Genomic DNA, 229663 nt, shown 5'->3' on the forward strand with positions numbered 1-229663 from the left:
GAACGTTCTCTAATGAGCAAAAGGCTTCACGGAAGTAATAAAAATCAATCCCTTAAAATTACTGTAATAGAACTTGATGTTGACAAAATATACTTCTGAAATAGAATTTACAATGAGCTATAGATCTTTTTGACACGCAGTACATAAATAAGAATGGAAAATCAAAACGATAACATTTGATGAATACTTCACAAACAAAATTAGAAATGAAACATCTCGTGCATGCTCTTAACATCCTACAACCGCAGGAACACAACACTGACGTATCCACTTTAACAGAAAAAAACTCAGTCAACAGCTAGGCACAAAGCAATCAAGAAAGCTAACTTTTATGACAAATTCATGACTGAAACTTGCATTCTGTAGGCCGACAGAGCCAAATTCAGTCAACATGAAGTACATCCTTCCTGATTCGTATATGGAAAAGAACATGACGCACAATTTCTTTTTTGCTGAAATGTGAACAATTATAATTATCAAAGATTAGGAAATACACCCTGATCGTGGTGTTTGTAATATTTGTACATACAGTGTATAAAATATTAAGAAGTTTAATTGTGGATTGAACCAGCTCAGTACCTGATTTATCACATGATATCTTCCTTAGGGTTTTCAGAACATTTAAAAGACAAATTAACAGTCTGACTTGATGATGTTATTAAAAAGTGTAATACTAGACACGTCAGATTATGAAGACTAATAGCGAACACTAGACTGAATTATTTCACTTCATAAGTTAAAGCACAGACCTGTATCGTATTGCATTCATCAGTTTTGGATAGCTGTCCACATTGAGCAAGTTTCCACTATGAACAAATGTATGTAATATACAAGCATCCACTGTGAGGAGGTGTTTGTAACAGACTGGTGTCCAAAAGTAAATACATTTGTTGTGTTTTGACTACTAAGAGGGATTTCCATTGAGTACAGCTATTTAGTCATCATAGCATAATATTCTAATTTACCTACACCGTCAACATAATCTGTGAAAACACATACTGGTTGGGTTCGAGTTCCTGCTAGGCAAGTAAAAGGCAGCATGAGGGAAGAGACCCAAAATGCTGTGATCGTTAGCCCTAGAATTTCGTTAAAATTTATTAAAAATTAAAAGGTTAAAATGCAAAAGCTTATAATTGCGATATATATATATATATATATATATATATATATATATATATATATATATATATATATATATATATATATATATATATATACATGAAGAATAAAATAATTCAAAATTGTTGAAAATTCGTTCTAGGGAAACTTTAATCAAATTTAACAGTAAAACATATAAAGAGACACAAACTCAATAAGGAGAACAAGTGGAGTACGTAAATTTGTACTATATATCTCGATCAATTAACGCCAGGAACAAAGGTGAAATGGATCATGCTGGGGAGGATTTATTAACATTAAGATGGAAGTTTGACAAGATGAAATATTTTGCATTCTACATAGGTATCAGCCATGCAGAGGAAACCAATAAATAAATGACCCTAAAAGTTTTTTTGTGTTTTTTTTAAAGGTTGCAGGCACTTAAAAGAAACAAAGAGAATATATATTTCTTTATATTCTATGGCATAGGCGTTTAACACAGAAGTGATTACGTAGAGGGAAGATCACAATACAATTTAGATTAATTAATAATTAATTATTAATACAGTCCCTGGTTTCACATATGACTAGTGAAAATAAATGAGATTGAAATATTTTTAAATTAAATTTATTTCTTCGTACATGTAAGCGAAATATATGAAATGGGGAAACAGCATATATGTGCCAAGGAACGGGAAGGAAACTACATCAAACATGTTCGTATAAATTAAATATAAAAAGTAATGAAGACGCGCTAATTATAAATCAGTGTGGTAGTCTTAATGAAAAATAAGACGGAAGTCACAATAAAAGAAATTTCAAAATTGGTGTCATTAGGGATTAAAATGTCATGAAATGGAAATACATGAGTAAACAAATATTTTAATCTTTCAATACACGAGACAATTATAAGAACTCAAAAAGCTATGTTACAACGTAGATAGATCAGTAGATGTAATACCAGAACAAGGTCCAGGTGTAAACTATCAACATCAATTAAAAGTTCCTTATGTTATTGATAATAACTTTCAAGCTAGCATCGTGCCAGAAACAAAAAATTGCAAACAGCAAAATGAAAAAGATTGGACAATCAAAGCTGCAAAAGACATATCTTCAGTTTTTTAAATTTACCTCAATTAAATACGCAATCGAAATAAGAAAGTTGTATTAACGTATTTTACGATGCACTTAAAAAAATACAAAAAATATATATAATGTGGACTTAAAATGCAAAACATATACTGTTCACGGAGGATGCTAAATGACAATGCTGTATAACATCTAATGAGGAGAGATAACTAAAAATAAATTAATAGTCAATATCCTTTTTAACGAGCCATTATTGCGGTAATGACAAAGCTGTTATATCTATTGAGGGAGAGATCATTGAAAACAAAGTAATGTTCTTGTTCTTTAACAGGCAAGTATTCCGGTCCTTTTTATAACGAATTAACTTGAATTTTATATTTAAAATAAATGCAAATCATTTTTCATTTATAACATGTTCTGTAATGGTTGTCATCTATCTATTTAAAGATTACTTAAAATTATCCAGTTGAAGAAGTACAAAAAGATCACATCGAACAACGACGAAACATAAACATCATTCATTAAGGATTTAGTAGATGATACACGCAATAAAGAAGGAAATAACGGTCAGAAATGACAACATAGTTATTATACAACTTTAGAATGATAGGGCTATCAAATAAGCAGCTAGCGCGAGATTTAAGTAAGAAAAGACTTAAAGAAGCACTGACATACTTTAATGACACTAAATCTAAATATTTGATGAAAGACATTTACTTGTACGAATACATGGAAAGCTTTGAACGTTTTCATGAAACATATATACCATCAATAGAAACGATCGAATCATCGCCTTACCACGTAAACATAGCAAATGATCATTATCTGTACGTTCATTATGTTACGGTACACGGAGATCTTCATGATTACTATTTGACGAAAAGAAACAGTTTGAACTAATTTCGTAATGACTCTTGGAACCGCTACAAACTAGAGCCTCATCGTTATTGCAGAACTGAAACCCGAGCTAGCGCGTGATGCAGGTTCAGAGATATCTGCTTTAGTTCTAGAATTGTTGACAGAATTTGAATTACATGACATCTCAAAATGCAAGTTACGAATACTAGTTAAAAAGATAGTAATATGCGAAATTATTGTATCTCCGATAAACGTGCAAAGAACAGGTCGCGTATCGCAGCGAAGCTAAGAACGAAATGTCAACCTAATTTTGTTTATATTGCTGTATGCAGACATATTTTGATATACAGCCTAACTGAATGCAAACATATTTTGATATACACCCCAACTGAACGCCAATACAAATTTCGACATTTTGATGTATTCTAGGTTCTGCAAACATGGATAGAACAGCAGTAAATGATGCATCAGTAACATTTATTTTAGTATTTTAAAAGTGAGCGCGAAAAATATTTGTTTACATCCTAAAATATAGTTTAGTCTACTGATAATTTAAAAATATATACTACATACCAATATTGATTTATTATGATTTTATATTTTATTTTCCATAAAAGTTACCCACGACACAGAATAAAAAAAGAAGAAAAAATATAAAAGTGATTTCCAGCAATGTCTTTATAAACAACAACATACGACCATTATACCCTGGAACTAAGGGGTAGGATCTTGGGTAGACCAATACGAGCCATCTGGTTCCCCAAGACCTCAAATTGTCAGTGATTTTCGATGTGTGTGTGTGGGGGGGGGGGTAGTCGGACTGGGGGGTGGGGGGTGGGGTGGTGGCGCCAGTTTGACCTACTATAGGTTATAAGGTTCACCTTTATTAGTATGTTAGTCCAATACGGAGTATTACGTTGTTTTCAAGTAAGTTCAGAAACGCAAACGCACCAACTTTGCAGTTCGAATCATCCTCACTGAATTATTGATTATGTAACTAAGTTCTGTCACTACCCACCGACCCACCCCAATCCAACATAGATATATTTAATCATTTGTAAAATGGATTGAGTTAACTGGTCTGAGTTAAGTTTGTATGAAATTCACCTTCTAGCATCGGAAATAATTATACCAGATGAAATGATTGCAAAAAAAAAAAAGATAAATGATTGCAATGAAACAAAACAAAATGAACTAAAACTATTGTGTTTACTGGGGAAAACGACAAGTATGATATGTATCATTGAAACTTAGAGTTTTGCGTGCAGTTAGGTTTGAATGCTTTAATTTTTGGGGGGAAAATTCAGACTTGTCATTTTTTAACATAAACTGTGGCCTAAACGTTGCACATAGCATAACATAGTCAGAAACAGAAAATATATATATATATATATATATATATATATATATATATATATATATATATATATATATATATATATATATATATATATATATATATATATATATATATATATATATATATATATATATATATATAAGTAGTGAATAGGGATACCCTAGCGACAATGGGAATTAGCATTACAGAGACCCCTGGGACACTCTGGCGACAATGGAAAATTAACATGGAGAAAAATCGTGGCACACTCTGGCGACAAGGGAAATTAACATGGGAAATAGATTTCGGGACTGTTGAGCGACAAGGGGAAATTAACCTGGGAATAAATCGTGGGACTGCCTAGCGTCAAGGGAAATTGAATATGGGATTTTTTATTTTTAAAAAAATTTTAAAATAAAATTTTTTTTAAAAAAAAAGGGGTAGGCAATTGAAAGTCATTCTCTTTTCGAGAAATATGGGTGGCCCTGAAAAGGGCCTTTGGTTTTTCTTCTTCTTCTGCTTCTAATTTCCTCTTTTTCTCAACCAACTTCTTATTTTCTCTCCTACACTTTTTCTCTTCTTTTTTCTCCTCCTCTTCTTTCTTCCTCTTCTCATTTTCTTCTTCTTTTTCAATTTTTTCGTTCCATTCTCTTATCCTTATCCTTTCGTCTTCATCCTCCTTCTCCTCCTTTATCTCTTTCATGACACCACTTATTATGTCGTTTACTTTTCTTAAGTTATTAATTTCCATCTTTACTCGATGGGGACTATAGGAATAATGGTCTTCATTGAGTCTCACTAACATCTGCTCCATCATGCCTAAATTGTCCAAAACGTCTTGTAATTTTTGCATTTTGTCAAGGTGGTTCGAAGCCATCTTCTTTTTTATTCTTTGTAGAATGGTTTGAACGACGAATACTGTGGGTTCTTATACGAAAAGCGCGGACGTGAAGGAAAACATCCCCTTAAAACATAAAATTGATCTTACCTAGATCATGACCAAACAACGCGCGGACGTGAAGGAAAACATCCCCCTACTTTGTCATTTCGTATAATAAAGCCCAAACTATACTCTCCACATACGCTAAGAAACAATAAAGAAACCCATAATCTACTATTCACACAAACTTACGTGAGCAGTTACAAACACAAACACACAAACACATACACTCACACTATAAAAAAGAGTCAGTGTTTATATTCACACTACTCTACCTACACACACACACACACACACACACACACACACACACATTGGCAAATTTATAGTTATTTCTTTTCTAGAGTATTGCGTAGCCCTGAAAAGGGCTGTTTTTTTTTGGAACTTCATGGACACCTGGTTAATGGTGGCACCTTCCAGGCCTGGCGCCACATACACATCTTGTTCTCCAGTTGCTTTTTACTTTTTTGGGGGAGAGAGCAGAGGGAGGATAAATAGCTTCAGAATCCCAATTTTCGGTCTCTGGGATTCTGAAATTTCTTCTTCTCTCCTTTTCCTCCTCTTCTTTGTTTCTTCTCTCCTCTTCCTCTTCTTTGTATCTTCTCTCATCCTCTTCTTTGTTTCTTCTTTCCTCCTCCTCTCTCATCCTTCCCTCTTCCACAATGGCTTCCGCGGCCAGTTCGTTCAACAGGCGCCTGGCATATTCCAGATGCACATGAAGTTCCAACAGTTTCGCTAGTCTGGTGTTCATTCTCGTGTTGATCAATCAACAAGGGTAGCTGGACTGCCGAACGAGTTTCAATTTATACTAAAAGTGCGGACGTGAAGGAAAACATCCCCCTAAAAACATAAAATTGATTTTACCTAGATCATGACCAAAAAAACAACGCCCGGACCTAAAAGAAACACTCACTCACTTTTTTATACTACGCATCACTATTCTAAAATTTTTTTAATTAATCACTTCAATATACTATCCACATACGCAAAGTAACCAAACCCCAAATCTATTCTCCCCACACCTAAAAACACATAAAAAAGACATGATCTTAATATACTATCCATACCAACGTACGTGAGCACTTACTAATACACAATCCTATACACAAACACATACCCTCTCACTATAGAAAAGAGTTAGTGTTTATATTCACACTACTCTACCTACACACATTGGCAAATTGATTGTTATTTCTTTTCTAGAGTATTGGGGGTAGCCCTGAAAAGGGCTGTTTTTTTTTTTTTTTGTTTGCTATGGCAATCTTTTAGTTTCTAAGAATGCGATGTCCTCTGAGGATAGACTTTCTGGCGATAGGTCTGCTTCTTCGGAAAGAGAAGAAGAACTCTTTGGTGTCGATACGACAATCGACAAAGCCTCTGTCAGGTTCAGGTTGCTGCTGCTGCTGCTGTTGTTGTTGTTGCTGCTGTCTCTGAAGTCTGTACTTCTCTGTCCATTCTTCTTTCTCCTTGTTCACTTCTTCTCTGAAGAGCTCTTCTATCAGGTCTTCAGTGACTTTTAACATTCTCACATTCTCTATCTCTTCTGGCTTCAGTATCAGACTGTGTCTGACCCTATGCAAATTCACGTAGGCTTCGTTTAGCTTAGCTAGTTTGGAGCACATCTTCGTAGGAGGATGAGTCGACAATGGATGGTTAGACTGGAAACTTCCCCGGTTCTTAAAGTCAAAGCGCGGACGTGAAGGAAAACATCCCTCCACGGTTTTCGAGCCGCAACGTTCAATGAGTGTCATGAGAGGGATAGTAAGAAGTCAAAGAGCATGAATCAAACATTCTTATACCCAAACAAACGACAAAGGCATTTTTTTTTCAAAACAACATTTTTATTCAAAAATCACTTAACACTAAAGAACAACTCTAACATTTTTAACAATAATCTAACACTATAACATCAAACAATTTTTTCAAATCACAAACATTTTTTTCAATTCACACTCTACTTTAAACAGGGCTGACAACGTTGTGAATGAAATTGTGATTTCCATTGTTGGAAATCATTAGGCCATTGATGGACACTACGTTTCCTAGCTTGAGACAAAAGATAAGCATAATGGTCACAAAACCATAGATCTACTTTCACATCGTTTCTAGAAGAAGAACGAGGATCAAAATGAGTCACTAAATGTTCTAAAGGATAGCCCAGGCTGCGATGATGCAGAAAATACACACAGTACTGTCCACACACCAAGGAATCTGTGCCTTGTAATTTCACATTATTGAATCGGGTGGTTTGAGCATTTCTTCTCATAAAGTCGATAATATCGTCTTTCAAAGGGGGCAGTCCATTGGAATCAAAATATTCCACACATCCTTCTTGAGGAAAGTAAACGGCTACTCAGTGGGTTCCTGGGAGATGACTGTCGTCCGTGTTGATCACGTAAGCTAGATGGTCTTGAGGTTTGCGATGAGGGAGTTCATCTTTAGCACAGACGACAGGATTCCAAGAAGCCGTATACGAACTGTGGTTCAAAAGGTAATAAAGTTCCCAGGTATCCATTGATTTGTGTTGTTTTTTTCTTCTTCACAGGTAATAATAAGTCATCAATTCGATTCTGACTTTTTGCTTGAAAATGTCTGACAAATAACCGTTTCTTCGTTTCGTCTCTTCACTCTGATTCAGGAGAGCTTCGATACGATGGATCTCTTGAGTGGTTAATGGTGGACAAGAATGTTCACGCAAGTCTTTATACCACTGATGCAACACGTCTTCGTCCGAGATGAGACTCCAAGCCTCGTCCAGATACTCGTCCAATTTTTCTTCTTGACTCAACATCAGGCATTTATCGTGTTGAATTTGACTGGGATGATCGTTTTGACATCCACAGCAATTTTTCTTTATCAATTCCGTCATTTTTTCGACCAAGTGTTTGGCAAAACAGGAGGCTAAATGGGCTTCTTGTTCTGGCCATCTTGACTTCATCATGATCACTTCTTCTTTTTCCACGGTCTCCTCACATTCCATCTCCAAAGTTTCTCCACTAGGTAGAGAGGGATAACAGTCTTCCATGGCTTTTAGTAATCTAGAATGACTTCTCTCAAACTGTTGATTTCTATCGTATTGTCGAATTCTGCATACAGGATGACGTTCACTGTGTTCCCTGCATCTAGTGCATTCGCAAACTGAATTTCCACACGAATCTGGCCGGATTTTATAGGGTGGAAATGTCCCTCGTCGCTGCCTTGGTCTGGAGTGAAATCGAAAGCCCACAAAGCATAGCCTCCTGCATAATCCTCGTACGTAATGCCATGACTGGTGTTGGTTCCTAACTGTCCGGTGGCTTCGTACAGGGACAAATACGACCTCAAGTAATTCTTCTGGGCAAAGTTAGGCTCGAAAGGTCGGGTACACAATGTCTTGCCATCGCGACTGACCTCGATCTTGGACACGCCAAAGTTTCGAAACTCAAAAGGATTTTCGTTGTGGGTTCCATTGAAAGCTGAATTCTTGACGATACCAACAATCAAACGTTTGGGTAACTGTCCTTGGAACAGATGATCTTCGATCATGGATCGCTGTCCAGCAGGAATCGTGAAGGTTTTCACTTCCACTCTTCGTATCGGATACTTGGCGGTCGTTCTGCTCAATGTCTGACTGACGTCGTTTCCCACTTTAGGTAACACTTCCACGCGTCCCACGTAAAGTCGGGCTTCTTGAATGATAGTTTTGTATTCATTGGCATGGGCCATCAAATGGAAAGCGGCACTGCTACGATTCAATCTCAGACGGATATCCACTCCGTTGAGCAAATACTTTTCTTGTAACCATATGTCCAAATGCAAACGATCCATCAGTTCTAAACTTTTCCCTTGCAGAATTTTCTGTCGTCGAGCTATATATCCCGCATTGTGAGGATTGTCATCTTCTGGTGCAATAGCTAGGTCGGTAAACGTGTTCTCACCCGCTGTGTCAGGTTTCCATACCACGCAAGCATCCAGATGAGTATTCTTGACTTCCTTTCCGTATGTCAAGAGATTTTCCAGGTAGGCACGATACGGGTAAGTATCCATGCTGCTACTGACCAGTTTATTATTCAAGTACAAGTCCACTTCGCTGAACAAGGAATGCATGAAATTGTTGACGGGAGCTACTCTAGCATCGGCTCCTGGATTGGTGTTGTCCGTTTTGATCACTTTCACTTTCAAGTACAGGTAACTGCTATTCAGATCGATGTAATCTTCGGGCTGTCCTTTGATTTCAAACTCGATGGGAGCGGAATCCGTCAAAGAGGAGACGGGATGAAATTCCACCCACTGGGATTCTTGCATCGTCATCATCGTGGGGGGCATGGCAAACAGATCCAGTTCCGACTTGGAACAAACGCAAGACTCTCGGTGCATCGTTTTTTTCTTTTTCTCAATAATCGAAAACGTCCAAGTCTCGAACGGTTCTTCTTTTCTTGGCCTTTCTATCTTGAAGTCTGGTGAAAGGGTGTTTTCTTCGTCGTCTCTTTCTGCCTTGTCCTTGCTGAATGCCTGACTCGGTAGCGTGCAGGGCATTTATAGGTGTGTCGCGTCGGCTTAAAATGTCTTTGCCCGTTTGTAGCAAGACATTTTTGCCAGCCCTCATGAAGGCTTCTTTAGGGTTTTGTTTGTCGATGATGACATTTTGGAGAAATTCTTTGCCTTGTGTCAGTGTCGCATCTTTCAAGGCGTGCAATCCGCGTGTCACCATCGGTTTCAACACCGGGGCCACCGAACGAAAAGCCGATTTTAACATATCTCCTAAATCGTGTCCTCGCTGTCGAGCAACCCCTCGGTACACTGGATACATGACTTACGAGTCGTGAGAGAAATGTTTTCGAAAATGGAGTTTCACCGTGACTTTTCCTTTCGTGAATGAAATATTTTGTCCCAAATCTCCTTTTATAGTAATGTTGACCGTGTCCAAATACGACTTGCTGACAGGCAAATAGTGAGGATGGACAAATTCGCGGTGGACGTGGTAAGTGTTTCCACCTTCCTCGTCAGCGTTCGTGGCAGAATCCACTTTGAAAGGAATGACACGCAGTAACTGTACGGAGGTGTGTCCCACCACGTTGTACTCCACCACATCGGAATACACGATCAAATTCAGTCCTTGATTCAGTTCTACTGGGGTACGAAATAACTTGCTAAAAGACTCGTTGTCATAAACGATGGGTAATTCGTTTTTCTTGAGCATGGTCATTCTCATGTTCATGTCTCCGCCCAACATGTCAAACAATTCTGGACAAAATAAGAAAGACATGATTTTACCCCCATCAGGAAATTTTATCAGGAAGCGACGAGCTGTTTTGTGGTATTCCAGGGTGACACTTTTTTTGGCAAGCTCCAAAGCTTACAGGAACACGCCATTTAACCTGGTGGCTATGGTGTTGACCAAATGTTGACCGATAAAATAATAGCCTGGGGGAATGAACAAGTGATAGGTGGTGTACTTTTGATTTTGTGAACGGGTTTTCTTGTCATATTTGACGTTATCATCCAAGTGGTGTTGTAATTGCTCGTCATAAACTCCCACATCAAATTTATTTTGATTGGGAAGGACATTGAGGACTTGGGTCGGGTGAATGATTTCCACTAAAGCCACTTCCCAATGGGCTTCGTGATCTAAGGGGATGGCCTGAGGTAATTTGGCCGTGTAACAGCACAACGTGTTGTTGGGAAACACCTCCATGGAACTGTCGCTGGGTAAGGTTAAGTAAAATTGGTTTTGGTGACTCATAATTCCAGAGTTCTGTGGCTGTCCGAGGGGTTACTGGACGTCAGAGACGTGTCTCCGCCCAAAATGGGGTTCTGGTTGTGGTTGTTGTTGGAGTGGTGACTGGCACTGGCACTGGACACAAAGTTCCCGTGGTTCCCGTTCGAGGAGAATTTCAGGGAGGGATTGGGAAGCAGGTAACCGATGCAACTGCTCAATAAAATGGTCCACAATTGATTGTGTCCTTGTTGCAAACACAAATTGGCGATGGCTGCCCCGATGACACAATACACCACGAAGATTTGGCAGAAAAAGACGATTTGCGTTTTAGGCACACGTTCTCCACACCACACTCACAAGGGTTGTTTTTGTAAATCTTGCACAGAAGAACTAGGTGAAGAAGGAGTGGTCGACGTAGCTGCGTCTGTGTGAAAAGGCATGATGGTCACTTCTTTTTATAGTCGATGACTTGCGAAGCGTCGATCCAAGAATCAAAACTGGGTGGATATCCTTTCCAACGTACTTTGACTTCTTTGACACGTCGTTTGCCCACTTTACGGGTTCTGCGTTCGAGAATGCTTTCGATGTCGTACACGTCGTCTTCTTTTTTGGTGACACGTTGTAACTCGGGTAAATAAAACGTTCCTTTGAGCACTTCTCCGTTCATGTCTTCCAATTTATAGACGGCAGGATGACGGCCATGCACTCGTCCAGTGACACGAAACAATTCGGTTGTCCAGTTAGGTAAGTAACCTTTGTCGAAAGTGGGCTTGGTTTTGCCAATGCGCACCCAATCTCCTACGGCAAACATTCCACTTTTGTTGGGGACAGCCCTCGTCGGGGACGTACCAAACAGACGCTCAAACACCAGCACTTCGTTGTCGGGAGTCACTTCTTGCGGGGCACGTCCAATGCTTCGATGGTAAGATTGGTTGTACGCTTGCACCAGGTGCGGTAATATGTCGATGTACTTCAGAGTGTGGTGATGCGTAAAATATTTCCACATGCGTTCTTTCAAAGTGCGTTGAAAACGTTCCACGATGCTGGCTTTGGTTTCGGGATTCTCGGTGGTAAAAAAATGAATGTCACGTTTCTTTAATTCTTTTTGGAAAGCTTGGTTCAGAAATTCGGTGCCTTTGTCCGTTTGCCATCGAAGAGGGTGACGACAGCTTTGTTTCAACACCCGTTGCATGGCTCGCACTAACTCGCTACTCGATTTGGAAGTCAAGGGCACGACCCAGGCAAATTTGGAAAAGACGTCGATGACACAAAACAAATATTTGTAGTCGCGATTGTAGCTGGCCAAATGAGAGACATCGGCTAAATCGGCTTGCCATTGATGATCGATGCCTTCCACTCGGGTGCGACTTCTGGCAAACTTGCGTCGAATGGGTTTGTGTAAAGTGTAGGTAGCTTGTTCTTGTAACCATCGTTGCACTTGAGGTAAACGGAGACTTTTCAGTCGCGTTTTGGCAGCACGATACAATTTTTGAACTCCTGCGTAAGCTGCAGGATGGGAGGGATCGTAGTAAATGCTGGCTAAGACTTTTTCCATTTTTTTGTGTTTGTTTGTGTGTTAATAAGTCACCCACTCTTCGGTGATGCTACTTTGGGTGGGACGAAAGGGTGGTTTGGAAACGGATTTACGTGTCCGATGGGCTATGGGAATAGAAGTCGAAGGTAGTGGTGGAGGTGGCAATGGAATGGCTTTGGTCTTCTTTTCTTTTTTCACTTCTGGTTTCCCTTCTTTCTTTTTCACTTCTGTCGAAGGAGGAGTGGACATCATCTTTTTAACCCAAGCTTTCATTTCTTCTCGTTGGGGTGTTGGGGACGGTGTCAACAAGGATGCTGCAATCTTACTCGAAATGGGAGCTGCTGACGGTGTTTGAAACACTTCTCGCATCTCTTCTTCCTCAGGTCTTCGTGGGGTAGCATCTCTTGACCCCTGGGGATGGTAGTAGTGGTGGTGGTGGTGGTAGTGATGATGGTGCTGGACTTTTCATCAAGGTCTTAAAATCTTTCAAAGTGGGTAGAGCTGTTTCGTCTAAAGCTTTCTGGTGAAAGAGTTGCAGTCGTTGCAAGAGTTGACCGTACTTTTGCGATTTTTCTGTTTCGGACAAATCTTGGCGATCCATCAAGGACTGCAGTTCGTGTTGTAACTGGGACATCTCGCTCAAATTGGGATTGGGAGGTAAATGCGGGGTGCGTTGTTCTTGCCACCGATGGTATTCCATCCATCGTTTGTAAGGCACCAAAGCTAGTTTTCGTCCTTCCATGGGGTTGTCAGGGGTCGATTCTGAGATCTTGGGACTTCCGAGGGCCTTTTTATCTTGCTCCCACCAGTCCTCCCAACATGGTTCCCAAGACTCCTTTCAGTATGGGGCCTAACAAGAGGGGTAAAATGCCTCCACGTTGGACCAACATCTTCTTTTTTTGACGAATGGGAATTTTCTTTTGAACCATTTGGCGAAGAACGTGACGATGTTTGCTTAAGCATTGTTTCTGGTGTTTGGACAAAGGGATCGTGCCTTTCAAGACGTTCAAACAACATTCGCACACGGTATCGATGACCTCTTTGGAGGCCGATTGAATGAGTTTTATTCGTAGAGGTGGAGAAGCTTTGGACAGGACAGATAACATGTCCCCATGTTTGACTAAACGTGGTGGTAGTCCTTTCCTTTTCTTTCCTTGGGGTTTTCTGGAGGGTGACATCTTCAGGAGCACCAAAACACTGATACCCCCGACTTGGTCACAGGCCTTTTTTATACTGGAACGCGTCGCCACTGATTGTCTTTACGTCGTATTAGTTTGAGGACAGGCATGACACGTCGTGCAGGGGTACGTAACGGACTAAATCGAGCCAGTTCTTGCTTGGACAAATCCAGTAAACTTTGTAACATGCCCGATCTTTCTTGGACTTTGATTTTGGGAGAAGGTACTTTGTGAGCAGCAGCCACTGCCACTAAATTGGAGGGTCCTGCCACTGGGGAAGTTCTTTTGGGGGTCATTAACGGAGAAGTTCTTGGTGTGATCAACGTCTCCAAGTATTCTTCAGTTCTTGGTGTCATTAATGGAGAAGTGGATGAACGTGAGGCTGCCGGAGACGCGGTCACCGCCGTGGCAGGTAGTGGTTTGCGAGTGTAAGGTTGTGTCCTGGCCGAAGAAGAAGTGCCTCTCTTGCGACTAGTTTTCTTCTGTGGACTTTTCTTTTTCTGGGGACTTTTTCTCTGTTTCTTTTTTCTGGGGGCTTCTTTTCTTTTTTCGGGGTGGTGGTGTCTGGTAAGAGGAGGGTCCCGCCACTAGAGAAGTTCTACTTCTTGGGGACCTGGTCTTTTTCTTTTTCTTCTTGGAGCTTCGTTGGACTTTTTTCTTGGGAAGAAGTTTGGGGGCATTAGGATCCCATATTAAGAGAGAGCGAATGATGACCCCTCCTAGAGTACCGCTCCCTCCAGGTTTCAAAATGATTTGTTTTTTGGTTTGAGTGTCGATGTGGGGATCGGCCAGTTGGACCAAAGCGACTTTGTTTCGATCGAAAAAGCGTTTGGTTTGATGAGGAATCTGAATGATTCCTTGGAGTATTTGACGTGCCGTCACCGTGAACCATCGTAAGACTTCTTTGAGACTAGCTTCTAAGACGAGCTCGTATTTGTGGATTTTTTTCTCGACTGATGCCATACAAGGCACGGATCAATTTGACGGGAAGATGCGACTGAAGGGACGTCATGTTCACACTGTGTGAGACAGACGAAAAAGGGTCTGAGGTTTTTATGGATTTTTTTTATGTGGAGTGAAATTAAGTCGAGGACGGAGACGTGTACAGGACAGGCCCTCCGTCTTGGCATCAGTGGTGAAACAAGTGGGTACGAAATCGCAAATCCTCGGGGGTTGTAGGTTTCAAATCGACGAGTAAATAGGCGTGTGGCGTTTGAGTGGCATCGTCGTACGCCTGAGTCAGCCAAGGCGTTCCTAACTGTTTGGCTAAGACTTGCACTTGCGATTTATCTCGAGGGCTGTTAAACAAGACCACGTAATGCGCATTGAGACTGATGGTGCGATGGGCTTTACTTTGTTGAAACAAATTTTGGGTGATGTAAACGACACTGGCATTACGATGATGCCCTTTGCGCGTGAACCACAGTTTAATTTCTTCTTCGTCTTCTCCTAACATGTCGTCGAAAATGACCAAATGGGTTTGACGGGAGTCAGAGACGATGCCGTTGTCTTCTTTAGGAATGCCTTCCACAAACACGATGGAATCGCCTTGACTTTCTCGCAAGAGGCTGTACGCCGACTGCCACACTTTGTAACACCACACGATCCGCTGAGGTGGTCGATCGATCAAATGATGTTTATGTTCGATCAAACGTTTGACGAATTCGGTTTTGCCTGAACCACTAGGTCCAGCAATGAGCATGTTAAAGGGATGGCGAAGATACAAAGCCTCCCAACTGGCACGATCTAAGTGTTCGTCGATGACTTTGACAGTAGAGGAAGAGGGAGCAGAGACAGCAGAGGTAGCCATAGTGTGAGAAATGTCACTTGTGACACGAAAACAAACAAGACAAGAGTTTATATACTTTTTTCAGAACACGTTTATTGAATGTTTTTTCAAACATGAATACGAAAGACAAAAATACATAAAAGCCAAAGGCTTAAGTACAAGGATAAAAGGCACATGATAACCATTAACGTGGAATAAATACAAGTGTCTGTACAACAACATGTTTTGGGTAATGTTCTAACCAGTTCTGTAGTAGGGGGTAAGGTCACACAAGTGTCCTCCCGAAAGGGTCTTTCAGGCCTGTCCACGACAGTCCTGTCCTGGGTGACGGGTTCTTCTGGCACTGTCACTAACACGGGTTGAAAAGTAACTTTTTTCTTTGAACAACTCTCGTGCATACTGGGCCACTTCTTGGGTCCAAGCCTCAAAATCCCATTCTTTCCAGGCACGGACATCTGTCCAATGGGGGGTGTAAATCACAAGCTACACACACATCGTCATACACGTCTTGGGTAGCTAAAAGTTGACGAATCTTTTTTTCCCGTAGAAGTCGAGAAGTATCCAGATGAAACCGCAAGGCTTTGAGCAAAAGAAGTTTATCGTGACCATTTAAGGCCATTGAGGTGGTAAGTACTGATCGTAAAGAGTCCACAAAGAATCGGCTGGTAAACGAAATCCCAGAAAACAAGTCACTAAGACACACACCACTTGTCGTCCCAAATTGAATGGATACAGTTCTTGTAATAATCGATGGTAATGATCCACGGTTTGAATATGGTCATTGAGTTCCTTCCACGGAATCTGTTCAATAATATGTGACATAATCCGTGGCATGGCAACTTGATTTTATAGTGTCTTTGTTTCGGAAGCAATAAAGGTAATTTCTAACCAAACATGTTCGTTCTCCAGTAGGGAATTTAAATGTTACATACTGTAACTGAAACATCAGAGTTTGTCTAGATGTTTCGTCTTTCTCTAAGCAGATTCCATGTAACAAATGTTGGTAATCCTTTAACTCGTCTTCCTCAATACGTTGCAGTAAGTGAATCTCGAAGTAACCAAAATTACGAACGTCTAGTTCATCATCATTCACAAACTGAAAATGTTCAACAAGGTCTGACCACTGAAAAAATTTCTGACGAATCAGTCCTCTTATACCATTCAGGTACCAGTGGTTAAAGATCTGGTGACGTAACGGATGCAATTGTTCTTTACGTTTCACTTGTATTTTGACCAGTTCTCGGTAAATCCTTTCTCTCAACTCCTCAGGCAAGCCCAAAATGTTCTCTTGTAAAGTATCCATAAGTATATACACTGTTTTTGGAATCCTTAGGTGGCGGCCAATAGCCTCGTTTACCTTTGTGCCTGATGTAATATCCACTCATAATCAGTCTTCTTATACTTTGGAACAGAGCATAATTTAAAAACGGTTCAATAACTTTGCGTTTGCGTTTCACTTGTATTTTGATCAGTTCTCGGTAAATGCGTTCTCTCAACTCCACAGGCAAGGCACGAATGTTCTCTAGCAAAGTATCCATGAATAGGTCATACTAAATCCTTTTTGGTCTGACACAAGAAATGTACTCTTTGCACAAACATGGTTTTACTTCAGTGTCGAATTTAAATCGTAGTCACTAATTTACACATTATAATTCGTTCAGAAGTTTCCTCTTTCACTAAGTTGACATTGTGTTCAAGATGTTGGCAATTCGTTAACTCTTCCTCTGGAATTCGATGCAGTAAGTTTACAATGATGTAGTAGATAGAATCGTCCATAAGAAACCAATCCTTTTTAAAACTAGGGGATCGTTGATCAATGTCTGTCCAATGGAACACTTTCAATTGAATCAGTCCTTGTATAGCCTTCAGGTACCAGTGGTTCAAACACCGGTGACGTAACGGATGCAATTGTTCTTTACGTTTCACTTGTATTTTGACCAGCTCTCGGTAAATGCGTTCTCTCAACTCCACAGGCAAAGCACGAATGTTCTCTTGTAAAGTATCCATAAACAGATTATGGTAAGTTACTTCAATGTCTCGGTCCTACTAAGTGTAAGTAATGACAATTCGGTGACCATCGAGCATGTTCTACGAGGGCCGAATCTTGCGGTTCCCAGTAATGAAGTGACACACCGCAACTGAAGCACTTGACTTTATCTCCTTCGCCCAAGTAGAAAAATCCGGCTCTGGCTAATTCTTCGGGGGTCGGTCCTCCCAGATACTTAGGCCATTTTCCTTTGAACGATTGAAGACGATTTTCAAAGTCGCAGTATTCCGACAAACGCACAGGAAACGAATATTCGTCTTTCACAGGTTCGTTTCGATGAGGGTTGAGTGACATGGGCAGGAGTTTGCTCAGGGTTGGATGACATCCGTAAGGGGGTAGACGTGAAGGTGAACATCCCCCTTTAAAACGAAACCCAGTAAAATGTCCAAGAGGACGAGCGGCATCCCTTTCGCATCCCTCAGGTTTGACACGCACAGCATCACTTTCCATGATAAGGGTAGGGACACTAAAGTTCCCATGATGCTTTACGGCATCGCTCAGGTCACAACGTACAGCATCGTATCCATCGCAAGGCTCACAATCGCATTCCACTTCCGAAGCCCCACACTTGAATTGTGCCTTTCTAAACAACTTGTTTTGTGTTTCTCTGAAAGTATTCATCTTGTTCGCTCGGTCTTGGTAGTCACAATGAACTATCGATCTTGCCTAGGGTTCCTTTTTTATATACAGACCAATACCGACGTGACCTTACGGCAACGTAAAGTGATTGGGAAGTCGCACTCGCTTCTGGTACACGATTTGATAGACTTTTTCCAAGGGTCGACTGACGATGTGGTGAGTGGGTAAACGTACAATCTTGTTGGGTTGGTAAGTGGTCACTTTAAAGTTTCCATCCTCTCCCGATTGCAAGGCTTCTTTCAATACCCCAAAGTTGACCACTCGACTGGTACGATGATTCAGAGTCAGTCCTTTCACTTTGCACGTCGTGTGCACTTCTCCTTGTTTGTCACGGTATTCGTAGCCGTAATTTTTGGGACCGCCACTGACGAAACTTAGAATCTTGTCGTCGGGATGCTCGTCTGTCCAGGCTCCTAAACGGTCTCCTTCGATGTCAGGGTGATGTTGAATCGGGTGATGGATGTAAATGCAACTGTCCGTGTCAAAGTACAGGACGCGTTCTCCTAACAGTTCTAAAGCTTCGTACAATTTTAAGCGAGCATGGGCTGTCACGTAAGCCGCAATGATGACATTTCCAAAAGGGTCGTCTTGTACAAAGTCCAGATCTTCTTCGTAATTGACCAAGATCAAATCCTCGCGAACGACGTCTACGTGTTTCATGTATTTGGTTTTGTCGTGAATCATCTGGAAGTAGCGGGAAGGTTCTGTCAAATATTCCGTCTTGGGTAAACACGGTCGTTGTGCCATTTTACCCCACAAGCAATTTAACATCACTTTGGCAAACGATCGCCTTCCTTCGTTTTTCTCGATGTGGTCTAAAGTGATAACTTCTTGTTCATAGTATTTCTCTTTGAATTGTATTTGGTCTTCGGGAGTGTGACACCAGGAAGGATAGCCGCTGGCTTCTTGTTTCAGTTTCAAAAAGGCATCCACGTAGTCAGCGAAAATGCCTTTCTGACTGGGATCACCCTTATGGTATTGTTGTGTCTTGGGAAAGTGGCAAATTTCATACACTTCTAACAGTTGGTATCCCATGTCCAGAGCTTTGAACAATTCCACGCTGACCCACGTCCCCGTCAAGGCCCGTTCTTCCTGGGTGTGCTGGCAAGGTTGGTCTTGGTTGCACGTTTCGGCACAAGTACGGCACAAGGGAAACGTCACTTTGCCTTGACAATGGTGAGGTAAGACGGGATGGTATAGGTTCGTGGGAGGCAAAACTTTGCACTTGATCAAGCCTTCGTATTGTCGAATGTTTTTCAGGTCGATGTGTTCCGTGAACAATTGCGGGTGCCCTACAGGAAAGCGACAATATTTGCACATGTAGGGATACAGCGAACACACGTCCAAGTATTTGATTTCTTCTCCTTTCTCTTCGTCGGCTTGGTACAGCAAACAGGTGGCATTGGTCCTTCCTCCGTACAAACTATCCCTCGGGTTCAGTGGGTCCATGAACTGGTAACTTTCCACGAGGCGTTTAAACTCGGGATCGGTTTTCATACGGTGATCGTACTCGTGTTCCCACATTTCCACCACTTGGTATCCTTGCTGTTCTAACTTTAGGCGTCGCTGACAAGTGTTCTGGTACAAGTCTTCCATGGTTCGTTGCAAAAACTGATTTTTAGTGCCACGGTCAGGGTAACAGACGGGACATCCGTGAAATAAGCAACCGTTAAACTCGTACACGATCTTGGGGTTTTCTAAGTCCCAGCCATCGACCGAATACGTTCCGATGGTCTTTTCACCCCCTCCGTTGCGGGCATGCTGAATCCACTTGTCTTCCTTGTCGCACAAGTAATGTAACCAGCGTATGGCTTTGACCGAGTATTGACGTTTGACATAGTGGGTCGTTTGAGGGCTGATGACAGCCACGGTGTTTTCAGGCATGAATCGTTGTCGATACACTAAGGAACACGCTTTGGCAATGGTGCAAGCTTCTTTCAAAGGATCGACCCCTCCGTGTTCCATGAACAGTTCTCGAAATTTTCCACAGCAACGTCGTAAAATGTCCACGTCGGAACGACAATACTTTAGTATTTCTTCCTGAAAGTCGAAAGGGTCCGAGGCGTGAGCCTGGTACCAAGCGTAGAAAGCTTCTCGTTGTTCGGTACGCATGTTGTCGGGGTCGGAATAGTGAGCCTCAGGTAAATGGGGTAGAACGGCGTGTTGATTGGCTTCCGTATTGAAAAAGTGTGGAAAGTACCCTTTAGCCATTTCTGTCATTCCAAACGTTTTAGGCATTCGACTCAAAGGCATGGCCAAGTAACTCATCGAATCTTTAAACTGCACTTGTCCCACTTGCATGAAAATGATTTTGGCTCCGTTCAAAGTGACTTTAGGACGTTCGGTGCCTTGTTCCGTATAGTATCTGAGAAGAAACTGTCCATCGTATCCGTAGAAATTGTGAGCCATCACCGTAGCATGACGATGACAATCTCCGTAACGTTCGATGTCCTCTTGGCTCCACGTCTTGTCGATGGGGTCTAAAACCCATTGGGCAAAATCGGCTAACGTGTTCGGTCCCCCGAAAGATTTTTTCACGCCCTCCGGGAATCTTGCTGCAGTGAGGGCAATGACTGAAAATGGGTTCTTGAATGCACTTCTCGCACGCTCGATGAGCCACGCAGAAATTAGGAATGTGAATGCCGGTCTCTTGCATGCATTCGAAATCAAAAAAGATGAAATTGCCTTTCTTCTTGTGACCGTCCTCTTTCTCTGGTGGGGGTTGGTATTTTTGCACGTAGCATTGGTGTTCCAAGTCCACGATGTGGTGACAAATGTGACATTTTTTCTTTCCTCGACATACGTGTGCCTTGGCAGCATTGGTACATATGCCTTGTCCACACGTAGGGCACAATCTCAGGAGTTGACAAGCACATTTCTTCTGTGAACCTTGCGTCTTCAGATGTTGTTGGTAACAGGTAGGGCTGACACACGTGCGCAGACAAGTTGAACAAGGCACTGGTCCTTCGTTCAGACAGGGTGAAGAGGCCAAACATCCTGAGCATTTCAATCCACAATGCTTGTGTTGCTCTCGATTATTATAACCATAATCACATTTCTCACAGTAATAACCGTATCTCAGGAATGCAGTGATACTGGTAATGGTATCGAAATGTTCATCGTGATAATAGACATGAATGTATTTTCCGTCCTTAAAATCTTGGCCTCGAAACAACAGAGGTCCGCGCATTTCTTGAGGGTGCACTTTCAAGGTGTATCGTGGAGCTAGGGCATCTTGCAATTTTTGCATCTCAGGAATGCCACAGGGTGTGTCTTTGGACAGTCCGGCTTGTTGTAACAGGAGTTCTGCTTCATTTCGTTGTTTGGCTCGATCGGATCGTTGAATAGTTTTCCAGGTTCTTTTCCAGTCTACCGTGTCGTTCTTGTTGGCATAGGTTCGTCCCACCACGATGGCACGGGCTAAACACATCTGGTCTTGAGGGTTGTTAATTCGGACGAGACTTGTTTTGGTGTTGCGAAGGTCGTCCACTAATAACATCTTTTTGCGTCCAGTCCCTTGAGGAGGAGAAACGTGGGTCATGTCCAGTGTGGCTTTACCATCGGTGATGTCAAACTGATCATTAGATTGTTGTACGTGTTGAATCTTGTCCATGACTTTGGAAGCGGTCAATTCTGCAGGGGTGCTAAACTCGATCCAAACAGGGGATTTCAAACCGTCGTGTTGTATGGAAAGTCTCAAGCGATCGTCTTCTTTGGGTTGACATTGTCGCTTGAGTGCGGTGAGCAAAGAATCCCACACCCCAGTGATAAACACTTCTGCTTTCTCTAACGGCACTTCAGCCTTGAAATCTTTAAACTTCACTGTGTATTTGTAAGCCGTGGTTCTAAATTTTCTAGATGAGCGCTTTTCCGTCTCTCGAATGGAATAGTATTTTTCAGGGTTGACTAAGGGTGGTGAACTTTGTTTAGAGGGTTCGGATTCTGGTTCACTCATGTCCTCTTCAAAATCACTGGCATGAATTTGTGCCAAGATTTCAGCCATGGTACGAGGCGATAGATCACGTTTCTGCCTCTTACTTTCTTCTTCTTTCTTCTCAGATGAATAGGATCGTTTCATCTTGAGTGCAAAACGTCAAAACGACTCAAGTTTAAACACCATAGACTAATTTATAGTCATGGCAGACCAGCGTATATAAAAGGGCGTGTGTCTTGTCCTTTCACTATTCATTTCACTCTCAAGCTGAGTACAACGATGGAAGAGACTAGCCAAATCGAACGTTTCGTCAGAGCTTTGCGAGGGGTCATTAGAAAATTCTCTTCAGACCAGCCCACGGACTACTCTCCTTCCTTTCGAGATAAAAGTCAAGATACTTGCTATATCTGTCAGAAGAAAGAGCATTGGTCTTCAGAGTGTCCAGACCGTCAAAAAAGAAAAAGAAACAGGGACTAAAAAAGACAAAAGTAAGATACCTGTTATTATTGTCAAGAAAAAGGACATTGGTCTCCAGATTGCCCAAAAAAGAAACAAGAGGAGTCAGAAGAAAAGAGGAATTCTTCAGAAGAAGAGAGGGATTCTTCAGAGGAAGAGAGGGATTCTTCAGAGGAATAAAGCAGACAGGTGAAGAAAAAGAAACAGGAGAAGAAAAGAAGAAGGGAAGAAAGCGAGGAGGAAGAAGAAGAGGAAAAGAGTGTGACGGTGAAGAAATTCAAAAAACAGAGATACTAAACAAGGAGAAAGAAGAAGTCAATGAACTTTTTATTAAAGTGTTGTGTTGTGAATTGTGAATTGGATTGTAACAATGGATAAAAGAATAAATTAATTATATAAGGTAAGTGTCTTTGAGTTGTGATTTTAAAATAAGAACGTACACTCACGCACTCATACAAAGACACGTACTATAGGGGGTAAAATGGGTTGTTTTTTTTTTGAGTTATTGGCAAATTGAAAGGCTATCTCTTTTCGAGAGCCGTGGGTGGCCCTGAAAAGGGCCTTTTTATTTTGGTGCAGGGGTGAGTTCAAGCAATCAACTTTAACTGCCTTAAGCCTTTGCCACGGCCAAGGCCTACTTCTGGACTGCGTAATGTTGATGATGATTGGGTTGAAATCACTAAGGGTGGTACGGTAGGCTTAGTCACAGGGTTAACGTGTTTAGCTCGGGAAGGTCGTATTCTCTTCGGTCGTAATAAAGAAGTCTGATACATTTGTTTCAGACTTCTTAACTCCACTAAAATGTCCAACAGTAATGTGACCGTTTGATTTTCACCCTCTTGTTTCTTTGCTGATACTTCTTCTTGCTGTTGTTGCTGTTGTTTTTTTCTTACCTCTTCTTCTTGCTGCTGCTGTAGGAGAAAAGCTTGTTCCGCTTCCTTTAGTCCTTGTATAAATTTCTCCAATTCTTCTTTCTGTCTCTGTCTAAAATTCTCCACTTGCGGTAATGAAGAAGGTAACGAAGGTTCCGGAACAAATTCTTGCGAGGTAAGAAAATCCACAAAATCCCAATTCACCTCTTCTGAAAGTAAGTCCGGGTTCCCTTGGGCAGTCTCCCCTGCTGGTACACCCCAATGGATCGTGTTCTGAGTTTCCGTCATGTTGAATCACTGTCGCATAGATTGACTGCACACAAGCGCTAGCAAATCTATATAGACCACGTGACATCACAGACTGCTCTCTTCGGATTGGATGCGGGCTGACAGAATTTTGTAACGCGTGTTCGGATTGGTGAATGAACTCAATCCGTTTCAATCCTTCCTCTACCTATAAATAAGCGCAGTTCACTGCATTGATTCACCTGTTCTCGTCGCTTCAAGATGTGGACCACAGTCGAATCATCCACCCTTGTGTCTTCAATGATGTTTAGGACGGACATGCTCATGTATGTCCGGTCCAAGTGGACCGTTGTCGACAAGTCAGACACCAGTCTGTGGATACGAAGAGTGTACGTAGAAAGACAAGGTTGCCTCAAGAGGACACTGATTTATGGCCCTCGAGTAAGACGCAGCTTGAGGACAAGAAGATGCCACAGATGCCCTTTATGTTAATGGATACATTAACATAAACCCAAAGGCCCTTTTCAGGGCCACCCATATTTCTCGAAAAGAGAATGACTTTCAATTGCCTACCCCTTTTTTTAAAAAAAAAATTTATTTTAAAAATTTTTTTAAAAATAAAAAATCCCATATTCAATTTCCCTTGACGCTAGACAGTCCCACGATTTATTCCCATGTTAATTTCCCCTTGTCGCTCAACAGTCCCAAAATCTATTTCCCATGTTAATTTCCCTTGTCGCCAGAGTGTCCCACGATTTTTCTCCATGTTAATTTTCCATTGTCGCCAGAGTGTCCCAGGGGTCTCTGTAATGCTAATTCCCATTGTCGCTAGGGTATCCCTATTCACTACTTATATATATATATATATATATATATATATATATATATATATATATATATATATATATATATATATATATATATATGCAAGAGCTAATCCAAATGGTGATTGATAAACTCAGACACCGAGACAGGATGTGACTGATGCATATTGATACAAATCCATTATTCATCCATGAACTTTACAGAAATCTGAAATATAACATAAAATTTAATAACACTAGTGACAATACAAAAGGACAACGTGTTTACTTAGTCACAAATTAATACAAAGATATCCAGCGTTTTCATAGATTACGAACACCAATTAAAGGTGTTTTTTTTTTTTGTTTAAGATCCAGGTTATGTTCATTCTGGACGGAAAAAGGAGAACAAAGGTTTTTGAATAAATAATATATGTGTAATATATGTGTAATAAAAAGTGAAAATATCAAGGGATGAATTTACAAAAAAAAAAAAAAAGCGTACAATTGCAGGATGTACAACATCGGAAAGAACAAAAGATCACTGAAATCTTTTATAGACAAGTGTATAGTTGTGTTTGACAAAGGAATTATAGTACATAAATGAGTTCCTTGCACTGCAAGGGAAATTTAAAGTCTTATTAAAACATGCTTATGTTATTCTGTCACAAATTAACTATGATTTCTACATTCATTTCATCTAGATAAACCTTTCTTCTTAATAATGTTGTTACTGCCTTTTTGTCCTTGTTATACAAGACGACGCCAAACAGTTTATTTTCCACCATCATCGATACTGATACCTAAACGTTTTTACCACAGTTATCAACCAATAACTCCAATCACTTATCTACCTTGTTTGCAGGTTCCATCACTTTTTCATCTTTTGATAACCACTTTTTACCGTAAATCTTGTTGCACAGAAAAGTTGGACCGATTATTTATGTTTCAGTATTAAAGTTATGACTGTCCATCAAAATATCTCCTGTATCATGCTTTTGTAATTGAAATGGTGGGTGGAGAGAGAGAGAGAGAGAGAGAGAGAGAGAGAGAGAGAGAGAGAGAGAGAGTTGTTTCTGGTAAACTCGTGACATCCCTACCATATAACCATATATAAACATGAAAGATACAAAGATAAACAACCATGTATTATAGTATGCACCGGAAAGATATGAAGACACGAACTCAGACATATCCAGTACAGATCAGAGCTAAAACCCCGGTGTTGGAGATTCTCCTGGGTCATATCTTGGAAACTTTTGAGAGCCCCCCACCTCCCCCCATAAAACCGTGCATAGATTTGAAAGATAAGAGGAGACGACATCAGACTCATATCTAATAAATACCATGAGACATGTGACAATGGTCCTGGGTCATGCCCTTGGAGAAGGGTACTGTCTCTTGGCTCATAACTTGAAGAAATCTTTCAAGATAAGACCCTATAACTAAATACACTTTGACTGGACACGAAGAAACAATAACACATTTACAGTATTCAAAACTACACCTAGATCACGTCATGCAATTAGTGGCTTAGCTTGGAAACGTAATGATGTGTAATGCTGTGCCAGTTTACCAGTATTTGGGAACAACATAGCCAATGGAATTTAACTGTAGTTCTTTCGCGTTTTTCATTCTGGTTACATTATACTCAATTCAGTAAATCTAGAAAATCGTCGCAGTTAAAGTTATCGAATTTCGTCCACTGGTACTGATTCATAGAGGGCATTCTAAATTATAAAAAAGCAACACACGTCTCAAAGTCAGAAGTAAACGGACATAACATCGATAGGTCTGTTTAATAAATTCCATGTACACGAGTATGTCCGTATCATTGATAATCGCATACTATTATGTCAATAGTTAAGCTCAGAGACACTTTAATATAAATTATAATTTTAATATAAATAACTACTGAATGAGAAAACATGTACACACACTATGTCGTGAAACGTTATCTAATGTAAGTTGGTTATCTTGATTCTAATACGTCGCACACAAGTAAAGCTTAAATTTCATCTCTGCATGGTTCCTTTTAATTTAAGATACATATAATTTATTAATTTGTAAGAGAGTTTTCTTTTTGTTATTTTAGGGTATATTCTACTTCTTACCATCCTTCAGTCCTAACCAGTCCTTTGTTAAGTTACATAAACACTAAATGCAATTTTTCATACCAACTTTTGAAACACTTTTGCTTGCTTGCTTATATCTTACCTCATGTTTTCTGTGACTTGTCTAATTACATTTGTGTATTATACTTGTCACGAGAATCCTGTTGGTTTAATGCCATTATTGTTTTATATGACGTGTATGGAAAGCTAATTAGAGATTATTTTTAGTTGTAGTTTTAATGATTTCGATTGGAAATAAATTGTATATAATTTTATATTAATTTATCGTGAGGTACATGACTGGGTACAGCCTGGAATGATTAGTTTCGTTATAAGTTTTGCTTTTAAAAAAAAAAAAACAAAGTCTGCGTCTACAACTTTTAGTGTGTTAGCCTTTAAGTATATTGATTTGTCATATTCTTCGAAGGTTTTGAGATTTCAGTTCTTTGACAGCTGTATTCCAGAAGACCGACACGTTTAGTTGACAGTTTCTGCATTTCACAATTTCTTGTCAAAAAACAAGATCATCTACTAAATCACTGACTAAAAAAATCAGTGCCATATACCTTTCCAGTGTACGACTCGATAAGCCAAGAATGAGCTAAATTAATAATATTTGGCTTTAAAGAATTCTGGAGCACTTTTGCAGTTCATTTTTCCTAAAAGATACAGTAATATTTTATAGCAAGCTTTCACATTTCGAGTTGTATTAGCGTTCAAAGTTATTTGCATTTATATTTTTTGGGTTAAAATCCTAAGTGCCAACTTTTATTTCAAGTGCAGTTTATATCATTCACATTGTAAATGATCTTTTCTATTTACATTGAAGATCTATTCAATTTTTAAAGTTACCAGTTAATCTTATGTTGCTGATGTATCAACTAAAATGCCAAATATGGATATATTAAGGCTTTGATGTTATAGTCGATATTCTCACTTTTTAAAATTTCAAATCGGCTCTTGAGTCGTAACTTTTATTACATACCAAATCAAGACTTCAGATATCAATGTTTTCTTTTCTTTTTTTGTGCTATAATGAAATGTTCTTTCAAATTCTGAAATCAACAGTTAAATCTGTTACACATAATTTCAAACTCTTAACTTAGTCAAATGTTTAGTTTTAATTTAGTAAATATATAAAATTGTATGTGTCATCCTTGGTGAATGACTTGTGATGTATGTATGTATGTATGTATGTATGTATGTATGTATGTATGCATGTATGTACCTTACCTAAATCAATTTATTATTATTATTATTATTATTATTACAACAAATCACGTGGCGAATACCAATTCTTTCAAGCGCAATGGATCCAACAAGGTGTAGCGTATACCAGTGATTAAGATAAATACAACACATTAACATCGAACAGTGCAAACCTAATTTTAAACTAGCTTTTAACGTTTTAGACTTTCATTTCGTCGAGATTCTAAACGACTTAAGTTGGTTTTGCTTTGAATTTCGAAGTAGAGTTATATCATTACTAACACGTTTGTTTGCGAATACACACTCAACATTACATAAACGGAACATTACTGACATTATCGCGCCGTACGGAGGGAGAAATCTGCTAATGCAAGTTACGATATTATTGCTAGTCTATACATTTGAAGAAAAAAAATGAAAAGAATAAAAAATGTTTCATCCAAGGGAATAACGGATATATTTCATCGGTTGTTGAAAATACTGAATTTTTGGTACTCGTGTGGAATTTATTGTTATGCATTTTCCATGTTTTAGCTGTCTCCCTTAGACCGTGTTCCGCTGCGAAGACCTGGTTTGATGCCAAGCAGCTGAAGTTGTCGGAGTTGGGTTTTGGAAAAGGTGAAGATAAGGTAATAACATTTGCCCATTTTAAAAAAATTGTGAAAAGGTGAGATTAAGCTCAACAATACTCAGCTAGTGGTCTTTTTTTTTTGTTGTTGTTGGAAAGTGTGAAACAAGTTATGAAACGGAGTATGCATTGTCAGAATTGGCGCGTACGGTCGGTGAGGGTACCTTACCATATTCTTCAGAGAAAGGGCGTGGTCTTTGCACTGGTGAAATATGTTATAATAAAAGTCTTATGGATATCAGCTTAGAAAATTGTTTTATGCCTTTATGTGAGATTAGGAACGTCACTAATATCCTTTCTAGGCTCAACCAATTAAGCCTTTCTCGTAAACCGTCCCATTATTTGCTGGACTTAAACATCCGAGTCATCGGTATTGACGCATATGAGCACGTACCTTCACTATTTCATAAATCCCACTCAGATTAACCCTAATTTTATAACAAACTTTTATTAATTTATTGTAAAGCATGCATAACAAATGACAATCTATGCTATCTTATTCTTATTTTCCTGCTTGTAGCCACTTAATCCTTTGTTTGATGATGAATCTTACATCAGTTGTTTTGACTCATTTCCTTTGAATCACGCATCACGGTACCACTTGTTTCTCCATAGACAACAATGCTAATGTTTGGTGAAATAAATATACATTCAATTCTATCTCAGCTTGCATGCCACACGTAGACATAGAAAATACTGTTAGTTAAAGAGAGATAACTCTGCTGGTACTTAACAGTGGTGAGATTTATCCAGCTACAACAGATGCATTTTCAGTGATGTGTTTCATATTTAAAAAAGTCTTATAATGTACAAAATATGATCTAGATATGAATTAACATAATATCACCTGTTGCAAAGAGACTACATTTTTATTTAAAGACTGACAGAAACTACAACTCTTACATAATGCACCAATGACAGCTAGTTTTGTTGTTTATTTCTGAATGTTTCCTCACCTTAAAGATCTGTCCATGGGGGGTTGTAGAGTTGATACCATTTTGTCTATAGCCAACCTTAATTTTTTGTCAATAATCTGTGATATATTTTGGGGCCCCAAGTGGTCTAAAGCGCTCTCCATTACTGATCACTGCCATTTCACCTCTGTCTGCGTGGGTTCAAGTCTAGGATTCGGCTAATGTGGGTATGTGAAAAAGCTTGCCAATAGCTTCTCGTGGGTCGGTGGTTCTTCCTAGGGTTTCCTGGGTTCTTCCTCTACCATTAATACTGGCCGCCATGCATAGCCTATCATGTGCTGAAAAATGGTGTTAAACCCCACAACAACAACAACAATGACTGTGATATAGTTTGGAACTGTAAAATTAACAAGTGTACATGTTTTTGTACTTGTCAGAAACAATTGCATGAAGTAGCAAGTTATGTCTTATAGTAATGTGTATCATGTGCTGAAAAATGGCGTTAAACCCCACAACAACAACAACAATGACTGTGATATAGTTTGGAACTGTAAAAGTAACAAGTGTACTTGTTTTTGTACTTGTCAGAAACAATTGCATGAAGTAGCAAGCTATGTCTTATAGTAATGTGTATGTAATTGTCATTAAACTGTTTTAGATGCTGTTTTCATATTAACGCTTTAACAGTGAGTTGTGTTTTATTCATATCAGTACTTTCTGAACTTCACATGGGTGATATGGGATATATCACATTATATCATATTTCATAATAACCAGGTAAAAGGTCAATGTAGTGATTAGTATGTATCTCCACCATGCAAGCACCATGCTACTATCTGTTTGCTCATACTTCAGATTCTCATTTTGAGCCTGAGGGCATAATTCTCTAAGGTCATTGGACTCATTAACAATCCGGAAATGAAAGTTATATTTCTGTTTTTACAAAGGTGTACCAACAGAGTAAGAGGTCAAGGTGTCATGGTCTCTTAGAACATATCCATGTTAGCATATCTTCAACATCAAGGAGGCACAAATGTCCATTCTCTTTGCATGGAGGCCTGGAAGCTAGCTCCTCAGCTGGACATCCTTGGAGAACATTACCCTCCAAGTTTGCCACATTCTGGGGAAGAACATAGTGGTGGACAGTCTGTCCAGGACAGACAAAACTGTCTTCACAGAATGGTCTCATCATTACTCCTTTTCCCTGTGGGGAAAGCATATGGTGGGCTAGTTTGTGACCATGCTCAACAGCAGACTTCCCTTCTTTCTTTCGGCAGTCCTAGTTCAGAGAGCATGGGCAGTGTATGCATTCAGCTTCCAGTGGATCCTTCTGTTTGCATAAACCTTCCCACCATTCTGACTGCTTCCTCAAATCCTACAAAATACAGAACTTCAACTATTCTTATAGTCCCCATATGGCATCAACAATCGTGGTTCTCTTCTAGACCTCATGATAGATCAAAGAAGGTCTCTTTGTAACCTCTGATGAGGATCTTTTGTTGCAACACAAGGGCAACTTCTTACACAGCAGCCCACCTATTTTCCACCTTTATGCTTGACTCATCTCAAGCTATCTATTCACCATTACAAGTTTTGGAGCCAGGCTACCACTTTCCTTTTGATCTTTTTCAAGAACAAAAGATGTTCAGTATTAGTTATCAAGGGCTGGAGCTGCTATTTCCAGCACACTTAAATTCTTTGAGAGCTCAACGATAGGTTGTGATTCGTACCTGGCTGATTTCTTTAGGTATTTTGAACTCTCTTATGTCCAGATAGAATCTCTCTTTTGTCTTATGGTCTTTAACAAAAACCATCTATTTCCTTGTTTTAGGTTTAATTAGAATTATGAATCCGTTATCTAGGAAGATTATTAGTCTCAGTAGAATCTATGCTGGAAATGAGATAGGCTTTTGTGCCCAGTTAGAGCATACTGTTTCAACATAAATGCCTCGAAACGGAAAAGGAAGGGTAGGAAACAACTTTTCCATCCTCTTATCGGCTCCATTGATATTTCGGCCTTCTCTGTTTCATGGTGGATTGTCACCAGAGTCAAAAGAATTTATCAGTCCCTTACTGATGGAGACCTGTATTTTATGAAATTAAAAGTCCATAAGGTTCAAGCTGTCACTGCGTCATGGGATGATCTGAATCATTCTTCTTTAGAGGATGTGATGAATGAAGGATTTTGGCAATACCATATTACCTTCTTCTACCTCTGTTTTTTGTTAGAATAACAAAGAGCAGGCATTATTTTCTCTGGGACCCATAGTTGCAACACAGCATGTGACCCAGAGGGACACTAACATTTTGAAAGTGGACCTTTCCCTGTAATGGTTAGTATATTTCACTTTTCTTTGTCTTTGATTAGTTGAAGACATCTACCTAACAGATTTGGATATGCAATAGCAATGGGTAAGTTATTGATGCTATTCAAATGAGGTTTTCTGAGGAGTAAAACTAATTTTGATCATGCAGTACTTACACGTTACTATTGCCGAATGCCCTCTTCCTGTCCCTGCTCTGATGTCCTGGCATAATTGTAATCTATAAAATAGATGGCTATTCTACTCATGAGCATGCATGAGTGTAGTATTTTCCACTCTGTAGGAGGTTGTATTCACTTTGAATGGACAAATTTAATAAACTTGAAAAACTTAAGGCTATGCAGTAGTGAGGGGTAAGTATTGCATAATTAAAATTTTACCCCCACCCCCCAAAAAATTCATATTCCTAAAATAATATCAGAGATGGTTTTGACAATGGTATTATCTTAAAATTTCCTGGAAGTTCTTTCAATCATTGGAGTATCATTCCATTTGAGGGTCGAGGAAAAATTGTTAACAAATTACTTTACAGTCTGGTTATGTAGAACTTCTCTCTGTTGAATGTAAAGTTTTTGAACTACAACACTGGCATAACTCACAAGAAAAAGAACTGAAGTTACATAATAACAATATTTATTTTCAATTTCGTATCAGTTCTATCAGTATCTGCAAATAAAGAGAAGTAAATATGTGCAAAATAAGGAAAAGAAAGTAAAGTATCAGTTGTCTAAGAAAGGAAATGATGAAAAATAATGTTCATATAAATTGCAGATTTACTAATTGAGAGAAAAGATTAAAGCTTGGATAGAAGTAATAAACTTGGCACTGAATTAACTGTGACAAATGTGGTAAAGTATGTTTTTTCTTGTAAATGGGCCTCAAATGACAGAGGGGTCTAAAAAGCTTGCCTTGACTGATCACTCAAATCTCACCCTATCAGCATGGGTTCAAGACTTAGTTTGACCAATGTATGTGAGACACCAACCTGTAGCTTTCTACGAGTTGGTGGCTCATCCTAGGGTTATCCTCGGTCTCTTCCATCACCTTCTAGCTACCACACACCATCTGTTCAGTGCTACAGGTGTAAAACCCCCAAAAATCATTTTCTTGAAACATTCCCAGATTTTAATAACAGAAACCAATCATTTAGCATCATTGACAATAGCTCCAGATTATACTTTAGAATGCAGTACACCATTTTAAATACTGCAGTGCTACTGATGCATTTGTCTGCTGTGAGTCAACTTGACTATCCTATACTCAGTAGCTTATTTGAGGCCTTTTATGGCAGGAAATTGATCACTCACTCAGAATTGCTAAGGATTTTTATGAAGACTTGCTGTTCTATAACACTGAAATTAGTTGGGTTTATTTTTATGGTATTTATATGTGATTCTTTGTGCAAATATTAATTTGTTAATGTTAGGATTTTACACACATTTTTTCTTTTGACATAGGTCAGTTTTGCATGGTAAAAACAGATGTTTATGTTAAGTAAATACATATTTAGTTTACTTTCTTATGTTTGTAATTGCTCATTGGTTGTAATATTTGCCTTGATAAAAAGATCTGTAGATCTAAAAAAAAAATGTTTCGCCACTTTCACTGAATTACTGCATTGTGTATTGTCATGCTTGTTTCCCGTAAAGGGATATATTTGCCCAGTGAGTATACGGCATGTTCCTTTGTGTAAAAGCAGATTTTCAGAAATATTAATCAGATTGAGTGAACAATATTGATTCATCTTTGAGTAAATAATTTAGTCATGGTTGGAGTGTCATCTATAACAAGCATTTCTGCAACCAAAATACATAATCAGATATCTGAAAGTCCCTCTTAATTTGCAAAAGTCATGCTCCTGAATTATGAAGTGCGCATTTCAGTTGTAAGAGAATTCAGTTTTAGAAGATACACATGGCTGAAGAAAAATGGCTGAAACTGATAATAGTGAGCTTGATATTTCTAATCCAACCATTCTCAAAAATAAAATTCTCCCTTTTCCCATGATCTTTTAGACAGTAAAAAGCATAAAAGAATTTGAAAGCAATGAAAATAAGGTACATAAAGTGTCTAACTATGTCAAGTCTGCCATGTTGGAAGATCAACATAGTGACCATTTTGGCATCTGTTTGTGTGTCTGTCAATGATTTCATACATACAGGCACACCATTGATAAAATTCAGTGTTAAAGTTTTAATAAATCTTTTCTAGCTAAATAGATGCCCACCTTATCGAAGCTTGGGGTTAGGCTTAACATGAATTCCATGACCAGTTTATTGTGTCCAAAAGCGAAAGTAAGTTATGTCTGCTAGATGGTGATTAAGTAACTTCTGTTCTTCATCAAGTCTTTCCATTCCTGGAATCCACAGAAATGTATTCTTCCCCCTACTGAACAATGGACCGGCCCTCTTGATCATTAATGAGACACTGAGAGTAATAGTGTATGTCAGGAAGGTCTGTGGTAAATGGGCAGAACATCAAAGGAAAAAATTCACAATTTGAGTTGTTATAGCATTGGTGGGCATGCAGGACATAAAGTCAGTTTTTGAAATTGTTTGTTGGAGGGAAGAGTAAATTGAAGACACTTCATGTTTTTTTTATATATATAACAATAACAAAAATGAACAAGCTGTAGAATACTTTTGGGAATTTGAATTTCATGTATGTGCCATCCTCATGTAGAAACCATGCATACATACAAAAAACAAAATGCACATAGTGTATAACAGGACAGTAGGAAGACCTTCTGGCCAAAGGTCACAAGAGGAAGGGAGAAGGAAACCAGCCTTTTACTTTTGAAATTGGCAGTGAATATGGGCCCCTGAATCTCAAACATAGGAATGTTGGGGAGCCATTCTGGGATCCCTGAATAGTACTGTCTTGTAGGAAAATTAGTCTCGAATCAAAAACAATATTTAAATAAATTTTTGAATCCAATTCTTTTTGATTTTGTTTGAATATACAGCATCACAGATCTGAGTGAGAAACACTAACATATATTGTAAAAGCCTATGTAATTCTGGAAACATGGGGGGCAGGACTTCTCACTGGTTACCATTATATATAGCTCGAAGCTGGCAAGGTGACCACATATAAAGGACAAAGTCACACTTAAAATTTTCAGAAATTTATTCTTTAAATTTTTTTAATTGAAATCAATATATTTTCCTATTTACTATTAATGATCACAGAATGAATTGATGGCTTCTCATAAAAAGGGTAATTGAAATTTTAAAACAAGCATATAACATTGAGATCATTGAGGTCTATTTAAGGCTTACTGTAAGGCAGGAAAGATGACTTTGAGAAGGGTATACAGGTAAAATTATGTTTTCAATCTCTAATTACCATAGACTAAGACTATTAACCATTTAAATGAAATCATTAATAAACTTTTGCATTAGCAGTGACAAATACAACATTGTGATTATTTTGCTATTACTATTTATTCTCATTTTATTACAAACTGCTATAAAATATCTTGGTAATATTAAAAGTTGTATGGTTGATACTTTGTTTATGTTAATATCTCAAAGAAGAAGGTGCAGTTAATTAGGTTGTTTATTTCGTTCCAAAAATAGCTTCATTACAAAATTCAGTGTGACTTTTTGTCCTGTGATTTGTTTTGTCATACACGTAACTCCTAATAGTGAAAAATGAACTTGTGACTTTTTGTTATGTGATTTTCAGTAAGTGACTTTCTGGTCTTACAACTGGCATGTCAAAGTAGCTTATTCAAATACATGTATTGGGATAGGGATTATGTTTGCCTTTATTTAGAACAACCCAGGACTAATATTACAACTGTACTTATGGTGCCAGATATGTCAAAGTGTTAACTTGCACTTAATTCCAATTATCCATGGTTGATAGGTGGGTGGAATACCTTGATATATCCTATTAACATATGGACGAGGAATGAAAATTATTATGGGTGAGTTACTCATCAAGTTGTTAAGGTCAGTTCTGGTGCTGAAATTTTAGGGCTGAAGTTGCCAATTCTGTGTGGAGAAAAAGGGTTCTCTTTAACGAATATTGGGGTGATTTTATGAAGAAGAAAAAAAAGGTGTGGCTTGAAAATATGATATGCAATTTGTTGTGCACATTTTTTTGATATTTCAGTATTTTTTTGGGAGAAATTAGCCTGAATCATGCATTCACACATAGACCCTGAGATACTTTCTGAAATAGCCAGTGAATATGTAAAATGATGGATGGGTTCTTGGGTTCAAGTGGTTGTGGTGGTAAATGAGTGGATCAACAACAAATCAGATGATTATGATGTGTGGGTCATAGGTTCAGAGGTCAACACTTATGAGAAATCTTAGACTTGAGCTCTTGCATTTTATTGTGTTTTTTGTTGTTGTTGTTATTAGTGGACAACAATGCAAAATTCATTTAGTAAAATAATATATTCATATTAAATATGTGGTTTTATTGTGAATTTTTATTTCTTTAAATACTACATGATATTCATCAATGCTTTCTAGATATTATTTTAGGACTATTTTAATTTGAATAGGTAGGGCAAATTATAATTTTGCAAGAGTCGATGTTCATATGTTTTACACCTTTTCTGCAGCAAGGACTGTTACAGTCATGCATGAGTGATTTACACCCACATGCTCATTCAATAGCATGGACTCACTACTCAACAGAACTGAATGAACACACACTGATGTTTTTTTTCCAGTCAGGTTTAAGATCAAATAAGGTGCTAAACATTGGAATTTTAAGCAGAAGGTAGGTAAAAGTCTTGATAGAGATTGTTTATGGTAATTGTTATATTATAATACATTTAAGGCTTTAGAACTTTCTAATTGGTGATGTACTTGTTGTTTTCTGTGGTGCAGTGTGACAATTCCAGATGGTTACCTTGCACTTTGCCTTATTTTGCTTGTAGTATCAGACATTATTTATTAATTTATGAAGTCATTTCTGCAACTGTGAATACAACAATCTCAGCATTTGTAATGTGGTAGGAAAACACCATACTCTCTTAACTCCCATTAATCACAATATTTTAATGTTTTTCAATTTAAGTGAAAATTTAATATTAGCTACAACAGATTAATGAAAAATTCTGACCGGTAAAATGAACAGTTTGGTGGCAGTGATAGGGATCAGGCCATTAGTTTATTTCCCCATAGACATCAATGTTAACATTTGAGAAAATAAAAACAACTATTTTATACTCCAAATGACTCGGTAAATAACTTTATGCTAAATAGCTCTTGATTAAAATAAGTACAAACTTTCTGAAGATTCCAAATTATGTACTTTGTAGCATTTTTTTAGAATAAATGTGCCTGACCTGGGTACTTATGAAAGCTGCTGTAATCAGTTTCACATAGGGTGGATACAAGATAATTTTATCATGTTGAAAAAGGTCTAAATTTACTATGTGCATGGGTGTAGCCTGTACAGAGGCTGAAAGCATTTATAAAAATGGCTGAAAATTTAATTATTTTTTAAATTCATTTCAAGACGGTCCCCTGCAGAATTAATAATTAGTTCCTGCACCAAGGGTCAGCCATGTTAGTGTACTTGCATATCACACAGTCATGGTTTACTAGAAATTTTGGGGAGGGGGCCGGGGAGGAGGATGGAATATGTGGTCTAAATCATTTGCCTTCAACGGTCACTACCATCTCACCTTTGTCAAGATGGGCTTGAGTGTCGGGCTTGGCCATTGTGGGTATGTGGGAAGGCTTTCCAGTAGCTTTCTGTGGGTCAGTGGTTCTGGCAAGCTTTCTCACACACCCACATTGGCAAAGCCCCCAAGATTTGAATCCACATGGACAGAACTGAAATAGAGTGATCACTAAAGGTGAGCACTTTTGACCACTCAGCCACCTGGGGCCCCTGGAAAATGTACATAAAATTATATGGTAGATTATTCCTCCAAGTCGATATTTTGAGCACATAGCAGATGATAATTCTTATTTTTTATTGGTGTGACTTCTGGGTATATCCACCCAATTTCAATAAATAATTACCTGAAAATATAGTTTTTTAATGTGGGAATTCTGTATCAGATATGCTGTTCGTTTGTGGTGATATTTTTAAAGAAGTTTCACATATTCATGTGTGCCTTATATAATGGGTGGCTGAGTGATCTTTGGAGGTCGCCTTTACTGATCACTGGCATCTCATCTCTTTCCATGTGTGTATCAAAAGGATACTTCGTGAGTTTGACATTGAATGTATGACTACGTACCTGAGAGAAGCCATTACATGTGTATTTGAGGGAAAGGATGCATTTGTACAAACATAGACCAGCAGTGGAAAGTTGCTTCTTTATGAGTCCATTCCAGTTGTGTGTCTCGATCTTGAAGGTCAGTATTGTTCAAACTTTAACAACTTAATTCTGAGAGACCCGAAGCACCGAAATATCTGAACTATCCACCAAGGTGTAGATAGGGTTAACGCACTGGAACCTTGGCTAGTTGGGGTTTTGACACTTTTATATATATATTTACAAATAGTAATGGGATTATATTCCGGATAGCAAAGAATAATGTGTAGATACTATGTAGGCCCTGCCTGATGTGACAGTACATGTATATGAGTACAGAATTTTTCCTGATGTCAGTCTGGGTAAAAGACTGTAAAGACAGCAGTGATGCATATTGTTTGATCCCATTCTTTGAGCAGGCTTTGTCATAATGGAGATTATGACATAATATTGTACAAGTTCAGAAATTATGTTAGGCTAACATACAGTAAAATTGATACAACATTTCTTTCTTTTCTGACTGATATAAATGTTTCTTATGTGTCAACTGGCCCTCTCCCCAATTTTGGGACCATCCTTTTTTTGTTTCCTTTTAACCATGCCTCAGGTTGGGTTTTCAGTTGCTGACTGAATGACCTATACTCAAATGGAGCCATTGCTGTTGTCTTCATGTACACATTTGTATAACTTACTCTTGAACAAAGTAAACATTCCCCCCACCCAACCTCTAAAGGAGTTACAGTTGTATTACTTATGAGTACGATTGATCATCTCGGAAATTTAAAACATGTAACTATTAATTAGGGTAAAGATGCTGGAACAGTGCAGGATGTATGATTTATTTGGGTCACATTGTTAATCCAACTCCTACCTTAGGACATCACAACAATTTCAAGGGAAGGGTTATTTAAATTGTACCATAAGCCTCCAGGCCTGTATTGAAATTGACAATGTCTATTATACTGGTAGAATTGGCTGATTTATACTGTCCCTGGTTCTGTATTGACCACTGCTGGTTTATGAATGAATACATTTTCCACTCAATTGGTTGCAAGTTATTTCCCAGAGGGATATCTAAGGGGCTCTGTAGGGGTTAAAAAGCTGATTCAATGAGAAAGTTGCATTTTAAATTTCAATCTCACGTTGCGAATTCCGATTTCACACATTGAGTCAGATTGTTGTTGGTGACAGTTCCATTTCATATTTCGAGTTTTGCAACTTTGTATGTTGAATTACATAACTGGTAGCTTAAACAAACCAGGTGAGGCAGTATTTCATAATAGATCTTTCTGCGGAAATACAATTGGACTATTGGCCATTCCCTAGTAAATAATAAATTTATTCAGGCTGAGATTTTATGCAGTTGGTAAGTTAAATCCCTCTCCTTTTTACCCATGGCATTATATCCATAAGAACTCTTGCATATTTTAGTAGTAGTCCCTATAAGAACAGAACACCTGTTTATCCTTTGTCATTTGATCTTTCTTAAATTGCTGATGCATGCATAGAAGGCAGCATCACCCCAAGGTAAGAGTAATATGTGGGATTACTAGTGATATAGTCATCACTAGATGGTCTTGGTGCATTACTCTTACCTTGGGGTGATGCTGCCTTCTACGCATGGAAGAAATTTTCTTTCCTTAAACATTTGAGGAAGATGGTAGTAATTAAGTATGCTAAAATCTTATACTATTTAAATGTGTTCTAGTTATAAGCAATATATGGAATATCACAGTTTAAAAATACATACAGTTCTTGTTTTATTTTCATATTTATGGACAAAAGAAAATGTTCTTAAACAACATATGTATGGTTGATGGACAGTATCAATACACACAGTTTGACTGAATGTGTGATACTGGAAGTCTCGACATAGAAAATGAAACTTTCAATTACCACAGTGTAACTTGACAGATTACATTTAATCCCTGAAAATTCGTTAGATAAAATGGAAAAATTCCACATTTGAAATGGAACTTTCAATGCAAACAATTTGATTCAACATGTGAAACAGCAATTCCTGATATACTGCATTGAAATTTCAAGCACTCCTGTGTAATTCAGCTGATAAAATGTCAAAGCTCAGTGTAGAAAATGGAACATTCAACCACCGCTATGTAACTCAGCTGTTAAAATTGAAAAACTCAACATATGAAATAGAACTTTTAACTCCAACATTTTGATGCAGCATGTAAAAATGGAAATCTTGATGTGCAAGTTGAAATTTGAACTGCTACTTTCTTGTTGGACCAGCTTTTGTCTCCAATGGAGCCTCATAGATATCCTCTCCATTATGTGGGTGTCATTTTCTTCAACTCAAGTACATTATTGGGTCAATTATCTCAGAGAGGTATTATTCATCCATAGTTGATTGTCTTGGGGTTTATCACTGCTAATTTGCAATCTATCAGCTTTACCCTATATTTAGGGACACCTACGATTTTGTACACCTTTAATTTTTATCGAAACACTTTTTTTAATACCCCATATTTTCCGACATTTATGGTCAATAGTTTTATTTCAGTCCTTAGTTTTTAGACACTGAATAGAACCAGTTGCGGTTGGTATTAAGAACAGAAAGGTAATTTAATCCTTTAGTGCCCAGTATTTGAAAAACAAAAATAATGTTATGTACACTGACTATGAAAGGCTGTGAGTCGTTGCCATTTAAAGATTATGATTGTTTTACATTAATATCTTGTGGAAAAATTTAGATTTCCTAAGTTTGGTTTCAGGTCAAGATTGATTGCATGATAAGGCCAAAAAATAAGATGTGTGTTTCTAAATGCACTGGTTTTAAAATTAGGGAAGGTGGTTTTTTATTTAACATTATATATATATATATACATATATATATATATATATATATATATATATATATATATATTTGATTAACAAACTTTGTGGCTTAATCACATTTGGGTAAAGGTAAAAGTCTATTGATATTATCTGCCATAATATGACATGTCAAGATAAAAACACTTTTTACTCCCAAACCAGGGGGCCCCGAGAGGCCAAGTGGTCTAAAGCGCTCTCCGTTACGGATCACTGCCATCTCACCTCTGTCTGTATGGGTTCAAGTCTCGGATTCGGCCAGTGTGGGTATGTGAGAAAGTTTGCCAGTAGCTTCTCGTGGGTCAGTGGTCCTTTCTGGGGTTTTCCCCGGGTTCTTCCTCCACCATTAATACTGGCCATCATGTATAGCCTATCATGCGATGAAAAATGGCGTTAAACCCAACAACAACAACTCCCAAACCCCCTGACATTGTTGTATTTCAAAAACAAGATTCTCATTAATATTGGAAGAGAAAAAAAACACTTCAGATGCCTGTATCATCACAAGCATGTGTAAATGGTAAACAGCCCTGCTTAGACTTTATGTAAAACTATCTTGGGGGCAGTTTATACAGCAAACAGTTATAGTGGGAATTAAAAGGCAGAGGGGTCAGGTATAAAAAGAAATCACCATTATTGTTACTTAATTGGCTGACAATAGGTAGGGTGATGGGTTAAGTCCTTTGAAGAAGATCAAGACCCCCAAAAATATGTCTTTCAGTCAGCCAACCATTCTGTTTCTGTTTGTTGACCCTTGCACTTTTTCCCCCCATGATAAAACAAAAATCACATTAAATAAATATGTGCAAAAAAACAGATATGTCCTGCCTATCCTAATTTTAAAACTAGTGTAATATGAAACACATATTTTTTTGCCTTAGCTCTGTTTATTACAAAATACTTTCAAAAACGGTACTAGCAACTGCCTTGCTTCGCACTCAGCAGTAAGAGATTGGTGTTATGACTGGTCGGCCTGGTGTCAAAATAATGTGACTGGGTGGGACATGTTGCTACATGTCTGTGGCATGATGCCTCAGTTATAGACCTTGCTATAACTGCCACACTGCAGCAATCATAACAGTATGACTGGAAAATTATAAAAGTTACCTTAAAGTTCCAAGTCACACACAAAAACATTTTGGATTGAAAAATTATTTTTGGTTTTAAGCTCAACTGGTCATAGATCAGAAAAGCTTATTTTATGGGATGGTCTATTGTCTGTCAGTTATCTGTCTGTTAGGTAAACTTTATTATTGCTACACTACATGAAGGATGGTGCCATATAACTTTGTTGTTGGGTTTAATGCCATTTTTCAGCACACAATAGGCTATACATGGCGGCCAGTATTAATGGTGGAGGAAGAACCCGGGAAAACCCCGGAAAGAACCACCGACCCACGAGAAGCTACTGGCAAGCTTTCTCACATACCCACATTGGCTGAATCCGAGACTTGAACCCACGCAGACAGAGGTGAGATGGCAGTGATGTTGTTAGGCAAAAAACATCCTTGCCATTGCATTGGTTTTAAAATAAGGTTTGGCAGGTCATTTTTTTTAAAACATTTATATTTAATGTAATTCTTTTTATTGGAGGGGATGAGTACTAGGGTTGGCAATGAGAAACGGGGACAGCCTACCATTTGAGTATATTAAGAAAAATATAAACAGATTATACAATTAAAGATTTATTGATTTCAGGTGTTCACATTTCACATTTCACTAAAACATCTGTTATGCCTATGTAAGGTGGAACATGGATACTCTGAGCCCAAAAATTAGATAATGTGAGGGGGCAAATTTCTGTCGATCTATGAAAAGCACATTGGTTTTGGCCAGAGAACAATTTGTTAGATTTATGGGGACATTCACTTGTTAAATTGCTATACTGCATTGATTTCTAATGTCTGGTCCATAGAGGTAGTGATTTTTAAATTAAACATTCGTTTACTTAACCACAAGACAGACTATTAAGGACAATGCTAACTTCGATTTCATAGTGGAACTGTCAAACTTGAAAAATTCCAGAAATCGTTAGTCGAAAACCTAGAAGGTCAAATTGACCCCAAATTTGGATGCCTAGTTATTAAAGGCGGTAAATATATTTCATCCTGATTGGTTACCCTAAAATGGGGCATGTTTCCCGCACGAAATTTCCTAGCTGTAAATAGTCCCCCTTAAAAAATTCCAATTAGTTAAAGCTTTGCTGCTGGAGTAAAAGGACAGCTACAGTGAAATTGGAGTGAACCAGAGCTAAGCAGGTTATGCAGTTGTAGAAGGCAATGACTTTCATTGCTCACTCTATCGTATGATGAACTAATTCTATTAATAAAACAGATCGGCTATTTTTATAAATATATTTGTGCTTTGATCTTTCTGTGAAAGATTTATTCCAAAAAGAAGTGTATCTTCCAAATTTATTGTATTATCACCATTGTTTATGTAATTGATTAAACTTTTATTTTCTATGTATGTGGGCTCAAGTCATTCCGTTATATGTATGCTCAGATCTCTATTTATTCTACCTATAAGTTTACCGGGCATTAACACAGAGGGCGATCATCTCATAGATAACGAGAACCGAATAAAACGGACACTTTGAAAGAAGGTACAATCCACCAATCAACCCACACCCTTTACGAAGGGGAGGGGGCTGCGAGTTACAGATAATATAGGTTTTTGAAAGCAAGACTGATATAACAAGTAGGAAGAAAGTTCTGTTACTACAAGAATTTTTAAAAATATGTATTTTGCCATGATTGTTAAAGTTGTTGGGCATGTTTTGGCTGCAATGGCAACTATGTCATCACATGCATGTTGAAATAAAACATATCCATTACCTGTCTAGTGCTAACGTTAAGCTTCAGAAAAGAAAGAAAATGTTATTCAAAGAAGTATACTCATAAGGAATGCCAAATTGCTTTCTTCATGGGTAAATTCTATGCAAATTAGGAAGTTCAGCCTCCGTACTGATGCACAATAAAGTGCAATCAGATTAAAATAGATTTCCACAGCCTTGTGTGTAGTTCCAATGGCATGATCGTGTTCTGCTGACCTACAAATCAAATCACAACCTTCAGATTTCTAAAAGTAATAAACATTCAGAACATATCATTGCTAAAGGTAAATCTCCGTAATACAATTTCCAGAGCTTTTTCTAAAAGTAAGTGGAAATGCCAAAGGTCATCATGACCTTTAAGTTTTATGATATCTGTCAGATCTCCATGTATGGCTGTAGAGATCCGATTTGAATCAATTTGCAGTAAAGGGTTATGGGGTAGTCTAGAGTTGAATCAGTTTGCAGTAAAGGGTTATGGGGTAGTCTAGAGTTGCATACATTGTATGTGAGGATTTTATTGCAAGGGCTTGGATTGTTTTATTTGTTTATGAACACCCAATGAAATATTTTTGTCATATAAAATCATGATGAAAAATGGAACGTATAATACAGTATGTATGGTACACAGGATTATGTATATGTTATTTGTAGTGATCATAAGGGAATGTACTAAATCATACTGAAATTGTTCCTTCAGATATATACATTTAATACCAAAATGGTAGCTTTGGTGTAAACTGGACAAGTTTTGCAAAAGTGATGAACAGTCTGCCTCATCCAGCCTTTTTCCATTCTAGCTCAGATTGTAATAATATCTCAATATATGTATGTGGGTGGTGTGATTTACTTGTCTTCTCAATTTCATTTTGACACTGACAAAATTTTTTTCTCCCAGATTAAATCATGGGTCAGTAGGGTTGTATTCTAAGAAAGAAATCTGGGTGAAGCAGGATTTCGTTTACATTCTTGAGGTGATATTCCATAGTGCACAGACTGCATCAGGTTTCTCTAGACAATAGTACTTTATAAGTGTGTTATTCTTCTTGGATGGATCTATTGTTGCAGGACTCCAAGAACAAGAAGAACACTTTTGGGGACACAGAGTTGCCCTTTTTGTGCATTTAAGTGATTTTGAAGTGTTTTTTTTTATATGGAGATGAACCCCATCCCTTGGATTGAAAATGGCTTTTGAGTTGTGCCCACTTATACTTTCTTCCATGTTTCTCATGGATTGAAGGTTCTTAAAGTACATTTTCTAGGTATTGCTTTGAATAAACATCATCTTGAGTACAAGTGGAACAGACAGAACAAAGCCTGTATTTTTAGTTGAGCTGGCCCAAGGCCAAATAAGCTTATGATATGATCATTTGTCCATTGTTTATGGTGCATCATCTGTCATCCGTTGTCTGTCCATTAGCACTTGACTGAGAAAACTATGGAGGCAGCATTTCTGATCAGATTTAGTATCACCAAGACAGTGGATGGTTTCAGTTATGAGCAACATCTTTCCACTGTAATATGGTGATCTTGCAATTGCTTGACTGAACTCATGTGCACTTTAAAGGTTATGCATGTATTTCTGATCAGATTTATAATGTAAATGTACCATTGAACTATTGGATGTGTTTAGTTTTGAGTGACACACAATGCATATTAATGAGGTGATCTTCAATTTTATTGGCTCAGTTGATTAACACGCTAAAATTATTATTTCTTGTCAGATTTGGTATGTACCGGTAAGCTTATATCGTCACTAAGATGTTGGATGAATTCATTTACTGTTTACTGAGCTTTTACAGTTTATTGAGCTTTTACAGTTTATTGAGCTTTTAGAGTTTACTGAGCTTTTAGAGTTTATTGAGCTTCTAATGTTTACTGGGCTTTTAGAGTTTATTGAGCTTTTAGCGTTTACTGATCTTTTACAGTTTAATGAGCTTTTAGTGTTTGCAGAGCTTTTACAGTTTATTCAGCTTTTACAGTTTATTGAGCTTTTAGAGTTTACTCAGCTTTTACTGAGACCAACTCATAATGAGGTGAACGATTTAAATAATTTTACTACCACTTGATAAAATAAAATCCACGACCTTGCAATGTGAGCACTGTTATAAATGATGGACCTTATAATGAGAGAGTGCTGTATTGTCAGGGTCTTTGGTGAGTTCAGTTTTGAGTGATATATTTCAATTTTCAGCTATGAAAATGTGGTGTTTAATTCGTGGTGGGGGGGAACTAGTCCTTAGCAGCTTGTTGAAATTCAATGCTGGTTGTATAAATTACCTGTCCTTTCAATGCAGAGAAAGTGATCCTACATTAATAAATTAGAAGTAAAGATAAATGATGTCAGTATTGATATATGAGCTGAGAACCATAAACTTAAGTTTTTCCTTCCCATCCACAGTTTCAGTATTTGCATTAATTTGCATTCACAAGGAGTCAAGTGTCAACTGCATGTGAGCAATATTAGATCTGCTTTTGGGTCTCTAGTTTTATCTAAACCCCAGGCAACATGCAGGTAGCATATGAGGAAAATAATTGTGTTTTTAATGGTGACAAATTATGTTGTATGTTGAGTATATAGCAGTTTCATGATGCATAAAACTCAGATTGAGAGAAAAACATTATTCATTGTTGAGCTATTCCACTGAGATAACTGACAGACCAACAGTTAGTGGTGTTCACACATACAATCCTTGATTTGCCCCAGACTCTCACTTTTAACCTTTTTTTTATATCATGGGGCACTCTGGAGAGATAACACAATTTTTCCATTTTTCTGACCCTTGTTTGAACAGATCCAGTGACAGATAATTAAATGAAATAATGGTACTTGTATCTCATATCATAATAAATGCTTGGTTAAGTTCTGCAGAGGTGAAAAACTTGTAAAATTATTAGAAAATAATTATGTTGGTAAATGTTCCCATGCATTTGTTTTTTGGAGTACAGGTACAGTAAGGATAAAACAAATTGTAATGTTAGAGTTCATGGAGACAATTCGGTGTTGTTTATTCTGAAATAATTATCTCTTTTGATACTTAAATTGCATGGTGACATGGAAACCTTTCTGAATAACAACCATGCATACCTACATAAATTCTTTTATCTGACCTTAACCTGGCCATCCTTTTGTTGTTGGATAATATATGTACATGTATTGTACTTACAAGGAATGTCATATGAGTGAAATATAATAATACATCAACCAGAAATGTGTATTGCCTGACAAGTGAATGACTTTATATGATACAGTGTACCAGTTTGTCCTTGCTTAAATTAGGTGTAAACTTTAGGTTAAAACTATTATGTTAGCTTTTGTACTCGAATTTATGTTTTGAATAATGATTTACAGTTCCGTACATACACCAGTTTGGTAGGGCTTTCAGAGACCCCTGAAGTAGATTATGTCACATTACAATAGTGGAATGCAGAAAAAAAAAGTGGCAAAAATGATAAATTAAGCAGAACAATTTAGAAACAGAAAACATTCAGGTATTTGTCATGTCAGATGTGATGGTTTAATCATTATTTGAGTCCATTAGAGAATTGGAAATTTTCATTGGTTTTGATCAATTTAAACTATACAGTAATAACTCTTTTCCACACTGAGTCTCTTTAATCCTAAATGGCAAGTCACATAAGTACCGGAAATATTCACCACTTGTACTGCTATCCAGACACTTAAAGTTTCCACTTTATTCAAGCTCATGAATTGAGTGGGGTTGGCATGTTCATTCTAAAATTGACATTATTATAATACTAGTATTTGTTATACACCTACTGTGTTTTTTAAGGTTAACAAACTAATAGCATGATCGTGTATTATTATGTCAGGTGACTTCATGAAAGACAATGGTGGTTTCATTCAATAACATTGGAATTCTTTGTCATGTTATAAGGTCTTCAGGCATCAAAAATAAAAAATTTCTGAAGAAATTTGAATTTGTATCGTTCACATCTTAAAGAAGTTATTTCTCCTTAACACCTTGATAACAATGATAAACCAGCTGTAATGCATTGTTGAATTGGACATGCTTTGTGGTCACATAGAGTAAATGATCAAACTCAGTTGCCCAGCATGCCAGCATAACCTGGTTGCTTGCTAGTCCTTCCAAATTCAATGTTGGTGATAGTTTAGAGTCACTGTATTCCTTTTCATCTTCTCTGTCTCACCTGCCTCCTTTTGGGTCATCAACCATACTTTGGCTGTCTCCTCCTTTGCCCATTATATGGGTGTATATATGGAGCTATTTCCCTTTGAAATTAAATAAGCAAACTAAATATTTGCCAGGTGTTTTACCTCTGGGGTTGAACATCACCCATTGACATGTTACATCAGATATTGTCATCTTTTAGTTATAAAAAAACTAAGGCTAATAAGGGTTATTTTGGAGCCTGACAGCTGATACACAACCCTAGTATGAGAAGAATAATGTCTTTCCCTAACATGCTATTTCTTAGCCTTAGCTGAACTATGATATAATCTATGAAAGACATCTTAATAAACTATTATGTCCTGCTGTGGACTATACATCACTAACTGGATACAAATATCTTCAGCAGGCACTGTTAATACAGTAATTTCCAAGATAGAGAGCCATGGTATAATTGTACTGTTAATACAGTAATTTCCAAGATAGAGAGCCATGGTATGATTATACTGTTAATACAGTAGTTCCCAAGATAGAGAGCCATGGTATGATTGTACTGTTAATACAGTAGTTCACAAGATAGAGAGCCATGGTATGATTATACTGTTAATATGGTAGTTTCCAAGATAGAGAGCCATGGTATGACTGTACTGTTAATACAGTAATACCCAAGATAGAGAGCCATGGTATGATTGTACTGTTAATACAGTAATTTCCAAGATAGCCATGGTATGATTGTACTGTTAATACAGTAATTTCCAAGATAGAGAGCCATGGTATGATTGTACTGTTGGTACAGTAATTTCCAAGATAGAGAGCCATGGTATGATTGTACTTTTAATACAGTAGTTTCCAAGATAGAGAGACATGGTATGATTATACTGTTAATACAGTAATTTCCAAGATAGAGAGCCATGGTATGATTGTACTGTTAATACAGTAATTTCCAAGATAGAGAGCCATGGTGCGATTGTACTGTTAATACATTAGTTTCCAAGATAGAGAGACATGGTATGATTATACTGTTAATACAGTAATTTCCAAGATAGAGAGCCATGGTATGATTATAATGTTAATACAGAAGTTTCCAAGATAGAGAGCCATGGTATGATTGTACTGTTAATACAGTAATTTCTAAGATAGACATGGTATGATTATACTGTTAATACAGTAATTTCCAAGATAGAGAGCCATGGTATGATTGTACTGTTAATACAGTAGTTTCCAAGATAGAGAGCCATGGTATGATTGTACTGTTGATACAGTAGTTTCCAAGATAGAGAGCCATGGTATGATTATACTGTTAATACATTAGTTCCCAAGATAGAGAGCCATGGTATGATTGTACTGTTAATACAGTAGTTCCCAAGATAGAGAGCCATGGTATGATTATACTGTTAATATGGTAGTTTCCAAGATAGAGAGCCATGGTATGATTGTACTGTTAATACAGTAATTCCCAAGATAGAGAGCCATGGTATGATTGTACTGTTAATACAGTAATTTCCAAGATAGCCATGGTATGATTGTACTGTTAATACAGTAATTTCCAAGATAGAGAGCCATGGTATGATTGTACTTTTAATACAGTAGTTTCCAAGATAGAGAGACATGGTATGATTATACTGTTAATACAGTAATTTCCAAGATGGAGAGCCATGGTACGATTGTACTGTTAATACATTAGTTTCCAAGATAGAGAGACATGGTATGATTATACTGTTAATACAGTAATTTCCAAGATAGAGAGCCATGGTATGATTGTACTGTTAATACAGTAGTTTCTAAGATAGAGAGCCATGGTATGATTATAATGTTAATACAGTAGTTTCCAAGATAGAGAGCCATGGTATGATTGTACTGTTGATACAGTAGTTTCCAAGACAGAGAGCCATGGTATGATTGTACTGTTGATACAGTAGTTTCCAAGATAGAGAGCCATGGTATGATTATACTGTTAATACATTAGTTCCCAAGATAGAGAGCCATGGTATGATTGTACTGTTAATACAGTAGTTCCCAAGATAGAGAGCCATGGTATGATTATACTGTTAATATGGTAGTTTCCAAGATAGAGAGCCATGGTATGATTGTACTGTTAATACAGTAATTCCCAAGATAGAGAGCCATGGTATGATTGTACTGTTAATACAGTAATTTCCAAGATAGCCATGGTATGATTGTACTGTTAATACAGTAATTTCCAAGATAGAGAGCCATGGTATGATTGTACTGTTGGTACAGTAATTTCCAAGATAGAGAGCCATGGTATGATTGTACTTTTAATACAGTAGTTTCCAAGATAGAGAGACATGGTATGATTATACTGTTAATACAGTAATTTCCAAGATGGAGAGCCATGGTACGATTGTACTGTTAATACATTAGTTTCCAAGATAGAGAGACATGGTATGATTATACTGTTAATACAGTAATTTCCAAGATAGAGAGCCATGGTATGATTGTACTGTTAATACAGTAGTTTCTAAGATAGAGAGCCATGGTATGATTATAATGTTAATACAGTAGTTTCCAAGATAGAGAGCCATGGTATGATTGTACTGTTGATACAGTAGTTTCCAAGATAGAGAGACATGGTGTGATTGTACTGTTAATACATTAGTTTCCAAGATAGAGAGCCATGGTATGATTGTACTGTTAATACAGTAATTTCCAAGATAGAGAGCCATGGTATGATTGTACTGTTGATACAGTAGTTTCCAAGATAGAGAGCCATGGTATGATTGTACTGTTGATTCAGTAGTTTCCAAGATAGAGAGCCATGGTATGATTATACTGTTAATATAGTAATTTCCAAGATAGAGAGCCATGGTATGATTGTACTGTTAATACAGTAGTTTCCAAGATAGAGAGCCATGGTATGATTGTACTGTTGATACAGTAGTTTCCAAGATAGAGAGACATTGTGTGATTGTACTGTTAATACAGTAGTTTCCAAGATAGAGAGCCATGGTATGATTGTACTGTTAATACAGTAATTTCCAAGATAGAGAGACATGGTATGATTATACTGTTAATACAGTAATTTCCAAGATAGAGAGCCATGGTATGATTGTACTGTTAATACATTAGTTTCCAAGATAGAGAGCCATGGTATGATTGTACTGTTAATACAGTAATTTCCAAGATAGAGAGACATGGTATGATTATACTGTTGATACAGTAGTTTCCAAGATAGAGAGCCATGGTATGATTGTACTGTTGATACAGTAGTTTCCAAGATAGAGAGACATGGTGTGATTGTACTGTTAATACATTAGTTTCCAAGATAGAGAGCCATGGTATGATTGTACTGTTAATACAGTAATTTCCAAGATAGAGAGCCATGGTATGATTGTACTGTTGATACAGTAGTTTCCAAGATAGAGAGCCATGGTATGATTGTACTGTTGATACAGTAGTTTCCAAGATAGAGAGACATGGTGTGATTGTACTGTTAATACATTAGTTTCCAAGATAGAGAGCCATGGTATGATTGTACTGTTAATACAGTAATTTCCAAGATAGAGAGCCATGGTATGATTGTACTGTTGATACAGTAGTTTCCAAGATAGAGAGCCATGGTATGATTGTACTGTTGATACAGTAGTTTCCAAGATAGAGAGCCATGGTATGATTATACTGTTAATATAGTAATTTCCAAGATAGAGAGCCATGGTATGATTGTACTGTTAATACAGTAGTTTCCAAGATAGAGAGCCATGGTATGATTATACTGTTGATACAGTAGTTTCCAAGATAGAGAGCCATGGTATGATTGTACTGTTGATACAGTAGTTTCCAAGATAGAGAGACATTGTGTGATTGTACTGTTAATACAGTAGTTTCCAAGATAGAGAGCCATGGTATGATTGTACTGTTGATACAGTAGTTTCCAAGATAGAGAGACATGGTATGATTATACTGTTGATACAGTAGTTTCCAAGATAGAGAGCCATGGTATGATTGTACTGTTGATACAGTAGTTTCCAAGATAGAGAGACATTGTGTGATTGTACTGTTAATACAGTAGTTTCCAAGATAGAGAGCCATGGTATGATTGTACTGTTAATACAGTAATTTCCAAGATAGAGAGACATGGTATGATTATACTGTTAATACAGTAATTTCCAAGATAGAGAGCCATGGTATGATTGTACTGTTAATACATTAGTTTCCAAGATAGAGAGCCATGGTATGATTGTACTGTTAATACAGTAATTTCCAAGATAGAGAGCCATGGTATGATTGTACTGTTAATACAGTAATTTCCAAGATAGAGAGCCATGGTATGATTGTACTGTTGATACAGTAGTTTCCAAGACAGAGAGCCATGGTATGATTGTACTGTTGATACTGTAGTTTCCAAGACAGAGAGACATGGTGTGATTGTACTGTTAATACAGTAGTTTCCAAGATAGAGAGCCATGGTATGATTGTACTGTTAATACAGTAGTTTCTAAGATAGAGAGCCATGGTATAATTGTAATGTTAATACAGTAATTTCCAAGATAGAGAGCCATGGTATGATTGTACTGTTAATACAGTAATTTCCAAGATAGAGAGCCATGGTATGATTGTACTGTTGATAAAGTAGTTTCCAAGATAAAGAGCCAAATACATCTACATAACATGATTAAACCAATGACATCAGTTTAGAAACTGCCTTTGCCAATTAGTGTAGGTATTATGAGGCTATGGTCTTGATTTATGTAACAGAAACAAAACAAACAAGTTTATTAAAATTCAACAAATAATTGATTTTTCAAAAAATTCAAAAAGAACTTATAGTATTGTGAATTAAATCCCAAAACATCTTAGAAGTTTTATCACAAATCCAAAGGTATTGTGTGTTTCAAATGAATTCCAATCTTGAATGTGCTGATGTACCAAAAGTCTTTAATGAATTTATGTCTCAATAGACTTGTTGTACCAGTATAATATAATCCAGAATGTCTTTGAGTCCTCAATAATCCTGAAGCAGTGTTAATCCAAAAAGTCGATGAGCATTTTGTAATTCAGTGAATAATTTAAATAACTGATTCCTCTCAAATTATATTTGAACACAACAAAAATGATTTTACCAACTGAACTTAAAGTAGGAATTAAAACTTGTATGAGAACCTATGATGCAATAAAATGAGTAGGATGTGGGTCAAAGCTTCATTTCTAGAGCATTCATTTCTAGACCACAAGACTGTTACGTCAAGAAAAAGTGTTTCCTATTGTACTGGTTTTAAAATTAGGGTAGGCAGGTGTGTTTTTTTAACATTATATATTTTTAATGTGATTTTCTTTCTTTTTTACATTGGGAGAAAAAAGTACTTGGGTCAGATGGTTGGCTGGCCTGAAATAAATTTTTTTGTATCACTGAAGGCATTTGGTTTGACCTGTGTCTCTCTCATATCTCTCAATCCTTTGGTCCTTCACATAATGGGCAAGTTTTGTGATTAGGTCATTTCAGGTTATGTATTGTGCATCTTAGTTCCATGAGCATGTTTCTTGTTTGTATGTACACACCCTGACAGATGTAGGTAATAGGGGCATATATTGGCATCCTTGTCACTCCATTTAGCACACTGTGATTATCTATCCTACACACCACATTAACCCACTGTTGGCTGGTAACCCTTTGATTGAGTGCAGGGTCTGATTTGTACCACCAGATCAGCCCAGACTGTGTTGGGACAAATAATGTATATATCTAAGTTTCGAGAGTGTCTGCACCTTCTAGTATTGTATATGAACGGTTACCAAAACATCATTTGTTTATGATGTGGCAGTAGCCATGGTAGTATGGGCATTGAAACGTGCAGGCAGGCGATAGTTGTCTTATCTCGTATAAAGAGGTCCTAGGTTCGACACCAAGCAGAAACTCAGTATGGAGCGAATTATTGAAATGGATTGTTTAGCGCTAGGGTGACAATATTTGCATAATCAAGGTCCCTAGATTCGTCAGCCACAGGGATTTTAATTTAATATACATCCTTGTATAATAATAAATATATATATATATGTGGCATTACTCCCTTGTATAAATAAAACCACATTAACCCACTGTTGGCTTGGTGATCCAGAACAGGCCAAATGTATTCTCCAGAATGTTGTAAGAAGTGATACATAGGGTAGCAGCCATGGTAACCCTTTGATTGAGTTCAGGGTCTGAATTTTACCACCAGATCAGCCCAGGCAGGCTGCCATGGTATGTCTTTGGGCAAGGCACTTTACTTCAATTTGACCTAACCTATTTGCCTGTCTGTACCATAGAATTCCAGATGTACAAACTATATTAAATTCTGCATGTAAGTCATTTCAGGCACTTTGATGTGGCATCTGTTTTTATGAAATATATTTTCTGTTATTAAAAATTGTTATTCTACGTACAGTTATGGAGAATATATTCAAAAGATGTATTTTTGTTCAGTTTTTATATGTAGGTTGTAGCTGTATATTGTGCTGTGTTCACACATCATTTGAATAGAAAATTAACCATACTGTCATGTATCTGCTGGTTACCGGAGCATCTGTGAAAGCAGCCTTATAGAAAAAATGACTGGCAAGGCAGGGCCAAATGTTTTAGAGGTAGTTGTACATAATGTATATCAATTAATATAAACAAAGATCTGAAAACATGAGTAAGAATATCTTCTAATTAACCTAGGAAATTTATTTTTCTGCGAGAAATTATGCATGAAAGAAGTCGGACTTGTTACATTATAATTTTCTTACATATCCATGTTGGTAGTGCACTTGACTGTGTAAAATGTCTTGCACATTTCCACATATGTTTAGTTTTAGTCATTCCAGCTTATAATATTAATAATGCTTATTATTATAAGCTGGAATGACTCTAAAACTAGACATCTTATTATAAGCTGTAATGACTCTAAAACTTCACTTCTGTGGAAATGTGCAAAATATTGTACACAGTCAAGTGCAGTACCAACATGGATATGTAAGAAAATTATAATGTAAAATGTCAGATTTTGTCATGCATAATTTCTCGCAGAAAAATAAATTTCCTAGAGTCATTCCAGCTTATAGATTGAAGGTTAAAGGTCATGACCCATGTCATACCTGCAGGAAGTGCTCATAGACCTCTGCCCTTTATCTGTCAGTAAATATTTATGTCTGCAATGTTTCTCACAGGTAATTTTATAGGGTGTCTAATAATAGAACAAGCACACTTGACATGGAGCTTTGATGATAATTATCATTAAGGCTTAAGAAGCCTCCTCACAACAACACCTGGGGTAGCTGTGTGTTCAGCACAAGTCAGGGTTACAGGAAAGCTTGGTACAGTCCAGTCTTGTATTAATTGGACTATTCTCCTGACTTCTTTTAAATGTTGAGATGTTTATAACAGGAGTAAATAAGGTCAGTTTAAATTAGATGTACAGTATGGTGGTGGATCATTACAAATAGTCAAAAACATTGGGACAACCACTGGTGAGCCATTGCAGTTCTCTTTAGTTGACATTTTGGAATAATCCATCAGATTTTAATGGGAAGGGTTTGAGTTGTATTAATCAATTTTTAATGTTAATGAGCTTTATGAAGTTTGGGAGAAAGGCATTTTATCAGCGACTATTCAGAGGGTATCATCTACAGTGTAATCCTTTAAATTTTTCACCTTCACAATAACATTTGTGACAGTTGAAGTTTTCCATCAGAACATTTCAGGAGTAATTGACTTTTGATACATCTAAATCCAAGCTTAAAAAACTCATGTTGATGGACTAAAATGTGTACATTGTTTTAACTGAGTTGAAGGCTTAGCAGAAATGAGGGAACTTGAGTGACAGAAATGGAAGGTAAAAAGTTGGAAAGAATAGCTACTAAACTATTTTTAAATTCCTCAGTGAGTCTTTTTTATTTTTGTTTGTAATTGACTCGTCTTCAAGGTCTACAGGGTACTTTGTTGAACTTAATCAATTCTGGCAAAGTTAGAATACTGCATTGTGTCTCATGTAGGCACTGCTTTCAGAGTATGCATACTTTTGCTAAGAGAAATACGCTTTTGCTGAGAGAAACAGGTTGAGCCATAGTTGATTGTTTAATGTTTACTGACAATGTGATAGAGAGTTGATGGACACCAATTAGAGGTGATGTTCTGTTGACATTGCCAGGTTCACCAATCAAATCATAACTTTTAAATTCATGAAAGTGACAGATGTCATTGAAACATATAATTATGAACAATAACTCTCGGTAACACAATTTTGCAATGCTATGTCTGATAGGTTACTAATAATAAAACTAAATCAGTGTCTGTCATGTCTACACATAGTTCTGAGGTCAATAAATGGTGTCTGTAGAAATTTCTCGTCTGTAGATCAGAATACTTTGGTTTTTTTTAAACGGATTGATTTTCAGCTGCTTTCTATTACTGTTAGATTTGCTGTCCTAGGATGGTCAAATTGTTATTACCTAAAATTGTTACTCTTCAATGTATAGTGTCCAGGGTATCCAGCTTCTCTTTAGCGGTAAAAGCTTTAAGTTTCTGTGTAATGTTATCCATTGTAAATGGCCACTAAAATTGTAAAATTTCAGGAGACATACCCTGACTGTGTTATATTCTAATTCAATATGTGATCTCTTCCCCAAAATGATAAAAAAAAACTTTTTACACATTATTTTGCATTCTTTTCAGATAAAAAATATGTTGAGTTTATTAAATTATGATGTATTCTGTTGGTTTTAAAATGCAACATCCTATGAAATTGCACAATGTGTGTGCGTGAGAAAGCTTGCCAGTAGTTTCTCGTGGGATGGTGGTTCTTTTCAAAGTTTTCCTGGGTTCTTCCTCCACCATTGATACTGACCACCATGAATAGCCTGTCTTGTGCTGAAAAATGGCGTTAAACCCTATAACAACAGCAAATAATCCACCACCCCCAAGAAAGATTGTTGGTGCATTATTCTTGAGATTGACAAGTTAGAAACTGATAAGAGATAACAATTTTTATGGACAGTTTATAAAGTTATTTTAAAATGTTCATTTGTGGCTGAAAAAATACATGAAGTTACAAGGCATTTTTAATAAATTCTCATTCATAAAATTGACACTCATTTTTAAAGTCACATGTGGCTTCGTCAGCTGTGTGTTGTAAGGTCACCATGTGGACTAATAACAGGAGGTATAGAGGGTTTCACAGTTGCATCAGAGTTACTGAGCTAAGCACCTAAAATTACCTCCCTTAGCTCCAATGCGCATGCCTACAAAAAATTTCCAATTCCAGATAGTTCACGATTCTATGCTTGGTTAGCATAACATAAAGTCAACAAAGGAACGAATCTTAGCTGTACTACAGATCATTATGGTTAAACCAATGAATCAATTATATACATCCAACATCTTTTGTTCATGCTAGGAGAATAATTATAAACAATCAGATAATTAGATTCGGTGTCCATACTTACATTATGTCAGATAATTAAATACTTTTTATTTTCAATACTTAAATGATATCAAGTCATTAAATTAAATACACTGTCCATATTTATAGTATACTAGATAATATAGATTCATTATCCCGAATTTCTGATACATTTTTAGGAACATTTAACTTTGCTCTCCAATTTTAAGCATTTATTACACAATTTTGGCTGCAGAACTTAAAACAATCTCAACAATTTGCATTTGTCATATGTTGATATATCCTTCTTCTTAGTTACTTTCTAAAGGCCAATAATTCGTTTATAACACGAGTTAAGAAAGTTACAACATAAGTTGGATAATAAAATTATAGCATGAATTCAATACGTCAGCTGATCTGTAATGCAGAATATTTTAAACCAGAAAAGATTTTTTTAAAAAAAGAAATGGAGCACAGTATATTAATGTATTCAGAGGATCTTAACAAAGCAATAATTACATTAGCAATCATAATGATAAAGGAGTGTAGTTAATGCAGTTGGAATATTTATTAATATTTGGATGTAAATATTGTACAATATTCAGATTAAATAACATGCCCAATGAAGTTTTTTATTGTTTCTTTTTTACTTTTGAAACATCAAGTATTGAACGGTACATGCAATAACTTTCAGCATGATTTTTCTTTGCTTATTATGACATGAAATAGCTCTAAAATGTTCTGGGGTCTAAATAAAATTAGACAACATTTCTTAAATTAGTTAAATTCTGTTTGACTTTCCCTGCATCAAATATGTCAGTTTTAAAGATCCAATTATTTCACAGATTCCATCCTATTACTTTGGTTCGCCTTTGAAATCAATATTGATCCACGGGACCAGATGTAAAATTGCAAACAGCATGATTTAAAGAAGAGACTGTTTGTAAGAACATGCTCTACAAGTCAATAATAAATGGATACTCACAGATATTCATATCTGTTGTCTTTATCTATCAGTCACTCTTTCTATTTTAGCATCATTTTATACTTGTTTTTAACCAGAAGTATGTTTATGTAATTTATGTATGTGAACACACATTCATTTAAGCATATTATACATACCCATGCTCCAGATGAAAGGAGACAGACAGACATACAGACAGACAGGCAGATAGGTGAGAGCCACAAATGTCCTATACATGCATAGCGTGTCTAACATTGATATTTCTCCAAATTGTATACTCTAAAATATCCAGCCGTTCAAGGAAATAAAATTAAAATAATCATCAAGGAGACTCATACATGTGCCTGTCTGTTCAAGCGTGGTTGACATTTGTGCATTTTGAAAAACTCAAGTTATTTCATGAAAAATATAATAAACATTAATGGAAATGCAACAATCTAAATCAGTAATAAAAGAACCTTAAGAAGTTAGAATTTTTTTCTCATTGTCATTCAACCTCCATTAACTACAATGATTAAAGCTGCAAAAAATAAACATATTTTCTGTGTTCTTCAAGCAAGATAAATTGCAAGAACTTTTTACGCACCAATAAGCTTTCGCACAATCAGATATTACAAACTAGAGCATAAGATAGTAATGGAAAGGTAATGAAGTTCTGAAATGGGCAGAGAACATTTATTTGAAAGCTGGGAGCAGCGCAAGTTAGTGAGGAAACAAAAAGTAAAATTGATCAGATATTGATAGTTTTTTTTTAATGTAGTGAGATATCAATCTTGGGTTACAGAATGTGAGCGGTCTGTCACATTTTCTTGATCTACATCTGCCATCTTTATTGACTGAATTATCCGGAAGTGAGTTGCACCAAGACGCCCTCTGGTGTTTTCAAGGGGAGATACTAACCGTGAAACCCCCTATATAGTAGTTAGTACCAACCCTCAAGAATACATCACCTTCACAGAGTCAAGTTGATAGAGGGTAATTTAACTGAGGTGCCATATTACCATGGATGGAATCTATCCAAATTCTTCGAGCTTCTTTCATTGCTGAAAATATGATTTCCGAGGAAAGCTGTATTGTTAACATCAGCACAATTTTTTTTAACTAACTGGAGTTTTTCAGCCCTTTGAATGTTTGAATGCTTTTCCATTTGTTTCAATCCATAAATGATAGTATGTGCATTAGTATCTATGTAAAGAGTAATAACTGTCAATTTAAACTGTGGAACTGTACAAGAAAAGTCTTGACCTAGATGTTAGAATCATTGTTGATTTCCCAGTTGAAATACAAAATGGGTATATCAGGCATACATTTATTCTTGGGCTGTTTAAATATTCACCAGACATGAGGAGGATGCAGAGAAAATTGGCTGATTGTTTCACAGCTCTGAATGAACAAACCAAGCAATATTATAGAGAAGAATCATTGTGGTGGCAGGAGTGAGGTTCATAGGGAGACATACATTGGACAACAACTGCTCATAGTCAGAATGCAAGGCAGCTACACAGATTTTCTCTCCTCTGATGGAGCAAAATGAAAGGAAACTGGTTTTATCACTGGAGGCTGCCAGCCAACTGTGCTTCAAAAAGAACTGGGATCATAATTTTGGCTTGTACACATATGTTGCAAAGAATGATTCAATCTTTCAACAACTGACACTCTGTAATAAAATTTGTGGACACAATACATTGAGGATACTGAGTTTTCAGTACACACAAAACTGTTATGTCAGAAAAGGAAATGTAACAGGAAACTATGCAAATTCATTGTGCGCAAATGCTAAATCATCAGTAATGAAATGCATATGGCATAAGCAGTTTAATATTGACCTCATAGGATACATTTGGCGTAACGATGATGTCTAACCCTTTCTCCCTTTATTTTAGAGATATTCCATTGATTACAAACTCTAGTTTTCAACAGACAGATGTCTAACATTTAAACATTGTGACATAGGTCTGATATGTTCCAGTGCATGAATGGATAAAATTGTGTATTTTGTGTATTTGTGCAAGTTTCCTTATCTCACATGAATGATCTTTGCTGCATAATATACATATGAAGATAGTATGCCTGCTTTGTTTGACAAGTTAACTGTTCTCCTTTTACTGAGAAGGAAGAATTTTGTTATGATCTTGTGCAGCTGTGCTCTTCTTTAGTTTTGGGTGTTTATGTTTTTAGACTTTGTCAAAACAGGTATTATTATACCAGTGTAAAATTTCCTCCATGAGAACATGCAAAAAATCGTCTTGCCATGGGATTGTAATTATTCCAATTTTGTATGCGTGTTCACCCCAGTTTATGCAACAGTTTTACACTGTTCACAGTGTGAATGTGTAATTAGTGTCGTTGTCTATGAGACATGCACATCTTACTGTTAACAAGATGGTGATAATGAAGAGCTGGATGAAAGCAAGGACTAATTAAAAAATTGGTAAGATTTGGAGACTTGCACTTAGAAGGTTTTGACTTGTGAACTGGTAAAGAAACTGACACAAGAACACAGTGTGAACCATTAACATGCATGTTTATTTGAGTTTGGGGGGTAACAACACTTTGCCAAGGAAATGGGAGCTAAGTGCCTTTCTTAAATGATAAGGTCACAGAGGCAACCATTCCTGGATTGACCTGGATGGTATTGAATCTAGGATCCATGGATTAGGAGTTTATTTCTCTACTAACTTGAGCTACTACAGCTCCCTAATGTGTATGTCAGGGCTCTCAAACATGTGGCCCATAGGCCGCATGTGGCTTGCCAAGCCATATCCTGTGGCCCACAAAATGATTGGTGTCACAAGGTGTCATGAGATATAACAAAGGTGGTGTGGCCCTTGGGCCATTGAACATGCCCTCATGCGGCCCTCAGGGTGGTTTGTGCTTGAGATCCCTGGTGTATGTTATATACATGTATTGTGTTTGAATTTGTTGCAAACTAGTTTATGTACAACTAAATAGAGTTAAAAGAATTTTTTTGCTGAATATTTTCAGAACTAACTGAGCACAACTTGTGAGTAGCCATCCACCATGGCCACAGCTAATGATGATGATGTCAAGATTCAGATGCTGAAAGATGATGGAGTGGCACCTGGTGAGTTTTCATGATATGTACCATTAGTTTTCTGTATAATTAGATCCAATCATACACTGTATCCAACCTGGCCTGACCAGTATTTAATGAAACCCCCCTTGCTGATACTTCAAGCTGATGTATTTTGTTCCCATTCCTTAAGTAAGTGTTGACATCATCAGGATTATGATGTCATCCAGTACTTGCTATTAAAAGAAAGGTGATGTTTGGCTAACACACAAAGAAATGGATCTTCTAAAATTCCTCTGGACTGGCATAAATTTTACTTATAATTCGTAAAGGGATGATTTGGCTTGCTTTGTTTCTTATTTTTAATCTAATTTGCTTTCATTAATGCTAACAGTGCCATCTGGTGCCCCCAAATTTGAGGCATCAAGTTTTTGTTTCATGTCGATTTTGATTTTTCCCTAGACACTGGTTTAGCTTTGCATTGCATGGCAGTGAAAGTTGAAAAAGGTTGTGTTACCAAAGCTAGCCAGTCCATGTTCTGTGGTAAGGTGGTATATATTCTTGTCCTTCTGTCCTGTTTGTCTGTATGTCTTGTACATAATGGAGGATGCTGCTACAGCAGATCAGGATCTTTGTTGCTTGCAGTTTGATTCTACTTTTTATTAAGCGAGTATATATGGTTAGTCTTGCGTGAGTCCAGGAGATGGTAGTACTTTTAATGCTCCACCCCAACCAAAAAATGGATCTGCTAAAATGTGATTATGTACAAAGCTTGTTTTGAACAGTATATTAATTAATTAATTAGATGTTATTTTCTTTACTGTTTCTGCATTAAGAATTTGAATTTTTACAAAAAGCTTGAGTTAATTGAAATATTAAATCACAGATTGATTGGCCATATATATATATATATTTGTCACTTAAGTAAATAAATGTAGGCATCATTTTATCTTAATATTTTCTCTAGAGCAATGATCATTTAACAAACTCCCCTCTTTCCTTGCAACATTCATCTGATATAATTTTGTCTTCATATGACTGTGTTTGCATACAAATATACATACATTCATGTACCTTGTACTTGTTAAAGGAGTGTATCTATAACCATATTATATGTTATACTGACTAAAGTGATTGCATTGTACCTTTTGAGTTCTGTTTCTTCAGACTTTTATGCAAGCCAGAACTGACCATAAGATTTGGAAATGTAAATTATTGCTACCATGAGTCATGACAAGAGAGTAGATGTCCTGTAAGCAGGATTCTTTAGTCCAGAGATTTCACCAGTAAGAGACCTTGCTTGAAGAGCCTCCAGTTTCTGGTTCTGGATGCCCAGATTGTTGGAATATGGGACTTTCACCTTTATTTTCACAATTGGATAGATAACTCATGGAATAATAATTTATTGTTCATATATTCTTTAGGACCTCTCTCTAATTTGATGACTCATCTGGATGTAGTCCCCAACCTAGAGAAATAGGATCTTGTCCTTTCTCAGGACATTGTTCTATGTGGGGTTGAATTTCCTCACTAGACACGGGATAGTTTTTTTCATTCCTCCAGATAGAATTATCCAGATTATGTAGCTCATAGAAAGCCTTTCTATTAACCAAGACTGCATTGTTGGCCCACCTTTATCTTGCTCTTCTTGGAACTCTGAATACAACTGTGGAATTAGTTTACCTAGAAAAAAATTCATTTGCCTACTTCCTGCTTATCTCAAACCTGAGACCTCACAAAGACCCACAGTTGGCTTGAATACTGGAGTCCTGAATTCTGACTCTGGAACCCCACTTTTTTTCTGTACACAGACACATCATATACAGATTGGAGTGCTCAGCTGGAGCCAGGGGGACTAGTTCTTCAAGAACAAGTCTCAGGAAGAATCAACCCTTCATATCAACAGCCTAGAAATAGGAGTGGAGTGATTAGCTTGAAAAGGGCGTCTCAGCCTCATATGGAATCATTATGTTATGATCACCAAAGACAATGCATTGGTTGTAGTGTATACACATCAGGTGACAAGGAAATACACATTCTTATTCTTTATGTATGGAAGACTGGAACCTCCTCAGATAGGTAGTCTTCTCAGAGATCACCCTCAGAATTCACACCATTCTGAGCAAGAGAAATATCCTGGTGACAGCCTCTACAGACAAAACTGTGGAGTCCACACAGAATTGTCTCAGCACCTGTCAAGAGGTTTTTTCAACTGTTGTGAAGACCAACACTAGACGTGTTTGTTTCCAATCTGAACAACAAGCTCCATTTATATGTCTCATGCAAAATGAGAGGTCCTGGCAGTGGATGCCTTCATTGTGAAATGTGATCATCTATACATTTATGCCTGTCTACTTTTCAAAATAATCTCCCAGGGCCTTCACAGAGCCTGGATCAACACATCTCAGATCATCCAGACAGCTCCCTTGTTGACCATGTAGATTGTGCTTCAGTGATCTTCTTGATCGTTTGGTAGATTACCTCAGAGTAGGAGCTGCAATTGCAGCGCAACGGGTCTCTCCTACACAGCAATCCACAGATTCACCACCTTCATGCTTGGTTCATATCAAACAATCGATCCAACAAGATCAGTTTTCAAGCAGGGTTGATAATATGCTGGGAAGGCAATCTACTTTCACATTTTATGATGGAGGATCTCCTGTGATTGGTGCTGTAGGAGATATATTGAGTCTTTTACTTAACTGCATTTGCAAACTTGCTTCTCTTTTGTTATTAGGATAGAGAGTGTTTCTGTATCAACAATAAGAGCCATCATGCAGCCCTTTCAGATACTCTACAGGTTTTGCCATCAGTTGGTTTGAGAATGGAAAAGGCTGAATCAGATTTTTTTCTTTCTCCAAATCATTGATTCCTCTGATATTTCGAAAGCCACCACTTCCAGGTGGATTGACCTGACTATAAAGGGAGCTTATAAGTCCCACACCAAAAGGGATCTTAATTTCATGAGAATTAGAAAACATCAGGTTAAAGCTACTGCTGCAATCTGAGCATGCTTTAATTATATGTACTTCTCTTTGAATGATGCAATGAAAGCTGCCTTCCAGAAGTCTCACTCTTTGTTTACATTGTCTTGGTTTCAGCTTTGTTTCACCAAAGTCAAGTCATTTACAATTTGGTCCAATCATGACAGCACAACATGTGGCGTAGCCATCTACCATTTTATAGTTTTGAACACTCATATAGTAATGTTAAGCAAGGTTAAGTGCCTTTTTGTATCAGATTTGATTTTGAGGTCAGCAGCATCCCAATTAACTTTTTTCAGCATGGCAATGGTACACTGCAGCAGGTAATGTATTGTTGTTATTGAAATGTTGCCTTTTTGCAGGGTAAAACTAATTTTAATTACTTGGTACTAACACAGATGATCTAACCCTCCTTGGTCAGCTGTCATATAGCTTCTGTCCCGATCAAAAGATATTCCGTATGTTGGATACAACTAAGGCATCAGACTGAAATTGGGTTCTGTTCTGTTCTTCTCAATTGGAAAAGGGAAAAATTTGCTTGGGATGGAGACATAGCTTTTCAGAAAAGGCTTGCAATAGTTGCAAGTAAGTGTTACATATTTGAAACTAGTTTCAGCCCCCCAAAACTACATTTTATTTCTTTTATAGGCAAAATCCAAGAAATAAATAAAGGTTGCGCTTGAAAAGATGATCAGAGAATTGGGTGCATTTTGTTGGTTTTTCATTGCAATTGTTGAAAAATTAGAGTGTACTCTGCTTTTGTTTTTGTTCTAGAATATACCCTGTATATGTTTTAAAATAGAAACATGTATGGAATGAGGAGTAAAGTGGCAAAAATCATCATTCGATAGCTTATTGATAGTGTGGATCATAAAGTATATCGCCAGAGTTGTAGTTAAACTTACATATTTGTTTTCCCATATTTTGAATTGCTGCAGCAAATAGGACTACTAGTAAGTATTTTTTTCTTACCTGGTATTTCAATGTGACCATTAATTTTCATCAGTTCAATATTTGAGTTAGAGTTTTTATGCAATATTGTATAAATGCTTTAGTTTTGCCACCTGACAGTTTGGCACATATGTCAATGTTTTACATCATGTTGAAAGTGGAAAGTGAATTGTCATTCAAATGACATTTAATTTGCTGCATAAATGATGGTGGAATTGAATGGCAGACTGAAGTTCCAGGTTGTTAATACTTAGTGCATTCAGTAATATGAGAACAAATTCGTTTCTCAATGTTGCCATCATGTCGAGAGCTTGCCAAGGCTTTCCAGATCATATCTGCTTCCAGAATATCATAAATATTGTACAAAGCTTGGACTTTACAAGAATGCTCTGCACTGTAATATACATAACTTCTGCCATACTACCAGTTCGTATCAATACAGACATTTTACATTTCAGAATAAGCATAGTTTACTTATTTACCCATACTGTATGAAGCTTCTACCAAAATCGTTGTCATTAATTGCTTGCTGTTTTAAACCAGTTTTGAAAAGTTGCCCAGTTGTGGTTAAGGTTCCACCCTACTTTACCAGTTCTTGTCATGTACCTTTAAGGAGATGAAATATATATTAGTTGTTTATTTCAGTAAGTACCTTTCCTATATCATTTTTTCTGCCTAATAGCTTGGTAATATTAGTTTTATATCATGGACCAAGATCAAACTTTGTGGATTTCGTGCACTTGGTATAAGGATGAAGCCCATCAATACTAGAGTCACTAGATCAAGGTCAATGTGGCAGAAAATTGCAAAAAAATGGTTTCTGTTCAGCATTTCAGTTATTAAATGTGAACTGTTGCTGCCTCCATCAAGGTTTGTGGATGACTTATGGATTGGGTAAGAAAGAAGGTTGTTGATTTGGGGGTTAGAAATCAAACGTCAATATAAATTTGATTGAAAAGAGAAAAATGGTTGTTGCATAATAGCCTTAGTTCTACACCACATACCCTGACCAATATATGTGGACCAGAAGGGCTTGCACTTGGATTATAGAAGAGGCCTAATGATTTTAGGCTGAAAAGGTCAAAGGACAAGGACATTGTGGTTCAGAGAAAGAAAAAAATGTGATTTTGCAAAAGAACTTATTCTTTTAGTAAGTTCTTCCACCAAACTTTGTGGACCACTTGCATTTACGCTAATAGAGAAATAATTTTGAGTCTGAAGGCTTAAGGTTATGGTCATTGTTTATTTATAATCGTAACTGAATAATTTGAGAATGTCTATTGTAGGCTTTTACACAATCACCTTGAAATCAATATGTATCATGAAGTTTGATAGGCTAACTTTTGTGAATGATTGGACAAAATATATTGTTTATCCTTTTATACATTAACTTATTTGGCAAGCAGTGATTATGATTTGGTCACCAGTCACAAAACAAAAAATAATAAATGCCACTTGAGGGTGCTAGAATTTTGGTAAATTTATAATGCATTTAAAGAAATTCAAGTGGCCAATTATTTGAGAGATGAGTGCTTTTTACTTCCTAACCCACCTGTCAAAGAAATCTTACACGTTATATTTTGAACAGTTTTCACCTAATTCAAACTGAAATCGGTGATAAGTACCAAAAATTATTTTGACATACTAATTTATTTGAGCTGGCAAGCTTGGCATATATCGGTGCGCACAAAATGCCTATGGCTAGGTTAGGACTTGAAAGTTATTGAATCTCCCATACAGACAAATATTGTGATTAAAATGAAAGTAATAAGGTATTCACTATTTGACAAACTTCTTTCAGATAGTAAATATTCTTATTATCATGTCTATACTATAAAATGTAAGACTGACCTTGACATTGACTACAAAATATGAGAGACTTTGACAGTATATCGTGCGAAGTAAAGGACTGATAGATAAAAGAAACTGCAGGAAGTTGTATATATAAAAAAATAATTACTGATTAAATGTGCAGAAATGTGGTTAGTTCGCCGAATAGAAAACCTGCAGAACATAAATTAGTACAAACTGATCACAACCCCTCTCTCACTATCTCACAATATTTTGGATTTGCTGACAGGAAAGTACCTTGGAGACTTGAACTTACCCAGCCTGAATTTGAGCTTGTACCAGGAATTGGGCAAATGGATTTGTAATGCCCTGTTGTTATTGAATGGTTTAACCACTGCAACATGTTCATAGTTCTTGGGATGAAATTAATTAAAATTAATAATGCTAAGATGATATATTGTTATGTGGGCAAGGCTTTCGATATTGTATTCATATTTAATTAAACTATATGTGAAGAAAATGAAACCAATTTAAAATACTTGCAAACTTGTTTTTAACAGAATTGAAGGACATTGGTTCAATTGTAATAGATGTTTAATATATCTTACAATATACAAGTTGTATTCATATTGTATTTTATGTTTCATTGTGTGCTTTTATCTATTGTATTAGGTAAGGCTGTATGCAAGATATTCTAATTTCTATCATCACTGGTATCTTCATGTATTGTGTCAGTAAGCATCCATCAGCCTACCTTATTAATCTCATTTTCCTGCTGTCACTTCCGTAATGCATAATGATTGAACTCGGTGATAATTTATTACAACCCAGGTTTTGATTCTTGGCTCTTTAGTTAAAGAATTTGATCAATTATGACAAAAGTGTGTTTTCTTAAAGGTTTTATGGTAGAAATGATGCCATTTCATGTTCATATATGATTGCAACTACTAAAAATATATTAACATGTTCAAAGCAGTTGTTATTGACAGAATTTGCTTGGTATTATTTGAGCAACTCTGATAGCTTAGTGGCATATCTGCCTGTCAGTATTAAAGAAATGATGTTGATGTGCTATCAGATAAAGTTGAACATATAAAAACTGGAGAAACCTTGACATGGTCGTTTTCATAACATTTGCAATCCGCAGTATGCATCCTAATGATCCACTATTATTGCTAGTTAGTCTTGCATTTGGCTGTTAGATGTCAATGAGGTGAGTGATATCAGGTCCACTTGGGCCTCAGGTTGACAGGATTAAAGATTTTAAAATCAGGTTTACCAGATTAAGCTTACTTATTATACCAAAATTTAGTTGATGTGCAAATTAAGTATAAAATCTTGATTTTATATAGACTTTTTGTTAAGTACGAAGTTTGCTACTTGGTCCAATATTTATAAGTCACATTTTTTTAAAACTTATTAACACCCCCCATCATGTTTATGTGTCATGAGGTTGTACTCTACTTCTGAGCTCTCTAGCATCAAGGTCGCTTAAGATACATAAACGTGTGTGGTATTACAGAAAAGTAGACAGATGTAGCTCTACAATCAAAAATGATGTTTCTAACACAACTTGGCATCTGGCTAAGTGAAAATCTCTTGGAAGCAGATGTATTTGGATGTATTTGTCAGTGACTTCTGAAATTAATTTCCTATTCCATTTTAGATGAAAGTGACAAAAATCTCTTGGGGTTAATGAGTTAATGTAAATTAAATATAAATATTTACAGCTTTCAAATATCAAGGTAACATGCATCACTGCTGGCTTTGTTCCTCCTAGAGTAATGCCATCTTGGGAAATTAATTAGGCAGTCAGAAAGGAGTGCAGTTTAGAATGTTTGATTCACGTGATTCATATTCCTGCTTGTCACAGTTCATTTCAGTGATTTTGCCATTTTCAGCTGTACCTGATTATTTTGACATTTGTACCCTCTCTTTTAATGAAGAGTATACAGGTTATACAGTTGTCCCCTCTTGGAACGTCCCCCTGACCAGTGTAAACCCGCTTCTTATGGCCAGAATCCCATGGCGCCAATGAGTTTGTATTCAAAAGTACCCCTCAAGAATAGCCACCCCTCTAATGCGACCAGTGGTCAGAATATTAGTACAAAAATGTAAAAAGTTCTCCTCATGAGCGGCCACTTTTTTCCCAAATGTATCCAGAACTAATAATTAATTCATATCATGATGTAAGGTAAGTAATTGGATTATCTCTATCATCGATACATGTCTCCCAATGTCAAGTTTCCGTTACTGAAAGAAGTGTTGACTAAAGTACATGCAACAGTAAGATTAATATTGTATCATTCAGGCATGATTTGTCTCCTTTTTAAAGTGTAATTCTGCTTCTCTTCTGACTGGAATCAGATTTTTCTTGATGTAGTCTGTTTTTTATATCATCTCTGATCTGGTTTTTTAAAAATGGTCTGTCCACTCCCATTCCGCAACGACTTTGTAAATATTCGTTCCATATATTAGTTAGCACACGACTCATAAATAGTATTCTGATTGGTCAGAGGTTTATATTCATCCAATGAATCGTCATGTAATGGAAACTGATGGTAATGGGTAATCGTGGTTGGAAGAGTTTGGAACAGCACCTACAAAAGAAGCTGCATGCATACAGAAAAATTGAAGCTCAGAAGGCATCTGGAAAAAGTGCAGTTAATTACTATGAGAAGAAAGATTTCTTGCAAGAGAGAACAGATTTAGCTCTCTGTCAGAATATGCGCACTGCATGTCACTAATACAAGCACCAGCTTGAAAGGAAAAAGGCTCACATTGAGAAGTAAAGAAACGATTGCACGTTGAGTCAAAAACATTGGTAACAAAAAGGAAGGCTAAAGAAATCTTTGCCAAAGCTGCAAAAAGAGCTCAACTGGCATATCAACAGGTTGTGTCGATTGGAGAAAAAGACAAGTAAATGTATGGGATCATTTGTATATAGTTCATGTACTTGGATGTTTATTTTACAGCTCTGTTATGAAAAGAGAGAAGTATAACATATTTGCTGCAAAAATTAAGAAATTATTGTGACTTGTTTACGATCTGAACACTGACATGCACATGAAATAACTTCAGCATCAATAGTATTGGAGAACAAATTCCTGTGACTATAAATATTGTGAAATTATTGAACTAAACTTGAACATTTTTGGCAAGTTAATTAGTTTTTCAAATGATTATTTTGGTTTATTTTATGATCATAAGTTGCACTAGGAGCAGTTTTTTATGCATGTAAAATGTGTTTTTGGCTGGGGGACTTTGACCCCAAGGACCCCCGGATCAGGGGCATTGCCCATCGAGACCCCATTGGGGGAGGACCCCCAAACCCCCCTTAAAATGTTTCCGCTTTTTTTATGGAAGACCAAAATTATGTCTGGATCATTGTCTATAAAAGCCAATGTTTACAGGAAATGGGCTCAACAATGTTATGGGCTTCACACGTTTGTCGAGTTGTTCTCTTTGATAATAACAACTGGACGTACTTGTCAAGATCATAACTGGGTCAGTCTAGGCTAGAAGAAGGTTTGTTATTCTACTCAACGACATCAGGGGAGGTGGGGAGGGAGGACATGCTGAACAAATTTATGTTGAAAAGACTCAAATAAATGTTGTAACCGTTTAGGAGGTTATTCAGCAGCGGTGGGAAAATGGAGCAAATGGAAAGAGAATTTTGTATGTACCAAGATTTAAATGACATTTTTGAATGGTTTTGCAATGTGCATGACAACAATACCCACTCGCATATTACACTTACACCAAGAATAAGAACTATTAATGTATATTCAGTTGAAATAACTATATTTTCATAACAAGAATAATCTTTTGATAATTAATATTACTTTTAAATGAAGATATTAAATGCTTTGAAGCATGTAGCTTTCTTACTACGTACATTACGTATACTTCTCACAAAATTTTAGCCATCCTCTGGAAAGGCAATCTGTCTTATAAGGCCACTTTCCTGGTGCAGAAGGGGTGGCTGTATAAGAGGGGGACCACTGTATATGGACTGTACCTTTGCTCTGCACCTTATTATTTCAAAGATTTTAATAATATGTAAGTATTTTGACTTAAAGCAAGTAGACGACTTAAGGCATCTGAGTAACGCAGAGCATTGTTTTTGGACCCACTTCTGTCATGATGATTTGGGCAGTATGACTGTTTTGGACTTGTTTATTTCTGCCTTTCTGTCATATACACTTGTCTGGTTAACTCATTAACCCCTTGAGTTTTTTGTTGTTTTCGCCTGAAATGTGAGAAGGAAACACATTTTGGGGACTATTTCTGAATACATCCTAGTACATTGACTTCCAAGAGATTTCCTGTTAACCTTTATGCCTAGTTGTGTTAAAAACATAGTTTTTCATTGGCTATTTCACTCCTGCACGAGCAGAAAGGTAAAAGTTGGAGCTTTTTTCTTTTTTTTCTTAACGGACACATCATTTTCATATTGAGACCACTCTTTATTCCAAATGCCAATCTTATCCTACTTTTTGCAAAGGTTCGCCTGTCTGTGTACAGTTCAGACCAGTCTGCCTTAGAACTAAGGCCAGAAAGTCTAAAATTCCGACACAAAATCGAATTCCGACCACCGGTGAATTTTGGATGAAAAAAAATTGGTTTTTCCCTCTGTATTTTGTAGTGTAACTAGAATGTCCAGATTATTTGGTATCATTGTAGAGCTACATCTGTCTACCTTTCTATAATACCATCCAATTGAGTGTATCTTACATGACCTTGATACTACAGAGCTCGGCAGTTGGCCACTACCTCCTGACACGTAAGCGCGGTGCCAGGGGTTAATGAGTTAATATCTCTTCAACCATTTTTAAATATCGGAATGATACTTTGTATCATGGTAACAGTCTGTGTTCCATATAAGATTTAAATTTGTCAGATTAATTCTTTTAAAACTATCTCCCCACCTTTATATACCTGCTGTATGTTGTGGTATCATCTGTCCAGCCAATTACATGTACCTGTTACCTGTTTTGCTTTTGCTCAACAAATAGAGCAATCCACCATCTAAAGTTAACAAAATTCTGTGGAGGCTTGTACTTGGGTTATGAAATAACTCTTATCAATTTCAGGATCAAAAGACTAAAAGGAATTAATTTGTTTCCACACGGTAATTTGAGTTCTCAACCATCTACATTTACCAAACATTGTGGACGTCTTGCACTTTTGGTAAGGAGAAAGGCTATCAATTTCAGGGTGAAAAGGTCTTTGGTGAAGGTCACTGTGACTGAAATAAGAAAAATGATTTTCACACAATAAGTCAAGTTCTACATCACAGACCAAGACCAAGATTTATGTATGGCTTACACTTTAGTATAAGAATGAAATCTGCCACTTTTTATTTATAAAGGTCAAAGTTCAGGGTCAGCAACTTGTAGAAAAATGGTATCCATGCTAAACGTCTGTTATCTATATAAAGCAGGGGTGCACAACCTTTTTTAGCCAAGGGGCAGATTGCATTTTCTAAGACCACTCGAGGGCTGCAAACACTAATTTGTTTAATATAATTACTGTTCATAGACCAGATTTCTGTGTTGTTTTAATTTGCCCAGAGGGCCGGACAGAACATGTTTGCAGACTGGATCGGGCTGGGGGTTATGCACCCCAGATATATAGAACTATGAAAAATATGGAAGGCATGTAATGTGTTGCTCATGATACTCTTGTTTGAAAATTCTACGTACATTTCTTGTCTTGTGTCTTATGTAAGCACCTTCTTACTGACAGATCTTGATTACCAGTAGTTTGCTATGACACTTAATGATGAATACTCTGTACCATATGTATGTTTATATGTCTGTCTATGTATGTATGTATGTGTGTGTGTGTGTGTGTGTGTATGTGCATTTAATAGCATGTCAGTGTGAATAATAGCTGTATGGTGTCTGTTATGAGTAATGGTCTTCAAATGTAACGAAGAATTGCACATAAACTTTATAGCTTTACTCTAACTGGGAAATTAGAATGTTGATGCACATCTAACTCAAATTGGGAAATTAGAATTGTCAAAGTAACTCAAACCAAATGAGTTAGAAATGTTTATGTAACTCAAAAGAAATGTCATTCTTAGACTGAGTTTGAATTATTAATCATATTTAGACTGATTGGGTTCAGTTGGTGTTTTATTGAACATCAGCATATGAAGGAGGAGAGGTAATTGCGTAAAATGTCTTGCCCAGACAGTGGTGGATTATGGGTTGTGCGAGCCCCATGAGGACAATGGGACCACAAAACCTAATTTCTGTATCACTGAAAACATTTGTGAAATATTCATAGACAAAAACAGGTTGTTTTCAAAATCAAATTTATTTTTAAATAATCTGCTTTAATTATAATTTGCTTTAAACAAACTCAAATATTTTATGCCCCCTCCCCCTTGCACTACACTTTTTGCACCTTACTAAGGCCACTGCTGGCTCAGGTACATTTCATGATAACTAATCCTATGACGGGATTTGAATCTGCACCCTTCTGGTCACAAGTCCATAATGGTACATATGTACAGAACAACTATGACTTCTCAAACTGGGGGCCCCGAGTGGCCGAGTGGTCTAAAGCGCTGTCCGTCACGGATCACTGCCATCTCACCTCTGTCTGCGTGGGTTCGAGTCCAAGGCTCGGCAAATGTGGATATGTGAGAAAGCTTGCCGGTAGCTTCTCGTGGGTCGGTGGTTCTTTCCGGGGTTTTCCCGGTTCTTCCTCCACCATTAATACTGGCCGCCATGTATAGCCTATCTTGTGCTGAAAAATGGCGTTAAACCCTATAACAACAATAACAACAACTTCTCAAACTGGACATGAGAAATGTTAATCTTACTTGGACCAGACAAATTAGAAATGCTAATTGAACTTTTACTGGATAAGTAAAAGAAAAGTTTAATGAATACAGTTGCTGAATACAAAGATTGGATTTTAATTGATTTTAGTTTAATTGTTACTGTAGTTGTAATTTAGATGGTCCATCCAAATCATTACATGTGGTTACCTCCATATAGAGGTCATCTGCTAATGTAATAAAATTTGCATGATCATTTTTTCTTTCATAAATAGTTGGTAAATGGTCCAAGATGCATACATTTTCCTATAAAATTATAAATTTTGGAAGACATGCCATTTTGTTTCCCTGCAGAAATCAATGAATTTTTTGTCTTAATTGTTGAGAGTTCATATAATTAAAAGCCTCAGATAAAATTTTAAACAAAAAAACAAAATATTAACAATGACTATGTTGTATTTTCTTTCCTCAAAACATATTTGTGCAGTTCTTTATATGTACATTGTTTAGAACTTTACTTTTTACTGTTGCCATGTAGCCATTATTATGCTAATGTGCCACTAAACCCTAATAATACATTCTTTACACGGAATTTTAAACACTGCTTCAGTATATTCTTTCTTACATGCTCTTATTTCATGATGCCATCATCTCTTGTGTTGGTAGGTTAGGTAGCCCTTTATATGAAGGTCACTCATTGATCGAGTGATTTTGGCTTGTCACCATGGTGTAGTTGGATAAATATAATTTGGGTTAATGAGAATAGACTATATTTCTTCCTGCATGAATGTCTTTTTATTAGCATCATTATTCCTTAGAAAATGTTCTAGCACCTTATATTTCCGATCCAGCTGCCGTATTTTAAAGGTGACTTTTTAACATATTCTGTCATATTCTGTCATATTCTGTCACTTTAAATTCCTTATCCTTCTATTTTCAAAGATGAGAATGATATGGTGATGTCAAGAAACTTGCGCCCTCGAATGAACTCAACTGGCAGTTTTATTTTTCCTGGAGTCCTCATAGATGGTAATGGCAGCATCTTGTAATTTCTATGAATGTTGTTTGTGTTTTTACCCCAGTATATAATTTCTTTAAGTAACAATTATCCTGAGGCTGCTTTTTTTCTGTTTCATTTATGCACACACCTTAAAACTTGGAGAGAACCTAGCACAGTAGCTCCACAGCTGCAGGTAGATCGTGTGACCTTTTCAATGCTTGCCCCATTTGTTTTTTTATTTTGTATTGATTAATCAATATACACGTATATGTTGATTAATGTAAGCTGTTTGGTTGGTGTGCATGTATGTAAAATCTGAATATGAAGCATAAACTTAACAAGAGTCATTCATGCATAATATTTTAATTCATTTGATTATAGTTCCATATGTTATGATAGCAATAAGCTCTACCAGCTGTATGTACTTTTTTGGAAGCACCGGTGTCTGATTCAATATATATTATCCTGGAAAAAGTTAATATTTATCACAGAAATGAAGAAATTCAAGAGCAAGGTACATGTGATCATTATCATTCTCCCCTGTTACAAGCTTTCCATAGGGTCTGTTGATCTACTGGGATTTGAATTTATTATGTTTGTGTAACCATTGCCTTCTAGAATTTATTTTGGACATTCAAATCTACATGTTTTCTCTTTTTATATGCATCTGTGGATATGAATGCATCAGTGTTTTGGATGAAGGTTTCATCTTCTCTTCTTTACAGTTTCTTTCAATGGTCATTGACCATTATGCTCTCTCCATTGGTCAACTAATCGAAATCATTGACACATATCATTAATGAAATTGAATCTTATGGGCTTTTTTGGTATTGAGCACAGTATAGTCAGTGAGCTTCAGATGTGCTGGTTGATTGATTCAGTCTGAAAACAGTTGTAATGACCTTTTGCCTTTACTTTCTTGGTTACTCTTCTTGCTCCTCATAATCGGATATTTCTTGTGCCAAAGCTGAAAAAGGGTCATTAGAACAAGGCTGCAATCTCAAATAAACTCTTTGTGTGCTTATTTTCAATATATATTTTTTTTCCATGTGTGTATACGCTTTTCATGTTTGTGCTGATTATATATGCTGACGTCTGGATAAAAGTTTTGTAAATTGGGTATTTTGTTCCTGAATCAGAATTGTAGTCTTTTTGTTTAATTCAGTTTAGTATTTTGTGAATGCCATTGAACACAAACGTTGAGACTAACTCTTAATCATCTGAATGCTAATTGTAACTTTTATGAACGCATCAAACAGCATAGTGACCATGACTAGTCTGGGATGCTTGTTCTTTATTTTTTATATTGAATGTTCTCATGGTGACCAGTTACCATATTTGCCAGTCTATAAGTCAATGTAGAGTAAATGTTGAATTCACTAAGTTTTTACATTTTCCTTCCTCTATCCATGTTTTTTTTTTTTTAAACCATGGGGTGAGAAAGTGTTAGGGTCAGTAATGACAAACTATGGATAGTCATCTGACTGGAAACACGTATTTCTTGTTACCTAATCCATACACAAGTGTAATACGAATCCCAGACTTCCTGATCAAATAGTATCGACTTACAGGCCAGTAAATATGATGCTATCATTTCCAATGTGAATGAGGCTACTGAAATGTGGGCTGATAGTGTAGTTTATATTGATCAAATGTGTAATCATACAACATGTACTGTACTTGTGGCAAAGTGCTAAAATTGGCTATGCAAGACTTGATACTTAAAATAGAATTGTTTTTCATAATTTAACACAATAACAATATATATATATATATATATATATATATATATATATATATATATATATATATATATATACACACATATATATATATACTTTTTGGAATGAACATTTGATTGTTTTAATTTATTGAAAATCTAAGTTTTGAAAAGTGTGAGCAAAGATACTTAGTTTGTTGGATATAAATTTTGTTGCTTCTGCCCAAAAATGACACTTTTGTTCATAATTAAATTCAGAATTCATTCAGGTCTATGCAAACTTTTTTATGACAAACACTGCAAAAAAAATTGGATAACTTGCAACATGAGGTCCTTCTAAATCAAGATTGGTTCCTTGTGAGATCGAAGTTATTTTCCCTGTAAGCATTTAAAAAAAAAACTGTTATCTGATTGGGTGAAAAACTTTGAGTGCACTGTTAAAATGTGGCATTTTCAATTTGAAGCACAGTCGGACCTGTCAATAGCACTCTCCCATAGGACAAAGCGAAAATGGCTTTTGTACACAGTTGACATCTGTAAAGAGGTTCATATTTTAAAACTGGTTTTGAACAAATACTGTGCACCAGTTATTATCATTATTGTTATTATTATTATTATTATTATTATTTTATCCAGGTTTTTTTATGTGCATTATTGAACAAAATCATAAAATACACATTTATTTTCCATGCAAGATTACTGTATCCTTCACAATTTAATCCCTCCTATAAATTAATTCATCAGCGACTTAAAATAAACAGTGATCTTAGTTTATTTGTGCACAATGACAAAACAATAATATCACCACTAATTGAAAGTTTAACTCTGTAAAAATATTCCACAGGGGATTACACTTTGGTCTCAGCCTGCTTGTTTATTTAGGCCTGGAAACAGCTGTTCACGTTTTAAAAATACCTCGATTAGCCAGTTGCTCAACTTGCAGAGATCAAAAGACATCATGTAAGCTTATTTAGGAAGCCTGTGATGAAAAGGAAATCAAAAGAAGCCATATATGGCTATTCTTTGTGACACATGATTCAAAATGTCACCTTCATTTACTGACAAGTTTTAAAAAAATATTGAATGACCCTTTAGCCTAATGAAAAGGGATGTAATTCCTCTCTCTTTTCAGACAGTAACTTTATTATTCAGTATTCAGAGATAACTTTAATTCACAGGCATGTAGATGAAGTTCTTGAACTATACCTGTCAGACTGGCACTTCTGCTGTGATAATACAATTATTTGTTCCCACCCACCCACCTCCAGTTAAAAAATTGGTTTAACTTTGTACCTAAATTATAAAAATGGTCCTGCTTTTGAATTGGACATACTGACACATTTGAGTTACAATGTCATTGTAACTGGATCACTGAGTACAAGTGAGATAATGAATATTTACACATAGATTCTCATGATATTCCATTATCTAAACAATACCTTCCTCCTGAAGCAAAAATTCAGTTTGCATATGCTAAGCAGTCACTGTAGATACACAAGCAGTAACTGCTTAAGGCAGGGATAAACCATTGTTTGGTTAGGAAACACATGACCACTGACCATAGAAATCCATTATATAACATTTATATAGCAAAATTCAAGGAACTAAAATGACCATTGTGAGCAGGTGACCACTGAGTAAAGGTGAAGATTAAGACAGGTTTGACTGTACTTGAAAGACTAGTTAATTATTATTCACCCCCATGTTGGGATTCCATGATGTGTCCCACAGCCTTGTATAGATTGTCTGCATACTTGTATTGATAAACAGAATTTAGTGTACTATTCAACAACAAATGACCTATGGATGGGGGAACTATACTGTTCCCATTTTCTTAATTGATTGCTTCCCTTAGCAAAAGAATTGCTGTAAAATTGCAGTTTTATATCAGTTTTGTTTGAAGACCAGTTAAATTCCAGTTGAACAGTTTAAAGTAGTAATTGTGAACTAATTTGCATAAAACACTAGTGTTTTTTTTGTTAAACTGCAGTTAAAATTCAGTTAAATTGCCCAGAATATAGAAATGAGGTAATATTTATCACATCATCACAATAAACTGCAGAAAATAGATTGCATTAATATTACAGTGTCTTGGTTTCATAAAATACTAAATAACAACAGCAAAAATACTTTTTTTTTAAAGAACTGCCAGCATGTATTATTTAGTGAAAGCTATGTAAGAAAGAACCAATAAACCCAGAACCAAGTTTTCAAACATACATAACCAAGTTTTCAAACATACATACATACATACATACATACATATATACATATATATATACATACATATATATATATATATATATATATATATATATATATATATATATATATATATATATATATATATATATATATATATATATGTATATATATATATATATATATATGGATTTAATAAATGTTAACTTAATATTTAGCAATAATAAGAAACAAGTGCAAAAATAGCATATATTTACATCATAGTGGCAGATATAAACTAATAGTGAACAGGTCATATGATTAAGAAAATAATTTATGATGAACATTTAAAAAACTTGTCTCTTGTTTAAAATTTTAGTAATGAATTATGTGTAAAACACTGGACTATAATGGCAGAGAGTGCCACCATTTTCCAAATGATGGGGGTGTACCTTTATTTTGTTTTACACATGAACCCTTTCAAAAGAACTACACAGGCACAAGGTGTGTTCGCTATTAATCATGCAGTTTCACTGGGGACCTCTCAAAATAAAGCTAGTAATTTATAGTGAACTTTATTTAGACAGTTTTATAAAAATGAACAACTGTTGTTGAAAACACATTTCAGTTGTAGCATCTTTTAAATTTTACAACATAGTGAAAACAGTTTAACTGTAGCATGTTGTAAATTTGTTTATTTCAGAATTAAATGGCAAAACTTTTTTCAGCATATGTGCAGTATTGTTTAATTTTGCTGTATCATGCATATATATGTAAATTTGTCATGATTTTGGAGTATGTACTTTCAGCACTATAGCAGTATATTCTGGGACACTTCAGTGTTGTAAAACTGTCAGAGTCATTTCATTGTGCTTTGTCCTGGAAAGCAAAATCATTGCACTATTGTTAAATCAATTTAGGATAACTGGAGCATGCATATTTAGTATGATGGCAGTCTAGGCAGGGAATAAGCATAGGTGGGCGTGTTCATGCAGTCATTTGCCAGCACAAGTACGGTAAGTATCATGTTGTCAGTGCATGCTGCAGCTCAGTTAGGGATATAGTTCTGAAAGTGACAGCCTGCTGATACCAATCCCATAGTGCTAGAGTCCCAAGCCACTAAAACTTTACGATCTATTTGAGGTATGTAGTTATTTGTATTGTCATAATTTAATCATTGAGTAATTTCTGATTAGTTAAATCTGATTTCTTTTTTTTTTTCCTTCAAGTAATCTGATATTTCCAAGTTAAGGCCCAAAACATTTTTGTTTCTGTTTAGCAGAACATCCCTGTTTCTCATTGCCAACCCAAGAACATTTTATCCTGTTGGTTAATTTTCTTTTCCTGAAGTTGGTTTGTGCATCTAATTGAGCCAGTTTTGCCCACTGCTCGGTGACCTGTGATTGTAATATACAAGAAAACTGGATTTTTCAGTTTTACTGCTTAAATAACTGGACTTGGAATGTGATCATATAAAAAACTGTTCTGGGAGATAAACCTGTATTTTATTGTCAAAATAACTCCATTTTCAAAGCAGTAAATAAAATTGGCTGAATTACTGCAAAATAACTGTTCTTCTTATTTCAGAGCCCAGTTTGTATATAATGTTTTTGTTACTGCTTTTTAACTGTTTTCTAAAAACTGTTGTTCTGATTCTAGGTGAAGTAACTTTTAAAAAATGCTATTTACCAGCACTTTCAACTGAAAACTGTTATACTGCAGAAAAACTCCATATTAAGCCTATTTTCACTAAAAATTACCATCAGCACTCACCAGTCCTTCATAAATAATGAGCTGTCATTAGCCCACTACACTAGGTAATGCATAACTGGCTAAATATCTTGAGTGATATCTATATTACTGTTTTGACTATTAATCTAAGCTAGGGGTTTAGTGACTTATAAAAGAATAAAAAAACAATGTTTTTACACACCAGACGGAGATAACAGAGATAATTACATTGTTCAGAGTTGGTAGTCCCCCTATAACTACTGACATATAGAGTGGGTGTTTCTGTACTATTATTGCATGATCTAATAACAAAACTTAAACTAATGTTAGTTCTACTGATCATAGACCAGAAAATCTTATGTGATGGTCTTTCATTCAATGTCTGTATAACCATTGCTATTCCACCTAAACTATTTGGAGGATTCCAGTGAAAAATACACACACTTTAATTCCATGATCTAGATCGGGCACGTGCAGCTTCTTCTAGGGAGTAGACTGGATAATGATTGAAAAGCCACACCTTATGATGTAATTAGGCAGATAAAATCAGGCCACAGGCTGGATCCAGTTTGCAGCCCGTAGTTTTGTACCTGCCTGATCTAAATGTTTCTAAATTAAGATGGTGCTGCTCACAAATCCATTATGGCCACCACAGCAGCCATCTTAGAAATCTTGTTTATGAACAATGACTCAAAAGTTCTCCACCATCTACAGTTACCAAATTTTGCGGATAGCTTGCATGTGAATTAAGGAAGAACCCAATTAATTTTAGGGTCAAAAGGTCAAGATCACTGTGACTGATAGAAGAAAATGGTTTCTGTACAATAACTCGGGCTCTCCATGATCTATATTTTTAAAACTTTGTGAATGGTTTGCACTTGGGTTACTGAAGAACGCTATAGATTTTAGACTAAAAATGTCAAAGGTGAAGGTCACTTGGAAAGAAGAAAATGAGTTTCCACATGATAACTTGAGTTCTCTGTCATTGATGGCTACCAAGGTTTGTGGTTTGTGCTTGGCTTGCACTTGGTGTAAGCAAGAAGACTTGATTTAAGAATCAAAAGTTCTAAAGTCATGGTCACTGACTGAAAATATTTAAAACTGGTTGTTGCACAATAACATTACATGTAGTAGTTCTGAATGACATACCTCAACCAAACTTTGTGTATGGCTTACACTTAGGGTAAGGAAGAAGGCTGTGGAAGTAGAAAAATGGCTTTCACACAGTAATAGTAATTCTACATCACAGACCTCGCGCAATCTTTATGGTTGGCATGGATATGGGGTTAAGAAGAAGCCTTTTGATGCTGGTGTCAAAAGGGCAAAAGGCATGTCACTCTGACTGAAAGAAGAAAAATTGTTTCTGTGCAAAGTTTTAGGTACCTACATAGAGGACTATTAATCACAAGGCAGGCATATAAATTAATATGCCTTTCACAGTACTCTCGCTTTAATATTGTGTCCGCAGATTATGGGTTTAGAACACTATGATTAGTCAATGAAACCACTGAGTTGGATTCAGTATGATCTTAGAAAAGATTGTTTCTCACTGGTCTAATATTGACAGATATTGATAAAAGTAAAATTAATTTAGTCTATAGAGCACTGTGAAACACACAATAAAGTTAGAGATAATTCAATTTATGATGAAAATATATTTATAGAATTGTGTACTGGTGATAGTTTAAGTTTGCATCATGATGGCCCACTTTTAACAATTTGTTAGAATTTGTCCCTTTAAGAAAACTGTAGGAATTTTGGTTGTGTCAGTAAAGTCACCTCCAGTTTTCTGTTGATTTTTCAGTGATGCAGAGAGTGATTGTTATACTTGTTGCTTTTTTTTAAAGGGCCATGTTGTCTATCCAGTTACGTATATTCAGACATGATAGATTGCCTTGTGATGGGCGCTTTTCTTTCCAAGGTTGAATTGATACTCAGCAGGGACTGTGAATTTATACATTTTACCTGTTGTGGTGAAGACTGTGTTTACCTGAAGTAGACATTGTATACATGTGACAGACTACTGACATGTCTACACTGATATTATCCAGGTTATTGAAACTGTGCATAACACCAAATTGAAGTTGCAGATGTCGCTTGGCAGGATTGTTTTTTTTCCACATAGAGCTATAAAATACAAAAGAATCGACAATAAAAAATATTGGATATGGGGAACAATCAGGGAAGACTCCTGTATTCAATAGAAGGTTTGTATGAAATATTTCTGGTCTGTTCTGAAGATGATTAGTGTAAGGAAGGCAATTATTGGTATAATGAATTGTTCCATTTAGGTGTGGAATGGTAATATGTTCATTTGTGTACTAGTATATTTTTCCTATATGATGAAGATGTTATCTCTGTGATGGCTTGGTCATAATGTCATATTGTTTCAGTTTATTTTATAGTAATTGTTTTTAGACCAGATTATAATCCATTGTTGTTGATTGAAAGCAACACCCACATGTACACCACATTGACTTGTCCCTTATTCATGAAAAAGCTTTGCCAAAGTGACTTATATGGACTGTTGAATACAGTGTCAGCCTGGATGGGAAAATAAAAATTCTTAATATCCTGGGCCATGTCAAGAAGCTAGATGGACTTGTGTATTATGGTTTTTGAGGGAAAAAAAGAACCTAGCCCAATCAAACCAGATGTTTTCTATGCACTCTGATGCACATAAATAATTACTGCATGGGTTACAAGATGTATGTGACTTAGGACTTAAATTAGTAATTCTGATTTTCATCTGGACTTGGTGCAATTGATATTAACACAGTAAAGTCTCAATTATCTGAACTACAGTTCTCTGAATTCTTGGTTTAATGAAACTGATACAGTGATTTACAAACACACTGGTAGCCTAAGTGGTTGGCGTGTCCACTTTGGATGTGGCAGGTCTCAGGTTCGAATCTCGGGAGAGTCATACCAAAGACTTATAAAAATGGTACCAATAGCTGCCTCGCTAGGCATGCAGCATTAAGAGATTAGTGCTAGGACTGGTTGGCCTGGTGTTAGGAATATGTGACTGGGTGGAACATCATGCCACATGTCTGCTGCATTATGCCCAGTGCAAGACATCATTTTAAACTGCCACACTAAACAACCATCAAAAATTGTAGCCCCATGAGTAACTCGCAAATTGTTATGACAACTCGCTAGCCAAAGACTGTCCGCTCTGTGTGTGTGTGTGCGTGCGAGTGTGTGACGATGACAGCTGTCAACAGATATAAAATAGGTCTAAGTAAACAAACAAAACTGACATTACATATTTGTCTTTATTTTAATTATAATAAATGCTTCGGTTTTATTACTTCTTTTTGTAACATAATTGCAGTTTTTATAAAAACATTGTACCTAACGTATAAATCATCCACTGCAAGTGGATGTCCACTTATTCTACCCATGTGACGTTTGCCTGGAGCTGTGAAGTACCATTTATCAATGGCTTGACTGGGATCATAAATCTCGGCTGGTGGTTGGTTAACAACCAACTGTAGCAGATCACGCAGGGTGAAATTATCTTTGTTTTGTTTTAATTCTGTTTATAAAACTGAACCATATCTTACATGATGTGGTTGAGACAGCAGCACAAGCTGTGGCTTCATGAAACTTTTAATTATTTAGAATTTTTTAAAATAGCTATATTAAATATTAAATATTACTGTAAATAATAATTAATAATCCAAACACAGGATACCCTGCGAAGTGGGGTATGAATAAAAGACATTGTGAGCACAAAATAGAAAAGAACGAACTTAAAACAAAGCATGTGGAAACTAACACACAGCATGTGATACCCATGTGATATCTGAGCAGGACAGGGTGCTTGCTGTTGATGCAATAGACTTCTGAATCCAAACTGATCAGAATATTGCTGAGTTACTTCGGTACAGATGCACAGTTAACAATATGCCAAAATGGGTGGGTATGTAGGCACCAAATATGCCCCTTTGCATGCCTCTTGACCACGCATGGTATGCATTCAAGACCAATGTTTCCTCTAAGCTGCATGCACACACGACCGCACAGCTGGTCAGACATCCCTGTGCAACTGAATTGTTCTCCGCGCAGCTGATCAAAGCGACCAAATATTCAATACAACATTAATGCTATAATCACCGTAATGCTTGCACAATGGAGCACGCATAGCACACACATCTAACATTCATTTAGAGGGAACATTGTTCAAGAAATATAAGTACATTATTATTGTTATTCTGATTCTATGTTCTTGGCAATCGTGAATTGCATCTAAACTGAAAATGCTAGTCAAATTGATTGCCAGTAAATAAATAATTTTTTTTAAAGTAGATAGAAAATCATGATTTTTGTGTGAAAAATATCGCTATATGATAGCCGACTTGTTATATTCTGAGCTTGCAAATGACATTTTCCACTCGCAAATTGCGAGCTTGTGATTCAGATTTTTGAGGGTTGCTTAATAAGACACAATAGCAGTGTGACTCATATTATTAAAGATGCGTTCAAAATCCCAAAACACACGCACTCAAGAACAAAAGACAATATTTTATTGTGTACCTTTATCTTTATAATGTATTTTATTAATAGCTGTGTTCTTACAATAATATATAAACCTGCTTGTTGAAATGGTCAAGTTGTGTAAACTGTGTGAGCAATATCATGTCCACTTGATCCTTTTGATTAATTGACCATATTAAAAGTTAGCAAACCATGATGGTTAAAAAAAAAAATGTGAAGACAAATTAGCACAATTTGATTTACTTTAAGATGCCTGTACAGATAATAAACCAACAAGTAGATCTCTGCTTTTTTCTGACATTACTTGTAGTGGAGACAACCATAAGAAGCTATATTTCATATTGAAATTTTCACCCTCCAATCAGTTCTGACTATTTGATGCTTGCTAAGTAATTAATAAATTTATTTTGACTGACCCCTGTATGTTCATGGTAAGTACAATCCCTCTTCTTTCGACCCATAGCATTAAAACTTTCAGAACACTCACAGTTTTAGAATTAATCCCTGTCAAAACAAAAATTCATTGTGTCCATTTACTGCGCTTGTTTTAAATTGTTGACACATGCATGGAAAGCAGCATAACTCCAAGGCAAGATTGACACGCAGTAACTTTTTGGTGAGGACTGTATCACTAGGAGCTGACAAATGCTGTTTGTGTTGTAGCTCTTGCCTAGGGGTGGAAAAAAATGGAGATCTACTTGTTGGTCTAGTAAAGATAACATTCCAGCAAATACCCTCAAATCTCAGGAGTTGATGTAGCTCAATGGGTAGTGTGTCAGGCTTGTAATCCATTGGTCACAGGTTTGATACCCACCTAGGCTAGTGCAGGTTTGCTGCCTCATTGTGTCCTTGAACATTTTGTGATGGCTGTCCTGCTTATATCCCGATAATCTATGCTGATAAGTGGTGAATACATAAAAATAGAAACAAGTTGTCAAATTGTGTATAAAAGACAAAAATAGAATGTGTGTCACTTGGTGCACCAGAAATGACAGATCAGTTTGGTATATTCATTCTGATGCATGACAATACATTTTGCCATTAAAAAAAACTCATCTCTGATTAATATTTCTATGTATAATTATAAAATACTGATCTGAGTTACTTCCCTTTAATGTGGTAGTTGGTACCACAATAAAATCCAATCAGATCAATAAAGAAGAATCTTGTCTTTGTTAAAGTTGTTTTCTTCATCAACATACGTGTCTTTTATTTTTCTTTATGGACACGGTCACTTTTTGTGCTAGTGCCAGAACTGGCTCATTCATCTGTGGATCAAATATATTCTATTGTACTTTCTTATAGAGTCCAAAAGTAAACAACATAGACCCGATATACCATCATATAATGTTCTGTTGGATAAGTCACATTGATTTTTTTTCTTCTATTGACGACTTTTAACAAAACTGCATCAACCAAGATCTGTCAGAATGCTGTGCAGTTTGCAGTTGGACTTGTAATCAAGTATAGATGGCATTCTCCAGACTTGAACTATTTATATAGGATAAAGTTAGACTGCATATTTATGAGGGAAATATGGATTTAAAATAAGCAAAATAATTAATTAACACTGAAGATGAATAACATTTATTTGGTATTTTGTATAGACTCTCCATATTTTGCATTAATATGTGACACTGTATGGAAATGGCAAAATTAATGATGCATCAGTAAATTGTTTCACCCCTATTACCTAACTTTCTATGTGTCTATCTGATACTGTACTTTCTTTCCTTTTTTCTGCAGCTTGCCAGTAGCTTCTTATGGGTTGGTGGTTCTTTCCGGGGTTTTCCCCGGGTTCTTCCTCCACCATTAATACTGTCCGCCATGTATAGCCTATTGTGTGCTGAAAAATGGCGTTAAACCTTACAACAACAACAACAACAACATCAGCTATTGTATAATGTGACTGACCCATATCATTAATCTGGATATTAGCTAGAATAAATACAGTAGTCATTCCTTGATTAAAACAATTTTGTTGCTGCCTTTATTAAAACTGCAGTTTTAATATGTTGTGTTACAGCATGTACAGTCTCATTAAAGTCAGATCTCCACTTTCCTATGTAGATCTGAAAGTGACTGCTTAGAGCACATGTTCTGGTGACCTATGTTATTGCCATAATTGCTAATGTTATCTGCCTATCAGATGAAGTCTTATATCATTGCCTCTAGGAGACTGAGCAGTATGGTTGAATAGCAACAATGTGTGTATCATGGTTTGATTCACTTTCAGATATCTATCTGCAAGCTTCCAGCCAATGGAAAAAATAAGCCAATGCAAACTTCACCAGAACATGACCCCTATACTGTGTCAGATCTGGTGTATAACAGTGAAGATGAGATCTCAATCAGATTGACAGCTTGTAGTGCTAGTGTAAAGTTTCAGCTGTACTAGGTATAAGGTAAACTGTGTAGGTGTTATTTGGTTTTCTGCTTCACTGTTTATAAGGTTGTATTAGTTGCCTAACAGCCCAAAATTAGTCCCCTTGATCCAGTCTGTTTACATCCACACTTGCCCAGTTCTGCTTGGGTTCATAGTTGACATTCATTTCTAAACATACAGTCAGTGTATACAAAGCTTGATACAGCAGTGTCATGTAAACATACAGGCAGTGTGTATACAACTTACATTGAGGAAAAGTGTCATTTATGGTAATTGTGTTTCTTCTGAGTTAAGTGCTGGCATTACTTTCTGTGGATCTGGATTTCTTACACCAGAGTGGATTACTTACTGTAAAGATTCTTTAGTGTACATGTATGTACTGGGACTAATATGCATGTTTGTTCCAGGTGTTTGTATATAGGATGTCATCACCTTAGTTGGTCCAGGAATTTAGAATATTTACCTCAGTTTGCCTGAGCACAACCTCATACAATGACACACTCTTGTATATTTAATATTTTCATAGTAATTGATCAAAATGGTTTTGACAAAGACTGGATTATACAGTTTTAGTTCCAATCTGCAGCTGTTTGCACATGTGAATTGTAGTTATGAAAATGTTAATGATGGTGTATTTTCTGTTATTCAGTATTATGGGTTGGTCCAGACACACTGAGAGCAGGCACTTGATCAGGTAGGCATGGCCATTGCCATAAGTGTCATATTTATGATCAGAATAGAAACTGGTGATTTGCTCTTGATCTTGTTTACTTCCTTGATCAGATTCAAGTACTCTTGAATTTGAAAATAAAACTGAAAATTATGTTTCTACAGCTCCTCAAATTATAGATCATCACTTTACGGTTTGATAAGAGAATTAATCACATTGAAGTATTCATTATAATTACTATTATAAAACAACTTGCATTTAGAAAACAAAATCAGGAATAAATACCAATAAAAGAAAAGTATTGAGTTTTGGTCCATCTCTTACACTTACAATCAATTTGATCCACAATGCAACTAAAAGATGATTAAAATAAAGGTATTAATAACTATGTAAAGTCAAATTCTGACTGGAAAAGCCCACAGTTGAGGTCACTGATTCCACATGAGTGTGATGTTTCTTGAATGAAATAAGACAATGCAATTAAGAAAAAGAAATACCTGTATATGTATGACAAAAATGCCTAAGTATTTTCTGCATACTGCAGATAGTTTGTTGTATAGTTGATTTGGATACATTTTGTCCAAGTGCTAGTTCCTTTGATAGGTGAGTTGGAATAGTTTCTTATCCCTGTTCTCACACATAATATTGCTTCCTTGCTTAAAAAGGCACAGATACCCGATGCAAGCTTGATACTAAAATGGGTGAAAATCATATTAATGTTTTGACTGGGTTCAAAACTCTTCTAACACATTGTCCATTAGATGAATAGATAATAAGAGACTAGGTTTTCATCTTAAGAAATTTCAGTTGCATACCTAGTCTTTGTTTTTTCAATGGCATTTGCACTGGCAGTGATATTTTTCAGTAATCTTGGTTTCATTTTAATTTACATGAACTTTCTTTCCCAATGAGCTAACATACACTATGAGTTTACAGAAACTGTCAGTGTTTCCCTTTGCCCTCACTTGTGCTTCAGAGTTTGACCCTCCAGTTTTGACCCTTCAGTCTGACCCTCCAGTTTTGACACCATAGAGACTTTTGTTTCTCAGTCTTGCACCCCTAGGGGGATAATCTATGACAGATTGTTAATTCCAGAAATGCAGAAATTGGGGACAGTGGTTTGTACCAGGTCAAAAAAGTGTTGGTATTTAAAACAAAGGCTGTAAATACCCATTCCTTCTCCTTGTTTATTGAAGAAATTAAGTTATATATCATTATTATAGACATGAGCATTGTGCAATTAACATTTTTGGCCATATAAGAAAGGAAGTTTTCCAGCATTATATGCTTTAAATTAGTTACTGTGGTGTCGGACTATAGCACCACTTTATTTATTTGTCCATTAAAATAACTGTCGGCTGTTCAGGATATAGTTCATTTAGTTGTCAAGGAATTATACCAGACCATGCTTTAGCTTTTCTCAGCACTGACAGATTCCAAGTGTATAGATAATGGATAATAGGATATTTAGTGCCATATGTAATTAAAAATCCATGTTGCAGTCAGCAGTGATAATTATCAGCCTTCTATTTTGGGATTTAAAATCCTCATGCTCGATTTTACAGTTCTTCTCTAAATTTGTTTTAGTCAGCGTTTCTTGTTCCCATTGCACTGCTTTAGAAACAAGTGCAGTATTGTTTTCATGGAAGATTTGTTTCAAGATTGCATATTCTATTGATGATCCACCATGTGGTCTTGATTCGTACCAGGCTTATACAATTCGGTAAGACATTTATGTAGGCTAATAAATATGATCACCTTGCAATTCTTTGGCAATGAGCAAATATTCAGTAAGCTTGGGATCAGTCAGTTCAATCTACAGTCAATCATAATGATCTTTTATCTTTATTTTATTGGGTCTTCTTTATACACCCAATGGGCACCGCCAAAACTTTCATGTGCCAGAGATGAAGAAAACAAAAAGGATTATGATACACAGGAATGCAGCTGAGAATGATCGAACCCTATAGAAATTGAGAAAGAAATTTTATCATTGTTTGGTCAGATGTAGTCCATTTGTCGATTTAAGACATCAACTTTGATAATAATTATGGTGGAAGGGATGTCTCGGCAAATTCCACAAACTTTCATACAGAATAATTCACTTTAGTCAGATATTGCAAGAGAACTACTCATAAGAACATTTCAAAAGAAAGATTACTGATTGACTAAAGAATTGGAAGGTTTCTACATCATGACTGTGATTTCACACAATCAGCTCTTGTCTTGACATTATGTGCTTTATGAATGGACATGAAGGAAGGGATAGATTAGAATGATGGAATTGATTAGAATGACAGAATGGATTAGAAAGACAGAAAGGATTAGAATGACATGCACTGAGTAAAAGTTGGTGGCAGTTGGTGAATTTGCTTAAAATAACTCTTTCAAATGTCATATAGGAAATGTTTGTTGTGAAAAGATAAGACCTACTTATAAAAATATCTGTTGAGTGTAACAATGTCTATAAAGTTAGTGTTGAAAATACTGGTGACCTGGGGAAAGTGTGACAATGTCTCTTCAGACAAAAAATGAGAACATGTTGAAATTCTCTGTCTTTTAACTTCTCACAGTTTGAACTGGTTACAATGTGAGATGGCTCATTGAAAAGGAAAATTTCCCATTACTAAATGACACCTTGTTTACTGTAAATGCAATTATGATTAGAAGTCAAGGACTGTGCGGTGTGCAGTCATTATATTTCATGATTTTCACATTTTAGTATGAAGTTTGCATCAGGTATATCGGTGTAAAAAGCAACATAAAAAGAACAAGAAGGCAAAATTGGCACAAAATAAATCAATAATTGGCAATGTATGCAGCTGTACCTTAATATGCTTCATTGATGGAAGTGTGAATCCAGAATTTGGTATTAAAATTGCTTGAGGCAGATAGCTGTCGTTCCTAACATCCCTATATTTTATCAGATAATGACTTTTAAATCATTCAGTTTTACATTTGTGAAGTTAAGTATAAAAATAAGAACAAGATTTTACTTCGTAATTACATGTATAGTTATTGTTATATAGAGTGTAATAAGAGTCAAACTCTTAATGCGATAACAGAAATGTGCAGTACTTCATTACAAGAGACCATGCTTGCTCGGTCATTTAAGTGTTATCAAGTGAGCTCACTAATTTTGTACTTGGAGGAGAACCTGTGGACTGCTAATTATACTTCTTGACATTCAGCAGCTGGATCCTTGCAGTCCAAAATTAAAATAGATCTAGTTGCATGGACCAACTTTAAATCAAGGGTCATGTATAACAACTGATTCTTCAGTGTTGGAAATACTAATGTCACTATCAGGCATACTGGTTACTTGTAAGAGACCCATGGATTTTTTTGGGATGATGTGAGTAGGCAATATGTACATGATAATTTGAAAACGTGCCATAATTGTGTAATTGCTTATTATGAATAATTTGCATCTGAATTTTCGTTACTGTGATGTAGGATACTTAATGTATGCTTTGTCTGTAATAAGGCTTGTTTCAATATTGTATTTGCTTTGCACTTGTACAAATTCATGTTCTTTGTTAACAGGGGTGTCATTCAGTTCCAAAATAGAACATGGGATTTAAAAAGTGTAAATTTTATGGAATGGTGTGAGGGAGGTTTCACTTGTATAAATGTGTCCTGGAACATTATAAAGTTATCAATGAACAGTTTTCTATGTTTTGAATGGCAAAGGGTTGGTGCGTTTTTGTTTTATATTTAATAAATTATCAGGACGGCCCGTGTGGCCAAGTGGTCTAAAGCGCTTGCTTTTAATGATCACTGCCATCTCACCTCAGTCTTCATGGGTTCAAGACTGGCTTGGCCAGTGTGGGTGTGTGAGAGACTTTTCGTGAATATAATGTTTCAGATTTTAATATTGTTGAAAGTTTTGGACAAAGATTTTCATTAAACCATTTATTAATTATTGTTCTTCACAGCCACCTTGCTGTAAGACCAGATGAGCCTATTTTTGTCCATTGTGCATAGTGTGTATGTGTGTGTTTGTGTGTATGTGTATGTGTCTGTGTCTGTGAGTGTGTGTGTGTCTGTCTGTGTGTATGTCAAATAATTGCTATTTCAAAATTATTTTAAAATTATAATTAATAAAACACCAGACCAGTTTTGACTAATTTGGTACAGGTAATCTTGGCATGAAGGACTATCAGATTCATGCAAATGTTGATGATCCGCTATCTAATAATGCAGCTGTTATTATAAACTGTTACATTTAAATTTTATTCAGATTCTCAAAACCAGCATGCTGAGTCCAAATGTTGTCAGTCAAACTTCAAATAGTTCCAGTTTTTAAAAAGAGAAAACTTCAATAGAATTTTTCCAAATTTGGAAGAAAGAACTCTGGCATGGAGGTGGTGTTTTCAAATAATTCTGATCTGCTAATAATTATGAAAAAATTATGAAAATAATGGAAACACATTTAAACAACTTCTCAAACACTGCTGAACAGAATTTGACCACATTTGACAAAAGCATCCCAGCTTAGTGGGTTTTTAAGTTTGTACAAGCGATGCTGATTCACCATCAAATATGGCCACTGTTGCAAAACAAAAAGAACTTTAAATGACATCTCAGAACGTACTGAACATAATTTGATCATGTTTGATGGAATGCATTGTGCTGATACACCCTTAAGTATGCTGTTGTTACTAAAAATAAACAAAACCCCAACATTTAAACCACTTCTTCAGAAGGTCTCACTAGATTGACAAAACTTGGTAGAAACTATCATGGGATCAGTCTATTCAGTCTGCATCAATTATAATGATCTATTATCTTTATTTTATTGTTTTTTTTTTTTTTTTACAAATCTGATTGATCTGCCTTCAAATACAACTATTGTTACATCCAATAAAAATATGTATACAATTTCTTCTCTAAAACTGCTGGACTGAATTTGACCAAATTAGTGAGAAATCATTCTGGCATAGAGGGTTTTAAAGTTTACATAGCTGATGCTCATCTGCAATCAAATATGGTCATCATTACTGAAAAAGAGAAAACCTTTAAGTGACAGATATAAATCCTACAGAAACATTGAAACAATTGTTTTCTAATATATGCAATCAACAGCATTTGAAGAAATTACAGCTGAGCATTGTACAGACCCAGGTTTGGCCAACTGCTCTGCTGTTAGTTGGCATAAGGTGAGCATTGTACTGACCCAGGTTTGGCCAACTGCTCTGCTGTTAGAAAGTTGGCATAAGGTGAGCATTGAACTGACCCAGGCTTGGCCAACTGCTCTGCTGTTAGAAAGTTGGCATAAGGTGAGCAGTGTCAGACTCACTTAGGACTCCCATCTATTCCATCAATTTAAGTAGCCAAGATCAGAACTGAAGCAGTCAGAGAAAGCTGTTTGGGTTGGGGGTGGGGGTCATTCAAATAAAATACTGCTCATTGAAAAATGGGGAAAGTTGGCCATTTTAAATAAAAATGAACTTGCCTTCTCAAAGTATAAATAATCATGGACCAGCAGCTGCAAAGCTCCCAGTCTCTAGCTTGAAATGACACCCCTGCAAATTCCAAAGATGGATATGCCATACCATTTTCTTTCTTTTTCCCAACAATTTCCATACAGTGTTAAGTAATCAGTGATATTGTCTGGTAAGGACATGGAGCTGCAATCTGCCAAGAGCACGGAGCCGCTGTGGGAATGGCCAGCTCGATCCCGTATGTCCTACAAAGAGATGACACAATTTCCTGACTTTGACAATATTGCAGTGCCCACTGAAGGTAATTAATGATGGGCAATCTCTGTTAAACTTCTTGTTTTGTTTTGCTTTTCCATCACATTTTTGCAATATTTACTTGCATACATGTATAATGTGTACAAATTTGTTAATTGCAGTGATGATTTAAACTGATTTATTAGACCATATTTTTATTTTTAACTCATCTGGCAATAATGACAGTGAGGATTATGGTATAGCCAAGTATCCATCATTTGTTCATCATCAGTTGCTATTTTCAACTTGTGATGAAAAATCAAAAGACCAATTTCAACCAGACTTGGTAGAAAAGACCGAAACATGAAGGACTTTAAGTTTATGTAAATATGCCAATACCATTAAGTCTGGCAGTTATTAATAAAGAACTGTTCACCAAAACATGACTATATTTGACATTTTCCTTAAAAATAGAAACCTTACATGAATAGGTTTTAAAATTTGTTACAGTTGATGTTTATCTGCCATATAAAATGTATTTACTGGTAGAGAACTTTATCTCTAAAAACTGCAAAACAGAATTTTACCAACTTCGACACTAAACATACTGGTTTAGTGGTTTTCTAATACTGGCGGAACGATGCTGATGTCCAATCAAATATGGATGAAGATTTTAAAAAATAGGGAAACTGGGAAACAGTTGTTTTCATAACACATGTGATCAGCACCATTTGATGTAAATTCAACATAAAGTATACTACCTGTAGTTGCCCAAATATTTTGGCTTTTGACTGCACTTGGTTATGCAGTAGATATCAGTCTAGCTCCACTTGGGTCTGTTGTATGGTATAGAGATGAAGATTTTAGATTATGACCTCTTGTTGTATTTTGAGAGATCTTGTATGTGAATATATATCGTACGGTGAATTTGTTGGGGTTGTGTTGTGGGATATTATTTTTCAAGGATTTGGGGAGGTCATTGCAAAGCACAAATTAAAAGACACAGCAAAATATTTATGCTGTTGTGGAAAATTGGGACCTTTTCCCAGTGCACAAATTTAAGTAGCAGTTATAATGTAATTATCCTACCAGACCATGAAAATATTTTTGTTTATGAACAAGGTAGTGGTTAACTGAAAAGGTGTGTTTCTTGCTGCTGCATAAATTATATTGAAAAGGCTGTGGTTAACCAAGAAGAGTGTGGGTTTTATTTCTATGCTTTAGAATTATAATTCAAAATTTACATGATTTGAATGCAGCTGTAAAAGGAAAATGTAATGTATTTGATCTAGTCTGTTCACTCTAAATGTTTTTTAAATTCTGATATAGTATTCATTATAAATTCAAGCATTTTCCCCCCATGATTCAAATCCTTGAGTCACATGTTCATAATGAATATTGAACTTTAATTTTGTTGTCAGTTGGTAGCAATTCATGCATGCTCCAGCTTTACCTTGCATGTTTGAATATCATATTATGCTGTACACAGATATGACAGGGTGCAGGGATATCTAGCTTTGAAAACCATTGAACCACTTTCCTATATACAGCAGTGCAAAATTTAGATAAATAATGAGTTCCTGAATTTTTAATGGTCACCAAGAAAAGGTGATATCTCTCACTTGGCCTTGGAGCAAAAAAAACTCCAACAAATGCCATATGTCAATTGGACATACCAAGCAGAAGAGCGAATGGATAGTTCTGACCTGTCAGTCAAACTAGGTGCATTATTTTTTTACCAATCAACAATAGGCATTGGATTTACTGTGTAGTCACACATTGCTTTGTGCCATATTTGCTCACAAACAGGAGACCACATTTGCTCATAGTGGTGCTCTACAGTTTAGTATTTTGCATAGGATTAGATTTTTAAAGAAACAATTTCCCCGGTTTTCCTCACTGGTTATAATAGCTATTAAAAATGACTTTTAATATTTTTAAGGCTCTTTTAATTCCCTTAGTTTGGTGTATGATTAGTGCGTGTAAAATGCTATAAAGTATACAGATTCGCCTTACTTCAGCTGATCACCGATCAAAGAAATGCTAGCTTTGTTTGGTAATTTTCACTTCCTGTATTTCAGAGTTAAATTGTAAAAAAAGAGCTGCTAACATATTTTTCATTTTATGTATTTTTTTATTATTTCATTGCATTTTCAGAAGCTGGTATTTTCTATTCGGACAAAATTCAATTTCCTTATCTTAATAACTGCTAAAGATAGTGTGTTTTAGACTAATTCAGGCTAACTATTTTAGCACATGGGAGTGGTCATTTTGGTTAACTGTATGCTTAGATCATATACAATTTCCACAAAATAAGTATCCAAAGAAATTTCAGCCACACTGCATGAAAGGAACATAGAGGTATGCCAACATCCTCTACATTGTACATGTTGCAACTGCAAACACTTTTACCTTAAACTTGTCACTCTTTCTCAGAAGTTCATAATATTTGTATAGTGCCCCCTATTTTATATATTTTTTGCATATAAAAGTAAAGGAATGAGAAATAATACGAAGATTATTTTGTCAGTAAGTTTCTATATTTCATGCTTTAGTTTATAAAAAATTAATTATATAATTGTATTTTATATATAAATACACAAAGATGTTTTAAAAAATGACATTTGATGTGCTTGTGAAAATTTACAATGCAGTTTTATGCTAATTGTATGCCTATGTTGGAATTGTATATTTTCAACATCATTTAGTTAAAACATTTAAATAGAATTTTAACAAAAACCAATTTCATTGTGGAATTTTTATATCCTAACTTTACAAAGAGGTGAAACTAATACAATATTAGGCCTGAGACTTCAGATAGCAGCAAGCTGTGTCCTACCATTTATTGCATTTTGTCATGATGACCTAGTGTAAAACTTATCTCTTACAAAGTATTTGATTTTATAACACCTGCAAAATGTTAATGACATGAATGAACTTTATAAGATGCATCATGCTAATTATCATGAATGAAGGTAAAATGTGTCACATTAATTAGCAAAGAAAGGTAAAAGTGGATGCCAGTATAGCCACTGTTGACGTACCTGTAGTTGTATATTTCAGTGTGCCATTAATATTTCTTTCTTTTCTAAGAGATTATGATAAAGGATCATTTTACATGGATCTGATATAAATTTATTGATTTATCAGTGATACCCTCACGGAATGCTCTGTCCTTGAAACTGAGGATACAGTTAACACTGCATAAAGATTGTAAAACACTTCCTTCAATCACATGGGTAATTTTGTACAAGTTGTTTATCTACAGAGTTTTCCTAAACATAGCTAAATTATTAAATAATAATAATTTTTAAAAAAATATCTTAAATTAGAAAAAGTACATGTTTTTTTTTTGGTGCTGATTGGATTTTCAGCATGGCTTCCATTGTGGCTATCTTGAAAATCTTGTTATTGTCACTCCTTCTTTATGGTAATGTCCTCATTAAGTTTTCACCAAAAGAATTTTAGGATGTCTAAAATGGTCCTAATTTGACATCCAGTATTGCCACCTTGGGAAACATCTTGAATATTTTGTTAGACTGCTCCAAAAAAGGAAAGTCATATGGACATTGGGTTTTGGCTAGAAGACTTCTAATGGTGTGTAGTGTGTAGCTGGTCCTGATCTGACATCCAGTATATAACCACTATGGTGGGCATGTTGAAAATGTTATTATCAATACTTTTCCTGATTGGGTGGATGTTGGTCCTAACAGAAAGTCATGTCAATCTGACAATCAACATGGACACTGTGAGGCCCTAAATGAAAAAGGTGCCTATCTTGCATCAAATATGTGGTGACCGTCTTGAATATCTTTTATTGGTGAGAAATATCAGAGAAGGTTCTAGCACTCAACAGTTCAAAAGAACAAACAGTCTTGTGGATTCCTGGAAGTTTTCTTTGGCCAACAATCCATTTGAGAGACTTTTATTTTACCATAAAGGAGTTATAAATGCATAAATTACATCCATTTTTGAGAACATTCTGTTGGAAGAAAGTACTTAATATCATTGAAATTTTAAGATTGGTGTGGTTAACTTGTTAATGGTCAGTTTCATTATCAGGGTTATGCAGTGCACGGTCAGGGAAGCAGGGTGCACACAAAAGGAATGTGAGGTAATGCACCCCCATGCAAATTCTTATAATGGGTTAATATTGGGTATAGGCTCAGATTTACCTTAATTTGCATAAATATACCAACAGGTGTGTGTGTGTAATGACTTTTCTATTGAAATCAATAATATAATAACAAGTGATGCAAGGGACTCAATTGTAAATAAAAGCTAGTGACATAAGCTATAACCGGCTTGCCTAAATTCTGTGCTTTGAACAATTATATGTAACATACTGTCATTACCCTATGTTTTCAGATGCCAAAATGTAATTATATATTTTGATGTCCAAAAAGACGGGGAAAAAAGGAAATATTTCCATCAGAACTGTCCAAAAACTTGAGTGTTGGGGTGAGGATGGGCAAAATTGACTGTTGTCTTCATTAGATTAAATGTTGGTGTTCTAAATGAGATGATACTTGAATAAAAAAAGTAGTTTTAGTCTGTGTCTGAATCTCAGCTTTTCATAACTGCAGCACATTATATTCTTGCTGTGTAAAAGGTCACAGTTACAGTTTAATTGGTAGATTGAATAGAAACTATTGACTACTGAGTCCTTCCTTCCAACATTCTGAGAAATCTTTCTCTCTTGACCACACATGTGGCCTAGTTGTTACAGTGTCCACCTCGTATGTGGGAGGTTGTGGGTTTGGACCCTGGGCGAGTCATGCCAAAGACTTATTAAAATGGTACTAACAGCTGCTTCACTAGGCGCTCAGCATTAAGAGGTTAGTTGTTAGGACTGGTTTGCCTGGTGTCCAGATAATATGACTGGGATATCATGCTACATGTCTGTGGCATGATGCCCCAGTGCTAGACATCACTATAAACTACCATACTGTAGACATTGTAACAGTGTGACTGAAAAATTGTTAATGCTACATTAAAAATCCAAATCACCCACACCCACACCACACCCACACACCCACACTTTCACCAATTTCCTTCAGTAATAGTGCTGAATATGACTCAGCTATGTTGTGCACCACCATTTTGATAATGGCTGTACAATTAGCTAGTCGGTGCTTGCACTACACTGGATTGTTGATAAAACAGCAAGTGGTATCGGCATGAATTGTAATTATTATTAAATTGTCATGTTTTCAGCTCAAATCTTAACATGCTGACATCTGAATGATTGTGTTGATTGGTATTCAGTAGGGTGAACACTGACCATGTTAAAGTATCTCTTTTTCTTTCTTTGCCTCTCTCCATTGACAAAAACTATAAGAATATCTCTGTTAACCAAGTAAACAAGTAATAGATTAATTTGATCAATTAGAATGGGATTAAAAAATTCCAAATGTCAGTTGTACATGAGGGTAAATGTTGTCAGTTTAGTAATGCACTACACAAAAGATTTTTAAATACAAATTGATTTGCAATGTATGTATCAGATAAAGATGCAAATACATTTAGTATAATAATTTTATAAGACATTTTATGATTTAAATAGGATAAAAACAGTGCGACTTACAAAAGGACTCATCTTAAATTGTCATGACATGGCTTGCATATCATGGAGTCAGCTGATTTTTAACATTTCATTAAATGGTACATGTATTAGGAATACATATTTATGCATAATAGTCCTGTCACTTAATGCTTTCTTACTGTGACTGTGCTTTTCTCCAGGGAAACAATTCCAAAACTGAAATTCTTACCACAACTGGTGACCTCTTTGAACACAAGTTTGCATTTCAAAACACATTATTGCATGATCATTATTCCTCGTACAAATAGCTAATTTGCCCCCATACCTGAGCATTTGGACGTCATCTGTTCAGGACCTAATCTAGTTATTAAAAGTTTCATTTTATCTTGTGTCATAAATGTATGCTGTTCTTTCATTTGTTTTCATGGACATTAGTTTCGTTGATTTAGCAAAAACAGAATTTTTGAAGATTAGTCTTATTTGTGTATATGCCTTAGAGAGAAAAAATGCCATTTATGCCAAAGATAAAGCAAATTTTTTTTTTTTGAGGATTAATTTTATTTGTGTGTACACCTCAGACAAAAATGCCATTTATGGCAAAGACATAGCAAAATTTTTTTTCGAACATTAATTTTATTTGTATATACACCTCAGAGAAATGCAATTTATGTCAAAGATATTTTATGTTATGTACCATGTATACTTGCTTATATGTCGAAGACAACTGCACAGACTCAGATCACATAATGTGCTGGCAGATTTGGGTCTATGAAGTTTGTTAGAAGTAATAAATAGATAAAACAACATAGACTCTGACTTGCCAATACATTACAGTATATGATGTATTATCTATGTTGTTTCCAGTTGGATGTGACTTATATGTGAGTATATACAGCATGTAAAGATTTAGTTTTGTATCAGTTACAGAATAAACAAAGATTTAGTTCCAACAAATCATGGTGAACTGGCCATCAACATTTACAATTTTCAAGATGATATATTGCAGGGGTCGGCAACCTATTTTACACAGAGTGCCACTTTTTTCTGGATTAATTACAAAATGAAAGAGCGCGTGCCACCAGTAAGAGAGTAATATTGTTAAAATCAAGATTCTCGGCTGCCCTTCGCGTGCCACACAAAGCCTTGCGGCATGCATGCTGTAGGTTGCTGACCCCTGATATATTGTAACATCCTCAAAACAAAACACGTCTCACTTGTCAGCTAGGCCACCTCTTCATTTCCAAAAGGCATAGTTTTACATGTCCTCCTTATTAGATGGTTGTAGAAAAATGTTGTATTTTATTTTTTCCAGAAATTCCTTTCGTTCATTCAGAATTTTGTCTTTCAGTGTTTATTGTAATAGTATATCACTTGTTCAAAACTTTTGCAAAAACACTGCCACATTGTACACTTGAGTTGCATTGCAAGCATTGTTCTGGAATAATTACTGTTACTTTCCATTTATACACTGTAATCTTTCACAAACATAAACTAAATTTGCAAATGAGCGGATTGCAAAAATATTTAGCGATAGTATTGTAAAGTAACAATATTTCTTGGGGTACTAGTTTTTGTGGAATTCATGTTTGCTACAAACTACATCTTTCAGGAATCCACGAACGATGATCCTTCCTTGACTTTACAACTCCTACCTCAATAAATATATTTAAGTACTGAGGAATATGGCATTTTTACAAATATTGATGCAAGTGAACATGAATTTACAATATGCAGAATTTAATGAAATTTAGAGAAATGAAATATTTTGATTTACAGTGCATGTAAAGGGGATAAGTTGGAAAAACTTGCTGCAACATCCAAAAAGAAACTGGTTAAAATTTCTGGTCTCTTTCATGCAACCCATACAGAGTATAAATACTGGTCTCATTGAAAAGGAATGGATTTTGAGCCCATCTTGAAAGTTGATGACTTTTTCTTGTTACATGGATCTGAAGACCATCTTGAAAATTTATGACATGTTTTGTTATGTGGAATTTAAGATGTTGAAAGTTAGCAACCGGTCTTATTACATTGAAACAGTACTGTGAATTATTGTTTATCTTTTTCAGAGGACATACAAGAAGAACCATCAGGAAGTGAAATATCAGAACCCATCCCTGGTGTAAGACGAAAGGTGATTGAGTTATTTATTATGTAAAATGGGAATATAAAAAGCTTCTCAATTAGGTTGTTTTTATTGTACCAGTAACGTGTCAGACCTATAATAAAAGTTGGGCTTTAATTACTATGGGTAGCCCAAGCTTGTCACTGAATTTGTTGCTTAGCCAATAAGACATACATTATTAACAAAGTTTAGGGTACAGAAATATTTCTAGTAATCATTAGTTATTTGAAAATAGTAGGAAAAAAAGAGAGTGGACTGTATTATGTCTCTTTGGGAATTAACTCAATATTGACGATGACTAATTTTTAAGATCATTTTTGTGTTACAGGGTAGGAACCTATTCTTCAATGATGGAAAATCAAGGATTGACTACATATTGGCATGGACTAGACCAGAGAAGGAAGATGAAAACACTGAGAAGGCAAAGAAAGCACGTGAGGTTTTCCATCACAACCTACTTGAGGAGGGACTGCAGCTTGAGCTAGATGATGTAACGTATAATTTTTGTTTTTGCCAGTATAACAAATAGTGCGACATAGGTGTCTTGTTTGGTTGAGCTTATGGTATGGCCTGTTGTCTCTCATCTGATGTCCATCCATACATTGGTACAAGTTTGTTATTGCTAATTCTTCCAAACTACTTGGAAGATTGCCATGAAACTATACTTGCATTCATCCCAAGGTCTGGTTGATTCAAATGAAAATAGTGCTGCTTGGACTTCTAATATGGCCTCCATAGGAATTGTTTTGAAAATCTTGTTGTCACTACTATTATTGAATAGGGTTTTCGGACGTCTCATGCGGTGTAGTTGGATGTGAATATTAAAACAAATGCTGCTGATCTGATATCCAATATGGTCAACACACAAGCTGTCTTGAAAATTATCCTATCTCTTAACTCCTCCCAAGCTGAAATTTGTATTGACCTGAGATTTTCGCCAGCAGGCTTCTTGTGCAGTCTTTATGGCCCTGAATGAAAATTTTGCTGATCTGACTGCAAATATTGCCATGATCTTGAAAACCTTCTTGTTGCTGCTCCAAAATGGAAACAATCATATCATCATGGGGTTTTACAAGAAGACTTCTGGTGTCTAATTAGCCATGAATGAAAATGATGCAAATCTTATGTTCAGTATGGTCTTCATGGTGGCCATCGTGATCACTTCTCCTGATTTGACAGTCATATCAACATAAGGGTTTTCACCAAAAGAATTCATAGGATGGCTGGCTCAATGAACATGTTTGAAACTTGTCACTAATTCTCCTGAATGGATATAATATTAGCGTGGGATTTTCAGCAGAAGTCTTTAAATGGTGTTTGGTTTTGCCTAAACGAAAATATTGTAGCAACTAATTTGAAACAAACTCTTATCATAGAAGAATAGCAGAAATGGTTTAAGCACTCTGTACTTAAAAGGAAGAAATGGTCTTATCTTGAATACCTCAAAACTCTTTCCAGACAGTAGAACATCTGTTAGTTTAAGGGACTCTTGTTTTCAGTCAGTAACATTAGTGATTGCAGGGATAGCAGATTAAAACATACATTTTACAAGGGTTTGTGTATAGTGGCGACCAAAATTAATTCTATAATTTTATTCTTGCTTGTAGGGAAGTTGCTTTCTTAAATAGAAGTGGTAGTAGAAGTTACTGTTGTTGAGTTCTTGGCATAAAAAACAGATTTTTTAATAACCAGTCCTTAAAATGAATTTTATCTGTTTATTCATCTGACATAATACAAGTTTAGGCTGCATTATAATAATTTTGCTTGTTTCTAAAAGGTTTGTCTGGAATAAAGGTGCCCTGTGATCATATTGTACTTTCAATTTCATCTCAGAGTTCTGTTTTCTTAATGAATAGGAATCTTTGCAGCATATTTACCAAGCTGACTTGAATAATGAACACTATTAAAAACTATATTCTCTTTACAATGAACAAAGAATGAAAAGAAATTTTATATTATTATTTTTTTAATTTTTATTATTATTTTTATTTATTTTATATTATTTACATTAGAAGTTAATTACAAGTATCTCTCAGCTTGTGCGTTTCAATGTACGCAAATTTCTTGTTAATGTGATTTCATATGAATTTTTATCATTTTAATTTACTTAGTGATGACAAAATAATGAAATTATTTGCGTGAAACAAAAGTATAGGATTCATAAAAGCTAGACTGAATGGTAGTAAAGTCAACTGAATTACTTTGTTTTGATTAAAAAAGCAATTTAGTATTTCGCACAGGGTCATGTCACTGAGAGCATATCATGGCAAATGAATCTTAGGCTACATGTTGATTTCAAGTAATCGAAAACACAAAATGTGTGTAACCAGTATGTATTGTCAATTAACCAAGGAGCTAGATACAAAAATAAGAAAGGAGCATGTATCTGTCACAGTGAAAATTGAGTAGCAGTCTGTTTGCTTATCATTTTCCCCGATGTTGCACATATTTTGGAGAATCTGGTTACTTATAGATCCATACTATGGGGGTGATTCAGTAGAAATAGTTACTTTATACACTTTTCACACCTAAATGGGGCCCAAAAAGTGAAGTTCACTTTGCCTTGTATTGATTTCATGACACTCTTGCACCCCCTCCTGTTTCAATACAATGCATCAGTGCAAACTGTTGACTTTTTGTAAATTTTCACTACAAAGAGGAAGGTGAAAAGATGGGACAAAAAGTTTTTTCGTTTTATAGTGAATTTTGGTGCTAATTTGATGATCATGGATAGTAGAAATTACATTGCTCCATGAAAAACAAGTGAAAATTTAATTTGTGGCACCCATTCTGAAGCAAATTATGATGCAGTGGATGTACTTGTGTCCATTGCTACAGTAAAACCTGTATTTCAAGACCACTGCACATGATGTTCTATTAGATTTAAAATTGGAGGGAGATTTTGTTTATGAAGCAGGCGTGGGGGGTGGGGAGACCTCCCCCAGTGGGGATACAGGTTGTTTTTTATTAAGTAGCCGTGTGTAAATAAAAGTAGCCAGGTAAATCACCTGGCTCCTGGCTGATAAGGAAAACCCTGCCACTATTATAATAGACTACCTGTCTTGAGAAACCAGATTTTCATTGCACAGATGTATTGATATAATCTAATATTTTGACTTGTGAGAGACCACCTATATTGAGAGACCATACTATTTTGGCATAAGGGGTGGTCTTTTAAGACAGGTTCTACTGTAGTGAAAATAATCACTGTATCCAATATTTAATTATACAGATGTATGAAAAGAGGCCTTCAGGTATAAACACAGTTGCAGATTTAGGACTAACCTATGTCTGAGGTTGCTGTTTTTTGTTATACAACATCTGTAATGAAGCAGTATATAAGAAAAAGTAATGTTTTTTTTATCAACATCTATTAATATTTCATCAGGCTTTTAAACATTGAACATGAAAACATGCAAAAACAGTAGTTTCAACTGACAATTTTGAACTTTGTATGCCAGCTTCCATCTCTTTTCACCAACAGTGCCCTGATCTGGTTCTAGAGAGGTAATTTTTTACAATTTTCCAGCTTTGACCTTGTCTGATTATGATTAAATGCACTTGTTAACAAGCTTTAGCTTGATTAATATGACTTGTGATATGAAAAAAGTTAAAACGAGGGTTTCAATTTAGAAACACAGGTTAAGGATATGAATGGAATGTGGAAAAAGTTCTGACAAGCAAGATTATGGATATTTCAAAGAAAATTCTGTGGCCGCCAATGGAAATTGGCGCTTTCAGGCAGCCCAAATTAATATAGCAAAATCATCCCTCTGCTTTCAGTCTGCCAACTGCTTGGTCAATTTTCAGCTCAGAATCCCTTGCCTTTGGTGTGCTTGATAATGACTACATTAAAGATAGTCTGTAATCACATTACAATGAAAAAGTAGATGTTATTATACCAGCTTGACATAATTGGATTTAAACCACAAATTTTAAGTCTTTTATTCAAGGTATATAATGTTAAAAGACTTTTTGTCCAGATTTAAAACTACCCTTGCTTAAAAGACTTCATACCAACATATGCAGTTTAGCAAAGTTAACATTTTTAATGTATTTGTCACACATGGTCATAAGCATAATTCAGGTGTCGTGGGAGAGTCTCAAATTAAAAACAGCTCTTGATTTTCAAGGTGCACAGTTTTTAAAAACAACATGTTTTTGATTTTGTTTAGTAAGGGCCATAACTGTATAGCTTTATAAGAAAAACAATTTATGAAGGAAAAAACCTGGAGGTTTTGCAGAAATGATCCTTTTAAAAAGTGCTGGAATGCAGGTAATATTATAGTTTCCATATAGTAATATGTGTTAAGGATATGGCTGGAATGAGGGCAAAATTCAGGCAAGCAGGATTTACTAACATTGAATTGAGATCTTTCAAAATAAAGTTTATGGGACCACCAGGAGGCCTAAATTAATATAGCAGAATCTTCAATGTATAGTATGACCCCACTATAGCACGTACCCTTATAACACGAATTCGGATGTAACACGATCGTGGCATGGCTCCCGAAATTTTATATACATGTATTTTTCTTGTACATGAAGAAAAATTCTTTCTTAAAAGTACGAAAAAATGTAAAAAGTTTATTATTGTTTTGGGGAAGAGATCACACATGAATAATACAAGATGATCGTGGCGTGGCTCCTGAAATTTTATATGTATTTTTCTCGTACACAAAAAAATAGTTATTTCTTCTTGAAGGTACAAAAAATAACATGTAAAAAAGTAATTCTGGGATTGTGTAGGGCTTCACCAATGTCGCTAACTGTGATTTTCTTTTCCTTATTGGCAGCAAATTATACCATCTGACAATTGTTTTTATTGGCGACATTGTTGGCTGTTTAAACTTTTATATACGACCATTGGTTTGGAGTGGAGAAATTCACAGACCCTATGACAGGAAGCCGCAAGCTTGATATAAAATGCACTGAAATTTATCTGTTGTTACATAAACAATTTCTTTGTCAATATATTGACAAACCATCTTAACAGTGTATTGTTATATCATAATCCGCTTACGTTGACATCAGGCATGAGTACTCTGTGTTGTGAGATGTCCACTTTTTTGTTGTTGACTTTTCTGGTAGGGAGATCAACCAGGTGAGGCATTATCTCGTAATCTATCTTTCGTGGCTAGTAATTAATATATTTACAAAGGCTGACATTTGTGGATGGTATGTAAAATTCCTCTTCTTTCACTCAGAATTTAATCCTTCAGAACACTGACATTTTCTGTAATAATCCTTGTCATCAGACCAGAGCACCTGCATCTCTATCGTCCATTGACCCTTTGTTAAATTTCTGATGCATGCATGAAAGGCAGCATCACTCCACTACCACAAATGTAAAACAAAAACCAACAAAAAACCCAAAACAACATCTTACTCGTTAGTCTATTCAGTAGGCAGGGAGGAACAGTAACTACAATCTACCAAATGAAGGCCAATTCCTTTTTAAAAAATGTACACAGATAAAATAGTTGCTGAAATTTCAATGAAAACACATTACCTTTGAAGCACCGATTGTTATGAAAATGCACTTAGAAAATGGAAAAAAAATCAGTCTCGATCATGCAATACAATTATTTGATGTTGCCACCACAATTAGAAATGGGCATTTGTTTGGTTGTCCAAAGCTGGCCTTTAGCAGTGACTTCAATAATGCATGCACCCTTCATCAAAGAAAGTCGACTACAATCTTCAATTAAAACAAAGAACTTTTCTTCAAAGGATGTCAGTACCAAACTTAATTAAAAGCCATGGAATCTGATGGATTTTTTCATTTTCCAACGTGACTGGAACATATTTACTGTGTTGTGAAAGGTTCCTTTTTGCAGGGAAAACGTTTATGCTTATGAAAACTACCAATGGCAGTTTCAAATGCAAACTAACTATTACCGACTCAGGACGTACCGAAAAGTAAATGTGCTTCATCATTTGTTATGTGATTGTGCTATCATTTTCCATTGAATTCAGACCTATATGACCTGTGACAGAATTATTGAATATTTTAAATCTCTGTGTGTGTGCATATTTTCGATGGAATTACTGTTGTGGATTCAATGTATGTGTTGAGATTTGCGGGTGAGTACACGGTGTTGATACTCTAATCATGCTATACATTAAACATGTATGTATAAACAGTATACAAGTATATGTACCAATTTGTGGTTCTCTGAATAAAGTAAAATATTCTATATGCCTTCTCTATTTTCACTACAAGTGTATTTTCCACTTAATATGCATCGATTCAGATGGAAACTGTGCCAGTGAAGCACATATTTACCGCCTGCATTTATTACCTAACCTTGCAAATTTTTTTGGGTACATGCATAATTCCTTCAGCTAACTGATCTGGTTGCTTATAACATGGTTTTGTCTATAACATGGTCAGGTTCTATGGCTCCCAACTACCGTGGTATACACACTCTTCATAGAAATATGCTGACTTTCAGGTCAATTTTTAGTCCACATTTAATAAAAACCACAAGTCCTTCTGTATTTTGTCCCCACAGTGGTGTATAATTTGTATGGACTTTTGTTCCAGATTTAAAACAACCTAAAAGACTACTCATACCAGCATAGGCATTTAAACAGGGGAAGTTAACGTTTTTGTCACATGCAAATTTTAATGAATTTCAGCAGCTGTCTTTGTTTCTAGTAATACATCCGGTTTTGGTACATAGTCTTTAGATGGTATGAGAGAAGCGCAAAACAGAAACAGCTCTTGGTTTAAAAATGCAGATTTTCTAAAATAAATCATTTCTGATTCCTTTCAGTAAAGATCACAAGAAATAATCAATTTCTAGCAGGGCAAAATATGAAAAATGAACACCAGAAATGCTTGCTTTAAAAAGCATGGCAATCTTACTGATATCCATCATATACACTGGTGTGTGATAGGGTAATTTGTCTAGTGTGTGATAGGGTAATCCCACTGGTGTGTGATATGGTAATCCCACTGGTGTGTGATAGGGTAATCCCACTGGTGTGATAAGGTAATCTCACCAGCGTGATAATATAATCTCAGCAGTGTTTGGTAGTGAAATCCCACTTGAAGGTCAGAATTTGTAGGCAGGAGTGAGGCTTTGCAAAGTTTCTACCCACAAGTTCTGTGTGGGAATTTTCTGTCAAGCTTATATAATTTCTTTCTCACAAGGAGATTGTTTCCCAAAAAATTGTCATATCATTGACATTGATAAAGCTTTAGAATTGCATTTGATTATCTATAAAACTATACATTTTTTTATTTACAATAAAATATTTTGTTAAATCTTACCTTTATAATTAGTCATTTTAATTAGGAGTACAGTGAAACATGTACATAATGTACACTGTTGAGACTTTTAACATTTTGTCCATGAAGGACAGATACCCTTAATATAGTGACTGAATGTATAGACAATTAAGACAAATATTTTTTAGATGCTGTCTTTATAAGCATTTGTTATCTGGGCTTGTTACTCTGTATTCAGCATTCCATGTACTAAAGCAGTATTTCATATTTCAGAGTGACCCTGAAATCCGGTACATGAAAGTTCATGCCACCTGGGAGGTACTTTCAAGATATGGGGAAATTCTCAAGATAAAAATGCCGTTGCAAGAGGTATGAATTTGTCTGTCTTGCAGTCACATGACGGGTGTCTCTATTCAGCAGTACTGATGTTGACAGAATTGTTGTAAACAACCGTATGATTTTGTCGTAAGGTTTCAGCTCTCTTCTTTCTTTGTATATTATTATCCATCTTCTAGACATTGGTTTTCAGACTGGTTTCCCATCAGAGAAAGAGAAACCACCAGTATTAACGTCAAAACATGGAATCATCTTTATTCAGATATGGTTATAATATATGATAAATGACTCATATTTTGAACATTTCTGTTTTTTATTACAAATTTAGGTATGAAAGGTAATTTAAAAATTTTGTGTTGATACAGAAAAAGTTACTTCCAATTCTATAATGATTTGCCAAGTTCAGAATATCAGGCAAACTCTTAAACATCCTTCCACTGTATTTAGGGCTCCCATCTGGAAATAATTTTGGTTTCCAAGTCAAACAGCGACAAAGGCATTGTTCAGTTAGCAACAAAACCATATGCAGAGTCTGAAAAAATAGTCCCTGTTTATTCAGTTGACATTATTACCTTGCTTGACATTTAAAACTTCATGAGGGTGCTGTCAGATATTACATTAAAAAACAAATGTACACGGTTGAAGAATATATATCAATACTTTGTGTATTATCACTCCTGTTTTGCACTATGCATTGCATCAACTGCTAACTGTACGGTACATATTGGATTATGTATTGTATTGTCACACAAGTATTGTGATATGCATCATGTTATGACCAAGCATGTGATGCAGAGCTGTACAAGATATATGTTGCAAACTTTTATGGCATGACTCCTCATGGAACATGGTGCTACAGACTGCTGCTTGTTCAGCTAATTTTGAGTTTTGCAGAGTGTGTTTGAATTATTTAGCTGTTCTGTGTTTTCATATTTGCAGACATATATTGATTCTTTATAGCTACAATTCCTTTCTTGACTGCAGATATGACTTACCTGATAAAATTGAATCATCCACAGTATAATCAAAAAAATCTGAAAGTATAGAACAGCAATCCCTCTATTATAGTTTGCAGTTGAAACATAATATAGTTATCCATGTGCTTTCAAAGAAGCATGAAAATATTGTACACGTCAATATGTACATTGATATGTGTGAATTGACCTCGGACTCTTCCAACACCAAAACAGCTAGAAATGGGAGACTTGAACTTGGGTCATTGTTAGTCCTTTGGATGCGAATGGTACGAGCTCATTTGGAATTTTGATCACGCCCATGCTGGTGTGGTTGCATTTGTAATCTTACATAATTTAAAATAACTGGGGGAGTTTATTTTTCATGTGTCTGAGAATTGGCACAAGTGATCATTGAGTCAGGTGTTGACACATGTCAGATTGAGATGCCTGGGTGATTCCCTTGTATTTCCCATTGGGTCATAGCATGGAAACTATTGAGATCCTCACCTTACCACATTATAACCAATTGCTGGTCATGAAAAGACAAATTTATATGTGCAGCTGACATTGACCCTTGGGTATGTTCTTACCTACAGGAACTTAGTCCTGGTGTCATAACTAGGAAACTATTGAGATCCTCACCTTACCACATCATAACCACTTGCTGGTCATGAAAAGACAAATTATATGTGCAGCTGACATTGACCCTTGGGTCTGTTCCTACCTACAGGAACTTAGCCCTGGTGTCATATCTTGGAAACTATTGAGATCCCTGCCTTACAGTCATATATACACTTTCTGGAAATGATGAGATGAATTTCAGCATGAAACTGACTTGGACATCAGGGTTCATCTCGACATGGACTGGGCTATAACTGGGAAACTATCGACATCTCAGCCCATTACAGTGTATCTGCTTACTGGGCATGAAAAGACTAATTTATCCACACAACTAAATTGGCTCAAGGTCCCATTCTTTTCTAGTGAAATTAACCCCTGGATTCTAACTTGAAAACTGTCAAGATCAGCACCTTATAAACATATATATATTTGCTCAGTATGACGGGACAAATGCACATATCTAACTGACATTATCCTACTCAGGCAGTCCTTACCCACAGGTGTCCTACCCAAGAGGTTAAAGCTAAGATATTTTAGGTCAAAACAGGGAAGTATGGGAATGCTTGCTTTACAAACACAGAATTCTGGCTGTGTCCAGACTCCATTGTTGTTGGAACTTGTATTATCTGGACCAGTGAGTGAGTGAGCGATTGAGTGAGTTGGTGTGTCGGTGGTAGCAGGTGGGTGTGGCAGTTTATTATGATGTCTAGCACTAGGGCATCATGCCACAGACATGTAGCATCATGTCCCACCCAGTCACATCCTGTAACCAGGCTGCCCAACCTTTTAACAATGAGTGCCAAGAGAGGCAACTGCTCTTACTGTTTTTATAAGTCTGGTATGATTAGGTCAGGGTTGGAACCTGCATCTTAGGCAGATGGTCTAACCACTTAGGCCACCGGGGACCAGTCATGTCTGTATGATCTTAATTCCATTCAACCCAGACGAGCACATCATGAAGGTTACATAAAAACAGCATAATCTGGTTCTTGATCTCATGATGCAGATAATCAAATTTTACTTTAAAATTCATGGGCCAATATTTAGGGACTCTGGCTCCAATTTGAATTAGAATTTTTTTCTCAAATATCCAGTAACCTAGCTTTTTTAATACACATGAGCTGCTTTGTTTTTAATATGATAATTGATTATGATTTCAAACAAAAATGGGAAGAAATAAGTGACAAATTAAATCAGCCAGAAATGTAAAAAGTTTCATCTACTTGCCAGCATCCAACAATAGCAATTTTCATTCTGATGTTGTTCTATGATTATTGTGGATGGTAGAATGAAAAAATATTGACATTTTGTGTATGTTCTATTATTGTATCATCTCATCTGTATCAATCTGTACTTTTTCTTTCCATAGACTATAGTATCAGCTGATATAGAGAAGAAGTACAGCAAGTGGGAGGTAATATCTTCAACATTTCTTTTACTTTAAAATTTGCAAAAATGTGTGTGTGTGGTACACAAATTCTCCTAGATATTTATTTTGTATTCCTTTGACTGTTATGTTCTTGTATATAAATTTAACTATTTTTACATCATCCCTGTTGATACAAGGTAATGTTTCTATAAATTACATGGGGAATTATTCTGGTGACCTCTTTATGCGTTGTCATGTTTTTGGGGTCATTTTGCACCTGTTCAGTCTTTGATAGGCAACTTTAGAAGAATACCATATACTCTGCCTTGGTTAATTTTCCAGTATGCTAAATGTCAGAAATGGGTAAAACTGTGATGCAGATATCAATTTGCAAAATGTACCGACGATGCAAGGTATTAAATATTTTTTCTCTCTTTGAATGCTGTCACAGGATGAGGTAAGTGTCCTTATCTTAAATGGGGTGGTTTTTTTTTTAAAAATCATTATGTTCCTCACATTTCTATGTAAATAGTAGAAGTTTATTATTTGCTTTCTGCTTAACATTTTGCCTCATATTATTTCAGTTTTAAACACTTTTTACACATTCATTGTTTTCCGATTTGCTGTATTATTCATGTGTTATAGTGGCTTAATTTGGAACAGATTTTCAAATAATTCAGTATTTGCACGTGTACCCAGGGTTTCCAACTTCTACGAAGTATCTTTACAATTGCTTTGTTGACATCAAAATAGTTTTTTGGGTACAAGAAAATAATAAATTAATACATTCTATTACACTACATACATATTCATATATCATAGATGCCAAGTGTCCCGTTTTTTTCTGTATTTTGGACCTGAATATGAGTGTGGTTTTTTTGCAAAAAATACATATTCTTTTAAATTTTAAAAATAATAAAAATTTCCTTGGAAATTTCAGTTTCCAATGGGCACTTGGTTCCATTCTGATAGAAATGTATTGCACATATATAGAAATACAGTTCTACAATATGATTCATTCATTCAAAATGGAGGCTACCATGCCTCTCTTTATCTGCCATATTGGATTTCGCAAACAGCTACTCCTGTCACTGTATCTCACGTCTAATCATGTTGAATAGGAAAGCAGAAAACTCAGAATTTTCTCCAGGAAAGACAAGAAAACAGAACTGGAAGGACAATTGTGCCGTCTTGTTTAGATTTGTGAAACCATCTAGTAAAGGAGAAAACTTTATGTTTTGCAAATTGTGTAATGTGATTTCGCTATTGGGCATGAAGGCGCCCATGAAATACAAGAGCATGAAAAAGCTAATAAACACCAGCTTGCTGCTTCATCATACACAACTCAGCCTGAACTTATGACATATATAAATACCAGAGAGAACCTTGATGTAATTTGATCGAAATTCAGTTTATTAAATTTCTTTTAGAAATTAACCTTCCTCTTTCAGTTACCGGTGTTGCTGGCAATTTATTTCGCACACCTTTTCCAGACAGTAAAATTGCAAAGGATTACTACTATGCTAGAACAAAAACAGTTCAGTAAGAAAATCACACAGAATTGAGATCATCAGTGAATGTTGGTACTGTGGTATCGATAATGATTGAAAGAAGGATAAAAACAAGATGTGGAAAAGGCTTCTATAAATAGCCTGTGTCTGAGTGTGTTGCACTCTTGCACCTTCTGGATGGGCACCCAAATGGAACAAGGTGCCCGTCCAGAAGGTACAAGTGTGCAAGTTTGTGTGCGACTTTTCTGCAATTCTTATAAAATCAGCTGAGAATATTGTTATCTCCACCAGCTGCGGATTTTACACTCAAAACACGACTGTCTTTAACTTGTAAAAATTTATTAATTCACTTTCATACACTATAGATAGTTTACGTATTTTGCTATTAGAAAATTTCACCAAGAGTCTAAACTGTTTATTTGCAGCAAGCAGTGTAGACAATGATTTGCCATTGCACACGTGACCATATATATCAGTTTAGACTCTTCATAGTTGGGGATGCATTATATTGATGGAAATATGTTTACTATTCTTGTGCCAATTAATTCATGTTAAATATTTTTTAAAAATTATATTTTATTTAGTTTACAAAAATTTTCAATCGCTTTCTCTGATTTAAACATGAATTGGTTCAGTTATGGTGAACATGCTGAATGCAGATTGATTCTCATTCCATTTGAACCCCTGGGTTAACACTGTAAATGTCATGCATGCAAATTACTCTTATTATTTCACATAAATGTTTATTTTTATCAGTGCACATGTACACAGTTGTACAGGATAATTTGCTTCTTTTTAACTTGCTAACAGTCCAATGTAAACAATGTATGGCACTTTCATTACAGACCTTGGAAGAAGAAGTAAGTATAAATGAAAAGCTTGGATTGATCTGTGCTGTAGATGTGGCGTTATTTATATTTCTGCTAGAATTTGCCATTGAAATGCCCTTTCAGATAAAGAATTGCATTTCATATAGTGTGTATGATACCTTTGTTCAGCTTGGCAGGTCATGATACTTTGAAACCTGTCTTAGATATAATGCCTTATAAAGGACACCTGTGCTAAAAGAACAATATTTCTGAACGCTTTAATAGATCTGATCATTTATATTTAATGACCTGTTCAGAATTACAATTGTATTATTATTGAGTGGTCTTTACAGGCAGGTTTCATTGTATATCATTAGTACAGCATTCCCTTATTATAAGCCCTTCAATATAACAGTCCCTGTTATAAGTCAAGCATTGTCATGGATGCCATTACTTTATGGGCAGCAAAACTGTATAAATCATGTGCTTCATTTTAAGGTGGTCTCACTACAAGGCAGTATACTGTATGACTCCATGGACAGCATTATTATGAGGAAGTACTGTGTCATTTTCTTCATTATAAGGCAGAAAGAAAGTATAATCTTGTTCCCATGGACAACATAATAATCGGGGAGTACTGTATCATATACTTCATTGTGAGGAGGCTTACTATAAGGCAGTATACTGAATGGCTCCCATGGACATCATTATAATGAGGGAGTATTGTATCATGTACTTAATTATAAGATGGCCTTACTATAAGTCAATATACTGAATGGCTCCCATGGACATCATTATAATCAGGGAGTACTGTATCATGTACTTCATTGTAAGGAGACCTTATTATAAGGCAATATACTGAATGGCTCCCATGGACAATGAGGGAGTATTGTATCATGTACTTAATTATAAGATGGCCTTACTATTGGGCAGTATACTGAATGGCTCCCATGGATGTCATTATAATTAACGAAAACTGTATCATGTACTTAAATAAGGTCATATCAGTGAAAGGCAGTATTTTCCCTGGCTCCCGTCGACAGGATTATAATGATTGAGTACTATATTATGTACTTAAATACAAGGTTGTCTCAGTATAAGGCAGTATAATCTATTACTCCCATGGATGGAATTATAATGGGGGAGTACTGTATTTGGGGATTTATAATCCTTTCTAAAATGGGAGGAGATTAGTTTTAAAAATTCAGTTTTTGAAAGACTGTTGGTTTAATGATATCCTAAATTGAATACTAATCAGATTTTAAGCTAGAGCTAGATGAACTGAATCAACCTAACATCAAATGAATGAAACACATTTTTGAGGAGAATACTAAAATTCTGATTCCTTTGTTTTGTTTTGTTTCAGTGAATACTCCTTGTAGACAGTATCCTATATACTTCTTTCTTGTTAGGGTCTAATATGTACTCTAGAAGCACCTTCTCTTATTCACATTTGATCCAATCTTGCATCCTTTGCTTGAACAGTCAGTCCTATGATCTGTTACATGAAAGTGTGCATGTTTATGAAAATTTAGTTTAAAAGTTGATTTTGAAATAGTAATAGGTAAATTCTATCATACTGCTTATGGGCTTGTGGATATAAAATGTTCTTTCCTGCATGTCAGGTCAGCACCATTTTCATATTTTTTATCTTGAATATTGGTTTGTTGGATATATTACAGTATTTATTAATATGTACTATACAATATTTTAAGAATTCTCTGCATTATGTGTCTGTCTCCTATCCTTTTAATTCTTATTTAATTTCTAACAGGAAAATTTAATTACCAGCCTTGTTATCTAGGGAAGGGTGCCATCATTTTTATTTAATTACTCTACCATTCAAAATCCAAGACTAACTGTACTATTTCTTTGGAGTAGAAATGTCTGCCAAAATGGGTCATGGTATTGGGTTATGGTAACATGCATGGTTGCTTTGTCATTTACTGGTACAGAGAGATGTGACCTTAGCTGAAGCATGGATATGTTATCAAATTCAAGTGGTCTAAAGAAATTTATAATATTTGTCCCACATCAAAATCTTGGGCAGAACATAGCTGTCACTTTTCTGATGACATTGTTATCACTGATGGTTTTTTGTTGTCAACCCCACCTTGATGGAAGACCTCATATAGTGATCTCTTTGATATCAGTTTCCCTTTCTGTCCATCTGTATGTCTGTACCTCAATATCAATATTTTGTATGTGATTAGTTTCTTAAACACAGTAATACAATGCAATTTTACCAAAAGCTTGGGATGGGCTTAAAAGATAGGCCTTGGTGAGCTTATTATCATTCGTTTTCCCCACAAGTGTTAACATTGTGTGCATTTTACTCCATTTCCCTGAATCTATTTCATATAGAGTCATGGAACTTGATGGATTCATTCATTTTTAAGAGTGTTACAGCATTCACTGTGTAAAATTGACTTGAGAACCTACTCTACATGGTCCAGTTGTGTACATCTGTGAAACCTGCTCACTACCTATTTTTGTTTGAGTAATCCACTTGTCTTTCTTTTCTACTAAGAAATTATAAGGAGTTTTTTTAAGCATTGCTGGTCGTAGGCCAGAAGAGTTTATATGATAGCCTCTTACCCTGTTATCTATATGTTGTAATCCATTGGCACAATTTTGATATTGTAGTTCATTAACTACTAGGAGGATTGCCAGTAAACTTTGTGTATATACTTATGCCAACATTTAGTGGGGCCTAAATGTCAATTGTATCCTTTGGATATCCAAGGTGGACACCACTGTGGCCATCTTGAATTTTTTTTATCAGATCAGTACTACTCCTAAACAAATGGTTATATTGACATGATGTTTTCATTCAATGACTCATTATTTCTTTTGAATAGATGATCATATATACAGAAGGTTTCCACTATTACACGTTTTGATACCAGGATGGTTTTATATCAAAGTGGTTCTGAGCAGACCTCCAACATGATGACCATGCCTGCCATCATGAAAATCAGTTTTATTACCTTTGGAGCTATTGTCAAACAAGTGAAAGGTTTTCACTGAAATGATTCAGAATATAAGTAATTGGTCCTACATTAAAATATTGCCAGTGTGACATACAGGGTCTTGATAAAGCTACTTCAGACCAGGTGGCCATATTGATGTGCATAGATTTTTTAAATATATAATAAAATTAACTTCTTTCTTGAAATATACAGTTGTTCCTATAGTAAAATTATGCCATTCAGAACATTTTTATGTGGTTAATTTCTTAAATAGAAGGTTATGCAGACAAGGAGTTTTTGCAAAATTACTAAATCATATAATATGTAACTGATTTGAAAATGGTACTCTCTGACCTCCAACATGGGACCATATTAACCATTGGAAAATCTTGCTATCACTACTCTTGCGTTAATGGTGGCATTGACATGGGGGGTTTTCTATCCAAAAACACTGACTACAGTATGGAATTGCTTCATTAATGGTGGCATTGACATGGGGGATTTTCTATACAAAAACACTTATTGCAGTATGGAATTGCTTCAGAATGACAATTATGCAGATCTGATATCTAACCAAACACCATCTTTGATGATCAGCTATTTCCGTTGATTTTATTTTGGTGTGTAGGTCAGTGATCTCCCTAAGATCAGTGGTTTTCTAAAATTTACATAACTAACTCTCTGCTTCCTCAAACCTTAAATTTTTTATAAATGGTTATTTATTTATCATCCATTTTTTTTTTATGACTCTTGATTCATTCATTCTAATTCATTTTTATAAAGCTTGGAATATAGGTCTGTATGATCAAGTTCCCAAAGGAATTTAGTAGTGAGTGAGATTGGCATATATTATCTAGGTGTACTAGGCTCTAATTTGGATGTGATCTGATTTTGAGCAAACATAGTTAGTATACTTATATCATCGTCTTGGATGGATACAGTTTTGAATTTTGAAAAGGTGATCTTGCATCTGACTACTTGAGCTTGTCAACACTTTAGTGACTATTTCTGATTGGATCGTTATGAGACTTTGTAAATAGGCTTTGATCATCAAGACAAAGTGAAGCAGGGGAAAGAACCATTGATATTGACTAGTACAAACTGCAGGAGTCATTTCCCTTGAGTAGTTGAGCAAACCTGTTTGAACATTTTAATTTAGACTTTAGGATGCATAAATTTCAATGGAACAGTTGTTAAAACTTTTGAAAATAATATACCTTAGGAATTAAAATGATTTGGTGTTTATAAACAGAAAACAAATATATAAAACAGAAATGTGTTTAAACAAAATGTTGATCCTGTTGAAAATGTTGAACTACATTTAATGATTTAATTAAGGATCAGTTTTTCATTACTATAGATATCTGTTTGTAAGTCATTATGTTTCATCTAATATTGATTTTACTTCAATGAGAACTTATATTTTTTTGTTAAAACCAACCTTGTGTAACTTTATAACAATTTGCAGAGACTTAATTCCAAAAAAGAATTGTACAAGAATTTAACTTGGCAGATGATACAACTGCAATTTAAAATTGAAGGGAAAGTATAAAACATAAGAAGACATCCCTGAGATTAATGTCACAGCAGCACATCATTAAATCTGTCTTAGTTTGAGACTGCATTTTTAATTATATGCAAGAAAAAGTCTTGCTTTCAGAAGAAGATATTTCTTGTAAAAACCATGCTTAAGTTTAGAAATTTATTTGCAGAAAATTGTTGCTAATAACTAGATGACATTTGAAATTCTAAATTATTTTAAAGTACTTTAGATATGTTTGGTAAGCAGATTTGCAACAGAGGTGGCAAATTTGTGAAATTGCATAACTGTCCCTGGGCAGCAAGCTTTGAACCACTGGTTGCCCAGCCAATTTTGCTTGTAAATTATTGCAATGTCTCTAAGTTTGCTTTAATCAAAACAATGCAACAAAATTTGTCGTATTTATAGCTAGTCCTTATTACACACTATACATGGGACTCATCCTCAATCTTGCTGATGAAATTGTCATGCAAGTTTACATGCATTTTTAACTGTTTTTGAGATCTGCAAATAAAAGATAATTGAACAAATTCTTTCTTGCCAAATATCTTGCTGTCAGCTTTCTGGTGTATGGTCATCCCTGATCATAAATGTATCCATATTGTATGTTTATCAGAGTTTTATATCATTACAATTCACATTAGAGTTTATCCAGTACCATAAATTCGGCACCTAAACCATGAGGTAACTGGCCTTTTCACATGGGAAACTTTTCACATGGCTTCACCAGCCAGTATAGTATCAAACTTCAATTAAGACTGGTTTAATTAAACTTTCCATATTCCTTTAGCGAATGTTAGGCAGCATAAGCATCTATTATATGCTCTGTAGCTAGTATACATTTATTCAACAGGCCAATCAGAAAGCATAATACTAAATCATTCAATTCAGTTTGTCAAGCTAAAAATAAATAAAATTCCACCATATAGGTGTGTTGACACAGCCATGAGTCTTGTTTCTTTATTGTTCATGCTGAGGGCCGGTAGTATGGACTGCAATTTTGTAATTAGATAATGATTAGTCAACACCTGTGGATTAGTGTCACTTCTTACTGATGTTGGTCAACAACACTTTACAAAGAAAGTATCTGGAAATAATTCAGTTTGGCATCCTATGGTAGTACCCAGAGGGACAATGTAAAGCTCAAATGTTTGGTCAGTATATAAAGTCACATTTTGGTTTTTAAAATGATAATCTTTTTATTAATATTTTATGGTTTCTCAACCCAGTTTTCACTTCGGGTAAAAAGGTTGCTGACATTAAGTTTTAGATGTCATGGGATACCAGCTAATGAATATGTATACCCCTGTACTAGTATTACCATGTTAAAATGCATGTTATAATCTTTTATGTTGTGACATGTATTTGTGAATTATCTATAAGGTGTTAATATACATCCATCCATCCAACACACACACACACACACATACAATGCAATTTATTTAGAAACTCTTAATACCCCCTCCCCCTGCAATGTATTTTCCTCCTGAGACAATTGCAGTTGCAATTACTTAGAGGAAAGAAACCCGTCACCTTCAGAAATATCTTTAGAAATTTGGTAGTTGATCCATGTTGATAAAATGCCAGTGGAATTGAACCCACAACCCTCTAGCTGGGAGTCTTACCTTGAGAGCAGATCTCAATGGTATCCAAGTTGTGACCTCAGAGGGATGGCCCCAGGGGTGTAAGTACATATCCAGGAGTCCATTTCGACTACATGTTTTAACTCCCCTTTTTAAGCCAAGTAGATGTATGTACTGTAAGGGTGAGACTGAGCAGATTGTAAGTTAAGAATCATTGGGCAGAGATCCATGTGACGATAGTGGTTCATCAATTGACTGTCCTTTGTATGATTTGAAGTTAATCCGATGTATATGATGTAGGAAAGAATACATGCCACTAGCATTAATAGACAGTGTAGCAAATACATTGAAACTCCACTATGACATGATGGTCAGGGTCCACAAAATGCCATCATATTATGTTACATATCTTGCATTATCCAGACCAGTCAATTAACTTAAGAATATGTATGTACTTAGTTATACAAAAAGGGGTGGGGGGGAAATCGGGGGTGGGTGGGTTCAGTGATACAGCTACCAACTTAAAGTGATGCATATTAAATGAAAAATACATTTTAAAAATCCCACTGATTACAATTTAAAAATTTCATGGGGGCAGAGAACCATGCATTGGTACATATGTATACATGTATAAGAAAATTGTCAACTGTATAGTACGAAAAAGTATTCGCCAACCAATATCTTTGCATCTATAATAGTAATTCTCTCAAAAACGTGTGTAAATTATTCATAATTTATAGAATTTGTCTGTCTTGCTCCACTCAAATCCAAATACCTAATTTCTTACTTACACACTAGTACTAACTTGCAAAACACTCTATTTTCAGAAACGTTCCTCTGTGCTGAATATGTCAAATGGGACTGAGTTTTGACTAGCAATAAAATGCACTAATCAGACATTGTTTGTACAAAAAATAAACTTTTATTTAGGCATGAAAAATGCTTCATTTGAAATTTGTTAACAGGTATTTAGCTGGTAATCTTAATGAGATGAACAATGAACAGCTGAGAAATTGCCTCAACCCATTTGGGGAGTAAACTATTCGATTTGATGGATAAAGTTGCTTTCTATAAAATAGCTGAGTTATTCTCTCCAATTAGTGTTCAGCATTAGTAACTTTATCATTTGGATGTTAAAGTAACCTGATTGGTCTCCAGCTGATATCTGCACTCCTGACTTCAGGTTAGGAAAATAAGAGGATTAAGACAGATTTTAATGTAATGGGCATAGCCTTTGACTTCAAAACCGTACATGAAAGATATAGTGGGGAGATATAATTATATTTGTTAAGCGAGGTAGAATGAGTGTGGGGTTTACATGTATGTGGTAAAGACCAAATCTGCTCTTGACAGTTCAGGCAATAACCATATATCAACAGTGGCACTGTTTGGTGCATGGATGTGTATGATGGTTGACTGAACAGGCATTGATGGTCTGTTTTGTAGGTAATTGTCAGTGTTAACATCTGTGGTAAACTTGTTTACATCATCACATTGCTTGTTCTGTTGTGTATGCCATATGACCTAACAACATATGTCGGCTATTGTTTTATCTGGATTGAGCAGAGATTGCACACAGGATACATTAAAGACAAATACACCAAAGACAGTGAATTTATTTTTGATATTTCAATAAAAATTAAATTAACACTTAATAGCTTTTAACAGTGCAAACATCTTTCAAATGGTGAGACAGTATTTTCTTCAAGAATACAACACTGTACCAAATTATTAAATCAAACACTTTATTTTGGCATTAAAGTTTTATAGTACTTCATGGAACTGGTTCAAATATTGTGAACTTTTTGGAGCCAATGAAGCGTGTCAGCACAGGCTTCCACAGTATGTGCCCCAAACTTCTTCTTTTCCTGCCACACTATTAACTTGCGCATGAATTTGCATTCAGAAGCTAACATATTTCAGCCACCTGATAAGAGCTGTATCAGGCCCACTTTGGTCTCCTGCTATCTGATCAGCTTTTAAGGGCACATCTATATTAGAGAGGATCAGTTTTACCACTTGGTGCCTTTCCATCAGTGATATCTTTATTTCTGTAATATATGTAACCTTTTTTAAATGTTGCCATATATATATTGGTGGGGGGGGCATGTAGTGTTAGCCAGTGTCATATTCGATTACATAATGTCTATAATGAATTTCATTTCTACTGAACAACTTTTGAAGGATTAAATTAAAGTTCGTATGAGTATTAACTTTAAAAAGAACAAGGTCAACATTCAAATTGATTTTGATTGATTTCTGACAATATGTCATGGAAGCTTCTGTTTGACTTGGAACTTCACCTTTCAAATGCATCGTATTTGCAGGGACATCTATATCATATGGACACATTTTTTACTGTTTCTTTTCTTTCAGCTATGTAAATAATTAAAACAGTTCTGTACCACTTAATCTTTAGTCTTGATAATAAAAATCAGAGGACAGCTAATTCATATGTGATTGATAGTGTATGACAAATTAGAGGTATGAAAAGAAATAGTTCTCTGTGAAACAGTATATGGCTTGAATCCCTGTCTACATCAAATTAAAATAAAAGCACAATATTGCTAAAACTTCTGTGAAAATGATTAATTTCTGTCAGATATTTTGAAGTTTTGACAAAACCTTCAGCATCTCCATGGAGACACTATTGTAGCCTCTTGTAATTCGAGTGAATGGTTTAGCTATTTTTTTATCCAGAACCAAGAATTTGAACCAAAGTACCTCTTGATAATCCTGACCTCATCATAATGCATACAGGGATGCTAGAAGAATTATTTTTGAGAAGTGCTGAAAACTAGTAATGACCCATTTTACAAAAAGTCACTTAGCTAAGTGTCCTAAACCAATTGAAAAATATGAAATGGCTGATAATTGCAAGAATCAACTGATACATTAGTCTAAAAATAGAAGCTCACGAGAGTTCACTGTAATTAAGAAACTTCCAAGCAACCTGGACTAAATGTAAGGAAATTTACTGTGCCCAAGCCATTTACTTGGAATGGAAATGGTTATAAGAGTTTTTGCATGGAGATACATAGGGCATTGTTTAAAAGTTCAAAGTATTTGAAAGAAATTAATAATTTTAATTCAGACTTTAACATTAGTGTGCCCTTATTTAGTCACTTGTACACAGGAGTACAATCCACAGGAGGGGGGGGGGACAAAGGAAATTCTTAATATTTTTAAAAGTTGCAGATGATACAGCAGAGTAATTGCTTTAGAGTGGATTCCACAAATCTGGGAAATATATTGCTTAAATGTTGTTTAATCTTGTGACTTGACATTTATGTTGACTTAATTTATTCATAAACAGTATGTTATCTCTGACTATATGTGATGTTCACTGAATTTGCTATCTTTGAATCAGAGCCCTGTTAAGGCAGTGAGTGTACAACTCTGGACAGCCATCACTGGACTGTTCAAGCGGTTTAGAACACCATTTGAATTGGACCCAAATATTGTCCCTCCTATGGCAAAGAAGTACACACTTGCCTTCAGCAGAGACAGAGAATACATGTAAGTATTTTGAATCTATAATTGTAGTTCACTTTAGAATTAATTCTGTAACATGGACTGAAATGTAATGTCTTAAGCCCTGTTGAATGATCACCAGGCTGTAAACAACAAAGATCAAAATTGCATTGTATGGCAACAGATTAGGGTCTAAATTGTTCTCACAAGATTATAGTAACAATAAAATGCACAGAACCAGGTCTGTTGATGCATTGTGTGATGACATCCCTGCCGTTCAGCCAACAATGTTGCCAAGAAAAAAAGCCACATGGCATGTTTTGCAGCCAATAAGGAAAAACAATCCAAGTTTGCGAAATTGGTTGTTGTTGTTGTTGTTGTAGGGTTTAACGCCATTTTTCAGCACACAATAGGCTATACATGGCGGCCAGTATTAATGGTGGAGGAAGAACCCGGGAAATCTCCGGAAAGAACCACCGACCCACGAGAAGCTACAGGCAAGCTTTCTCACATACCCACGTCAACTGAATCCGAGACTCGAACCCCCGCAGACAGAGGTGAGATGGCAGTGATCTGTAACGCAGAGTGCTTTAGACCGCTTGGGGCCCCATGACATTGGTGAAGACCTACGCGATCCCAGAAAAAACTTTTTATGCTTTTTTCCCTGTACTTTTAAGAGGAAAAAATACTTTTTCATGTACGAGAAAAATACATATAAAATTTCAGGATCCAATCTACAATCGTCTTGTATTATTCATATGCAATCTCTTCCCCAAAATGATAAAAAACTTGTTATGCTTTTTTTGGTTGTTGTTGTTGTAGCATTTAATGCCATTTTTCAGCACACGATAGGCTATACATGGCCGCCAGTATTAGTGGTGGAGGAAGAACCTGGGAAAACCCCGGAAAGAACCACCGACCCATGAGAAGCTACTGGCAAGCTTTCTCACATACCCACATCAGCTGAATCCGAGACTCGAACCCATGTAGACAGAGGTGAGATGACAGTGATCCATAACGGAGAGCGCTTTAGACCACTTGGCCGCTTGGGGCCCCGGTTTTTTGGGTACATTTTAAGAAAGAATTTTTTTGTGCACAAGAAAAATACATGTATATGAAATTTCGGGAGCCACACCACAACCGTGTTATATCCGAATTCATGTTATAACAGAGCACGCTATAGCAGGGTCACACTGTATTGTGCCAAAATTTCAGATGCATCTTGATTGGTATCCTTATCACAAAAGTGGGTTAATATGACCCATATGTTGTATGTCACTATTTGATTATATGCATCTTTTTACCACAAGCTTACAACAAAGGAAGGTCAGTTTGAACTACATTTTATTACAACACCAGTTTTATTATGTATTGTATCATACTGTTGTACCTTTAAATATTGAAACATGGTGAAAAGATGCATCTTGATGAATACTGCACTCACATCTGAAAAGTAGGTCAGTGCGACTTTTATGCCTTACTTACTGGTTAAGTTTGATTTTTATGATTCATGCTTTAATCATTAAACTAGAGGATTGTATACCTCTCTCTTAGTAGTACATCTGTACCAAGATAGGTCTCTGTGATCAATATTTCAAATTCTGCTGGCTTAGGTTAAGTTTTTGTTTTTATTTACATAGGTTTTTGGCATGTTATATACACACTGTCTTGTCAAGAATCTTGAAACTTAAGGACACATTTTGAGAAGAACTACATATTTTTTGCTTCACCACTTTAAACATTTTGTGTTTGGTGTTCATTTCTCGGTCACTGTAAATGATCTTGCTAAATGGAAGGAAAAATAGTACAACTTTTCTTCCTTAAATCGTCATTTGATGTGTACAGCTATTCAAAATGTTTGTTATTTTATACTGGAAAACAGTATAAAACATTATCTTCAGTAGTAACCTCTAACCCACCCACCATTTGCCCATGTTGTAAAGTTTGCTATAAAACCTTGTTAAACATGTTATCTCTAGGTGCAGTTGACAGGAAGTGCATAATGTATACAGTTCAGAGTACGATCATACTGAATACAGATGTTAGAATGATGTGCACCCACCAGTCAATCTGGAACCAAAAATGATAAATTCAGTAACTGAATGTCCTAATGATTTTATATTTCATTAGGACTTTTTATGTCTTGTTGGAATGCTTTTCTATTAATTATCACAGATATCAGTGTGCCACATTGATTTTCAAGAAAACCTACCTGGCAAGAGAAATTCAGGATCACAGGTGTGTAAATACATCTGATCAAGTCTTTTGTTTATTCTGATGTTCCATAATTCATTTATGTTTTAGAGGCACAGTCCAACCTGCTTTAAGAGTGAGAAATAATTTCTTTTGCCTCTTTACATACAGTATCTTCATCTTCAATTGCAAGTCTCTGCATGAAGGATCCTAAATCATATACATTTTCAACTATATTCTATAATATCTTGCAGGTTTGACATACCTATTAATAAAGAGGAGTTTTTCACCATTTCTGAGCGCTCCAGAATTGTTGACTTTATTTTGAGAAGGAAGTCTTTCGGAGAAGATAAGAATCAAGCATATTCTTTTGGTGAGTTATGGTGTATCCTTGTTTCTCCTTGGAACCTAATTTTTGTCCTTGTATGTGTTTGCAGATTCCAGGACATTTCAATCATTTTGCTTTTGGTGTATAGCCAGCAGCAGAATTGCTTTTTATTGCCCCAGTGTGAAAGCAGAAGGATGAATATTTTTTTTCTATTTACAATTCAGCTGTCCATTTTAAATCCATTATAGTGTAATAAAATTAAAAATAGTTAATTAGTATTTACAAACTTTATCATGGTCATAAATGGATTTTCAGGCAATTACATCACTTAAAAAATGTTGTATATGCCCACTAAAAGGTATATAAAAAAGTATTGTTAGACATTGTTCATCTGTCCATCATTCCATTACCAATTTAGTTTCTATGCAACAACTTAAATGGTCTATCATCTATGGATACCAGACTCTGTGAATGGTTTGCACTTGGGACAAGGAAGAACCCTTTTGATTTCAGTGTCAAAAGACCTGACATCAGAGTCACTCAGACAGAAAGAAATACACTGAATAATTTCTGAAGTTCTCCACAGTTTGCAGTTACCAAACATTTTGAATGACTTGTACTTTGGATAGAATCCTATTAATTTCAGGGTAAAAATGTAAGAGTTCAGGGTTACCATATTGAACTATACCTTTACCGAATCATGCACAAAATTGTTTATAAATCAAAACACAGGAGTACAATATCTGTATAGTTTACAAAGCACACCACAAGAATACATTATATCCAAATTGCTTAATTACATTATTGTTACAACTCTATGGTCTTAATAAACTAAGTAACAGAAAGAAGCAAAACCAGTAAGGTTTGTAAAACATAATAAATAATTGAATTGTCCAAGATATAAAAAGAAATTTAAGAGGAATTAAAATTAGTGTTGTGAATTAAATCCTAATAATCCTGAAACGTTTTATTGCAAGTCCAAAAAGAACAGTGCTTTGAATTCCGGTTTTTTAATGTGCTGATGCTCTGATAGCCTTGAATGTGCTGAATTGCCAGCAGTCTTGATGCATCACAATTTCATGGTCCAGAATGTCTTTAAATGAATTCACAATAATCCCATAATATTGTTTTGTCCAGTTGTATGAGTACATTGTAATTCCAATAAATAATTTACATAAATAATCGTCTCAGATTAAATCTAGACATGACAATTACTTCTACAGACTGAAAATAAAATAACAGTAATAGGAAAAGGAACAATTGTTTACTTTGTCCTCTTGATATAAATCTCCACACCTGTTACAATACTTCCTGAAATACCACCCCACCTAACTTATGTTGCAGTACTCAGTCCCACCAGTAAAAATTATCTCAACCTGTAATTATATTCATTATCAAGGCTGGGTTTAGAACTAAAATCCAAGTAAACAACCTATTTATAGCATTATAATCTTAAAATGTAATCTACAATCATGAAAAAGGTTTAGCTATATAATTAGCTGTTTGCACATAATCAGTACACTTTACAATCGTGGACAAAAATTAAACACAATATAGATGTACATAACATTATACTACCCACTACTGAGTTATTTAATAACAAACTATTGAAGGAACAAGAATTAATAAATATCCCTTAATATCTGACTTTACCTTTCAGGCTTAAAGAAGATGTTAGCAGATGGAATTTATTCAGCGGCCTATCCAGTACATGAGGTATGACTCCTTATTGTCTTCTTTTATCAGTATAATAGGAAATATTTATTCTTTTACTATTACCATTCAACCTGCCATAGTGGACACCCCTATATATACGACACCTTATTATGATAGACAACTGGTACATATTTTTTTAAAAATGGTTTCACAAGTTCTTTTATTGAAAGGTTTCACTGTGGATACATGTTTAAGAACATATGGCTTATTGTGTTTGATTACTTTATTACTGGCATTTTGAAAGGTTTTTCACACAGTTTGCATCAGTAATCAACATGTAAACATTACCAGAATTTTAATATTTCTGTCAATCATACAAGGAACTGTTGATCTGATGGAAATTCATAATGAAAGAAGAAATGTAAATATCCGTTTGGTCAAGGCACCGAGTATAATAATTTCAGAAGATATATTATCCCCTTTTTGGCATATGTACACAAAATCCATGTAGGAAGGGACACATGATTGGTTCTAATGACACACTGACTTAAATGCAGGTTCTAAGATTATGTCACAAGTCAGTGTTGGCAGAGTGTGGGGCATTATCTAAGAGCAGTTTCAGTTGGTGAAGATCTTGAGGGTTAAGTCATAGACTGGTGCAGAATCAAATGTTATTATATGCTCATTTTTTCCCCCGTTAACTTTACATTGTCAGAATCGTGCAGTATTACCCGATATTGAATCAGCACGACAATACACATATAGCATTCACATGAATAAAGGAACTACTTTCTATTGTAAACAAACAATGGATGCAGACGCCAGCACTTTTGATTTGTAAACAAATCATGTACACTTGCGTAAGATGCTCTTTATGTTGTGGTTGTTTAAATTTGTTTCTGAATGAACTAAAACAGATGCTTCATGGACTGCCACATACCAGCTGCTTTGGCACATTCTGTGTTGATACAATGTTACAGATTTAGGCTAGCTACATTATATAACAGACGCAAGATAAGGTCCTTACAAATAACATACAAGTGACAAGTCATATTCTCTTCTTTAGCTGGTGATAACAATGGCAAAATAAAATATACTTACAGTTTTACATCCTGAATTTCCTCAAAATGTATTTTCTTAATTCTGCAAATCTGAATTACATGAGCCATGTCATAGGTTTTTAATCTGGATTACACATTTCAAAATTGTGTTGTAATTTCGATGATAAGTGCAATTGCATCCTCCTTACTGCACTCAAAATGAAATAAGCATTAAATTCCATAGCGTCTTTTTGATAATTGCATTTGAAAGACTTCATATTTTTCCCACATTATGATTTCAAACATTCAGTGACAGAAACAGAAACACGTTTGCAGATGTCAACACGCTTCTCCCTAGCATCTTCAATCGCTGTATTTCATGTGGAATTGTCACATACAAATCCAGTCCATAATCACGAAATTTCCTAGAATCGAGAAAAATACCAAAATCTATTCATTCCAGATCAAATGGAAAAGTTGTGTCAATGCACATTCATTCACAATATGACTCCAAATTTAAATTTTAACTAGACATGCCATTTTGTTTCGAAAGTTATGTCGAGTGTGCGACTAAGTTCAAATTTATCTGGGTGTAGTTATCTGCACAGTAATTATGTTGATTTGTGTAATGATGAATATGCGCTTGTGTATTTAGTTTGGAATGCGGCATACATTCATTTACGTTGTTTCTTGTAGTGTATTTTGTTTATATAATTAAACCTTAGGTAGAATAAAAAAATGAGCATATAATAAAAAGGTTACTGCATTTATGTGGGAAAATATGAACTCGTTTTGTTGGAAGGATATACTGCACTCGCAAGGTCGTACATTATTCCATCCCAGAAACTCGTTCATATTTTCCCATACAAATGCCGTAACCTATAATTACACATGTATTTTGTACATACAAATAAGGTTTATAATTCTGTGTTGGTTTGCTTATTGAATAATTATTATATTATCAATTCTTCAATTCCACTCATATAAATTTGAGAATATTCTTAAAAAGATGACTGCTGCATAAGAATAGCCTAAGAGTACTTTCCTTATTTGCTATTTATAGCAACTATATATGACCCATTTCCAGGAAAACAGATGGATTTCTTCAAATATGACCTTTCCTCACAGATTCATTATATTGATAAGTGTTCACTGTTCCGGATTGCTGCCGTCTCACCTCTGTCTGCATGGGTTCGAGTCCAAGGCTCGGCTAGTGTGGATACATGGGAAAGCCTGCCAGTAGCTTCTTGTAGGTCGGTGGTTCTTCCCTGGGTTTTCCAGGGTTCTTCCTCCACCTGTTACACTGGCCACCATGTATAGCCTATCTTGTGCTGAAAAATGGCGTTAAACCCTAGAACAACAATATTGATAAGCTAGTTAGGTAGTGGGCCAGTCCGTACTTTAAAACAAAATTGCACCAGATGTAAAGCAAAATTCTTTACCGTGTAAGTTGTGGATTTTATATAACAGAAAAATTTTGCGTAGATGGATTTTTGTTTCGAACTTCAGAACACGTCAGATCAGAAAAAGGACAAATCAACAGTGTTTTATGAATCTAAAATAAGAATACGAGAGTGATGTAATACAGCACTTTGAGCACATGATCATGCTTATTCCAGTGCACGGTCATTCAACAAAAGTTACACATGTAGAATAGTTAAGGTGGATGCTGAATGTAAATAATTTTTCAGCATATTTTGTGTTTGTATTCTGGTTCTAATCCATATGGATCTTGCCCTTTGTGACAAGAATTTTGACGGCAGCAGAACCAGGTTAGTAGCAAAATTAAAAGTATCTTTTTCATACATGCTGTAATTCTGGCATGTAATATGTAGATTACACTTCTTAGCCAAAAGTATGCTTTTTGACACTTATAATAGCAACATTTACGCTCATACCTCACGGGGGGTATATGGTGTGGCATGCATGTGTAATCAACTTGTTTATCCAACTTGAACCAGTTAATGTCTGTTGAGGACTATCCTGGAACTGGAATACTTAGATGAGGTTATTACTATACATTTTGTTTTGATTTCTTTATAACCGTCGGGTTTAGTTTTAACTAAATATGAATATTTCTCGGGTCAGTGTTTTATACAACTTCACATTATTTACATCATCACCTGTAGCTAGTATAACTGCATCATCTGCAAATAAGTCTCATGTTTGTGTGCTTCCCTGTATATTGGTGGATGATGATATATGAATATAAGAAAGAGCTGTGTTCCTAAGATAGAGCCATACTTAACTCAAATTCAGAAAAATATTTTATGGGAACATGCGATATCAGTGTACATTGCAATTCAGAAATGTCAGAAAGTCTTGTGTATCATTGCTCCTAATATGATTATATTTACAGAACCTGAAGAGATCATTGTCATTGTTCCAGAATATTTAATTTACACCTAAATTGTTCAGTATTGGCTTTTGGAAGTTTTATCGATCATATCAGGTTGATCTTAAACGTATAGCGCCCATGATTTTGCTTAAAAAATAAAGGTCTTAAAGTTTTCTGGCAAATTACAGTTTTCCATTTCAGGTAAACTCGTATATATTTGTCAAAGCATGAAAAAATCTTAAAGTACTTGGTATCAATCTCAGTTTCATGGTTTGACCCCCACCTAACTGCCAACAAATTTTATTTGTCAAAGCATGAAAAAATCTTAAAGTACTTGTTATCAATCTCAGTTTCATGGTTTGACCCCCACCTAACCGCCTACAAATTAGGCATTTTTGTAAGTCAGCCATGTTTTAAGGGTTGCTGGGAAACAGCATTTCACTTCATACAAAAAGCGCATGTTTAATAAAATATCTCATGAGTTGGGCTACAAGTACTTTAAAAAGGAAATCCAATCCCAGCATGGATATTTTACAATATATGAATTTCCTTGGTCCTTGACAGTTACATTCAATAATAATATGACATTTAAAAAAGTCACATCTCATACTTGTCTCGTACCTGATCAACATGAAATGAATATTCCAAAAATAGATTGCTTGACCTACTTCTCACATCACTAAAATAAAAAAGCAACGATGTGTGAAGCCTTTTGAAGAGCTAATACATGTCTCGAGTTTTTTGTTATTTTTATAAAGAAATTTTTGTACATGATTTGAAACTTGGCTAAACTACCTGTTATTTTGATTTTATTCAGATTCCATGACGCTGATCTATACCATTCATTGACAGAACATTAGTTCAGGAAAAGGATACTTTGAAGTGATTTTGAATTTCTCTATAAGTCTTTTTGACTTTGAATTGTATCTTCCTAGGGTCATTGGAAAGCAGGGTCGGCCATGAATAGTAGGAAGCTGCTGTATGACAACTGGGCCCACTGGAGCAAGTTCTTCAAGATACAGCCTCTGGACCATATTAGGTACAAGGATGGATTATTAGTTTTATATTAGTGTACTAAAATCTAAGGAATAGCGTGATTGTCTTTAACTCTGTATACATGGAATCAGAGATATGATTACATGTTACTGGCAAAGTTGAGAATTTCTGTGAGAGAAATCAATACAAAACAATTAAAAAACTCATTTACTGTAATGAACATCACCCTCAAGAAAGACTTGAATGCAGTCTCTTTTCAAAATAATCTTTCATTTTCCTAGATAATTGTCACTAAATTAAAAGAATTTAATAAAAGTCAGTTTATTTTCTCATTGAGAATTTGTTCTTTTTTGTTTCACTATCTTTGTTAAGTTTGTAACAGATTCTGTGTTCTCTTAAGTAGAGTAATCCTTTTGTGTTAAGTAGCAGCTTAGCAGATAGAAGTTTTGACAGTTGGTGGAATGGGCTGGGGAGGTTACATCAGAGATGTCCATTGTACCAATATTGGGTATGAATGTTCTGAATTGTTGAGCCTATTCATGAATCGTGCCGCCGTAGAATTTTGTTTAAAAGAAAAAATTGGCAGAAGCTGATGCTATATGAGTAATTTAGGTCCTTTTCTGATAATTTGTGACAGAAGATCAGTTTCCCGCAAATAAGGTGCTATTCAGAACAGTTGGTTTTGGTCCTTTCCAGTCTTTTCTAGTAATTCATGTCAAATTATCAGTTTCATGCCATTACCCAGAACTTTTCATTTCTCTTGATTTTGTTTTCTTTATTATGTTTTGTTTGTTTTCATTTTTAAATTATATTTCTACAACATTTGTGTTTATTTGCGAACTATGATTGGCATTGCTTCTATAAACCTGTTGTGTGTCACGACTTTAAAACGTCAGACAGTGATTGTAAGGCCACCCCAGTTGCCATGAAATGACATTTGAAAAGGAACTTCTGGCAAAGCTGAAAAGAGCCAGAAGCAATTTGGAGGACAAGTCAAACAATACAAAGAGCTGTGTGCTATAAATAGTGTTATATAACTGTACATAGGCATGTTTGTTACGTTTTTATATGATTTTATCATTCTTCCGACTTACACATGGAATATTTCTTTGCTGATTTAAGTATCCCTAAGTTTTCACTATAATCACTAATTTTTTACCCTCTTGTGCCCCCTCTTGTGCCCCCTCTTGTGCCTAATTTCTCTGGTGGGAATAGTCATCCCTGTTATTGGTGTACTTTTTATAGACCTTTGACAATGTGTTACTCTTAAAAAATATAGTATTTTTCTGTGCATGCAGGGACTACTATGGGGAGAAGATTGGGTTGTATTTCGCCTGGCTGGGCTTCTATACTCAGATGCTGGTGCCTGCCTCCATCATGGGTCTCATTATCTTCATATATGGAATTGCCATCATGGGGGACAGCTATCCCAGGTGAGGTAGAAGATATTATAATTAGAGTATCATTTTGCACAGCCAGCAGATTAGGGGATATACATTTTCATTTTTGAGGATCTTAGCACACTAATGGTTGTTTACTGCCATAAATTAAGTTTCATCAGCAAAATTTCAGGGTGACTTGTACAAAGTATATTTATGAATGTTCTGGCACAATTTTTCAAATTTTTAGAAAAAAAGAAATTAGCTATAAAGAATATAATTCCTTAAGGTACTAGATCAGAAATCCTGCAGAGTGTGCTATCACGTGATTCACCCAATATTTGTATAAATTCCTGCAAGAGAACTCCTGCAGATTAATTTCAGGTTGCACAAATGAAAATGTACTCTGTGCAGTATACAACTTTATTCAGTCATTCACCCTTAAAGTTCTTGTAGAAATGGTAGAAATATTTTAGCACTTGTCATGACATGTATATTTTAGTAACTGTTTACCCTTATGGTTTCTACAGCTTGACATCAGTGGTTGTTAAACTAAATTTGATTGGCTTATTGGTCCCATAACAAGCATTTTGTTGAAGTTTGAACCTCACATCACGGAAGTTTTACAAATGTGCGTTTATAATACGAGCTATCTGGAAGGCCCAAAAAGGCAGATTCCTAGTATTGTTCATTTTTTAGATGAAAATTTAGTTCTGCAAATACTGTCTGATCATAGTAACAAAGGCAATTTCTTTTTAAAGTTTGGAAGTATATCAGATTATTAGAACTGGGAAAGTTAATGGAGATACTAGTAATTCTGAACCCAAAAATGGTGTTAAATATGATTCCAACATATATGCTGGATGGACAAAAACAGACAGCATGCCAGTCAATGCCTTATTGTAGTGGTATTTCTAACTTAAATGTGGAAAAGATACAAACAAGCTGAGTTAAAATACAGACAATTTAAAAGTAGAGTATGTGCAATTTTCGTGTCTTTTCTCATCACATTTTAGCCCTGCTGAATCATGTGCTACAAAACCATATAGCCTTAGCATGAAGGTTATGATAAATCAGATAAATAAGAACCAAAAAATGAAATTAAGAAGTAAAGATATTTATTCGATCAAAATACTTTTGTTTGAACAAGTAGATTATGGCATAAATGACTTAAATCTGAATATGGTATTATGGTATAGTCAGTAGAGTGCTAATTCAAGAAAGTTGAACTTTGGCAGAGCTTATGTTAGTGAAAAATCTAATTTTGGAGCAGATGTAACCAAAAAGACAGTACCTGTGAGCTTTTGAAAATTGTAAGTAGCAACAATAAAGAACAGTTTTCAAACATATTCCAGCTGGCTAAGCTTCAGACAGCAAAGGGGTCTCAGTACAGATCAATATTTATACACAGATAAGGAACAGATTATGCTCAGAAACAATCAACATATTAATGTTATACAACTAGAGGCAACATTTTTTAAAAAATTTTGATTTCAATAGTGATCTTACAGTGGAGCAGGAGAAAGAGATGAATATTGAAGTGTTATTGTTATGTAAATATTGAACTCTGGTCATTTCCTCCCCTTGTGTTTTATTCTACTCCCCAATTTAAGTTTGTGACATGGGTGAAATCCCGCATTAGGATGAAATTCTGGGAGCAGCTCTGTATATTAGAGTACTTAAGTGTTTTTGTTGAAATCCAAAAATGATTTATATCGGTTTATACCAAAAGTTGGATCAGATGATTCCTTTAATAACATATTTGGAACCACAGCATGACACACCTACCTAGAATGATGTAATCATGATTATACCACTGGTAAAAATATAGAAAATATTAAATGTGTTAGAGCAGTTTTGTAGTGACGATAGTGTGTGTTAAAGGAAAAGTGTGAAATGGTGTCTGTAAATAGGTTTTGAACCTTTTCAGACAAAAAGAGGCAGCTGCAGATTTGACATATAACTTGTTTAATTTGGGTTAATATTGTACTTGTACAGCTAGGAACTTGACCCATTATTAGTACATAGCTGGCACAAGTACAAAATGTGTCTTGATCTCTTCTAGAGAAAGTATAAATCTTTTATCATTTATAACAGAAATCAGTAGTAGACTTTTAACTGAACACAGTACCATTAGTGACAATATACGAAGAGTACAATGATTGAAATTGGTCTTAAAATTTGTTAGATTTTTACGAGTGATAACTTTTCTAAAATAAACAGTGTAACCAACATTTCAGAGTTTATAATTAGCTTGATATCACTTGCGTTTCTTGTTTTCACGATGTCGATGATGTCAAAAGACCCAAAGTATGGTATTGAATTTCAGGGGCTTCAGTTGTGCTTGAATTTGTTTGTCAGTTTAGTTTTCTAGTAGGACTTTTGTAATTCTATCCAATTTTTGTTTTGCAAAGTGTTTGCATATTATGGTTTATTGCATAATCTTAATTGTACTATATACAATTTCAGCAAAGAGATATGTGACCCAAAACTGAACATTACGATGTGCCCTCTATGTGACTTCCAGTGTCCATATTGGAAACTGGAGGAGGCATGCTCACACGCCACTGCCAGTCGCATTTTTGACAACAATGCCACATTGTTCTTTGCCATCTTCATGTCACTCTGGGGTAAGTTTGAAAACTGCAATCTTAAGGGTCAAAATGCATTCAATTTACAGCATTTGGCCAAGCTATGTTCATCACTAGATCGACTTATCCAGAATTTTGACCTGAGTTACGTTAATACAACACCTCATGTACCCACTTCTCACCTGAGGATCAGGGTCTTAGTATGACCCCAATAGTGGGCTTTCTGTATTCAATACCAGTACATATTATTTTTCTAATTTTCCTTATTATTGAACATGGATAAATAATGAGTCGATTGATTAATATTGCAAATACAATTTTGGAGTGCAAGGCGTAACTGTGTCATTTTTAGGCCATCTGGTGCACATAATCAGACTTTCTCACATGGGCAGCTTATGCAACCTATACATAGTAATGGCAGAAAATTGACCTTGTTGATAGATAAACTAATGTGACACACAGTGGCAGTTACAGCTTCTAATATGGATACTCCATTCAGATACTTCTGGCATAAATTCTATTCCACTTGTGGTTTGCTATGTTCGTTTTGTTTTTTCATTTGTGGCTTAACTCATGGGGATTATTCTGTAGGTTTGTTTGATATCAAGATAATTAGTTCGTTAAATATTTAAATCTTATAAATACATCACTTGATGACTTTGCTGGACATAAGCCTGACAGTTTGTTAAAGATACTGAGATTTTTGGCAGAAACAAATATACATATAAAGTGCACAAATAACATTTACTGGAACTTTGCTGTCAAGCAAGTGGAAGTTATTTACTTCTGCTTGAATTGAAGGGAACCTTGCAAAATATTTTATTCTGAAATTTACCTTTTGATTTTGAAGCAACTTAATATTAAGTTTATAATGGCATTATCAAAATGTTTCTTTATTGAGCAGTTATGCTGCAGATGACTAGAAACCAATATTGAAAAACATTATTCATAGGTTGGTTCAAAGTGTATAGTTGACTGTATCATTATTACCATCACTCTTGTCTTCATCATTGTCAGCAAGAGCAGCAGCAATGGCAGCAGTGGCTGCACCAAAGCCACCATTATGGATCATTACCATCATTGAAACTATTGTTGTAATTGTTTCCAGGTACATTATTTCTTGAGTTTTGGAAGAGAAAACAAGCTGTTATTCAATACAAGTGGGATATGATTGATTTTATTAAGGAGGAGGTAAGTACAGTTGAACTTAACAACCAGCAGATTTAAAAGGAAATGTAAACCTATGTTAACTTTTAACTGATGATTTTACTTAGCATGTTAATAACGGACCTGCCAACCCTCATGATTATGCCAGAACTCTTAGGGAAATAACCCTTAAAATATGGATTACAGAATCAAAACAAAAATTATGGAAATATGATTGTTTATGGTAAAATCCAAATATTAGCTTGTCCATGTTTGATTTGGATCATTTGTTTTAGATCCAGTCGAGTTTGGTCAGGAAACCAGAATAACTTTTTAGGAGTAACTCAGATGTTTTAAACTGCACATACTTTGTGATGCAAAACATCTGCACGATCAAGCTATTGCTTTTTTTCTAAAAATAGTGTCCAACAAGCGATATGTTTTCAGGAGAAAAAGACAATAAAACTCTTAAAATGTATTTAAAGTTAGTACTGAAGAATAAATAGAAATATTCATAGTTTGTGGACTTTTAAATGTATGTTTACCAGCTTGACAATAGGAGGATTTGATAATTTGTTACACCTTCCTGTAAACAGGTCTAACTTGCAGAAAGAAATTGTCTTACATAGAAGGTCTTGTTAGGATTGGCAGGTCAATTTAATGTTGAAGAAATGGGTCTTTTGAACTCCAAAACCAATAATAACAACTGCAGATTTTTTTTATTACAAAATTGTTAGCTACATTTTAATATATCTCAGAAAATGATATATACAGTTATCTTAAAAAGTGACAATTTGTGCCATTCAACATCACACTGTCACTGATCTAAGACTGTTTATTGTGGATATACTTCCAGCAAAGTATAGTATTCGACCAATCAGATAGCATTATACATATGTAGATGTTTCTAAGATTCAGACATTTTGTTTTAGAGTAAATGTATATTTTGAATCTTCACTTTCACATTGGTTCTAAAAATGAGACTGTACAAGGAGCCATGTTTATGAAAATAAAATTGAAGTGTACACAGCTTTCATGTTTCTGTTATATTAGGTATAGGTATTCAGCCTAAATACTGCAGCAGTTATTGTGAATACTGACCTATTTATTAATAAGGTCCAGTTTGGGCATTATAATTACATTGTCATGATGGCTTTTTTTAAAATGGACAGCTCAGATGGTTAATGTATGGTAAAAACATTTATGAATGACCTACAATGTTCTACAGTATGTACTATATGGTTTTTCTAACAGGAACCTCCAAGACCAGAGTATCTTGCCAAACTGGCTGACACTGCAAAGACAAAGGTTAACCCTATCACTGGGGTAAGTATAACATATGTACTCAAAACTGCTTTCATGTGCAGTTCAGTACCCTATCACAGCATTAGTTTAGGGCTAAAAGTCTGTGAAAATTCTGGAATTTTATGTTAAGTCAGGGAAATTGAAATTTTAGCCAGAAGTTGGGAAATGTCATATCCTTAGCCAGGGAGAAGGTAATTTGGATGAGCTAGCTGGAAAATGTGTAAAACTTGTTACACTGTGCTTGGTAATGAAGACAGATGCAGATGCCTTTATGGATTGGGTCAAATAATTAAATTGTTCTTGCCTGTATTTTTACTCCAGTTTGTTATTTGTTCTGTATTTCAGCTACTTGTATCTTGTAAATTTTGAAGTATAAAATGCTTGATTTCTGCATACTTTTCATGTAGGTATATTGTACTTGATGAAATGGCAGCTAGATTTCTGTATACTTTTCATGCAGATATATTGTACTTGATGAAATGGCAGCTAGATTTCTGTATACTTTTCATGCAGATATATTGTACTTGATGAAATGACAGCTAGATTTATGCATACTTTTCATGTAGATATATTGTACTTGATGAAATGGCAGCTAGATTTCTGTATATTTTTCATGTAGATATATTGTACTTGATGAAATGGCAGCTAGATTTCTGTATACTTTTCATGTAGATATATTGTACTTGATGAAATGGCAGCTAGATTTCTGTATACTTTTCATGCAGATATATTGTACTTGATGAAATGACAGCTAGATTTCTGCGTACTTTTCATGCAGATATATTGTACTTGTTGAAATGGCAGCTTATCATTGACAAGATATTTTATAAAACTTTTACTTTCTATCTTTTGTAATTTGGCAAAATGTCTGAAGTGGCAGTGTTTTTACCATCTTGCAATATCTTATTATTAAGAAGTATGGTTCTTTCCATTCTTTTTTATAGTGAAAAGTGTATTATGTTCTTTAATATGAAAATGTGATCAGGAAGTAAAAGTTGGCATGAAAAACAGGTGGGGCAGAAGTTTAATTCCAGTAGTAACCTGTGTGAACCCATGCTTTCAGTTTTAATGCAAAAATGTTTTAAGACGATCTCCCTGGTGGAACTTATGCTTGAATTTATTGTGGTATTGTTTGTTTTTCTCAATTTTATTTTCTTCAGAAATGTCCAAATTTAAGTATTTTTTTGATTTGCATGAAAACACATTTATTTTAAGAAGGTTTTTTTTAAAAATGCTCGTTTAAGCAAACCATAAAAAATCGCATTGTTATTGCTAATGTCATAGAAAACTGACTTGGATATTTGAATATTTTGTCATTTATTTCTGAGGTTTAGATATAATAGAAGACTGTTATCCATCATCTGCATAGGTTACTTCTGTTTCTGTTAAGAGTCAGTTGTTGTTATTAACAGCTATGTTGCTTTGTGCCATGATCTGTATGATACATGAGTACATAATGCATTGCAGTTTTTATTGGGATGTAACTGTATGAGCTGAATAAAAACAATGTTACTAAAATATCTCTGTGTAACTGCACGAATCAGGAAAGAAAAGCAAGGAATGTTATTTTGGGATTTTATTCAGAAGATGGGAAGAAAGAGTAAGGAAAAAAATAATATAGATGAAGATTGTCACAAATCCTTCACAAATGTGTAATATATTCAGTGAATGTTTATAATGAATATCCAGCCCCATGAATTAGGAGATTTTTCACAGTTTCTAGTACGGCTTCCAGTCATAGTTAGCATGGCGATTCACTCAACACAGCATTGTGCAGAAGGGGAGACAACTTCAAGAACTCCTGAAAACTTGAATGGGAATGAAGAAGGGGTATTGCCATCCACAAAAAATGGGTGACTAATATGTCTCCTTAATGCATCATTTTGTTACAGTCAACTTGAAAGAATTCTTAATTATTTGATCATTAATGAAACATACCAGCAAAATATTTGCAAACATGAGAACCATTAATCATGTACATGCAGTACATGAAATCAAGCTCGAAACAAAATAAAAATATGTATATCAAACCAGTAGATATACCGAAACTCATCTATATGAACAAGTATTTCAGAGTTTGGAAATGTGAATTATCCCCTGAAAGAAAAGCATTTGGAATGTCCTTTGTCCATCATCCATCCATCCTTTATCACAAGTTTGTTATTGCTATGCCTCGTAAACTATCTAGAGGATTGTCATGAATGTTTACAAACATAGTCATCCCAGGCCTAGTTGGTTGCTGATCTGATGTCAAGTATGGCAACCACAACAGCAGTCTTTAAAATCTTGTCACTACTCCACCCGATTGGATGGGCATATCAACAGGATTTTTTAACATGACGACTTTATATGGCATCTGGCTGATCATAAATGAAAATGGTGCCAATCTGACATCCAATATGGCCACCAGAGCAGTCATCATGAAAATCTTGTTATTGATACTGCTTCTGAACAAAGGTCATATTAGCATTGGGTTTTTACCACCAGCCTTTTTAAAGTGACTGGTTGGTCCTAAATGAAAATGATGCCAATTGCACATTCATTATAGCTACTACTGCTGCTCTCTTTTGTTTTTCTGAGTTGATGCTGATGGAGTTCTTACTAAGACTTCGTAGGATATCTAGATGGTTATAAATGAAAATGGTGCCAGTCAGTGGCCATGTGGAGAATGTTATCACAGCAACTCTTAAATGAAGGATCATATTGCTGTGGTGGTGTCACTGTAAGACTTCTTATGAAATATGGTTGATCCTAAATGAAGATGGTGCCAATCTGACCTTCTATATATCCACCACAGTCTCCATCTTGACATTAATTATTGCTACTTCTCCAACATGACTGATCCTTTCAGAGTTGTGCTTTCACCAGAAGTCTTGTGATGTCTTGTTTGTCTTAAATGAAACTGGTACACATCTAAGAGCCACCATGGCAGTCATGTGAATATCATGTTATTGTTACTACTCCAGAGCAGAAAGTCATGTCAACAGAAGACATTATATGATGTCTTGTTGGTTGTAAATTAAAATGATACTGATTTTATGTTCACTATGGCCATCAGGCTGAAAGTTTTATCACTACTAAAATTTAACTGAAAGGCATTTTGATATGTGTTTTCATTGGAAAGGTTCTTATGGTGTCTAGTTGGCCCTAAATGAATACGATGCTAAGAGACACTTAGTATGCGCACCACGGTGACCATCATATTAATGTTGCCTATACTCCTCCCATATAGACAGCTATATTAACACTGTGTTTTCACCGATAGACTCTTTTATATCGATTTTGGCCTAAATAGAAAAAGGTGCCAAACTGTAAATCCAGTATGACTGTTTTTCTGTCACAATTACCCCTCATTTGATAGCCATATTGATAAGGGGTTTCACCCAAAGACTGACATCCACTGTTTCCACCACAGCAGCAAATTGAAGATCATCAGAGATGGTTCAGCACTTGACTGTTAAAAGGAAGAAATGGTCCTGTCTTCAATTCCAATCAAGTCTTTTTGCCCAGTAGGCTACCAGTCCTAAAGATGTGTGTATCAGAAATTACTTTTGTGCTCATTTCATTGATATAAGAGTTACTGGATTATTTTACTTACAACTGTATAAAGTTTATGATGCAGTATAGTGAATGCAACAACTCTTGCAGTTTTCATTGGTTTCTGTGAAATTAAGTACATATTATGGTCATCAACAAGTGCATGTTGACTAGTCGATGTAGACATAGAAGAGTTATGGACTATTTTGGCTGCACATAGTCATCACCATCATAAGGGCAGGGGTGTAATGCTGAAGAGATGTGAATATTTATGTGAGCAAATTGCTCAGCATTCTTCCAGTCTTTACTAACATTTCATTGTTTGCTTTGATGACCACTCCGGTGGCCTAGTGATTAGAGCATCTGCCCCAGATGCAGGAGGTTGTGGATTCAGACCCCGGCTGAGTCATACCAAAGACTTCTAAAAATGGTACTAACAGCTGCCTCACTAGGCGCTCAGCATTAAGAGGTTAGTGCTAGGACTAGTCGGCCTGGTGTCAGGATAATGTGACTGGGTGGAACATCATGCTACATGCCTGTGGCATGATGCCCCAGTGCTAGACATCATTTTAAACTGCCACACTGCAGACATCATAGTAATATGACTGGAAAATTGTTATAGCTACGTTAAAAATCTAAATTTTACACACACACATATTGTTCGCTTTGAAAAATAGCTCCATTAATGCACATGTGTCAAGAAATATTGTTTCATCATCATCATCATCACTCTTGCAGTTTGTGGGAAAGTTTGCTTCTTTATTGTTTAAGTCTTTATCATTAAATAGACAAGGATTTAAATGTGATTGTTAGAAAAGATCTGTGTTATTTTTAAAAACAAATAGAAATGGTCATCATGATGATTCCTAGGAACTCTAGTAAAATCCCTGGTTTCAACAGAATTTTGTGTGCAAGAAATAATCATTATTAATAAGTTATTATTCTGTTAAAGGATATGGAATAGAAGACTTTCAGTCTCACTTGCATGCAGGGATCGTCCTGGGCTTCGCCAATGTCGCAAATTGCGATATTTTTTCCTTATTGGCGACAAAAATATCCCATCTGGCGATTTTTTTGGCGACAGACATTTTGGTTATTTAATTTGTACATACAGTCATGGATTTGGACTGGATAAATTAAAAGGGAGAATGAAAGGAAGCCACAAACTTGACTAAGCAATGCATTGGAATCAGTCTGTTACACAAATGATCCTTTGTTCTTATTGACAACCCTATCTTTACAGTGCATTGTTACATCATAATCTGCTTATGCTGACATCTGGGCTGAGTACTGTATGCTGTGATACAGTCAATCATCCTACCGAACTATACCTACAACTGACCGACTTCTGAAGACGAGAATATAACAGATACAATTAATTGAATGGCTAATCCTTCTGTTGTTTTTTTACATATACCAGTACAGTAGTTTTGCTGAACTTTCATAGAAAACTGATAACCTTTGAAGTACCGACTACTGTGTATAAATACAAAGCAAATGGAAAAAATCTTAATCACAATTATATCTGTCGCCAGTGCAGCATTTTACTCATTGATCTTTTTCTTTTGCCATCAATCCCGTGTTACGGCTGCAGAGATTTAAACTCCGCAACAAGAAATAGCAAGAAAAAAACCAGTTTTGCATAATTAAAAATAATTATTTCTCAAAATACAGTAGTGAAAGAATCCCTAAATTGGGTGGGAATTTATGCTTATATATACGGTCCAATATTGCCAGGTGTTGACTCGTGTAAGTTTCATTCGTGGGAATGGAGATCCTATTTTCCTTGTCGAGAAAATTTATACATCTTTCAGTGATCATTCTTGGGATTTAGGAAGCAATTCACTACAAGCTTTGTGGAGTGGGGGGGCTGCTGAGAGACTACTTGTGTCACCTGTCAGCACTGTAGACTGTGAACGTGGATTCAGTAAGATGAACCTCATAAAAACTGACATCGGAAATAAACTCTGTATCTCATCTCTCAAGAATTTAATGAGAATCAGCATGTACAGATGTGAAAAATTAGACTTTGAAACTGCATTCATCAAGTGGGCAGCCCTAAAATCGTGACGGATGTTCATGTAACACTTTGTAACATTTTGTTAATGCTTGTTGCAATTAAAGTATTATCTAACCCATCTTTTGTAATTTTCATTGCCTGTTACATTAATAGACTAAATTAACACTTGGAAAAATGTACACTACTTGTTCTGGCGACACTTTTTGAAAATTGGCGACAAAATATTGAGGTTGGCGATTTTTTGGCGACAGCTTTTTAAAAGCCAGGACCATCCCTGTGCATGACTTACATTTTAGTAGCGCATGCATTGAATAATGGTTACTTGGTGAAAAACTTGCTGGTAAGACTTTTACCACCTTGAGAAAATACATCATTTTCTTTAGAAGTAATATAGTTGGTGCAATTAGTGTCAAACATGAATGAATGCAGTACAGTTTGCAAATTTTATTGGATATATTTCAGCTGAAGGAACCCCACTTGCCATTTTGGAGAAGACGGTTTCCCATATATCTGCTCTCCTACTCTATCATGATCTTCATGGTGAGTCTATCTTTGAAGTTTATGTTTCTTGAAATAACAATATCTAAATCTGAATGAAATTTGCCCAAAAGTTTGAAGTTCAAGCTCTGTTTTAGGTTGTTTAAAATTTGTACCAAACATTGCCATGTATGGATGAAACCTGACTACTGGTAGGCACATTTTTTTTGGAGGGGGTAGTGGTGCGGTGAATGGCAAAATAATCTAAAATTGCTGTATACACTTGATTTTAGAGAAGGCAGAATTAGAAAAATTGCTAATTAGTGCTGATGACTCACTAGACATATTTTATATCAGGGAATATTTGAGATTAGATGAATTTCCCAAATGCAATGAATACCCTTGCTAACTAACTAGGTGCATATGTTCCTCAGAGAGAAAAGGAATTTTGAGATGCTGGAACAGCTCACTTGACATAGTTTTGTTATGGGTGCTTTTCAGATTGATGATTTTCAAAACAGTTGTGTACTATCAAAAGCTCATTAGACACATTTTTTCTCAAGGAAGTTATTAAAATGGAAGGAATAACTAAAATGGTTTGTACTATTGATTGCTCATTGGAAATTGTATTTTGTCAGAAGGATCTTTGAGATGAAAAGAACTGCCAGAACATGTCATGCCCCAATGATAATGCACTAGATTATATATTTGGCAGTGGGGTATTTGAGAATGGAGGTTTGCCAAAACATGTCATGCCCCATTGATAATTCACTAGATATATATATATATATTTGGCAGTGGGGTATTGGAGACTGGAAGTTTGCCAAAACATGTCATGCCCCATTGATAATTCACTAGATATATATATTTGGCAGTGGGGTATTTGAGACTGCAGGTTTGCCAAAACATGTCATGCCCCAGTGATAATTCACTAGATATATATATTTGGCAGTGGGGTATTTGAAACTGGAAGTTTGCCAAAACATGTCATGCCCCATTGATAATTCACTAGATATATATATTTGGCAGTGGGGTATTTGAGACTGGAAGTTTGCCAAAACATGTCATACCCCAGTGATAATTCACTAGAGATATAGATTTGGCAGTGGGGTATTTGAGACTGGAGGTTTGCCAAAACGTGTCATGCCGCAGTGATAATTCAGTGGGGTATTTGAGATCGGAGGTTTGCCAAAACATGCTTATGTACCATGGCTCACTAGACAGAGTTTTGGCAGAGGAGACTGTGAGAAATGTGAGGAATTTTGCATATTTTGACTGGTTCCAGATAGGTAACTTTCACTGAAGCCTTCATATCATTCTGTTACAACTATTTCCAGAAAAGTTGGCATATCCAATTCTGGTTTTTTTGGTGTTTTGTTTTCCTATCTTGTGTACAGGTTAGTGCCTCATGCCAGTAAGATAGTCTTATTACATTGTTACTTATAACTAATGCACTGAATGTCAAGAATAATGTACAGCATTTTGAAAAAGAGAGGAACTTAATTAGTGTAGTGATACTTTGGACCAGCACACAGGAGAAAGCCCATGCTGAACCCATTGTTTGAATAATTAAGCATCTAAATGTTTATTTTACTAAAATTAATTTATTCATTTAAATGAAATAAGTAAACAAATTATTTATCCATTTATTTGCGTTTCAGAGTTTGGTTTTCATTGCTTTGAATGTTCACTAGCTTACATGTGTCCATGATATGACTCCTATATAAGGAAAGCATCTTTGTAACTTAGTTGCATAGAGATTTATATTGTGTTCCTTTTAGTTTAATGCCAGCTGACAACATTATCATGATGTTGGCAGTGGAGCTAACGTTGTCAGCAGAGCTAAAAATTTATCTCCAGATTGAGTGTTTGTGACATCTCCAGAATAGTCGGACAGAGGTTAGGTGTATGGAGAAGCTCGTCACTTTTGATTGAAAATTTTAATGAACCTTGATTAATACACCAGGAATAGAAGACATGAAGTGTTTATGAAAAATATAATAAATAAATAAAAATGGAATAAAATTGTGTGGATTCAGTGACGTGTAATGTCCATTTGCTATAGTGGTATGGTAACCATGTATATAAATGGATGACAATTTTATATAAGGAATATAACTGACTACAAATGCGCTGTGTTTACACATTCAAAATGGAAGCATGACTCACTCTCTGTAAGAAAAAAAAACTCTTGAAAACTTTTGGGAAATCCTAAAAAACTCAAAAAACTTAAGTTGTGTACAAAGCAGGTACTGAACTGTAAAATTCGAAGTATTGACATATTGGTATGTAACATCTTATCACTAAGTGACTTGATCTGGTGTATTTTGACTAAATAGGGCGCATGTCTTCATAACGATGAGATATTTAATGAGTTTCATTTTTGGAAGTCTTGTGTCTTTATTTGAAGAATTATGACCACGGAATTTTGAATGTTAAAAAAGTGTTGATTTCAGCAGCATAATTTTATTAGGATTTATACGATTTCAGCTAACTTCAACATGCAGCTTTTTAATTGATCAGACCTTGTATAAATTTAATTTCCAGCGTTCAGCTGCATGATTTGGAGGGGTTATATACAAACAAGTTGTTCTCCACCACTTAATGTTATTTTCTGACATTTTAGTCATTTTAAAGAACACCATAAAGCAGCAGATTCAAATGTAATCCATCAGCCCCATAGAAATTTGGGATTTGGGGTGTCACTGAATTAACAAATTCATTTATATGACTTAACTTTGTTACCAGACAACAATTGGAATCCCCTTTTTTGTCAACCCATTGCATCAGATCTTCCCACAGGTTTGCTTTTTATGAGCAGTCCCATTCTGAATTGAAAACCTATCAGTCCAGTGACTACTTAACTCTTACGCAAACTTTTGAGACATGTACATTCACTTACCTGGTGGCTCCGAATATGTCATTTTGTTGTTCTTCTCCACCATGGCCAGTAGTATGAAAAATAATAAAAAATGTCGGATGAATTGTGGCCCCACATGCCAATCTACCTTAATTTGAGTTTTGGTTTGTTGCATAGCAACAGAAGTATGATATTTAGTGATAAGGCTATTGGAGTAAAATGCTTTGCCCAAGAAAACACCACAGTAGATGACCACCAGGCTTGTCCAATCTTGGGAATTGAACTTGAGTTGCAGGTCCTGTACACTAACCACTGAGTCACCACAGCTTCCCCTAATTTTGGTTTCTGTAGCACAACTTTCTCAAGACTGGCTTTCACAGCATAACTATACCCATGTATGTTGGCTATTAATTCATGTTGATGTTCAGTTCATTTCAGGATGCAGTTTATATTGATGAAATCTTGGATGAATTTGATTTTCAACCACCTGCTTCCCAAGAGACTAATGGAAAGGATATATAATATAATTATTGTGTACTGTGTGGGCCCAGTTGACTCAGGTTTTATCACTCTTGCATTAGCAGTAATAATTGGGTTTGGAGCGACTTTCCTGCACTGCTTTATATTGCCGAACTCTTGCATGAATTTGAATGACAGCAATTTAGATAAGTTTTTGAAACTAGAGTTATGGTGCATTTGTGTTGGATAAACTTTGTTTTGCATCCACAAAATTATTTTCACGTTCCTCCTTGCAAGCAATAAATCCATTGCTAATAATTCTAGTTTTGTCATAGCTTGTGTAACATTTCAGAAACTTCTGTAAAGTTATCAGAAATTTTGTAATTCATATGTTTTTAATATCATCATGAGCTATGTATTGCTTCTATTGTGTAGATTTAATTGATATTATATTGGACTTTGGATAAATATTTAGTACAAAATTCTTGTCAATATTGGAAATCATCCTTCCCTTCTTGCACTTGTCATTTTTAAGGAGGTAAAATATCTGTTCTTTAACACCTTGTTCAAAAATGGTTACAGCAGATTAATAAATTTAATATTCAAAGAAGGCTATATATTGTGTTAGGAACATAATGCATTAATGATACAGTGAAGCAATGTTGGTGCTCTGAGTGGTCCAGAAATGGGTTTTACTGTGTATGAAAACAATTGATAAAACATTGTTGTATCTCTTAGCTGATTGATTAATAGAGGTATCATTGAAATGTATTGCACTTTCAGGCATTATTGGCTATAGCTGGTGTGGTTGGTGTGATAGCATACCGTGTTTCGACACTGGCGGCATTGAATTTGCTGCATGATGATGGAGCTGTGCGGAGTAATTCTACAATTGTGAAGGGCACCACAGAAGTCATCTATAAGAATGCCAGCCTTGTCACAACAATCACAGCTGCTCTTATCAACTTGGCACTCATCATCATACTCAATTTTGTAAGCACTGTTCCCAGTTAATGTTCTGCACTATTGCCTAATAGTATGCTGTGTGACAGGGTAATGTTATACAAGTCATAGGTGGACATATCATTTAACTCTGAAATTTCAGTAGAAATTGTTTTATTATAATGATAGGAGTAGAAATTGTGTTTTTTATTATAATGATACGAGTAGAAATTGTTTATTATAATGATAGGAGTAGAAGTTGTTTTGTTATAATGAAGAAGAGTGAAGCAACATGTTTCTTTTTGTTTTTTTTTAAATCAGTCAAATAAATCTGAGTTTGAACTAGGGCTGAGTTTGTTGGGGGTGGGCTTTCTATGGAACCTTTAATACATTGTTGGCTATATCATGCTAAATAAATGGGAGCTAAGTACCTTTCCCAGGGATGTGCTAAGGCAGCAGAAGCTGGGCTGGCCTTGCCAGGTATTGAACCCATAATTAAGGGTCCCATGCTCTACAGAGTAGGCTGCCTTGGGCCCATGTTGGTGGTACTCAGATAAAGTATTACTGGTCAGGACACTAAGAATTGCAATGTAATATGATAGTCACACGAGAGTAACATGACATTTGACCTGGTAGTTGCCATTTGCATTACTAGTAGCAGGAGTACACAAATCTCGCAAACCATATATTCACGCCATCATGGGTCCAGTAGTAACGTGATATCAGTAAAAACCATTTCAAATTTTTAGAAAAATATTATACAGAAGTCGTATCCTGTTTATAATAATAATAATGTAAAAAAAAACCTGAAGGAGCACAAAATTCTAACAGCTACCCAGATTTGAGAGATTGTAATCCCTTATATATTGCAAATGATACAAGCCCCTGTGTATATCAATACAGGCTTGGTGACCGGTTTATCACGTTAAAAGCAGTTATATGTTGATTTCACAGAAAAATCAATCCTTAATTTTAGAAATAAATAATTTTGAAGGTCTTTATGTGACAGTTTAAACCATCCTTTTGTGAATAGATCTTTTTAAATGATGGATTTTTAACTAAATCATTTTAAGGAGTTAAGGTTGTTTAAAAAGTCTTGTTTGGTGTTTTAGTGGCACAGATTAATTCAGGGTTTAAACTTTCTCTCTTTGCAAGAGATTTCTAATATGTTGTATTCATTGTGATAGGAAATGTGTACTTTGTATAGCATGTATATAGATTGCTATCTTGGTTTACAACTGCTTATTCTGATTTCTTTAGAATTAAAGGTTTGAATGGAAACAACATTAATTTATGTTCATTATGTAGTTTCCTCATACCAATATAATGCAGGTCCACAAAATAAAATTATAATTTTTATTCTTTAAATTGCAATAACTTTACATGTAAATTTATATGAATATACAGTACTCAATTTTGTTTTGTATGATACATTTTGGTTTAGTGCATGATCATCTTTTCGGACTAAGATATTTTGGGAAAGTCTTGAAATAGAAACAGATTTCGAATTTTAAAAAATGCATGTTTTATAAGCTAAAATGTTTTTTTAATTCCATTCAGTAATGGTCATATGTGAACCTTGAAAAAAATAAAACCTGAAAATGAACTGGAAATTTATCTTAAGAAAGCATGGGAAACCATGTACTGTGTAGGTCTTGCAATGCACGCTATAGTGTATCCTTATAGTGCATACTAGTATATGTATCCTTACAATTCATACCATTATGTATATCCCTACAATGCATACTACTGTGTGTATCCTTACAGTGCATACTAATGTGTGTATCCTTACATTGCATTCTAGTGTGTATCCTTATAATACCTGTTACTGTGTGTATCCTTATAATGCCTACTACTGTGTGTATCCTTACAGTACATACTAGAATGTGTATACTTACAATGCATACTACTGTGTGTATACTTTCAATGCATACTAGTGTGTGTATACTTTCAATGCCTACTAGTGTGTATACTTATAATGCATGATGTTGTGTGTATCCTTACAGTGTACACTAGTATGTGTATCCTTACAATGCATACTACTATGTGTATCCTTACAATGCGTACTGGGGCCCTGAGTGGTCTAAAGCGCTCTCCGTTAATGGATCACTGCCATCTCACCTCTGTCTGCGTGGGTTAGAGACTCAGATTTGGCTAATGTGGGTATGTGAGAAAGCTTGCCAGTAGCTTCTTGTGGGTTGGTGGTTCTTTCTGGGCTTTTCCCGGGTTCTTCCTCCACCATTAATACTGGCCACCATGTATAGCCTATCGTGTGCTGAAAAATGGCGTTAAGCCCTACAACAACTACAACTACAACTACAATGCGTACTATGTGTATACTTGCAGTGCATACTATTGTATATATCCTTACAATGCATAATTTTGTGTGTATCTGTATAATGCATACTACTGTGTGTATCCATACAATGCATACTAATGTGCATACCTTTACAATGCATACTTTTGTGGGGGGCCCCGTGTGGCTGAGTGGTCTGAAGTGCTCATCATTACAGATTACTGCCATCTCCACTCTGTCTGCATGGGTTGCAGTCTCTGGCTCGGCCAATGTGGGTATGTGAGAAGGCTTGCTGGTACCTTCTTGTGGGTTGGTGGTTCTTTCCAGGGTTTTCCTGGGTTCTTCCTCCACCATTTATACTGGCTGCCATGTATAGCCTATCTCATGCTGAAAAATGGCGTTAAAACCTATAACAACAACAATAACAACATACTTTTGTGTACATCCTTACAATGCATAATTGGGTGTGTATCCGTACAATGCATACTACTTTGTGGATCCTTGCAATGCCTATTGCTGTGTGTATCCTTACAATGCCTACTACTGTGTGTATCCTTACAATGCATACTACTGTGTGTATCAATAAAATGCTTACTACTGTGTGTATCCTTACAGTTAATACTACTGTGTGTATCCTTACAGTGAATACTACTATATGTATCCTTACAATGCATACAATCCTTACAATGCCTACTACTGTGTGTATCCTTGCAATGCAAACTACTGTGTGTATCCTTGCAATACATACTGTGTGTATCCTTACAATTCATACTAGTGTGTGTATCATTATAATGCATACTAGTGTGTGTATCCTTACAATGCATATTAATGTGTGTATCCTTACAATGCATACTACCATGTGTATTCTTACAAACTATACAACTGTGTATATCCTTACAATGCACACTACTGTGTGTATCCTTACAATGTCTACTACAGTGTATATCCTAACAATGCATATTAAGATGTGTATCATTACAATGTATACTACTCTGTGTATCCTTACAATGCATACTATGGTGTATTTTGCAAGCAAAGGAAATGCAAAATGCATTTGCCATGTTTTGAACTAAAGTTTAGCACATGAATATTTTAACAAGAAAATGAGCGTTTCATAATAATTTGTCAAGTAAAATTAGGTGGTTATTTTGCTTTTTAGAACATAATAAGTACATCTGATATCTTGAAGTTTACAAGTAACTCCACTAGACTTCTCTGGGAGCATATTTTGCAGAAAAAGTAGAGAATATCATACAAGAAATTAAGTTCTATTTGCTTCTTATATGTCAACGTTGTGGCACTGATGTAATAATTTTGATATTCGTTAATGCTCAGATTATAAAGTTTTAAACCATGAGTTGTATGCAAAGCTTGCACTTTGGATGGATCTTTCTCACTCAATCACTGTATTGTCCTCGTTTATCATTCCCATTTGACTTGTGCATTGCGTTTTATTTTCAGATCTACAGTAAGATTGCCTTTTGGTTGACTGATTTTGAATGTTTACGTACCCAGAGTGAATATGATGACAGTATCAACATTAAACTTTTTGCTCTCCAGTTTGTCAACTACTATTCATCGATTATCTACATTGCATTCTTCAAAGGCAGGTTAGTCTTTTGATTTATTGATGAATTTGTCACTAATTTGTTGAGTTTTCAGGTTTAGGTTGAAATGTATTTCTCCTTCGAATATGTTCCCCAGTCACATGACGTTAGGAATATTAGCCTGCTACCTTGCAAATTCAGCCCTATTAAAAGATGAAAATTGTCTTATTGTTTATGTTTAGATAGAAAAAGTGCAGTAACTCTTGCCCATTACCTCTACTTGATACCGCCAGGTGTCACCATTTTTTAGCTTCACTGTGTTCTGAGACACACATGGTGCAATAGCCTCCTACAATCCAGCCTGTTTGTGTTCCTATGGACCCATCCAGTGTTCATTTTGCATTTATAATGTGGATTTATCTATCTGCTGCATGTTGTATACTTTATTTTACAATTTCTGCCAATATTTTGAGAGACTTAACACTTGCCAGGACTTCTTATTGTAGGACCACCGTCCCACCACACTATCATTGACCTTACACAAGGTCATTACGGGTTAGTGTACGTTTAACTTTATTTGCTTACTCTGTCCGCTACGGAGCTCTTAACAGCGAATTATAAAAAGTTGTTTGATAATTATGCTTCATTTATTCGTATTTCATGCTGTCTTGATAGAATTATTATTAACTAAGCATGCAACATAGGTTTCTGATATGATACTTCACTGATTTGATAGTTACGACAGTATCTTTAGCAACCTAGTAATTTCACACATTACTAGTTTCTACATTAGTTTGTGTGTCTTGTGTTGTTTCAGCATATGTCAATTAAACATTCTACATGCCATTTCAGAGCATGGAAGTTTACATTGACTCCTGTTTTGTTTAAGTTATGTATACATAGTTTCTGTTATGCAGCGACTATAAATGTGGTTGCGAAGTGTTCGTTTCAGTGACCTAGTAATTTCAGCATGTTACTAGTTTCTACTTAGGTATGTTTCTTGTACCAGAGAATGGTTGCCTACTAAGACTCTGGTTTGGTTTATAGTATGTAAACATCATCCCTTCTCTGTTAAATATGCACTGTCCTTAAGCTTAATATAGGACATACATCTGTGATACGACATGTTTACAGGTCTGTTTATTATGGCAGTGTTTTAGCGACCTAGTAATTTCAACCCTTTACTAGATTCTGCTTTAGTTTTTGTCTTTTGTATCTTTTGTATTGTTTCTGAAGAATATTTATTTAATCGATTTATATGCAATTTCAAAGCATGGAAGTCCTCCAAGACCCCTGTTTAATTATGTTATGTATACATTGTTTCTGATATACAGCATCTATAATATGTAGTATGGGTTGCTGAGTTATAGGATTCATACTATTTGCCAGTTAGTCACAAACTAATTTGCTAATCTTTGCTTTGTTTTCTCTTGTGTCGTTTCAAGAGGAATGTTTACTACACACATGCAAGTACACAAAGATCTCCGTGTTCGGCATTGAAGGGAAGGGGCTAAATATGCAGTGCTTGGTCAGGAGACACATGCTTTGCAGGTCTTCAGAAAGCGGCAGAGGGGAAAGAGAGACAGTCTTGCTTATGGCAGGATATCACTGACATTCTTAGTCTCCACCCCAAATCAGCCTCATTGGCAAGCCTTGTGGGGGTGCTGGAATCCCTGGCCCGCCTCCCGCTAAAGTTCAGCACACAGAACCACCACATACTGTTACGTCAGCGGACGGACAGGATAAAGGATGGGACCATCCGTTGCTGGATAAGATGCATCAGATGGTACAGCAGTTGAAACCGCACTCTCTTCAATCTGAGCAAAACATTGGGGGAATATTCCCCATTTTTAGGCAACCCAGATGGGGTAAGCCTCCACATGTCAGCATGGCCTTCAGGCGTGTAAGTCAGGGTGCATTGGATGTAAGATTGATCAGCTGGACCCAAATAATAATAATAATATTGCTGCACCAACACTAGTCTACACCGACAGTCACCCAGACATTACTTGCAACTACTCCACTATTATACGACAGCAGACTTTACCCCGCTCGGCCGTCTCGTTATGTAGGCTTTGCCAGCACATTGGCACCACATTTTATGTCCTCTTAATCAAGCGGTCAGGATCACGCCTGAAATTCGATCATTCCTGTCTGAGTAGGGCAGTCCAGGCTGGCTGACCATTGGAATCTTGATGAAGAACCCAAGGCAGAAATAACGTAAAGTACCTCTGCCTTTGCACATGGTGGGAGTACCAACCTGTAAAGATTGATCTTGGGGGTGAAACGCTCCTCTTTTGATCAGACAACACTGGGGTGGTAACCTATATCCTCAAACAGGGAGGTACCAGACCACTTGTCCAGTGTTCTGATTTGGCATTTTTCTATGTGGGTGCAACAATCTCCATATCAACATACAATTCAGACACCTTCTGGCTGCATCAGTGTCTTCTCCAAGAATCAATGCAGAAGGGGTCATGTCTTTCACACGGAATATCCTCTCCATCAGCTGGTCGTCACTCGGATTCACACACTTCAAGGGCAACTGATGATCGACCATTTGGCGACAAGGTGGAATCAACAGCTACCCACCTTCTTACCCCCAATTCAAGACACAGCAGCTTCAGCCATGAGACACACTGTCAGCCATCTGGGAGGGGTCGTGGGCCAGTGCCACCCCTACTATGGTGCTACAATTATGGGGTCAGAATGGCAAGATGATTCCGATAGCTCCTTTTTGAGGGCACAAGCCCTGTATCACCGATCTAATTTTCCCAAAGATAGTACACCCAGGAAGATTCCACCCAGCTGGAATCTACCATCCTCCTCTTCTACATACTTGGCATTTACCAGTACAGCCTTGCAAGTCAGATAATTCAAGCCTTCATTTGTGGAGACAATCTCGAGAGTAACCTTCTCTTTTGCCCATCTGCATGCCTCTATCCCTCAACTGGACAACTTTCCCTGGCTCAGTTCTTGAAGGAGAAACAAGGACACCAATCATTACCAAAGGCTACCACCCTTTGATATTGGACAAATTCCAGCATCATGGCAACATATTTGTGTGGGATAGAGACCTAACTGATCTTTTCGACAATACTGGATTCCATTACTAATATCCCTTATTTGTCTCCAAAGGGATCCAATCAGGTTTTTTTAACATCCTTTTGAACTTCTAGCCAAAACATTGCTGAAGTCACTATCACACAGACCTTGTTTACTGATAGCTTTAGCTTAAGCATGCAGGTTAAGAGGGCTGCATCCCCTCTTATGTTCACTGGAATTCTCTTTTGATCTGAGGTTTTGGTGGTTCTCAAGATACCTCTGGGATTCATAACCCAGAACATCATACCATCACTTGGTAGTCAATCAGTGTCCCTGCTTGCTTTCCTCCATAGCCAGGTCAAGAAATGCAGCCATGCAAGATTCTGTTCGTGCCATCAGGGATTAGTGATCTCGGACACATTCTGACATCATGGCAGATGTGACATTGGTCATGATAAAGATCTCTCAGATCTGTTAGACAATTTGATTTCCAGCAACCAAAATCCATAACATTATTTCCGAAATGGAATTTGTCTTGGGTTCTTATTTGGCTCAACTCGAGCAATTTTGAACCTCTTGCTCATTCTTTGCTAAAGTTCATATAATTCAAGACTGATAGCTTTAGGCTTCACATGCAGGATCAGTGAGCTACATGCCCTTTCAGTTGACCTGAACAATCTTCTGTTCTGTTCTGATCATTCAGTAGTCCTCCTTACACAACCAGGTCTAGTTGCCAAGAATCAGTTTCCGTCCATACGTAACCGATGAGTCGTCATTTGTCCTCTCTTTCCCATAGACAGGTCTAGAGAGGAAGCCATGCAAGATCATGTCTGCACCCTCAAGCACTACGTGAGATGCACAGAGACAAGTCATGGCACGAGCAATGCCTCTTCTTCCATGGCTTACTGCTCTGAAGTTTCGAGCAATCTCTGTGAGACAGTACACAGGATATCATGCTTCTCGCCCTATATTCCTGGCTGAAGGGAGTCATATGCTTGGTGTACTCTGACATCTCACCAGATAAGAGTAGCCTCACATCTGCGCCTCCAGGTCGGAAAACGAGGCATCACCCCTCAAGACCTTGCTTTGTGGTTGAAGTGGGTTATATGCTTGGCGTACTCTGAGATCTCTCAAGATCAGAGTTGCCTCATGAGGATTACAGCTCGCAAGATTAGAGACATTTTTGTGAGCCTTGCTTTTGAGCACAGTGTTTCAATCTAAGACAAAGAAGCTGTTGGTTGGCATGCAGAGTAAAAATTCTTGAGTTTTTACCTCAGAGATTTAGCATTGCAGAGACCAACATTGGATCTGGTAGGGATGGTGGCAGCAGCACAGGCCATCTAGACCATCATACCCAACTAGACCAATCAACACAACCCATTAGCTTCTCTGGATTTGCCAGTGAAAATTTTGGTAGGTGAGAAGATCTCAACTTCATCTTATCAGCCATCTATACATATACAGTGTGACCCCGCTATAACACGGTAGTTGGGAGCCATAAAACCCAACCGCGTTATATAACGAACCGTGTTATATGCAACCAATTCAGCTAGCTGAAGAAAATGTACCCCCCACAAAAAAAATTGTGTGTGGGTGTGTGGGGGTAATAAATGCGGGCAGTAAAATGCGTGCATCGTTGGCACAATTACCATCTTGAATTGATGCATATTAAATGAGAAATACACCTGTAGTGAAAACAGAGAAGACATAATATAATAGTTTACTTTATTTAGAGAACCATGAATTGGTACATATACATGAATCCTGTTTATATATAAATGTCTAATGTATAGCATGAATAGAGTATCAACACAGTGTACTCACCTGCGAACCTCAACATATACATTGAATCCACAATACTGCTGATTCCATCAAAAATATGCACACACAGTTTTAAAATATTAATTAACGAATGACGAAGCACATTTACTTTAAAGTACGTCCCAAGTTGGTAAAAGTTAGTTTGCGTTTTAAGCCACCATTGGCATGAATTTTTTCCTTACAAAAAGGAAACTTTCACAGCACAGTTAACGTGTTCCAGTCACGTTGGAAAATGCAAAAATCCATCAGATTCCATCACTTTTATTTAAGTTTGGTACTGACTTCCTTTGAAGAAAAGTTCTTTGCTGTTATTGAAAGATTGTAGTCAGCTTTCTTTGATGAAGGGTGCATGTGCTATTGAAGTCACCGCTAAAGGACAGCTTTGGAGAACCAAACGAATGCCAATTTCTTATTGTGGTGGCAACATCAAATAATTGTATTGCATGATTGAGACTGGTATTTTTTCCAATTGTTGAGTACGTTTTCAATACAGTCAGTGCTTCAAAGGTAATATGTTTCATTTGAAATTTCAGCAAACTATTTTATCTGGGTACATTTTTAAAAAGAAATTGGCCATCGTTTAGACTATTATAGTTACTGTCCCTCCATGCCTACTGAATAAACCAATAGGTAAGGTGTATTTTTTTTTTTTTTTTACATTTGTGGTAGCAGCGTGATGCTGCCTTCCAGCATGCGTCTGAAAACTAACAAAGGGTCAACAGACGATAGAGATGCAGGTGTTTTGATGACAGGGATTATTACAGAAAACGTGAGTGTTCTGAAGGATTTAATTCTGAGTGAAATTAAGAGGAATTTTACTTACCATCCACATACAAATGTCAGTCTTTGTAAATATATTAATTACTAATGAGCGTCCTAAAATCTGATGAAGGATAGATTACGAGACAATGCCTCGTCCGGTTGATCTCCGTTACCAGAAATGTCAACAACAAAAAAGTGGATATTTCACAACATACAGTACTCATGCTAGATGTCAGGATAAGTGGATTATGATATAACAATTCACTGTTTAGATGTTATGTCAATATGGACAAAGAATTTGTTTATGTAACAGTATATACATTTCAGTGCATTTTATATCCAGTTTGCGGCTTCCTTTCATGGGTCCTCTGAATTTCTGCAGTCCAAACCAATGGTTGTGTATAAAAGTTGAAACAGCCAACAATGTCGCCAACAAATAAAAAAAGCCACATGGCATGTTTTCCAGCCAATAAGGAAAACAATCCAAGTTTGCGATATTGGCGAAGACCTGTGCAATCACATAATAAATATTTTGTGGGTTTCTTCTTCTTCTTACTTTTAAGAAGAAAAGAAATACTTTTTCGTGTACGAGAAAAATACTTTTTCATGTACAAGAAAAATACATATAAAATTTCAGGAGCCAAGCCACGATTGTCTTGTATTATTCCAAAAATCTTGCCATGTTTGGTCTATATATGTTTGTGCGAAGCTTATTGCTTCTGTAGAGCTATAGTTAAGCTTGATAGAATTTTGATCTCCTAGTTTGGTTTTTGCAACTTTGTCTGCTGTTTCGTTGCCAGAGATTCCAATGTGCAACGGTATCCACATGAGCTCGACTAATTGATGTGCTGTGGTGATATCGTCGATTAATTGGCATGCTCTGTCGAGGAATTGTTCCCTAGAGTGTGTATTGTGATTTTGAATCGATTTGATAACGCTTAGGGAATCGCTTATAATGACTGCTTTAGGTATTTGGTTGTCTTTGATCCATTGTAGTGATTCAAGTATAGCCCAGAATTCAGTGGTGTAAATGGAGCAATAGTCAGGTAATCTGGATCCCGTTTGTATATTGAATTCAGGGATGACTATTGCTGCTGCTGTTCTTGGTGGGTTGTTTGTTTTTGATCCATCGGTATATATTTTAACATAGTCCGGATATTTTTGGTTGATTTCGTTTACCAGTACAGGTTTTAGTAAGTTTTCTTGTCCTTCTTTATTGCCTAATTTGGTAGCTTCAGTGTTAATCCTTGGTGGTTTTTGTAACCATGGTGATTTGTTCTGGTCTGTATTGTTTGTTACCTGTTTTTTTAGTAGAGGTATCTTTTCTCTTAGTTCAGGGATTACTTTGCCACTTGGTGTGATGGGTACTCCCCATTTTTTGGAACTCCTCCACAAAAGGTAAAAAGCACCATGAAACCCAAAAAAACGTAGATAGGAACATACAGCTACCTAAGGGTACCTATTTAGAACAGAAAACCATAAACAGGATAATAACTGGAAAAACTAAACTAGCAAGCAGTTTTGGAAGGTTTATAGGACCCAAACCAGCAACCATTAACTGCTTTAACTGTCACACCACCGAAGATCTACACCACGTATTTAATATATGCCCAAAGTATCAACCCGCTCGGAAAATATTTATCAAAAACCAAAAAGAGATTGGATCACCACACACATACCCAGAGTTACTTATGGACTTTAATAAAAATAAACAATAAGCATATAAAAATATAAATCAATTCATAGACTCAGCAGGACTTAGGAACAAAATATAATTACTATCCCCACAAAACCAAAAGACCCAGTAACTAGCTAAATAAATTTAGAAGCCACCACATAAAAACCCATAACATATCATTCAATTTTATAAAAGTATTAATAAATAATTCACTTATGAAGCACCTATAAAAAACTAAGGAAACCGCAAAATCGGATGTCCTAGATGTCCTTAACGAACCTAGTAATCAGCTAGGATTCCGGTCCTAGATGTCCTTAACGAACCGTGTAATCGGCTAGGACTCCAGTCTCTTGCTAAATAAAGTATGAATAACATTCAGTCTCTAAAAACATTAATTAATAAATAACTTAAAAAGGTAATATCTAAAAACTTATAAATAACATAACGTAGGAAACACACCCTAAACACCTCGACTAGTAATACCATAATAACCTTGAAAATCTCTCTTCAGACATGATTTCTACTAAGAACCTCTATAAACAGCATAGAACATCCCCCCCTCCTTTTAGAACATTTTGAAAAAGGAAAAAAAAAAAAAAAAAATCGCAAGAAACACCAGACAAATGCAACAAGAAACCAGCGATGTAAAGCAAGCAGGACTGTTCATGAGAACTCCTTCCCACTAGTGACATCCAACCATTCAACTGTAGGGACCTTTATGGACCCACAGATTGAGGCCAAACTATCAGGGTTCCTTGAATCCATAAAAGCCGGGGGGAGGTGGCACCATCCCCTTCCCCAGGAACAACTAGCAGACTGCGGTGCAGTCAGAAAAAAGTGGCACATGCACAATTGTGCGCACGCCACTATAATTAAACTCAACAACAAAATTGTATTATTCATACGCGATCTCTTCCCCCAAATGATAAGCAACTTGTTACATTTTTTCCCGTACTTTTTTATGAATTTTTTTTGTGCACAAGAAAAATACATGTATATGAAATTTTGAGAGCCACGTCATGACCGCGTTATATCCGAATTTGCATTATAACGGAGTGCGCTATAGCGGGGTCACACTGTATATGTGTTGTTTAGGTTAATAGGAGAATGGGTTATCTTTCATATGGGGAATCCAGCCACTCATCTCCAGAAGGATACCTGAGGTAGAGGCTGGATGCTCAGCGTCACCTCTGCCCATTACTTATTCTCCTGACGTAATATGATTGAGGAACATATTTGAAAGAGAAAGCAAATTTTAAGGTAAATTATGTTTCTCCGAGAGTACTTACCCAATCAAATGTTTCACTCGGCTAAAACCTTGTGATACCTGGTGGTCTGAAGGGGAGGTAATGGGCAAGAGTTACTGCCTTTGTCTATCTAAAAATAGAAAATAGGACAAGTTTAGTCTTTTACTAGGGCTGGATTAATGAGGTAGCAGGCTAATATTCCTAACGTATTGTGATTGGGTAAGTATTCTCAGAGAAATATGATTTACTGAATTTTTTTCTTCTTCCGTTTTAGCATTTCAATAAAAATGTGTGTTGTGTAAAATATTGGGGCTGAAATATTAAATGTCATGGTCATGAGTCAGTATTTTTAGATTCCATTCATACTTTCCTTTCCTATCTGCAATTTAAGAATGATTTTAAATTTAAGAGATGAAATTTGCATACTTTATCAGGTGTGTTGCTTACTAAATTGCAGTCCTGTCTTCAAGCTCGGGGACATGGGTAATTTAAAAAAAATAATCCCATAAATCTTTTCTTTCCATTCTATAACATACAAGCCATTTGAGATTAAGGGATGAAGCTTGCTATATTTGTTATATATCATACAGGAATGGGGGACTGTCTTCAAGGTCACATACCAATAGTTTATACATTTTCCTGTCAAGTCAATAACTTTTAAACTTACTTAAGATGCATTAATGAAATTTGGTACACTTGTGTCTTGTCATTATAAGTGATGCATTTGGGTCAATATTATAAGTATATACTTTATAACTGCTCTTGTTTTCTGCATTATGTCCTAAATGCTGTTTGAGACAAATAGCTGAACCATGGAACAGTTAGTGTTTTTGTTGGTATCGTGCATACCATAGTCAAGATTTATATTCAAGATCAAGGTAGCTGATCAATTGAGTCCATTTTTCTGCACTTTTTCACTAATGTAGTTTAAGACATAGACTTAAATTTGGTTCCATGCCATGTTTTCTGCTATTGCTGTCAAAGGGGTCACAACCAGATTTCATCTTTTGTTCTTTTGGTGACCACACAAAATTGACTTGAATTTGCTTGTCCCTCCCAACCAATCTCTTGTTATATACCTTCTGTAAGGTAGAACTTATTCTGCTTAGATGTTGTCCAACCTACATCAGTCCATCTGTCACCAATTTTGTTTTTGTAGAATGATTTGAATTGCCCACTATCTACAGTTGCAAAACTTGTAGATGGTTTGCACATGCCGTAAGAGAGAACCCAATCCGTTTCAAGGCTAAAAGCTCACAGGTTAAGGTTAGTATAATTGAATGAAGAAAATTGATTTCTGGTTTCAGTAACTCTTGTTCTGTACCCAATTTTGTGGATGCATTCCATGTTTTGCCAAAGAACCCAATCGATTGAGTGTTAAAAGGTCAAGGTCAGTCACTGAAAGAAGAAAAGTGTTTCTACACAATAACATTAGTCTATTCATTCCGGAGATGAAAGGTCAGAATACAAGGTCACTGACTGAAAGAAGAAAAACAACTTTTGCATAATAAGTTTAGTTCTAGACCACACATTTTGACCAAAGTTTGTGGCAGACTTGTACATAAGGTATGCAAGAGGCCTATTTCCTTGGGGGTCAAAATTGTTGCACATTATGTTTACTTCAAGACTGCATATGTTGACCAAAGTTTAAAGTCATGGGACCCATTTGTCAGGAATATCCATAGTCAGCTATAACCTAATAGTTTCTACATGCAGAGCTATTGAAAACATTAAAAAAGTGTATGACATGCTGTTCACTGGTGGCTTGTTTTTCTGTGACAGCCCTCAGCAAATTCCATCCTACTTGTCACATGAAGATATCTAGGGAATGTGAACAATGTCAGCTGTCACTAGTTAGAAAGATGGGCAATATTAAGGTTAGAGGTGAAGTTTTTTGTAGGTATTTGATTTGGTTTGGTTTGGTTTGGTTTGGTTTGGGTTGGGTTGGGTGGGTTGGGTTGGGTTGGGTTGGGTTGGGTTGGGTTGGTGCAGTGAGGTGCACAGCAGCATGAGTAATAATGTAGTGCCGAGGCAATCAGACCATGGTAGGTGACCCTGGCTGATCTGATGGTAGGATTTATACCCACACCCTTTCATTTAGGAGTCAGGCATGCTTGCCATTGAGTCCGTATGGCTCCTTTTTCAGAGGAAAGAAAATAGACTCTCTTTAGCGGAAATTTAGATGGGTCATTTATCAAAATAAAAGCATGCATCCACTTAAAACTTTTTGTCATTAGTTTGATATCTAATAATGTGTTTAAAAGACTGACAGCTCATTCATGTTCTTGATTTTAGACTGGTAGGAAGACCTGGAGATTACAACATGGTGTTTGGTGCACGCCAGGAAGAGGTAAGCTAACTATGATTGTAATTAGTTGTTGTTGTTATAGGGTTTGATGTCATTTTTCAGCACAAGATAGGTTATACATTGCAGCCAGTATAAATGGTGGAGGAAGAACCTGGAAAGAACCGTAGACCCATGAGAAGCTACTGGAAAGTTTCTCATGTACACACATAGGCCAAGCCCAAGACTTGAACCCATGCAGACAGAGGTGAGATGGCAGTGATCTGTAATGGTGAGCACTTTAGACCACTTGGCCACTCATGGCCCCATGATTTTAATTAGATAAACATATTGAAAAGATGAATTGACTCGGCATTGACCTTTTTAATGTTACATATAGTTCAGTATGGCCCATATTGAACACTTCCTTAACTCAAACGTGCAAACCATTATGCTTTTGGCATACTCATTATGCTTTTTATTTCAGCAGATTATGTTTTCTGCTAGACTGCACATAGATTATGCTTTTTTGTTACATTAAAAATTAAATTGAAAATAAAGCAGTAAAAAGCTGTTTTTGTTATTTAAATTATCATCTGATTAATTTCACTCTTAAAAATATGAGAATATTCTTTAAAAGAATGGCATAAAAAGACTTATTTTTTTGCCATTTTTTTCCAAGAAAACAGATCAGTTTCTTCGAAAGTGCTTTTTGCATAACAGATTCATTTTATTGATAAGCAAGTAAGGAAGTGAACCAGTCTGTATTTTTAAAGATAATGGCACAGATGTTAAGTGAAATGCTTTACGGTGTGACTTGCGGATGATAAAAGACAAAAAATGTTAGAGAAGATGGATCTCTTCAAACTTCAAACCATATCAGATCAGAAAAAGTAACAAATCAACACTGCTTTACAAACTTGAAAAGAAGAATTTGCGAGTAATGTCATACAACATAGCACCTGACCATGATTATTGCCGAATTCCATTTAATGATCATTCAGCAAAAGTCACACATGTAGAATTGTTGACGTGAGTGCAGAATATAAATAATTTTTCCATATGTATTCTGCTTCTAATCCATACGGTTTTTGACCAGGTTAGTAGTAAAAATGTATCTTTTAATATTTGCTGTAATTCTGGCTAGTAATTTGCAGATTTCACTTTTTATGCCCAAATTATGCTTTTTTGCCACTTATAATAAAAATAATTATGCTTATACCTCTTGGGGTTTTGCATGCATGTTAACTAGAGTTGCACTTGTTAAGATTGCATAACTGATGTTCATGCTTGTGGGGCCACGAGTGGCCGAATGGTCTCAAGTGCTCACTATTACAGATCACTGCCATCTCACCTCTGTCTGCATGGGTTCGTGTCTTGGGCTCGGCATGTGTGGGCATATGAGAAAGAGTGCTGGTAGCTTCTTGTGGGTCAGTGGTTTTTTCCGGGGTTTTCCTCAGGTTCTCTCTCCACCATTCAAACTGGCCGCCATGTATAGCCTATTTTGTGCTGAAAAATGACATAAAACCAATAACAACAAAAACAACAGCCTTCATTCTTGTCTTGAAAACCCCATGCATAACAAATACAGAGCACATAAAAAATAATTTATTAAACTATATGAAATCATTATGGGCGTTAAAAACGTGGCTGTTGTAATGATTTAGGGATTTGGTAGTGGTCCTAAAAGGCCAGAAATGGGCCACTGTCTCAATGAGGAGGATTTCAGAATTGTGTAGACTTCCTAGTATTGGCAAGTTACTCCAGGAATTTGTTTTTCCAAGTTTGGTATAATTCTTTTCCAAAATGATGTGCATATTCCCAATTTACCCTGAAAGAATTTATAGGATTTATACTTTTTCAGACAAGTGTGTATGTTATTTCCTCCATGCTTGCAATACTAGGAAATGGACACAACATACATACATACATACATACATACATACATACATACATACATACATGCATGTATGTATGTATATATGCATGTATGGCTATGTATATTTTAAAAGTATAGCTTTAGTAGTTGGAATAGGTTTTAAACAGAACAGATGACTTTCTGCAGATTTGAATGTATGTGGCTGTCAATAAAACAGCTTAAAAGTATTTTTATTGTGTTATATATTTTCAGTGTGAACCAGGTGGTTGTCTAATTGAGTTGTGTATACAGTTGGCTATCATCATGGCAGGGAAGCAGATTGTCCAGAACAACTTGATAGAGATTGCTCTGCCGTAAGTTAAATGCATTTCCGCATTAAGATAAATTCACCAGTCATATTTACTGCTGGGATATAAGCCTGCTAAAAGACAAGAAATATGGTCTTTTTCTATCTCAAATAGACAAAGGGCAATAATTCTTGCCCTCTACCTCCTTTTGCCAGGTGTCATTAGCTTTGGAGGAGAATACTGATGAGCTGATACAGACATCCACCTTCGAACAGATGTGTCATCTGGGCGAGGAAATGATGACACAGCTATTGACATCAGGCCAGATATTAACTTTATTTCCCTCACTTGCTTCCACACCTTTTTCCAACTCATTGTGGAGAGTGTCGGTGTGACAATTTTAGGCTGCCGAGTGGGTACAAGTCCCCTGCATGCCCGAGCATGGCATTTTGGCCTCTAAGTCTGGATACATTGTGTTCTGTACTGGATCAGTTGAATCAATTTCTTGATACAGCGTCACCATTACCAGCTTTCCAGCTCTCCCTGCATGTGGACTTTTTTGATAAAATGGTCTAGTCATCTAGGATTTACAGGGATCTTACTTCGAGATCCATTCTTTTAGCCATACCATTTTCAGCATTTCCTTACTATTATGGAGCTGTTAGTTAGAAATCTTCCATCCATCCAGTCCATTGTAGTGGCTGGTACCGTTGATAGCTGGATCATCTTCTATACCACCAACTTCCAGGCCAACCATATAGCAGGCAAACCAGCCAGCTATTCCAGCAGTCCTGGAATTCGGTCCACTGCTTATTCACATGGGAGAGTTAGTGACATTTTCAAAGAAGACAGATTTGAGTCTTCATTTCCACCTGGTATGGCTTATGCAGAACTGCAAGCAGAACTAGATCAGGGCTCAACTCATAGTGAGTATTATGAAGCTCATACAAACAGCTGTACTCAGATCTTACCATTAAACTGATTGAATTTAGCTGCAAGGCAGCAGTTGAGGAAATTTATAGGGTGTTGGCAACTTTATGTCGTCCATCTCTTATTGCTACTCAAAACTATGAAGTTAAAAGAGTGATAGGTTTCAATGAAGCGGAAGAGATGTCCTTTAGCTCCTTCTTCAGTTGGCTAAAATTAAGGAGATCATTGACCAGCTGTCAATTAGAATTGGTGACCCAGAGAATGCTAAGGCTTTCTTTTCAGAAAATCAAATACCAGCAACATTCACATTTGACTGGTACAAAACTCAGACACCTTAATTACTGATCTTCCGGCCCTTGCCAAAAACCTAGAAGCAGTTCACATGTCTGCTCCACTGTTGAATGAAATGGACAAAAATTTGTTCCATACCATGGCTACATCTTCAGTGTCAGATTTTGGCCTCATTGACAGTTTTCTGACTTGGGGAGAAGTCTGTCAATTACCACACTTAATAGGTGACTAGCAGGATTGCTAGAGCTCAACATTCCATGGCCAATGTGTTGACTGTTGCAGTCAACCTAGATCTGATAAGATGTAACACACGTCTGTGGTGCATGTCACTCAAGCCTCATCATACCCTGGCTTTACATATATTTTCATGTCCCTATCCACTCTGTGTCCCAGAAATTTCTGTTTTGCTTACCACAACTCCGTTTATAAGTTCAAGGTCCTACCCTTTGGCCTCATCACCTGCCCTTGGATTTTTACTGAGGTTATGGATAGTGTCAGCACCTTGTTCCAATTGACTTAATCTACCATGATGGCAGTGTACCTGGATTACATCCTCCAAAACCAACTGGTAAGTTCTATTCTACCCCAAGGTAGAAGTGATCTTCTGTCACTTTTATGTCATCCAGGCTTTCTTGTGAACTGGGAAAAGTCAGACTTCCATCCATCCCATCTGGGTATAAACTTTATCACCAACCTGAATCTGATATGTCTTCCTCATGTTTGTTAAATAAAAATCATCAGGTTCATCAAGCCTGCTTCCAACAGGACTTGGATTTCAGTTGGAGAGTTCTTGCAGATCCACAGGTTATTCAGTGTGGCAGGAGACTTGTGCCTGCTCAGCAGTCTTTTATGCTTCCCTTACAGACAATCTTGCTGGCTCAGTGGTGCCCCTTTTCAAGTCCCCTCAATCAATCAGGATTATGCCCAAGGTATGATCATCCCTGCATCAGTGGTGCAACCCACCACAACCTTCTTAACCATTGTAGGGATCACAAATCAAGTGACCCTTGGCTGTGTTGCTAGTGTAATTAGGAGAACAGATTATCATTTGTATGGTGAATTAAGTTAACATTTCCAAGAAGGATACCCAAGGTAGAGGTCAGATGCTCCTCCTATTACCTATTCTGCTAATGTTAGTATGATTGGGGAACATATTTGAAGGAGAAAGCAAATTGTTAAGTAAATGGCATTTCCCTGAGAATACTTACCCAACCACATTACTTAAAAATCGTCCCAACCACCACGCCCTGCAAACATCACTGAGCTTAATAACTAGCAACACCTGGCGGTGGCAAGTGGAGGTAATGTACAAGAGTTACTGCCTCTTGCTGATATGAGATGGACAGAAGGAGACAATTTTTTAAATCTATTTTAGTAAGGCTTGATTCACAAGCTAGCAGGCTTGTATCCCTAATGTTAATATAACTGGATAAGTATTTTCAGAGAAACACAATTTACCTAAAAATTTGCTTTCTTATGCCTTTATACATGTAAGCTGGCATGTAAAAATAATCATAAAGTCAACAAAATTGCAATAATAATGTTAATGCAGTTTATTGTACACTTTTTAAATTCCTCTGCCATTATCCTTGGTAGGGACATGTAGTGTTACCAATGCCCAGTAGTCACATTCATCACAAATTTCATTTCAGTTTTAAAAAATAAAGGACCTCATAAATTGAAATAAAATTTGATTTGAGGCTTTAAGAAAGCTGTGGTCAAGTTTGAATTTCACTATTTCCTGACAATGTGTATAGAGTTATGGGCCCTGTTTAACTTAAAACTTTGTCCTTCAGTGTCATTTCTGCTTAATAACTTAATAAATTTATTGATTGAAATCAAGTCTTGTATGAAGCTTTACATTAAGTAACATCTATATCAGATTCCATTTTCCAGCAAAGGTTTACAGAATTATGACTTCAGTTTACTTTAAGTTTGCTTCACATATTTGTTTCAGTTTAATGTTTTTAGAGACATCATGTATGCACTTATCTTGAACAGCTCTATGTTAAGTTTGAATATTTTTCCATTGTATGGCAATGGTATGGAGTTATGTCCCCTATTTGACTTTGGACTTTGCCCTTTCATTGAATTATATTTGCAAGAGCATCCATAGTATATGGACCCATTTCTGCATATGCTCTCTTATCAGTATAATTTAGCGTTTTCAGAATTGATTAGGTTGGCATGCAGTATGATGTTGTGGAAACAATTGCCTGTGCACTAGCTTTTTTCAGAACTGAATAATGATGATGATTATGATGACTATTTCTAACATTTTATTGATCATGATGGAAGTGATGACGACATTGACAACAAAGATGATGATATAATAATATATTTCTTCTTTGTACTGCACAGCATGAGACTTACAACCCAGAAGTTTCGATACCTGCCCGGGTTGGCTATATTGTAGTCTTTGGGAAAGGCACTTTGCTCTCATTTCCTTGGCATTACTGATATTTTTTTATATTACTGTGTCTGAAGAAGGTGTCTTAACCTGCAACAAAAACACTTGTATCTCTCTTAAATAGATTTACATCTTCATCACATCATCCAGTATTATGCTTTTCTTAAGCTTGTACACCCAGGAAATAGCAAGCATTCAATATTGGGAAGACCCCGATTCTCTGGCCTGTTGTATGTATTATCTTTTCTTTATTAAATAGTAATTATTATAATTTTATTTGTCTGTATTATGATTGATGCATTTCATATAATATTGCTGTATCTTTAGGATATTTGATGATTGACTTGTTGTTTAGTTGTCATGAAAGCACGTTTTTATGATTTCTGTTCGTTTTTTGCTACATCATGCAGAAAACTGCTTAAGCTGGCAAAGAGACTGTACAGGAGGAAATTCAAGAAGGAGACAGCAGAGCAGAAGGCAAACATGGCAGGATGGGAGAAAGACTATGAGCTCTCCATGGCTGAAAACACGTCACTCTTTCAGGAATACCTTGAGATGGTGCTACAGTTTGGCTTCCTCACAATATTTGTAGCAGCCTTCCCAATTGGGCCACTATGCTGTTTGCTAAACAATATCATTGAGATCAGATTTGATGCACTAAAATTCACAACAGACCTAAGGAGGCCAGTGGCAGAAAAGACAGCTGATATTGGTAAGATTGGCAAATTCTTTGTTCATAATTTTGTCTTCAAGGCCCCAGCTATAAGGAAGAACATTTGCTGTATTTCGTGTGGTACACAGTTCAGTCATAAAAGTCATAATTATTTGTTTGTTTTTGTTCAATAACATTTTTTTTACAAAGAAGTAAGTTTTATGATTTAAATATTTTAAGTTTTCATATAAATGAAGTCTGAAATCTAAAAATTGACATGTCATCTAGGTTTACTAAAACAGTCAAAGTCAAACTATTTTCTGGAAAAAGTATCATCTCCAGTGAATAAATTTACATTACAAGAGCATGTAATGAAAAATAATTTATTTGTTTTAAACTGACAGATAAACAATTAAATTGAAATAAATATATATTAAATCAGATATAATTAAATCAAATGTACATAACATAAGTATAAATTATCTTTGAAACTAAATGGTATGGTGTGCATTTTGTTTAATTTTCATTTACTATTTTTATACTGTTTTTCGTTGACAAAAGCTTCAGCTAAATGAGAACAGTTTGATACATTGAAAACTATATGGCATGAAGAAGGGCTGAAATATCTCTTTTTCTCTCTTTCTATCTTACCTAATGGGGCATATTTTATTGAAATCAGAAGTTATAAGAATAAAAATTTGTGATGGAATATGAAAAGAATTGTCAGTACAGTAGTCCCCCTCTTATAAGGCCACCCCTATTGCAACACGAAAGTGGCCTTATAATGAGGATGGCCTTTCTAGAGGGGGATGACAATGCGAATAGTAAATACATATGAAGAAAGTCACAAGTACATTTAATTCTAAAACATTTAATATTTTCATTAAAAAGTCACATTCATGTTGTGAAACAAACTGTTTCATCATTTTCAAAAGAATGTTATGAATAATCATTGATATAGTTTTAAAACTGTCTTTATAATTATGTTACGGATCACATCATCTGTCACTTTGTTGGTAATAGTCTAAAAAACAAACCAGTCTCATCACAATTAAAAATATCATTGCTGTCATATCCCCTCTATATATCGTTTAGTTTTTTATTCAAATCTTCGACAATTACATTATTAACATAGCTGATTCTCCACTAAGGACAGAACACTTAATATTGTGTCGCACTTGAAATCTGTGCAACCATCCGTTACCTGTGGTAAAGTCGTCATATCCCAATTCAACTGACAAAATTGTTGCTTTTTCTTGTCATTCAAATCAGGATACAAACATCTCCTGGCTCAAACAATCTTCCTTTCTCCGTCCATTTCACCTTCCCACTTCTGCAGAATTGTTTCCTTATCTTTCACAATATTGTTTATCTGAGTCTTTCCGACATTAGTTTTCTGCAAGGATCCTCGACCCCCACCCCCACCTCTCGGTCAGTTTAATTACTTTCACTTTCTTTTCTAAACTGATAAATTTTCTTTTCCTCGATGACATGTTGATCTTTTTGCAGTAAGTTATTCATGTTGCCAACTGCAATACTGATAAAACAATTTTTTATGCATCTAAACAAATTGCCATGTGTTTTTAAAGGAAGTGATCTTGTCACGTGATTCGTTAGTCACAGTCTGGTTTCCTATTGTTTTTATACATTTCTTTACAGTAAGTGAGAGGAGCCAAAACGGCTTCGATATGTACAATTAAAATCATGCAGATTTGACCTCGCGGCCGTTAGGATTTGTAATTTTGACAATTATTGTCAGTAGTAATAGCCACTAATTATCAAAGTGAACAAGCTCAACATCTTACTAAGGGAAGCCATAAAGGCTATCAAACCATTTTCCTGCTGACTTGTGTATTGTACATTGATGTGCCACTTCTCAGCTGTTACCACTGTTAAATAAATGTAATCTTAACAATTATCAGAGTGACTAAACTGGACATCTTATGATAACACAGCAGTAAGGCTAATTGGATTACATGTACTTACACTTTTGTATCGATTAAAATTTGAGTCTTTCTCGGCTTTATGGAATAAGTGTGGCTTCTCGTGAGGCGTAAATGATATAATATTAACCTTAGTGGTACATGTACTTTAGTCAACACTAATTTCAGTAACGAAAACCTGACATCGGGAAACAGAAATCGGATTACTTAACACACGTTATGAATAAAATACTGGTTCTGGATACATATTAAAATAAAATGCAGCTGCTTGTAGGGTAAATTTTATATTATACCACTAATATGCTGGTCGCGTTAGCCGGGTGGCCTTTCATGAGGGGTACTTTTGTACACAAACTCGTTAGTGCCAACGGATTCTGGCCATAAGGAGCGGGTTGCCGCTGGTCAGGGGGGCCGTTCAAGAGGAGGACTACTGTAATTAGTTTTTAAATTTATATTTTCCCATACATGCATATGTAAGCAAATTAAAACCAATTGTTCTAGTGCATGCTGCTTTCACACATTTATATATGATGCACATGAATTTAATATTGACAATTGTGTCAATATTTGAAGACCTCCTTAATGTCAGGTCCTTTATTTTCTTTTTCACATTTTTTATAAAAATGATCACTAATATTTTGGCAAATTTTTTATGATACTTATAAAGCAGATAATGACTTTTTTCATATTAAAATATTACAGTACATGATTACAATCTCAAATTCGTCAGACCCTCCACTTTTGTTCCATGCTATAACTTCCTTAATTAATTCTATATCTCAACCTAATTTACAGCTTCATGCTGTTAAGACCTTGGATTATATAAATTGTCAGCCGCACCCAAATTTTTTAAATGCAAAATAACTCCAATTTATTATTGGATTTGAACCAAACTTGGTATGCAAATATTGTTATTGTCCCATCATATTAATAGTTTGTATCTTGATTTGGCAGGATTCTAGTCCCTACTTTCATTAAACCCAAACTGAATATGTATACAGTGCAGAATAAATTTTCATTTAAATTAAATGTAAGTTTGTCAGTACTAAGAACAGGTTAACTGTAATGATTCTTTCATAACTTTAGAAATAATCAGCATGAAACATTTGAGCTGAGGTTTTAGCTCTTGACCTTTTGTCTGTCGGTAATCCATTCATTAGCACTTTGTTATTGCTGCTGCTAAACTACTTGGAAGATTGTCATGAAAATTAACATATATTTATCCTACAGTCTAGTTGCTCCTAAATGAAAATAGTGCTGCCTGGACATCCAATATAGCCACCACATAGGCCACTGGAAATCTTGTTATTGCTACTCCAAAACAGAAAATCTTGTCAACATGGGATTTTCACTAGAAAACTTTATGCGATATCTAATTGGTTCTCATTGAAAATGGTGTCAGTCTTGTATCCATTATTTCTGTACTGGCAACCACCTTGAAAATCTTGTTATTGCCACTTCTCCAGAATGGATGATTATTTTGGCATAGGGTTTTCACGAAGAGACTTTTTCAAATATATGGTTTGTTGTGAATGAAAATGATGCTGATCAAGCATCCAGTATGTCCAACATGGCAGCCATATTAAAAGTTGTATTATTTCTACTCTTTCCTAAACAGAACGTCATAACTATTTCTTATTTTGTCTGGTTATTCTTAAATGAAAATGGTGCTGATCTTAAATTCAGTATGGTCATTATGATGGCCTTCTTGAAATCTTGTCAGATATGGTTTCAGCACTTAGCAGTTAAAAAGGAAAAATAGAATCTCATCTTGTATTCCTTTCCGAAAGTAGAACATCAGTCCCTTTGAAGCAGTAATTGTTATATGCCTGTTTTTAGTTCAGAGTATTACATTTTAGTGTAATCCATCTGTCATTAACATTCGTGTGTCTAGCCCATAATTTTGTAAAAGTTGGTGCAAATATCATGAAAATATTCGCTCACATATATCGTGACTAGATATGTGTAACGTACCTTAGCTATACACTCTGCTTCAGTGTCAAAGTCATGGCAAGGGAACGTGTAATTCTGTAATATGTATCCATAACATTGTAACCACTAAATATATTATTATGAAATTTTGACAAGATATCTATCATGATGAGTTCAAGGGCAAACTAGCCATTCCTCCTTCGTAAGTTCAAGGGCATACAAATGCAGTTCTGTGACTTGTATCTTTGTCGAGACAATACATTTGAACTACTGAAGATATCAGAATTAAACTTTTGACAATAATATGTCTAGTGTAGATGGTGTGTCCCACCACATTCATTCCTAGTGCCTTAAGGACAAGGTTACAACAAAGGGAAATATAATTCTGTGGTTGTATTCTTGCTCCTAGTTTTTCTTTAGAAGCAGTGAAGATATTGTAGTGAAAGTTTTAGCCAGTAATGTATCAGTATAGACCATGCATCACACATGATTGCCTGGCCCTCAGCCTCAAGGTGGAGGTCTCAGCAGTTTAAATATAACTCCGACTTATATCCTTGTCTGGTGTATAATGTATTTTGTACTGAAGATATTTTTTTTGAAACTTTTGTCAGTTTTATATTATGGACAGACAGTAGGTCACACCCCAAAGTCATGCCCCTGCCTCATATTCAAGATCACAGCAAGGGAAAATTTAAATCAATGACCTGTATCCATGTATGGGTATAATTTTTGAATAAGTGCTGTCATACATATTGACTTGACAATGCCTCACATACTCATCATTTCCTGGTAATGTAAATTATATAATACTTCATGTTTATGTTTTCTGGGGGTTTTGTGGAAAGCTTTCAATATTGCTACAGTTTTTGCAATTCTTTTTATAGTTTTAGAACTTGAAATTGAATCAGCATCATACAGCTAGTATTGGGCTGAAGTATCATTCAAATCTACTACTGCTACTTCAGCCAAAGCCCTAGCCTCAAGGTTACTTGAAGGGAAAATGTAAATCAGTGACCTGTTTCTTGTACAGGCTGTCACATAGAATTTGACATATTTTTATGAAACTTTATCCAGGTCCATTGAACTTGACAGGTATTTTAATGAAACTTTTTACAGATCCATTGAACTTGACAGATGTTCTGATGAAATTTTGTCCAGGTACATTGAACTTGACAGATATTTTGTTGAAACTTTATCCAGGTACATACTTAATCATACAGTCCCAGGCTGAAAGGTCAGGGATATTATTAGGGAAAAGGTCATGTGATGGGCATATCTTGTTCCATTTGCAATTCTAGTGATACACAAAGTTGAGATACTTTTAATGAAAGTGGTTGCACATAACTGACCTTCATCATGACAACATCATTCAAGAGTTAGACAATTATGCATGGAACACTTGTTATTTTATGTTACAGGTATCTGGTTCAGTGTGCTCTATGCAATATCCAGGCTTGCTGTGGTGTCAAATGTGAGTAAACTCTAGAATTTAGGATTTCCATGATTTGGTCTTTCTAGTTTGTTGGAGAAAAGTAGCAATTTTATATTTATTCAAGTTAGGAGTATGTAACTATTCATGACTGTTGGATGTAGATTCAACAAATATGATCATGCCTCATCTTTTCTATGCTTAAAACTTTGATTGTATTTGTGATAAATCATATTTTTTTAGGCTTGTTAGATTTAATTGAATTCAGCAAAGTTGACATTTATAAAAATATGACTAGGTTGTTCCATGGTAATATGTACAGTGTATATCTATTGCTAAAAATGTGAATATGGTTTCTCTGAATTTAACTGACTTTAATAATAGGCAGTATATTTTTATTTCATGTACAATCTCATGTTTATAACACCAGATGGTCTTTGGAAAAACATCTTTGTTTTTGGTCACAGGTGACTGATTCCTTTCCTTTATTGTATGTTTATATGGTGTATATGACAAAGGGAAGAAACTCTGATATATATTATTATAAATAGTATCCAGTGTCAGAAATTTCATCATTTTTTTAATACTGTTTCTCTTCAAATCTTAATGTTGCAAGATGGAAGATAATACATTGCATCTAATTTGCCACTTACTGAAAAAGGTAGCATTCATTTTTCCTGGTATATTTTTTTGTACATCTGCAGTGAAAGAGAATATTATTTGAAGATTTTGCCTGATTACAGAGCATTGTTTTGGTGTATTCAAATAGAAAATATATTATTTATAGTTTTGTAATTTTAGCTTTTTACCACCAGACTTGTAAAAGTTCAGTTCACTGATATATTGACAATGTAAGAAAGATAATGATTTGGTCAGATTCTTTGTGGAGGCTACAGTATTATTCTTTGATGAACACCAAATGTTGAAATTGTTTGAATTGGTCATTTCTAGAGAAATTAAATCCAAAATGATCATATTCCATGAAAATGAACTATCCAGCAAAAGTCATTTTACATGTCAACTTCTGTCATTTGAACATCTTTGATTGTGTGTTGATCCTCTGGTGTTATCTGCAGTATTTTTCCATCATATAATTGTAAATGTCGGTTTTGAAAGTAAGTATAGTTGTATTAAAACTGTCATTTCTTTTTCAGGCTTTTATAATAGCACTTACATCTGATTTTATTCCACGGCTGGTATATGTATATACCTATAGCCAGGACGGGTCTCTGGTGGGATACATGAATTTTTCCTTATCTTACTTCAACACCACAGACTTTGATTCACGTCATAAACCCCCACACTCGGATGAAGTGCAGATCTGCAGGTGAGAATGTTATTTTTTTGTTAAATCAATACATACCTTGTAAAGCATACACCCCTGTTTTTGGACAAAACATGCAAAGAATTGCCCACTTCATGGCAGAAGTTTTTTTAATTTAAGCTGGTCTTGTGAGAGGTAAGGAGCTGGCAAAATCTACATTGAACATTATGACGTTCTTTGATCCTACCAACATACATGCCTCGTGGATCATTACAACTTATATTTGTGGATTAAATTGGTCTCAAAATATGGATTTTATGCATGGTTTGTTTGGACACAACCAGGGTGGGGGTGGGGTGGGGTGAATGAGCCTCCAGAGTGAAGAGCTCAAATCATTGATAAAAGGAGCAAACTCTTCTAATGTGGGTACATATATATGACATATATTTTATGATGTCACATGTATGGACTATTATGATGACTTTTTACTTTTAAATTTACTAGAATTATAATTTAGTTTGATTTTGGTGTGGGCATTACATTAAATACGTTATACATAATCCTTAAAAAGTCATGCAGTTCTTCTGGTTTCTGCTTAATTTTTTGTACTTTAGGTGACGGTAACTTCAAGGTATGTAACTTGATAGTACTGTGTATTATGAATCAATGCTCTTAAAATAAGTATTTAAAAAAGAGTGAAAAGCAACAAGCTTTATAAAATTCAACAAATAATTAATTTCCCTAGAATACAAAATGAGAATGAAAAAAGGAACTGAATTGTGCATTAAATCCCAAATTAATCCTAGAATTACATACGCAGGTCCTAATAATTTAAAGTTCTGAATTAACTTTAGTAGAATTACAAAGTAGGTCCAACAATGAAGTTGTTGATGTGCCTGTGGCAGCTGGTATCATCTTGTTGTACCAACAGTCTTTTGTTGACAAACAGTAATATAATTCCAGGTTTGAATTCACTATAAAACCCAGTGAATGTTTCTGTACAAGAATATTATTTTTTATGAGCACTTAGTATTTCCATTGAAAATTCACCTGAATTGAACACATTTGACAAATGAATTCCAGCTAAAATGAACTACAGGACACAATAATAATATGAATTGATTCTAATAGGTCTTTAGCATAAATGAATACTCTTTCCAATGACAAGATTATATGGTTCTCTACTTGACCTTATGTCACAACATTTTCTACATAGAAACAACATCTAATGGAAAACAACCTTCTCGAAAGTTCTTAATGTTTACAAGATAAAATGATAGTTTATATTATAAAATCTGTTAAAAAAATTATAATGTATAACCTGGACAATTTTTAGCACACCAAGTAAATTGTTGTTGTTGTTGTGGGGTTTAACGCCATTTTTCAGCACACAATAGGCTATATATGGCGGCCAGTATTAATGGTGGAGGAAGAACCCGGGAAAACCCCGGAAAGAACCACTGACCCACGAGAAGCTACTGGCAAGCTTTCTCACATACCCACATTGGCTGAATCTTAGACTCGAACCGACGCAGACAGAGGTGAGATGGCAGTGATCCGTAACGAAGAGCGCTTTAGACTACTCGGCCACTTGGGGCCCCCAAGTAAATTGTAGGAGAATCCCAATGAACTAGACCCAGAACCAAATAAACATATATTCTTGTGTTAATACTGATATTGATAATAAACACAAACACATAGAGAATATTTTAGCTATATATTAGTTTTTTACAGAATAAAAAAAATCAATTCAGGTCAGGTAGAAAATAAACTTGACTTTGGACAAGGTTGTTGTTGTTGATGTTGTAGGGCTTAACGCCATTTTTCAGCACAAGATAGGCTATACATGGCGGCCAGTATTAATGGTGGAGGAAGAACCCGGAAAACCCCCGGAAAGAACCACCGACCCACGAGAAGCTACTGGCAAGCTTTCTCACATAACCACATTAGCCGAATCCGAGACTCGAACCTACGCAGACAGAAGTGAGATGGCAGTGATCCGTAACGGTGAGCGCTTTAGACCACTCGGCCACTCGGGGCCCCTTGGACAAGGTTAAGTCCAACATACAATGTTACATTACAATAGCATATAATTAAATTTAATTTTTTTTACCAAAGTAACAAGCTCTGCAATTTAATTATACATAGCACTGTGATAATACCCTTGCTATTTTATGAATAACTCTCTTGCTAAATGGCACTCATGCTTGTCCACTTTCAGACAAAGAACTAGGTTGTGCCAACAAAAACACCTACACACACCTTCCTTCTTTTTCATAATTTTTTTTTTTTAATTCATGCAAGCAAGTCATGTAATAAAGAGACTGAGTAATGTTTATAGGCCAATGGTGTTTACCTATCATTTCTCAAGCTGGGAGAAAAACTCCAGAATTTTGGGGTCATCCCATGCCTAATCTCATAATACAATATCTCCCAATTTTCGCATAGAACTCCCAATTATTACAGTGTCTGTCAATTTTCATTTCTCCTAAAAGTCCTACATAAATAGATGTACGTAATCATAAGAAGCCATATCCTATTTTATCACCTGTGAATATTGTTGTGATGAAATAATTGTTATCATATTACAGAGAATTTTTTCTTCAATAAATCAAATTTTAAGTTTAAACATTATTCACATAATTTTTTTGAAGTTTTTTGTTTACCTCTACAACAATACTAAAATAAAAAAATAAGCCACAAAAATAAAATTGCCAGCAATTAATTTCAATTCCAAGACTGATCACTGTGAATGCTGTGTAATTCTCTCTACAATCAAAATATCATCTCCATTCCAACGAAGAAACTTGCATAAGTATACACCTGGCATTACTCTACCATACAAATAAACGTTAATTACCATCAATAAATTAAAGAAGGAACGAACAACATGCAATGCGTCATATGTGCCCACAAAAAGCTAATTCAGAATAAATGTTATTTAGTAAACAGTTAAATACATTACAGTTTGACAATAAAGAAATAAGGTGGATCTGTAACATGAGAAAACTAGTTACCATATGTATGGTAGCTTGAGACTGCAGATTTTAACTGTTCATTTGAATTTACACACACTTTAGGCTCCGTCCGTTCTAACAAAATAGGTCATTCTTTATTTGCCAATCAATTGCTGGTGCTTACACACTGTAGAACATGGTTTATTTGAGGTGTATCAGAGGGGCAGCCTTTTTCACAAGATAATTGGAATAATAAGGATTTACTGTTAATAAGTCACACTGGCTTTCTTGCTTGTTTACATAAGTAGTTATTGTGCTTTTGGCCACATCTGATCAAAATATGAAAAGGAGGCATGTCCCAGGGAAAATAATGCATGTCGCAGGGAGAAATGGCATATCCTTTGAGAACTTTACACATATTGGACCCAGAAGGTTAATATTTAGTGAAAACAATGCTTAAAAAATACAGTTCAGAACCATTTGATTTTAGGTCCCTATCTCCCTATTTTTGTATTCAATCTCCCTACTTGGCTTTTGAAAAGTTGGCAGGTATGATGGTTTAAGCTGATGGGAAAATTTAAATAAAGATGCCATAATTTTGTGTGAACATTGACCAGTTCGAAGAAATTTGTGACCTAAACTTTTTTATCTATGCTGATTTCAGTTTTGTTTTTTTAACTTGCAGATACCGAGATTACAGAAATCCACCCTGGGTAGAGGAGAAGTACGAGTATTCCCAAGCCTACTGGCACATACTAGCTGCAAGATTTGCATTTGTAGTTGTGTTTGAGGTATGTTTTTCTGATGGAAATTAAACTAATACTGAAGTTACTCCTACTCTGATTGATTAAAATACTATTTTAATTTGCATGAAATCTTCCCAACAGTTCAATTTCATAAAAATGGTTTGTATAGTATTAACTTATTATCAGCACACCATTATATGCAACGGTTGAAAATTCACTTGACAAATTCAGAGCATGGAGTGAAGATTTCCAGCAGTTGCATGAATTTTACAATCATTTGCCTGAGACGGTGGATGCTAAAGCAAGGCATTTCTGTCAGGAATATGGCCGCTTCATTGGAAGTAGTGTGATTGCGATTTACATGAGGGTTATGTTTATTGCAGCGCGTGCATAATTTGATATTCATGTAAATTGAGATCATTTTCTCCGTATAAATTCAGTATGTTAAAATTAAGGGAAGCTTCTGCAAAGAAGATTAAAATAAAAGAATAATAAAAGTTTTCTTAAAAAGCATAGGGAAACGAACTTAAAACATAGGAAATATAAAATAAATACATAAAATTATGAATTTTAATCAAGAGAACATTTGTATGTGTAATTAAAAAATGAAAGCTTCATTTTACATATATTTTCACTAAGGTTCAAAGCATGCTTTATCATGGCAGTACTCTGACCAGCTTCATACCTTTTCACTACTTCAAGTTTAACCTTGAAAGAAAAGTAGCTTTCCTTGGTCTCTTTGCAATATCACTTGCTCGTCTTTTACATGCCGTCACTAATAACATTCCAAAATTGTACTGTAACAAACAGTTTGTACATGTACATACGTACGCATCATGGAGGCCACAATAAACAGAATGGTGTGGGTGTAAGAGCTGGTCATTGTAATTGTGGGTAACATTTGCCTGTGACGGTTGCACAATCTATATGTATGAGAGAGTTATCTCAATAGTAGCGATCTTTTTCACATTTTTCCCCATCTCGCGTTATTTCAAATTTGCGTGAATTGAGATCGCGATCACACTGTACACATTTTCTACCAGTTTCAATGTTTTTATGATCTAGTTCATATAAGGGCTTGCCTCTCAGTCTTTAGTGCTTATAAATGCTTACCAGAAATAGAGCAGACTGGCTTAGTATGTAATTATTTACAATTGGTTAGACAGATCATATAATAAGTTCTGAAAACAACTTTTCACACAGTCAAATTGAAATCATTAGCATAGCCAACTTTATATTCATATAATAGGTTTTTGAGCTTTTTGTGGGGAGTATAATATTTCAGTACTTGCCTCATAGGGCAAGTGGATTTTTTTGAGATTTGTCAACCCACGTAATGTGGTCCCTTATGTAACATGGATATAGTAATAGATACCATTGGATGGGAATTTCATTCCTAAGAATGCTGTTTTATCACCAGAATTATAGTTCTAGGCTGCTTATAAACCTTTTGCAATATGATTTCATCTACAATATACCATTATTATTTGTGATTGTGCATACAGTACATCATATCTCAGTATAAGCCACTCTCACCTACATATTGTTGAACAGGGTTTTAAAAAAGATTGCTGTAATGGGCATTTTCAGCAGAGTTATGGTTCTTTGTGTGCTGAACACTATATACTTGCTAGGTCTAGTGTTTGACCCACATACATATTGGATTATTCTCCTATCGAGGTTTTGTGTCCAAGCTTTTGCATGTTATATTATACAGGAAGGGACATGCATCTGCACTTTATCCCATGGGAGTCACATGGTTCTGCTGAACATTTTATAAGAAAGTCCTTGACTGCATGTGGGGAGACATAATGATTGCTGTATCTGCCTGCCATCTATCCATCCATAAGGTGGTCTTTGCAACATAGTGTTTTTTACTGTGATTTTTTATGCAACTGTCTTTAAGTTAGCACATTATGTTATGACATCATTCATCCATCTCCTTAATATTTGCTTGTTGTGCCCATAACTTTGTAAAATGGCTGGATAGATTTTCGTGAAGCTTCGCCAAAATACTCATCATGACAGATGTGACTAGATGGTGTATTGCATTCCACAGCCATGCCATGCACCACATGTTTCAAGTCATAGAAGAGAAAATGTAATTCTGTGACTTGTATACTTCTACAAAGTGTAACTTTACAATTACGGAAGAAATTTTAATGAAACTGCCTAAGTATATACACCTCTCCCACAATAACTTGCGCACAACGGGGTCCACAAACATAGATTGCACTATAAGTGAAGGTACGAGTTACTGAGGGGCCTCCAAAAACTGAAAAATTCTTCTTATACATCAAGAAATCCGTGGGGGGTGTGTGTAGGTAGGGAACTGGGCTGTTTAATGACTGAATCCTCATTTTACAATCATGTAGATAATTGTTAATAATGTGCTTTTTGTAATGAAGTTGTTCGTTATTCTGTATAAATAACATTTGTTTTCAAAATGTCCAACATGTGAAAGATTGATCCAACTGGTTTCAACAACTTTCACGTGTATGTGAAAACATCTGTGCATTATGTCACTGCTTTTTGTTTTGTTGATTAGCCTGGTTCCCAGAATGGTATAAAATAGTATACTACAAGTCGAGCATCACAGCAGCTGGGAACTTGACTAACTGTTGTTACACCACCAAACAAGATTCCTTTTCTTCAAAAACCAACAACATTTATATCGTGAGACAAATGCCTACGTTGGAACTCAATTTTTATTTGTTCAATTAATAGAGTATTGATGTCATGATTTCAGTGAAAGTATCAGCGAAACTTCTTATCATTCTTGAGTACATCTCTAAGTGCCAGTTCAGGAATTCTCAGAAAATCGCTTGCCCACAATGGTCCATATCAGTGAAACCAAGCTCTTTTTTTTAACGAAGTATCCGTTTCACTTGGTTGTCTTGCTATCTTTGATCACAGTTATGAAAGAGTCAGTTAATTTAAGGTAGTTCGTTACATACACAATAACATTTATAACAGTGTGCAAATTGATCAACTTAAGTGAGTTCACCCAACATACAACTGGGACTGCTAGATTTTAAGTACGTAGGATTTGCATGCATTTAATTATTTTTAATTCCACTTCTTTTATTTGATTCAAAAAATGTAATTAACGTGATAATGCAAAGGAGGCCAGCTTTTAATTCAGTGCAACAATACAACAAATACTTCTAGAAGTCAGTTATCAAAACATGGCACTTAATTAGGTTCTCAGAGAAACTTGTGGACATAACTGTTACGGTAGATTGTACATTTAAAAACACATTGCATTTATGATGATAACACTTAAGTGGAACTAAGCGATAGAATTAAAAGACAAATTTCACTTAATAAAAATTATTTAATTGGCATTTAAATATTAATTTACTGCATACACTAGGCATAAGTGACATTTCATTGATCAAAATTTCCTTGAATATCTTTAATTACGGTGTACTAAGAATGCTGTTTGGAAAGAAAATGTAACCAATTATATGACTTCTTATTAAAAGTAGATAATTTTAAAATGTTGATTAAAATTTCCAGGTCATATCTAACGTTTTTCACCATAAATGAGCGATATATCAATGTTTCAGTTACCAAATTTGAACGCTATTTTTTTTTCAAGTTCAAGAAATTGGGATCAATATTTTTTGTATTTTCTGGTTAAAAAACGAAATGGGATGCACGCCTGACCCTGCGTTATAAGCGGGTTTGCGAGTTATCAGGGCGCGAGTTATCGAGGGAGTGGTGTACCATGCCAAAAGATGGTGTGCTGCATATCATTGCCATACCCTCTGCCTCAAGGTCGAGGTCACAGCAAGGAAAGATATAATTTTATTACTTGCATTCTTGTCTGGAGTATACCTTTTGAGTGCTGAATATATTTTAATGTAACTTTTATCAGTTTATATATGATGTATAGATGGTATGTCACATTAGACAGCCAGCGATGCTGCGAGGCCAAGGGATTGCAGGTTTGTTGCAAATTCTTATGGTCCAGGGTCACGCAGCTTTTAAATCCAATGGGAGAAAGATTTTGTCTGTATCCTGTGATTCCCATGATGTCTTGTACCCAATGCGCAATTTTTTAAATTTTTTGTTTTGTAATTAGGTTGATCAGATCATTGTCTTTTTCACCTTTTCTCTGTGATTTCAATTAAAAGCATAAAAGTACTGTGTCATGTTGAAACTAAAGAAAACTGATTTCTTTAGGAAAGTCAGTGAGGCACAAAGATCATCTGTTATGAATGAAACTAGGATATGTGAAAAATTTGGTTTTTGGTTTGCTGCTGCAAACTAAACAGTGCAGAAAGCAGTGATATAAAATAAATTGTCATGATGTCATTTACTATGGCTTAGACCATGCAGAAAATCTGATACATCGACAAAAATATCCACTGAACAACATGTGTGAATTGTGGAAAATTGTAATTTGGATTTATATCCAGAAAACCAGTTCCCCAGTCTGTTAGGACTGAGCATAGTTGCAGCAGTTCTGCCTTTATAAAAAGCTGATTGTGAAAGGGGATTCAGTTCTCACAACAAACTTAAACAATACTCTGAAGATTAGAGTAACCACAGACCTTTTAAGTTCCATCACTGTAGTAGGAAAATGTCAGAATATCAGAGAAACAAATTAACAAGAAAAAATAAATAATTTTTTCCACACATTGATCGAGCTTTAAAGGCATGTGGGCTAACGTCTGTAACAGTAAATAAACTGATAACTCTACAGATGATGTGGTCCACGAAATGATTTTCAGTTTGCAAAGTGTTTTTGAAGAGGAATGATACAAAATAATGAAGAATATTTACCAGCTGAACAAAAGTTATGTATGCAGATGCCTAATAAATGTATTGTCAAAGAAGACACAAAATCATGCTTGTTTTAATTTTTGGTGTTTCAACAGCTTATAATCATGTTGTTACCAACCAGGTACCATTTGGCATGGTTTACGCACTGCCCCCCTATCCCCGATGATTTCACCCCTCTGGAGGTAGGTGTTGGGGATCTCCCCTTCATGAGAGAATTTCCAGAAGCATCTCTTGAGAGCAAACCTCCTGCATCATGGTCAAGCCCATAGCGAGGAAAAATGCTGTTCTGATTTGTATCCTTGTCCAGAGAATGAGCTTTTGAACCACTGGGTGGATAGTATCTCACATACAGTGGTCATGCCCTCTGTCTCGGGGTCAAGGTGTGTCACATAAATACCCATACCTCCTGCCTCAAGGTTAATGTCATGGCAGAGAAAATATAAATCAGTGACCTCTGTCCATGTATGTGTATAATTTTTAAACCAATGGATCATTTTAATGACACTTGGCATTTTTTGTATTTTGATTTGAGAGTATCTCGTGTATTTAGTCTAACCCCCAGCTTCAAAGTCAAGGTCACAAGTGATCAGTACCCTGTTTCATTATTTTGACAGATATTGTGTTGGAGCTAACATTGTAATTATTGCTGGGCATTGTTTGAGAAGTCCACTTTGCAGGATAAGTTATCACTTTTGGACATAGGCACCTCTCTATTGATTCTTGAGCTTAGAGGTCAGAGGTCAAGATCACAGGGGTTAAAATTGTCATTTTGCATTCCAAACAGATAGTCAGCTTCCTGAAGTTTCCTGCACAGTTTGTATCAACTATTTGGTTGCGTTACATCTAAGAAAGGACAGCTCCAAATAGAATCTGCGATGAATAGATCAAAATTCAGAGTCACTGGAGATGAAATTGAAAGAAAATAAAATTAAGTTTACGTTTATAATAGCATCAGTTAATCAGGGGGATCAGTCTTTCTTGTGATAGCTTTTTTTTCAGTGTAGAAAGAATCATAGAATAGTTCATATATTCCTTCTCATTTTTAGTAGCGCCTTGTGTCTGCTTCAAGGCAGTCTTTTCATAATGACCTGGAATCATTTCCATATTGTCTGAAATTAATGAGATAGCAGAAGGAATGATGTCCCTCCAACTACTCCTGTTCTTCAGATATGATGTTGTTGTTGTAGGGTTTAACACCATTTTCAGCACAAGATAGGCTGTACATGACAGCCAGTATTAATGGTGGAGGAAGAACCCGGGAAAAACCCGGAAAGAACCACTGACCCATTAGACGGTATTGGCAAGCTTTCTCACATACCCACATTGGCTGAATCCGACACTCGAACCTGTGCCAACAGAGGTTTTATGGCAGTTGTCCATAACGGTAACGCTTTAAACCAATCTGCCACTCGGGGCCCCTTAAATATGTTACTCATGGGTTTGGGGGCAGGTAGAATTTAAATGAAAATTTAGTTTTGCTTCTTAATCATTTATTCTTGCGACCCATTCTCCAGGCAGAATTTGTAAATTAGATCTTGCAATTTTAAAAACCTCAAATCATTCCATATTGTTTCTATTGCAGAATGTTGTTATTGTGATTACCAGCCTGATTGCCTGGCTTATCCCAGATGTCCCTTCCAAACTGAAGAAGAAAATTCGCAGAGAGGCATACATTGCTAGTGAGATCGTGATCCGAACTGAGTTGATGAAAGCCCGAGGACAAAGCCCAGCTGGTAGCATGCTGGATAGCATTATATCCAAGATGTCATTCACAAACCCGCTTTCCAAAGATAATGGCAAAAATGTGCCAGACCTTCGTAAACGAGGGAAAGCTGAAATAACTTCAGTGGATCATGACAACAGTGATGCATAGCAGGGTGAAGTAGGTTGATTTCAGTTGGTGCTTCTCTTGTTCAAGAAGACTCTGAGTATTTATAACTGCAGCTCTTGTTACAACACTAACCATCATGTTGCTACTTAATTTGCAACACATCAGGTGTGACATTCTTTTTGAAAGGTCAGATATACAAATTTGTAGCCATAAAATCTTAGGCAATTTTTTCTAAAGAATGTTCAAGCCCAGGAGCTCTCATGGTACTTCCTGTGATGTCGTGCCACCGATATATAATTACTCATTTTTTTGGAAAGCCTTAGTAACAAGCATTTGGATTGGTTCAACTTGCATCATGTGACAAAGAAAACTTGAAGTTATTAGTTAATAACACCAGAGAATAACTATTTATATATTCACGAGTCCTTTCTGTGTATCTTGACAATATTTGTAAACTTGAGAGTTATTATTTTTGTAACTTTTTGTAATTATAGGAATTGAACTTCACATTTAACAGGATTCATGAAGTCATAAAGCTTGCAAATCGACTCCACACTATGCATGAACAGTCATAGAGAAATTGAACTTCATATTTTTCATGATTCACAAAGTCATAAAGCTTATAAATTGACTCCACACTATGCATGAACAATTATAGAGAAATTGAACTTTATACTTTACAAGATTTATGAAGTAATAAAGCTTGAAAATTTACTCTTGAAAAATGCATAAATAGTCGTAGAGAAATTGAACTTCATGTTTAACAGAAGTCGTTAAGTCATGAAGCTTGAAAATTGATTGCACACTAACAGCCTTATGGTGGAAATTTAAAGGGTTGATTTACTCATTTCTGCTTGGTGGCTGTTCTGTAAAAATGTAACCATTTTGTACAATTATTTATATTTGACAACAGGATGTACCTACATACACTAGAGTTTGTTACAAACTCATGGGTTGTGATTTGTGAAAAAAAAATGATTACTTGAATTTAAATTTAATATTTGATACAATCTAGTTTCTTTAATATTGCAAGTTTATCCTGTTTTTTAAAGAATGTTTTAAATAACTGCAAGTTATGATGGTGCTGCTATCGACAGAAATATTAATTCCTTTTGTGTTGTGTAGTGATAGGATTCTGTGTCTTTTTATGTAGCATCCATCACCAGAAGAAGGCCCTCTTCACACCCAAACATGTATAATATACCTATACTTCGTACTATTTTAAGCCCTGTATGAAATGGAAATGGATTCCTTTTCTTTAGCGTGCAATACTTATGTGTCGTGTATTGTATTTTTTTGTACAGTTCTTTGTTATATTAATGGTTGTATGTTCCTCTTTTGGTTGCAGTCAGCAGTGTGTGAAAAACAATGATCTTTTAATATACAAACTATCAATATATTGCTATGGCACCATCTTATATGGCAGATTATACCCACAGTATAGTTAATTTGACAGACATAAGCTATTTTCACTTCCCTAAAGGAATTATGGTCATACTGGCAAGTAACTCTCCCATGTGGAGTGTTTCTTTAATATTTTACTAGCAAATAACACTTGTATGAAGAGTGTTTCTTCATATTTGACTGGCAAATAACTCTCCCATACAGAGTGTTTCTTTCATATTTTACTGGAATAAATCCAAAGAGTAAACTTCACTGTAATGGCTTATACTATGCATGAAGCAAGTTTATCAGCTTTCATTGCCTGAGCAAAGAGAATTGGGGATAGAAGTTTCCTGCAATTAACTGACTCATTTTCACTGAATGGAGTCTCCTGTTTGCACTGGTCAAATTTATACACTATTTTTTCAGTGACTGTTTTTAGATATGTTTTTAGACTAAAGAAAGAAGAGAATCTCATTCATTTCTGCCAAGACACTTACCAATGGAAACTTCATTTCCCTTTCTCTGTTCTCAGGTGATTAGGATTACATCTAGAATGTGCAATTGTGAAAATCCCACAAAAATTGAAAATTTAGCACAAACGTTTTAATCTGTGAGGGCATAAGGATTGGGCACAAATTTTCATAAATCATGCATTCCTTATTTACAAAAAATTTTAAAGTTGTTAATTTTGCTCCTGTACAGGTTTGCAGTTGTGGACTGCCAAGTCATTTGAAGTTTGATTGCAACAGATGATTGTCAAATTTGGTTGAACTGATGCTTAAGTTTATTTATTGAAATGAATGTGTCAAATTGTATTCGGCTGAATGTGGTTTGACTTTCATTTTCTCAAATAAAATAAACTCTTTGTTCAAACAACTTTGGCATTCATGGGCAGCCATTACTCTTAACTGAAAAGGCAGTCAGCATATTTTGAAAAGCGACCATTTGATTTTGCCAGGATTTTCTTCAATAAGGAAAAAGTCAGAGTATGTACAAATAAAGCAATTTGACTCTAAACTGTGTAACTGTGACAATATAGGCTGTCATCAAAATGAGATATTCTAACAAATTTTGCCTCCATTTCCCTTGTTGATGCTGTCAGTAGAGAGCTTCAAAGCACTGATAGTTATGTCAGTAAGATGTCGACTTACACATCATATCTGTCAGGGCCAGCATCCCAATAACATGAAAGACATGCATCACATGATGGACAACAGTTCTTGAACCATGCAACTTCGTTCTATTGATGAATTTGAATAACTGACATAGACACTAAATATAGTAATGCCAGTACATCACAGATGATGTTCAGCAGGATGTTGTCTCAGTTCCTTGTTATTATCTTGAAGAACAAGTCTGTACAGGATGAGTTTATGGAGATTCTTTATTCAGTAGTACCTACTTATGACAGCTAAGTTAAAACATTTAATGTTGTTGCAAAATGTTAAGATAGACATTTGAGTGTTTGACTGCATTGGAAATACAACATGGTTATGATTTTTTAGTGGTCATTGTAAAATAAATATATAAAAAATCTTTAAAATGAGGACTAAAGAAAGAAGATACAACGTATAATTTTCATATATTAGGACAAGTTGGAAGATGGGATGCATTGTTCTGCTGTCATTTTAGTTACTTTTGATGCCGTATTTGAGTCAACAACTTTGAATAGCTGGGTGCCCCTTTTTTAACGTTAAATCCTGATTTAATCCTCGGCGATGCATCATTTTCCCCGGTGGCATTTTGCTTTAAAAGATAATGAAATTGTCAATGTAGTCGTACACAATGTTTGTTTAGAGTTTGGTTTCAAGTTTTTTTCATTTATGCTTCTGAAACCTCTTGATGGATTCTTGTTATACTTTGGATGATTCATTATGTAGTGAGGTCAATTTATTATGTGATGCCTCCCCATATTTACTTGGTGTCAGTGTTATGGTCATAGGAAATATTTGCCTTTGGGTTTTGCTGAAACTATTTTAGTTGCTCACACATTTTGTAGCCACTGATGGATTCTGTCAGTATTTGGAATGTTAAATTGTGAAGCAAAAACCATTCTTAAACACACTTGGTCCATTCTTTGATCTTGGAATCAAGGTTATAAGTTTTACAGTGGTGCTTTGAGTGTGGTTTCAACATCTAAGACTTAATAGTCTTGATAAACTTAGAAATGAAACATGTGATCATTTTCAAATGAAAAGAATTCACGTTTTAACAGTGTCATAACCTATTACAGCACTTACAGTGTGACTTGGATTAGTATGTATCAATGACAACCTCACAAGTCTCTTTTCTCAGTATCTTCATCATTTTCATACTGTATAAATGACACCTGTTATAAAGAACAAATTCAGTTGGTCCCTTAAGTATACTTTATAGAAAGGTTATATTACTTTAACTTGAGGCCTAAATATGTTACAATAAATTTTATGCTCATAAAGTTAATCACATGACTATTATTTATATCGTGGTTACTCACACTCTATACATTTTCAGGTTAATCCTGAATTGACTCTTTTTCTTCAATTTAGCTCTGTTGATATTTTGCAGATAATTTTCTACATTTCAATCAAAGTACTCATTATAAATGTTTCTGATGTAAATTTTGCCATTAAATTGAAGGTTAACCTTGGTTCATGATTTTTGCCAATCCCAATCGGACAAACATTATTGTATTTGCTGAACTGCAGCTATAATTTGATATGTACTTTGATTTTAAAGTATCATTTTACATTCTGTAATCTTTTTAACAGTATTTGTTTCACAGTAGATGGACACGCCTATCCTTTGTAAAATGATTAAAGGATTCAGCTTCATTTTGTTTTCATTTTTAGACTTGTTTACTTGGTAACTGCAAGCAATTTTATCAAGGAACATGTAGGTTTGTCAAGGCACTTATCCCTCGGACAATAGACTTTCAAAACTGCATGTAGTGTATCAAACATGTCACAGTTTGCTAAATGAAAGACATGATCTTGAACCCATGAAGCTTGCAACATTAATTGGATTATGGCCTTATAAAACTAAGGTACTTAATAACTAGTTTTAGTAAAATATATGCTTGGTAACAGGTTTGAAAATAAATAGGAGTAAGAAATGAATGAATATTTTTTAAAATGTGTTCTATTTCCTTGAGATTTTTCTTTAAAAAAAAGAACTTTCCAAAAGCCAAATCCAATGAATTTCTTACTCAACTATGTATGCTTTTTATAATCCTTGTCAATTTTTTTTTTATTGCATTGCAATATATAATACCCATCAGTTTAAGTAAGATTTTCAGTTGACAAAGTTGGTAATTTTTGTTTAATTTGTTGAACTTTTCTTTGATCACTTGGCCTGCGAGTTTATGGTATGGCCTGTGGACATTGTCATGAGTCATCCGTCATTCTGACACCACTTGTTTATGAACAATCCCTGAAGCTTCATTTCTGATCAGATTTGGTATTTAAGCTTATATCATCATGTCTGTGGAGCTGGTTAAGAACAGCATCCACATGTAATAACGAGATGATAATTCTACTTTTTGGCTGAACTTGTGAACACTCTGAAGGCCTTATCCTGAACAAATTTGTATCCAATTAAATATGTTAGCTTACATCATCAGGCTGTCAGATGAGTTCATTTAGGAGTTACATCCACTTAATGAGGTGATATCGCATCAGATTGGCTGGGCATGTGAATAAGCCATATGTTAGATCAGATTTGGTATGTAAGCTTATATCACAGAGGTATCTAAAAAATTTGATTATGAGCAATATCTACACATGTTAATGAGATTATCTTGTGTCTTATAATTTTAATGAGCCCTCCAATCTTATATATATATATATATATATATATATATATATATAGTACAGGAAATAAGGCCAGCATGGAAAGACAATGTTGCAATTATTTACTGTAAGCTTTTGTTTTCTTTACAGTTTTAATACCTTTGTTAATTTGCATTCACAAGCTGACATGTCAGTTCTACTGGTGAGCAATATCAGGCCTGCGTAGGCCTCTTGTTAAATGTTAGTGTCTTCTGTCACATTATAGAATGTTATGATTGTATCATTAGGGTATTTGTTTAAAATTTAACTTTGTGTAATCAATGCTCAGATGTAATCAATGTTGTAAAAATGCATTTTTGTTACTTAAGTACATACACTGTAGCTGTACACTAAAAATGCATTCCAGCATTCACAGCTTAGCTACTAAACTTTGCTAGATCAGTTTTGCCATCTTCAGAATTTTGTTATTGTATTTTTTGTACCAAGATTTGTAGTTCTTTTTTTACAATTTGACCTTTACATTTTCGTTTACTTATTTTTCCTTCTTTTTAAGTTAAGTCTTCATTAACTCATTGGAATTTTTCAACCATGATTTAAATGTGGTATTTACTAAGCAGATGAATCTCTCAATTTTGTGAAACCCTCAGGAATAATCTTCAAGGTGTGTACATTGGGAACTAAATACATGCTTCATTTAATGACTACACTACCCTCCAAAACATATTCAGTTAGTGCTTGTAATATAATTCAAAGTAAAAAAATGTGTGCTACAAAGAAAGAAAATACCAATATATGCTCGATTAAACAGACACATTATAAATGATTTATATATTTTCAGTTTTCAGGAGAAAATCGGGGAGATAAAATAGTATAGAAATTAAAGGTCATATAAAATATCTAAGAAGAAATGAAGTGTACAAAACCTTTGTGGGGGTAGTGTAGATTTACCATTTGTATATTCTCACTAAAACGAAAGTAGTCTATTGTTATGATGTCCATACTTCAGTTTTTTCTTCTTCATATGATACCATATATATCTCTGGACAGTAACTTTTTGTCTTACATGATCAGCCTTTTAGCTTTTATGGATGGCTTGCACTTATGGTAAGGGAGAAGCTCAGTGATTTGGTGATCAAAAGGCAAAAGGTGAAAGTCATTGTGTCTGAAAGAAAGAACTATTTTTCATAGAATAACAGTTCCACGTCACTGACTTGGACCAAACATTGTGTATGGATTGCACATGGGGTCTGGAAAAAGTCCATTGATTTGGAGGTTAAAATCAAGAGCACAGCGATAAAAATAATTTATTCACATAAATGTTAATTCTACATCGCAGTTTTGGGCAAATCCTTGTAGAGGGCTTGCACTTCAGGTAACAAAGCGACATTTTGATTTTGGATTTCAAAGGTTAGGGTCATTAGGACTTGAAGAAACATCAGTTTTGCACAAAATTCTTGTTCACGAGTAAGTTCCTTGACCAAATTTTTTGCATGGTTTGCACTTCGGGTATACACAGAAACCTATAGAGTTTGGGGTCTAATGGTGAAAGGTCAAGGTCATGGCAAGTCCAATAAGAAAATTGTGATTTCTGCACAGCAAGTTCAGTTCAAGAAGACATTGACATTGAGACCCTTTGGTCAGTAATTGCTCAAGTCACCTATTCCATACTAGTGCCTGCATGGAGTACTATTAACGTTCGTCTTTTTTGTTGGCATTTAATGTATTTATTAGAGTAGTATAGTTTAAACTTGCATAAATTATTCCTCTCCTCAGTTTGGAGCTTTGTGTATCGTTGAATATAAATTTTGATCTATAGGAATATTCATATTTACAAATGATACTTGTATGGTTGTTTTATAATGTTTTGAATCTATATGCAGCTCTATAACTGGTTTTGTCTCTCTTTGGAGAAGTTTATCATCTCATATTTAGATGTTATTTTTAATGCAGATTTACTATGTTTTGGATTATCATCTATTGCCTTAATGGGCATTTTGCCAAGTGTTTGTACATCTTGTATTTAATGGCAGAAACTTTGCCATGAGGAACACACACACACACTCACACACACATTATTACATGTTTGCCAAGTGTTTTTACATATTGTATTTAAAGGCAGAAACCTTGCCATGAGGAACACACACACACACATTATTACATGTATGTCTTTTATATTAGGATGAGGTGATTTTTGTTACATTTTGTTATCCCTCCATTACCTTTAAAATCTATACTCATTGACTTACTTTTAGATAGATATCAATGTACCTAATAATTAACTGTTATATACACTTTCTGCCTGTTTATTTAGGTATATTTTAATACAGTAAAATACATCCCAACATGCTTTGCATATTTATCTTTTCAGTTTGATATGTACATACCACTTCATAACTTGCTCCTACTTGCACAGTCAGCTTGATTTAAATGAATCTGTTCATTTGCCAGTGGAATTTTAATCATAATCGTGCCAGTTCTCTTAAAAAGCCTATCACAGGCAAACTGGAGCTTAATTATATACAGTAGCTCCTTGCTAAGACATTCACTATACCACTATAAAGTGGTCTTTAAACGTAATTGTTTGAATTTTGTTTGATCATCACTGGTTGAATTGTGTCACATAATTGTAGATTTTGGCTATTAAGAATAAAAATTTTAATGTGATTTCACATTAAATTTTTATTCTTGTATTTCTACACGCTGTTTTAACAATTTTCATCATCCATATCAAGTTCCCTCACTTACAATATGGGTCAGTTTTAAGAATCCCAGAGTAGTACTGTACATGGAAAGACTAGTAGTCTAGAAAATGAGGTGTTTGCCGAATATGGTAGGTACCTTGCAATCTCTCCTTACCAGTAATGCATATGATGGAGGTTTTCTTTGGCTGTAGATATGAGAGGCAGGTTTTGAGGATAAATAAAATATGTAATTCGATTGAAGAGATGGGAGAATCAGAGCCTGGCTTGATATGAGAGATGACTGCTTATTAAAAGTTACTGGTAATAGGGGTTGTACTATATTTATTTAATGGGGAGAGCCATAACTCTGCATTGCTGAGAGACCACATTCTTTGGGACCTTGTTTTGCTGTCAGTTTCGTTTAGATGTGGAGAGCAGTTTCTTGGAAGTCATTTGATATACATATCTGATCACCAGCATCTGACTTTGACAACTTGTTTGTAGTTGCAAGATTAGAGTATATTGGGATATATAATGCAGACGTCTGGCTCCAACTACAAGTATTTATAGCGGTGAGTTACATTATTTCTTTTTACCCACTAAAACATTTATGCTATCTCTCAATGTCACTGTCTCCTCTCATTTGCTATGTTTATTTCCACACAAATTGTGTTCATTGACTTAAACAAACTTGTGTAATATCATGTTTTGTCTTACCTGTTCTAGAAAACGTGAGACAGGTATCATCAAGTCTGAAAGAATTGTAGTCTTTAAGCAAACCCTTGAACAGATAACTCGCATTCTTAGAATTGGAGCCAGTAAGACTTTTTTCCTTTATTCCCATTTGCCTCAATCTACTGTCACTGGGGATAGACAAAATTCATTTGAAAATATAGATTCAAATTTAATTTTTCTCTTACGTCATAAGTCCCAAAACTTGCAAGAGTTGATGTCAAATTCAGACCATAATCAATTAGCAATATATTTTATCTCCATGCACCCCACCCATTCCTTAATCTATAAAGCAAGATCAAGAATCGAGGCTAAATCAAAATCTGGACAAGTTGTCCATTCAAGTCTTTCTCTATGACTTAAGTTCTAAACCCTTGAAGGTTTCCATAGTACTTAAAAACTGCTGAATCAATGGGCATTACCTTTTTATATTTATTCACCCACACAATTCCTACCTTCACATCAGAGACCTCTTATGGTCGAAGTGGTTAGAACATCTGCTTCGGATGAGAGAGGCCGCAGGTTCAAACCCCAGCCGAGTCATACCAAAGACATTAAAATGGTACTAGCAGCTGCCTCGCATGGCGCTCAGCATTAAGAAGTTAGTGGTAGGACTGGTCGGCCTGGTGTCGGGATAATGTGACTGGGTGGGACATCATCCTACATGTCTGCGGCATGATTCCCCAGTGCTAGACATCACTGTAAACTGCCAAACTGCAGACATTGTAGTGATATGACTGAAAAATTGTTAATGCTACATTAAAAATCAAAATCTCTCTCTCTCTCTCTCTCTCTCTCTCTCTCTCTCTCTCTCTCTCACACACACACACATCAGAGGCGAGGTCAAAGTCACCTGAACCTTTTTTTTTTTCAATATGAGATGCTCCACTTTGTCACAAAATTCAACACTTGGAGCATAAAGTGTTGAGTTCTTTAGTAAGCAGAGCTATCATACATTTAGTATAATATATTTACTAATCAGTCTCCAGTATTGTAACTTGTGTCAGCGATATTGTTTATATGTCAATCAGAACTGACACTACCAAATATTGATTGGTGTCTAATGTGTATATGCAACGTATCAAATACAAATGAGCTGTTCTGTTCTGAAGACATGGTCTTCTAAAAGGCTTGAATAATTCAAGATAAAGTTAATGTAGGATTGATGATGGCTGAATTTGTCCACCTGTGATGTTGCTCCAAAAGAAATACATTGTCCATGCTGAATGCAACAATGGAAGAAAAGCGAATCTCCTAGACATTGTATTGCAGTTACTTTGCAGAAGAGATGCAGGTTTTTATGATATTCTAGAAATTGTCTGACCATTTACATTATAGTACAGGGTCTATGTGATTCATTTTACCAGTTTCAGTAGCAGTCGAAAGCCAATGATATGGAAAAGGGACAGGAACATATCATATTGCTAAGAGCTGTGATATTCATTTTGTCGTAAACAGCAAAACAAACCTGGCCCCATAATTCCAATGAATTAAGGTTCTCTCACTGGAAATCAATAATATTATTGTGGATGGAGATGATAACGTTCATTCATTTACAGAAAAGATGTGTATTGACTATAGACAAATCAGTAAAAAGCTAGGATGAAAATAATATTCCACGAAACCGATGTTCATTGGCATATTCATCAACTCTTCAAGAGCTTATTATAGCTTTTTTATTACATTTATTTTCAACAGGTGCGCAGAAGTTAGGATATCTGGTTCCGTCATTGTACTTAAAAGCAAGGTTGTGTTTTCCAAATTAAAAAATGGAGATTCTACTAAATTCAGTCAAAGGGAAAACAGTGAAAACGATACAACTGACATTCCATTCAGTACCAATGTGTGGTGTTATTATTCAGAACGTCAGTCTTACGAAAACGAATGCATGGAAATTTTGTTTAACATGCTTCCTAGTTTCGCCCATGAATGGTGTTTCTGAATTAGAAACGCACTCCGTGTGTTCCCGATTGATTAAAGGTTACTTGCCAAGTTAACATTCTTTTCACTGTTCAATAAATGGTTTGGAGACTTACATCGCTCTCTTGTCATGTACTGAAATGAGTAGTTTATATTACAATCTGAAATGGATCGTTGGTTCTTTCCGGTGTTTTCTCGGGTTCTTCTTCCACCATTACTACTGGCCGCCATGTATAGCCTATCGTGTGCTGAAAAATGGCGTTAAACCCTACAACAACAACAACAACAACAATCTGAAGTAAATGTAGGGGCCCCGAGTGGCCTAGTGGTCTAAAGCGCTCACCGTTACGGATCATTGCCATCTCACCTCTGTCTGCGTGGGTTCGAAATCTCCGGTTCGGCCAACGTGGGTGTGTGAGAAAGCTTGCCAGTAGCTTCTTGTGGGTCAGTGGTTCTTTCTGGGGGTTTTCCGGGTTCTTCCTCCACCATTTATACTGGCCGCAATGTATCTAGCCTATCTTGTGCTGAAAAATGGCGTTAAACCCTACAACAACAACAACAACAATAAACGTATGTCCTAGATTAGGGTTTGCAGTTTCACTAACACACAAACACAAACAACAGAATGACGAAAATTCAGTCTCCTCCTTAGCCTGCGTTTTTCCATGTCCGTGAGGACTGACTTGGACTTTGGCGTGTTGAATGTCCTCCCGCCATTTCCGTGTAGTTCTGTCGTGATTACATACATCATTTTATGATTTTCCTTCGAGTTCGACCTTTTGGTAATATTGGAAAGAAGAGAGGTTGAACATGTGAGACAAATAGTTATAGTTTTAGCTACCTTTTTATCCTGTCATGTAAATTATTTATGAAATCTAATCTTGAGTACGACTCGGGGCAGTACAGATGCCATATTAAATAAACATTTTCACGTGCACGTGCGATAATTCCAAGTTGGTCTCGAGTTGTTTGTGTTACATCAGGGTGATTCCAAATGGCAATTTCTACTTAGCCCTTAATACAATTTACGAAGGGTTGGTAACACCACTTTGAAGTAGATATTCATCAACAAATAGAACAAAATTGTTATCGTTATCAACGTTAACATTCGCTACCAGTTGGTCCAGCACCGCGTCTGTAAATTCCGCATCAGCGCCGTCAGTGTACATTACCAATATAAAAATGATAAAGTCTAATCTTAAAAACAAGCACCAGATACGGTTAAGTACCCGTCATGATAAACGTTGAGTGATTCGAACGGAATTTCATCTCCAGCAACAAATGATTTAGATAAAGCGACTGTGTAAAATTCATCATCGTCCCTTTTGTGAGCTGAGATATCAGTCTTGCAAACTCAGAGCTAAGATACCGCTTATCATTTATCACCATTCTCTTCTCATTCGACCCCATGGTCCTTAACTTCCAGTTATGATAAATATATATGACAAACATGTATGATCCGGACTCGTAAACTTTAAGCTGTGAGTCATAGGTTTAACAGAAGAAGATGAAGAAAAAATAAAAATAAATTAAAAAAAAAACCCACAAAAAACACCACCAACAACAACAAAAATCCATTGGCACCAGAACTGTTAATAAGCCGCCCATTTGCTAAGGTTGAGACGTCAGTGATTTCCTCTCGTTTTTCCTCTTTGGATCAACATACCCAGAATTTGGAACCACTTGTGGAGTTCCGAGCAAGTTCGCGACCAGTTTATGCACGTATTTTTTTTTTTTTTTTTTTTTTTTTTTTGTTTAACTATTTTCATCAGACACTTTGATAAATGCAACCGACACACTGCTGTCTCTGATTCACTGTTTGTCTGTGAGCTCAACCAGAATGTTTACAACAAAGTGGTGTTTCAACTTGACAATAATATTAAATGTCTTCGCTTTAAGTTTTCAGCTTGCCAGTTTGATCTTCAAAAATCACAAGCTCAATTCGATCGGCACAAACAACATCCTTGCTGGTAAACTCAGAGAAATCCACTTTTGTGGCAAACCGACTCAGATTCACATCAGCGTCCTGTCGTCGAGCTGTGTATCGTCTGTTAACGTTAATATACATTGTTACGATATTACACGTACATTAATGTGATATCAACGAGTGTTTGCGGGGTTGAAGAGCGCTCCAGAAAATGAAATACTTCAATGACAAGATGACCACATCTTGGACAATCCAAATGAATTTGTACTGTTAAATTTGAATAAAAACGGTTTTAGTTCAAGTCCACCAGTGCCCCGTGATAAATAACCAACAACTTCAACTAGCGGTACAAGTCCATACGAGTCAAAGTAAAAACAATGTTGAGGTGTTAACATGTATTTTCCCAGTGAGTGCCATGAACAGTTAATGAATCCAGATTGACGATGCCAGATTCACGTGTGCGTGGCACCATTGATGCAAGTTCATCTTGCATAAAGTCATCACGAAAATGTTGGATTTATTTTGCTGAGTAGCCTCGGTAATGATTTTATTAACTGCCGGCGGCATTAATTCTGTCAATGGTCTCGAAGCGTCTGAGCCGCCTGCAAGCCCAGTTGTTTTAATCAATCCACCCGTAGCACTTTTGATAATATCCACAAATCGCAGAACATCGCAAGCATTAGTCTGTGACTGCTTTTGTTGAGCTCAAAAAAAATCCACGAACAGCGTCAACGAGCCCAGTTCCGTATTATGTGATGTACAGGGGTTTTCTCGCGTTAATGACACAAACGAGTTTCACACGCCCACGCAGGACTGTGATTGTTGTTATTATTATTACTATTATTATTAAATGTCAGGGCGATCTCTAATGTACAGTTGTATCGTTATAATTTTCCCGCGCTGATCAACACGTGCCCGTCTTGATCCACAAGGAAAAAACGAACATGGGTCAGACAATTAGTATGCTATGGAAGATACACTAGTGCTGCGGGCGTAATCGTTATCAAATCATCTGGTTCCACGGCTGGTGAAAACCCAACCAGAATGTAACCCTGAAGTCCTCCACATGTAGTTTCATACCCGCTTTCATAACTGCCACTGATGTCATCACAGGTTAAATTGTCTTGCGTTGTTGAGTTAATTTTCACAATATCCAGCCCTATATGATATCCAGTCCATGAAGGTCCTTCAGGCAAAATGTGCATACGTCCGGGAAGAATTTTGAGCCAACCAAGAACTGTTTTCAACGACGACTATGCAATACTAAAAGATCTTTTGGAGATTCAATGACAATAACTGAGCTGAGTGTGGGCTCGAGTTCGCGATTAGAAACAGTGGAGACCTTGCCAGTCCAAAACGAAATTCTTTGTTAAACCTCATCATTGATTGAGGTAATATCATACGTGACTTTAGGAAGTTCCACAATACTCCAAGTTAATCCATATCTGATGAAAATATAAATGTATTATTTGCGGGCAGACCACCAAACCTTTGAGATCGAATACTAGGGCAATTGTAATACACTCGCAACGATGCACGTGCGATCTCAAGTGTGCGTGATTCCCCCAGTGGTCACAGGTGAAGAAAAGGTTGTACTGAATTCTGATTTCGTGGATGAGATGGTAATCATCGAAGTCACGCTCTTGGCTATGTTTACAACCACCTGCTACATTGAAACATATATTTCACGCAAAACACGCACCGTCTCAGCTGTGACAGAACTCGTCGTCGGTGTTGTATAAATCATGAATATCTTTAACAAAGTGATGCATGAACGCAGGATATGTGTCTCTGTCCATGAGATGATTAGTGAGCAGCCGCAGACAAATCGATGTGGCTTCAAAAATGACTTAGGTTACATAATTGACCGCACGAACTGATCCCTCGAGTATTTCCAACAGATCCGCAAGGTCGTTAGGGTCGCACAGTTCACCAAGACCCTTTCCTTGTTTTGTCTGATATCCTTCATAGTTTTGTTTCAACTTTTGCACGTCTTTTAAGTACATGCGATACATCAGCTCTTTTCTTCTGGTGTGACTGCAAAAAGTCTTTAATCGGGTTGTTTTAGCTTTTTATTACTTTTGCAGACCGTTTCACTTTTGGGTTTTACTACCAGCTAGCCAAGACGTTTAGATTTTTTCCACTCCTTTAATTGATTGGTAATCATGTTCGTCTTCTGAGCGAAATCGAGGACATATTGTTTCAGTAGCCACCTGCTAAATTGATTTTGTTCAGGCGCAGATGTTTGTTCAAGTTCTTCTTTGTCCTCTGTATATTCAGGAATTAGTCCAGGTTTCCGCGAGCCAGGAATCTGTCTCGACATTTCTTGTGGTAATGGTCGTATTTGTAAAAATTCACTCCATAACAATTCACCTTCTTCACTTTTGTTTCGCTCAAAAATGCATTATATGTATGCACTAAATGAACAGACAGAATACCTGTACATTTTTGCCTTCCAGTAACCTCCCTGAATACCATTTTAGGCCATTCCCTATTCATATGTACAGGAGTTGTTTCTGGTAGCTTTCTTATCATGTAGCCTTTCCAGCTGAGAGGTCTGTTAAGAGCGACACACACAGAATTTTCAAAGATTGCCTGGCAAGCTTTTTCTTTAAAGAAATGAGGCGGTGTTTTCAACTCTGACTTGTATTCGGGTGGCAAAGTGCCTTTCTTACGTCTCCACTAAGTTCCTGTGTATCTTGGGCGAATATACCTTGGGCCTCTCTAATTTCTTTCAACGTCTTATTTGACTTCCTTAGTCGCCTCTGGTAAACACGCGATAGTCTCTGCAGTTGCTCTCGTGGATTCTTAATAACATTGGTATGTTTGGCTATTTTACAAACGCCACCAGGAAATTCTTCTGTTTCAGCGAGCGCTGCCACTTGTTTTGCTTTTGCTCTTGTTGCCATTTTTATAACCTAGGCACGTTCTGCAATATATTTGTTTGGTTTAATCAACGCCGCAAATATTTGCTTAAAACCCGCTGTGAGATCGACTCGTGCAGTTTGTCGCGACTGTGAAGTATCTTCGACATTTTTGCGGCCTTCATTCAAATTTTGAAGCAATTTTAGGTATTGCTGGACAGCTTCACAGCTTCACTTTCTAACGATTCAGAGGTATAACTGCCGGACATTTTTATTTTTATATGATGGTGTTTTTTATTTTTAAATTGACACATGCACATACAGACGTGTACGGTATTTTGCTCCATCGACTGTAATTTCCAGTCCAATCAATTGTTAGAAAATTATAATGGTCCGAGGTAATCCGCGTAACCATGTCATGAAATTCAGTACATGTTTATTCGGCGGCACATCTAGTCTAATGAATGTTTCCCAGACCATGCGTGTCAATGCCACGAAATATCATTAGTATGTTACATGTTGCATTTTGCACATGGGCTTATCGCTGAGTCAATAGATGACGTCCGTGTATTAGTGCCATCCTCGTGAAAATATTAGTGCGGGATTTACTTGATTTTCAAGCATCACATCGTCGTTTGCATCCGAATCGTCAATAGTAGCGTCATGGCCAACTGGGTTGTTGTATGTGCGCATTAATTTTGTTATTGTGTATTGAAGAATCTACAGTTGTGTATTTATTTTGGAATACAGCAATTCGCTTACTTTGTTTCTTGTAGTGCATTTTTTATAACTAAGACTTAGCAGAATAAGAAAATGAGAATATAATAGAAAGGTTACTGCATTTGTATGGGAAAATATGAACTCGTTATCACGGATTGATACAGTACTTCCACAGGTTGTTCAGTACCCATTCGATAAACTCATAGCTTCCCATACAAATACAGTAATATATCTATATGAATAGAATTGGTGTTTTAAAAATTCCGATTTATATTCACGCATAAAGCAATCGCATTGGGGATCATGTTTTACCCCAGTTCTCTGGCTGTGATTGTAACCACGACTGTGCTTAATGTCCAAAATCTCTCAATTATCAATGAATCTTGCCAGTGAGCTATGGCTTGATGGAGCAATCTTCAGCTGTAGAGGTACGTGAAAATAAAAATCTGTATTATTTTCTGCTGTCCGTTCTTTGTTCTAGAATTGTTATGTAGTATTCTTCTTACCTCATGAAAAGTTAAGATAAATTCGAGCCATTAATCGTACGAAACAACTCTATCTAACAAACACAGATAATTGCACAAAAACAAGATCGTGTACAGTTATTACCTACCCCAGCTGGAGACTGCTATCATGAAGAAGACAGCTTCAGGGCAAGGTATATATGCAATGCAACTAAATCAGAATCAGAGCTCTATATACCAGTACTTGTCGGGAACCACGCACGGAAAGAAAACAATACTGTTGGCAGTTTACACATGACTTTGTATGTTAGGTTGACCAAGACAGCAAAACGGTGCAATCGTCTGACAGAACTAAAACATTAACCATGGGTAATGATGCACGCCGCAAAGGGTTCCATATCATATTTAAAATAAAATACAACAAAATTGCAATGTTGCTCATACAGTTCTGTGACAAACCTAGCTACCGCGCTCTTTGCATATTGATCAATGCGGCTTTTGTAAAGACCCCAAAAACCGCCGTTACGTGCAAAAAGTCTTATATGCCAAATCATGTTAATAATACTGAATCTTGAAAGATAATGATTTTAAATATCGGTCGGTTCTATTAAAACCAGATAATATCGACTTTTCGTCACATTATAAGCCGTGTAATTTCTCCCTCGAACTTATATACCCTGCCGCTTTTCACATTTGTACGAATTAATCTGATGCTAATAGGCGACATCCGTGGGTCCACCGATTTCAGTCGAAATCTGGCACACAAGATTTGATGACGTCACCTTTGCAAACACACGGATTGTTGTCAGCCCAAGTTCTCCCTTCAATGTAAATTCCAGCGCCTCACCTGGTCACCAAATATCCCATCGAGTTTATTTTATCTAATACACGCTTTATCTTTTCAGCCTAAAAAAGCGTGCCTGCCTCATTTCATTTCCTTTCGAATCAATTTGTGCGCCACGTGCGAATGTTGTTATTAGATTAGTTACTAACGGAATTTGTCGAATGTATCATATCACTACGTTTGGAGGACTTCAGAAAGAGACTGGAATTACAAGCGACTACGTTGACTGAATTAAGGGGTGGCGCCTGTTTATTCTTAACTGAATATTTGAAAGTCGTTTAAACCCGACAGCTTGAACCGTTTATATCAGATAGCCTTTTTAAAACAAATGATTTACTTCCTTCAAAGCTTTTATTAGATTGGAAGAATAGTGAAATCTGTGTTAAACAGTGGCATTGGGGCTGTAATGGATACATGCAATAAATTGCAATAGAGTCAATAATGAATCCACCTAACGCTCTTTAGAATGTGTTAGATTTGTTACATAGCCGAATCATCGAGTTTATGAACCACCAATGAAGCAACAAAGTATGAAAACGGTATTAAACAGTGGGTCATCTAGTGTACAACAATGTTTTTTTGATCAACCATCCTTCCTAAAGTTAAATGAACAGATTTTAAAATTGATTCGATTTTTGGGGGGTTTCCATAAGTTTCTCTTTTACAAGTACCTTCTTCAAAGGTAATCAAACATTATAATTCCCTTTTAATAGTGGATTGTTATACATATGAGTGCTCCAATTGTGAGAACATTTGTTCTAATTCATATCTACTAAAAATTTAAAAGAAAAAGTTAGTAATATTTTCGTTACATCCATTGTTACCCCCATTATTTATAAAATGTATTGCCAGAACATGTTTCATAGACAAATGTTGCCTGTTGATGGATATAAATTTCATCTGTCTGCAAGTAAATATACAAATATAATACGAAATACGTGCACGAAATAACTTTTGGGTTAGGATTTTTTGTGATGGGATGGGTGAGCGGGTATGAAAAATATAACAATCGATGTGAAAATGCTGTAAATAGTCGAGCCGTCTATGAATGCGTTAATATTAAATTTTGACAAGGGAAATAACTTTGGGTAGCAAATAACGATATATCTCCCTTGTGTACAGAAATGGTTTGTACCATCCGATATGGATTTCTTGTCGTCCGATATAGCCTATGCACCAATCATATTATAATCAATCATATTATATTAAATGTTTCACCACCCACCCCCCACCCACCCATCCACACTCACGTACAACTTCAATGCTGCTGAATATGCAAAACGTCGATAGGAACGAACATGCATTTTTGCTAACGATAACTCGCCCAAACACGCTAACACGACCCACATTATCTTATCTGAGAGGCTCTTACATTAATTGCCATGGAATTGACCTATCGCCTGGTGTCAATCATTCTACACACCTCCAGACACAGTTTACGTTCGCTATTTTCCTCCGACAAGCTGCTTCTGTCGATACCGACTCGGCTATTGGAATTACGTCACAATTAATACTTTCAGTTCAGTACCCACGAATGTAGTTCTAGTCTATTTTTAGAACTTTTTTCCTCTCTCATTTTGGTGGTGATAGAAGAGTTTTATTTATGTATTTTTGGTAGGGATTTAAAAGTAACTGTTTATTCTTGATAATATGAGCCCTGGGTGTTGTTGTCTATGTGTATTTCGGCGACAGTGCACAGTGAGTAATAAGGCCTTGGTGATGATCCGGAAGTGAAATCTGTGTTCTGTTTACATGCTGCTATGTTGACAGTCCAGCATCTAAAAAAACAGCAGGTCAACCTTTGACGAGAACTTCACCGTGAAGTCATCTTTGAAGGTATTTTAGATTAACATATGATTTGTATTGATTGTCACACAGTGGAAAGGTCAGTACTGAGAAACAAACGTACAGAACACATAGTAAAATTAATTGTGTCCTATGTCCTATTGTATATATTTACAAATTTCGCAACGGTTCGGAGAAGTCGCCCCACTTCGCCTGGAGAAGTCTCCCCAAGGATCATATGTCGTAATTCTGAGATATAGCCACATGGTTAAGGCTTTATTTATTGTTGTTTTTCTTCAACTTAATAACTTATTAAATTTATAAAATTTGCAATTTTTCAACTTTTCCATTTGATCAACTCTGTTTCTGTACTTAACGAAAAATAAATGTTATCTGTCCCTTTTGTTCCGCTCTTCAAATCATTAGATGCATTTTAATAATATTTGTAGAGATAGTGTTATCAATATTTTTTTATTACATTTACATCTAAAAATGAAACAAGCGTACTAGATGCAGTATAAGTAAATTTTATTCGTTGGGTGAAAATAATTTAGGCGATCAATCATTTTTTTCAGTTCTTCAGTTGAATGCTTCCAGATCATAAATATGTCATCTAAAAATCTGAACCAAAGAGATGGATTAAACTTTTCGTTTTGAATAAAATCCTTTTCTAATTCACCCATGAAAGGGAAGAGTATATATGAGCCATATTAATACCCGTTATCCGTATGTAATTAGTATTATTAAATTGAAAACAATTATTTTCCAAGATAAGTTTTTATTATTTTACAAATATCTTCGCTAGATACTGTGCTATTATTAGGATTGTTATCAAGAAAATATTTGCACTCTTCAATACCATCTGCATGCGGAATGTTGGTATATAGTGATGTTACTTCTATTGATACCAGGATTGAAATTATCAGATAGATGTGGAATAGACTTCGACTTTTTAATGAAAGTAGTTGTATCTTTAATGTATGAAGGAAGTGATTTCATTAAAGGTTGTAAAACACTATCAATAAATTTGGATAGGTTTTCAATATATGAATTACAACCTGATATAATGGGTCGTCCCAGAAGATTTAAAGGTAAATTATGGTCAGGATTTTTATGAGTTTTGGGTATCAAATTCCTCACATACGGAATTATTATTTTTAGCGATCTCATTAATGCATGTTGAAATTTTTTATTTAATTTCTAACTGACTTTTAATTTCTTTAACATAACCATCTTGATTCACAATAATAATAGTGTTTGACTTATCATCCCCTTTTTAATCACTATACTGTCATCATTCATTAGATTATATACAGACTTAATTTCGTCCTTATAAATATCACTATGATATTGCTTTAATTTAGTTAATATCTCTTTTGGGATTCCCGTATATTTATATATATATATATATATATATATATATATATATATATATATATATATATATATATATATATATATATATATATATATATATATATATATATATATATGTGTGTGTGTGTGTGTGTGTGTGTGTGTGTGTGTGTGTGAATCACGTACAAGATGACTTAATTGTGTTATAAAAAGGTTATTTGGGTGACAAGTTTTGGGATGACTACTCCAACCAATTGGGGTGACTTCTGCAACCACTCTGGGTCGACTTCTCCAGATACGTGGGGGCGAGTTCTCCGCATACCGACGTAACTTAGAGAAGTGCAAGCGATGGATAAATGCTCTCGCTTTCTGTCTCTGTCTCAATGTTGTTTCATATGGCAAATATTGCTCACCAATATCGTCTGGTATATCTTTTAATGTTATCACGCACGCCATTTTCACAGAACGTTTGTCGGAGGTTAAGACGTTGTCAAGTCACGTGTTCGGTAGGCGGAGCGATCTACCTTCTGGCGTAAGGTCAATTCCAAAGGCAAGCAGAAAATAAGCTTTCATCGTTGCGTGTCAGATCTTCTTACTTTTAAGCAGATCTTGATTTTAACCATATTGGGCTGTGCACGTAAGTCAGATTCAGAAAATAAACAATATATAAGAACCAGTAACATGGCGTAAATGAAATAATTTTGATTAGTATACAACGTTAATCACCACATTAGCGATATCACTTTTGGAACTACTTTTTCCACATGCAGGAAATTTATATATCCTTATATATGTTATTTGAAACAGTATTTTCAGTTTTAGGCCTATTTGATGTTTCTTCTTCATTTGCAACATTCTCTCCCCCCTCCCCCCTCTCTCTCTGTCTCTCTGCCTCTCTCTCTCTCTCTCTCTCTCTCTCTCTCTCCATCAGGATGTACAGATTTTAAACTGTGTCAGCTGTAGACCCTCTAGTGTACATGTATGCAATCAGCGGGGTGACATCAAGAAACATCTAAAAGGAACTCCAAATACCTAATAGGCACTCCCAGCAGCTAAAACCACACTTTAAGTATTAACGTTTTTATAATTAGATTTTCCTCATGAGTCACGTAAACGGTCAGAGACTGAAATTACATGACCTGTTGATATGTATCATCCATACAGTATTGCATACAAATAATACCCTACGACAATCAGTAAAAGTATTTTCAAAAGAAAAATTTGTGATTAAATATAATAATAATTTTTATTACAAACAATTTTAACTTGGATTGCAATTGTGTTTGAAAACGATGGATGAATCAGGCATTGATCAGTGTTGAGCTCAAACCGAAATTAAATGACATTCGAAAATTGGATACAGCGTCTGCTACCGATCTAGACTTCAACCTTGAAAAAAGTCACACAAAAATTTACGTTTGAACGTACAAACAAACAAAATCAAAAAACGAAAATCTGTACAAGTAAACTCCCAATCATTAAAATCTTTTGTTTAAAGATGTCACGCTTTGAAGACCGTCAGATACATCCACTATTCTATGTTTATAGTTACTCCACCTCGCATGAAATATGTTGACAAAAAGAAAACTGCCTTTGTTTTCGTATGATTACAGTCGTTATTGTGACAAAATATACAATCTGAAGCATGATGTGTCCAAGCTAAATTTGTAAGTCGTCGTTGTCCCAGAATTACTGCACACTCTCCGAACTTCTTTTTATGATGTAGTAATGCAGCTGTTAATTGCATTGGTTCAAAACGGAATTAAAATATACATCCAAGTTGACGGTCATTGCCTTTAAAAATATATAATAAATTGAAAATCTAAGTTTCAGTTGAGTACATAATACAGCAATAATCAAAACCTCTTTTTCATATATATATATATATCTGTAATCGCGGAAAGAAATATTGGCAAAGTTTAATTGTTTTCCGTAAGTGTATGCATCAGCGTTTTTACACGAAACAGTGAAACAAGCAGTTATCAAAAGGGATTGAGAACATATCAGGTTTCTCTCTGCCTGTAAGTCTATTCTAAACAGATTCTAATGTATTACTAATATGTACAAAATTCACAAAACTCTGCAGTTCTAGCTTAGAGGATTTATTTTTCGTTATTGTGAATAATGCTTGTCACATACCGTTTAACGTGAGGAACACTGGTGCATTTTTTTACAATCGCGAAATATCTCATACTAGCTAGTTCAATCCTCTTTTCAGCTGTTTTTTGCAGAGTCTATTTTGGGCACGATGTGGGATAAAGAGAGCATAGGGATACGTAATGGAGAGCTTTATGAGGTTCACCAACAACAATAATGTCTATTTGACTCCATATTTCACCTTTTGGATCGATTCATAAATCGATAATCAATTTTTCCCGAACTCCGACCAAATTTTACTGCGTAGACAAGAGGTCTTGACTATTACAAATCTTAGAAAATACAAAAACACAAGACGGATAAAACACAAATGAAAATTAATGAAAATATTCACACAAACAGATGACTGACCACGTTTTCACCAATAACCGCTCTGTCTTACTTTTGCGGTTGTCGTTGCAGACTAGAGATGTATCATTCTACCACCTACCATTTCTCCCCTTCACATACGCGTGCTCGCTCGTTCTCTCTCTCTCTCTCTCTCTCTCTCTCTCTCTCTCTCTCTCTCTCTTCAGAATCTAACTGTGAAGTATATTTCTTGAATGCATAATTCACGAGTGTTAACCTTGATGTACAGCAATTAGCAGCCATGTAGTTAAGAATAGTACCTTTCCAATATCACAAATTGCTTAAGTGTTCTTAAAAATGCATCTGCATGTCTTCATACATACATACATACATACATACATACATACATACATACATACATACATACATGCATACATACATACATACTGTAATAAATTTGGAGTATGCGCATTTGGTTATAGCGCCCCGTTTTAAGGAATTCTTAGATTTGTGTGATTACTTGTGTGATTATTGAAATTCGGCGCAATGGAAATATCCCTAGCCCGAAATAATTAGCCAGTTACTAGGAACAAACGTCACGGAGTGAAGAGTTAGTGAGTTTCCATGATGCCATGGTTCACTAGTAGTGAATTCAGGCCAAAACTGCTTTTCTGATTATGATGGACTGGATTCTTGGGTCAATTCAGTGCAGTAAGGAGAATGGATTTTAGCTGGAAATGTAGGCGTCAGATTTGGTATGTATGTCTGTCGGATTTGAAGAACTAAGAAAGTACATTTTGAGGATATATATATATATATATATATATATATATATATATATATATATATATATATATATATATATATATATATATATATATATATATATATATATCCTCAAAATGTACTTTCTTAGTTCATAGATATAGATATATATTATCTATGTCATACTTATATAATATTGATACAGTAAAATATTCATTGAAATGGCTATCGGTTCGAGTGGTGTATGTTATCAAAATGAATTAACAAAGATGACGCTCGTCGAGCATTGCCGCGTAAATTTCGGAGGGACTCGAACAAAAGAGGGAAAAGATCAGTTATAGTCACTGATGTAAATTCAGGAATTATTTAGTTTTTTATTGACCATTTTAAAAGGCCGTTTTCAGAACCACCAATATATCTCAGAAATGAGATACTAATTATTGATTGCCAAGCACGTAGTTGTTGTTCGGAGTAGTCACAGAACTGAAAAGTTTTTCCCGACCTTAAAACAAATTTGTGCATTTTAGGAAGTTTTCAATGACCTGTGTGGAATTTATATTTCTCCATTTCCCTCTTTTATTCTCTTGATCACCGGTTGTTCACCCTCACTCTTTCTTTCTCTGTTTCATCTCAATATCAGTTTGATTTTTCAGCATTCATTCTTTTGAAACAATAAATTTCACGGATGGCGCTACTAAATCAAATTTTTCCCATTCTGAGCTATCTCATTGTCAGGATGAGCAGAAACTGTGTTTTACCAGACCCAGAAGGACCAATTATAATGGCCCGAATAGAATTTGCTAGCGCTGGATCATGTTTGACCGGTGCTAGCTCTCGTGTATCTGAAAAGTGAATCACATTCATACTGTACGAATACAGTATTATTTGTTATTATGTGCTCATTGTTTTTCTCCGTTAACTTTACATTGTCAGAATCGTTCAGCATTTTACGATATTGCACACCTTCATATTGCACTCACGTGAAAGATACGTGCCTAATAGTGTATTAGGAACTACTTTGAAAACAAATCATGTACACTCGTATAACAGACACTTTACGTTTTGGTTGATTAAATTTGTTTTTGAATGAACTAAAGCAGATGTTTCGTGGACTGCCCTATATAATCTGCTTTGCTACATTCCGCGTTAACTTTTTTGATACAATGTTTCGGATTTTGGCGATAGACGCCAGATTTCATACAATTGGTGGCTACTTACAAATAACATGCAAGTTACGAGGCATAAACTGTCTCCTGACACGGTCACTGGCGGTGATATTGCTTCGACTCTTGGAAAATTACCGGGAACGCCATGGGGTAAGTACCCATGGGAGAAACATCTTCAGGGATATAATTATTGTGGTCCTGGAACCCGACTTACTATCAGGCTCAACGAAGACAATCAACCCAAGCCGTGCAAATTTCCAGTAAATGCGATTGGTCAAGCATGCCCTGCTCATGACATAAAAATAAAGATCTGCAGCAACGACACATCGCGGACGTCAAGTTAATTCACTCACCGAAGTCTATAAAAACAAAAACATACGAGAATCACTTCCTAACTGCTTGATAAGAGTAGTAAACTAGTGGTGGGAGCAGGCATTCAATTGTCTGATAATTAATAATAATGAAGTCGATTTATTTATAGTTCAAGAGGAGACAGGAAGGGTACAGTAGACATTAGCAAACACGCCGATGCAGCAAGTGTCACATGTGCAGTTGCCACAGATTGGTTGTCAAGACAGGCAATATGGTAAATGTATCTGCCGCGTCCTAAAACGATTCAGTATGGACGGCTTGATGTCAGCAACCCTAACGAAGTTCAACAGGCATATATCATGTATTTCCACGTGACGTCGCTGGCACATTACGTAAACGGCGCACATACAAATACGTGTTGACAGTCGTCGACGTTGCAAGTAGATACAAAAAAGAAGCGGAACTGCTATCAATTAAAACAGCAACTGAAGTCGCATTCGCGTTTGAACAACCAAGTCGCAAGTGAAATTGCTATGAAACCCATTGATTCAATTGCAAAGAAAACACATCCAGCGGCGCTACATACATGTGGGTCACTCAAAGAGTCCAGTGCTGGGCAGCAACGTACGAGTCAGGTATTTATATGAACCTGATGAACCTGAAGGTTGCAAAAAGAGCAACAGATCCCGTCTGGAGTGTAACCACACATAAAACCTCTAGCGTGTAAGATCTACTGGTAGTCCTGCAAACTAAAGACTAGACTCACCACTTCCTCAACGTGGATGTGTCCTTTAGCAATTACAAATAATTCCTGAAAATACACAATTACCTCCGCTAGGAAAGGAAACTAGCTCAAATGAGCTTGCTAGGGGGAGCTTGTCCCTCGACGTCTGTTACATTGAAGACATGACAGCGCGACATGTTTGCGTGTATGGCCGAGACTACTGTCGATTCTGTCCACGGCAAATTGTCTTACGTGCTTAGGGAAATATTGCCACAACATTACCGTGTTACAGCAGGCGCAGTGATTGTTTTGTTGCTGTTTCAGCGTCGTAATAAATTCAACATCAAGATCAAACTGGCGTTGTTTTTTTCTGCCTTCTCGCTGATAACCAGCTAATAGTTTCTTTACCGTGCCGGGGGTAGGTACTCCAGTCGTTGGAGTGTCTGGTTGATTAAAATTGTTGTAGACACTTCTCCGCAGTTGAGATATTTTTGTAACTCTCGATACTACCAAATATACTAAATTTGACCATTCGATGCAATCATCGACAATCAAAACATTGGTATCTGAGACTGTTAGCCCCTGCGACGAACGAATTATTACTGCATATCCTCGAGGCCAGCATGATGGCTGTGTCTTCGACACCGCTAGAGCCTGGTCAGCTCCCTCTGCTCAAACTTTAAAAATATCTTTAAGAACGAGCTTTTTCTATGTATCCGTTCCTGGAGTCGCCAAGAGAATATTTTGTCTGCGTAGATCATCTGAACAGTAACACAGTGGAACTGGCAACGTAGGACATCTTTCCAGTTGAAACTCAAATAGTCCATGTTGAAGTGAATCACGGACGTTTTATCGTGATATATCTACGACATCATTAGGGCGCCTTAAGTTCCCGAAATCGAACATGGACGTTTCTGGAATTACACTGCACATTATCTCAGATTGAATCTTGTCCGGCGGAAGTCTAATTAGCGTTTTAAGCTCAAGAAATGCGTCATCTCTAGATCGGTGGTCGTAAAATATTTCCTCGTAAACACAGACGTCAATTTTCAGCAAGTTATGTGGCGATTCTCATGTAAACAGAGGAGGTTGCCCTTGATCGCCGCTCATGCTAATTGCCGTGGTTTCGCAGACAGACAATCTTGAAACATTTTTATCGTGTCTTTGGACACTGCATATTTCATCCCAAATGATGATTTTAGTTATATATTTCTCACCAATCCACGTGGGAATTCAGGCCATCGAAAAAAGCTGTTACACGTACACTACTTAATATTGTGTTGTCTCACTTCCCTGGCAAGTCGGTGAGTTGATGTTAACACAATCATATCTGAATTTTTAAGTAAATTTATTGCACGCTTCTTTTACCAGAACCACCTGGACCATTAAGATAAACTATTTTATGCGGTGCTATTGGCTCCATCACTGACGGATTCGGCGCCAGCTGGTTTAAGGTCTGCAGATTCAGAATAATTATGTATTTGTTCATACTTTATTCTCCAATAACCCCCTTTAGCAGCTATCATCGCTGTCAATATAGGGTTTCACTAGATATATTTTTTATTTACTTATATAAAATGAATATGTGGCGAGCCTAACAGCGCCATTTGGAAATCGGTTAATCATAGATGACAGGTTTAATGATGCGTATGCGAGCATCGAAGATTTCAAATGAGTAAATTACGGCGAATCACCATCGTAGCAGCTGATGATTGTGCCAATATGTGTTTTATTTGGTAACGTTGCACACTGACGCGACACTAACACACCTTTTGTTGCTGCATCTGCGATTATAAAATCAAGTTCTGCTTGGTCAATAATCAATCTTGTGCAGCGGCGAGTGTTGTCAGACGATGCTCCCCTGGTAAACTGGCCAATAATTTTTATGCTCTTATCTTTTGCAAATGATGTATCGTCGCTTGGTAACCAAACCTGTTTTCTGTGGCCTGTATGAAATTATATCTGATGTTATCATAAGTGTTGTAAGAATCTTAGCATCAAACATATATTTCAATAACACTACTGGAGCCAAGCCATGTTGATATTTTTGCACAACAGTCGTTGAGATTAAAACTCGTGTTCGGTTACTTAAAATGACGACCAAACCATACAGGTATAATCGGATGAGTTTTTGATGCAAACTCAAATAAATCAATCTTGGCAAATCCAGTTAGATCAGTGGGATTTCCATCGTGGTCAACCGGCAGTGGACCATTTATTGCAACTCTGGTCATTTCGTGTGTTGGATGACCAAATCGTGCAAAAATATGGCTGACATTCACCATATCCAAGAAAACTAGTTGGGTAACAAAGCCACCATATCACCTGAAATTCCTTTGGAGTTTGACGCAATTAAGTTTTGTAGATGTGCTATATGACCAACCATATTTGAGATTGCAAGACAGTAACTGAGTAAGTCTTCTATGTTGGTGACATCTTCGCTGGTGTATTTTACCGCAATTCTTTCATCTTGTGTTGGAAAGATTCTTTCCTATAACGTTTACCAGACGGTAACACAAACCGATCAAATGATGCCGATTCATCAGCATCATCGGATCTCCCACTGTGAAACTAATATTATAAATTTCCTCAAAAATATCACCGTGATAAAATCGAGTAGTTTTTATCTCATGGAAAGTCTGTTTCAGTCTAGGCATGAGCGTTATGATCTATTATCACTACTGGGGCGACTTTACTACGATAGTTGCCGGAATTGTACAAAACATCGACGGTTATTGTTTTTACTACTATCGGAAAGTTTAATCGGTTTTCCAACGCGGATACGTCTTTTATTTTAGCACTGTGGATAACACGCTCGTCCCATACGTTTATTTTATGATTGGTGATTCTGTTAATCCATTTCCTCGACGAGCGTTCATAAAATGTTCTGTGATCCGCTGAGCCACACATTTTAAGATACCGGTTCGCATCGGTTGAAGAATATTAATATCGGGCTCGCTTAAACGATATAATGCTTACATAACAGATGTTAAAGGATATGAACGCTCATAATATGACCGGTCAATACCAGTCATCGTTCCACGTGCATAATTTTTGTCCATGGGAACAACACTCTGTTGTCGTGCTTCTTTAACGGGGTCGAGTTTATCCCGGATATTCCATGTTGGGCCATCCTAGCTGCCGTCGTGCTCGACAATAAATTTAATTCTAAATAAATACTTTTTATCATCTACAAAACAATCAATAATCATCAGTGCGCGTTGGTCATTCATTGTAGCATCAATGAAAACACCGTCGTGATCTATCCGGAACGTTGACCAAACATGTGCTGCACCTTCGCGATTAAACTCATATTTGGACATTCTGATATATTCTTGTAATTGTAAATCAAACAGTGGGCGTTTTTTCTTATTGGTTAATTTGTTAAAATAAAACCTTGTAGTGTTTGTGACCTCCGCTTGTTCAATCATAGCTAATCTTTCTCTCTCTCTCCCTCCAGAAATATATTTGTATTTATCTTCTCTGGTTCAATCGTGACCCATCGTTTACATTCCCCTTTCGTTTCAAACGATTTAATCTTATTTCCCACGTTTTCGTGGTCATTTTTGACCTAGGAAAGGCTGGTCAAACACCTGTGAGATTATATTGTTTTGCTGCAGTCCACCTCCATCAAAATTATATAATTAGGGCAAGTATTTTTCTCTAATTAAACTTTATGCAGGAATATTATATAATAATGACACAAGCAAAAAATTATTGTAGGTGGCTTATGCTGTAGTCAAGAACCCGCTGTGAAAAACCTTGCTGGGATGAGTATTGTTCATACCATTTACCTAGTGTCCGCCGAGTCAGTTCTGGGGTGGGGGACCTTGTGTAAAATGTGGAAAGGGTGTGAGGGGAAAAACCGAACTCTGTATTTCTTGTGGTGGTAGAAAATATAGAGCGCTTAAACGATACTATGATAAACGAAGTGAGGTTGGCGGTGTCACAATAAAGGATGCCAAAGATTATCTCAGCAGATTTCCTACCGAAACAAAATCCATGAATAAAAAACAATCGTGATCACGTATAATGGTCGGTATTTGTATATACCCCCGACCTACAACACCAGGATCCCACTGTACTACTCCGCTAAAATTATCTTGCCAACAAGGTCTAGATCGGCTTTTGGTAATTAAGAAATCAACATTATTTGTTAAGGCCCAGATTGGGGAATCGGGGCCTTGAGGGCGTGTTTTCGTCCCTCAAAAAAAGGTCGGTCTGCCCCCTCCTGCTACTACTTCTATATATATTCTGTGTTGAAAAGTGATGTTCTCGGTATCAATTTTCCATTTTTTCAGAAGGACAGTTGCTCCTTGAATTAAAATTTGTAAAATAACATATGCTTTTAAATGTACAAAAGTGACAAGAATTTTGGACTATTTTTTAAGCGCAACAAATGAAAAATGCAACTCCGAATCAGAATTAACGAAATTATTTCTTTTTATTTTTTTCTTTTAAAATAAAAACTATGTGATAAGAACATTCTCAAATGTGTAATGATTTAATTTAATAATGGGCTGAGTATGACGTTTGCTCTTTCTACGATGTATGTTGTGGCGAATCGACGTGAAGGTTGATTAATTGCAAGTCCAGGTTCAAAGCCCCGGCCCCGGTTTTGTTAAAATTCTCAAACAGTCTCGACAAATCCAGATTTTACATTATCATGTTTTGAAATATTTAGCAAAATCTTTATTCTCGTCTTCGGTAGAGGTGGTGAAAAGGTTTAAACATCACTATTATAGATTTGAAATTGAACACATGAAAATCCTTCTTGAAAAAAATTAGTTGAGGAATTCGTCAAATGTCAGGAAATTCCCGAAATTAGCTGAGATATGGAAAGACTCCTTTAAGGAAAATTCACCATTTTATGGTTGTATTTTAATTTCATGTAAATGCCGAACAGTGTGCCAATAAAGAGTTGTTTACCAAGCATTATTAACAATATTAGGAAATCTGAATTTGAGGAAGCAAATTTGATATATTTAGTGAATCTGGGTCGGGTTTGCAAATGTCAGTAGCTATCGACCATGTTGGTGGCGAGATAAATTGTTAAGCTTTCGTTACAACTCGATCGATCGAGGGGTTCACACTATTTTAAGACCAATATGACTTGGACTGACAAGCAAAATTAATCCTTGAATCAAACCGGTAAGGTTTCTTAATCAAATTCCGAGTCAGATAGGTACAGCAGTATTTTAACTATTTTCAAAAGGAATAAAACAAAACAAGCAAAACCAAACAAGTATGTCGTAACCCAGTACTAATAATGAAGCTATTGGCATGCGCACATTTACTCTATATGTACATGTTAATAACATTCTACTGATAGAAGAAGTATCTTCCATGAAGTATCTTCCATGTGACATAATTCGAGAAAATAGGAATTCTTTGTTTAACAAGAATCAACTACTAATGATCGAATACTTTATCTGAAGAAAGGAATAATTTCTATGTATTCCGGAAATTGAGGATGCAAGAAGGAAAAATCAGAAGTTCAGATATATAATATTGTTCTTCGTGTTTGTTGGGTAACTATTTTTCTGAAAGAAAAAATAATATCATGAATAATGTTGGAAAAAGTTTGCATCAGTGTCCTGATAGCAAAATAAACGACACGCTATCGACTCATATCTACGTGTTTTGAATTATAAAACATAGTTTAGTCCGGGAAGCTTATTCAGTCTGGAGAAAAATCAACAAGCACGTTTCTAATAACACTGAATTCATATTAATTGTTTCCTTACATAAAAATAATAATTTCAATTCATATTTTGCTGAAATGAAAGTTCATTGACCAAAAAGTATACTGCCGTCTTAAGTCAAGCGTATTATGGCTTAGCATTGTCCATCCGGTTGTGAAAATTGGGGAGATTTTCATGAATCTATCTATGTACCTAAGTACCTACCTACCTATCTACCTACCTAACTACCGAGGGGCCCCGCGTGACCTAGTGGTCTCAAGCGCTCACCGTTACGGATCACTGCCATCTCGACTCCGTCTGCGTGGGTTCGAGTCTCGGGCTCGGACAGTGTGGGTATGTGAGAAAGGTTGCCGGTAGCTTCTCGTGGGTCGGTGGTTCTTGCCGAGAGTATTCCAGAGTTTTTGTTCCACCATTTATACTGGCCGCCATGTATAGCCTACCTTGTGATGAAAAATGGCGTTAAACCCTATAACAACAACAACTTACCTACCTACCTATCTATCTATCTTCAACAACCTACCTACCTACCTACCTATCTGTCTATCGATCAATCGATCGATCGATCCATCTATCTACAGAAGCTTGCCATAGCCAACACCTACCTAAAGATTAATGTTGTTGCTATAGAAAATGTAATTGTGTGACTAGTATCATTGAACATTTGTACCAATTAAACTATTTTAATTAAGCTTTAGCCAATTATGTATCACACACAGACTGTGTGTCCCACACCATAGACAGTTACTCTGAGTTTTATTATGTATGAGGTATAACGTTTGAACAACCGAAGATAATTAAACTTTTATATCACGACTAGAGAATTTGTCAGTAGCTTAGCCACTTCCCTTGTCTCAAGAGCTGGTCAAGGGGAAATATAAGTAAATCGTCTCTATCCATGTACATGTATAAAATCAAACAAATGGTGCTATATTAATTAAACTTTAGCCTTTTGTATATCTTGACTTGACAGCGTCTCACATTATACCACCTAACTCAAGGTCAAGGTTAAAACAATTAATTTTATTTTAAACTATTTACTTTTCAAATCTTTAGCTCAAAGGTCAAAGTTATTTGTATGGAAAACGTCATGAGAAGGGGCTATAATATGCCGTTTGAGGTTGTTGTTGTTGTAGGGTTTAACGCCATTTTTCAGCACAAGATAGGGCTATACATGGCGGCCAGTATAAATGGTGGAGGAAGAACCCGGGGAAAACCTCGGAAGGAACCACCGACCCACGAGAACTACTCGCAAGCTTTTTCACTTACCCACATTTGCCGAGTCTGAGACTGGAACTCACGCAGAGGTGAGATGGCAGTGATCCGTAACGCTGAGCGCTTAAGACCACTCGGCCCCCCGCCGTTTGAGGTACTCTTGTTTTTAATGCAGAATCCGTGTGAGAGCAATTTGACATCAAAATAACACCTATTTGATTTTACCAAATTAAAGTTATATTTACCCTTCAGAAATAACAATATAACTTTCATAAAGACATCTATAAGTTTGAAATAATGTTATGAAACTACTGAGCACAGTATCAAATCTAGTACATTTGCATTCTTAAACTACTAGCTGCTTAGTATAATTCTATCAGCAGTAATGAAAAGTTTACATTTTTATTATATTATTTCAGTTACATTATGGTTTACGCCAAGACAATGCTGCTCGGTTAGACATAGACCACGACACTTCATCCAAAGTGACTTTGGTCTGTAAAATACAAGTAATTACCTAATTTGTTTAACATTTCTTTTAAATTTCATTGTTTCATGTGTAAACGTATTGCTAAATTTAAACGTCTTCTCCGTATCCAGAGGAGAACAGGAACACCATAACAAAAGACCTTTAAGAACATTAATATTTTATAGTCATGGTTTTGTTCGGCATTTGTTTATATATATTTTCATGACGATAAATCTATATACATGTTTTATCTTTTTTTCTCATAACCTTTACAAAGTTTATACCTTTCCTAATTAATTTATCAGAATGTTTTGATGTTTTTGAAAACGCATATAACCCATCTTCATTTTATTTGATAGATCCATGATGCACTCAAACAAAGCAGTGATTTAAGTTTTTTCTGCCACATGTTTTATTTTGCCTGTCATTGGTGAACACAATTCTAGAAGTTTTCGTCATGGTATATATATATATATATATATATATATATATATATATATATATATATATATATATATATATATATATATATATATATATATATATATATATATATATATATATATATATATATATGTGTGTGTGTGTGTATGTGTGCGTGTGTGTGTGTGTGTGGGTCGCGGCAATTCTTTAATATAAAATATCCTTTAACAGTTCAACTTTCCTGCTAGAAAAGTTTCTGCCAGTACAATTTCCCAGGTACGAAAAGTACCTCACTGTTTTGACCTGCAACCTTCGCATGATCAGTATTACAATGTCCATGAAAGAAGGAACTTTCTGATCCAATAAACCTCACTTGTATTATAGAATTCTTGAAAGCAGTGAACATTTACTCTAAGCTATAACTTTTACGCCATCAACTTGAGCATTTTTATGTAATGTATTTACCGTCCATTATCTTCAATAACTTTTCATCTGCCTTTATTAACATATGCCATTTACATTCCCCGTAGATCCGAAAGATTTTTTTATTACCGTTACCATCTTATCGTTTTATTTAGATTTCATATCGCTGGTCGATATAAAACCTTTTATTATGTTTTACATAATCATACACAATACCTTTTGTATGGCGCTAAATAGCCTAACAGTGCTGGTGCGCCGTTGAAAACAAACAAACAAACAAACAAACCTCACTGTATAGTTCTCACTCTGCAGTAAAAATTAAAACTTGATGTGTATAGAGCATTTTCTATCGTACAGAGTGTGTGTGTGTGATTAGGATTTTTAACGAAGCTTTAACAATTTTTCAGTCATATCGCTCCGATGTCTGCTGTGGGGCAGTTTTCAGTCATGTCTAGCACTGGGGCATCTTGCCGCAGACATGTAGCGTAACGGAGTTTCTATGTTGCAACAAAATGTTAACAACCTGGAAAATTGATTATTTTCTAGAACGACTGTTCACAAAAGTAAACGTTTAGGTCTGTTTAGCCTACATTGTGTATGCTGCTGGTTTACTTTTTTCATTATTATTAAAATACTTTTAATTTTAATCATTTCTAGCTTTTTACGGTCCTGTTATACTTTCACATGTATGCAAAAGAGAATCGATGCCATCTTGACAACGTTACTATTCTTGGCGGACCAGTACATTTTTTGGTTTAGAAATTTATGCTAAACGTTTCATTTATTTAGATTTTAATAGAATTTTGTCAAGATTATTTTGGATTCTTTTCATAATACTGTAAGTTCCTCTCACATTTTGATGTATAACTATGATAATTAAATTATTTGTTAAGTCATTAATACACTTGCTTGTTCTGCTTCTTTCCGTTACTTAGTTTGACACTATATAGTCGTAATAGAAATTGGGGGCTCGTATGGGAGACGAATTTTAGAAATATTTCAGAGAAACTGCAATTGCTTTGAAATGAAAATTTATTATCTTTGGATATTGTTTTTATTTTACATAGTGAAACCAAGCTTTCAAAATATCATCAAAAGGGGAAAAAATTATTTTAAATCCTACCCAGGATCGGTTAAAGTCATTTAATAAGAATATATTGCTCCAACGTACCAGGTAATTTGATCTTTCAGAGAAAAACAGCTTTTCTACAAAAAGAAAATAAATAATAAAAAAAAAGAACATTTTGTTTCTATATTTGGTATAAAAGAATATTTTGGATAAATGTGCTTTGGGTTTGATTAGTAAGTCTTCATCTGGCTCTCACTTGCAAGTTACGGATTTGAAATTTAAATACAAGAGTGAAATGGAGTTGAGAAAACTTGAGCATCAAATGGAAAAGAAAGAAAACGAAATGGAAATGAAAGTGCAAATGCAGAAAAACGAAAAGGAGTGGCAAATGCAAGAAAAATAAAGAGAGAGACACATGCATAAAAAAGAAAGAGACAAATTAAGAAAGAAATGGAAATAGAATTTGAAATTCTTAAGAAAGAATGAAATAGGAAAAGGAACAGCGGCAAATGTGATGTAGATACAAAAAGAAGAAAGAGAGATGCAATTGAAATTGCAAATACGCCAGGAAAATAAAGAAAGGGAATGTAAAATCAGATTAAAAGAATTGATGAATATGATGACGTCTGGTATAGATGGCTATGATTCATCGATGTCATCATTTACAGCGATTACTGGAAAGATCACCTAGAAACTATCCGGAAAAATTATTCGTGCAATCGAGTGAGGCAAATTTGACAATTTATTTAAAAATGAGTTCTCACGAGCCTGTGTCGTATTATTAGGACAGATTGTGGGACATGTTCAAGTTAAGCCTGTAGAAGCTAAGGTTAAAACTATATCTGAATTGCCTGTGCCTATCGTTGCAAAGCAACTGTTGAGATCTTTACGTATGGTTGGATACTATCGGAACTTTTGCTCAGATGTTTCCATAATTGCTCAGCCCCGGACAAATTTATTCAGTAAGAAAACTAAGTTTTACTGGTGTTACATATGCCAGAAGGCGTTCGATAAATTAAAGGTCAAACTGAAAAGTGCAGTTCTTTCAGTTCCAGACTTCATTCACCATTTAAAATGTATATTGATGCAAGTGATATCGGGATTAATGTCGATTAATTCTTGTAGATAATAATGCCGTGCATCATCATGTGTGCTATTTCTGAAACATTAAATACGCACCAAAGAAATTATATCACTGATGAGATGGAGTATTTGGCTTTAATTTTAGCTTTACAACAATTTGAAGTTTATATTAATTATGCCGCTTCTCCGATTATTGAACTCGGTGGTCATAAACCCCTTACTGTTAGCAACAAAATGAAAAATGAAAACTAAAGATTGTTGAGATTGAGTTTGATCTTGCAAGAATACAACATCGATATTCGGCACATCAACGGAAAAGAAAATGTGGAGTACCTAAGGAGACCTCTTCAGTTACCTTTAAATATCTTGTGTTTGTGGTTTCAAAACAAACTAAAGTTCCACGTGGAGATTACACTTTTTAAAACAGATTGAATTCACTATGCAGACTGAAATAAACGTAGAAGGAGAGCTTTTTACCTGGTAGTTTTGTATGTGGTCGGTTCTTATTTGAGCAAAGTATAATACTTATATGTTTGGATAAATGTTATCGTTTCGTATCTGAGAACCTGTTTGTATAAATTCCTCGGTAAGATGCCAAGAAGAAGATATCAGATCCTATGGCTTTATCCATTGTTAGAAGTCCACGTTGCATATATATTATGAAAAGGAGTTTCCTACCTTACTTATTTCTAACGTGTATGTCAATATATTGCCAGATTTTATTACAGATACAAAATGTAGGTATAAAACGACACAATGAAGGAGCTGCTAAGGCTTATTAAGAGCATTACTTTTTGGTACCAAAAATCAGCCATTCCAAACGGCCTCCATTCTGCACTTTAAAACATTTTAAAGGTTGTTTGTATCCTTTCCAACGTTAACATTAGCTTTGTTTCGTTTTAAACTATTTAGTTTTGTTGTCTGGAATTTAAAAATTCATGTATAGGACCATCCGTTAAATTCTTTGTTATTCGCAATGAAGTACACTTCGTGGCATTGCATTGAACATTGAAGTATTTCTATATATCGATATGGGCTCAATGTCTTTGTCATTACCATCCAGTTTAATTTCTTTGTTTTATATTTTGATTTTGTGCCTTGGTCGCTCTTTTCATGACTTTAATATGAATATACTCTTTTCTGTAACATCTGTGACAGTATGCCTCTTAATCATTTTTCTCATTATACCGTATATAGAAGAATGTAAACGAAAATGTGGCTGAAACGTATGATAAAGAGATTATCAAATTGCGATGGTTCATATAATACCCTATGTACCCTCGTGTGACGTTGGGTATGATATGAAAATTACCGCATGACACCCTTTAAACATGAAATAGCTCAAAATTATATAAGACCTAATTAATGTGTGAAAACACTAGAATTTGGCGTACTCTCAAAGATCAGAATGTTGAGTAACTAAACTGTCACTGACTGTGAGTTATTAGAGATTAAAAGCTCATTTGAGTATCTAGAAGCCAACATACAACACTGGAGTGTGAGTCAGTGATTCTTCTTAGTCACCCAAGGATCTAGTGCTATTATGTATGCCTATACAACTAATTAAATTATAATGCCCTCTGTTCCCTTTTCCTACTTTTGTTTGAAAACTATAGTATTACTCGGAAATACATAGCAACTATTATTAGGTTACGAACTTATGCAATTATAAATTTGAATGTTTCAAGTAGTATCTTAAAACAATTCAAATAATGAATTAAAATAAAAATGCACAGGCATCTTACAATGTCCCAGTTTAAACAAAACAATCAATCCATTCAGGACAACCCATGCATAGTGGTCTGGAGAATATACTCACCATAACTTCTAATGATTCCACACTTCAGGCACATTAATGATCGACGGTTTCGTTGGTTAAGAGCTCTGTCTTCCACTTCCACGACCAAGCAAAAGTCATCACTGGGGTATTGAAAGTACTTTGTAAACATTTTGAGATATTGCCGTACAGTGGATGTAAGCTAAATGAAGTATTTGTAAATCTAGCTCACATGTTTGGCAGAATCGCCTTTCAAGGAAAATATTACGTATCGTTTGAGTCAATTGGTATTATCAAATTATATTAATAGTTTTATATCTACGCTTGTGTTTTGTAACTTTTTTCCTTACATATTATTGTACAATATGATGAATAACTTGTAACATAAGCATCAATTATAGTCAGTAAAGGACAACCGAATCTATTAATTACTTGGTTTTTTAATGTCCCAATGAGAATTCTGTTGCATAACAATATCCCTATATGTGTTTTCGTTTTCATGAAAAAAGATTCTTCCAGAAAATCTCATGATTCCAGCTGAAAGAGTTGTTTTCTTTGACCAGTCTTTGGAGAATATCAAAATGCTATCATGGTGTGACTGGACGGATCACAATAGATTTCGAATGTTCTCGTCTGCTTTATTTTCCTTTCATTATTCCTCCTTTTCCCTTATTCACTGTATAATTCTTCACGATTTCTGTCTTGTTTTCATTCACATTGAGGCAGAATATTATACACACTATCCCTATGATGATAATAATTAAGACCCTTTCAAATTATTCTTCCTACTAAGAGTATTACGTTCTGATGAAAGTAGTTTGTTTTATTAGTACAAATGTTTAGTTATTGCATAAGGAAATATCACTTTTAACTATAGGAGAAAAGAGCTTTTTTAAACGATGAATGGATGTTTGTTAATCTTGAAATTTTTCCAATGTCTTATTGTAGTAAAACAAATTTAATGCACAAAATATACTAGCTAAATGTGAAGTCCTTGTTTAAAGTAAAGAAACCACCAAGCAATTTTACCAAGATCTAATGCACTGTTATCTCCACGATAATCTCTGCGTGAATGCACATATTCTTTAGTACCAATAGATTGCTTGACTTATATATCGTACAGCTGATCATCTCGTATTTTCTTCAGCGTATTAAGCGCTCTGTATGTTTAAATTTCGTTATATTTTTCACCGTGTTGAATCTGGGTTTCTGTTCTTAAGCTGTCACTACCAAGTCTTTTGGCTTTTCGTTTCTCTCTCCGTTGAAAGCATATTCAAGTTTGCTCACTGGTCAGTTCACATTACAGACTGACGGTGCCATGTCATTGTCCTTTCATTTTGTTGTACGGTTGTTGGACTCTTACTCTCAGCATGTTTATCTTCGTTCGACTGTATTTTAAGGTATCCTTCATCAAACTAATTTGTTCATTCTCATCACTTTTATCCTAGTGCATTCGCTATGCTTTTATTTGCTACATGAGCACAGCCAACATTTACGGATTCCCTATTTCGGAGCTTCCTAAAATGGTTATGAAACAGACTAAATCGCAATACACCATAGATGGACATTATCCACTTTCATTTCTTTCTGTTTCTTCTAACTCACGTCTTGTCCAACGTAAGTGGCCGAATGCATGTGCTTGAAACTACCAAGTCTCTATTGGTTTCAACCTTATTACATTCTGCCCGTTTCAGTCATCGGGTATGAAGCTGACATTTTCAAGAATACATAATAGTATATAATTATATTCCACACCTTCTTCCATTTTTTCATTTAGAGTGTTTGAAAATTTGAAACATTTTCTTTTCATCACTTTGCCACATTACTGCTATGTCTGCTTAGAGTTTATTGTCGCACGGAGCATCTGTTCAACCATTAAAAGCAGACGATTGATATGTGTTATGCTTTTCCCATGCGTTAGCCTGCTTTGTGCCGCTACCCATTTTCTCTTTCTGAACGCCATTACTAAGAGTTAGTCTCTTTCAAGGATCCGCAAGCATGACGTTTCCAGGGTATCTCCTGTCATTTCTAGAGTGTATTGCCCTTTTACGAGAGTTGTGTTATCAACAGTATTGTGAGATTTACAACAAGCCTTCATAAATTGAAGCTATCGTGACCAGATCTCTGATTCATGAGCGGACCTCGAAGTCGAATAACATGAAAAGTACGTTGACTCTTGTTATTATTTGTTATTAATACTATAATAATAATAATAATAATTATTATTATTATTATTATTATTAGTATTATTATTATTCAGGAGCCGTTAACGTTATATATCTGATAATCAGCTCAGAGTCGTTACCGTGGGACATGAATGATGAATTGGCGAAAAACTTGACTGAGACATTCGCTGGATCGGTCAGAACTAAATTGGATGCTAGCAAAGTGGTCCACCCTATTATGTTATAAAGATGTAGGAATTACAAATCCATGAAGCTTTTCTTTATATAACGCACCATGTATGTGAGTGTTATGAAGTCGACTGACAATTGAAGTGTTCTTTAGACGCAGCTCCGGAATCCGAACAATAATAGTCAAATAATGCAGACTGATATTGAAATAGAGGAAACATGGACAATATCAATCTGTGCCGATCTATTTGCATAGATTTTTCCTCCTGAATAGGTTTCCTTTCTAGTTGAAGAAGGCTTTGCATGAAGTTGATAATTTCACACTGACCTCATCACTGGTATTCAACCAACTAAACACCGCTATCTGACACATTCGAGTAGGTGATAGATTCTGTTTTTATCATATTAGACCCTTGTCTTTTACAGCAAAGAAAATTTTTCTAGCCTGCTATTTTCTTTAAAAACTAAATATTTATAACTAATAACATGTTGAAATGTGCTCCCAAGATCTTCCCAGATTCATCTTGAGAAATTCTACGATGACAAAATTAGACTCTTTTAAGGCCAGATGAAGAATATGACCTGAGTAAACCAAATGATTTCATCTACCGGAAACAAGCGTCAAGGCTTTTGTAGCCCGTATGTAAAAGTTATTAACATTATACATATATATATATATATATATATATATATATATATATATATATATATATATATATATATATATATATATGATAGTATTACTAGAAGAGGTATCTGAGTTGATTTTCTGTAGACATGTTTTTGTTTTATATCCCGTGGCCCCATTTGATTGTTGCTAATCTTACGGTATTGAATTTACTTCACAATTGTTTTGCGCCGCAAGAAGTTTGATGTTATTTACGAATCATCTTCAGAATTCCCAAAACTTCTACGATAAGATTCAGTTTGTCAATTAATAGGTCTCAAAAGGTTCAAGAAAAAAACATTACCCAGGGTACTAAATTTTGTTTCGGTATGTTCAGTCCTTAATGCGTAGATCGTGTTGAAATGATTTAGAGAAAATTACAGTGACACAGATAAACGAACAATTCAACACAATGAAACCAATATTTCTCAATCAGTGCCGAGGTATTATTATTTAAAACTGACTTTAGTTTTTATGCTATTCGGCGATACAGTAGCAACATAGGTGTTTACTGTTATATACGAGTGGGAACATTCAGTTCTAATCTCGATGACGGAATGCAAACATACTCCAGATCCACCACAAACGAAACTCCATAGATGTTATAGGTCAAGAAAGGGGACATCGTGATATGAAGGTCAGGAAATCTGTCTAACTTATGAATTACGTGCAAAATTCACATGATGAAAATTCCGTTATCTGATAGTAGAAAGCCAACACTTCGTCAAACTGTAAAGTCTGCATTTCTAAACAGACTTTCCGCCAGACCGGTTGAATAGCTGAACAATGATCCCAGTAGTGCTTGCTCTCTTCTTCGGTGAAACTTTGGGGCAGCTCACTCTGCCAGCATACTTTAACTGGACAGATTGTGGTATATTTAAATTCCTCTTAGTTGTTTCTTCTTCCTTCCTTCTCTTCTTTCATTGTATTTATAATGTACTGAACGATTCCAAAGCATTTTATGAGTGTCAAATTTGTGAGTATTAAATGAATTTACGCATTCAAGATGGAATTCGTAATTCAACTTAACTGATTTTCGAAGTAGTTAAGTATATAAAAAAATTAATTTTAATTTGAATTTATTCCAAGAAGATTGCAATAACAATGATATCTAGTAAACGAGCTGTATGTCTTTCCAAACCAAAGTATGTTCGACCATATAATCGTACATTCCTTTTGAATGTTATTTACTGAGTAATTATCGCGTTATCGACTTTAGAGATTCAAGACATATTTGATTTCGCAGGTGAAATCAAGACAGCTGTTCGCATTTCTACACTTGAGATGTATTCTGCTCGAAAACGAAAGTAAAATAACAAGCTATTTTGATATAATGGTTTTGTTTTTCATATCGTCCAATGTGAGAAATAATGAGTGTAAAGGTAGATCTTCTCATGTGAGAAATAGATTATAAGGGTAGATCTCCCAATTTGAGAAACAGAGTATAAAGGTAGATCTTCCAATATGATAAATATAATATAAGTGTAGATCTTCCAATTGGAGAAATAGAGTATAAAGGTAAATCTTCCAATCTCAGAAATAATGAGTATCAGTGTAACTAGAAGTGATGATGGTTATACGGATTCCAATCTTTATTTATTTCGGTTTAACTTTAATACAACAATGGTATTATTGTTATAAATAGTAGTAGTAGTATCCTGTTTTCTATATCATCTTAATGCTTATATTTTTCTAGTCTTTTCCCCTGGGGTCGGTCCACATTCAGT

General features: G+C 35.7%; 1 protein-coding gene and 1 long non-coding RNA gene across 2 annotated transcripts in view; both read left to right on the forward strand.

Moving 5' to 3' along the window:
- The first annotated feature begins 28408 nt into the window (after nt 1-28408).
- Nucleotides 28409-194395, forward strand: LOC149797108 (anoctamin-1-like). Its single transcript, XM_089960712.1, has 25 exons — nt 28409-28472; nt 61075-61174; nt 74591-74677; nt 101135-101199; nt 101519-101680; nt 108704-108799; nt 111713-111757; nt 123498-123646; nt 126049-126167; nt 127783-127838; nt 132092-132195; nt 133451-133585; nt 136001-136161; nt 137231-137313; nt 138523-138594; nt 144593-144670; nt 148710-148919; nt 152626-152774; nt 163560-163614; nt 165680-165780; nt 169756-170057; nt 175291-175343; nt 176456-176628; nt 180208-180313; nt 186645-194395. Exons 2-25 carry the CDS (start codon nt 61111-61113, stop codon nt 186933-186935), a joined length of 2916 nt encoding a protein of 971 aa, XP_089816838.1. The 5' UTR covers nt 28409-28472; nt 61075-61110; the 3' UTR covers nt 186936-194395.
- Nucleotides 194396-228665: 34270 nt separating this feature from the next.
- The window catches only part of LOC149797109 (uncharacterized), a 39576-nt gene continuing 38578 nt past the window's right edge, over nt 228666-229663 (forward strand). The window contains exon 1 of the long non-coding RNA XR_016421496.1: nt 228666-228807. This is a non-coding gene — a long non-coding RNA (uncharacterized LOC149797109). The remainder of the gene's footprint in view (nt 228808-229663) is intronic.

The sequence above is a fragment of the Sinohyriopsis cumingii genome, chromosome 6, assembly GCF_028554795.1.
Source record: "Sinohyriopsis cumingii isolate HCF-2022 chromosome 6, ASM2855479v2, whole genome shotgun sequence".
Classification (NCBI taxonomy): Eukaryota; Metazoa; Mollusca; class Bivalvia; order Unionida; family Unionidae; genus Sinohyriopsis; species Sinohyriopsis cumingii.

Coding starts and splice junctions, on each gene's coding strand:
- LOC149797108 (XM_089960712.1), top strand. CDS start 61,111: ATGGCCACAGCTAATGATGATGATGTCAAGATTCAGATGCTGAAAGAT. Junction 101,681..108,703: donor TGCAGCTTGAGCTAGATGAT/GTAACGTATAAT, acceptor TTCATATTTCAG/AGTGACCCTGAAATCCGGTA. Junction 176,629..180,207: donor GATGAAGTGCAGATCTGCAG/GTGAGAATGTTA, acceptor TTTAACTTGCAG/ATACCGAGATTACAGAAATC.